This window comes from Myotis yumanensis, unplaced genomic scaffold, assembly GCF_028538775.1.
Source record: "Myotis yumanensis isolate MYYU_CA2020_CCGP unplaced genomic scaffold, mMyoYum1.0.hap1 SCAF_9, whole genome shotgun sequence".
Classification (NCBI taxonomy): domain Eukaryota; kingdom Metazoa; phylum Chordata; class Mammalia; order Chiroptera; family Vespertilionidae; genus Myotis; species Myotis yumanensis.
In genome coordinates, this window is record NW_027223760.1 from 33,422,826 (window position 1) to 33,711,183 (window position 288,358).

The 288,358-nt window shown below is 41.0% G+C and overlaps 7 protein-coding genes, 1 non-coding gene and 1 pseudogene across 8 annotated transcripts; 3 read left to right on the plus strand and 6 right to left on the minus strand.

Moving 5' to 3' along the window:
• Positions 1-3,830: 3,830 nt before the first annotated feature.
• Positions 3,831-4,838, minus strand: TAS2R38 (taste 2 receptor member 38). The gene has a single exon (XM_070425076.1). It carries the CDS (start codon positions 4,836-4,838, stop codon positions 3,831-3,833), a length of 1,008 nt encoding a protein of 335 aa, XP_070281177.1.
• Positions 4,839-17,308: 12,470 nt separating this feature from the next.
• MGAM (maltase-glucoamylase) lies at positions 17,309-101,620 on the plus strand. The gene is made up of 48 exons (XM_070424051.1): positions 17,309-17,379; positions 29,351-29,477; positions 31,299-31,384; positions 45,719-45,839; positions 46,722-46,831; positions 47,385-47,536; positions 48,088-48,259; positions 49,907-50,006; positions 52,081-52,193; positions 52,491-52,616; positions 54,305-54,436; positions 54,586-54,702; positions 55,588-55,701; positions 57,391-57,475; positions 59,064-59,181; positions 60,961-61,132; positions 62,367-62,483; positions 63,043-63,197; positions 64,252-64,336; positions 65,182-65,238; positions 65,682-65,806; positions 68,143-68,231; positions 68,891-68,940; positions 69,348-69,515; positions 72,446-72,598; positions 72,953-73,153; positions 77,894-78,048; positions 79,165-79,333; positions 79,582-79,678; positions 80,527-80,639; positions 81,573-81,698; positions 82,917-83,045; positions 83,282-83,389; positions 83,695-83,757; positions 85,508-85,642; positions 86,534-86,621; positions 87,417-87,555; positions 88,391-88,524; positions 88,634-88,668; positions 88,762-88,878; positions 92,741-92,889; positions 93,470-93,554; positions 94,429-94,485; positions 95,455-95,579; positions 96,552-96,640; positions 97,860-97,909; positions 98,494-98,664; positions 100,674-101,620. Exons 2-48 carry the CDS (start codon positions 29,351-29,353, stop codon positions 100,749-100,751), a joined length of 5,457 nt encoding a protein of 1,818 aa, XP_070280152.1. The 5' UTR covers positions 17,309-17,379; the 3' UTR covers positions 100,752-101,620.
• Positions 43,224-43,330, plus strand: LOC139017175 (U6 spliceosomal RNA). The gene has a single exon (XR_011472826.1). It is a non-coding gene; the product is annotated as a U6 spliceosomal RNA (small nuclear RNA).
• Positions 101,621-121,079: 19,459 nt separating the features above from the next.
• LOC139015973 (probable maltase-glucoamylase 2) lies at positions 121,080-198,563 on the plus strand. Its single transcript, XM_070423525.1, is given in 48 exon segments — positions 121,080-121,185; positions 122,941-123,020; positions 128,082-128,205; positions 128,700-128,809; positions 129,127-129,281; positions 130,131-130,302; positions 131,644-131,743; positions 132,465-132,577; positions 133,077-133,202; positions 135,610-135,741; positions 135,837-135,935; positions 138,361-138,474; positions 139,612-139,693; positions 143,717-143,834; positions 148,687-148,858; positions 149,387-149,503; positions 153,942-154,096; positions 154,243-154,327; positions 155,222-155,278; positions 155,749-155,873; positions 156,764-156,852; positions 157,645-157,694; positions 159,521-159,673; positions 161,166-161,321; positions 162,482-162,748; positions 164,337-164,491; positions 165,733-165,901; positions 166,453-166,549; positions 167,003-167,115; positions 168,027-168,152; positions 170,023-170,151; positions 171,677-171,787; positions 171,790-171,807; positions 172,707-172,847; positions 173,825-173,909; positions 175,028-175,166; positions 181,133-181,266; positions 181,540-181,574; positions 181,673-181,789; positions 182,362-182,510; positions 182,618-182,702; positions 183,096-183,152; positions 183,963-184,087; positions 187,062-187,150; positions 189,216-189,265; positions 190,834-191,007; positions 193,017-193,554; positions 194,035-198,563. Coding segments are annotated over 48 exon segments (8,829 nt in total). The 3' UTR covers positions 196,971-198,563.
• Positions 198,564-203,596: 5,033 nt separating this feature from the next.
• On the minus strand, positions 203,597-210,791 carry LOC139015974 (putative DBH-like monooxygenase protein 2). The gene is made up of 13 exons (XM_070423526.1): positions 210,504-210,791; positions 209,498-209,644; positions 208,818-208,979; positions 208,496-208,579; positions 207,552-207,719; positions 207,276-207,378; positions 206,933-207,099; positions 206,537-206,628; positions 206,159-206,255; positions 205,963-206,022; positions 204,959-205,089; positions 204,130-204,244; positions 203,597-203,839 (listed from the first exon to the last, which is right to left on the minus strand). Exons 1-13 carry the CDS (start codon positions 210,789-210,791, stop codon positions 203,597-203,599), a joined length of 1,857 nt encoding a protein of 618 aa, XP_070279627.1.
• An 8,281-nt stretch (positions 210,792-219,072) lies between these two features.
• Positions 219,073-225,277, minus strand: LOC139016900 (probable inactive serine protease 58). Its single transcript, XM_070425077.1, has 5 exons — positions 225,238-225,277; positions 222,994-223,132; positions 222,522-222,778; positions 219,309-219,448; positions 219,073-219,222 (listed from the first exon to the last, which is right to left on the minus strand). The coding sequence occupies exons 1-5, from the start codon at positions 225,275-225,277 to the stop codon at positions 219,073-219,075; spliced, it is 726 nt and encodes a 241-aa protein (XP_070281178.1).
• A 5,102-nt stretch (positions 225,278-230,379) lies between these two features.
• On the minus strand, positions 230,380-240,389 carry LOC139016269 (serine protease 58-like). Its single transcript, XM_070424052.1, has 5 exons — positions 240,350-240,389; positions 239,324-239,480; positions 233,490-233,740; positions 230,931-231,067; positions 230,380-230,529 (listed from the first exon to the last, which is right to left on the minus strand). Exons 1-5 carry the CDS (start codon positions 240,387-240,389, stop codon positions 230,380-230,382), a joined length of 735 nt encoding a protein of 244 aa, XP_070280153.1.
• On the minus strand, positions 237,601-238,822 carry LOC139016270 (peroxiredoxin-like 2A pseudogene; annotated as a pseudogene).
• A 4,286-nt stretch (positions 240,390-244,675) lies between the features above and the next one.
• LOC139016271 (cationic trypsin-3) lies at positions 244,676-249,033 on the minus strand. The gene is made up of 5 exons (XM_070424054.1): positions 248,954-249,033; positions 247,396-247,555; positions 246,386-246,639; positions 245,445-245,581; positions 244,676-244,921 (listed from the first exon to the last, which is right to left on the minus strand). Exons 1-5 carry the CDS (start codon positions 248,991-248,993, stop codon positions 244,772-244,774), a joined length of 741 nt encoding a protein of 246 aa, XP_070280155.1. The 5' UTR covers positions 248,994-249,033; the 3' UTR covers positions 244,676-244,771.
• Between the last annotated feature and the right edge of the window lie 39,325 nt (positions 249,034-288,358).

Consider the following 288,358-nt stretch of genomic DNA (forward strand, 5'->3'; position numbering starts at 1 on the left):
AAAACTCACACTATTTGGTTTCAATATTTAACATTAATCTACAGTAATCAAGAAAGTGAGATTTTGGTGAAAGGAGAGACAGATATACCAATGGAACACAATATAGAGACCAGAAAGAGATTCATAATATACAGTCAGATGATTTTTGACAAAGGTGTCAAATCAATTCAATGAGGAAGAGAAATCTTCAAAAAATGGTACTGGAATAACTGCATAGACATATGGAAAAATACAGTTCAATCCAACTTGACATTATATAGAAAAATTAATTACAAATGAATTATAAACGTAACATAAAAGTGAACACTATGAAAATTCTAGAGGAAATCTTAGTAGATTGTTTTTGCATTTTAGAGGCAGGCAAATATTTCATAGAGAGGACACAAAATGCACTAAGGAAAAATATGGTAAATTGGGTTTTATCAAAACTCAAAATTTCTGCTCATCAAAAGACACAATTAAGAAAATAAAAAGGCAAATCATAGTCTGGGTTAAACTATTCACAATATATAATCTGTCAGATAAAAGACATGTATCCAGAATAAGCACGCGCGCGCGCAAACACACACACACACACACACACACACACACGCTATGAATCAATAAACTTCTACAAATAAATACGTAAAAGACAACTCAATATAAAAAAAGTTCAAACATCAAATAGCTACTTTATAACAGAAGATATACAAATGGTCAAGAAGTACATGAAAGGTGCTCCATATCATTGGTTCTCAGGGAAATACAAATTAAAACCACAATGAGATAGCATTCACCTCCGCTAGAATTGGAAAGGCCAAAATTTCAAAATGCTGACAATACCAAATGTTGATAAGAATGTAAACAACTTCCTTGCACGTTAATGGGAGCATAACATGCTAGAATCACTTTGGAAAACTCTTTAGCAGTTATTTGTAAAGTTAAATGAACATCAACTTTATGACACAGGAATTCCACTCCTGGGTATTTATCTAAGAGAAATCGAAACTATGGCCACAAAAAGATGGATTCAAGAATTTATTAAAAAATTATTCATAATAGCCCCAAACTGTAAGCAATACAGATGTTCATCATTAATGAGTGGATAAACAAGTGTGACTCACATGCTATTAAGGATGAATCTCAAAAACATTTTCTTGGGTGAAAGTAGCAAAAACAAAAGTATTCACTGTATGATTCTATACAAGAACAGGCAAAGCTAATCTATGGGAAGAAATCAGTATAGTGGTTGCCCCTAGTGAGTGGGTGGTGATTGACTGGAAGAGGAATCCTGGAACTTTCTGTGCTGATGGAAATTTTGCATATCTTGCCCTCCAGCGGTTCTCAACCTGTGGGTCACGACCCCTTAAATACATCCTGCATATCAGATATTTACATTATGATTCATAACAGTAGCAAAATTACAGTTATGAAGTAGCAACGAAAATAATTTTATGGTTGGGGGACACCACAACATGAGGAACTGTATTAAAGGGTCGTGGCATTAGGAAGGTTGAGAACCACTGCAACCGGTTTGGCTCAGTAGATAGAGCGTTGGTCTGCGGACTGAAGGGTCCCAGGTTCTATTCCGGTCAAGGGCATGTACCTTGGTTGCGGGCACATCCCCGGTGGGGGGTGTGCAGGAGGCAGCTGATCGATGTTTCTTTCTCATCCATGTTTCTAACTCTCTATCCCTCTCCCTTCTTCTCTGTAAAAAATCAATAAAAATATTTAAAAAAATGTTTTGCATATCTTATTTGGGGTGTTGGTTAAATGAGTGTATGTATTATCAAACCTCACTAAGTCATACATTTAACATCTATGTATTTTGCTATATGTAAATTTTACCTAAAAATGGAAAAACTGCTGTAAACAAATGTTGAAGTTTAGTCTTTTTGCTTTTTGCAGTGTTATACAGGATAGCAATTCTGAAACCACTTTTTTTATGTATTCTGGTTGTAAGCAAATATATTGAGCACAAATGGAAGATACTTCTCATATTAGAGGAGGAAATTAAAATATGTAAAAAAAGAATAAAGCAAATCACATATAATTGGGTTGGAACTGGAGGTATCAGGATGGGGTTGAGAGGAAGAAGAGAGAAAAATGGAGCAAAATGTCAATAATGGGTAAATGTGGGTGAAAGGTCTAGAAGAATTCTTTCAACTTTTCTAAAAATTTGAAATTGTATCAAAATATAATGTTAAACATAAAACCACAGAAATCAGTAAAATATCATGGAGACCTGTCCAGAGAGCGCTTATGCAAAATGAGGGAAAACTCTATACAGATTTCCTCTAATTTTTTCCTTTATGATCATATTCCTCCAAATATTCTAGGGGAGGTGGAATTAAAAAGGCCACAGCATCCAGGTCATGACAAAGGGCATCTAGAACAGACGTTCTCAACATTGGCTGTACCCTGGAATCACCTGGGGAGCATTACAAATGATGCCCAGAGATTCCATTTCATTGACCTAGTATGTCACCTGTGCATGCATTGAGATTTTTAAAAAGCTTCCCAGGAGATTTTACTGTACAGCCAAGAGTGGGGACTACTGCCTTTAAGGGAAACTTTGGACAACTTTGGTGTCCACCAAGGAAAGTTGAAGTTGCTGGTGATGTAAAAGTATATTTGGGAAAACAGAGGAGAAATTGGATTTATCAAGATCAGGTGCCTGAGAGAAGGAAGCATTCCATAGCAGCGCCTACAGCTAGCAGAAGTACAAGCCTCGCCCTAGTTGGTTTGGCTCAGTGGATAGAGCATTGGCCTGTGGACTGAAGGGTCCCAGGTTCAATTCTGGTTAAGGTCATATGCCCAGGTTGTGGGCTCGATCCCCAGTGTGGAGTGTGCAGGAGGCAGCTGGTCAATGATTCTCTCTCATCATTGATGTTTCTATCTATCTCTCCCTCTCCCTTCCTCTCTGAAATCAATAAAAAATATTTAAAAAAAAAAAAGAAGTAGGAGACTTTGTGGATGTCCTGCTATGTCTTTGAAGTCTGTCAAGATCTATGTCTGCGACACCTTTTCTCTTCCGAGCCTTTTAGGATCTGATTTGAGGAAAGTCTTGGTGCTGGGTTCCTGTGCAGGCAGATAGAGAATGCTGAATTGCTAGAAGCATACCTTTTAGGTAGGCTATTTTGGCAGCTTCCCCAGTAGACTGACTAATGTTTGGAACCAAAGTACTTTCTTCAAGGGCCAATGGAGCAGAGTCAGAGGCACACACAAAGTGCTGGTGTCCTGGGTGCCTACTGAGTAGAAGTCTGCCCCGCAACAGGTTGAATGTACATTTCTGAGTCAATGTATTTTCAGACAAAATGACCCCATCCTTTGATTCCTGTAGAAGTTTTAATGAACTACCTCTTGAAGTGAAGTGGTGACATACTTGTTCTCATGTTTCCATAAAAACTGTGGAGTTTGAGGAGAATTCTGTAATTGCCATAGTGGCAAATATTTTCAAACACTATATTAGCACCTGCTTTAAGAAATAGGGTTAGCAGACATGTGAAAAGCTAACCATGCTATCTTGGGATTTAGATATTATTTCAGAAGACCTGATTTCTCATGGTTTGGCTCATATCATGCACTGATAAGCTATAGTATACAAAGCACTTACACTGAGTACCTCACCTTTCTATTTTATTCATTTTATCAAAACAAACCTAGGGAACCAATGTCATTCTACTTGCCTAGGCCATATGTAGAGCTTTATTATTTTATTCTTCTTTGCTTTGGGTGAGTTCATTGATGTAGAGAGGAGAGACTTCTCAGTTATGGTTTGCAGAACAAGTTGAAATAGGCTTCTGAACAACTGGAGGTGCATTCGTGAAGGACCCATTTCATGTCCACTCTCAACATAGACCTTGTGTCCTGGGATCTGCCTTGTGGTCTGCCGTTACCCTTCGGCTGCTCTGAACCCACAGTAGAATGCTGTCCACAGCTCTCCGCAGCTTGGCATTGCCTGAGATCAGGATGGCTGCGTGCCCTGAGGGACAGGCTGCCATTATCCCCACACAGACCATGGCCCCGATCTTGTTGTGCCACAGCACCAGTAAAGGCACTGAGAGGAGGGCAGCGCATAATGACACCACAAAGAGGCAGAGAAAGGAGATGAGGGATTTGAGTGCTTTGATGTGGGCCTCCAGGCTGGGGTCACAGGAGTCCATGGTCTTGGCCCTCATTGTCCTCATGTGGCGGCACAGGGAGACAATCAGCACCCCAGAAGACACCAGAAAACACAAGAAAGGTGGGATGGACCTCGCGCTGCAGAAGAGGAAGGAATGAAAGAACTGGAGGTTTGCAATTTGCAAATTGAATTCTGAATTGTTACTCATGAATAGCACAGTTGTGACTGTGAAGTGAGATCTACTAAAAAAGTCCCAAGAACAGATGATAGTGCATACACTGGTGAAAAGGACAGTACACAGGAGCATCCTAGAAATCTTCCTGGAGATCCAGCTGGCCAAGCAGAGCAGGAAGGCATGAGAGAAACGGGCGATCTTAGAGCAGTAGAGGAGGCTGAGGCAGGTGGCGAGCCAGAGGCCGGCTTGGTTTGTGATCATCCAGAGCATGATGATGGTTTGGTACCTGAAGCTCAGCAGGTCGTTCATCCCCTGGGAGTGAGTAAGCTGAATGGCATCCAGAAACAGCAGTCCATGCAGGAAAAGCCGGTTGAGGCTGAGGCTCAGCAGGACAAGACCACAGGTGCTCAGGGGCTGCCTCCTCACCACATCCCGAAAATACACCAAGAAAATGAAGACATTGACCAGAATCCCCACTGCAAACTCCAGGACCGAAAGGACCAGAAACACAGTCTTGACTTCATAGGACACAGTTATGATGGGAGTCAGAGTCAACATGATGTCTCTTCTTAGTTGGCTAACCTGTGACTCACATACCACCCAGTAGAGGAAAGTAAGTCTATATACTGAACCAGGCATTTAGCTCTTGCTCTAGATCCATGCCAAAGTGAATGCATAGAAAGTTCTGGCAGGAAACTGAGAGGGAAAATGCTGCTACAGGATATCTCTTGGATACACACAAAAGCTCATTATACGAGTAGAAGAATGATGATTGTATCTCTTCGGTGATGCAGAAGCTTTTAAGAAACCCTGGTGTTTCTGTGCAACAGCCTTCCCAGGGAGCCACAGCATAGCATCACGGATGCAAACAAGACATTCTCAGTTACCCAAGCCCAGTTTTGCATGCCCATCTGGACCTGCATGCGTGAGAAGAGAGTAAAATTTGCTTATGAGTTTCAAGGAAACTGGCAGCAGGCAAAATATATATATCTCAATGACCTATGGTTGGATATGGTGCCTCTTTCCATTTGCATGCCTTCTGTCACCTCTGAGGCATGACTTTAATCATAGACTTTGTTTTTAATGTGGACAAGTGCACAAATCCTCCCAGGCACCGGTGTATGCCTGGTATGACTGCCATTGTCAGAGATTTCATTCAGCCGTCATTATTATGCCAAGCACTGTGCTTGGCAAGAGGAGTATTACCATGAACAAGACCAGCACCTTGCCATGAAGGTAGAGAGTAGAGAGGAAATCTGGCTTGCATTATTGCTCACTCTGCTTCCCAGCCCACTCCCTGACCCCAAAGAAACAATAGTGATCTTATGAAAATATAACTAAGACCATGCCATTGCTGTGTTCAAACCTTTCAGAGCCTCCCATCTTTCTCATCATAAAAGCTAAATCCCTACAATGACCCATGGGTCCCACGTACATAATCAGAGCCTCTGTCTCTTCTCAGATGTCATCTGAGGTCCTTGCTTCATCCTTCACTTCAAATGGGCCTCTTTCATGCTCTGCGAACTCATCAAACACCGTCCCACCTCAGGACCATTCATTTTCACTGAATGTTTTTCCTCTACATACTCCAGTGTCTCATTTTCTTCTCCAAATGTCTTCTCAAAAGTCACCTTAGAAGAAAGACCTTCCCTGAACAGCCTATGAATGGTATTCCTCAGCCAGATCTTGAGTGCTTCCTGTCATACTTCACCTGCTGAATATTTCGGCATATATTTAATTATTTATTGCCTAAACCCATGCCCCTAAAACATGTAAACTTCATGAAAGCACAGAGAAGCTACTCAATAAATATTTTTTAAATGAATGAAATTTTCACTAATGAAGCATTGGTAGCCTACAACACTCTCAAAGATTACATCTAGGACATTTTAACATTCCTAAGGATTATATTCTAACATACTTGGCTGCAATTTCTGAAGTCTAGCTTTCTTCCCTAGGTAACATTTCCAAATATTTGGCGGGATCTGTCTCTCCAGCATCTCTAATTCTCCTCAATTTCTAAAGGAATATGGACTGATTTCATGTTCACTTCTGCGAGCTCTGGGGAAAAATCTGACTAGTTACTCAATAAGACTGAATAACTGATCATTTAGAGACTGAATGTTGTTTTATAATATTCCTCCCTGATCCGGTGCTTTTTTTTTTTTACTTTTTTTTCTTACAGGTATCTTAACTTTTTCAATTCTTTTATTTTTTGTCTTTCATGCTTCATTCACTCACTCATTTATTTTGTGGAATGAATGAAGATAAAGGGAAAAGCTAAATGGTCTGTTGTCTGTTTCCTCTAAGAGGTGGCACTTTCTTACTTCTGGGGAGGTGAGGGAGATGGGGTGATGTTGGCCAAAGGGTAAAAAGTTGTAATTATGTGGGATGAACAAGTTCTAGAGATCTAATGTGCAATATAATGGCTATAGTTAATACTGTATCAAATACTGGAAATTTGCTAAGAGAATAGATCTCAGGGGCTTTTACCATACCCCCTCCCCCCCATACCTCACTGAGGAAATGGATATGTTAATCAGCTTGACTGTAGTAATCATTTTACTATGTATATCAAAACATTATGTTGTACGTGCTAAATATATGCAATTTTATTAAGAAAAACCCAAAGTTTATAATCCTATATAATAAAAGCCTAATATGCTAAGGGTCTGGTCATCCGGTTGTCTGTTCAACCAATCAAAGCATAATATGCTAATGATATGCTAAGGCCATTCAACCGCTTGCTATGATGTGCACTGACCACCAGGGGGCAGACAGTTGAACGATTGACCAGTCATTATGATGTGCACTGACCAGCAGCGGACAGACGCTCTGGGGTCTGGCCAAACAGGACTGAGTGAGACGGGCTGGACATGCCCTGGAGCCCTCCTGCAGTCCCTCCCTGGCTGGCCAACCTCCCCTATTTCTCCCCAGCTCTGATCATGCACCTGTGGGGTCCCTTGCCCTGGCCTGTGCCCTCTCGCAATCCGGGACCCCTCGGGGGATGTCAGAGAGCCAGTTTTGGCCCGATCCCTCAGGTCAGGCTGAGGGACCCCACTGCTGCATGAATTCATGCACTGGGCCTCTAGTCTATAATAAAACAATATATGATATTGAAGAGTAAATCTAACAGAAAATATTTAAGAAATTCTTTTTTTAAAACTATATTTTATTGATTTTTTACAGAGAGGAAGGGAGAGGGATAGAGAGTTAGAAACATAGATGAGAGTGAAACATCGATCAGCTGCCTCCTGTACACTCCCTACTGGGGATGTGCCTGCAACCAACATACGTGCCCTTAGACTGGAATCGAACCTGGGACCTTTGAGTCCTCAGGCCAATACTCTATCCACTGAGCCAAACCGGTTAGGGCATATTTAATAAATCCTTGAAAAATTATAGTTTATTAATAGATATTGAAGAAGCATAAGTAAATACATTATGTTTATGAATGAAAAAATAATAAATGTTAATTATTATTCCGGTTCCTTTTACTGCATATTCCTTTAATCTGAGAGTTATCTGAGTTGCCTCATTTGTTTCTGTAGATACTTTATTTTTTATGTTTACTTAAAAATTAAATTTAAGTCCTAGCCAGTTTTGCTCAGTGGATAGTGCAGACTAAGGGGTCCCAGGTTCAATTCCAGTCAAGGGCACATGCCTGGGTTGCGGGCTCCATCCCCAGTGCGGGGCGTGCAGAAGGCAGCCAATCAGTGATTCTCTCTCATCATTGATGTTTCTATCTCTCCCTCTTCCTTCCTCTCTGAAATTAATAAAAATATATTTTAAAAAATTAAATTAAAAAAATTTTAAATTACAGTTTACATTTAATATGATTTTTATTGGTTTCAAGTGTACAGGATAGTGGTTAGACAGTCATACTTTACAAAGTGTTTCTCCTGATATTTCCAGTACCCTACTGGCACCACACACAGTTATCATATTATTGACTATATTCCTGTGCTGTACTTAACATCTCCATGACTATTTTGTAAGTACCAATCTGTACTTCTCAATACCAATCCCTTCACCCTTTTCACCCATTCCTCCAACCCCCCTTCCCTCTGGCAACCATCAGGCTGTTCTCTGTATTTACCAGTCTGTTTCTGTTTATTATGTTTGCTGTTAATTAAAGCTCTTTACTTTTATTTGTAAGTAATGTGACTGTGGTGTGGCTCAGCGGTTAAGTGTCAACCCGTGAACCAGGAGGTTATGGTTTGATTCTGGTCAGTGCACATGCCTGGGTTGTGGGCTCGATCCCCAGTAGGGGGCGTACAGGAGGCAGAGATTGGCTGTTTCTCTCTCTATCCCTCTCCCTTCCTCTCTCTCTAAAAAAAAAAACAATAAAAATATATTTAAAAAATATAAGTAATGTAACTTAAATCAGAAATTACTAAAATGTTTTATTAAGCTCCTGTTTTATTATGAGATATTTATATACAGATATTCATAAGCCCTTCATTGTACATGATCAGATAGCATTGAAATTGTATTTAACTCATCACATTTGTAGCCCCCTCATTTTGATCATTCATTTTTTTTTAGAATGCTAAATAATGAGACAGAGTTCTGTACTTTCAACTGAAGCATGTTTTCCCTTTCTCTTACCACGCCAGGTGGCAGTATTGTACCAAAGGAGTTTAGGAAAGTGTTTGCTTTCCTAAAGAACCCAGATGTAAAACACTGGCTCTGTTGCACAAACGAAGATATGTAAACACAAAGTTAAAATCACTTATGTAAAGATTATAACTTTTTATGTAAAGAATCAATAAAATCATTGATGTAAGTGATTTATTGTGAATAGCAAATCTCACCATAATCTTTCAACAGTCAATAGTTCTTTTAGAGAGAAGTAGCAAAAACCCTCATAGGTATCCCCCTCCATTTAATTTATGTACACACGGTGTTCGCAATTATATAAAAAACCTGTGTGGATGGTATTTACCATCTGGCTGTTTTTTGAAAACTGGTCCTCTCAGGAAGCTAAGAACAGCTCAATTAATGCAGTGTTAAGAGCAGTGGCAGGAATAAACACCTCATCAGATGTGATAAAAAGTTGCAGTCATTTGAATTTTGCAAATAAATGGATGTTAAAAATTACATAAAATAGATGTGTTTGGACTTTTGCTGCCATTTATTTTTTGAATTTTGGAAATGAATTCTTCGGACTGGTTTTAAAAAGTTGCTATTGGTTAGCTTGACACAAAAGCACTGTTACTAGTAATATCAAACCTCGTTCCTTTAGGATGCCTTGCTTAAGTGTTTCCAATGACTTGCTTAAATATATCCAATGAATATATTAGATGACATTTATCAAGAACATAATATATCAGATGTTGTGATGAGCACTGAAGACACACTGGTAAACAAAAGGGTATTAGAGGAACTAAAGAGTGCAAAGATGTGTTATATACCTCAAGGTGGGGGGCAGGGGGAAACTGTCCAGTGGTACCACCTCACACATGATAGAGTGGCTGTTATAAAAAAGACAAATGAAAACAAGTGTTGGTGAGGATGTGGAGAAAAGAGTCCCAAGAGTTCCCCAATCCAGCTTTGTCAATCACTCCTGTTACCTGAAAAGAGCAGCAGTGACCTGGAGTGTAGGGTATTATTTTATTAAAAGCTAAAGCAGCACCCAAATAAGTTGGGTTGGAACATTCAATGGATGTAGGCAGAGTCTACACATCCGACTTGCCATTCTGTTCATGGGAGATGTTGCTAATTGCCTACACAATATCATTCTCTCCTTTTCATTACTAACAGAACTGCATTGTTCAGTAAATCAGTATTCTAAGCTAATACTAAACGCATCTCTTATCTTTTTTTCAGATCAGCATGGCCAATGAGACTCAAGAAGTTATTGGGTGGATTTCTCAGAAAGCCCCTGTTGCCTTTTCTTCTTTCTGTGCCCAAACTCAGATGTTATGCTGGAGCTTCACCCATGAGGGAAAATCAAGAGAATTTCAAAGCTCTCGCCCTGACATCTTTTGGGTACTTGAAACCACACCAGCAACTCTGTGTTCCAGGCTGCTCATTATGGTTGAAAGGTAATCTTTTTTATGTCTTGAAGTCGCAGTGCTTGGGCCACTAATACTGGAAGCTGAATGCAGTTGCTAACTGATAACTTGCTGGTAAGAAGGGCCTGAATCCATTCGCCCTTCTAAGCATGACGCCAGGAAGTGGGATGGGGAGGTCAGCCTGCTCTCTGTCTAGGCTTGCTTATCACGAAGAGGCAGAAAACAGAAAGTGCAGGAATGAAAACAAAAGGAAGGTTGTCTCTGCTTCCTGTGTTTTAAAACATATTTTATCCACTCATAATAGTCAAAAGGAGGTAGGCTTAGTGGTACTCATATGGGGAGATGAGGTTAAAGATTATATCACACAGCTCTTCTTTCTGTCTCTACATCCTTAGATTTTGCTGTTGCTACTAATTGATCCTGCTAATTCATCAATGACTGATTGATCTCATGTGACTTACATTCAGAAATGGAATCGAGTCATCTAGTGGTCACAGAGCAAGCTGCTTCGTAAGATGCAGGCCAATTTAAGGATTGGCTGTCTTTGCATTAGGTGCCCATCCCCGGTATAGTCAGCTTTAGAACCAACATAGAATCTTGGGACTAGGGACATCCATCGGATTACTTTCCTCAGCAAGGACCTGTAGGTAGAGATTCCTTTACAGGGAGCTCTGGACCTCTTCTTAAACTTCATTTTGTCTATTAACATGAATTAAAGAAGAGGAGGTTTTAAGTAAAAGCTGATAGAGCTGGAAGACATTGAACAATAACCAACCAGTCCTGTTCTGTTTCTCTCTAACATAAAAAAGCAAGAGAACATTGTGCAGGATTGGCACTTTGAAGTTCTCTATCTAGCAGAGACAGGGGTAATAGTGTGGACATGATGATTCACAGAAAGCAGAATAGACAGAGAGTAGGTTGGGGAGAGAGGCTGAGCCCACAGAAGAGAGCTACCATGATAGAGTTTATGTGTGGCTGTAAGACGGCGGTTCTCAACCTGTAGGTTGCGACCCCTTTAGCGGTTGAACGACCCTTTCACAGGGGTCACTTAAGACCATTCTGCATATCAGATATTTACATTATGATTCATAACAGTAGCAACATTACAGTTATGAAGTAGCAACGAAAATAATTTTATGGTTGGGTCACAACATGAGGAACTGTATTTAAAGGGCCAGAAGGTTGAGAACCACTGCTGTAAGACATTGTCAGTGCCTTGAAGACATTTCCTATGATGTTTCTTTCATATTTTCCCCCTGAGGTGGGAGATCAGGAGAAACATACTTACCAGGGGCTCATGACATAGGGAAATTTCTGTAAAACTTAGGTTTTTATGTTGAAAAAAAACTCATGCAAATTTGCATGCTATTACATTATATTGCTACATTTCTCATAATTCCAAATATTAATTCAAATTACTTGCTCTTCTCCAATGAACTTTGGTTTAAATTGAACTCCCAAGAAGATGTATTATGTACCTCTCAGTGAGTCACCATATAGCCCTAGGTCAGTGATGGCGAACCTTTTGAGCTCGGCATGTCAGCATTTTGAAAAACCCTACCTTAACTCTGGTGCTGTGTCACATATAGAAATTTTTTGATATTTGCAACCATAGTAAAACAAAGATTTATATTTTTGATATTTATTTTACATATTTAAATGCCATTTAACAAAGAAAAATCAACCAAAAAATGAGTTCGCGTGTCACCTCTGACACATGTGTCATAGGTTCACCATCACTGCCCTAGGTTAATGTGTCCTGACCTAAAACATACAATTCTAAGGGGATGCCAAACAATTCAGAGTCTTTGTGGGGATTTGAAGGTCCTACAATTGCAAGTGACTGTAAAAGACAGCAAAACAAAGATCACAGAAGGATATGTGTTGCTTGTAGGTTCTGCTGGAGTGGTTAGAGATTTTTGGTGAAGATACTTACACTGGACAAAGGGAGACAATGAGAGCCTATCAGAGCAGGGCTAGCATGGTTACTAGGCAGAGAAACTCACAGAAATTGGGTGATAGAAAGGATGATGACGAAGACGATGATGGTGGTGGTGCTGGTGATGGTTAGTAGTAGAAGTGATGGTGATAGTAATAGCAGAGGTAGTATTTTGGTCAAGAAGCAGGAATTTCAAGAATTACATGAAATTCAGTTGTACACTGGCCTTCCAGAAATAGAAAAAATACTGGCAAATAAGCTCTCTGATTTTCCTTCTTTGGGTTTGAATGGTCTCTTGTTTCTGCTAATTTCTACATTTCTGTTCCATTCTCTGCTGGGAAAACAAGTATTTTTAGTAAAATTCTTTGATTTCTGCCTCTCAGTACTATGCCATGATCCCACAGACTTGGTGCCCAATGTGGCATGATTCAGACTCTTGGTCCCAAATCCTAATTTTTGGGAGGGAGAATCCAGGTTGGGTCAACTGTCCAGTACTCGTTCAGTCTCCTGTGCCCAGTGGGTTAGGGTTATGCTGGGCTCCCTTACGGGAGTGGGCAGGTGTTCTCGGTGTGGGGGAGGGGAGCCATGGAGGAAATGATGGGAATCTCTAGTACACGAGTTGGGCTTAAAGGGAAGTAGCCATCTGTGAGGTGAGGGTGGTAGAATGTGATAACTGACAGGATCAGAGGGTTTCCACTTGGGGAGACATAGTGGAGAGTGAACTTTGAATTTTTAAAATAAATGAACAAATATTAGGCTGATAAAGCAATTTCTGGATTTACTGACTTCAGGCTTCATGCACATTAGATTACTAGATTAAAATTAAATTAGTATAAGTTTGACTCTGCTGTTATTTGAATGACCTTTAGCAAGTCATTGTTCTTAGTTTCTGTTTCCTTGTTTACACATGGGGATTAAAAATACCTGCTCTGTCACATAGGGTTGCGATTAAAGAGCTGATGTAGATTAAAATGCTCTAAAAACTGCAAGGTGTTCTACAGATGTTGAGTTTTATTACCAACATGTGATACCAGGTAATATATTATTGCTAATAACTCTCTCCTTGGACTCACATGTGTGCCCATGTGTTTCTGTCTATGGAGGTTACAGGTAGGGAAGGATAGAAGGCAGTGTAAAACTGCTGAATCATACCAGGTAGATATTTCACAAGAGAAGGAAATGTTGCAATGATCAGTGTAAGTAACTTCTATGCCTACCTTCCTCTGGACATTTCTGGGCAGAAAAATTACTCCTGCCCCAAGCAACTCCATTTCTCCCTTTCCAGGTAGCCTCTGGTGTGAAGGGCTTATATTTGGAAGAAAAACCAACGTGGCTGCAATAAAAGGAAAGAGGTACAATTTAAAGTTTGTAGGCTTTATGGAAACTGTTAGAGGTGATTTGTGACAGGAAGCGATATTGATGATGTGTGTGGTGAGAGTGATGTAGTGTGTGTGGAGAGGAGAGAGAGAGAGAGCGCTGAAGTGCCACAAAGAACAAAGTGATGGGCGAGGCCTGGCTTTCCTCCCTTGGCCTGTGGAATCAGCTCAGTGTAGGAAGCTCTGATGCTCTCTGTTTGTCTATCAGTTGTCCATGGATGGAAGAGACCCCCTCCTCCAGCCCAAGCTAGTGCGGCTGTTTCTGGGAGTTGATGAACTGGAGAAACAATTCTTAACAGAAATTAAGCTAATGACATTGCTTGCTAGATTTTGTTTGACTTTATTTTGAGAAAAGACAAGTTGGGACAGAACTGGAAAACTGACTATGATGTGCATATGATCACATCTAATACACAGAGAAAGCAGCTGAGCTACAGAAAATCTAAATGACTGCCCAAGGCCTGTAGCAAGTAGAGACTTGGATAGCAAAGTTCAGGTGAGTTTCATTTCAAACTCGGGAACTACTAAATCACCATCTGAGAATTTAACAGCGAAACACTATGCAAAAAAAATGATTTATATTGATTTCAATGTCATAGTCAACTGTTTCAGATGAATAGACTTTTAGGTTCATCGAACCCACCCACAGCCAATTGCTAGTGAAGTCCAGACGGATGAGTATCTTATTTCCTAAACGGATTTTATTCAGTGCCAGGAGGATGAGAACACACACTGTCCCTTCTCGGCCCACTCACTGGTCACAATAGGCTTCTCAAGGGGTCCAGCTTTGGGAAGAGTTGGGAGAACTCAGCTGGCAGGGACTTGAGGAGCAGCTAGCATCCCTTTGAGCACTTTGGGGTATGCCCACCTATAAAATAGAACAATGTGTTCTGGGATATACTATCACCCCAGTAGTTCAGAAAAGGAGAAACATCAACACAAATTGATCTTCCTTGCCTCTGTGCTTTATTTATGCGGATCCCTTGGCCCACATTGTCTTTCCTGTCCCCCTTCCTTTTTCATTCCCATCTATCTAGGCTTTCTTTTCTGTCCCTCCCCATTGTGTGTGTTATTTTTCCAATAGCATTTGTCAGTGCTGTCTTTCTGTTGTATCACAGTCATGTGACTTCTTACATTCCCTTGGGGTGAGGATGTCGAGGTGATATGGGATTTTTGGACTGGAACACATGGTGTTCCCCTGGGAAGGATGGCTTCCCTGGATTCTTTGTCCATCAGAATCAAAGAATGAATCCATGGATGGAAGATGGTATAGCAAAGGTGGAAATTTATTGAAGAATAAGTACAGACTCCCACGTGGGGAAGGGGCAAGAATCTCACAGCACAGACTCCCATGTGGGGAGGGGAAAGAGTCCCACCAAGTTCCTTTCTCCCGGTTTATAAAGACTGCAGTTTTTGTGCCTCGATATCCCCTCTGATTGGCCACCATTCCCCTTTGATTTGGTCACTATAGCAACTTCTGAGCTCAAAGGTCAAATGTCACATGGGACATGTGAGGCCCTCCTTCTTTATTTTGTAAATATAGACCTTTGGCTACTCCCAGTTCCCTTGTCTTATGGAAATGTAATTGCTGCCTCTTCCAACTTTCTTGTTTTATGGAAATGTAACTTCTGCTGGCTCCCTGCTCCTTGTCTTATGGAAATGTAACCTTTTGCAATCCTGTGTTTTTTTCATGGACCCCCCTAATTTAAAAAATTCCCTAAACTTGCCTTTTTCACTCCTAAAAATTCCTATTTCAGAGGTATCACTCACATTTGTGTTTTTGTGTTCAAGTTCATGCTTGAGCAGACTGCCTGGGTTTGCATTCTGGTTTCACCTCTTATTAATTACAGTAGAGGCCCAGTGCACGAGATTCCTCCACTCCGGGCGGGGGGAGGGTGGTGGTGGTGGTGGTGGAGGGGGTCCCTCAGCCCAGTCAGCGCCCTCTTGTAGTCCGGGAGCCTTCAGGGAATGTCTGATTGACGGCTCCCTACGGGGAGTGGGCCTGAGCCAGCAGTCAACATCCTTAGCACTGCTGGGAGGTGGGAGAGGCTCCCACCACTGCTGCTGCACTCGCCAACCTTGAGCCCAGACTGATTGTTCTGCTGTTCAGTCAATTTGCATATTAGCCTTTTATTATATAGGATAACCTTGGGAAAATTTCTCTCAGTGTACCTCATAGTGTGGTTATGAGGAGGAAATGGAACCTTGTGTGTGAATCACTTAACATAATACGCAGGCCCTAGTAAGCATTTCAGAAATGTTATTATTATTGCTATTCGGATAGCACCTTGTGTATAGTACACATATAATAACTATATGTTGAATTGACTGATGTTTAGTAAGAGGCTATTGTTGTGTTCCCAGGGGGTGGAAGTGGAGAAGCAGCAGATGCATGACCCAGCTATGGGATCATGAGATCTGAGAAAGGAATGGGGACGAGAGGCTTTGTCATCACATTACTGATTCTCACATTTGCCGGGATCATCCTCCTGCCCAGGGAAGGCCGGGTCACCAGGACAGCAAAGCACTCACTTTAGGCACCGCATACCTTGTTCGCTGGTCCGGCCCGAATCATCTCTTTTAAAGCCAGGGGCTAAACTTTTAACCTGCTTCAGCCAGGCAGCATCACAGGTGTGGGTAGTACCGAGCACTGCACAACGAAGGTGCTAGAGAGGTTTTCTTTTTGAGACATTGATGAGTACCTACTGCCTGGGGAATCCTGACTTAGCAAAGAAGGAAATAGTGTCATAGTTGAGGTGCCTTGGGGTGGGAGTCCATTCACAGCTGTGGCAGATGCCTAACAATAACTATTATTATCACTGATACTTACTGAGTAGTTATTATGTAAAACCAAGTCTTTCACTTGCATTATTTTGTTTAATCTTTACGATGTAACTGGATAGGTAACCATTTTTATGGTCATGAACTTGAGGAAACTGCTGCTTCTTTGGCTCTGCTGCCCCAGCTGGTAAGCAGGACTGGCCTTTGAATTCAGCTCCGCCTCACTTGAGATTGTACCTTTTAGTCTCTACACTCATGCAAACCTCACGAAATTCTTGGGTCCTGGCTTCCTCATCTGTGAAATGAGGAGCTAGACTTGCTGAGCCTTTGAGGTAATACTGAATGTACGGCCCACGTGGGCTTTGCTGCGGAGTGGGCCTCTCCACCAGCCTCCACCAGGCTGCCAAAGGTCCTCCACGCAGAGCAAAGCCGAAAGACACCTCCACAGAGGCAAGGAAAAAAGACACTATTTTGAAACATTTTCAAAAGTATTCCCTTTAAACACAAATCAGCTGATTGCATGACTAAGTGTCACTGGGTTTCTGGGAGCTTAGGGGTCCCTGAGAGACGGGGAGGGGGGATGGGGAGGAGGAAAGGCTCATTAGGACACCGGTGTCATTTATATTTTGCCTTTTATCATCTGTCTGCACATTGAGTCAGTCTGTGCTCTTTCACGAGGCACATGGAGTGCCCTCCCAGCTGAATAGCATTCAGTGCCCAGAGGGCTTGAGGGGAGTCAGGTGGCCACAGCTCACTCCAAGCCCTCGGGGATGTTCTCCCAGGGCTGGACCACGATTACTAATTAACTAGTAAATCTGATCCCGGGAATGAAAGCTGTGCAGTCATTTGCATCTGAAACCCATTAACCAGCACAGTGACCAGTGACCAGGGCTGAGGTTGCTTTCCGTGGACTGTGTGCGCCTCTGCGGTTATTGCCAGGTCACCCTTCAGACGGAGCAGGAGCTGCGCTGGGCGGTGACGAGGTACGTTTGTAAACTGCTCACTGTGGCTGTAGATGTGTATGTGTGTGTGTGGACTCGCGTTGATCTGCTTTAGTCAAAAGGCCCTTGTTAATTTGTTAAACATAGATAAAAAATACACCACAACAAGTCTCAAAATTACACACACAGATACGTGAAACAGAATTCAACTCACTCATCTTTTTTCTTGGGGGTGTCCGTGTCTATGTGTGCGCACACTTGTATGAGTGTGTTCCTCTGGACCCAGGCTGAGTCTACAAGCTCTGTTTTAGCTAAACCTGTGTTGGATTTTTTTTATTTTTATTTATTTTTTTTTGTGTGTGTGTGTTGTGATGAATGGTTTAATATTCGGGGGGGCGGTAGCTGGTAGAAATTCTTTCTGATTGGGCAGATGGTGGGGGAAGTGAGGGAAAGCAGTTAAAATTTGGGAGTTAGATTAGAGCACTTGGGAATTTCCTTTTATAAGGATGTAGGATTGTGATTGAGGAGTGGCAATTAGTGAATTCATCATAGTCAGGAACTTGAGAAATCTATGTCCCTGTGCGTTGTGTGCCTTTATTGCTCAAATAAAGGATTTCTATAGGGAAGAGCCCAAGGGTATGCATGTGAAATATTGGGATGTGTGCACGCACTGGTGTGCAGTGTGCAGTGGGGAATGTGAGAGATTTCATGTAGGAGGGCATGAGGGTAAGAGGCAGTATCTGGACTGGCAGGTATGTGTGAAATGGAACAGCAGCACCGAGGGGACGGTGGGAAGGTAATGGGTTATTGCTGATCCCTCTCTGATATAAACTTAAAATTAGTTGACAGGGTCTAGCTAGACACATGTGGGCACTTCTAATTGGCCACTGAGTAGGGGAGGAAGAATTACTATTGGGGAAAAAGAGGGAGGCCCAGGTCAAAGCCATAGGTTTCACTAGAATAGGCTCCCATTAGGTTCCTGGTGTAGGATCTGAACTGAAGGGACCTCCTGATCTCCAAGCTGTCTGGTGTCCTGTGTCAGTGAGTGTATGTGTGGTGGGCTGGGAGGGCGAGAGATGGCAGGGCCTTTGGTTTGTGGTGCTGGGTCCAGCCAAGGTGCTATCAGGGACAGAATGAAATGGAAGGACATTGTGTCCCCTACCCCTACTTTTAAGATAGCTCCTCATTATTTCACTCACATTTACCCAAGATGCCAGTGATTTTTTTTTCTGGCATTCTCTCACAAAAGAGCTTCGATGAGCTGATAAAGTCACTAACTTTACAAACTGCTCCATCAGCATGGAACACTAATGGGCAGATGGACTTAGAAGAATACAATGTTCATTTAAAATGGGCGTAGCAGGCAATCGCTGAATGTGATGAGGAAGATAAGCCTTGGCACACCTGGTGCTGGGGTCATAGGAGGTCACAGCTGTCTTCTAGAGATGATGCCCTTTGTGGCGCAGAAGGAGAAACTGAGGCCCAAGGGGCTTAAGCAGTTTTTCCAAGGTCACACAGCTGTGTAGGTTCAGAGCTGGCTTTCAGATCTTTGCACTTTGGATGTGACCAGACTTGGAACAAGAAGGCCCTTAGCTACTCTTTCCCTCCTATTCTCTAAGTAGCTGGAGACAATGGACCAACCAAGTAAATTGTGCCCCGGATTTTGGAGGACTAGCCATGACTTGCTGGGGTCCTCTTTGCCAGTTATTTTCAGTTCCTGTAAAACTAACCCTCTCTTTTCTACTATATCTCTTATCTTGTGTTACTGAGGATTTTTAAAAGAAAGGCTTAGCTCACCATGTGTGAATCAGACACTGCTGTAATCCAGGAAAGACCAGAGTCGATTATCCAGTTTCTCCAAATGAATTTACCCGGCCCTTTCAATAAACTGGGCCCCCACCTGGGTTACCTATCTACTTTGCCTAAAAATAGTTATAACAGTACCAGGAAAACGAGGCTTGGCAATTATTCATATAACCGCTTTAGTACAAGAGGAAAATATTACTATCGGAGTCTGCACAATTTATGTACAAAAATAATTTGCACCTTTTCCATAAGATTTCCCCTGACAGCCTAATTAAAATTGCAACCCTCGCCAGGCTATGGTGGCTCAATGGATTGAGTGTCGTCCTATGGGCCCAGAGGTCCCAGGTTCGATTCCCAGTCAGAGCACAAGCCTGAGTTGTGGGCTCGATTCCCAATAGGGGGCATTCAGGGGGCAGCCAATCAATGAGTCTCTCTCATCATTGATGTTTGTATCTCTCTCGCCCTCTCCCTTCCTCTCTGAAATCAATAAAAACTATATTTTTTAAAAATTGCAACCCTCATCCACATATTCCTCACCTTCCCCACCCCCACTTTCTTTTTCTCTGTACCAATTATCACAGGCTAACTTGTTGTATATTTATTTGATTTACTGTTTCTTTTGGGTACCCAAAAGAACACAATAATTTTTATCTGTTTTTTTGTTTGTTGTTGTTGTATAACCAATTTCTGGAAGAATGCTTGTCACATTGTAGAAGCTTAATAAATAATTGATGCATGAATAAGTAAACTTCAGTGAGATCTCCCATTCCACCAAAGACATAGCATTGATAACCCAATGAGTACTGTGGTGTGTCAGCAGCTCATTCTCCTTGGCCTTGCAGATAATTTAAAACAGGCCTGTGGCCATACCTGAAGTATACTAGATGCTTACGATCCACTTCTAAATCCCCAGGTGTGATGGAGACAAATGTTGCAGGAGTTTTGTTTCCTTCTCTTTCCATAAGCCTTCTAACTAAATGGTTGTCTTTGGAAGGACTTAGGCATCTTTCTATTCTACCTCCTCTTAATTGAAGCCCTAATTATTTATGAATATATAGATTTTCTGCATTTGCATCGCATTGTGCAAGTTGGCAGTAGATTCAGATTGCTTGGTTTGAAGCCTGGTTCTGAGGTCTAGACCTAGTCGATCTAGCCTCTGTCAGGTTCACTTAACTTATTTATAAGCAGGGATAATAGCAGTCCTGGCTTGTAAGATGGTTATGAAGCCGAAGTGAAATAATGCACGTAAGTGCTTCGCATAGTACGCCACACATTCTAAGTACTTGGCTAATGATCCAGACATTATTTGATAAAACCACATCTCACAAAAATGTTAGCTTGTATACAGTGGGGACATTATAGCACTGAACAAGGAGTAATGGTTAAGAGTCTGGCTGTGGAGTCACAGGGCAGGTGTTCAAGTTGTGGCTTTGCTCCTTATCAGCTCTGTGGCATCAGACAAGTGATCTGACATTTCTGAAGCTTAATTCCCCTCCTTTGAAAGCAGGGCTAGTGGCCGTAACTAGCTGAGGGAGTTATGAGGATTGCATGCAACAAATTCTGAAATTTCTTCCCACAGTCACACAAACATCATTAGCTGTGATTATCATTGCCATGAAATTTGCACAATTTGTGTTTGTTATATGAAATAGATATTCACACATTGATGACAATTAAGGCTTGCTATTTAAATGACTTCCTATTCTATTTTGCCATTTTTTTGATCTTGATTTTTCCTAAATTGTATCCTTGTAATTTGGAAAGGAAGGTCAATCAGAAGATGCTGCTGAGGGCTTTCTTTTTTTGAAGGCTAAGGAAATGTTTCTCTTTTATAGCTAGAAATAATTATGATTGCACCATAGAGCAGGTAACCACATTTGAATATATGATACAAAAGGACTTTTAATAAGAGGCAAACAGATACTTTTAAATGCAATTGATATATTATTCAAAAGTCATATTGACCCATCCGTGTTAATTATCTATTGCTGAGTAACAAATTACCCCAAAATTTAACAGTTTGAAGCAATAAACATTTATTATCTCACAGTTTCTATGGCTTAAGAATACAGCTTAGGTAGGTGGTTCTGGGTCCAGGTCTCCTATGAGGTTGCAGCCAGGATGTTGCCTGGGCTGCAGTCATGTGAAGGCTTGACTGGGGCTGGCAGATCCGCTTCTGAGAGGCCTCACTCACGTGGCTGATGGCTAAAGGCCTCCGTTTCTTGCTAGCTGTTGGACCTTTCCATAGGCCCCTTGAGTGTTATTATGACATGGCAGCTGGCTTCTCTAAGAAATAACCCCAGAAAAGGAGCAAGGAAGTGATCCAAGAGAAAGAAGGAGGAGGAAACTGCAATGCCTTTAATAATCGAGTCTCAGGAGTCCCACTCCGTCCCCTCCACCATGTTCTGTTTGTTGGAAGTGATCTTCTAAGTTCAGCCACCCTCAGTGAGTGGGGAGGGGGCTTGGCTCCACCTCTTGAAGGGAGGAGTATCAAAGAATTTGTGGGCTTTTTTATTTTTAAACCACCACATCACGATTTTGGGTATTATTAAATTTTATTTTATTGCACATTTTACTCTTTTCTCTCTATGAATATTTATACTATTTTTAATTTTTTGCTATTACAAGTATTACATGTCCTGCTACAATGAAAACCTTTATCTGTACATACATTGCTTCCCACATGTCCATATATGTTAATGGGCTAAATTTCTATAAATGGAATTCCAAACTGTGGGTAGAAATAATTTGAGCAGTTTCTGCCAAATCTTCATTGAGCATATGGTGTTTACCATTTGGCTAGCAATGTGTGGGTGCCTTTTCTTCAGAGTGTCTAACACAGTGTGTTAACAAACACAAGGAAAAATTTAAATAATCACTTATCTCACAACTATTAGCAACCACCAAAGAGAAAAGACATGGTCACTTTGATAGGCATTCTGATACCTCCTCTTTTTGCGTGACCATCAGATCACTCTTTATCTCATTACCTAATTTAATTATACCAGACACGGGGGATTATTAATCTCTATGGAATTTTACATGCAACATTAATATTACAGGATATCTTATAAAAAGGTGAGGTACCGAGTACAGGGCAGGTAAGAAAGATTAGACAGAATTGGGTAATTGATATTAGGAAAAACAAGGCAATCCTTGTTGTTGAGAAGGGTCCAGCCCCATTTCCCTATGGTAAGAGGGCATTCCATTGACAAACAGCAATTTTTCATCCAGTGCATGAGAAACAAATCCTCTTGTCATTGACTCTTTGGGCAAAGGACTGAGCAAGGCTGAGAAGAATGTGGAGGTTGTGTGAGGACACATTGACTAGGTGGAGAATGAAGCTGTAAGGAAATATCAAACAATAAGGTTGGGGAGCTTTGAATTAAAACCTGAGGGAAGAAGGGAGAAGATGTATTTGTTTGTTTTTTAAAATATGTATTTATTGATTTCAGAGAGGAAGGGAGAGGGAGAGAGAGAAACATCAATGATGAGAATCATTGATCGGTTGCTCCTGCATGCCCCCTATTGGGGACTGAGCCCACAAACCAGGCATGTGCCCTTGACCAGAATTGAACCTGGGACCCTTCAGTCCACAGGCTGACGCTCTATCCACTGAGCCAAACTGGCTAGGACAGATGTGTCTTTTTTTTTTTTTTTTTTTTTTTTGAGTAAAGATGATGTAATTTACAAGCAGGCTGGGAGAGGATCCGTGGGTGGGTTGGTGGAGAAAGTGGACCTTGAATGGGCAAGACTGTTCAAAGCTCCTCCTATTTCTTCCTAGCTTTTTGTTCTGTGTCTCAGATAACACGTGAATCACCTGACACGTGCAGTCATAAAGCACTTAAGCAGATAAGAGCCCTCATATGGGAACAGGTTCATGAGGGCAGCAGCTAGGAATACGCATTTGCCCTTTAAAAGTGCTGAGTGAGGTCCAGTGCCACACTCACAGAATGTGGGATTGATGAGTTTCTTAGGAACATGCTGTTTCTTATCCAGCGCCCACTATCTTCTCTACGATACATAATAACATAATGGCACACAACACTTTATTATTTAAAGTGGTTTTATTTGATTTTCACAATAAAGTGACAATAGGCAATAGTAATGGTAGATATTATTAATTCTCCTTTCATGGATAAGAAAGCTGAAACTCTAGAGTATTAAGCACATTCTTTTGGCCATTGCAGCAAGAAATGGGAGGGCTCAGGTCTTCTCATGCTGTAGTTAGCATGTTCAATGTTTTGAGAAGGAGAACATGGGAATATGATGAAGGAAAATAGTAATGAAATGTTTGGCACAGGAATCTTTTGTGAGTTGGAGGAGTAAAAAAGCAAGCAATTTGTGTGATTCACTCATACCAGCTTTTAATATGAATTCTATAGATCTTCCAGTTCAACCTCTTTAATTTGCAAATGAGGAAGCTGAGGACCAGAAACCTTAAATAAATTTCTCAAGGTCATCTGGCAGAATGAGGAATAAAATTCAGGTCTGCTAGACCAGAGGAGTACAATAATCAAACCAAAGATTTGACAAAAAACACCCAATTGGAAAAGCAAAATGAAAAAAGAATCCGAAAGTGTGAAGATAGTGTAAGGAGCCTCAGGGACAGTTTTAAGCGGTCTAATATCAGAGTCATTGGAGTCCCAGAAGATGAGAGACAGCAAGATATTGAAAACCTATTTCAAGAAATAATGGCAGAAAACTTCCCCCACCTGGTGAAAGAAATGGACTTACAGGTCCAAGAAGCGCAGAGAACCCCAAACAAAAGGAATCCAAAGAGGACCACACCAAGACACATCATCATTAAAATGCCAAGAGCAAAAGACAAAGAGAAAATCTTAAAAGCAGCAAGAGAAAGAGGCTCAATTACCTACAAGGGAATACCCATACGACTGTCAGCTGATTTCTCAACAGAAACTTTGCAGGCCAGAAGGGAATGGCAAGAAATATTCAAAGTGCTGAATACCAAGAACCTACAACCAAGATTACTTTATCCAGCAAAGCTATCATTCAGAATTGAAGGTCAGATAAAGAGCTTCACAGATAAGGAAAAGCTAAAGGAGTTCATCACCGCCAAACCAGTATTATATGAAATGCTGAAAGGTATCCTTTAAGAAGAGGAAGAAGAAGAAAAAGGTAAAGATACAAATTATGAACAACAAACATGCATCTATCAACAAATGAATCTAAGAATCAAGTGAATAAATAACCTGATGTACAGAATGAACTGGTGATTATAATAGAATCAGGGACATAGAAAGGGAATAGACTGACTATTCTTGGGGGAAAAAGGGGTGTGGGAGATGCGGGAAGTGACTGGACAAAAATCATGCACCTATGGATGAACACAGTGGGTGGGGAGTGATGGTGGAGGGTGGGGTGGGAGCTGGAAGGAGGGGAGTTATGGGGGGAAAAAAGAGGAACAAATGTAATAATCTGAACAATAAAGATTTAATTTAAAAAAAAAAAAATTCAGGTCTGCTAGTTCTCAAGGAAGAGTACTCTTTCTAACTTACGTCACTTTTATTGGGTAGAAGGAAATAATAGTATTGGACTTTAAGCTCACTTAAGGCAGGCATCATCATTTTATTCTCTAAAATACTTTCATGGATACCATAATTAGGAAGTAGGTAGGTGTTTTGTAAATGTTTAATTGGTAAATAAAATATTATCAGTCAATAAGTATTGAGATACTGTTAATAGGTAATTAGGAAGAAAATTAAGAGAAATAAGCAGGTATAACTCATATGCCCTGGGAGCTCACAATTTGAGAGAGAAGAGGGGTGTTGTAAATTAAGGAAGTAGATGCATCAATGGGAAAAAAGCCTTAGAAAACTTATTCTCGGTCACAACTGAGTCAGGAGTAGAGAGGGTGCATTGAAATACTGGAGGTGTTGGGAGTGGTGCTTTGATGGGGTTGAAAACTTTCACAAAGGAACAATTATTCCCCCACTACTCTCTCCAAGTATGTTATTTTATATTTCCTTATTACTGCCTCCTACTTCATATTCATCTCTTATTTCATTGTCCTCAATTTATACTGGCCACTCCCCCCCATTGGCTAATATCATACAATATTATTAAATAAATTGATGAACTCATAATTCTCAAAGTGATTCTCAGATAGGAGTGGCGGGGAGAGGAGAACCAAGATGGCGGCATAGGTGAACACCTGTATTGCTGCCTCTCACAACCACATCAAAACTACAACTGAAAGACAGAACAGATATCATCCAGAACCATGGGAGGGCTGGCTGAGTGGAAGTTCTGCAACTGGAAGGAAAGAAAAAAGCTCATTGAGACCAGTAGGAGGTGCAGAGATGTAGAGGTGCACGTGAAACAGGCTGACAACTGGGTGCACTGTTGTTTTTTTTAATTGGGAGGAAGATACAAGCTCCCAATTGCTCTGAACTCCAGTTCCAGGCGAGACTCTGGGGACCCAGACTCATACGGGGAGAAACTGGACTGTCTGGCATCAGGACAGGAATGCGAGGGTGGCTTTCTCTCAGAGGTGCTCGCAGCAATCATTGTTACTGTATGGGGGTGCAGGACTCGGAGACACAAAAGGAGGAATCTGCAGATCTCGCTGTAGCTCCTGCTGGGTGGCCTCAGGCAGTGGCTGACTTTGCACTTCCTTGGAGATCCAAGAGCCAGTGTACCCAGTGGTCAGTGTGAGACCATACCAGATTACAACTCTTCACATCCGTAAGAGACACACTCAGGGGGCAGACTCAGTGAGCACCAAAGCCCCACTGAAGCAAGTCCTGCCACATAAGGGTGTCTCCAGCACAGCAGTTCTTCCATTGTAGAAACAGCTGGTCCTCACAGCCAATTGGCCTGGAGGTCAATTCCTCCCAGTGATACCAATAGCAATCATGGCTTAACTACAACAAGACTGTGCACACAGCCCACAAAGGGGTGCACCAAGAGTGTCCACTTCAGGTGATTGGGGAGGCTGAGCCACTGGGCCCTATAGGACACCTAGCACACAAGGCCACTCTATCTACATAGGAAAGAAGCCAAAATGCGGAGACAAAGAAACATGTCACAAATGAAAGAAATGGAGGAAAGCAAACTACTGGATATAGAGTTCAAAACCACAGTTATAAGGTTACTCAAGAATCTTCTAGAAACCTCTGAGAAATTTAGTGAGACCCTCAAGGATATGAAAAAGGACCAATTAGAAATTAACCATACACTGACTGAAATAAAGAATAATATATAGGGATTTAACAGTAGACTAGAGGATCCCAAGAATCAAGTCAAAGATTTGAAATACGAAGAAACAAAAATCACCCAACTGGAAAAGCAAAAAGAAAAAAGAATCCAAAAATATGAAGCTAGCGTAAGGAGTCTCTGGGACAACTTCAAGCGTACCAACATCCGAATTATGGGGGTGCCAGAAGAAGAGAGAGAGTAAGCTATTGAAAACCTATTTGAAGAAATAATGACAGAAAACTTCCCCTACCTGGTGAAAGAAATAGACTTACAAGTCCAGAAAGCACAGAGAACCCCAAACAAAAGGAATCCAAAGAGGACCACACCAAGACACATCATAATTAAAATGCCAAGGGCAAAAGACAAAGAGAGAATCTTAAAAGCAGCAAGAGAAAAACAGTTACCTACAAGGGAGTACCCATACGATTGTCAGCTGATTTCTCAACAGAAACTATGCAGGCCAGAAGGGAGTGGCAAGAAATATTCAAAGTGATGAATAGCAAGAACCTACAACCAAGATTACTCTACCCAGCAAAGCTATCATTTAGAATTGAAGGTCAGATAAAGAGCTTTACAGATAAGAACAAACTAAAGGAGTTCATCACCACCAAACCAGTATTATATGAAATGCTGAAGGGTGTTCTTTAAGAAGAGGAAGAAGAAGAAAAAGGTAAAGATAAAAATTATGAACAACAAAGTGACAACAAATACATATCTATTAACAAGTGAATCTAAAAATCAAGTGAATAAAAAGTCTGATGAACAGAATAAACTGGTGAATATAATAGAATCAGGGGCATAGAAAGGGAGTGGACTGACAATTCTTGGGGGGAAAGGGGTATGGGGATGCGGGAAGAGATTGGAGAAAAATCTTACACCTATGTACAAGGACAGTGAGGGGGAGTAAGGGCGTGGGGTGGGGTGGGACCCGGGTGGAGGGGAGCTATGGGGGGAAAAAAGAGGTACATCTGTAATAATCTGAACAATAAAGATTTATTTTAAAAAAAGCAAAAAAAAAAAAAAAGAATTAGACTGTAGATAACACCGTTTTGTATCATAAGTAATGAAGCCATTAAACGTTTGTAAGGCTTCAAGACCAACGACCCCATTCACATAGTTGTTCTTGTACTTCTCTCTTCTCTCCCCTCCTTTTCCTTCAAATGCTTCTTTATGTCTGATTCTACAGACAACTTAAGGGGGTACAAGAAGCTGGCAGGTCAATGAAACTCATTTTAGAAATTGTTCCATTACACCACCCAACTTGACAATAGATTTATTTACTTCTTCTATATAAGATCTTCTATGGCAATAAGAGAACTTTATCCCTTCATTCTGATTGATGTATTGATTATGACTTGCTATCCATTTCACTTCCCATTGAGTGGCACATTTCTGCACTACAATATGGCTTTATATGATTTCTTATTCTCACACAAAATATGAAAGACAGATGTGCCCTTACCTAACAGTCCGTGAGATCATAAGGAAGATCCATAAGGTGGGAGTCAGGGCCACTAATTGTCCCACTGACTTGTCCTGAATTTTGGGCAAGTGTCATTAAAGCACCTCAGTCCTGTTAGCTGCACAATTGAAAATTTAAGCTTGGCTATTCTTATATCTCAGTATCATTGCAAATATAGAATACAGTCATTGTAGGGTATTGCTGTCCTAGGTAAACAGGTTTTCCTGAGGTTCTCAGATCTTACATAAGCCAATGGCAGGAGATGCCAAGTTTTCCCTTTTAAAGATAGTAAACGTTATCTTTTAAAAAATGCTGTTGGAATTTGGCACAAGTGATCAAATGATATGTTTTAGTTATTGTTTGAGAGAGAATATGGAATGTTGACCTGCAAAGGACAAGCTCTTTAAAGAATGATAGTAGTAGGGTCAGAGAAAGGAGGGGCTAAAGGCAGTGATATCAGGGAAAACCATGGGAAGGACAGATGTGAGTGAGAGGCTTGCTATTACTTGCTACTGATGCAGGTCAGGGCCACAACTCAGTCTGGGATCAGAACTGTCCCTAAGAAAGGACAACGTCCTAAGATGGAGGTGCTGAAGGAAATTTCTGGAATGGACTGAGTGGGAGGCGTAATTCTCATAAAGAGTGATAGAATTCCAGCACTACTATTTCACAACTCCTAATGATATAATGGATCTAAGGAATGCTCACCAGTGGCTGTTAACATAAAGAAAAGATAATCTGATAGATTTTATGTCTCCTTCTGAAAGATGCTATGCCACCTATGCACCATTCTTGCTAAAAACTCAAACCTATATATGGTCAAAACTCTAGATCTAATAGTTTATAGAGAAACATGTTAGCATCCATGGGGATACAATTGATAAAATCCAAATTGTAGGAAAATCTACAAAACAAACACTATTGATTACAAAACACTTAAATATAAATGAATTGTAATATATAAATCTTACTTGCATCCTTATGAGAGTACAACAAACAAACTATAAAAAATTATTAGCCCAGCTAGTGTGGCTCAGTGGTTGACAGTTGACCTATGAACCATTGATGTTTCTATCTCTCTCTCTCCCTCCCCCTCTCTGAAATCAATAAAAAAAATTTTAAAAAAATCAGACAATGATCGAAATGTCAATATTGACTAGATAGTTCATGATTATGGGATTATTTAAAAAATAATTTAGGTATGATATCATTTTTCTCATCTTCTGTGAAATTTCTTATTTAAGTGATATGCTTCAAAGTTTTCAGATGAAAAGTTATAAAATCTGAGATTTGCTTAAAAATAATGCAAGGTTAGGGAGAGAAGTAAGTAGGAATGAAGATAAGATTGGCCGTGAGTTGATAATTTTTTTGTCCTATGTAATGGGTACACGGGATTCGTTGTTCATCTACTTAGGAATACATTTGGGTTTTTCCATTAAAGAAAACTTACTAGCTGTATATATTAAATAAATAGAGGAAATTTAAAATCCTTTTCAAATCTAAAATTGTTTTCTCCTTTTATAGATGGCAAGAACGAAGCTGAAAGATTTTACTACGTTGGAGCTTATGCTCAGTGCTCTCCTGCTTATTGTGTTTATCATCACTATTCCTCTCTTTGTGCTTTCTGCCAAAGAGTCTTTGAAATCCAAAGGTAACAAGGAACTCTGGTGTTCTTCCTCCACATGTTGCTCTTAACAAAGCAAAATCCTCATAAGTGACAGGGAAGAGTGCTTTGTGTTCTTTGCTGTGAGTGTGTGTGTGTGTGTGTGTGTGTGTGTGTGTGTGAATGTGTGTGAGTGTGAGTGTGAGTGTGTGAGTGTGTGTTGGGGAGCACCTAAGCAAACTGTGGCAATTCAATAGGGACTCATTGTAGGCCTAAATTCTGACACTTTCATTTCCCAATTAGCACAGTGCAGGATTCCACAACAGACATGAAATATATTTTCCAAATTTCATTGACTAAGTCTAGGTCTGTTAATACATAGTAATAATGAATAATACCCTTATAGGAAAGGCAGTTAAATAAGAAGTTAAAGTATTTCAGGCCTAAGTTTGGTTCCTTAAAAAATAACAACTACCAGAGTTATTTTATTAAAAGTTTATTGTAAAGTACATGATTTTCTAACCACTTTGCTGTACACCTGTAACTAATACAGAATAATGTTAAATGTAGACTATAATTGAAACATAAAAAAATTTAAAAGTCTATTGAACTGTGTTATTTTAAAGGAGAGGATGGATTGTGCTGTTTTTCATGATTTCTTACCCTTCAGTCCATGAAAAGTCAGTCAGTCTGTGGTTAGAGGAAACCTTGGCCCTTCATCTCATTCCCAGTCCTGGCAATTTCCGCTTTCAATGGAAGTTAGATGAAATAACTTCAAAGTTTGTTCACTCCTTAAAATTCTGTGATTGAAGATGGAACTCAAAACAGAAACTGGCACAAATATGAAATTCTTTTAATCCAGCACTTTTGAATTGGAATAATGAAAACTAATTGAAAACCTCATTGTTTTAACTTTATTAATTTATGTCATTATTTATTTACTGCAGTGTCTTAAAGAAATCTCGCTTCCTCATGCTAGAATGCATTAAATGTGCCTTTTTAAATTTTACTAATTTTAAAAATCTGAATCAAAGGCCTTGGGCAGATTCTAGCTGCCAGTTTCTAGATCAGTGGGCTCCCTTTAGGAGACTTTATGTTTACATAGGATGCCACCATCCTGGTCTTGGGGCTTGGCACCCAGAAGGGACTGCCTGTTGACTGAGCAAGCAGAACTGAGGTTGCTGTGGTTAGAGTGATAACATTCAAGACAACATGTTCTCTGTGCAAACCTATGGTGATCCAGCCGCTGGGGTGGAAGTGAAGGACCAGAGCGGAGTATGCAGACTTTTCTGTGTAGGGCCAGAGGCTTAATGTTCAAGACCAAGCATGTCAAACTCAAAGGCTAACATGGGCCAAATAAATGAGGCATGCGGCCCGTGGGCTGTGAGTTTGACATGCTTGCGCTACTGTGGGCCAGGTGGTCTCTATCACAAATACTTCATTCTGCCATTGTAGCACAAAAGCAGATATCGGCAATACATAAAAAAACTGGTGCGACTGTGTTCCAGCAATACTTTATTGAATAATCAGGCTGTGACCTGATTTGACCCACGGGCCATAGTTTACTGACCCCTGGACTAGAAGAGGAAGACTTAGTTTCTGATCAAACAGCAGAGTCAGACTCCTTATTCTTAACGCACTGTCTCATAGGGGAGGGTCTTGGTGGTAGAAGGTGATGCAGGGGTGCATGGAGGTGAATGCAGTCAGCAGGAACAAAGTGAGGCTCTATGAAGTGAATGCATTTCAAGGACATGGAGAGAAACCCGATCAGTAGTGGAGTTCATATAATGGGAGTACGGGGATACCAAATGTCTGTGATGCTAAGTCTGTCTAATGGTCATTTTATATTTGCTTTGGGGATAATCTCAGATTCTGGAACGGTTACCGCCCCTGAGTGCCCCGTGGTCAATGAACTGGAGCGGATAAACTGCATCCCGGACCAGTCACCCACAAAGGTTTGAGTTCTGGGTCTTGTTTTCATTGAGGAGTTTATGCTGCTGGAAAGCTTTTTTGTTTGTTTTCATGGATTTTGTTTATGTTTATCACTCCCAGAGAGTTTTCAATGCAGCCCTTGGTGGCTCAGGCCAATTAATCCTCTGTCCATGATTGTATGATAGAACAGCTTTGGGAGAGGAAGCATTGGAAGATACTTTTGGGTTTACAGGTTCAGCAAATAGAAGTGCAGGCTGCCCAGTTAAATTTGAATTTCAGATAAACTATGAATAGTATTTTAGTGTAAGTATGTCCCAGGTAAGACTTGGGACTTATACTGTAATGGTTTTGTTTCTTACCTGGCAACACTACTTGGTTACTGATTTTCTCTGACTCTGTTACTGCCTACTGCCTCTATTCTTGGCCTTTCTCTGTCAGTCTCCCTCCTTTCACAATTCCAAAAGGTTATCTAGGATCTACAATAAAGTCATACACGTGCATAAAACATTTAAAATAAGGACAAAGTGTCAAGAGCCATACTTTGAAAGAAGAAGATAATAAGTACCAGATTAAGATAGTGCAGGCATCTGGATGTTTGCTCTAGGGCAGGGTTTCTTGATCAGGAGCTGAAGTCCAGCTGAATATAGTGATTATAAAATATATTAAACCTACCATATCAGTCACCTTTCACTTAGAGAATGAATGAAAGCAAAATGCAGCCTCTGAGTGAAGTCCACTGAAATGGCAGAGCTGTGTTAGACACAAAGGACACTTGCTGCAGGTGATGTGTGGGCACATGGCACTCTCTCATTTGTCTCTGTAGCCATCCTGTTGTCAGTGGGCTGGGACAGTCTGTGCTGTGCTTGAGAGTTGATGTTTTGGCTTATCTAAAATAAAGATTCTAACAGCAAAAGACATTTTCTATCTTTTCCCTATAACACTTCTGGAGGCTAGATGTCCAAAATCAAGGTGTGGGTAGGGTTGGTTCCTTTTGAGGGCTCTGAGAAAGAATATGTTCCTTGGCTCTCTCTTAGCTGCTGGTGATGACTGTCAGTTCTTGACATTCCTTGGCTTATAGCTGCATTACTCCAATGTCTGCCTCCATTGTTACATGGCATTCTCTCTCTCTCTCTCTCTCTCTCTCTCTCTCTCTCTCTCTCTCTCTCTCTCTCTCTTTTTCTCTGAAAATACAACCAAATTTCCCATTTTTAAGGGCACTGGTCATATTGGATTAGGGGCCTACTCTTTTCCTGTATGATCTCATATTAACTGATTACATCTGCAACAATCCTATTTGCAATAAGGTCACATTCTCAGGTACTGACTATTAGGACTTCAACATTTCTTTTCTGGGGATACAATTCAGCCCATAACACGGACGAAGTCACAGAGATGGGAAGTATGGAAACTGTTACAACTTGAGCCTTTGGTATGGACTGAAATGTCATATGTGCTGAGTCAGAGAGAACTAAAGCAGCAAAGAGAGAACAAACAGATTAGGGATAAACCATAGGATTAGATGGGCTGGGCCTCTGAGGAAGCTGGAAGTTAAGGTTGATAAGGCAAACAGAGTCAGATAAATTGGAGTAGAGAAAATGACTATGAACTGCAGATTGGAGCAGAGTGATGGGACAAAATGAGTTAGGAAGCCCAGAGGCTGTGTTGAAGGCAAGAGAGATCTAATCTGATAGACAGTTAATAATCAGGAAATCCCCAGGACAGGATAAAGCAGTGCCTAGACCAGCTATTCAGGCACAGAAGGGCAGCAAGCCTGCTATGGTAGCTGTCATCCTGGTTAGACCAGTTTACTTTACCAAGACTACTGTGGTGTTCACTCCCCTTCCTTCACCTGGCATCTTAACCTGACCTTCTCTTGGATTAGTGTAGAGACTTGCCTGCTTGGAGTAGGAGAAATGAGACTGAATATAAAAGATGGATTTAGAATTTGGAAGACCTTCAGAGTCAGGTATCAGAGGTTGGTTTTTCATACACAGCAGCTTGGAGCAGCCATTAGAGGCTGAGTGGAATCACTTAATGAGAAACAAGGAGAGACTAAAAGGCTTAGAAACAAAGGAAAAAGAAGATACAAAGGAGAAAGAAAAACAAAAACAAAACCACTTCAGTATGGGGCCAAATGCCACAAAGTTTAATATTTGGGGTTATAGCTATGTTCACTTAAACTATCTATCTATCTATATATATAAAAGGCTAATATGCAAAGTGTCCCCTCGGGAGTTCGACCGGAAGAATGGGAGTTCAATCGCTCACTATGACATGCAATGATTACCAGGGGGCGGCACAGAATATGGCGGGTGGTCAGCAGTTGCGGCAGGGTACTGAGGGAGTGATGGAAGGAGGAGGCAGGGAGGTGGGGAGGGGGGAACCTGTTTGATCCTGATTGCCGGCCAGGCTTAAGGACCCTACGCATGCACGAATTTCATGAACCAGGCCTCTAGTATATATATATATATTTCTTGTCATAGATTCTAGTAGAGGAGATAAGCTAAGTAAGTAAATGACTGGGAAATGAAACAAAAATTCATACGACCTGAGAAAAAAATACTCTTGGGATCAGAAAACAGAAGAGATTATTATCAAGGGGAAGGTAAAAGCCTGGAATTAGATATGCATAGGATTTTGACAGAGATGGGAGGGATGTTAAGTGATTTCAAGATATAAGAGATGATGTAAATTGAGTGACAGAAGAGGAAATTGTGGGGCATATATATGACACAGTGAATGGTCCCATGTGACCAAGATATAGGGTGGATAGCAGAGAGAAGCTAATGTTTAAGACTGAAAGGTAGATTGGAGCTTGATGATAGAGGTCCTTTATTTTTATTTTTTGTTAATTCTCACCTGAGGATATTTTTTTCCATTGATTTTTTTTTTTAGAGAGAGTTGATGAGAGAGAGAGAGAGAGAGAGAGAGAGAGAGAAACAGAGAGAGAGAGAGAGAGAGAGAGAGATGATAGAGGTCCTTTGACGTGCTGCTTTGTCAGTAGGAATGGGAAGTTGTGGTCCAGGCATGTTGTACCTAAACAGGATGTTTGACACACTAGGTTCGCAGCAAGTTGATCCATCTCCATTTACTTGCTTCTGTCACTGTGTGTTAGGAAACAGGTTGCTCAGAAACCCGCCTAGAGGACCAATGCATCCTAAGTCTGTTCCCTCTCCTTCCCCGCCCCATCTTGTTCCTGGCTATTGGTAAACTTCAGATGTCTTTGCTGCTTCAGTAATGTTTCTTTGGTGTTTTATTATAAGAGTTTTTAATAAATGCTGTGAGGTATTGACCTCCTCACCAAATCTGCTCTCCCTTCTCACCTATGAGATTTCGGTTAGTAGTTCTATTGTGCTTCTAGTCTCTGGGGCAGAAACAGAAGAACTTTTGCCTGGCTCTCTCCTTTATCCCTTTGACCAGTGTTTCATGTATTTTAGTTAGTTTAGAACATTTTTCTTAACAATGTTGTCCAGAACAAGCACTTGACTTCCATTTTCACTGCGATCACACTAGGCCATTGTGACCATATGCTTGGATTGTTCCAGTAGCCTCCCAGCCTCTCTTCTGAATCCCATTTATCCCCATTTAATTCCATTATATGCCTGATTGAAACTGCTGTCTTGAATGTCTTACTTTTTTTATATTTCTACCTAATTTGAGCACCTGTTCTCTATTGGGTCACATTCAAACACTTCATTGTGTTGTCTAAGACAGGTGCTAGGAGACTGGGCCTGAGTGAGTCACCAGCATTAGCCATCACTCCATAGAAACATAATTTATGAACACCATACCTTGAAGCAAGATGGATGATCGAAAAAGAACTGAAGTATGGGTAGCTTAAACCTGAACAGGAGAAGAAATTCTCAGCTCAATTATAGCTGCTGATAGTGCCCAAGTCTTTACATGAGAGTCATTTTTAGGGCAACACCCTTTCTTTGTAGGATACCAGCCACTACTGTTCTCTCTCTCTCTCTCTCTCTCTCTCTCTCTCTCCTTTCCCTCCCCCCCCTTCCTCTTTCTCCTAAACTGAGGTACAACTGACAGAACATTAAATTAGGTTCAAGTGTACAAAGTGATGATTTAAATATTTGTATATATGGCAAAATGATCAACACACTAAGTCTAGTTAACATCTGCCACCATACATAGTTACAAAATTTGTTTTTTGCTGTGATGAGATCTACTTTTAAGATCTACTTTTAAGATCTACTTTCAAATATGCAATACATAATTTTATAACTATAGTCACCATGCTGTATATTACATCCCTATGACTTATTTTATTTTATTTTTTTATTTTTTATTTTTTTTTATTCTTTTAAAATATATTATAATAAGTATTACAAAGGGTATTACATATGTGTCCTTCCCCCACCCCCCACCCTTGACAATCCCCTGGCCTCCCTTACCCCCCAGTGTCTTATGTCCATTAGTTATGCTTATATGCATGCGTACAAGTCCTTCGGTTGATCTCTTACTCCCCTCCCTTCTGCCCCCCAACTCTCTCTGGCCTTCCCGCTGCAGTTTGGCAATCTGTTTGAGGCAGCTCTGCCTCTGAATCTATTATTGTTCAAAAGTTTGTAATGGTCTTTATTATCCATGAATGAGTGAGATCATGTGGTAATTTTCCTTCATTGACTGGCTTATTTCACTTAGCATAATGCTCTCCAGTTCCATCCATGCTGTTGCAAATGGTAAGAGTTCCTTCTTTTTTACAGCAGCATAGTATTCCATTGTGTAGATGTATCAGAGTTTTCTAATCCATTCATCTGCTGATGGGCACTTAGGCTGTTTCCAGATCTTAGCTATGGTGAATTGTGCTGCTATGAACATATGGGTGCACATATCCTTTCTGATTGGTGTTTCTGGTTTCTTGGGATATATTCCTAGAAGTGGGATCACAGGGTCAAATGGGAGTTCCATTTCCAGCTTTTTGAGGAAACGCCATACTGTCTTCCATAGTGGCTGCACCAGTCTGCATTCCCACCAGCAGTGCACAAGTGTTCCTTTTTCTCCACATCCTCTCCAGCACTTGTCATTTGTTGATTTGTTGATGATAGCCATTCTGACAGGTGTGAGATGGTACCTCATTGTTGTTTTGATTTGCATCTCTCGGATGATTAGTGACTTTGAGCATGTTTTCATATGTCTCTTGGCTTTCTGAATGTCCTCTTTTGAGAGGTGTCTATTTAGATCCTTTGCCCATTTTTTGATTGGATTGTTTATCTTCTTTTTGTTAAGTTGTATGAGTTCCCTATAAATTTTGGAGATTAAGCCCTTATCAGATATGACGTTGGCAAATATGTTTTCCCACACAGTGGGTTTTCTTGTTGTTCTGTTGATGGTTTCTTTTGCTGTGCAGAAGCTTTTTATTTTGATGTAGTCCCATTTGTTCATTTTCTCTTTAGTTTCAACTGCCCTAGGAGCTGTATCAGTGAAGAAATTGCTTTGGCATATGTCTGAGATTTTGTTGCCTTTGTATTCTTCTAGAATTTTTATGGTTTCCTGTCGTACATTTAAGTCCTTTATCCATTTTGAGTTTATTCTTGTGTATGGTGTAAGTTGGTGGTCTAGTTTCATTTTCTTGCATATATCTGTCCAATTTTCCCAACACCATTTATTGAAGAGGCTATCTTGGCTCCATTGTATGTTCTTGCCTCCTTTGTCAAATATTAATTGAGCATATTGGGTTGGGCTAATTTCTGGACTCTCTATTCTGTTCCACTGATCTATATGTCTGTTCTTGTGCCAGTACCAGGCAGTTTTGAGAACAGTGGTTTTGTAATACAGCTTGATATCTGGCATTGAGATCCCACCTACTTTGTTCTTTCTCAGGATTGCCGCAGCTATTCGGGGTCTTTTTTTATCCCAGATGAATTTTTGGAGAGTTCGCTCTAGATCTTTGAAGAAGGCCATTGGTATTTTAATGGGAAGTGCATTGAATTTATAGATTGCTTTGGGTAGTATGGACATTTTGATGATGTTGATTCTACCAATCCAAGAACATGGTATGTTCCTCCATCTATTTATGTCTTCCTCTATCTCTTTTTTCAACATCCTGTAGTTTTCTGAGTAGGGGTCTTTTACCTCTTTAGTTAAGTTGATTCCTAGGTATATTAATTTTTTTGGTGCGATGGTAAATGGGATTGTTTTTATAATCTCTCTTTCTGAAAGTTCACTATTGGTGTAAAGAAATGCCTCAGATTTCTTGGGGTTAATTTTGTATCCTGCTACATTGCCAAATTCATGTATTAAGTCTAGTAGTTTTTTGATGGAGTCTCTAGGGTTTTGTATGTATAATATCATATCGTCTGCAAATAAGGACAGTTTTACTTCCTCTTTTCCAATTTGGATGCCTTTTATTTCTTCTTCTTGTCTAATTGCAATGGCTAATACTTCCAGGACTATGTTGAACAGGAGTGGTGAGAGTGGGCATCCCTGTCTTGTTCCTGTTCTTAGGGGAAATGGTGTTAGTTTATGTCCATTTAGTATGATGTTGGCCGTGGGCCTGTCATATATGGCTTTTATTATGTTGAGGTATGATCCTTCTATTCCCACCTTGCTGAGAGTTTTTATCAGAAATGGGTGTTGGATTTTGTCGAATGCTTTTTCTGCATCAATTGATATGACCATGTGGTTTTTTTCTTTCAATTTGTTTATGTGATGTATTACGTTTATTGATTTACGGATGTTGTACCATCCTTGCATTCCTGGGATAAATCCTACTTGGTCATGGTGTATGATCCTTCTGATGTACTGTTGGATCCGATTTGCTAAGATTTTGTTGAGGATTTTGGCATCTATGTTCATGAGGGATATTGGCCTGTAATTCTCTTTCATTGTGTTGTCTTTACCTGGTTTTGGTATTAGGGTGATGCTGGCTTCACAGAATGAGTTTGGGAGTGTTCCTTCCTCTTGAATTTTTTGTAGTAGTCTGAGGAGGATAGGTTTTAGTTCTTCCTTGAAAGTTTGGTAAAACTCCCCTGAGAAGCCATCTGGTCCTGGGCTTTTGTTTGCTGGGAGCTTTTTGATGACTGCTTCAATTTCTTCCATAGTTATTGGCCTATTGAGATTTTTAGATTCTTCCTGATTGAGTTTTGGAATGTTGTATTTTTCTAGGAATTTGTCCATTTCCTCCAGGTTGTCTAGTTTGTTGGAGTAGAGTTGTCCGTAGTATTGTTTAACAATCATTTGTATTTCTGTGGGGTCTGTTGTTATTTCGCCTCTATCGTTTCTGATTTGGTTTATTTGGGACCTCTCTCTTTGCTTCTTGGTGATCCTGGCTAGAGGTTTGTCAATCTTGTTTATCCTTTCAAAGAACCAGCTCTTGGTTTCATTGATTTTCTGTATTGTTTTTTTTGGTCTCTATGTCATTTATTTCTGCTCTAATCTTTATTATCTCCTTCCTTCTGCTCACTCTGGGGTTTTCTTGTTGCTCTCTTTCTAATTCTTTGAGTTGAAGAGTTAGATGATTTACTACCATTTTTTCTTGTTTTTTGAGATAGGCCTGCAGAGCTATAAACTTCCCTCTCAGGACTGCTTTCATTGTGTCCCATAGGTTTTGGATTGTTGTGTTTTCATTGTCATTAGTGTCCAGGATGTTTTTAATTTCTTCTTTGATGTCATTGGTAACCCAATCAATATTTAATAACATGCTATTCAGCTTCCAAGTGTTTGAGTATTTTGGGTTGTTTTTATTGTAGTTTATTTCTAACATTATGCCATCGTGGTCTGAGAAGAAGCTTTTTATGATTTCAATCTTCTTGAATTTGTGGAGACTTTGCTTGTGACCCAATATGTGGTCTATTTTTGAATATGTCCCATGAGCACCTGAGAGGAATGTATATTCCGCAGCTTTGGGGTGAAGTGTTCTGAAGATGTCAATTAAGTCCATCTGATCTAGTGAGTCATTTAGGATTGCTGTTTCTTTGCTGATTGTTTGTCTAGCGGACTTATCCAGTGATGTCAGTGGTGTATTAAAGTCCCCTACTATGATTATATTGTTGTCAATCTCTCCTTTGATATCTTCCAGGAGTTTTTTTATGAATTTGGGTGCTCCTGCATTGGGTGCATATATGTTTACCAGGGTTATATCTTCTTGTTGTATTGATCCCTTTAGTATTATGAAGTGGCCTTCCTTATCTCTGGTTATGGCCTTCACTTTGAGATGTATTTTGTCCGATATAAGTATTGCTACCCCAGCTTTCTTTTCCTTTCCATTTGCGTGAAAGATATTTTTCCATCCCTTCACTTTCAGTCTGTGTGAGTCCCTTCTAATGAGGTGGGTCTCTTGTAGACAGCAGATGTATGGGTCATGTTTTTTTATCCATTCAGCCACTCGATGTCTTTTGGTTGGAGCATTTAGTCCATTTACGTTTAAAGTTATTATTGAAAGGTACTTGTTTGTAGCCATTTCTTTTTTGTGTGTGTGGCTGTTTGCTTTCTGAGCTTGTTATTTCTTCTTTTTACACCAGTCCCTTTAGCATTTCTTGCATGGCTGGCTTGGTGGTGATAAACTCCCTTAGCCTTTTTTTGTCTGTGAAGCTTCTTATTTCCCCTTCAATTTTGAATGATAGCCTTGCTGGATAGAGTATTCTTGGATTCAGTCCTTTGCTTTGCATCACTTTGTAGATTTCTGTCCATTCTTTTCTGGCCTGATGTGTTTCTGTTGAGAAATCATTTGATAATCTAATGGGAGATCCCTTGTATGTAACTTTCCGTCTTTCTCTTGCAGCCTGTAAGATTCGCTCTTTGTCCTGAACATTTGCCATGGTAATTATGATGTGTCTTGGTGTGGGTCTTTATGGGTTCACCTTTTGGGGACTCTCTGGGCTTGTGTGACTTTTTTCTTCCCCACCTCAGGGAAGTTTTCTGATATTATTTCTTCGAATAGGTTTTCTAATCCATGTTCATCTTTCTGTTGTTCTGGCACCCCTATTATTCGTATGTTGTTTCGTTTCATGTTGTCCCAAAGCTCCCTTAGGCTCTCCTCCTGTCTTTTAATTTTTTTCTCCATTTGCAGTACAGTTTGAGTGTGTTTTGCCTCCTTGTCTTCTAATTCACTAATTCGGTCCTCCGCTTCTCCCAGTCTTCTGTTGATACTTTCAATGGTGTTTTTTATTGCAGCTATATCGCTCTTCATTTCTTCTTGGGTCTTGCAAAAGTTATTGATCTTTTCATCTGTTTCTTCTTGCTTCTTGCATAAGTAGTTGATTTTTTCATCTGTTTCTTCTTGCTTCTTGCATAAGTAGTTGATTTTTTCATCTGTTTCTTCTTGCTTCTTGCACATCTGGTGCATGTACTCTAGGACCCTTATTCAGAATTCTTTTTCCGTCATGTTGCATATCTCTGTCTCACTTAGCTGCTTTTCTGGTGAGTCCTCCTTTTCTTTCCTTTGGGGGTTTCTTTGTCTACCCATGTTTGATCTCACTGACATATCTAGTTGTTGAGTCGTTCAGTGGCTGCTCCCTGGGTGACAGTGGTTGCTCCCTGGGTGGCAGTGGCTCCTCGGGCTGTGGTTGCTCCTTGGGTGGTTGTGGTAGCAGCGGCTCCTCTGTTGATAGCAGGGCCTCTGGTGGGTGCTGTTCACAGCTGTGGTGGCTCTTCTAGCTAGTGGAGGGAGGCTTCACACACAGCAACTGTTCCCCAGACAGAGCGTATGGTGATCAGGAGGGCGCTGTTGCTTGAATATTTTCGTGGAGGGAAGCAGGTCTTTTCTGAGTTCATGTAGTCGCGCTGCTTGAGAGCCGTTGCCTCCGGGTTAGTAGCTGATCTCTGGATGCGGATAACAGCTTCTCAAGATGGCGCGGTCTCGCCTCGCTGCTGAGCTGGCGCCCAGGGGGAGGTTTCAGCCTCAATCTCTAACCATCCCCATTTTCTAGGAGTTCTCTGTCTTTCCTGGCTGCAGACTGTCTCTCAGCTGAATCTCCTCTGCTTGTTCAGGCTGTCTGCAACCCGTTTCAGCTGCTCGCCCTTATCTGCTCCGGGACAAAGCACCAACACATCCGTCTAAGCCTCCGCCATTTTCTCGGGGCCAAGATAACATTCCGACTTTTTTTATTTTATAACTTGAAATTTGTACCTTTTGAACCAATTCATGATTCCTCCTCTTCTATATGACATCTAAATTTTATAAATATCTTGTGTATCCACACTCAGTCCTTCAATGATTTCATCCAGTGTCATGTTTATCAATGGTAACCCCTGTGTGCCTACATATCAGAGGAATGCCTCTACCCTAAATCACTTTCCTGAATTCCACATTTATCTACGCAACTGCCAATTCAGCATCTCCACTTGAATGTCTGATAAGTACCTCAAAACAAACATGTCAAAATTGAACTTTTGATCTCCCACACTTGTGCACATACTGAAACCTGCTCTTCCTGTAGCCTCACCCATCTTTATAGTGGCAACTGTTAACCTTTTGCCCTTGCATTCAGAAAAGAATTACAAAACTATGAAGAAAATAAAGGATCCTATGTAATAAAAGCGTAATATGCTAAGTGTCCAACTGTTCATTTGATAGTTCGTTCGACTGTTCCACCAGTCGCTATGATGCACAATGACCACCAGGGGGCAGACGCTCCAACCGGTAGGTTAGCCTGCTGCTGGGGTTGGCTGATTGGAACTGGGTGAGACTGGGTGAGACGGGCAGCACATACCCTGGAGCCCTCCTGCATTACCTTCCTGGCCCCGATTGGGACTGGGCGAAATGGCCCGAATCGGCCCAAATCGCCGGCCAGGCCAAGGGACCCCACCGGTGCATGGATTCGTGCACTGGGCCTCTAGTATAATATAAAATAGTAATTAACTCTATAACTTTTCTTGGATTTCTATCTAGATATTATGTCTGAAAATAATGATAATTTGGTTTCATATTTTCAGTCTTATAAAAAGTTTTCTTTCTTGTCCTATTGTATTGTTAGGACCTCTAATATAGTTTTAGTTACAGGAATTCATAAACACAGGTCACCTAGGTTTTTTTCTTCTTCTGATTTTAAAGGGAATGTTTCTAACATTTCACCATTTGGTAGATACTCACTAGTCAACTAAGGAAGTTACTGTTTGTTCCCAATTTGCTAAGAATTTCATCATGAACAACTGATGCATTTAAATGATTATATGGTTTACTTCCTTTAATTAGTTATTGTGAGGGACACACAAGTGGAATTTTTTAATATTAAAGGATCCTTGTATCTCTGGAAAGAATACTACTCTGTCAGTGTTGACTATGTTCTGATTGCTGAAAAAGCTGTGTCTTTTTTTCTAAGCTTTTGCATTTATGTTCATGGATTAGACTGGGCTCTAGTTTTCCTTTTTCTTTCATGCCTGACTTTGGCATACAATACTTGTTTGTTTCTTCTCTACTCCTTTAAGTGTAAGAAGCACTGGGGTTGGAGGAGCCTAGGACATGGGTAGAGCAGAGCTTGATTACATCTTAAACTGTCTTCAGGATCTGGCTTCCACCTGTGAGAGCAACTCAGTTCCTCTCTTTGTGTTTGTGCAGGAGCCTATATGTCCATTATGTGAAAAGTAAAATATCTTTACTTTTTGTCTACTTTATCAGCTACTAAGGGAGCTCTTTAAAAATGTCTTATCATGAGAGCGTTGGCCTGCGGACTGAAAGGTCCCGGGTTCGATTCCGGTCAAGGGCATGTACCTGGGTTGTGGGCACATCCCCAGTAGGAGATGTGCAGGAGGCAGCTAATCGATGTTTCTCTCTCATCAATATTTCTAACTCTCTATCTCTCTCCCTTCCTCTCTGTAAAAAATCAATAAAATATATTTTTAAAAAAATGTCTTATCATGTATACCATCTTTTTCAATTGTACCTTGTCAGTCTTTAAAACTTTTCTGTAAGTGCTCGCTTTGGCAGAACAGATACTAAAATTGGAACAATACAGAGAAGATTAGCATGGTCCTTGCACAAGGATGACATGCAAATTCGTGAAGCGTTCCATATTTTTTAAAAAAATTTTTTCCCGTAAATATTTTGAGTCCTTATTATTATTTACATATCAGATTTCCTGGTGAATTGAACCTTTTACCATTGTGTAGTGTCTCAATGTCTCTTTAATAATGAATTTTTACTTCAAGTCTATTTGTCTGATATTACCCTAGTTATACTAGCCTTTGTTTAGCATTCTTCTCACATATCTGTTTAACCAAACAATTTTACTCTTAGTGCTTTGGTGAGCTTAAATGTTGAGTGTGCCTCCTTACAGCAACTTAGCTAAATTTAAATGCAATCAGACATTTTTATCTTTAAAGTATTTATCTTTTAAATTAAGTATTTAAGACAGGATAATTGAAATATATTTTTTTCTAGGTCTTATTTTGTGTTTTCCATTTTTTTCTTTTTCTTTTTTTAATCTACTGCTCCCTACTTCCTACCCTCATATACATCTTTTCTTGTCTTACATTTAAATTTTTCTCTCAAATTTTAATTCTCACGTCCCACTTAAAGGGGCATATTTGTGGCTTGGGTCTCCTTCTTCTGTGTGCCTTCTGTCCAATTCAGGTTGTCATGTTTTAGAGCTTCTCTCTACAAGTATTTTCCTGGGTTTCACATACTGTTTACTCTTGTGTTTATATAAGATATGCTCTGCTTCTCTTCCCACTTCTCCTCGTAGCTGCTCAGCTCCACTATGGGACCTGGGTATTCAAGTTGGCCACTCTTTGGTCTTTGCCCTTTCCACTTTAATGAAGAAATCGTTGAGCTCTGGGGAGCATACAGGAACCATTGTGTTCAGCACCTCTTTCAACACCTTCTCTTTTCCTGTTATACTGAAGTTTCACCTGAGTGGGGTTTTAAAGAAAAAAGCAAAAACTGCTAGTTGAAGTTGAGTTCACAGTGACACCTGACCCCACAGCAATATAGACCACAGATGGGCATCGTTTTTCCATCCTTAATATGGCTATTGGCATAAAGATTAACATTTGATTACACTAAGTGTTTATATAGCTAAGCTATATCTTCCTGAAAATGTGTTCAGCAGATACTCACCCCAGGCCATAGAAAAATAGGAAATGGACAGAAGAGAATGAAGGTTTGGTCCTAGTCTTCTCAATAGCTAACTGAGTCTCCTCTGGCAGGTCACGTCACGTCTGTGAACCTCTCCCTTGGGGGCCTCAGGTTCTTCATCTGTAAAATAATGTAGCAGGATGTATTTGTATTCATTATCTATTGCTGTTAGACAAATGGTCCCAAAACTTAATGGCCTAACACAACCAACATTATTTTCTCACAGTTTCTGTGGTCAGAAATCTGGCCTTTGTCCAGCTGGGTGCTTTTGGCTCAAAGTCTTTTAGAAGACTGCCGTCATGGTGTTGGCTGTGATTGTGGGGTGATCCTTCTCAAGCTCATTTATGTGACTGTTGGCCACTTTTCTGTGCTCTAATGTACTCTGTTGTTTTTGCCACATTCTATATACAAGTCACTTGGTCTAGCCACAGTCAAGATGAGAGGTTTCGCCAGAACTGGTTTGGCTCAGTGGATAGAGCGTCGGCCTGCGGACTTAAGGGTCCCGGGTTCGATTCTGGTCAAGGGCATGTACCTTGGTTGTGGGCACATCCCCAGTGGGGGGGCGTGCAGGAGGCAGCTGATCGATGTTTCTCTCTCATCGATATTTCTGGCTCTCTATCCCTCTCCCTTCCTCTCTGTAAAAAATCAATAATAATAATAAAAAAAAGATGAGAGGTTTCTTTGTACTTTTCCCTATGTAACCTAGTTTCTTCTCCAAAATTAGTTGAGATGAGAAAGGGATTGTGTTCATTTTAGTCTCCACTTGATTCAGTCATTAACTGTGGTATAAGGCAGGAAACTTTCTTAAATAAGAATTGGAATCTATTCGGGTTTCAAGGAACAATTATTCTCTGCCTTGGGATGAGTGGAGAGACTAACTAACTAAATAAATGTCACATATATAACCTCACACATTTAAAAGTGAAAGCAAAATTGATCTTAAAGCTTTTGAATAAAGTTGATTGTCAAGGCTTTGTTTTTTAAAGACCAAACCTATGTATATGAAACTCCAATGGAAAGTTTGGGTTATTGTGATGTACCTATATTGTAGTTTAGAATATTTAAATTTATCAGTTTCATTGTGATGGCAGATGTGGACTGCGTTGTGGTCCCTATATTGTTATATAATAGCAGTAACTAGGAAGAACATTTGAAGGAAAGATTGGTTTTGAGTACAAGTTCTGCATGGCCTGGGACATAACACAGTTTCTCTAAATATCAGGTCCCTTATTTGTAAAATGAAGTGAATGGTATCACAAGTACAAATTGTCTTTGTAAATGACCGTTCTAGTAACAAATGGAGTTACTGTGACTAAATCTCTTATTGCAGGCCACCTGTGAACAGCGTGGCTGCTGCTGGAATCCCCAGGGACCCATCAGTGTGCCCTGGTGCTACTATTCTAAGAGTCATGGCTACCAGGTGGAGGGTGACCTTGTAAAGACAAATGCAGGTAAGCCAGACCAGGAGGCGGGAGCTCCAGACTCTCTGGAAACTGGCTCTGTTGGCTCCAGAGGAGAGCCTCGGCAAGATGCAGTTAGCTCTGCAGGGCCACACTCATGCATGTGACTGAAGGTGGGCGCTGCTCTTAAACAAGGACTAGAATTTATTTTGGCATCAAGGAAAAATCACTCTGTCTTGGGACTTCAGAGACATACTCTGTTTCCGACTCTCCCCTCATGTAACTTCTTCGTAAACATCATCACTTCTTTGGTCCCTGTTTCTAACATTTAAAGAGAGGGATTTGAACTCAGTAATCTGAGACTACTTTGATTTTAATGATGTGAAAGTAATTCCAATTTTTTCAACATATTTGGAAAGTTAGCCAATATCAGTGTGCATGGACTAAATATCCCCTCTTTTCCCTCCCACCCTAAAATATAGAGCACACTGATGACCAGCCAGGGAGACTACTTTGGGGAGATTCTTAGCATGAAGGAAGGAGCATGTTCCCTAGCCAGACACTCTTGGCCTGTCAGGCTTTTCTAAGGTCTCCACTCTCATCTGGCTTAGGTAACTAGGGAGATGGCATCAATGTACATGATCACTTGTAATGGAACAGGAGAATAACCAAGGAGGAATATTGTATACATACAGATTGTGGGCTGGTAGAATGAGAGTTAGGCCTTTTGGGGGAGGTTTCCAATCAAATTTTGCAGAAGTGAGGCATGGTTTTTGGATAAGGTAATGACGGTACCTAGCTTCAGATTGTATGAGCACATGATGGGGAAATAAAGGCTTTTCACCAGGCTTTTTGACATAAATGTTAATTTTTATGTCTATTTTTGTAAATGTGCACAGCCAGCTTTATAAACCTTTTTCTTCTCTATATTAGGATTCACAGCCCAGTTGAAAAGGATGCCTTCTCCATCCCTGTTTGGAAATGATGTCAACAATGTCCTTCTCACAGCGGAATATCAGACAGCCAATCGTTTCCACTTTAAGGTTGTGGTTTGTTTATTTTTAAAAATAATCTGTTTTGAGAGGTTCTTATTTCCTACCCATGACTGCAGTTACTACAAAATGGAAAATTTTGCTAATGGAGGTATTTTTCCTCTACTGTCATTATTCATACTTAGCACCTGTATGTCAAAGGCATCTATAACCTTCCTTCAGTGATATAACTACATACTAGTATATACATTAGAGTTTACTGGTGAACTTTGTTTTTCATTTGTTTGCCCTTAATACCATGTGAAATGTAGTAGGGAGGGAAAAACATTATCACTTCTTTGAAAATTCTAGAGATAGTCCATCTCTTCAGAGTTGGAGTGTATATTTCTACCTAAGGACTAGCTTAGGCCCAAGTATTCAACATCAGAATTTGATGATATAATGTGTACATGCACCTTGGACATAATACCATTTGGATCAGTGCCTGAGTTCCAGTACCATGAGCACAGATAGTGGGAAGCACTGGTGTGGTAGGGATGCTTCTATTTTGAGAATACAGACAAGTTTTTATTTTGGCTTTCTTTTCCTTCATCTCTCTGGATAGTTAACTGACCAAAAGAGTGACAGATATGAAGTGCCGCATGAACATGTCCAAGCCTTCAAAGGAAATGCTGCTTCTTCACCGACCTATGACGTTAAGGTCTCCAAACAGCCATTTAGCATCAAAGTGATCAGAAAAAGCAACAATTTAATCCTGTAAGTTTGGAAAACCTATCTGGGGAACAGAGAAGGAAGGGGAAGGGAGCTTTGCAAGCCTGAGGAAGGATTCATTTCAATATTTTCAAAGGTTGTAAGCATCCTGTTGGAGGCCAGACTCTCCACCTCCAAATGAATACACTTTTTCTTTGCCTACCTTCCTCTTTCCCCATCCCTCTTTTTTTTTTTTTGTCATTACTAAGCATTTATTGTAGACCAGTCACTAGGCTGTGTCCTTTTTCTCCCACCCTCCCTTTTTCCCTTCCATTTATCTAGTCATGTTCATCCACTAGTAACTGTTTGTGGAACATCTACTATAATTCAGATCATGTGGTAGAGTGTCTATGGGACAAATCTAAGAAATGTACCACATGGTACCTGCCCCCAGGAAGTCCTGATCTCTAGGTGTCCAAGGAAAAATGTCACAGGAAGACAAATGGGGCCTGTTAGGTAGGGGGTATTGAGTCATTGACATGGACCACTTTTCTAATCAGTTGTGTTCTCTCCACCCCACTTGCCCACCTGTCCCTGTGTTTTCTGTCTGTGTCTAGGTTTGACTCAAGCATTGGGCCTCTCCTGTTTGCTGATCAGTTCCTGCAGCTCTCCATCCGACTGCCCAGTGCCAACGTGTATGGACTGGGAGAACAAGTGCACCGGCAGTACCGCCATGATATGAATTGGAAGACCTGGCCTATATTCGCCAGAGATACAACTCCTAATGGGGTAAGGTTACAGGATGGACCCTCTTCACTGAACATTATAGTCTCATTCTTAAAGGTCACCCTCCAGCGTGCAGTGTAATAGTTAAGTATAAGATGCTAGGATGAGAGGCTGTCTGGGTCTGAATTCTGGCACCGTCAGTCACCAGTTACGTGGCTCTGGGCAAGTTAACTCTTTGTGTCCTCAGTTTTTCATATATAAAATGGGGGCAATATATTTACCATAGGGTTGTGATGGAAATTAATTGAATTGCTATATAGTCTCTAGAAGAGTGTCTGCTACATAGAAAGTTAATGACAACTACTTTTCTTTATATCTTCTTTTTGAACTAGTTCTAGAGAAAACATTTACTAATATTGACTCTGCACAATATTATGATCTCTATATTTTAGAGATAAATCACCAACTTTATAAATCACCTTTATAAATCACCAACTTTCCATGTTTGTCAGCAAAACAGGATAAAATATCAACTAAAATGTTATATTAATCATTCTTTGTGTGAAGAATGTTTGGGGCAGTGAAAGAGTCAAATTTTATTGTTATAGTTATTTTGTTGTTATTGTTGTTGATTTCTTTTATTATGTCTTTTGTTTTTTTGTTTTGACAAATCAGAGGTATTTTCTAGGCTCAGCAATACAGGTCTTGTTCAGCTACTTTCCTGACTAAGTGGAATTAGTGGCTGGATGAAAAGAGATTATAGAATAATTTATTGATTATTTTTATACATTATTACTATTTACCAAAAGAACTTTGAAAAAATAAGTATAATTTACTCCATTTAACAGACGAGGAAACGGGGACTCAGAAAAGCCAAATAAACCCCAATGTAAAAAAAAGTTTGTAAGTAATAGCAATAAAATTTAAGTGCTGGAAATGGCTGATGATGGTTCTTTAATAAGGAGCCCCGAATCCTTGCTACTTGAAGTGTCCAGCATGGGCATCACTGTGTGAGAAATGTGGGCTCTCAGTTCCCTCTTCCATCTTCTGACTTAGAATCCACATGTAACTAAGATTCTTATATGATTTGTATGCACACCAAATTCTGAAAAATGCTTACTAGAGCAGTGATTCTCAAACATGACTACACGTTGGAATCACCTGGGGAAATTTAACAGACCATCAGTGCTTGCTTCCATCCTCAGGGATTCTGTTTCAATTGGGCGGGGATACAGCTCAGGTTGAGAATTACTGTACTAGTTGAATGTATGGAAGACCAGCTCAATTTCTAAACTCTACTTTGTCAAGACTAGAAGACCAGGTATCTCAAGAAGAGCTCCATCTAGTTGCACATTAGAAAGGCGCCCGATTCTTATTAAGGCTTAATGGAGCTTTATCAGGTGGGGTTAAGACAGGTAAGGCAAACCTCTTTGAGAGGAGAGCTTTTCAGAACTCCAGATATCACATGCTCTTACATTCCTTTTAGATAAATGGTCATTGGTGGCTTATTCAATAAGCAAACACTTCTTTACTTGGTTAGCATCAACTAAATATCAACCTTATGTTTTCAAAGTTTAGTTATGCCTTCTTTAATCATGAGTTTCCTGTCAGTTACTCACATGATTAACACTGATTTCCTAACACATTTCTGGCCAAGTGGAGTTTAGACTACTAGATTGTAAATTTGTGGTTTTGAATTATCTTCTGCAGGATGGAAATAACTTGTATGGTGCACAGACATTCTTCCTATGCCTTGAGGATGCTAGTGGATCGTCCTTTGGAGTGTTTCTGATGAACAGCAATGCCATGGGTAAAGGACTAAAGGAATAGTCATGAAAAAAGAAAGCATCAGAGGGATCTTCAGTCCCTTTCTTACAGCGTGATGATGAAAGGAATGGAGCCCTTTAGAAATGGCTGAGCCATAGCTTAAGGCCTTGTATGTTGACATATTGCAGTGATGAGTAGGGGTTTCCCTCCTAGCTTATGACCTTTCTGAATGTGTTTGCCTCTGTTGGAATAGTTTCTATTATAGAGTTAAGACAGCAAATTATAACTTACTCAGAGACAGTTTCTACCAATTTGCTGTTTTCCTTCTTTAGACTTCATCCAGAAGAGGGATTGATATAAGCTCAGGTGGGAAATAGCCAGTTACGCTTGGCCTGATGATGAAGTAACTGGGCCTAACCAGGAAGCTACAACTGAGCAGTGAATGTCACATTCAGACACTCCAAGGGAAGAAGATAAAGGAGTGGCAAGGGTCATGTGGAGCAAGATCAGATTAAGACCAAAGAGTGTAACATTATAGGACTCTAGAAAGTAGTTTGAAGATTTTAGATTAGATCGATGATTTTCTTTTTCTGCCTGCAAAAGTAACAATGGATTCTATGGCAATGAACCTATCAGCACAGGAGTAGAGATGTATCAGACTCTCCCAGGGTTGATGGTGGGCATAGGATATTGATCCCAAACCTCTTTTCAACTGAGGATCAATGGACTAGATCCATGATACTCAGAGTGTGGCCCACAGATGGTTCACAAATTGTGTCAGTTCTATAGTAAGATGAGTATAAAAATCAAGAGTAAGCATTGTTGTAGCATCCAAGTGCATGCATAAACCATTTTTTAGTAATTCATTTTCATGTTATTTTATAAAAGTATCAGTTTAAAAAGAATTGGAAATTTAAAAACCAAGATCTGATCCTTCACTACAGATCATTTGAGAATCTCTCCAGGTAATCTAAGATTGTTATAAGATACCTAATAAAATTTTAGATGATTCTGAGATACCTAGTAATCTAAGAATAGACTGAGATAGTACAAGGATTATACAGTGTCAGGTAGTTGAAAGAAACCAGATAATAAGGGAAGGAACACAGGACCCTAGATACTCTGTGTGAGTTGTTCCCATTGCTGCAGAGTACATTTCAGTAGATTTTGAGGTCTTTTATCTCTAAATGCTAAAAAAGATAAAGGGAGACTCACTTCTGGGATTTGTGATTGGTGCTTAGAGGGACTGTGAATTTACAGTATCAGATCTGACTTTGTTTCTAGAATGGCTCTTGCTTAGTGTGAGATTCATTGAGGCTACTGCCTCAGTGGGTTATATTCCTGCAATAATGGTGGATGCAGAGTAGGAACAGCATGTTATATAGTTGTGAATGTCAAAGAAAAAGAGTTTCTCTATTCCCTTAAGTTTAATATTTGGGGGCCTGTGAATGAAGCTGACAAAGGACAGGTTAATAAGAGAAAGGACGGAGTTTATTTACACATGCAACATGCATATGCATAAGCGTGCTCAGTGGAGAGCAGCTCAAGGGAGTGTTACAATTTAGAGCTGAAATATCATCCTAATAGGTAAAGGTGAGGGGGAGAAAGGCACTTATGATAAAAAAAAAAATTACTTCTTAGAGGAGGTGGGAGGGATGAAAAGCACCTATGGGAAAGCAAATGACTTCTCAGGAAGATAAACGAGCCCTTAGGACAGCGGTTCTCAACCTGTGGGTTGCGACCCCTTTGGGGGTCAAATGATCCTTTCACAGGGGTCACCTAAGACTATCGGAAAACACATATATAATTACATATTGTTTTTGTGATTAATCACTATGCTTTAATTATGTTCAATTTGTAACAATGAAAATACATCCTGCATATCAGATATTTACATTTGACACTCCAGTCACCAATTATCTAAATCTGTCACAGAACCAGTGCTTAGACTCCCATGTGCTGCCAGGGTGGACTTTGATTGTCAGTTTGTCCCTTTGTATACAAAATCTTAGGATCACTTTATTAATATTCAGATGGCCACGATCCTCTGATCTAAAGCTTTGTAATTATCAAGAATAAATTCTAATTTTTATTTTCTTCATTTTTAATCTATCAAGAGGTTGCCCTCCAGCCCACACCAGCCATCACTTACCGCACCATTGGGGGCATTCTGGACTTCTATGTGTTCTTGGGAAATAATCCAGAAGAAGTGGTCCAGGAGTATCTAGAGGTAAAATTATATCATGATGACGACTGGGAAAGTCCTAAATAGCACAAAGAAAAGCAAGTTTACTATGCAAGTGTGACTCATGAAAATCTGCTATTATAAGTAGCTATTGTAAATCTATTATAAATTGACCCTACTCTCGATGATTATAAAGGGACTGGGAAAGTAGACTAACAGTCCAACATTAATGACAAAGTGTGTTGGAAAATGGAGTATGTTTTGTGCCCCTAAACCAATGCTTAGTAGAGGCTTTTATTAAAAATAGAACATTTCCTAATTTTTATTTCAAACATCTTTCAGCTCATTGGACGACCAGTCCTACCGGCATACTGGGCACTTGGATTTCAACTCAGTCGTTATGACTATGGAACCCTAGATAACATGAAAGAAGTTGTGGAGAGAAACCGGGCAGCACAGCTTCCTTACGTAAGTAAGGTTTTAAAAATTCCTCCAAAATAAAAGAGTTCCCTTGGGAAATAAGAATAATTGTTTATAATTTCTCCACCTGAGTTTTTTTTTTCTTATATATTTTATTGATTTTTTACAGAGAGGAAGGGAGAGAGATAGAGAGTTAGAAACATCGATGAGAGAGAGAAACATCGATCAGCTGCCTCCTGCACACTCCCCACTGGGTATGTGCCCAAAACCAAGGTACATGCCCTTGGCCGGAATCGAACCTGGGACCCTTGAGTCCACAGGCCGACGCTCTATCCATGAGCCAAACCAGTTAGGGCTCCACCTGAGTTTTTAAAAAATATATATAATGTAAAAATTTTATTGATTTTCAGAGAGGAAGGAAGAGGGAAAGAGAGAGAGAAACATCAATGATGAGAGAGAATTGTTGATCGGCTGCCTCCTGCACACCCCCTACTGGGGATCAAACCCCAAACTCAGCCATGTGTTCCTGGCTGACGCTCTATCCACTGAATAAGACCAGTTAGGGCTAGAGTGGTAGACATTTTTTGTTGGGCCAGACATTCCTTCAAGGACTGGTTCTTTAAAGTAGGAAATATTACTTAGAGACCATGATTATGGGGTTAGGAGGCAATCTGTTTTTGTCTCTATTTTTTTCTTATCACATTTTTTATTAGTAAAATTTTCTTATACTTACTATATTAACTACATTTCATATAATGCATTTTATTTACATAATGCATTTAGTTCTCAAGGCTTTTTTCCCCCCTAGTTTAAGTGAGCAAAAAGAGATAGTATATACATGTAATCAAATATTTTTATGTTCTGAATAAATTTGAACGTGTCTGTTGTATAATTCAAAGGGAAATTTTACAAGTGAAACAAAGGGAAAAGCTCAATAGTCTCTGGAATAATCCTTTTCTCCCCCTTCCCCAGCCTTTTGGAGGGCAACACCTAGATTCTAGAGCAGTGATGGCGAACCTTTTGAGCTCGGTGTGTCAGCATTTTGAAAAACCCTAACTTAACTCTGGTGCCGTGTCACATATAAAAATTTTTTGATATTTGCAACCATAGTAAAACAAAGATTTATATTTTTGATATTTATTTTATATATTTAAATGCCATTTAACAGAAAAATCAACCAAAAAAAATGAGTTCGCACATGTGTCATAGGTTCGCCATCACTGTCCTAGAGCAAGAGTCAATTTCTTCCTGGGTCCCACTATTTTCATACAGGTTCAATTCGGGAAGGATAATCACTTAAAAAAAAAGACTTGAAGTAGAGCAGCACACAACAAAACGCAGGGTGGTAAAATGAGGGAGAAGACAGTCCCTTCCCCCTTTATCTTGTGACTGGGGTAGAATTCAGGGCCTGGCTATGTTTTCCATAGCCTCAGTGATTTGTTGTCATGGTTGTGATTTGTTTCTTAGATTGTTTTTTAATCCCAATGGCCAAGCAACAAGGTAGGATGATGTGGTTAACCTGATTCCAGGCCTTAGGGAAACAATGTGCCATTTGTTTTGAAATTACCATTGGAAAAAGAACCACTTAGACACCAGGGACTGATTATGTACCCTGTTTAGAGCCCAGCACAGAGTCGGTGTGTCTCCTGAATAATGACAATGATAATTGAACTGACTCATTTAACAGGGAAACTCCCAGGAACTAAATGGAGGAGTACTTTGTGTTGTTCTTTCAGGATGTTCAGCATGCTGATATTGATTATATGGATGCAAGGAAGGACTTCACTTATAATCCAGTCGATTATAAAGGCTTTCCTGACTTTGCTAAGGATTTGCACAATAACGGACAAAAACTGGTCATCATTGTGGTACGTGCCATCCTCATTTACCCCCAAACCTGGCACTTGCTCTTTCTTGTCATTACACCAAGCTCCCCTTCCTTTGTCCCCAATTCCCAGCCCCCTTTAAGTGCCTCTAGTTTAAAGCTCGATCCTTAAGGTATTTTTCTCCTTCTTAGGATCCAGCTATCTCCATAAACTCTTCCTCAAGTAACCCCTATGGCCCGTATGACAGGGGTTTAGAAATGAAGATATGGATCAATGCTTCAGATGGAGTGACTCCACTCATTGGGGAGGTAACTACGTGGGGAAGGTGGGGGCTGGCAGAGGGGCTGTGTGTGTGTGTAATTGTTTTGGTTCATGTTTTCAGATGTCTTATATATGTTAGGACTAAACTTTCCCTGTTCCTTCATCCCCAAATACTTACCAGCCATCCTAGCTCTTATATTCCCTTCACAGTCAAGTCCCTTTCAACAATAGCCCCCATATAAATATGCACTTCCTCACCCCCATTCACTCATCAGCTGACTGCAGTCTTCCTTCCCCCATCACTTTCCTGCTACTGCTCGGCAAATGATACCAGTTATTCCAATAATTGGAAAATCCAATGGAATTTTTTCATCCCTTTTCTTACTTGATTTCTCTGTAGTATTTGACAAGTATGACTACTTTGTTTTATTGTCATTGTTTTCCATGAAAGTTTTACTTAAAATTTCTTTATTGATTAAGTTGGTTCATTTCTAATACCTTCGAAGTCCCGCATACATAGCGTCTGAGGGGAAGTGGATAGGAAAGGGCTAGAGAAAAGTAATTGATGGTTAGAATCCACTATTTGTAATGGACCAGTTGAAATATATATAGTCCTCCCCCGCATTTATCATTCCTAGAAGTGGGAGTAGAGAAAGTGAGAAGGAAGGGTGAACCAGAGTTGAAGATTAGCAAGGACTTAACCAATTTTTTAAAAGTGAGTTTTTATCACGTGACTGTGTTTGAGTCCTCCTGACACTTATTCTAGGTCTTTGGAGTGCTTCACATTCCCGAGAAGAACCTGTGCCCGAGCCCTTCTGTTGCCTTGATCATATTAGGAATTTATTTTTCAAAATACTCTCTTTTACTCAATATTCACGTCATTTACTCCGATCAATGTTTTCTTCTTTGTTTATTTTTTTCTTCTCCTGCAGGTCTGGCCTGGAAAAACTGTGTTTCCTGATTACACCAACCCCAAGTGTGCTGTTTGGTGGTCAAATGAATTTAAGCTTTTCCACAATCAAGTGGAGTTTGATGGAATCTGGATTGTGAGTTCTTAATGTTTTGATTATTTGCTGGCTAATATTTAGAGAGTGTATATCTATATAACTGAATCATGGAGCATAGAGGGGAGAGAAGGAGAGGAAAGCAAGTATGGCAGTAATTCCAACCATTCCCTATTTTGTGTGTGTTTCACACTATTGAGTTGGCTCTGACTTCTAGAGACCTTATGAGTGACTGAAGTCCACAGTGTCCTGTCCTCAAGAGCTCTGCTCAGCTCCTGCAGACTCATGCCAAAGGCTTCTTTTATGAGGCAGTCCATCTCATACTTGGTCTTCCTCTTTTCCTTTTGCCTTCTATTTTTTTCTAGCATTAATTTGTTTAGCAAAGAATCCTGCCTTCCTATGATGTGTTAGAAACAGGACAGCTTCTGTTTTGTCACTCTTGCCTCCAGTGATGTTTCAGGCTTAATTTGCTCTAGGACCCCCTTGTTCATCTTTCTGATGGTCTACAGTATCCACAGAGCTCTCCTTCAGCACCGTATTTCAATTGAATCAATTCTTTTCTTATCAGCCTTCTCCAATGTCCAACTTTATCATCCATACATAGTAATAGGGAATACAAAGGTGTGGATAATTTTACCTTTGGTCTTTAATGCCACATCCTTGCTCATGATGACCTTTCCTAATTCTTTCATGGCTGTCCTTTTGAGTCTCAGCTTTCTCTTGGTTTCTTGGGTGCAGTCTCCATTTGGATTGGTGACTGAACCAAGGCAAGCACAATATTTAATAATGTCAGTGTCTTCATTGTCTGTATTAAAGTTGTGTATTTCTTTGTGACCATGCTTTTTAACTTCTTGATGTTCAAATTCCCTATTTTTCTATTCTAATAATCTTATCAAAATGTGTAGCTTAGAATCAAAATCAGATCATTAGGATTAGAATAATCTGTGTGTTTTTTTCCCCAACCCAGCACTTCTTTTACAAATGAATGAACTGACGTAGAAATAGGTCATACTCTTTGTATTGTCACAAGTACATAAATTGTTCGATTATTAGTTCAGGACCTTTTCATTTGGAGATATTGGATAAATTTATCAGCGCCAGAATACCCAGGTGTATGACAAAACTGTGGCTGCAGTAAGGGCAAATGTCCTACATATTGTCAAATAAAAGCAAATGTAAAACTACAGATGTTCAGCAAAATTTGGAGAGCTCTAGAGTTGAAGATTTTTTCTGTTTATAAGAGAAATGTAGAAAATTCAAACAATATAGAGAGCTACAAAGATGAAAGCAAAACCCTCTAAAATGATATTGACCAAAGGCATATTTTGGTATCGATCTTTTAGACCCCTCACTTGCACATCCATCGGCACATGTTTGCTCTCTCACTCTCTTTGCTTATGTATTTTTTTTATATATGTATATTTGTTGCGTGTGTATTCATAGCTATATTTGGATATACAGAGAATATATAAGTTTACATATGGTGCTATATAAATTAAGATATTTTTTCATCTACTGTGTTTGGAAATTTTTTATTTTCTGTGTGATTATAGACAGCTATAATTTTAAAGGGATTTATAAGAACTATCTCCATGAAAACTTCAATGTATAGAGAAGATAGGAATATCTATTTTTCTCCATGTATATAAGAACCTCTTTAAAAAAGAAATATCTGGGATCATTTTTTTGATTCCTCAAAAAAAGACATAACTTTTAATCTCTGTCTTGTAGGATATGAATGAGCTCTCCAACTTTGTTGATGGTTCACTTTCAGGATGTTCCACAAGCAATCTAAATTATCCTCCATTCATTCCCAGTAAGTCTTAGTAGTTAGTCTAATTAAAGTGGCAATGCATATTTGGTATTTTAATTTCATAAGGATATATATGGACAACTTGGCAAGAGAGTTTGTACATATGAGTGCATATAGAAAGGAGAATGTGGGTAATATATAAGAAAAACTAAGAAAGAAAATAAAAACACTCCATGCTTTTCTAAAGGAGGCATCAATTCAAAAAGGGGCAATCTATTCATTCTACCTATAGTCTGACCTGTTTCTAAGGAAAGATCTAGAGAAGTTGGGGTGCAGAAGCTAGAGGCCTGTGGTTAGTCGATATTGCTCTAGAGCAGTGATGGTGAACCTTTTGAACTCGGTGTGTCAGCATTTTGAAAAACCCTAACTTAACTTGGTGCCGTGTCACATAGAAATTTTTTGATATTTGCAACCATAGTATAAAAAAGATTTATATTTTTGATATTTATTTTACATACTTAAATGCCATTTAACAAAGAAAATCAACCAAAAAAATGAGTTCGCGTGTCACCTCTGACACGCGTGTCATAGGTTCACCATCACTGTTCTAGAGTCTACTCCCAAAGGTCAGGACTTACCACAGGGAAACCAGATAATCAGGCTTGGTCTTCAGATAAGGCTCAAGTGTAGTGATATCAAGAGTGTGAAGAACACACCTGAACCATAGGAGAAAAGGAAGCCAGAATGGATGGCTTGGGAGGTCCAAGTCCAAGTCATTGAATATGATACAAATGAGCTCTGATTGAACTTTGAACACCCCTAACTTTGAACAGGGTGTGGCCTTGAAATCCCAGCATTTATTGTAGAGGCTCCCAGACAAAAAGTGTCTTGATTAAGAAAGGAATGAGTTTCTAGAATTATAGCATCTTATGAAGACTTCCAGTCTGGTGGGAAAGTAGGAAATTGGAGCAGATGGGTCAGAATCAAATGTTGAAGGACTTGGATAGGAGGCTAAACAGTTCACACTTTATTCTTTTTGTGAGGGAATCTGCTTATGTTTTCATAAAAGGAAGTATATAGTAATCAAATGGTTTTAGAAGTATTAACCTTGCATTAATATATAATATGGATTAGAAAATCAATAGGTCAGATATCAATAAGCCATTAAGAAGCTTTTGCAATAGTTAAAATCCAAAGGTCATTTGGATCTGAACCAGAGTAGCCCAATCAGTGCAAAAAGGAATAGATGAATGAAAGAGAGATTGGGCAATCATTCTTTATAGTATCTGGTCAATGGAGAGATGGGTTGAGAAATTAATTTATACTTTCATCCGGTATTTATATTTTTGAACCATTTAACTTAGCTGAGTTTGAATAATTCAGATTGAATCTCAAGTCTAACTGAATCATCTTGTTCCAAATGCCTGCCTCTAGTCACATGAGCACCCAAGAGGGAGGATGTGTATGAGCCAACACAGTTTCTTTATACATCAGAGTAACTACCCCTTTGATAGTGAGGAATCTGTGTGATCATTTGCAGGATGGCCACAGTAAATGCTTGCCCGGTGAGAACGATGTCAGCTTTTATGACAGTCGAAGAATAGGGAATGTGCAGTGTAGGCACTCACTCTCTGACCCCTTTTTCTCCCAGGAGTCCTGGATGGGTACCTGTTTTGCAAGTCTCTCTGCATGGATGCATTGCAGCACTGGGGCAAGCAGTATGATGTCCACAACCTGTATGGCTACTCTATGGCGATTGCCACAGCAGAGTAAGGATACTGTTGCTATGGACATCAAACATAGCACATTCTTGATCTTGCTAGATACCAGGTGCCAGTGGTTTACTTTTAAGAACTTTGCAAGATAAGTATGGTTATTATTACTGAATGAATGAAGAAACTACCTAGGGAAGAAGGAATCCCATAAATATTCATGGAAAGTATGAAATAGAAGAATGCATGAATAAATGAAAAGTTGGAAGGAAAAAAGAGAAGTAGCTTGACTAAGTTCAAACAGCTAATACATTGTAAAAGCAAAATTTAAGCACATTTATGCATGAATCCTAGGCCCACGTATTTTCCTCTCTGCCACACTGTCTTGACTGGAGGGTGGAGGTTTAGGTAATTAAGATTCCATGTGCTTTGGGGTCTTACATGCTGGCTCTGCCTTCTGTGCTGTGCCTGCCTTTGTGTGTGGACTCAAATTCTATAGTGAAGAAAAGGTATTGAGAATTTACTCTTTACTGCAACGATGACAGAAGGAGGCCAGACCAAAACCACATTCATTCATTAGCAAAGTCATGGTGTGATTTTAGCCTTCTTGAAAGTTGTTAAAAACATTGTAAAGCAAATGTTTTTAAGAATATAACAGATTTCTTATTTTAAAAATATAGATGATATCTATAATAATAAAAGTGTAATATGCCAATTAGATTGGACAGCCAAATGACCTTCCGGACAAAGCCAGGGCTGCAAGGGCTAGGGCAAGCTGCTGCGGCTGTGAAGGCCAAGCCCCTTGCACAAATTTCGTGTAGTGGGCCTCTAGTATCTTTATATTTACTTACAAAAATATTCACATAGATACATAATTTTAAAATGTCTTTTCTTATTACAAAACTAGAGGCCTGGTGCACAAAATTTGTGCACTGGGGGGTGGGGTGTCCCTCAGCCTGGCCTGTGCCCTCTTGCAGTTCGGGACCCCTCACTCCTTACTGTCTGCCTGCTCTCTGCTTCTTTCCACTCGGCTCACTGCTCCTTACTGCTTGGCTTGCTGCTCCTTAGTGCTGCTGTGGAGGTGGGAGAGGCTCCCGCCACCACCACTGCACTCACCAGCTGTCAGCCTAGCTTCTGGCTGAGTGGTGCTCCCCTTGTTGGAGCACACTGACCACCAGGGGGCAGCTCCTGCATTGAGCGTCTGCTCCCTGGTGGTCAGTGCGCATCATAGCGACCGGTCATTCTGGTCGTTCCGCCATAAAGGTCGCTTAGACTTTTATTATGTAGATTGTGACCAAAGTGTTTCTACTTAAAAAAGAATTTAAGTCCCAAGAGGAGGTTCCTATGTTCATTTTGTGTATGTCTAAAATCACACCCTGTGAAAGACCAATGTATAGGATGGGGTAAAAGTACATCTACAGTTGTTTGTATGGAAAAGAATACAATAAATAAATAATAATACAAGAATAAATCTATGTTTTGTATGTTCACAACTGTAAGCCTACTTTTGCCCCACCCTGTTTATACACAACTATGTAAAGTTAAATTTTGCCTTTGTTCCATAAAACTTTTATGCCTCTAGTTAGTAGCCTTTTCAAGTCTGCTTTGGAAAGTCTTGAAAATTATGGAGTTATTGATGTACATAAGAAAACACCTTAAAATAAAACAAAACATAAATATCCTTAATAATTCAGTCTGCCCCATCAGCAACTCTAACTCCACTGGCAGAGAACTAGAAGAGGCCCATGGGGTTTTGACTTCTGAGGCCCTTAGTATATGTTGCTGGGCTGACACATACTAAGGTTGCACATTGACTCCTATTCTATCTCTTTCTAGAGCTGTCAAGACTGTGTTCCCTAATAAGAGAAGCTTCATTATAACCCGTTCCACCTTTGCGGGATCTGGCAAGTTTGCAGCTCATTGGTTAGGAGACAATGCAGCCACCTGGGATGACCTTCGATGGTCCATTCCTGGCATGCTCGAGTTCAATCTTTTTGGTATCCCAATGGTGAGTCCACATCCCAAGTTCTCTTACGAACCTCAATTTCTAGAAAGCCTCATTTTAGAAAATTTTCAAATCATAAGACTCCCCTCCCTACACTCCATGGCCCAGGGATTTCATATCTTGAGAGTATGTGTTTCATCTACACAGTATGGCTCTGATCCCACCACAGTCTTCCTTGCATTGTCTTATAAAGATAGAAAGTTCAACCTTGAAGTGATATCATTGGAACATTTCTTTCTATTTGAGTATAATATACACACATAAAAGTGCACATACCCTGAAGTATACAGTTGATGAATTTCTAACTAAATATATCCATGTATCCAGCACCTGGGTGAGGAAACAACATTACCAGCACTTAAGAAGTGGCTTTGTCATCTTTTAGTTAAATTCAACATATATATTTATTGAGCTCCTACTATATTCAAGGTACTGAGTTAGGTATGCATGGTGAGGGCAAAGAAAAACATACATATAGTAACAGAAATGCCTCTCTTTCCCCAAAGAGTTTATAATTTAGTAAGAGGAGACATATATAAACAAACAATTATGACAGGCTGGGGTAAGCGTGCCAACAGGGACATATACGTCAACTGTTAAGGGAAATCCTGAGAAAGGACTTAACAAGATTACAAGGAACAAAGGGAGTCAAGAGAAACTTCATGGAAAAGATAGCACTTGAGTTTAACTTTGAAAAGTGGATATACTTTTTCTGACTCATGGGGGGAGGTCATTTTGATGGGTCTGTTGAGGCTTGGTATGTAAGCCTAGAATGGTAATTCTGGAAAGATGGGTTGGAGCCATGTTTTGTGGAGCTAATAGGATAAGCTGAAAGGAGACTCTGGAAATTTTTGAATTGATGAGTAACAATATCAGGTTTAGGCATTGGAAAATTAATTCCAATATCAGTGTGGTCAAAATAACAATATAAACAACATTACTAGTAACTGTTCATCAAAAAGCTATTGTGTGTCAAGTGTTTTACTTATTTCACTTAGTAAAACCCTCTATAACTAATTAGTGCCTACTTTACTAGTAACAAAGTGAGGAAACTGAGGCACAGGAGGGTTAAGTAAGTTACTCAAAGTCACTTGGCAGTAGAGTGGACACAGGATATAAACCAATTCAATCACACCATGTTAGCCTTCTCAGTAAGAGGTTAGCAAAGTTTAGTTGAAGTCCTGGTAGAAAGCAAAGGGGGATGTACTCCCTTTGAGCCGACTGTGTGTCCTTCCAGGTGGGTGCTGACATATGTGGCTTTGCACTGGATGCCCCTGAGGAGCTCTGCAGGCGGTGGATGCAGCTGGGAGCTTTTTACCCATTTGCCAGGAATCACAATGGCCAAGGCTTCAAGGTAAGTCTCCCAGGATATAGGATATAAATAAATTTGGCATCCCTTAGGACTGCATCTATGGGCAACTACGGAATGTGTTGAGCCATCCTCCTACCTGGTGCTCGATCAGGCTAATTTGCACCACTGTTTGCAATCAACCAGGACCTATGATGCACCATTAAAATGCGCTGTGCCACAGCCTCTGCTATTTCTATGCTTCAGTCAAGAAAATGGCGAGTCTGTGAAGGTTTTTATCAAACCTCTGTATACTTTATCAACATTGCTCATATTGTAATGAGAATCAAATGAGGAGATGCTTCAAAATTATTGAACCGGCAGTCTCTCTAGAGAGCACCCCTAAAGAGTGGGTGAAGGGAGCTGAGTTTCAAGATGAAGAATGGCCACTTACTTGGTGAAATGATCTCTCTTTGCCCAACTGTACTGATCAGAGGCCAAGCTTCCAGGTCTTTCAGGAAGTAAACTCTCGGTTTTGATGAATGGGGTCTGGAATTCTCCAGATACTTCTGTTGTGCATGGTCAGCTGACAACTGCAACATCTTCCTTCTTTCCTTCCTTCCAGGCCCAGGATCCTGCCTCCTTTGGAGCCAACTCTCTGCTATTGAATTCCTCCAGGCACTACCTTACCATCCGCTACACTCTGCTGCCCTATCTCTACACTCTCCTCTATCGCGCTCATAGCCGGGGGGACACCGTGGCCAGGCCCCTTCTGCATGAGTAAGTCCACCTAACCCAAAGGCCTTTTGTTAATGCAACTGATGACATTGACTATATCTTTTGGGAAGACATTGACTATATCTTTTGGGAAGGAAGCTAGACTAAATGTCATGGGACTGGGGTCTTTGTTCTGTCACCAACTAACTCTTTATCTTAGACAAATCATTTTAGTTATTTTATCCTTAGTTTCTTTAATCTTAATTTAAAGGATTTGGTGGCTTGAACTTGATGGTCTCTGTTGTAATGCACTATGTTCAGGCTCTAGAACTTGAGAGGCTTTCCTTATCAAAATACAGTTAATGTCCTTATGTGTCTGACATTTTAGACCCTCAAGCACATATCTGCTCTATTATATATTCATTAGAGGCCTGATGCATAAAATTTGTACAAGAGTAGGCCCTTCCTTCCGCTGGTTGCACCGGCTTCCCTCTGGCACCCGGGACCTGGGCTTCCCTCCCACACCCAGGACTCGAGCTTCCCTCTGGCCGCTGGCAGGCACCTGGGACTCAGGCTTCCCTCACAGCCCCGGCTTCATCCGGAAGGTCGTCCAGAAGGATGTCCGGTCTAATTAGCATATTATACTTTTATTATTATAGATTATTTGGGGTAAGTTTTTGCCATCTCCTGGAATTCTCTGTTAAAAGGCAGCTAACATAAGAGAGAAAAAGAGTAAAATTATAAATTATCTTCTATTTTTTGTGATCATATTCAGTTTCTTCTTGGTGATCAGCTGAACTTTTAAAATGTACAACTTACTTTACTTATTTCTTTATAAGGGAGATATGGCAATTAGAATTAGGCCTTGAACCTGCCTAAGCCTAGCATAGATACCGGAACAGGAACTTCTGTCTAACCTGGGGAGAGATTAGGAGGGCACATGAGCTAGAGGAAGCAGATCTCTCTGCAGGATTGGGGAGGTAGGGGTTGAACAGGCATCATAGAAAAATTGGGGGAGTTTGCCCTGGGAGGGAACCTGCGTGTTTTGGACAGGCTGAGGGGAGAACTTCCAGGAAGCTTTGGCCCACATCTCAGCTAACGTCTCTCCAATCTCCAGGTTCTATGCGGACAGCAACACTTGGGATGTGCACCAACAGTTTCTATGGGGGCCTGGCCTCCTCATCACTCCGGTTCTGAATGAGGTATGTGTTCCCATAGAGACACACTGGTGGTGTCAGCTTCTGTTCCTGCAGCCCTCTCCTTAGAACCACTTTTCTTCTCTTTATTCCAAACGCATTTCCAACATGTGTGGCTGAGTCAGGCTTGATGACAATGTGCTGGGGGTTGGGGAGGTTGGATATCTGATACTTTCACATTTTCTTTCCTCTAGAAGTCTTTTTTCTGACCAAGTTCTCAACCAGTGTAGAAGCATCTACTGGCAACTCTAAATTTAAGAATGGTCCTATTTGTTGTCAGACCCTCAGAGCAGATCAGTACTTGTTCTGTGAAGTAGAGGCAGAAGGGATTAATGACCCAGGATCACTCTAAAGTCAGGCTTTGGGGGGGCGGGCATGGTGGAGGGGGTTAATGGGGGAAGAGGGGTATATCTGTAATAATTCCAATAATAAAGATAAATTTAAAAAAATAAAGTTAGGCTGATCAAGGTGAGATTGTTGCCTGTGCCACTTAGTACCAATGTGATCTAGGTATAAGTCATCATGCTAGTTCCTTAGCTATAAAGGTGAGATAATAATAATAATCCCCATCACTGGGGACTGTTGTGAAGTGTGAATGAGATAACCAATGTAAAGCTGGAAATTTCACCACAACGTGTTTCAATATTGTCATTATTCTTAATGTGGTTCCACTTAGGATTTTTTGTTGTTATTCCCATTAGAAGAAAGGCATAATTTGATAACAAGGCCAAGAAATGTCATTTATGCACTCTCGATATATAATAAAGAAGTTCCATAGAGAATGCTAGGAAATGCATTTGATCCCTTTCAGAGGCTGGGCCATGAAGAAGTATATTTTGTTTTCATTTCAGGGTGCAGAAAAAGTGATGGCTTATGTGCCCGATGCTGTCTGGTATGATTATGAGACTGTAAGTAGCACTGACTTTTCTTAAATTCTTCAAGACCACAGCTGCAACTGTGTAGACAAGAGAGGAGTGTTTCTGTAGTGTCTTCTGTAATTTCAGCCAAGTCAATGAAATGAGCCTAAGTCACTTAATGTCAGTCATGATGAAATCCGATAAAGACTCAAGTAGAATGTCTCATGGGCAAATGCTGCAGGGGCCAATGGACAATTTGAGCTTGGTCATGAGTTCATCAAATAGCCTCAGCATGGCATACACGTGCCCCCAAAACCCAATTGATGACAAAACCTGTTGTTCTTGACTTTTCCCCTTCTCTTGTTTGATTGTCTTGTTTGATAGTAATTCAGCTCGTAGTAAAGGAGAGAGCCACAGATGATTCAGCACAGGGATGAAAGCTGGAGGTGAATGTCCCATCATGCTGATGTGATTGATTTGTCTTCATGCTTCAGGGGAGCCAACTAAGATGGAGGAAGCAGAAAGTGGAAATGCAACTTCCTGGAGACAAAATTGGACTTCACCTTCGAGGAGGCTACATCTTCCCCACCCAACAGCCAGCCACAACCACTGTTGCCAGGTACAGCATAACCGAGTTTCCTTTAAGGGGCAGGCTGACAAAACTGGTCATTTCTGTGCCCATCTGCTCCCATGCAAAAGATGCTGACACATCACATTGAGGATAGGGAGTGGGGAGGAAGACGCTCTAGTGTGTGTGATTGGTCATTAAACTCTTCCCCTAGGCCTCTTCTGAGGAAGCTGTGATTTAGAACTACATCCAGATAGATTTTGAAAGACCTTAAACCTTGATCTTTCTGAACCCCCTTGAGAGAGAATATTTTTTAAAAAATCCTCTAGCCAGTCATTCTGTAGGTTTTAATTGATATTTCCAAAATGAAGATCTCAACTGGTTTCTCCCCTGCTTAGAGCAAATTCTTTCATTAGTAGGGCATTCAAGGTTAGTCACAATCCAGTTCCAAGTTACTTAATAATTGTGCCTCTGGGTGCACATTAGCACATACCTGTAGACCACCATCCTGAAAATCTTGCTATTCCCCAAACATACCCTTCTATTTTCCTGTATTTGGGCTTAAGCACTTATTATCTTTTCCAACATTCTTTGCCTGGTATGTTCTTTTTTTTCAAATTAAATTTATTGGGTGACAATAAATTTATAGGTTTTAAGTGTACCACTCTTTGATACATCATCTGTATATTGTATTGTGTGTTCACGACCCCAAGTCAAATTTTCTATCACCATACATTCGACTCCCTCTACCCTTCATAACCTCTTGCACCCCCTTTCCTCTGGGAATCACTATAGTGTTGTCTGTGTCTATGAGTTTTTGTTTGTTTGTCTTGTGTGTTCACTTTTTGCTTTCAGTTTTATAGCCCACATTTGAGTGAAATCATATAATTCTTGACTTTTTCTATCTGACTTATTTCACTTAGCATGATAGTCTCAAGATCCCAACATTCTTTGTCTGGTGTGTTCTTAATAATCCTTCAAATTAAACTCAGATTTTATCTGCAAGAAATGCTTCCCAGCTCTTCCAGCAAAGGGAGTGCTGCCACTTCCAACTTTCTGGTCATATGTTATACTTTTTTGGTGTTTAGCTGATTTTTTTTCTTTCCTCCTTAATATTGTTAAATATGCCAATCATAGTTATTTTATACTTTTTACCTGAAAATCCAATTATTTAAAGTTATTAGTGGAATCAAAATCAATTGTTGTTTTTGCTAACTTTTTTTTGCTGGCATATTATCTTGTATGATTAGTTGTTTATGTTTTTCAAATGTGGTGATCTTAAAGTTCCAAATGTGGGTCTCATTCTTCTAGAGATAATTTGCTTTCTCTTTGATTGCAAGCCAGGACTGCTGTCCTGGATCACATTAGCTCCCTGCAGGGACCACGTGTTGTATTTTATCTAGGCCCAACTAGTATTTTAGTGGGTGGGTCCTTCAGAATGTCTGGTATCCTCCAGAATATCTAATCCACCACACTGCTAGAAGTGTCATTCTGGACTCCTATAAGTATTTTAACTTTTGTGTCACACTTTACTTTCTGCTTTGATTGTTTGGTGAATACATTTAATATTTCCTACAATATTTAAGGTCATCAATGGAGTGTCTATTCATCTTTGTATCCCTTACACTTCCTAGCAAATGAAAACTACTCAACATATGCATGTTAGATAAAGCAGGTGATTTTGTTGATAATGGGATCCAGCTTGCATAGGGCATAGTGAAAGGCTGAGCTGTGAGAACACAATAGACTGTGAGGTCAGTGAGGGATGCAACATGATCAGAAAATTGGGAGGTAGACTATGTCCATCTATTTCACCAACTTACTGAGTAGTGTTTTGTGTTTCTTATTCGTAATTATAAAGCAGATAATTGGAATGTTTTCTTTTACTCTCAAAACAAACTAATAATAAATAATAAAATTAGGAAAGGTGTCATTTTATAGATATACCTTATTGTGTTTTATTGCTTTCTGAGTCAAAATGGTTCTCTGGCAGGGAAAAAAATGTATCCCCCAGCCACAATTAATACTTATTCTGCATGTAACATCTCTTAAGTGATTAGGCTGAACCAGTTATTATCTAGGATTTCTCTGTTTTCTAATAGTTTGTATTAGAAATAATAGTTGCATCGGTAGTTTTTATTGTAGTTACTGTGTGATTCTTGTGCTTAAATTTTTTGCCTCCTACATAGGTGTTTATTGCTAATGTTTGGGGCAATGATTCTAGAGAAAGATGCACCTGTTGATTTTGTCTTTGTGCCCGAAGAAAAGCAGAGCAGTCTGATGCTAGGGTCCTTTTCCATCTGAATCTGATAGTCATCCTCAGTTTATCTGACAAAATTCTTTGAGTTTTAAGTCTTTGTCTCTTATATAAATATCTTCTCCTATAGTCGACGGAACCCTCTTGGTCTTATCATTGCCCTAAATGACAGCAAAGAAGCAAGAGGCGAACTTTTCTGGGATGATGGGGAAACGAAAGGTGAGCCAATGTCACTATTTATGAACCTGCATCTTTGAGCTACCCCTCTGGTCATTCACCTGGGTGAGATATCTCACCAGGCACAGTAGCATTCATCACTGGAAAGAAGAGTTTTGTTTTAGTAGCACTGTTTATGGGTAGTGGTAGATGGACCACTGATGGAGGAAAAACACATTTCTACCTCATAGAATTCTCCCATTGGCCAGCAATATTCATAGGCTCTCATTTTATTGTCAATGGGAACCTGAAAGAGATGTTTTTAACACCATTCCTGCCATTTAATGTGGACATCTTCCCCCAAAATACTACAGAACAAATGTCGATCGTATGAAAAACATAACCAGTGAAAAGGCAGTGAAAATCTAGCTACGTGTCTATATCTAGTTTCTTAGCACATTTTTCTGTCTCCAATATACTAACGACTCTTGAGGCTTGAGCTTAGGAAATAGACTCACTTGAGGAATATTCCTTGGAAGCACATGAATGGGAACCTTTCCAAGGTTAAAAGAGAAAGGAAAAGGGAAAACAGTGGCTTGGCCTCGGAGACTCTGTCTATAATCTTGTCCTTCTCAAGATGTAGCTTCAAAGACAGCCAGAGTAAAAACTGTTCTCCTGTGGTGGGCAGATCAGAGTCTGACTCGTCTTTCTCTCACTTTCAGATACTGTGGCCAATAATGTTTATCTCTTATGTGAGTTTTCTGTCACCCAAGTAAGTAGCATATTTTTGTGAATCTTCAGTGTGGGCTTTTGTTGGTCCACAAGACTCATGTGTGTTTGTGTATGTGTGTAATTATACTTGTAGCTTCATATGCATTTATGGTATAGGTGAGCACATTCTCCTAATAACTGAATCAATCATGTTAGTTAGAAGGAGGCAATGAAATGAATAAATCAAAGCAGTCAGTTTTTTTAATAGTAATTATTAAAAATCTCTCTCTCTTTCTCTCTTCCTCCTCAGGGAGTATCAAAATACATTTGTACTAATTAAGCACAGATGAGTAGAGACAGCTAAGAGGCATTCAAACCCATTTTGGGTATCTGATCTAGGCTGGAATATTTGAATGACTTGAGAAACTGTGTTTTATAGTTAGATCTTTGTGCTTAATTGTTTTGCAGAACCGCTTGGATGTGAAGATTTTGCAGTCAACCTACAAAGACCCTAATAATTTAGTATTTAAAGAGATTAAAATCCTTGGGACCCAAAAACCTAACAACATTGTAGTGAAACACAATGGTGTACCAACTCAGGTTTCTCCTAAAGTCACTTACGATCCTAACCGACAGGTAAAAATCCCTTTGGTTGAGACAGTTTATCAAGAATTCTTCACAGCTCATGGTGTTCCTTCTTACCGAGGTTGCATGGGTCCTGAAGGACCAAAGTATAGTGAGGCCTGCAGTGGAAAGTCAGAGGGTTAGGAGAGAAAAAAAATGAGGAGTGGGCTAGCACTAGAATGAATGAGGGAGTTGCTGGGAAACTGGGATAAAGGCAAATAGTCTTTTCATCCTTACTCCTCCACTGGCCCCAGTCTTCTGTTCTCTCTGGGACAGAAGAAGAAGTGTGGGGAACAGAAATAGAGGAAAAGTAGATCTGAGAGCTGCTAGCTGATGCTAGAAAGGTAAAGAAGGGAGGGGGTCTCCATTAATGAAAAATTTGAAGAGAGGTTTTTTTTTTTAACTGAATTGAGATATACTAGCATAAATTCTCACTACAACACATACATTTTTAGAAAAAATTTTAAGTCAAAGAATTTGACAAGTCTAGGTAATTAATGGCCACTTATTTGGTTAGAGGATAACAATAAAATAACTTTCCATCAGTTGTGATAAGATATGATGCTCCTGAGTAGTTGTAATCCGTTCCTCTGATATTTTAACACTAGAGGCCCAATGCACGAAATTCATGCAAGGGGCTTGGACCCCGCCAGCGTGGCTTCGTCTGGAAGTATGTCCAGTCTAATTAGCATATTACACTTTTATTACTATAGATTATGAGGGACCCTTTCCTCAAATACTTCTTACTATAGGTATGATCTGGGATTGGGAGCTACTGGATTAGCATGTTTCTGAGGAACCTTCCAAACTTAAGAAAATAAGTAAATTTAGTTTTCTATTATAATGATATATCAGTGACATTTGACATTTTGTCCTGATAATATCCATTGAGGATGCATACATCATAAAGTTAGAAGTAGTATTACATTTTTGTTGGTGAGTACAGCAAAGTACAAGTCATTTGACAGATTCACATATGAAAACAAATTCAATACATGTTTGTTATATAGATTAATTAATATAAGGCCAAAGGGGCTCTTTAACTGTTTCAATTTGATTTGTGAGGAGACACAATATATACATATGAAACTATTGGGAGGGGAACAGGCAACCCAAACCAACATATGCAAAGTGTTAATTTATTCTAAGTCAGTGTTCAAAGCTTAATGGAATATTGAACAAAGTCCTTGCAGAATATAGGGCTGGAGCTGGACTTTGAAAGACAATGCATCAGCTAGAGATTCATTTGGCTGCAAGTGTCAGGAGACTCATCCAAATGGTGGTTTAAACAAGTTGGATTTTTTCCCTTATGCAATAAGAACTTTAGAAAGAGGTCAGTTGCTGGCATTGATTCAGTGGCTCAAGGTTGTCAAGGTTGATATTTTTTTTCTTCTCTTATGATTGGAAGTGCCTCCTGCTTAATTCCAGTCACTATGGCCTTGCTTTAGTATGAATAAAAAGAGGAAGCAGAAAAGAAAGAAGCAGTCCCTTAAATCAAGAAATAAAAGCTTGGCTCAAAATTTACCTATTAATGGCCACAGCTTTAATTCTTAAGTGGGAACTTTAGTATTCTAAACTGAAATAGTAAGAGGATAACTTCTATGTAGGGCAGGCAAATAGCAGTTTATTCCACAGATGAGCATTTGTGAGGATAAAACATTCAAGGTTGAGATGTCAGAATGAGCCAATCTAAGGATGGCCTTGTATTAGTAAGAGGTTCGCCTTTCATTAGTCTGTGAATATTGTATAACTAGAACAAGTAGGATTCACTTTTGGAAGGAGATCAGTTTGGACAGATAACTTACGGTCAGATTTTGGAAGGTCTTAGTGCCAAAACGAGAAGGATCTGAGCTAATGTCAAAGGGTCACTTATTGACCCTCAACTCAATGTTTAAGAGAATTGTCATGGAAGGGGATGGGATTCGTAGTCCAGGGAAGTGCAAGATGAATTTAGACTGAGAAGAGACTAGAAGAAGGATGATAATCCTTAGAATGTAATTTTATAGCTCTAGACAAATGTGAACTTTCTCTAAGGAAAGTATATAGAAAAATATTAGATATTTGAATTAGAAAGTGGGATTTTTAAAAGTTTTCAAGTTTTGAGGCTTTGGCCTGCAGAAATGAGGAGGCCGGGGTGTTAGAAATAGAAGGAAATGGAGTGATTTTGCCAATTCACCAATTTTGCAATTGATGAAACAGACCCAAGGAATTGAAATACTTTGTCTAAGTTTCCACAGCAGATGGAGATGAGAACCCAGGCCATACTATTCTTATTCCTTTGTTCTTGCCATCAGTCTAGCCAGTGGTCGGCAAACTCATTAGTCAACAGAGCCAAATATCAACAGTACAACAATTGAAATTCCTTTTGAGAGCCAAATTTTTTACACTTAAACTACATAGGTAGGTACATTGTTATTAACTTAATTAGGGTACTCCTAAGGCTTAGGAAGAGCCACACTCAAGGGGCCAAAGAGCCACATGTGGCTCGAGAGCTGCAGTTTGCCAACCACGGGTCTAGACCAATGGAGGACACTGGTTTGGGGGAAAGAGGGCAAGAAGATAAACTAAATTTGGAATGACACCTGTGCTTGTGTGTGTTATGCTACAAGGGGAAGTGCAGAAGCGAGCCTTCCTGACAAAACAAGGAAGAGGAAGCAGGTGAGGGGAGGAAAGAAAGGAGTGATTACAGAAGATTTTATTTTATCAAATTCTTTTCAAAATGTTATATACAAGATTGACATAGAGTTGTGACATCTGCCCTGTTGCCATTGGGCAGTCTTGCCCCCACTCCCCATATAGTTCTCTCCATAGAGGCTCCAGTGGTATGTCACTTGGATTATTCAGTCTGGTATGATTTCTATTCCTCTCCCCAAAGAAGTTTCAGATTTTGCAAGGCCTATGTCCTGAGGGTAAATTTCCTTGTCACTTCCCCATTCCCACAGGTTGCCCTTATCACAGGACTTGATCTTGTCCTGGGAGAAGCATACACTGTGGAATGGAACCTGACGACAGAGGATGTAGAAAAAATAGACTGTTATCCTGATGAGGATGGTGCTTCTGAAGCAAAGTGCACTGCCCGTGGCTGTGCCTGGGAGGTAAAAATGCTGATGGTGTTATCATAATTAAATTTCTCTACACTTAACCTGCAATTTCATGAGCATAGCACCAGTACCTATGTGATTACTTAAAATCCACAGAAAGAAAGGACTTCCAAAGGAAACTGGGTTTTTATCTGGATATGAAGAGTAGGTAGGGACAGGAGTGAAAATTATTTTTAAAAAAATATTTTACATGGAGACCAGGAATTTAAACTTGTATCACAACCAAAGAGCACATAGGGAAATAAGTGATAGTCGGGCTGTATCTCCCTGTAAATGACCTTTTCCAGCCCCTTTGTATTTGATAATCCCAGGACCACATGCTGAGCTGACTTTGGCTTTACTTCTCAGGCAACCACTTCCCCAGGAGTCCCTTTTTGCTATTTCACCAAGGATCTATATTCTGTTGATGATATTCAGTATAACTCACATGGGGCCACAGCTGTCATCTCCTTAAAGTCTTCTCTTTACGCCAACGCGTTGCCCTCAACACCCGTGAACACCCTCCGTGTGGATGTGACCTACCACAAGAATGACATGCTGCAGTTTAAGGTACGTGTTCACAGACTGTGTATCAAGTACTGACTAGCACTTTTCAGTTCCATCCGTTTTTGCTAGTCAAGGTTACAGAACCCTAAAATCAGTTCACTCTTCTAGGTTAACCATGCTATCTTATACTAGATCATTATCCTAAGAGCAGTGAGAAACCAGTGATGGCACAGGGAGACCTGTTCTAATTTGCATTTTTAAAAGATTGCTGTGTCTACTGAAAGGACAAGAGTTGAAAGGAGAGACAAACTAGGTTACCAGTTAGGTAATCCAGATGAGGGCTGGAGCTTGGTCATAGCACAGGAAGGAGATGGGGAACAGTGGACATCTTTGAGAGATGAGAAGGTAGTGTTACAGGATCTGGTGATGATTGCAAGTAGGTAATGACAAGAGGGAAGAACCAAGAATGATTGCCGTGTTGCTAGCCTGCATCTCTATATGGAGTATGGCAATAATAACCATAGTGGAAACTGAAAAGGTTTGAGCTTGGGCAAAATCAGATGATGAGTTCAGTTTTGGATATTGAATTTGGGATACCTGTGAAATAGACATGAAAATGAAGTGATCTCTCTTTTCTATGATTTATTAATCTGAGGACTAGTGATGGACTATCTTATGTATATTTCTATATTGAATTGTGAGTGTCTGAAAGACAGGAAATGTCCTTTTATCTTTGTGTTTCTGAAATCTAACACCAAGCCCAGTAGGTAGTCAGCACTTAGATGTTCATCGAGAGAATAAATGAAAAACATCAGGCTTCACCTGACAGGTTGTTCACAATCTAATATCAACCTGGACTGTGAGTTCTTGTACATCTTATAATATAAGGACGAGGCTTTTATATTCCTGTCCTCACCATAGACCTGGTGGCATTTGATAGGTACCTAATGGGTTTGAAATAAATGAACTTGCTTAGGTTTCCAGCTTTAACTCTTTGCCAGTCTACTTCCTGATCACACAGTAGCTCTCTCCAAAATATTTGCCTCTTTCTGACCTTGCTTTAATACTCAGTGCCTTTGCACTTATTTCTCTACCAGAAATGACTTGATCTCCTTTATGTGCTGGGTTAATGGCTATAAAGCTTTTAAGACTCAGTCTGTATTTTCTCTGTGAAATCCACTCAGTCTCCCTGAAAGTATTAGATATTTCCTTCCCTTCAGTGTCACAACACTTCTGCAAAGCTCTACATTAGCATATTATCACCCAAGTGTTGTGGGTACATCTCTTTTACCTCCCATTAGCATGTGAATTTCTTTTTTTTTCTCAAATTTATCTTTATTGTTGAAAGTATTATAGATATCCCCCTTTTTTACCCCATTGACGCCCTTCATTCCTTCCTGCCTGCCCCCACCCCAGGCCTTCACCACACTATTGTCTGCATCCGTGGGTTATGCATATATGTATATAAGTTCTTTAATTAATCTCTTCCTCCTCCTTTCTCTCTGAGATTCTTCACTCTGTTCCATGTCTCTGGATCTATTTTGTTCGTCAGTTTATTTTGTTCATTAGATCCCATATCATATAAGTGAGATCATGTGATAATGGTCTTTCTCTTACTGGCTTAGCATGTGAATTTCTTAAAAACAATAATGTGTCTTATGCAGTTTAGTTATTCCTAGTATCTAGTACAGTATAAGCAGGAATATATTAGATACTCAGTGAATCAATTTTTAGTGAGGATATCTGTTTTATTTAACCAAGTAGTGTGTGTGTGTATATATATATATATATATATATATATATATATATATATATATATATTACTAGAGGCCCGGTGCACAAAAATTTGTGCACTCGGTGGGGGGGGGGGGAGGGGGGTCCCCCAGCCCGGCCTGTGCCCTCTCGCAGTCTGGGACCCCTTGGGAGATAACGACCTGCTGGCTTAGGCCTGCTCCTGGGTGGCAGAGGGCACGCCCAATCCCTAGGTGCAGCCCCTGGTCGGGCTCAGAGCAGGGCTGATTGTGGAGTTGGGGCGCCGCCCCCTGTCATGCACAGAGCAAGGCGGATTGGGAGGTTGCGATGCCACCCTCAGTCACGCTCAGGGTGGGGCCGATTGGGGGGTTGGGGCACCGCCCCGTGTCACACTCAAGGCAGGGTTGATGGGGAGGTTGTGGCGCCACCCCCTGTCATGCACAGAGCAGGGCCAATCAGGGGGTTGGGGAGCTCCCCCCTGTCACGCACAGAGTAGGGCCCATCAGGGGGTTGGGGCACCGCCACTGTCACACTCAGGGCAGGGCCGATGGGGAGGTTATGGCTCTACCCCGTTACACACAGAGCAGGGCCCGTGGGGGGGGGGGGGCACCCTTTATCACCCACAGAGCAGGGCCAATCAGGGGGTTGGGGCGCAGCCACTGTCACACTCAGGGCAAGGCCGATGGGGAGGTTATGGCTCTACCCTGTCACAGAGCAGGGCCTCGGGGGGGGGGGGGGTGTTGGGGCACCGCACCCTGTCACACACAGAGCAGGGCCAATCAGGGGGTTGGGGCACCTTCCCCTGTCACACACAGAGCCGCAGGGTGATCAGGGGATTGGGGAGCTCCCCCTATCAGGCACAGAGCAGGGCTGATCCGGGGGTTGGGGCACCTTCCCCTGTCAGGAACAGAGCAGGGCGGATAGGGAGGTTGTGGCCCCGCCCCCTGTCACACACAGAGCCTCAGGGCTATCAGGGGGTTTGGGTGCTGCCCCCTGTCACGTTGATCCGGTGCCAGGAGGCCTCGCGGCTCCGCTGATCCCGGTGCTGGGAGGCATATTACCCTTTTACTATATAGGATAGAGACCTGGGGGCCGGCTGGTTTGCCCTGAAGGGTGTCCTGGATCAGGGTGGGGGTCCCCACTGGGGTGCCTGGCCAGCCTGGATGAGGGGATGATGGCTGTTTGCAGCTGGTCACACACCCTTCAGGGTGGGGGTCCCAACTGGGGTGCCTGGCCAGCCTGGGTGAGAGGCTGAGGGCTACTTTCAGGCTGGCAGTTGTTGACTGAAGCTCCCAACCACTCCTTTTTTTTCTCTCTTTTTTATTTTATTCTGGGCCAGCTTTAGCTCTGGCTCTAGCTCTGAGGCTTGTATCTGGTTTGTTTGCCGTTCTATAATCGAAACAATGTATAACTCCAGCTCTGAGATCCTGGCCTTTTGTTTAGCTTCTATATTTGTTAGAATGTTTCAAACTGCCAGCTCAGAGGCCGGCAAGTCAGGCGGGAACGTTGGAGTCTGCAGTCACTGGAGCAAGCAAGCCTCATGTTTGCTTCCAGCTGCCTGGCTGCCGGCCGCCATCTTGGCTGACAGTTAATTTGCATAAGGATATGCTGATTAGCCAATGGGAAGGGTAGCGGTCATACGCTAATTACCATGTTTCTCTTTTATTAGTGTAGATTGATTTTTTACAGAGAAGAAGGGAGAAGGAAAGTGATAGAGAGTTAGAAACATTGATGAGAGAGGAACATCGATTCAGCTGCCTCTTGCACACTCCCTACTGGGGATGTGCCCGCAACCAAGGTGCATGCCCTTGACTGGAATCGAACCCGGGACCCTTTAGTCCACAGGCCGATGCTCTATCCACTGAGCCAAACTGGTCAGGGTGAGTTTATATTTTTTAGGGGCTGTTCAATTCAGAAAAGTTTTCAGGTATTCACATAGACTCATACCCCTACACATAAACTAATAAAAAATATAATCATAAACCACATTGATTCTAGACTGATTTTCCAGGATAGCACCAATGTCAAAGTGAATGTGTTATTGTAATAGAAGCCTTAAGTAAGTTATTGTAATAGAAGCCTTAAGTAAGATATGACAGACTGCTGGGGTCCAGCCCAGCAGGTCCAGGGGTCCCCAAAGGTGTGGACAGAGTTGGCGAAGAAGGAATGACATGGAGACAGCGTTCAGTTGATCAGCAGCCTAGCCAGGATCTCTAGGCAGGATCTCCAGCCAAGTTCTGTTCAAGATCTCCAGCAAAGTTCTGGTTAGGAACTCCAGAGAAGTTCTCGTCAGGATCTCCAGCGAAGTTCTGGCTCTAGGTTCTCTTGCCAAGTTCTGTAGTCAGGTTCTGTTCAGGTTCTCTTGCCATGTAGAATCTCTAGCCAAGTTCTCCAGGTTCGGTGGCCAGGTTCTCTAGGTTCTGTCTTTAGGTTCTCTCCCTAGGTCCTGTCTCTAGGATCTGTGTCTAGGTTCTGTCTAGGATCTGTCTCTGTTGTCTTGTTACATCTGTATTTATACCAGTTGATTTTAATCCTGTCAATTTCTATTCCAAAGGTTAGGGTGTTTCTTTTTCCAGGGAGTAAAGATTATGTAGCTTAATCGTGATTCTTCTTAGTTAAAGTGATTAACTACCCGCCTGGCATTTAAGGGGTTTTATTCCCTCCCTAACTTCAGGGAAAAATTCCTACCTGGGGAAACAACCTTTCTCGGAGAGGTGACCTTGGTTAAAACACATAACACCAAGAAGGGGAGCAAACATATTAAGAACAGTATGCCATATACGCCAGGTCCCTTGAAACATGCTGTGCAGATGTTTCTTCCCTGCAGCGACTGTGTCAAGCAGCAAGGATGGACTGGCTCCCGGCAACAGACAAAAAAAAAAGTTAAATCTAACATTGTTCTTTCATATGTTAATAAAATCCAGAGTATTATGAGCTTAAAGACAAAGAAATATCGCATTCATACTCTTTGTCAAGGTCATCAAGGTTTTGCTAAGGTTATGGGCTTTAAGGGCGCCATAGTTACCTAAAATCAATTTTCTCTGTCACTAGATTTATGATCCCAACAACAATCGGTATGAAGTCCCAGTCCCTCTCAACATACCCACAGTTCCATCCAGCACCCCTGAGAGTCAACTCTATAATGTCTTCATTAAGAAGAATCCATTTGGGATTGAAATTCAACGCAGGAGTACAGGCACCGTGATGTAAGTGGCTCCTAGTCTGATTTGAAATTGATGGATACCTGCACATTCATTGCTCTGTCCATTGTCCTTGGAGATATCCTGCTCAAAGCACCACACTACCCATTTCCAGTTTCATGAATAAGTTATTTCCTTTGGTCTGTTCTTATGAGAAAGCCCTCTGGGAATAATTATAGAGGCAGTTACATGCACTTAGGCATTCATTCAACAAATGTTTATGGAGTGCCTTTATCTTTTGTCATTATAGAAGATAAGGTCTCTCTTTTTATGATAAAAAATAAGTAAATCACAAAGTTAATTCAAGTTAAAATATAAATAAGGTGGTTTAGATAGTGACAACTGCTATGTAGGAAAAGAACAGGATGATTGAGTGTTGTAGAAGGTTACTGCTTTGGGTACTGTGATCAGAGTGGATCTCACCAAGGAGATGATATTGGAAAAAGGACCTGGGTGAGGAAAAGGAGCCACCTATGTGGAAATCTGAGGGGTGGGGAAGAACAATTTAGACAGATGGGCTGGAGAGTACACAGAACATGAAAAAGGAGTAAACTTGGCATATTAGGCGGGGGCGGGCGGGGGGGGGGGGGGGAGGATGTCCAATATAGAGTTGGAGCACTTTAGTAGGTAGGGAGGTAAGTGATGGGAGATGAAGCTGGAGTTTAGGTGGGTTTCATATTAGACTTCATAAAATTTTGTAATGGAAATCACTGAAGAATTGTAAATGGGGGAGTGACATGATGTGAGATACTTTGAAAAAATTCACTCTAAATGCTTTGTAGCAAATGTGGTCTGTAGGGAGCAGGAGTGGAAGCTGGGGTTGGTATGGAACCATAGCAACTGAGTTGGAGAATGCTATTAGATGGACATTCTGAAAGAAGATTTGAAGGAAGGTAGTAATTGAGGAAAATAAAGAATGAAGCTTGCTCCTGGGCTTTTAGCGAAGGCATCTATGATTGTTTTAATCAAGTAGATTTGTTTTGTTTTGTTTTGTTTTGGGAGATTAACAGAATTCTGGGTGGGAGACGAGGGAATCAAGAGTTGGTTTTCCTTGAAAAATTAGCTGCTTGAAGCCAATAGAACAGCCTGTTTCTTTCCCAAATATACTCTTTTGTGTTGCAGTTGGGACTCTCAGCTTCTTGGCTTCACCTTCAATGACATGTTCATCCGCATCTCCACTCGCCTTTCCTCCAAGTATCTTTATGGCTTTGGAGAAAATGAGCACACAACCTATCCGAGAGACTTGAATTGGCACACATGGGGGATGTTTTCCCGAGACGAACCCCCGGGGGTAAGGGCAGAGTTTTGGGATCTGGGTCTCTGCATCTCTCCACCCACATATGTACACTTTGTGTTTCATCTTCCCAGACTCAACTTGGGTGGTCACATCTGTTTTTAGGTAAATGGACCAATTCCAGGCTCCGTTGTTTCTTATACATTTTATTTATTTCAGAGAAGACTAGACACACCTTACCAATCAATTTTTGTTGAGTTTCTTTTTTAGCCGCCTCTTCCCACTTTTTCATATGATTCTTCCAGTACAAGAAGAATTCCTATGGTGTCCAACCCTACTACATGGGACTGGAGGAGGATGGAAGTGCCCATGGAGTGCTTCTGCTAAACAGCAATGCCATGGGTAAGATGATGCCAGCATCTCACCTTATTTTTGTGAACCAATCATTCTTGAGGAAGTTTAGAATGTGTTTGACCTAGCTGCCCACCAAAGTCAAAATCATTATCATGTGGCCAGTTTTGTTTCCTCTTAGCCTTTCTATTTAGCCTTTCTGTTTATTTTCAGCTCAGTAATATGTGTTAACAAGAATTAACTAAACTCTTATTTGGCAAAAGTCATGTAAGAAGGGATAGCAACACTAAGCAAGTCCCAATTATCCTAGAGGTCAGCTAGTGGAAGCCATCTGTATAATTGAATTAGTGAAGACGCTATGGGCAGAGCACCCTCTCTGGGGGTATGAAGATGTGAAGAAAATTTATATTGTATATTGGAAAGAGGTGGGAAAAGCAGGAGGTGGAGGGGAAAGCGTGCATGTAAGAAGTGGTGAAATCTGAATAAGGTCTATACCTGAGTTAATAATATTATGTCTATGTCAGTTTCCTGGTTTTGACAATGTACAATGGTTATGTAAGATATTATTATTGGGGGAAACTAGGGGAAGCCTATATGGGAATACTTGGTACTATTTTTGCAACTTATAAGTCATAAACTATTCTAAAATAAAATTATAATAATTAAAAAGAGCAGAATGACAAAACGTATAATAAGATATCAAAGAACACCAAAGAGAAAAAAATCCAGAGATAGGACCCTGTAGACTTTCGCTTAACTTCTTCAGTTCTGTGTAGGTACAATACAAAGTACTTTCTCACAATACTGAGGCATTGGAAAAGGGAGAAGTTATGCATTTCAAGGGATAGTTCGTCACATGGAATATTTTCAGATTGACTTGCATTTCCCTACATTTTCAGATGTGACGTTCCAACCCCTGCCTGCCTTGACATACCGTACCACAGGAGGAATTCTGGACTTTTATGTGGTTTTGGGGCCAACTCCAGAGCTTGTCACTCAGCAGTACACCGAGGTAGGAGGGAATTCAATTGGTTACAAAGAATTTAAACAGTATATTTTGTGTTCCAAAACCTATATTCATTAGTATAGTTCTCAGATAATAACTGGGTTTATTGGTCTTACCGGGAGACAGATAGATTATAAAATAAATAAAAATATATACATCCCAGTAATCATTAAATTCATAGCCACTCAAAGCATTTCAGAGCAGTAGAATTAATAGTACTAGGGGTGGTTGGGGAGGTGGCAATAGTGGTAGTGAGGGTGATGATGTTGGTGATGTGATGATGACGATGGTGATGTGATGGGGATGGTAGTGTACAGGTGGTGGTGATGGTGGTTGTGAGTGATGGTGTTTATGATGGTGGTGATGTGATGGTGATGGTAGTTTAGTGATGGTGAAGGTGGTCATAGTGGTAATGACAGCTGTTTTGGCAGCAGCAACAAACATATATAAAACTAACTGTATGTCACTGATATGTGTCAGAACAGTTTACATTGACATATTAACTCATTCAGTCCTCAGCTCACAAAAAAAAAACACACACTGAAGCAAATACTATTATTATCCGCAATTTAAAAGTGAAGAAACTGATGCACAAGAGGTTATTTAACATTTGCCCAAGGTCACATAGTTAGCGGGGATTGGAACCGGTATGATGCCCTAGGCATTTTCCCTATGGATTATGTGTTCTTAACCAGTAAGCTAGACTGCCCCTAGGAATCAGAGTAAGATGAGATTTTCCAAAATTCCTGGGCAGGGAGGTCCAGTCTAGGAGGAGGTTTTCTCCAAGGTAGCCCAGTGGCTGTGCCTCTTCTCAGTTTCTCTCTGGATTTGAATTTGTTGATCGTCTAACTTGGGGCACTGGAAAAATATTCTTATTACTTTGTGTACAACTTCAATTCAGAGTCTTCTTAAAAACTAATATTTTCTGTCTGTTTTTAGTTGATCGGTCGGCCAGTGATGGTTCCTTACTGGTCCTTGGGGTTTCAGCTGTGTCGCTATGGATACCAGAACGACTCTGAGATTGCCAGCTTGTATGATGAGATGGTGGCTGCCCAGATCCCCTATGTACGTTCTGTCTCTTGGTGTACTTGCTCTGGGTCCTCACAGCCAGCCCCAGTTGTCTCTGTATCTGGATTCATCTGCCTTATTTTTGCAGGATTCTGTAAAGTTACAAGATGCTTTCTCATACATCACACTGAGCCTCACCCCAACCCAGTAATACAGGTGGGGGTCATGGTCCTCACCTTAGAGTCACAGTGATTTGCTACAGGAGGAGGACATAGGCCTAGCTTTTTGCTAGATCATGCTTTCATTTCTGTTATATGAATTCAAAATATTTAGTCAAAAACATCCTTGGTTCCATAAGAATAAAAGAATCCCCCCAATAGTAGTATTGTTTAATTTTAAAAACTCAACCCAAATTCAGTCAGATCATTGTGTGTGTAGATAGAATCACTATTCCAACACTATGCTGGGCTGGAGCACAGTGTTCCCTCAGCTTTGACTTAATCCTCGGTTGAATGTAGGGACCTTGGAACTGATTTCCAGAGGAAATACATGTGGAATAAAACTCTTTCATTTCAGGACAAGAGGGGTCCAATAATTAGATAATTGGTTCCATGAGCCAATTACATACAGTGGTCATCAAAAGTAGGTTTACAGTTGTGAGTCTATGAAACATACAAATAATTATAAACCTACTTTTGCCAACCCCTGTATTTAATTGTATCCTATTTATTTTTATTGTTTATAGTTGTTTCTAGTCATAGGAAGTGCAGCATGCACTATTTCATTCTTAATGAGAAAGCTGTGTTTAACAACCCCCAGGATTGGATATCCAAAGCAATTACAGGTTTTGTTTTTGGTAGATTCACCATCCATGTTGTATTCCTACTGGGTAATTGACATTATGTTATTTTCTCTGAATCAAATAATACCAGGAACCACAAATAATACCAGGGCAGCTCTTGGGGAAGGTAGCAACAATCACTCCTTATATTGGTCATATACAAGGCACTCCCTCATCCATTGTTTTCATTTATTCTCAAAAACAGCCCTGCTGGATAGGCATTATTATCCTATATTTTGCTAATTTCATTTTCTTTTACAAAGAAAAATTAGAAGGTTAAGTAGATTTCCCAGACCCTAGTACCTGACAAATGACAAAACTGGGATTTGAAAGAATCTAAAAAACGCCGTCTGAAATTCCCTACCAGTTGGGTAAGGGGTGGTCTGTTCTCGTCTGGAACCTGCAGCCACTGAGTTCCCTTGTGTGTCCCCCAGGATGTGCAGTACTCGGACATCGACTACATGGAGCGGCAGCTGGACTTCACCCTCAGCCCCAAGTTTGTTGGGTTTCCAGCTCTGATTAATCGCATGAAGGCCGACGGGATGCGAGTCATCCTCATTCTGGTTCGTCCCTCTGTGAATGGGAGGAGTCTTTTGGGAGTGTGAATAAGCTTTGGTGGAGAAAACTTTACACATACTGTGTTTCCTTCCATGTTATGTGCAGAGAAGTTGAGGGTCAAAGAGGAGCTCTACAGTTCAGGTGGAAAGTAGTGCCTTCCCTATGGAGGAGTTTTTCTCTTTTCTGTCCCCAGTCATTCTCTGGCTTTGTTTTTCTCTCCTGACCTGTGTGTTGATTGTAGGACCCGGCCATTTCTGGAAATGAGACACAGGAATATCCTGCATTCGATCGTGGCGTGAAGGATAATGTCTTCATCAAAGCTCCAAACGGAGACATTGTCTGGGGAAAGGTATGATTTTCACAGTGACCCAGGTGAAGGATGGGTCACTGTTAATATGTTTGTGCCTGTTGTTTAACCTTTTCCATTTGGCTTTGAGGTCGGAAGTTCTCATTTTGTCAATCAATATCTGTCAACACAGTTAAGGAATTTTTCAGGAATGTATATGCACTGTGAGATGAACTTCTCTCTAAATCAAGCCTACGTGAAAAATCCAAGTATTATCACCTGTAGAACCATGGTTTATCATTTCTTAGGAAATGCTATATAAGAGAAGTTATCTCCTGCATTGCTTTTGAACATTTTTCTCTCCACAGGTCTGGCCTGATTTGCCCAATATCGTTATAAACAGCTCTCTAGACTGGGACAGTCAAGTGGAGGTAAAGGGTCCTTTGTGGATATTGGGTGAAGTCAGGGTTGCCAGGAAGGTCTATCTTTTAATCAGTTTATTTTTTTAGAAATGACTCAGACATGCCTGGTATTAATCTTTATTCTAATCCTCTATCACCCTGCCTGCCTACCATGTTTTCCAACCTGCCTGAGCTGGAGCTCTCTGTTCTTAGTGATAGATTCTCTACTGGTTCCATGTTTCTACCGCTATTTTCTCACAAAAAGACATAGCTGGCCTGCCTCCCTCTCCGAGCCTCTCAATGAAGTGGCTCACTACCCTCTCACATTTCTGTGATCCCAAATACTGATCTGTTTCTGTTTTTTTCTTTGTGTTCCTTTTTTTTTTTTTTTGCCCTTTCATCTAGACATAAGGGTTCCTACTTGCCTCTTGTCCATTGTGTATAAAAGCTGGAAGTTCCCATGACCAAATCTTTCTGTTGCTCCCCCTACCCTTACTACTAGCATTATTGAGCTTGTTAACTCTTAAAATGCACTGGTGAACATAGAGGAACCTATTTACTGAGACATACAAAGGACTATAAAGTTCTATAACAAGCAACCTGGCCTATATAAAAATGTATGAATATTTTCTGCTACTAAGTGGTGTGAATTCACAATTGGGCACTGAGCATTTATTTTATGTTCTAAGCTAATCACTATGGGGGAATACAAAGATCAATCAGAAGAAAATAAAACAAGGTCATTGCTTTCAAAGATCTTTCAGTATAGTTAAGGAGTTAAACCTTGGGTCTACTTTCCAGGTTAAAATGAAAACATAACTTTTATTATTTGAGGAAATTAAGGGGAAGGTGCATCTTTCTCCTAAATCCTCCCAATTTACTTGACTCACAAGAACTGTTTTCAAGTGATTCTGAAACTAGAGAAAACACAGGTGAATGCTAGTTAGATGGTCTAATGCAGTGGTCGGCAAAGTGCGGCTCGAGAGCCACATGGGTCTCTTTGCCCCCTTGAGTGTGGCTCTTCCACAAAATACCGACTTCTGCGCATGGGCCACGAAGTTTCAATCGAACTGTACGTGCGCACCCGCACGTGGTATTTTGTGGAAGAGCCACACTCAAGGGGCCAAAGAGCCGCATGTGGCTCACGAGCCTCGGTTTGCCGACCACTGGTCTAATGTAATAAAATGCAATTTTGCCTCTCACCCCCTTTCCTTAGTGGGAATGAGACACAAGAGGATCAACTGGATGTTTCTTTCCAACCTGTTGACAAGGCACCTGATGTCTGTCCCTTTCGGGCTGCAGGCTCTCCCTGGCTCATGCTTTGTCTTTGAGAAACACTTAGGAAATTACAGGACAAAAGTTGAGGGTTGGGCATCTAATAAATGAGATAGTGAGTCCAGGGGTTGATTGCTACTGTTCATGTTGATACGGAGAGGAAATCAGTCTATGGATGCTTTCCAAATGCTAAGGAGGGGCCTAATTGTGCTAAAATTTCCCCTGTACTATTGTACTTGAAACTTGTGCCAGGGGCTTGGCCCTCGCAGCCGCAGAGGCTTGCCTTGGTCGTCTGGAAGGACTTCCAGAAGGTCATTTGGCTGCCTGGTCTAATTAGCATGTTACGCTTTTATTATATTTGAAAGAAGCAAAGAACATTACTTAGGCTCTGTTTGGATTATCTGTCATTATGTAGTACAAGGCTGTGCGTGAGTTAAACTCTTAGTAAATGCCTGTTTGCTGTCTAATATGTTTGGGACAAGTAAATTATATTTAATTTTTATAGCTATACCGAGCTTACGCAGCCTTCCCAGATTTTTTCCGTAATTCAACTGCCACCTGGTGGAAGAGGGAGTTGAAAGAACTACACACCAATCCACGGGCTCCAGAGAAGAGTTTGAAGTTCGATGGCATGTGGATTGTGAGTGTTTGCGTCTGTGTACATTTGGATAGGGGTGTGTCTATCTTTGTGTGTCTAAGTGTATGTATCACTGACCTTTAATCAAGAAGGATAATGATCACCCCAGAGAGCTTTGGATGTATCAGACTATAGTTCCTCCAATTAGGACTGGAACATCCTGATAGTCCTCAGACCTTGTACCTTGCTGCAAGTTCCTGCTGTAAAATTCCAAGGTCATTACTAGGAATTTCTTAGAACTGCAACTTGCTTCACACCCTGAGGGTGAATTTTTTTTTTTTTTTAATCCTGTAGCCTAGTGGTTCTCAACCTTGGCTGCACATTAGAATCACCTGGGAATCTTTTTCAAATCCTGATTTCTGGGCCTCATCCTCTGGAAATTCTGTTTCTTTGTTATGGGGTGGGGCCACAACATTAGTAACAAAGAAACATAATTTCTGGAGAATGAGGCCTAGAAATCAGGATTTTAAAAAGATTTCCCAGTGATTCTAATGTGCAGCCAACGTTGAGAACCACTGGCAATTGATCGTTCTAGTCAATTCTCAGCTGGATTTAATGATTACTGGATGGTGAATGATTTATTCACTACTTCTTTCCCTCTGAGTGGACAGCAGGTAACTATTTTTAAAAGTATGTTTTTATTGATTTCAGAGAGGAAGGGAGAGGGAGAGAGAGATGAAACATCAATAATGAGAGAGAATCATCCATCAGCTGCCCCCACCCCCCTGCCCACTGTACTGGGGATTGAGCTTGCAACCTGGGCATGTGCCTTGATCGGGACTTGAACTGCAACCTCCTGGTTCATGGGTTGACGTTCAACCACTGAGCTACACTGGCAGGGCCAGCATGTAACTGTTTTGTAAAGTAAGATATATCTGTGTTTGACTTTTCTAGGATATGAATGAACCATCAAGCTTTGTGAATGGGGCAGTTCCTCCAGGTTGCAAGAATGCCTCTCTGAACCGCCCTCCCTATATGCCATGTAAGGACCCTGGGCCTCCTCTACTGGCAGAGCCATGGCCACAAGGAGTGACCCCTGCAAGACTCAGCAGCCAGGGGCTTATCCTGACTGCTCAGGGCATATCTCAGTAGTGCTTTGGTTTTGGGGAGCCAGCAACAGACACACTTCAATCACTTTACCCAGTTGGGTGTGTGCAAGTTACTGACCCCACTGAGTGAACTTTTGAGTTTGTTCAGAAAACACTTAACAGTAGTTATGTCTCCAAAGGATCCTACAGCTACAGCTTCTTCAGGCTCAAGTTAATTCCTCCACGAGAATTTGTTATGCTACCGGTGGGTGGAAAATAGTGGCTTCCCCTTATCATGGAGTTGATGGACTTTGGTATTACACCTGTGTTCATATCTTGGCCCCAGAAATTATTCTCTCTGTGAGTTGTATGACCTTCAACAGATTCCTGGATGTTTCCCAGCATCAGTTTTTTAAACTGTAAAAGGAGGATAATGATATCCTTTTCATAGAATTAAGATAAGAACGACATGAAAGAATTACCATGTTAAAAGCCTAGGCTGGAGGCTGCCCCATAGCGTTTGACAACTCTGTTCTTCCCCATGCCCTTGGCTTCCTCTTGGAGACCACTCCAGAAGACTTGATGTTGAATGGCCTGTGGGCACCATTGCGGCTCCCAGAGCTGAGCACGTTCCTGTGCCTCTGGGATGGAGAGGGCCCCATGCAGATGGAGAGTTCAGTCCCTTGAAGAGAAGTCAGTGATAAACAGGATCAGAGGTGGCTTTCCCATCACTAGCTCTTTCTCCTCAGATTTGGAGTCCAGGGACAGGGGTCTCAGCAGCAAGACCCTGTGCATGGAGAGCGAGCAGATCCTGCCCGACGGCTCCCGGGTGCGGCACTACGATGTGCACAGCCTGTACGGGTGGTCCCAGACCAGACCCACATATGAGTGAGTCGTCATCTTCCTTCTCTAACTGGCCCAACCTGCAGGGGCAGCCAGTGACTGATGAACTCCCCAGCTTTTCCTCTCATTTCCTCTTCCAATGGGGTTAAAACGATTTTAATTACTACTATGTAGCCATTCTTACTTTTTGGACAAATATTCATGAGCATGGAACCAGGCCCTGTGATCATAGTTAACCAGACAATTTTAAATAAGGGCTGGTCCTGCCAGTGAGAGACCACAGTCCTAGTGGAGATGACATAGGCCATGATCACACAGTGCAGCTGATGCTGTAACAACATGAGATATAAGAAGCAAAGAGAGTGTAGAGGATCAGATAGTTCCTTTATTTCAAAAGTCACTTACCTCTTTTGGGATTTTTTTGGGGGGTCATTCATGTTGGGATAAACAACTAGTGTTCTATTGAATTAGCCTTATCGAATTTTGTGAGCTCAGTCCCTGAATAATAAGAATTATTCTAAGGAAAGCTTTATAAAGGAATTCACCTTCTTCTTCCCAAAATATAGAAAACTAAGTACCGAGTAAATAAATAGTAAGATTTGGTGATTACTTATTGTTTTTAGGTGATCCAGTGAGTTTATTGCATAGTGAAGTCCTTTGTAAAACAGTGTAAATACTCTAAAGGTATATGTGTTATTCTCCCCATCCACCTGGGATTGGTCAATGGGAACTTCACTGTAGCTCAGATTTCCCTATTTCCTCCAGTAACAGGAAACATGTTGTCACCATGGCCTGGGGTCAGAAGTTCTAGGAGGAGGAGGTTTGTGGTCTTTCTTCCCCTGTTCTGACCTCAATCATCTCCTTGTTCCCCTCTAACCAGAGCTGTGCAAGAGGTGACAGGAGAAAGAGGGATCGTCATTACCCGCTCCACGTTCCCCTCTTCTGGCCGCTGGGCAGGACACTGGCTGGGAGACAACACGGCTGCATGGGACCAGCTGAGGAAGTCTATCATTGGTGTGTGGTGGGGAGGGGAGGTGGGATCCTTGCTAAAGGATTCTCTGAGGAGTGGGTAGGAAGCAGGTCGGGAATGGTGTGTCTGACACAGCTGTGGTTCTCCTTGCAGGCATGATGGAGTTCAGCCTCTTTGGCATATCCTATGTAAGTGCCCTTTGGATCACCCCTAATCCCCAAGAAGGTGATGACGTCGTTCAGAAATCATCAACAGGAGCATTTTATTCTATCTTGTCTCAGACAGGAGCAGATATCTGTGGGTTCTTTCGAGATGCTGAATATGAGATGTGTGCTCGCTGGATGCAACTGGGGGCCTTTTACCCCTTTTCAAGGAACCACAACACCATCGGAACAAGGGTAGGATGAGGGTATCACTAGGAACACAGGTCCAATTTTGAGTTGTTCATATTCCCCATTGATATCTATAAACCCGTTAAACCCTCTTGTTTCTTTTCTTTTTTAATACATGTATATATTGTGAAATGATTAGTACACTTGGGTTAGTTACCACCTTCATCACTTCAGATAATTTCCATTTCTTTTTTGTAATGATGACATTTAACATCTACTCTCTTAGCAACTTTCAAATATATAAGACAGTATTTTTAACTGTATTCATCATGCTGTACATTAAATCCCCAGAAAATGCAGCAGGGGGGCAAAAGTTGGTTTACAGTTGTGAGTATGCAAAACACAAAGTTTATTCTTCTATTATGATTTAATAATTATTGTATTATTTTCCATATGAACAACTATAAATCTACTTTTGCCCCACCCTGTATTTATTTTATAACTGGAAATTTTTACCCTTTGACTGACATCTCTCTATTTTCCCCAACACCCAGCCTCTGATTACCACCATTCTACTCTGTTTCTGTGAGTTCTACTTATTAAGATTCCCTTTTAGATTTCTATATTTTAGATAAGTGTTATCACATAGTAGCTGTCTTTCTGTGTCTGACTTATTTCACTTAGCATTATGCCATAAAGATCCATTCATGTTGCTGCAAATGGCAGGATATCCTTTTTTCTTATGGCTGGATAATATTCCATTGTGTACATATCACATCTTCTTTATCCACTCATCCATCAATGGTCATCTAGGTTATTTTCGTGTCTTGGCTATCTTGAATGGCACAGTAATGAACATGGGAGTGCAGATATTTCTTCAAGAGACAAATTGCATATAGTTGGATTATATGGTAGTCTTTTTTTTTAATTTTCTGAGGAACTGCCATGCTATTTTCCATAGTAGCTGTACCAGTTTAAATTCCCACCAACAGTGCACAGATGGTTTCCTTTTCTCCACATCCTCACCAACACTGGGTTTCTTTTGTCTTTTTGATAATAACCATTCTAACATGTGTGAGGTGATATGTCATTATGATTTTGATTTGTGTTTTCCTGATGATTAGTGATGTTGGGCATCTTTTCATGCACCTGTTGGCCATTTGAATGTCTTCTTTGGAAACTAGAAATCAATAACAGAAAAAAACTGGAAAATTGACAAATATGTGCAAATTAAACAACCAATGGGTGAAAAGAGAAATCATATGATAAATAAAAAATATTTAGAAACAAATGAAAATGGAAAAACACATACTAAAACTTATGAGATGTAACAAAAGCAGTTCTAAGAGAGAATCATTCAGAAAAAAGAAAGATCTCAAGTAAACAACCTAACTTTGTACCTCAAATGAGTAGAAAAAGAACAAAGTTAGCAGAAGAAAGGAAATAACAAAGATCAGGACAGAAATAAGTGAAATAGACACCAAAAAAGTAATAGAAAAGAACAGCAAAACTAAGAGCTGTTTCTTTGAAAAGAAATAAAATTGACAAACCATTAGCTGGAATTCCTATGAAAAACATAAAGAAGTCTCAAATAACTAAAATTATAAATGAAAAAGGGACATTACAACAGATATACCAAGGATTATAAGAGACTATATGCCAGCAAGTTGGGCAACCTAGAAGAAATGTATAAATTCCCGGAAACGTACAGCCTGGGGCAAAAACTATTAAAATACAACCTACCAAGACTGAATCATGAAGAAATAGAGAACCTGAACAGACCAATAATGAGTAAGTAGATTGAATCAGTAATAAAAAATCTCCCAACAAAGAAAAGCCAGATGTTTTCCCTGGAGAATTCTATCAAACATTTAAAGAATTAATACCAATCTTTCTCAAACTCTTTCCCAAAACTGAAGAGGATTTCATACTCCCAAACACATTGTAGAGGATCAGAATTACCTTGTTACTAAAGTCAGATAAGGGCACTACAAGAAAACTACAGACCAATATCCCTGATGAATATAGATCCAGAAATTAGCACACTAAATTTCACAGCACATTGAAAGATGCACACAACATGCTCAAGTAGGGTTTAACCTTCAGGCGTAGAGGTGGTTCCACATATACAAATCAATAAATGTGATATACCACATTAATAGGATGAAGATAAAAATCATATGATTATTTCAATAGGTACAGAAAAAAACACCATTTGACAAAATACAATATCCTTTCATGATAAAAACTCTCAAAAAATTGGTTATAAGAGGAATGTACTTCAACATAATGAAGTAAGACAAGCCCACAGTTTATATCATACTCAGTAGTGAAAGTTTAAAAGCTTTTTCTATAAGATCATGAACAAGACAAGGGTTCCAACTCTCACTATTTCTATTCAACATCATACTGCAAGTCCTAGCCAGAACAATCAGATGAGAAAAAGAAATAAAAGGCATTCAAATCAGAAAAGAAGTAAATTGTCTCTGTTTACAACTTATATGATCTTATATGGAGAGCATACGAAAGATGTTACCAAAAAATTATTAAATTATCAACAAATTCAGTAAAGTTGCAGAATACACAATCAACATTCAGAAATGACTTTTGCATTTCTATACACTAATAATAAAACACATGAAAAGAAGTAAAGAAAACAATCCCATTCACAAGAGCATCAAGAAGCAATAAGCAATACTTAGGAATACATTTAACCAATGAGGTGAAAGATCTATATACTGAAAACTATAAGTTATTGATTAAAGAAGTTGAAGAAGACAAAAACAAATGGAAAGATCTCATGTTCATGGATCAGAATAATTAATATTTTTAAAATGTCTGTACTACCCCAAACCATCTATAGATTTAGTGCAATTCCTACCAAAATTCCAATGGAATTTTTCTCAGCTATCGAAAAAAAAAAACTTAAAATACTTTTCAAACAAAAAAAGACCCCTAATAGCCAAAGCAATCTGAGAAAGAAGAACACATTTGGAGGCATCATGCTTGCTGATATCAAATTATATTATAAAACTATAGTAATCAAAATAGTATGGTATTGGCTTAAAAATAGAAACACAGATCAATACAACAGAATCTAGAGCCCAGAAATAAAACCTTGCTTAAGCTATCAACTAATATTTTACGAGGGAGCCAAGAATACTCATTAATAAAGGATAGTGTCATCAATAAATGGTATTGAGAAATTGGTTCCCTATCTTGCACCATTCACAAAATTAACTCAGAATGGTTTAATGACTTAGTCATAAAACTTGAAACCATATAACTCCTAAAAGAAAACATGGGGAAAATGTTTCTTGACATTGGCCTTGGAAATGATTTTTTTGATGGGACTCCAAAAGAACAATCAACAAAAATAAATAAATGGGTCAACATAAAACTTAAAAGCTGCTGCACAGCCAAAGAAACAATTTTAAAAAATGAAAAGGCAACCTACAGAATTGGAGAAAATATTTGAAAATCACATATCTGATAAGGGGTTAATATCCAAAATATGTAAGGCACTCACACAACCCAACCAAAAAAACACCCAAGTAATCTGATTTTAAAAATGGGCAGGGGAACTGAATAGACATTTTTCCTAAGAAGACATACAAATGGCCAATAGGTACATGAAAAGAACCTTATGGTTCAATGAACCATCTTCTCCAGTGTTCTTTAGATTATTCTTTGTGTTTAGGCAGCGTTGTAGCAAATATATCTCCAAAAAGAATGTCTTATGGGAAAATTTTATCAGCTGTCCTAGGAGAGCTTCAGTGACCTCTTTCAGTCTAATTTTCTGTGTGTCTTATCTATAATCATCTTTGATTTAGTTAATTGTGATTTTCATCTGTAATAAACGTTCAGTGACCTCAAGTATGCCAGCTCCCCTACAGTGAGCTCTAAAATTCCTCCTTTTGTCCTTTAGAGGCAAGACCCTGTATCCTGGGATGATGCGTTTGTGAAAATCTCCAAAAGTGTCCTGCAGACCAGATATACCCTCTTGCCATATCTTTACACCCTGATGCACCTGGCCCACACAGAGGGCAGTACTGTCGTGCGGCCTCTTCTCCATGAGTGAGTGTTTAGCTGGAATCCCAATGACTAAGGGATAATTTTATTCTCTGTGGTGTCAGTTGAAGAAAACAGTTCTTCCAAATTAAATTAAAGACATGATTGCCTTTTCCCATAAGCTTTCCAGGCACCTGAATATGTTATCTAGCATGGTGTCACTGATACCCTAGATCTTTAATAAGAGATTATTGAATATAATTTATTTTTTCAAAATGATACAACACAGAATAATTTCTTTCTAGATTAAGCATATGTAGACCTACCTATCTTTTACAGAAGCTCAGATCATAGGCATTCCAGGGCGAGGTTTGAGTGTTGAAGGCCATTCTTGCATTTAGGATGTGCCATGGTTAAGAAACATGGAGATATCTATAGGTGAGAACATGTCTAAGTCTAATCATGTCTGGAGTTTGAAGAACATAATATGCATAAAGTGAATATATATCTGATTAAGGTAGAAAAAGTAATTTAAGGTAGAGAAGCTGGATTTCTGACTTGGGTCTGACCTTGAGGAGTTTCTTCAAGGCCTTGGCCTGGAGCCCTATTGGCACCCTGATTATGGTACCTTGGTTTGTCTTTCCAGGTTTGTGTCAGACCGGGTGACCTGGAACATAGATGAGCAGTTCCTGCTGGGCCCAGCCTTCCTGGTCAGCCCCGTCCTGGTGCCTGTAAGTATGGAGGCCTCTGATGAGCAGAGGTCCCAGTTACGAAGCCTGGTGAATGGGGGGAGGAGAAGAGGCCTGATCTGGTGGGGGTCCTGAGCAGTGGCTTCTTATTCTACCTCTGTCTCTTCCTCTCTCTCTGAGTTGAAGTCCATCACTTAGGGGTTCTGGTCCTCAGCTCCCTCATCTTTAAAATCATCATAACAGATTCTGATTCATAGGACAAATAGAGAAGGAAGAAACCTTATGATTTATTTGAAGATATACTAATTTCTTCATTAACTGAAGTCAGGAGTGTGATCAGGTGGGGGCAATACTGTAAAGATTCATTACAGTCCTCTGTCATCATTAAAACAAAACTTTTCATAAGGATCATTTGAAACAACATGTATAATCTTACTGTTGAGGGCTAGGCCTTCCCTTCCTCCTATAGGAGGTCTTCAAGTAGCAAAAGCCATTTCCTTACCTTTACTGTTGATGATTAGGCTTCTAATCAAAGCATCAGTTAATTGCATCTTCTTCAAAACTTAGTGCACTAATCAAAATCTCTGAAGTATTGGCATGTAAATCTACAAAGTTTTCCTCTGCCCCAGACCCAACTTTGTTTCTTTCAAGAGGGTGTATGTGGGTTAAGTCTGTAAGCAGATAATAATTCTTCTCCAAAATCCTGGATCCCGAAGGACTTTACAGAAGCCACAAGCATAGGGCAGGCAAATCTCCCATTTGAAGTAGGGAGAGAAGGAAGGCTTCCCCACAGTCCTATCCTCTAGAGAGATGAAGTGTGTGGGTCAAAGGCCATCACTGTTATTTTGACCAAGTTGGTTAGTCTGCCTTAGATAACTGAGCCCACTGCCCATGACTTATTTGTGTTTGATTTTAGAATGCAAGAAATGTCACTGCATACTTCCCTAGAGCCCGCTGGTATGATTACTACACGGTAAGTTTTTCTGATTGTTTATACAGCCCGGGAAAATGGGAGCGTGCACAGGCTTTAGAATCTGACAGACCTCTGCTCACATTATGGCTCTGTAACTCCCCTGATGTTAATCTTGCACAGGTCACCTTTAACCTTGTAGCCTCCGTTTTCTCACCGCCAAGTCGGGGAGAACCACTTCCTTCACAGAATTGTGAAATAACACATGAAGTATCTCACTTATTCCCTGGCCTTTGTGGGTGTTCTTAATGTGTTAGTTTTTATCTTTCCTTTTATCACCACTATTCACAATGGTGGTAACACTAGTAAACACAGGAAATTATTCTGTAAACTATAGTTTTTGTTTGATTTTCTCCCCGTGGAAAAGTTCATAAGTGCAGAGGCCTTTTCCTCTCTTTTTATTCCATGTCTCCTTCTCCAGCATAGATGCTCAAAGAGGAGTTGTTAAACCTAATTCCCCAAGGAAAGCGAGTGTAAAATGCACACAGAAGGAAGGGCCCTACCCTTGTGCACTGGAGCAATGCAGTTGCATTTGGAAATTCAGGGTGAACACATTCTCTGTTGTAGAATGTTTCTAGGCTCGTCTGAGCCCAGAAACTCATCTGGAAAAATAGGATCTTCTGGAGCCACTTCAGGGCACATTTTTATTGTTAGATGTATGGGGTGACATCAGGTAAAAAATTATATGTTTCAAGTGTGCAATTCTATAATTGTATATTGCACTGTGTGCCCACCACCCAAAGTCAAATCTTCCGTCACCATTTATTTGACCCCCTTTACCTCTCACTCCCCCCTCACCTCCTTCCCTTTCATAATCATCATACTGCTGGGTGAATGTGGGAAAATGTATAACAGGTATGTGTGGAAGGATCATGAATAGGCAGCAAGTTTGGAAGAGTGGATGTCTGGTAAATGCACTGTTCAGAGGTCTGTTGTCTCCTTCATCATCTCCGACCTTCTTCTGGCCCTCAGGGTGTGGACATTAAAGCAAGGGGAGCGTGGAAGACTTTGCCAGCCCCTCTTGACCACATTAATCTTCATGTCCGTGGGGGCTATATCCTGCCCTGGCAAGAGCCTGCACAGAACACCCACTTAAGGTGAGCGATGGGACCAGTTAGCTCAGATCTTGGTGGAGTCCACTGTAAGCAGTACTCTTGGGTCCAAAAGCAATTGTACTAAACATTTTTGTTAGCTGGTTTGTTTTTTCAGACTCTCTGCTCTTTGAACAATTAACAACAACTATTTTAAATCTAAGTGGGTTAAATGCTAGGTCTAATTAGTGATAATTGAAATGGAAGAAACTATTGCTGGAAAATTGTGTAAGCCATAATGCAGCTGATGCCTGAGGGTGAGATTCCTCATCATACATGTATTTAAAAATTCTAGACCTAAGCCTATATGATAAATAATAGCTAACAGCAAATGAAAACTTGCTGTGTACTTAGAACTGAAATAGTATGAAAATTTCTATTTTTTCTTTAAAAAAGTTAAAAATAAACACTTATAGTGTAAGTACTGTTATTATCCTCATTTTATAGAAAAGCAAAGAGGCTTCATTGAGACCTGGGGAGCAGGCATTGATTACTTCAGAGTCACATAGTTAGTAAGTAGTTGAAGATGGACTAAAATCTATGTCTGTCTGATGTCAAGCTAAAATTCTTAGAGCCCTATGAATTTAAGTCCAAAAATTTAGTTAAAAATGCAATGAACTAAAGACAAAACTCACTATATACATATTTAGGAAGTTAGGTCATAAAAGAAGAAAGATCACAACATCAGATCCTTCCTCACAATGGGGAAGGGAAGGAATCTAATGAGTTTGCTTGTAGTGTCTGGTGGAGCTTATAGAACCTTAAAGGAAAACTCCCCTTGCTTCATTCATTAATTCATTCATTCTGGTATGAAGTCATAGAGCAAATGGAGACAAAACTAGAAGTAGGTCACGAGTATCTTGAAATCTGACTCTCAGTCTTTATAGCATGAAGGACTTCCTTTATGTTTTTTGAATACTCTTGGTTTGAGACTGCGGCTTGGTTTTTAGCTAATGCCTTTCTCCCACTTCACTATAGCCGCCGGAAATTCCTAGGCTTCAAAGTTGCCTTGGACGATAAGGGAACTGCTGAAGGTTTGCTCTTCTGGGATGATGGGCAAAGCATTGGTGAGTAAGGGTTGCCTCAGATTCATGTCTGTACCTTTGACTGGACTCCTGAATATATTATAGGCTTGCTTTTCATTTTTCATGTTAAAGCAATTTTTCACTTTTTAAAATATATATAGCTGTTTGAAGTAGTACATAGTGTGCTTGATCCTTATGCTGCATGTAAATGAAGCTTAGCTGGGAATCTCTCACCATTATCCACTGTCCGAGCCAAAGTGAAAATTCCTTTGAACCAGTTGAAGTATACTTCTGTATGGTGTATGTCCAAAAGCACATTCCCTAATTGCATGGTTTATTGTCCCAGTAAGAGTGACAATACCTCTATCAACTGTGCTATTTATTTGAGGGAATTTTTCATTAGGAGTTACAGGAATTGGTGAACTTTTAGGAGGATGGTTTAATTATCATTAGCTATTTCTAGGCCAGTGCTGTTTAATCCAACTTTTTGCAGTGACGGGTATGTTCTATAACTCTGTTGCCCACAGTGATAGCCATTAGGCATAGGTGACTACTAAGAATTTGAAATGTGACAAGTCTATCTGAGGAACTGAACTTTTAATTTTATTTAATTTTAATTAATTGTAATTTAAAGAGCTAAATTTTGTCAGAGGCTACCTTGGACAGCACAATTCTAGAGGCTAGCCAAGGCCCTCTGACCGAGTGAGCAGTAAGCAAATTGGAAAGAGATGGGTACATGGGACAAGTGAGAAAGCCACAGGGTAGGAAGTAGGATGGGAATACCTGTAACAAGGCTGTGATAAGGCCACCTTCACTGGAGGCTTTTCTTTGGGTTTCTTTGTTCTTTGGAGTTTATGGTTAAGAAATTGCTTGATATCTCTTAAGACAAACTGACCAAGACACCATTCTTGGTGATTGTGATATATGTCTACATCATGTATGTTCACATATGCGAGCTTCTAGCAGGAAGAATTGGGAAGTTCTGAGGTGACCAGGAAGATGTTGGGAGTGGTAGATAACAAGGGAGACAAGTGGATTAAAGGGAAACCGCATCATGTGAAGTGCATCTGCCAGACAGCCGTGTCTACACACACCCATTTCAAACATCCTGTGCAAATTGAGGGTGGGGGCAAGAGTCTGACTAATCTCTATACATACGTCTTAAATCACAAAATGGAAATCAGTAAAGAAAAAAAAAGACAAGTAGGCAATGAGAATTCTAAGCATAACTCCAGATCATGTTTACCTTGTTTGTTTGCAGACACCTATGAAAAGGGACTCTATTACATGGCCCGCTTTTCTGTCATTCAGGTGAGTGTGACTGATACTATGAAGGGGCACTAGAGTGCTACTGGCTTCGTAGGATGCTGGAGATCATAAGGGCATAAAGTACCACCTAGAATTCCTTCACTGCCTACCTTGCTAATTTGCATCCTTTCCTTTCTCTAGACTTCAGATAGATTTAGTATGCTACCAGAAGTTTTCTGTGACTAGACCCATTCATGTTTTGTCAGTAACTTTTTCCAGTTTAGTGAGGCAGAGATGGACAAGCTATTTCGATGTTATCTAGTCCTTGTTCTTATATTGTCTTGGAATGTTCTGCACATTTTCTGACTTCTCTACATATAGAAAGTAAGGTTCCTGATAGCTGAGACCCTTTATCTCCTTGGACTTCAGGGCAATTCTGCAGACCCTGCAGGTGCTTTTTAGTCAAAGAAAATTTAGATGATAGTTGAAACAGGTGATAAAGTCCTGAAATCATGGTCTCCACTACAAGGACACAAGGTGGTAACTCTGAAGTTGTCTTACCTCATGACCTGCGTTTGTGCCTAAAAAGAGGTGGTGAAAATTTTGAACAAATTTTGCTTTATTTTTTTTTATCTCTAATTTGACAGAATACGATGAAGAGTCATGTAATTTTCAACAAATACATCACGGATACAAACCCTTTGAATCTGGGCTACATTGAAATCTGGGGAGTGGGCAGTACCTCCATTTCCAGTGTCAGCATCTCTGTGAATGGCATGGATATAACACCCAGCTTCACCTACAACCCTACATTAGAGGTGTGTGACCAGTGAAAGGTCTGAATGGTATTTCCCAACCCTGAGATGCATTGTGAACTGCCTGCCTTTTTCTTGCTAATGACACCCTCTCCTGCAAAGCTTTTCACCAATCCCCCTGTTTAAGTGTGTCAACATGGACAGCATAGTGATGCAGGGGAAATCAGCCTTTATCATTTGGGATTGAGGGTCTGCGTCCTTACTTTCTTTTTTTATTTTATTTTTGCTTAATCCCTTCACCTTTTTCAAGGAATTTATTTATTTATTTGTTTGTTTATTTATTTATTATTTTTTAAATCTTTATTGTTGAAAATATTACATATGTTCCCTTTTTCCCCCACTGACCTCTTCTAGTCTGCCCCTTCCCCTGCCTGCCCCACCCACCAGGCCTTCACCACTCTATTGTCTGTGTCCATGGGTTATGCATATATGCATACAAGTTATTTGGTTGATCTCTTCCCACCCACCCACCTTCCCTCTGAGTAGTCCTTACTTTCCATGCATGTCTCCTTGTCTGCAAAGCTATGTAAAACCCTGTATTTTATTCCTCATTTCTGCCTCAGAGTTCTACTTGATAGCTTGAACTACCATATTTTATCAGTTGTAAGATACCATTAGTTACATTACCCCATTATTTCATGTGCCATAAAGACAAAAATAAGGGACAAGAATATGATACTGAAAATCCTATTTTGAACTTATAGTTTTGTAAAACTCTTTTAGACATAGGTTTTTATCATTTAAATATGTTAAGTGATAATAATGGGGAAGTGTTGGGTAGTGATACATGGACATTGATTATTCTGCCATCAAAGTGACTTAGAAGAGGTAGATTCTGAATCTGAAGAAATATTAGAAATGCCTTAACCAATGTATATCACATAATTTTCCTTTTGTTATTTAAATATTTAAATCTCTTAGTATTTTATTTATTATTTAAAAAATAATTACATGACACTAATGGGTTAAGACATTTCCCAGATACTATCCCAGGTGCTGGTGATATAGAATTTCATAAAACTCTTCCACTATTGTCTATGAGATTTTCTCCCAAGCCACTAACATGTTTATACAAGTGTTTATCTGAGCACATTCTTGATCTTACTGTCAGCCAGGATTCATATTCCTTCCTAAAATGATCCTTAAGTGGTTTGCAGTTTATCCATTCATAATACCAGTAATAGCAAAGACGTTCATGTTTGCACAGATAATAATAATTGTCATGAGTGCTGGTTGGCTCACAGTGATTCTAAGACTGTTGATTGCAAGACACATTATGATTTCATGAATGTTAAATATGGGAAAACACTGTGCCTTGGGATTAATGAAGTGGTTCTAACATCTCTCTTCATGGCAAATAGAATCTTTCCTTGTGTGCTTACTCTTTGCTTTCTCCTGAACTATTTTTCTTCCATAATCCTCTCTGATTACAAGACCTGCAACAAAAGTTTTCCTTCAGTTTTGTATTTTTTTTGTTTCCTCATATTTGTGGTTTTTTATCAACCAATTTCCCCAAACTTTACCAAGAGCTCATAAAGGACTTTACCCGTTTTTGTTGCTGACCAACTCATGGACTGCACATACGGTGAAACTTTATGGAAAGTATTTGCCTAGAAAACAGTTGGAATATTGGACTCTCACTGACAGTCATCCAGGCACTGTGAGGGACTAGCAAAAGGAGGAAATAAAAGGGGTGCTCTGAAGGAAATCAATACTCCAAATGAATAGATATGAGGACATTTTCTCCAATTTGTCTGTGGGATTGTGTCTCTACAATGGCTGCATATTGCATTATTTTGAGGCCTGGTGTCTTGTCCCTATCACTGAGTGATCTTTGTCTTATAAGGAATTATGAAAGACCCTCGTCATCTGAAAATTTGAGATCAGTCTGCAAACTGGGCAATGAATTGTGAAAGTATCAGTGTGTTGTATAGACCATTGGCTCATCTCTGATTTGTTTGCAGGAAGTTTCAATCATCTAATGCCCAATACTTTTCCTTGGTTCCCAACAGGTGTTAAAAATTGATGTGACCAGCAGAAGCATCAGCCTACATAATTTCACTTCATTGACATGGAAAAGTACTCTGTGAATTTTAAGAGCAAGATCCTGTGAATCACTTTGAAACTACTTATACTTCATGCTTATAAAATTCTTGTGTGTTGCTAATTGGTTCATGCCCACTATGGGTAAAATCTTTTATTAATTTTGTTATATGTTTTGTCTGTGCCTTAACCCTGTGGGATAGGCAGTAGGGAGGTGTTGAAAATCAATGGATTATCTTAATGTCTCTATATGATTAGTATGGTATCTATTATTCATCATTCAACATTTACTGAAGATGAACTGGGTCCATGGTGAAGTGTGTGTGTGTGTGCATGTGTATATGTGTGTAACCAGGAAATAGGTCCCACTCTCCTTCCAAGTAGACAAGAAAAAGCTTGCGAGGACAGTTTCAGGCCCTGGAGCTAACACTCTAAGAAAGTATCCAGAAAGCCAGAACTCATAAAGGACATCTGTTGGTTGGTTACAGGGAAAAGGGAGCATTATGTTGACAGCAGGATAGAAGGGGAAGAAAAGGAAAAAAAAGGAAAGGTAAACAGGAAAGATGAGTGGAAACAGATTGTGATAAAAGTGATCATGACAAATGAGAAGACAATATTAAAATATCAGGAAGATTAGTCTCAATGGGAGGAGAAAGGAAGAACCAACTCACTTGAAAGCAAGAAGAAGGGTTAGGGGAAACACTTAACATATGGGAGTATGGGTGAAGATGGAATTTAAGCAGGCAAAACTGAAGGAAGGAGTTTGAATGTAAAAAATAACTTATTTTTGCAGTGGTGTGCTTTAAAATATGTAAATCTTTCTTCTCTATTCTGTGCCTAATGTATATAACCACAATTTACACATGTGCATGCAACTTCCATGCCAGAGCCAAATAAAACAAGCAAATTTACAAGAGATTTTGAATTTTGTGATATTTTGATCATGGTGATGTCAGTTCAGATTAAGGCTATGTCTTATTCAGCTCACCTTTGTAAACTGGTCTTGTTCTCTTTGGCAGCAGTCCCTACAGTCCAATCCACCAACAGAATGATTAGCTTTAGGAGTATCCACCCTTTTCCTTACACCTGTGGCATATCTTTTTATAAGATTTAGGCTGTGGAAGAGGGTACTTGGATTATTGTTGTTTTAATCATCATAGCAGCTGCTATATGTGGTAAAATATCAATTCTGACAAAACAGAAGTTGCAACACTATTGGTTAAAACTTTAGATGGTTCAAATTTGGGATGAAAAAATTATATATTAATGTTCAAAAGGGATATTTACTTTTAGTGTGACTTGAAAATGAGTGTGTTATAAATGAATGTGTTTATATCCCTATGATTTTTTAACACCAAGAAGCCACATTCTGCTTGTATATTCTTATGTCAGTGCCTGCATAAGTCTATGTATATATATATAAAAGCCTAAGTGACCATTATGACCGAATGACTGGAATGGCTGAAATAAATGGTCAACCACTTGCTATAATGTGCATTGACCACCAGGGCGTAGACACTCAATGCAGGAGCTTCCCCCTGGTGGTCAGTGTGCTCCCACAGCCAACCTTTCCCCGGCTGGCCAGCCCCCAAATAGGCCTTGATCACCGGCCAGGCCGAGAGACACCACCCATGCATGAATTCGTGCACTGGGCCTCTGGTAGAATATAATATTGTTAAATTGGCTAAATGTTCTAATTAGCAAAAGTAGGGACTCATGGATGAGGGTTTGAGTTAACTATGCAACTAGCGTGAAATGTGGAAAAGTAACCATGTGAATCCCTTGATCAGAAAGGTGAGAAACTTATTAGCTCTCCTCTAATCAACCTAAGAAGGCTACCAGGAGTAAGGCATTATTTACTTGATCTTTGAGAAATATTTTAGGTTATCATGAAGGGCATATTTGTGGAAGTTGGCTCTGGCTCCCACAGAAAGCTCAAGGAGAGGATTTCAGACTGGACAATCCCAATTGCTAAGTCCCTAGGTGAGCCATGGGAGGGTTGGCAACATTAGTAGAGTCATGGGACCCCTGGTAGTCTAGTGAAACCTATAATACCCCTATTAGGAAGGATGTTCTTAAATGCATAAAGTAAAATGCATACTATTTTAAAGGAGTGCTATTATATTAAAATACACACATGCAAGTATTTAAACATTTAGTATAGTAATACACGAGGTGTTTATTTTGTTTGTTTTGCTCATCATAAATTTTATTTCCATCAACTTCTCCATGTCTCCTTGCCACATGCCCCAGACTGGTCTGCATAATTTCAGTTTTTGCTCCTAAATTTAAGCAATAGTCTCCTCTGTTTCTACAATTCCAGGGCTGGTGTAGCTTCCCATTGTCACTAACAACTTTGTGGCCTTAGTGTCCTCTGGTTGACTTCTTATCTTCTCATCATCTACTTGTTAAGTCTATACCCTTAAAAAAAAAAAAACAAAAAACAAAACACTTGTTAAGTCTGTGCCCTTAAAAAAATACTCATAGAGCAGCAGTTCTCAACCTGTGGGTCGCGGCCCCTTTGGCAGTCGAACGACCCTTTCACAGGGGTCGCCTAAGACCATCCTGCATATCAGATATTTACATTACGATTCATAACAGTAGCAACATTACAGTTATGAAGTAGCAACGAAAATAATTTTATGGTTGGGTCACAACATGAGGAACTGTATTTAAAGGGCTAGAAGGTTGAGAACCACTGTATAGAGGATTGTATTTTTTTGCTTATACCTGACTTACACAGTAAAATTAAGAGCTTAATTCATATTGGAATAGAATTCAATAAGTAATTGGAGGTTTTTTCCCTATCATGCATATCTATACTAATAAAAGGGTAATATGCTAATTAGACTGGGAGACCTTCCAGGATACTGGCTAGGGGGTGCACTTGGGGGCCATCAGGCTGGCAGGGGAGGGCAGTTGGGGGCGAGCAGGCCAGCAGGCAGAGTGGTTAGGGGTGATCGGGTAGGCAGGCAGGTGAGCGGTTAGGAGCCAGCGGTCCCGGATTGTGAGAGGGATGTTTGACTGCTATACTTCTGTTAGATATTAGATGTGGGTTTGGTACATATGGCCTTTATTATGTTGAGGTACATTCCTGCTATACCTGTTTTGTTTAAAGTTTTTCTTTAGGTCATAAATGGATGTTGACTTTTGTCAAATGCTTTTTCTGCATGTATTGAGAAGACCGTATGATTTTTATTCTTCATTTTGTTTTGTGCTGTATCACATTGATTGATTTACAAATATTAAACCATCATTACATTAATGGAATAAAGCCAAATTGATCATTGTGTATAATCCTTTTAATGTATTGTTAAATTCAGTCTGCTAATAGTTTCTGAGGATTTTTGCATTTATGTTCATTTAGAATATTGGCCTGCAATTGGGGGGAGGGTGAGGGGGGCAGGCATTCTTGTCTGGTTTTGGTATCAGGGTAATGCTGGCTTTGTGAAATGAGTTTGGAAGCATTCTGTATTCTTTTAATTTTTGGAAGAGTTTGAGAAGCATTGGTATTAATTTTTCTTTAAATGTTTGATAGAGATTTTTGAGAAGATGGCTGCTGAAGGAAAGGCAGACTGCAAGACAGTGTGAGAGTGAGAGAACGAAAGGAGAGTGTATGGACGTACCGAGAGTGTAAATTTGTGGGTGAGCGATAGCTATACTCCAGGGGACTGTTGGAGACTGCCGGATCGAGCTCCCCTAACCGGACAGCCTCCATTGCTGCTGAAATCTCTCCCAGAGCAGCCGGCTCAGCCTCGGAGACCGGCCCATCTTAAGTGGCTGGTATCGGAAGTGTATACATCCAGAAACCCTGCAACCATGGCATCCAGGGTCCAGCTACGAACCTAGGAACACCGGATCTCAAGCAGTGCAAATACTTGGACTCAGACGAGCCCTGCTCCTCCTCATGGAAAGGTCAGATTTCACCTAGATAAAGGTGTGGTTGTAATTCAGGTTGGAGAGAGGAACGCATGCGGGGGAAGTCTGAACCCCACAAAGTCCGTAGTCGTTGGGGCCAGCATGATCCGTGAGTGTGGAAGGGGTCCCGCAGGGCTGCTGGCAGAAGGGAACTCTAAAAATCAGCCCATAGCTGGACTGGGTGCAAAAAGGCAGCCTCGGATTTTGCCAGTGTGCTGGGTGCTTAGTGCCAGGGGAGAGAGGACATACAGAAGAGACTTTGGGAGAATTGCGCAAAGTGGCTCTTTTTTTTTTTTTTTCCCCCTCCCTAAACCTTTGCTTTTGATTATTAAACCCAATCCATAGGGTCGCCCAGTTGGGGTCACTCACAGAGACTGCAGGGGAAAGTTGTTTTTGTGGAATCTGGGAATCAGAGCAGGGAGTAATGACCAAGGAACCAGTTCTGGGGCAGCCAGTATCAAATGCGATAGGGAAAACAAAAACTAAATACTGGCTAGAGAGGACTTGTAGCCTTGGAGGTCAATCCAGAAACACTGCCACCCAGGGGCTGAACCACGAACTGACTCTTCTGTAAACACAAATAAAGGCAGACTGGGAAACAAAGAAATACTGCCTGCTTTAAAATCAGGAATGTGGTTTACAATATGGAGGAACAGTGTATGGAAGGGAACTTCAACACTCTCCTGAATACCTGACAGGACTAAGGTGTGCCAAACAGAAGAGTAGAGGAAATGAAGGACCTTCACTACTGCACATTTTTATTTTTTTCACCTTTTACTTAAGAAACTAAATTTTTTTTCTTTTTTTGTCACCTGATTTTAGCTTTTCAATTACTACATTTTTATTTTTAACCAGTATTATTACTACTACCATTTTACCTTTTTTAAAAGTGTCATTTTATTTCTCTTTATTTTATTTTGGGATTAGTGTTCTACATTCTATTTTCACCTTTCCTTTAGCATCATTTTACTCTATCTCAACTTTACCTTTATGCCAAAACTCTCTTCCTCACTTTTCCCCTTTTGTTGTCCTGTTTCTCTTACCCTATTCCTGCTTTAGATTTTCCCTATTCCTTCTTTTTCCCCCCTGTTAAAATTTCACTCTACTTATATATCTAATTTCCAATCCCCTGCTGTAAGTACATATACACCTCTCTCTTCTCTTTCTTCACTATCCATTTTTCTAAAAATCTCTGTCGTTTTGTTGTTGTTTGCTTGATTGTTGATTATATTGGAGTTTTTTTATACTTGTTTGTGAGATTGTTTCGCTTTTTTCTTTTTTTGTTGTTGTTTTTTTCCGGTTATTTTTTGCTTCTGTTTTCCCTCGCCTTGCTTGATATTAGTTGTTTGTAGTTTGCAATCATCTCTAGGTATCTGTTGCTGGAATTTGTTGGGATTAGTGGTTGTTCTATTGGTGTTTTCTCCCCATATAAATAGTTTCTTCCCCTCTTCTATTTCATTCTCTTTCTTTTCTCTCTTACTTTTTCCCCCCTTTTCCCAATTTCATTTTTGCACTCTTTTTCTTTCTTTTCTATTTTTTCTTTTTCTCTTCTTCTTTCTTCCTTATCCCCTAATTCTCTTTCCTCTGGTGGTCACCTTATTTGAGGTTATTAGTATCATGAATACATTTGTGTTCATTGCCTTGCGGGTTGTGCTTTGTTGTGTGTATTTTGTGCCTTTAAATCAATGCAGCAGAAAGAGAACTACATAACCAAACAACTGGAGAAGAGAGATCATGGGGAAACAAAGAAACAGCCCACATATGAAAGAAAAACAGGCATTACCAGAAAAGGAAGTAAACAAAATGGAGGCAATGGAGGCAAGCAACCTGTCAGAGAAAGAATTCAGAGAAATGGTCATAAGGTGGATGAAAAGAATGGAAGACAAATTCAACAATATGTGTAAGAACCAAGAAGAAATGAAGAAGAACCAAGAAGAAATGAAAAATGACATCACTGCTATAAAGATCTCAATAGAAAGCATCAACAGTAGACTAGAAGAAGCAGAGGACTGCATCAGTGAGCTAGAAGACAAGCTAGGAAAAAATACCCAAGCAGAGCAGCTTCTAGAAAAAATATTAAGAAGCAGGAGGAGAGCCTAAGAGAACTTTGGGACAACACGAAACAAAACAACATCCGCATAATAGAGGTGCCAGAAGGACAGGAAACTGAACAAGGATTAGAAAACCTATTTGAAGAAATAATGACAGAAAACTTCCCTGATATAGGGAAGAAAAAACTCACACAAATCCAAGAAGCTCACAGAGTCCCAAACAAAATGAACCCCAAAAGACCAACCCAAGGCACATTATAATTAAATTGGCAAACACCAACGACAAAGCAAAAATCTTAAAAGTGGCCAGAGAGAGACAGAAAGTTACCTACAAAGGATCCCCCATCAGACTAGCGACTGATTTCTCAACAGAAACACATCAGGCAAGAAGGGAATGGAATGAAATATACAAAGTGATGCAAAGGAAGGGTCTGAATCCAAGAATACTGTACCCAGCAAGGCTATCAATCAAAATTGAGGGTGAAATCAGGAGCTTCACAGACAAAAAAGGACTACGAAGCTTTCACGTCACCTAAGCCCCGCCCCCAGCCAGGCCCCATGTGCCCTCTAATCCCTGCGCTGCCTAAGCCCTGCCCCCAGCCGGGACCACCCTGTGCCACCTAAGCCCTGCCCCCAGCCAGGACCCCAGTGTACCTCCTAAGCCCCGGCCCCAGCCAGGACTCCTGTGTGCTGCCTAAGCCCTGCCCCCAGCTGGACCTCGTGGTGCCTTATCCCGATGCTGCCTAAGCCCTGACCCCAGCTGGGACCCCATGGCGATTAGAGAGCAGGAAAGTGCCGCCCACAGGCAGCATCCAGCAGGGCCTGACCCCGGGTGCCCTGGCGATCCGGCGATCAGTGAGCAGAAAAGGGCAGCTTTCAGGCAACCCCCAGCAAGGCCTGCCCCTTAGTCACAGTGGTGATCCCAGAGCAGGAAAGCGCGACCTGCAGGCAGCACCTCACCCTGGCCACAGCTCAAGGGAGAATACAACACGCAGTGGAGGCCAAGAGCCTGAGAGATCAACAGAGAGGGGCGCCTGTTCCAAGCCTCCATGGTGTGGCTGGGGGCAGGCCCCCAGCAGACACACACACACACACACACACACAGCAACTGCTCTGAGCCTACGTGGCGTGGCTGGGGGTTGGCCCCAGCAGACACATACACACACACACACACACACACACACACACACGGGACGCCTGCTTCGAGCCTCTGCTGCCAGACTGTGGCCATCAGTAGGACATCCACTGAGGGCTCCCGGACTGAGGGGCAGGCTGGGCTGAGGGAACCCCACCCCCCAGTGCACGAATTTTGTGCACCGGGCCTCTATCAATAATAACTTTAAATTTCAATGGATCAAATGCCCCAATCAAAAGACATACGGTAATTGAGTGGATAAGAAAACATGACCCATATATCTGCTGTCTACAGGAAACCCACCTCAGAAAAAAAGACGCACACAGACTGATGGTGAAGGGATGGAAAAAGGTTTTTCAGGTGAATGGAAATGAAAAAAAAAGCTGGGGTAGCAATACTTATATCTGACAAATTAGATCACAAAGTGAAGGACATAAAAAGAGATAAGGAAGGCCACTTCATAATACTAAAGGGAGCAATCCAACAGGAAGAAATAACTCTGGTAAACATATACTCACCCAATATAGGAGCACCGAAATACATTAAAAAACTTCTGGAGGAGATTAAGGGAGAGATTGACAGAAATACAATCATAGTAGGGGACTTTAATACCCCACTATCACCATTGGACAAATCCTCTAAACAAAAAATCAGCAAAGAAACATCAATACTAAATGACTCACTAGATCAGATGGAATTAATTGACATCTTCAGAACATTTCACCCCAAAGCCACAGAATATACATTCTTCTCAAGTGCACATGGGTCATTTTCAAAGATAGACCATATATTGGGTCACAGGCAAAGTCTCTTCAAATTCAAGAAGATAGAAATCATATCAAGCATCTTCTCAGATCACAATGGCATAAAACTAGAAATCAACTACAATAAAAACAATCCAAAAAAAATCAAACACATGGAGAGTAAATAGCATGCTATTAAACAATGACTGGGTCACCAGAGAGATCAAAGAAGCAATTAAAAACATCATGGCGACAAATGACAATGAAAAGACAACAATCCAAAACCTATGGGACACAGCGAAAGCAGTCTTGAGAAGGAAGTTCATAGCTCTACAAGCCTACTGCAAGAAACAAGAAGCAATGATAATAAATTACCTAACCCTACAACTCAAAGAGTTAGAAAGAGAGCAATAAGAAAGGCCCAGTGTAAGCAGAAGGAAGGAAATAATAAAGATCAGAGTGGAGATAAACGACATAGAGACCAAAAAAACAATACAAAAGATCAACAAAACCAAGAGCTGTTTCTTTGAAAGGATAAACAAGATTGATGAACCTCTAGCCAGACTCACCAGAAAGCAAAGAGAGAGGACCCAAATAAACAAAATCAGAAATGAAAGAGGAGAAATAATAACAGACCCCACAGAAATACAAAGGGTTGTTAAAAAATACTATGAATAACTCTACTCCAACAAACTAGACAACCTGGAGGAAATGGACATATTCCTAGAAAAATACAGCCTTCCAGAGTCAATCAGGAAGAATCTAAAAATCTCAATAGGCCAATAACTATGGAAGAAATTGAAGCAGTAATCAAAAAGCTTTCAGCAAACAAAAGCCCGGGGCCAGATGGCTTCACAGGGGAGTTTTACCAAACATTCAAGGAAGGACTAAAATCTATCCTCCTCAGACTATTCCAAAAAATTCAAGAGGAAGGAACACTTCCAAGCTCATTCTATGAACCCAGCATCACCCTAATACCAAAACCAGATAAAGACAACACAATGAAAGGCAATTACAGGCCAATATCCCTCATGAACATAGATGCCAAAATCCTCAACAAAATCCTAGCAAATCGGACCCAGCAGTACATCAGAAAGATCATACACCATGACCAAGTAGGATTTATCCCAGGGATGCAAGGATGGTGCAATATCCACAAATCAGTAAACGTAATACATCACATAAACAAATTGAGAAATAAAAACTACATAATCATATCAATTGATGCAGAAAAAGCATTTGACAAAATCTAATAACCATTTTTGATAAAAACTCTCAGCAAGGTAGAATAGAAGGATCATACCTCAACATAATAAAAGCCATATATGACAAACCCACAGCCAACATCATACTCAATGGGCAAAAACTAAAACCATTTCCCCTAAGAACAGGCACAAGACAGGGATGCCCACTCTCATCACTCCTGTTCTACATAGTACTGGAAGTATTAGCCATTGTGATTAGACAAGAAGATGAAATAAAATTGGAAATGAAGAAGTAAAATTATCCTTATTCACGGATGACATGATATTGTACATGAAAACCCTAAAGATTTCATAAAAAAACTATTAGACTTAATAAATGAATTTGGCAATGTAGCAGGATACAAAATTAACGCCAAGAAATCTATGGCATTTCTATACACCAATAATGAACTTACAGAAAGAGAGACTAAAAAAGCAATCTCATTTACCATCACACCAAAAAATTAAGATACCTAAGAATAAACTTAACTAAAGAGGTAAAAGACCTCTACTCAGAAAACTACAGGATGTTGAAAAAAGAGATAGAGGAAGACATAAACAGATGGAAGAAAATACCATGTTCATGTATTGGTAGAATCAACATCATTAAAATGTCCATACTACCCAAAGCAATCTATAAATTCAATGCATTCCCCATTAAAATACCAACGACATATTTCACAGACCTAGAACAAACTCTCCAAAAATTCATCTGGAATAAAAAAAGACCCATAATAGTTGCAGCGATCCTGAGAAAGAAGAACAAAGTAGGTGGGATATCAATACCAGATATCAAGCTGTATTACAAAGCCACTGTTCTCAAAACTGCCTGGTACTGGCACAAGAACAGACATATAGATCAATGGAATAGAATAGAGAACCCAGAAGTTGACCCGAACCAATATGCTCAATTAATATTTGACAAAGGAGGCAAGAACATGCAATGGAATCAAGACAGTCTCTTCAATAAATGGTGCTGGGAAAATTGGACAAATAGATACAAAAAATGAAACTAGACCACCAACTTACACCAGACACAAAAATAAACTCAAAATGGATAAAGGACTTAAATGTAAGACAAGAAACCATAAAAATACTAGAGGAATCCAAAGGCAACAAAATCTCAGACATATGCCGAAGGAATTTCTTCACCGATACATCTCCTAGGACATTAGAAACTAAAGAGAAAATAAACAAATGGGACTACATCAAAATAAAAAGCTTCTGCACAGCAAAAGAAACCATCAAGAAAACAACAAGAAAGCCCACTGCATGGGAGAACATATTTGCTAATGTTTTCACCGATAAGGGTTTAATCTCCATCATTTATAGGGAACTCATACAACTTAACAGAAGGAAGATAAACAATCCAATCAAAAAATGGGCAAAGGACCTAAATAGACACCTTTCAAAAGAGGACATTCAGAAAGCCAAGAGACATATGAAAACATGCTCAAAGTCATTAATCATCTGAGAGATGCAAATCAAAACAACAATGAGGTATCATCTAAAACTTGTCAGAATGGCTATCATCAACAAATCAACAAACGACAAGTGCTGAAGAAGATGTGGAGAAAAAGGAACACTCGTGCACTACTGGTGGGAATGCATACTGGTGCAGCCACTATGGAAGACAGTATGGAGTTTCCTCAAAACGTGAAAAATGGAACTCTTATTTGACCCAGTGATCACACTTCTGGGAATATATCCCAAGAAACCAGAAACACCAATCTGAAAGGATATATGCATCCCTATGTTCATAGCAGCACAATTTATCACTGCAAAGATCTGGAAACAGCCAAAGTGCCCATCAGCAGATGAATGGATTAGAAAACTCTGGTACATCTACACAATGGAATACTTAATGCTGTAAAAAAGAAGGAATTCTTACCATTTGCAACAGCATGGATGGAGCTGGAGAGCATTATGCTAAGTGAAATAAGGCAGTCAATGAAAGAAAAATACCACATGATCTCACTCATTTATGGATAATAAAGACCATTATAAACAGATGAACAAAAATAGATACAGAGGCAGAGCAGCATCTAACAGACTGTCAAACTACAACGGGAAGGCTGGGGAGGGTTGGAGGGTGGGAGGGGGGTAAGTGATCAACCGAAGGCCTTGTATGCATGTATATAAGCATAACCAATGGACACAAGACATTGGTGGGTAGGGGAAGCTGGGGGAATGTCAAGGGGGGGGAGGAGACATATGTAATACTCTTTGTAATATTTTAAGCAATAAAACAAAATAAAAAAATGTTTGATAGATTTCATCAGTGAAGCATTGATTCTGGACTTTTGTTTGGGCGGGGGGGGGGGGGGGGGGGGCGGGTGTTTCTGATTACTGATTCAATCTCCTTACTAGTAACTGGTCTGTTCAGATTTTTAATTTTATTTAGTCTTGTTAGGTTATATGTTTTAAGGAATATATCTATTTTGTCCAATTTGTTAGTGTATAATTAATTGTTCGTAGTAATCTCTTATAATCCTTTGTACTACTGTGGTGTCAGTTGTAACATCTCTTCTTTCATTTCTGATTTTATTTATTTGAGTCCTACCTCTTTTTTCCTTGGTGAGTCTAAAGGTTTGTTGATTTTGTTTCTCTTTTAAAAAAAACAGAGTTGAGTTTCATTTATCTTTTCTATTGTCTTTTTAGTCTCTCTTTTATTTACTTCTGCTTGAATCTTTGTTGCTTCCTTCCTTCTACACACTTTGGTTTTTGTTCTTTTTCTAGTTTCTTGAGGTGTAAAGTTAGGCAGTTTCTTTTCTTGTCTCTTACCTCCAAAATGTCTCTGTTACATTTTCATTGGTCAACACAAGCATGTGACCCAATATCTTCTAGTTGCCACTTAGCAAGAAGGGATGGCAAAGTTAGCTATTTTCTGTACTTTAAAAAACAGGTTATAGCTGGGATTGTCCGTGAGCATTGTAATGTGAACATTGTCACAAATGAGCATGAAATGTGAGGAGTTAAGAGTAAAGTATCATACAAAGAGTAGAAAGATTTTGTGGACTAATAAATCTCCTTGATATCATCCACTTTGAAATGAGATCCAAGTGCATTTTCCCTCTAACAAAGGCTCTCTTGCACTGCCGCAAAGATAAGGTGAGGAGTTCATAAAGGCAGGAACCAAGTTTGTGTGTGTGAGTGTGTCTGTGAGTATGTACTTGCCACACACTGAACATTTGAAGTAAATATGGACTACTATGGGTACTATATTACTTAAATGCCATCAGAAGGTGCCATTAGAGGATGGCATGCCCACATATATAAAATATGCACTATCTTATATATACTATAATGCCCTCATATATTACTGGTGGGAATGTAAATTGTTGCCACTACTTTGGAAAACAGTTCTCCAGTTCTTCAAAAAGTCAAAGATAGAGCTACCATAAGACCCAAAAATTCCACTTCTAGGTATATCCTCAAGAGAACTGAAAATATATATTTACACAAAAATGTTGTACATGCATGTTTATGGCAAGATTGCTCATAATAGCCAAAAAGAATGAACAACCTAAATGTACATTAACTAATGAGTGGATAAACACAATGTGATATGTTAATATAATGTCATCCTATATAATAAAGAAGTAATATGCAAATTATCCCTCACACCCTAACAAGATGGCTGCCTATGACCAGGCCTGCAAGGGGGTTAGTGAGGGATGACCAAATGACTGAACAAGCAGGCTGCATGGGGCAACCAGGAGGCCGGCAGGGAGGGGCAGTTGGGGGCAACCAGACTGGCGGGGGGAGCAGTTGGGGACAATTAGGCTGGCAGGGGGTCAGCGAGGGGTGACTAGTCCAGCAGGGGGTCAGTTGGGGGCGACCAGGTCGGCAGGAGGGGCAGTTAGGGGTGACCAGGTCATCAGGGGGAGGCAGTTAGTAGCGACCAGGCTAGCATGGAGGGGACAGTTGGGGATGACCTGGCTGTCAGGAGGGGCAGTTAGGGGCAATCAGGTAGGCAGGGAGGTGAGCAATTAGGAGCCAGCAGTCCAGGATTGTGAGAGGGATGTCCAACTGCCAGTTCAGGCTAGGATTGGGCCTGAACCGGCAGTCGGACATCCCCAAGGGGTCCTAGATTGGAGAGGGTACAGGCTGGGCTGAGGGGACCCCCCCTCCTGTGAACAAATTTCATGCACCAGGCCTCTAGTCCACCCATAAAAAGAAATAAAGTATTGATACCTGCAGATGCCTGATACCTGCAACAACCTGGATGAAATTTGAAAACATTATTCCAGATGAAAGAAGACAGACACAAATGGCCACACATTATATGATTCCAATTATATGAAATGTTCAGAATAGACAAATCCATAAAGACAGAAAGTAGATTAGTGGTTGCAGGGGTGGGAGAGAGGGAATGGGAAGTGACCACTAATAAATATATGTTTACTTTTGGCGATGATAAAAATGCTCTGGAATTAGATGGTGATGATGGTTGGACAACTTTTTTAATATACTAAAATTCTGAATTTTACACTGAATTGTACATTTTAAAAGGTTGAATGTCATGGTATGTGAATTATTTCAAGTTTTTTAAAAAACACTTTTTTCTCAGCTAACCTAAGAAGAAAAGAAACTTTAAAACACGTTAGTGACTCATTAAAACTCCAGGGGGAGTAGTGTCAGGTTTGTAGACTATGGCTGGAGACAATAGCCCAATTGCCCTGAGGCAGTTGCCACTGCCATTGCCCTTAGCACATGTGTGGCAGCTTGCACCCTCCCCCCAGCACTGAGTGTAGGGTGCAATAGGTCTTCTGTCCATGCTGCCTCTGAAATGCTATCTCATCACCATCCTGGATTCCACATGGTACCTTTTTCATTTCTCCACTTTCTCTGGGTCACAGGAACATCTCATCAATTGAGCACAGGCCACTCACCTCCACCTTGGCTGAAAGGGAGCCCATGAAAGAGAATTTCTAGCCTCTTCCCTGGGGAGGCAGAACTCCCAAAGTGGGAAGTATTAGAGGCTTTTTCAAAGGTGCTGATCAGTCAAAGAGCATGACAAATTTCCAGTAGAGCTGTCTTCCCACTTAAAGTGATATAATTTCTATTTTAATCGTGCTTCACTTATTTAGAATAATCTGTGGGAAGGCTTGTTTAAATTAATGAAGAGCTGAGTTATACCAAGAGAACTTTGGGAAACAAAAATGGAGAAAGTAACAATGTGATAAACCAAGAGCTATTCATTCTTTCATTTACTTATTCAACAAGTATCTATTTATTTAAAAATATGCATGGATATTGGGCCAAGTGCTCCATGTAGAAGATACAAGAGTGAAGAAGGCTGGTAAGACCTTAGTTCTTGGGCTCTTTAGGCTACGTGGTCAGGCAAGCAAGAATAATATTGTGTGACAAGCAAAGTTACTGGATACGAACAGAAACACAGAAGAGGCTGAACTAATAGATGAAAACTCCACCTTCCCCTTTCATTAACAAATGAAGGTTCCTCCATATCACAGGGAAACAAGGGCCTTTTATGGTCTGTAGGAAAATCCAGTCCTCTCCTCCAATTGCCACCAGCTTTACAGGGCAATAAATTAATCCTGGCAGAAGATGGCTATGCCAGCGCAGTCACCTTTGTTCAGTGCTCCTTAAGAACCACCGAGGGATAGACACAGCAAATAAGATACGGCTATGAGGTGAGTACTTTTTCCCATGCAGAAGGCGCTTTGAACAAGACTTGTCCCTTTCTTCTTGTAAATGTCCCCGTTTCCTTCTCTGCTAAGGGATGTGGACAGCCCATGCTTTTCTTCTGGGCCTGATGTTTTCTCCCCTTCACACACACTGTGAGGAGAGCTAGCTGACAGTGGCATGGGTTGAGTTAGGTGAATGCATCTTTCCAGGCAGAGAAGGAAGTGGCTACACAATTATTAAGGTTTTTAGTAATAACCTGGTTTTAAATTGATTCTAAAACTTTGTGTTATACTGAAAAGTGGCTTTGGGCAAGGAGGGTTTCTACGTAGGGAAGAATTTCTACCTTTAGGAATCTCTACTCCTACCTTCTACCTGGATGACAACAGTTCCTTTGGTAGGAAAATGCCTGGGACTGTCCCCAGTGCCCTGAGCTTCAGGTGCTGAACCTGCTCCCCCAGGAGGATTAAAGAGCTGTGGAAGAGGTGTCTGCTGTGGTTTGTTGAGGCTGCAAAGAAAAGTCTCCCCATAGAGAGAAACACAGAAGTCTAAGGGATGGACAATTTGTTGGCTATGTTGATGAGTCATGGGTTACAAGGATAAGAAACTAAATTGGGTATTGAGAGCAAGTGTGGTTGGTCTCTGAGACTTCTTTCACTGTCTGAAATTCTACCTTTAGCGATTTAGCTTCTAGATCTTTAAGCTCTGCAGTCTAGGAGACAGTATTCAAATTTAATAAGCAGGAATCTAATGAAAAAAATAAACTAACAAAATAGGTACAGAGACATAGATGCATGGAGCAGTCTGACAGATCTCAGAGGGCAGGGAGGGAGGATGGGGGTGGAGGGGTGGTGGGTGGGAAGAGATTAACCAAAGAATTTATATGCATATATGCATAGCCCAGGGACACAGACAATAGTGTGGTGAAGGCCTGAGGTGGGGTGGGACAGGGAAGTGAGGGGAAATAGGGGATTTCTGTAATAATGTCAACAATACAACAAAACAAGATGAACTTTTTTTTAAAAAAAGCAGGGCTGCTCAGTTTTTGCCTCAGTTCTACTACTAACTGTGGTTAGACAAAATTCTTTAGCATTTATTTATAAGATGGGAATCTTGATGCCTGCCTTACCCTAATAATAAAAAGCCAAAGTGAGAAGCAACAAGCATTTCTTTGAGATCACAGAATTGTAATTGGGGAACACTGGTTTAGGCGGAAGCCCAAATTGTGTTCCAATTGCAGGATAAAGCCAGGGGGGTTTTATGGGAAAAGGAGGGGATATTATTATATGAAAAGAGGAAAAGGTTTTCTATTGTTGTTAACAACTAAGTTCCTTTTTAGCTATCCATGCTGGTTACTAATTCTAAAGTATGTCAGTCCTTGTGGTTAGGGTGTCTGCTTTCCTGTCAGCGTACAGTTGTTTGCAAAGCAATGCGGCTGTGACCAGCCCAAAGGTCATTTTGTCAGTTCAAACATTTCAAAGGTGTAAGGGCAAGAGGTAAGGCAGTTCATCGGCATGGCTTTTCTGGCTTCATTTTAAAATGGTGCCCCTGTGTCAACTTTCACACCTGCCTGATCAACTTTGATATAGGAATTTTATGGGAATATAATAATATGAAATATAAATATTATGGGGATTAGAGTAAAGCTTTGAATAATTTTGACTAGATGAGAGACACCTAATTGATAGATTTAGGTTAATAGGAAGGAATAGTTAATATAGTCCAACTGCTATCCCAAACCCCAAAGCTAACCTCACCCACCCACCCACCCCCACATCTTGGCAAATAATTTATATATCCTTGCTTCTCACCCCCATTTTGCAATTAAGGTACTTATTGGGTTATTACGCATTAATTTAGAGGCTGCCTTAATTAAAAAGTAAAGCTATACATATATGAAAATACTTGTAGAAATGGTCATGTCATTGGTCTGGGTTTAAGATGAGCAGGGGTGCAGAGAAATGGGAATTTAAAGGAGAGGTGAAATTAGAAAGAGAGAGAGAGAGAGAGAGAAACTTTTTTGTCCACATGGACTTATAGACTGTCACTACAGAAATGTCAGTTTGCATAGCTGGAACATATGCAAGAGAAGAGGCTGGACAGCTAGGCTTGGGAGGTTATCTGATGACCTTTGATTACAAACCACAGACTTTATATGCTATCTGGATAACCTTCGAAGACTTGAACACAGGAGAACCAAATGACCCAATTTGTGCTGCAGAAAGATCAATTCAGCTGCGGTGTGTTGAATGGATACCAGGAGCAGAACGAGTGGAAACAGGGAGCGGTGGGGAAGCAGGGGTCACAGTTCAGGTCAGGGTGTGGTTGTTATGCTAGATGATTTAGACAGTGCCCATTGTATTCCGCAGCTAAGTCGCTGGTGACCTTGGCTAGAGCAGTTTCAGTGGAATGCAAGAAGCAGATGGCCTGGCTAAAGTATTTCCAGAACAGGAGAGGAAGGAACAGAGTTGACAGGTATTGGGAAATTAGTCTAACTTAGCTGGTAACTGGTTGTGAGAACTAACAGGCAGAGAGGAGGCAAAAATGTTACCCAGATTTTTAAAGAAATTGTAATTTTTCTCTTCCTCAAGATGTGAATTATTTGAGAAGCAGCCAATTTGGCAGAACTAGTAGAAGTTGGGAACAGGATGTTGGGAGAGATGATTTCATGTTTAAATCTGTTGAATTCGGTTAAGTCTGTGGGACATCCAAGTGCGATATCCAATAAGCAATCGCCTATATGAATCTAAATTTCTGCGCTAGAAATCCAGGTTGGATTGACTTTTATTGTTATGTGAAGTCATATGAGTGGTGAAGATTGCTCAAGAGAGTGGGGATTGGATTTATGAAAGTAACACAGGAAATATCAACATTTAATGAAATATGGCATTACAAAGAAAACTGAAAAGGAACCAGAAAAGTATGGAATGATAATCCAAAGGTGGGGAATTTGAAAGAGGAGGGTGTGGTTGTTATGCTAGATGATTTAGACAGTGCCCATTGTATTCCACAGCTAAGTCGCTGGTGACCTTGGCTAGAGCAGTTTCAGTGGAATGCAAGAAGCAGAAGCCAAGCCAGTAACATGAGGAAGCTAATGCAAACAGTGTGGAATTATCTTTTTGGAAAGATAGCTATGAAAGGAGAAAGGAAGTTAGGGAACCTAGAGAAGAACACTGAGTCATCAAGAGAGTTTAGGGTGATTTGGGATGATATATTTATGAGGGGAAAGAGTGACTTCAGAGGGAGAGTTTGGTAATTCAAGAAAGAGGAAGGGTAATTGGTGGACCAAGATTTTTTAATGCTAATAATTTTATTTTTTAAAATTTATTTTTTATTTAAGTATAATTGGCATACAATCTTATGTTGGTTATATTAGTTTCAGATGTACAATATAGTGATTCAACATTTTGATACCTTAAATGTGATCACCTCACTAATTCCAGTAATCATTTGTCACCAGGTAAACTTATCACAATATTATTGAACATGATTTTTTGAGAAATTCAAAGGCTATGAGTACTAGAGAATAGATAACAAGGATTATGCTTAGACAAGAAGAAGGAAAACTCTTCCACTGAGAGGGAAAGTATGAGAATTTACCTAGATGTAAAAAACGTCTGTCGAAAAACACTGGTTGAGAACCAGGGAGAGGCAATCATTTCTGCAAAATAGTTTTTTTGTGTGTGATGTTGGAGATGATACTGGCTGAAGGTGTGAGTGTTGGTGACAGACGTTGGGGCTTGAAAAAAACAATCATGTTCGAAATTTCTGCTGTGAAAAATGAAAGGCAAGATTGTCAACCAGCATGCCAGAATATTTGGGAGATTATGAACCCAGTGGCATTTACACTGGGCTAAGTGCATGGCCCTGAGACAGATGTTTGGATGGATAGTTTCATTGGATAGATTTAGGCAGCAGACAAGGTAGCAAGGAAGATGACAGCAATAGATATTGAGGCCTACATCACTTGGGGAGAATAACCAGGAAGGGCTAAGAGACTAAAAAGAAATGAAAGAGAATAGAAGCCTCAATATGGTCAAAGGATAAGGTAACAATGCAATGAGAGAAAAAGGATATGAGCTTCTGACCAGTAAATAGGAAGCAGAGGTTAAGAGTTCAGAGTAGAACTAGAGGGTGATAAATTCCAGGATATAGCCAATGTTTGGGGTGATGGGAATAGAGTGGTGATGTGAGCCACTGAAGTTAAAGATGGCATGGAATTGTGAGGCATATATATACATATGTATATATATGTATATATGTATATATATGTATATATGTATATATATATATATATATACTGAGTGGCCAGATTATTATGACCAACTGATGTTTGTAGGCAAATTAGCTATAATTTCGTGCTGAAGTTGCTAGAGGGCCAGATCATTATAAATGTCTGAATAGCACAACATACCTAAGTATCATTGCTGATCAAGTTCATCCTATCATGTTGATGACATATCCCAATGGAGATGGCTTCTTCCAACAAGACAATGCGCCATGCCACAGTGCTCGTATTGTGCAGGAGTGGTTTCAAGAACGTGAGGGATACTTCACTTTGCTTAGGTGGCCCCCACAATCACCAGATCTCAATCCAATTGAGCATTTGTGGGACGAAGTTAAAAGAGCCATCAGGCACCTGGTTTCACAACCATCAAATCTCACAGAACTGGTCAGTGCTATTCATCAGGCATGGTGTCAGATTCCTCTCATCACCTTTCAACATCTCGTGGAGTCAATGCCAAGAAGAACCGCCGCAGTATTGAAGGCAAAAGGTGGCCCAAAGAAGTACTGATGGGGTGGTCATAATAATCTGGCCACTCAGTATATATATAATGTTTCATTTGATATAATTAGCGTACCAGAATGAGAGTACCTCCTGAATCTGAGCTCATTTTGTAGATAAAGAAACACACATCCAAATAGCTAAAATATCCATCTGTTAGTACAAAATCCAGGCCAAGAATTGAAGTCCTTTGATTTCCCTCCAAACACCAAATATTTAAAAACTTGAGCCTATGCACGGTCTTCAGGGCTTCTGTGAACCACCAAATTTATATGGGTTTATATGTTGTGAAGCAAGCATTATGTTGGTGATCAAGATTAGTAGTTTTTGTTGCCAGATTGTAAAAAGGATTAGTGACCTCTAAACAGTTAAACACCTCAACATCATGGCATGGGAATTATTAAAAGAAGACATGGATTCAGGTTTTGCTACTGTTTCTGTCCCTGACTGTACCCTCCTCTCTACTGCTCAGGGTGGTTGTGGAGATCAAAGTGGCATCTGAAAGGGCTTTCTGAGCCATCTCGACCCCTCATCTGTCTTTCTCCTGTACTTCATTCCTCTTCTTCCTCTCTCCCTCTCATTCTTCATGTCTGATGTATTTTTTCCTTGGGCAATACTCAATCCCACTGCAGGCAAAAAGGGCAAGAGCCGTAGTAGTGTTGGATGCATAGATTAGACTTAGATGGAGACACTGTGATGAAAAAATATTCTCTAAATTATGTAAAGAGAAATGCCAATAATCTAGTCATCTCATAAGGGAGTTCCCATTCTAATCATAATGCCTAGCTATTCTTTTGGATTGATGGGACTTTATGGTTTGCTTTAATCCTGTTATCTGTGTCCATCTAGATGGCGAGGAAGCTCCGTGTGTTGGAAATCTTTCTGTTCATCTGCTTCCTAATTGTATTGGCCGCAGATATCTTCTTGCTGTTTCTGGTGCTTGAGGATACTTCAGGTAAGGGGGATACTCATGGCTGCTGAGTTGGAAGGAAGTCCCTTCAGAATGCCAAAAAAATCATCTTACTCCTTCACTCCTTGGCATGCCACACACTGCATTATTTATAACTCACATCCATAGCTAATTTAGGTCAATCTCCAAAAGCTGTGTTCTTTTTCTGCAACTAAATCTTAAATGCTCATGATATTCAAGGCCTCAAAAGTATCATTTGAAACAAATTTAACAAGATGCACAATTAGGCCCATCAAATACTTGTTTTTCAACCTAGAGTCATGAGGTAATAGGGCCTTCAAGGAGAAAGAACAGTTGAGGTAACTGTGCCCAATCCCATTACATTATGGCAAAGGGCATTAGGTTACAGAGAAGGGGAGGGCTGATACACTTGGCTTACATATATCAATTACAATTAGCCTCCAGTCCATATTCTGACTGGAATAGCTATGATTTCTTCGTAGATATCTTTGAAACTGTTTTCTCTCTCACACAGAAGCATCAAACAGAATGCTTTCTCCTTTAATCACACATTATACTCTAAATAAGAAAAAAAGTGTCATACAAAAATCTATTCTCAATTAGGTTTATTCTGCTTGATAATGCTTACTTTATAAATGTAGATTAAACACGTGGTAAAAAGAAATTATACTGAGAGAAGAACTTTACTGACTCAATCTCTTCACTACTCTCCACAGTAAATTGACACTTTCTAGAAACAACTATGACTTTGAAAGATGATTTGAAAACCATTGATAAAAACTGTTTTTGACCTATTACTGCTTTTTCCCTATCAATATTTTTGGATCACAATCCTGAGATTACTGTGCAGTGTATATGAATAAGTAGTTTCTTTTATTTAACATAAAATTAGATCTTTGCATCTGCATTCATTCTAAACCACACTCTAATTCATGCAGAATGCTTCAAATTTTAAATGTTTTACATAGTGGGCTTGCCCTGATGTGTTTTTCCAAGAAGTTTCCATGAGTTGAAAAGGAGTTTTCATTTCTTTTTTTTTTTTTTTTTGTGGTAAGAACACTTAAAGTGAAATTTACCCTCTTAACAGTTTTTTCAGTGTATAATACAGCATTGTTATCTATAGGCACAATTTTGTGCATCAGATCTGTAGAATTTATTCAGAAAGCCCTTTCACTCTGTTAATTGTGTTTTTGTTGTTGCTGCTGTTTTTGTATGCAGAATCTTTTAGTTTGTTTTAGTGTCTCTGTCAGGAATTGGATGGTAGTGATTCGTTGCACAATTGTGTAAAATACCAAAAACAACATTGAGTTGTACACTTTAAAAGGGTGAATTTTATGGTATGTGAATTGCATCTCAATAAAAACCAATGAAACAGAAAGCAAAATGATCCCGGTGAACTTGTGTTAAAGAACCAATATTTTCTCTCTGAGTAGCTTCTATGAGAATATCAAAATACTTGTCAGTACTATACCTTTTCCAAATGAGGATGGGGCAGGAACATAAATTACATGTATGGAAGATAAATAAATACAAATATAGAGTAAATATAAAATATATATTCTTTTGGTAGTTTTAAATAAAAATATCTGTATAAGTCCATTTTTTTAATATATTTTAAAAGCAACTGTATTTAACACTTGGGAAATGTATACAAATGTAGATTGCAGCTACTAGTGTTCATTGACTGGAGAATAGGCTGAAAGTCTGACACTGCTTCATTCCTGGAACCGTGATTATGCACATACAGAATTTTAACTTTGTTCTTTAATTTTTATGCAGATCCTCCATTTAGTCCACAATGCCCTGAGATCCCTGAATCACATAGGATAGACTGTGCGCCTGGCGAGATGGTGTCAAAGGTCAGAGGAATGGGCGACCTGCCATTGATTTGCTGGGTTTTATTGAAAAGAAATGAGTGTGTGAAGTGGGGAGAGAGTGGTGGTGGAGTAGGTTATGGAACTCTGACTTGTTTGGTGTTACTATTTCTTTCTTGTCTTATTGAAATAACACTAAAGAAGTGAGGGAAGTAGAATAGGGTAACAGTAAGAGGAGTAGGAAATGATAGGAGTGTTGGCCCACGGGGTTGAAATCCAGAGTGGAGGGAGAGTTCCTAGTGGAGGGTTATTCCCAGGGCAACCACAGAAAGGTTGTTTTAGGGCTAGACCATGTATCCCTTGAGAATAGAACCCATCAAGCAGATATGAATGACTGAGTCACTTGGTGAATTCAGGTGACTTGTTACAACAAGAGTCTTCTGGAATCGTATTATTGGCAAGAGAGCCCGATGAACCTGTGCTAAAGAACCAACATTTTCTCTCTGAGTGGCTTCTACAAGAATTTGAACTATTTGAACCCTGCTAGTTTTGATGAAAAACTGTACAATAAAGTACACTTACATTTTATTGCTTTACTTCATATTTTATATTCTTTATCCCATAATATCCTATCGGGATGTTAATAAGTACTACATTAAATTTTAGGTTAAAATTAGGCAATATTGACATTTCAATAATTTGAATCATCCCATTTTAAAAACATAAAAGTCTTTCCATTTTAACTCTTGTTTTTCTTAATATGTATTGTATTACATAAGCATTATGAAGTTTTTTTCCTAGATTTTTCATATGCATAGTTTCTATTGTAAATACAATCCATTGTATTTTCTAAGTGGCGCTAATCTGTGTTATTGTAATGACATTGAAAATGGAAAAAAGAGTGCCCGGCTGTGTGTCTCAGTAGTTGAGCATAGACCTATGAACCAGGAGATCACGGTTCGATTCCTGGTCAGGGCACATGCCTGGGGTTGCAGGCTTGATCTCCAGTAGGGGGCACACAAGAGGCAGCCAATCAATAATTCTCTCTCATCATTGGTGTTTCTATCTCTCCCTCTCCCTTTGCCTCTGAAATAAAGAAAAGTATATATTTAAAAGAGAATAGAAAAAGAAGAAAATATACAGAGTAGGGTACAAAAGTAGATTTATAGTTGTTCTTATGAAAAATAACAATAATTAGTAAATAATAATACAAATGAGCTCTGTTTCCTGTATTCACAGCTGTAAATCTACCTTTCCTCCACCCTGTATATCTCTTAAACATCTGACCTTTGGTTTCTGTGGTACTGGTAATGGCTTAAAACTGAAATAAGGATGTTAGGGCAGACTGCATGCACAAAAATTTGTGTTTACCTAAATGTAGCAGATTTCTTGTTTTATTGATTTTTATAGAAGTCTGTGGACTTTGGAACAATTTATGGCAATAAAACTAACCTTTTGGACTTTATAGACCTCAGTTTCAGAGGCAGCAGAAGTGCTTACTGTCTGCCTCAGACTTAGGAAAATCAGTTATCCAGTGGTTACCAGCACCCAAAACTCTTTTCCACTGACCCCCTCCAGCCTTCTGATATCTGAAGAGGATGGGGCAGGAACATAATTTACATGTATGGAGAATAAAAGAATACATTAAAGAAGATTTTATAGTTATAATGTAATTGCTTTGCTTATAATAAGCATGGTGAACATTGATGTAAGATATATTCTTGTGATTTTTCAGAGCAATTATATCAGATGTCAGCATCTAAAATACTTGTCAGTACTATACCTTTTCCAAATGAGTAGTATTATGACATATTCTTTTGTTTTTTTTAAATCATGAAATCTATAAATATATTCTTTTAATAAGAAATATTCAGATATTATAGTGATGTACAGAATAAAAGGGAAAGTCCTGCTCATTCATTAAGCTTCCTCTCTACCTCCAAATGCTCTCCCCAGAATCAATCAATAGTTTGGTGTGTATTTTTCTCTTGGTCTTTCTGTGCTTTTGCATATATTTTTCACATATATTTATGTATTTTTTTGTTTTGTTTTAACACAGATTTAATTATACTGTGTATATTATTATACAATTTGCTTTTTAAATTTAGGTCATTTAAATTTATCACATTATTATATTTTAAAAATGCTTTGCTTCTGTTGAGATGGTCATATGATCTTTTTATTTTCTTTTGTCAATGTTGCTTAATTAATTTTGAACCATTCCAGCTTTCTCTTGATAATCCTTACTTGGCTAGTATGCATTAAATTTTCAATGCACTAATAAATTAAAATCTAACATCTAATTAAAATTTTATACATCATTATTTTTAAGTAAAATTAGTTCACTATATATTTTTGGTTAATTGTTTATTTGGACTTCCCTTGCCTAGTTTGTTGTCAGAATTATTCTAGTTTAATAAAATGAGTCAGGAAAGTTTCCACCTTTTCCTATGTTCTAAAAATATATTGATATATAATATGAGAATATTCTATTCCCCAGATTATCTGGGCAACATATCATTTTTTTTTAAGGAAAAATCTTTGATTATTTACAGTTTCCCATGGCTACTGGTCCTTCTAAGGTTTTCTATTTATTCCCACCTAATTTTCATTATTTAATATTATACTATTTAAAGATTGAAATTACAGTTTCACATTTATTGGCAAATATATATACAAATAGCTGTCCCATATTCTTCTATTTGTGTTAAAAAGTCATATGTATCTGTTGTTTTTTTTAATTGTTTTATTGCTTAAAGTATTACAAAGAGTATTACATATGCCTCCTTTTTTCCTGCCCTTGACAATCTCCTGGCATCCCCTACCCCCAGTGTCTATGTCCATTAGTTATGCTTATATGCATGCTATTCCCATTTTTGTTTCTAATCATCTTTGTTTCCCTCTCTTTTTGTCAAAGGAGAATTTGATAAGAAATAATCTTATTTCTTTGATCTTTTCAAAGAGTCACCTTTAGATTTATTGATCTGCTAAACTAAAAGCAAAACATATCCTGACACTATAGTGGAATTATAGCAGGAACTGATACATATGCCGCTGGAATATAGTAGAACATCTCAAAATACATATTCATATTCTCATATATGTGCAATTAAACTTAGTTTATAATAAAAGTAGCATTTCAAACCAGTAGGGAAATAAGGTCTATTTAATTAATGGTGGCATCTGTCTCATTTACTATGCTTGCTGACAGCACTGTGTCATGTGACCTTATATAAATACTTGAACAGAGCAGGCACTCATTTCATATGTATTTATGTATTTATTTATTTTTAATATATTTTATTGGTTTCAAAGAAGGAAAGAGAGATAGATACATCAATGATGAGAGAGATTTGAATCATCTATCTGCTGCCTCCTGCACGCCCCCTACTGGGGATCTATCCTGCAACCAGGGCATGTGCCCAAACCAGGAATTAAACCATGATCTCCTGGTTCATAGCTTGATGCTCAACCACTGAGCCACACCAGCCTGGCTCATTTCATTTTTAATCTCTACACTGACTTGGCTTAGAGCACTTCTTTTTCTCCACTTGTGTTTTAGACTATGAATATATTTTCCCCTAGAGTTGATAACATCTATTTTCTATATTTCAAGAATTTCATAACATCTGGTCTGTCATATTGTGTGTTTTGGTGTTTTATACTGAATTTGTATTTTTTTTCTTAATGGCATTTCTATCCCTTTATGTAAGTTTAATTGGGTGAAGAGATGAGTGCTTGTGTTTAGTTCAACACTTTGAATCAGTTTGCCATCTATTAATTTATTATAACAAAACAATTCTTTTTTAAATATATTTTTTATTGATTAAGATATTACATATGTGTCCTTATCTTCACGTTATCTCCCCCCCGTTGTCTGTGTCCATTGCTTAGGCCTATATGCTTGCATGTAAGTCCTTTGGTTGATCTCTCCCCCTTACCCCCACCCTCCCCTACCTTCCCTCCAAGGCCTGACAGTCCAATCAATGCCTCTCCATCTCTGGATCAGTCCTTGTTCATCAGTTTATGTTGTTCATTATATTCCACAAATGAGTGAGATCATGTGGTATTTATCCTTCTCTGACGGGCTTATTTCTTATGTAAGTTCATCTGAAAAGACATCTCACCAAAAAAGGGGAATTTAAAAAATGTATAATCTGCTGAAGCCGGTTTGGCTGGGTGGATAGAGCGTCGGCCTGCGGGCTGTGGGGTCCCGGGTTCGATTCCGGTCGGGGGCGTGTGCCTGGGTTGCGGGCACATCCCCGGTGGGAGATGTGCAGGAGGCGGCTGATCGATGTTTCTCTCTCATCGATGTTTCTAGCTCTCTGTCTCTCTCCCTTCCTCTCTGTGGAAGGTCAATAAAATATATTAAAAAAAAAATAATAATAAAAAAAATAAAAACTGTATAATCAAACCTCTCTGAGAAGCCACATGTGATTATTTTTAATGTCACCCTCTGTCCTAGTTCTATCTTAAGTTTCTCTATTTTCCTTTGCTTTACTTTTCTTATCTTTTAGAAAACACGTCTTCATGACATATCATCAGCCATGTCCATGACTCTTCCTCCCGAGAAAGCTCAATCCACTTGGTCCTCATCCGGCTCACCTCTGTGCGGACATGGTGTGCCTCCAGACTCATTTCTCTTACTCGGTGTTCTCAGCACAACGAACTTGTGGCGTCTCTGGGTCTGTCATGCATGGCTGTTTTGTTGGCTTGGAATACTGCTCTATTTTTGACCTGTCTACCCCCTCCTGGTGCATTAGGACTGAGCTTACCTTTTACTTGCCTGGAAGCCCTCCCTACCCCACTGGTAGCCTTTTAGGCTGGGTAAGAGGCCTGGTGTGATCCCTTAGCCCCTGTGAAGAACTGTGTATTCCCAGACAAAAACTGTGTCTTATCTATCTCTATTCTTAGTTCCTTGTCTGGTAGGAAATAAGTACATATTGGATGGCTGGATAAGTGTATAAATAAAATAATAAATAAATGACTGAAAGTAATTCTGAGCGATCTTAAATCCTTCTTGGGAAAAATGGTTATAAATAAACAGACATATAATACTTTCCTTCCTTCATTTCATACAATGCTAACTCTGTGCCGTTGTTACAGGAAAACTGCATTGAGAAATATAAGTGCTGCTGGAAGCCTGTGTCAGACACTAATGTCCCCAGGTGCTTCTTCCCCACGAACTGGGGCTATGAAGTCAATGGAAGCCTTAAATATGAAAACACAGGTGAGCACTGTGTTCCCCAACAACTCTTTTTTATAGTTGTATAATCCAATACTATTGTTATTTATATCCAAAGCACTTCTTTTTATTTTTTTTATTGAATTTATTGGGGTGACATTGGTTAATAAAATAATATAGGTTTCAGGTGTACAATTATATAATACATCATCTGTGTATTGTATGTTCACCATCCCAAGGCAAGTCTCCTTCTGTCACCATTTACCCCTCCTCTTTACCCTTTTCTATCTCCTCCCACCCCCTTTCCCTCTTATAATCACCATACTGTTGTCTATGCCAATGAGGTGTGTTTTTTGTTGTTGTTTGTTTGTTTTTTGTCTTTGCTTAATCCCTTCACCTTTTCTACCGAGCCCCCAACCCCCTTCCCCTCTGGCAGCTACAACTCTTTGGCCAGATTAGTTAACTGCAAAATAAAGGCTAAACCTCTCTCTCTTCTCTCTCTCTCTCTCTCTCTCCTCTTTCTGTCCCCCCAACTGCAGGGTTAACTGCTGGCTTGAAAAAGGTGCTAACCCCATCTCGGTTTGGAGATGATGTCTCTAATGCCCACTTCACAGCTGAGTATCAGACACCCAGGCGTCTTCGTTTTAAGGTCAGTTTGGTAGTTATCATTGAATATAACTCAGAAGAACGCAGGGCTCAGCTTATTCTCCTTTATGCACTGCATAGAAGTGTGGAAGCAGGTGTACCTCTGTTTCTCTCTGCAGGGACCTCCAGATCTGATGGGCAGGCTCATTTTTATTTGATGGGGGACAAATGATTGGGGGGTTTCTTCTCACAAATCAGGAAACACAGGGTTAAGAATGGGAAGCTATTCTCATTGGGGGCTATGTGGGAGTGAGAATATTTTGTAGCTCTAAAGGGAAGTTTTGTGTTCTGGAGCTGTCCCTTCTATTTTTCTCCTGACAGATCACTGAAACCAATAACACACGCTATGAGGTCTCCCATGAGCATGTTAAGCTGATTAATATGACTGCTGGTTCCACCAACCGGAGCTATTACATCGAGGTCATAGAGAAACCCTTTGGCATCAAAATAATGAGGATGAGCAACAAAAAAGTCTTGTGAGCTTTTCAACACTCTTTGCATATCTTTAAATATACAGTTCCAATGTCATTCATTCTGACTTCCTGTGGGCAGGTGATCAGCTTAGTATATTTGGGAAAAAGTTTGAATCTCAGAAAAAGTCAAAGCTTTCAGTTAAAATCATTAATGCTGTGAATATGTAATGATGACAGACCAGAAAACAAAAACTAAAATGTGATGTGCTGGTTTGCTGAGTCATATATATACTCTTGGATATGATGAAATAGGGAATTTTATTATTTTGGATTACCACTCACACTGGAACTCACCTTCATTGTTTAGCATTCCAAATTATGATTTCCTGGGAAACTTACCACCCAGCACCTAATGAGAGCCTAAACTTAAGTCATAAATTGTGCTAGTGGACATACAAGAATTAACATCAGGAAACAAGCTGGATTCAAATCCCAGTACTAGTAGGTCACCAGGCTATGTGATATGAGGCCCAGTACCTCACCTCCTCAGTCTGTTTCCTTGTCCATAGAAAGGGAATCAAACCATCTGCTGTTGCTACATGTACTGAGGCCATGTTTATAAAGCACCCAGTGTAGCGCATACATGAAGTAGATGCACAGAAAATGTAAGGTCAGGTCTGCTCATCCCGCAATCATCCCACTGGAGTTTTTGGTATCAAATCTCCAATGCTGTGCTCCTCTGGAATTAAAGAATCAGAGACACCCTAGAAAGGCCTTCTCCAAAAGCATGAAAGTGGATGGTAAGACCTGAAACAACTGTTCTCGAAGTGTACAGGGCAGGGAGCAGACCGTTTCCTGGCAGAGAGAGCTGCTTGCTGGTTTGGTGACTTTCGCTCTTCCTCCCTGGCCCAGGTTGGACACGAGCATCGGGCCCCTCCTGTTCGCCAATCAGTACCTGCAGCTGTCCTTCCTGCTGCCCAGTGCCAACGTGTATGGGCTGGGAGAACACGTGCACCAGCAGTACCGCCACGACATGGGCTGGAAGACCTGGCCCATCTTCACCCGGGATGCCACCCCCACCAAGGTGAGGGGCCCTTTCTCCTGATTTCTCACAGTGAGGGATACCTTCTCTGCTTTTCAGAAAGTAACCTACAGAGGGAGGAAAACTGTAAAGTAACCTACAGAGTTCGCCTATTTACTATTTTGCCCAATTTATGTTGGAGAGTATGTACTTGTTCTTGAAGTTCGTAAACTCACAATACTAACATATCAATTTTTCAAAACAGTTCACTTTATAAATATATATAATTTAATGACAATATTATAGCCAGTTTGCCTCCCTCCTTCCTTCTTTCCTTCCTTCCTTCCTTTCCTCCACCTCTCCTTCTTTCTTCTTAGCATTTTAAATTTAGTTTGTATTCTAGCCAAGGGCTGATGCCATAACTCTTCCTGGCTATAACTTTAAATCTGGCCTAATTTTGCATAGGTCTGCTAGTCTTCTCTACTTTACACTTCATGCCGATTCTCTTCTCCTCTCCTGGAATTTACTGTAATCAGTACACTTGCCCTATATACCAAGGACTAATTTTGCAATATCACACAAGGAGTTTCTATAAAGCTTTCCATATGTTACAGTCTCATATATTCTATTCTTATATCCCTTACAATTATTCACATTGTCTCTTTTTATATTAGTGCTCTCATCAGAGCCCTGTGACAGGTTTAATATGTTTTCATTTTTAAAAATTTTAAACTTTATTACTACCTAAGTATTATATGTTAATTGTGGAGAGATCAGAAAATGCAGTTACGCATAAAGAAGACATTCAAAATTTCTCACGCTATTGTCATCTTCTGCTATCATTTTATTATGTCATTACAAATAATTTCTAATTTTTAATAAATAACTTGATTGAGGTATAATTATAGACCATAAAATTCACTTGGTTTAAGTGTACAATGCAATGGTTTTAGTACATTCACTGAGTTGTGCTGTCATTAACATAATCCAGTTTTAGAACATTTTCATCACTCCAAAAACTTTTACATTTAATTTCTATTTACATCCTGTCTCAGACCATCACTAATCTTTCTGTCTCCAGAGACTTTACTTCTGTGTACATTTTATAAGGGAATCATGGCCTATTGTCTTTTGTGTCTGTTTCTTTTACTTCGCATAACATTTATGAGACTTACTCATGTTGTAGTATGTGTTAGCATTTCACTTCTTATTGCATAGAGTATCCCATTGTGTGGAAATATCATAAACACACGTTGATGTTACCATTTTACTACCTTTTGGATACAATACTAACTACAACATATGTTAACCAAGTACATGTTGTGCATGGCTTTTGATGATATTTTGGGGTGAATAAAAACATTTTACATATGTACTATTATTTCTTTTCATGTTTGTTGGCAGGGCATGATTAACTTGTATGGAGCTCACACATTCTTCTTGTGCCTTGAAGACACCAGTGGCTCCTCTTTTGGGGTCTTTCTGATGAACAGTAATGCTATGGGTAGGAAACATCATTTTACCTTGGCAGGAATATGTATGGGGATGCCGCTTTTATAAAAATGACTCGTATGGTGAGATCACAGTTTAACAGGAGGCATATTGGACCTACTATGCTTCATCAGAAACTGGAAACAGAAAGCAGTTTAACCTGTCTACAAATCCAGTTCATGCTGAAAGCTATTTTTATTGAAAACTGCCTCAGAGGTCTCTTTTTGTGTAATGTTTCCCATAATATTTTATAGATGATAGGATTCACTGATAGACCCACTCCAAAGACACCTGTAGGTTTCAACATGTAAACATACTGTCCATCTGTAGCTGTTTCTCACAGCCCACCCTTTCCCCACTCCAGAATCTTCCTCCTCCAGCTTCTGGATGAGGGTTTATTTTTATTTTTAATTGTAGGTAAAATGATCTAATAAGGTTGTAAACATTTTTTTTCTCTAAAATTAGTAGCAAATCCCAGAAATTTGTATTTTTATATGGCCAGATTAAAATAGAATTTATTTTTCATTCTCTTAAAAAAAACCCAATTAATTCCTCATGGTTGTTGTACTCATTTAATATTTGATAAGCTTCAGCAATCATGTAAAGGAACAGGTGTGATTTTCATCTCTTTCAAAATGAGACAGACTGTTTTTGGTAGCTCACATATTTAAATTCTGCAGAAGAATATATTTTCAACCGTGAAATTGTAATGGCTCTTATTTTAATACTTGCAGAGGTCACCCTTCAGCCGGCTCCTGCAATCACTTACCGCACCATCGGGGGCATTTTTGACTTTTATGTGTTCCTGGGAGACACTCCAGAAGAAGTGGTTCAGGAATACCTGGAGGTATGGCTTTGTAGTTAGATAGTCTTTATTGCTGCTATCTCACACACTCATTGTAAATTAGCCTGGGAAAAATAAAACTTATGGGCAAACTATGGATCATATATGTTGGGATTGTGACTCTTCCATTCATCGTATGTTTATTCTGATGCACATTTATTGAGTGCCTTCCGTGTGCTAAGAGGCACCGTGCAAGGCTTGAGAAATGTAAAAATAAGTCATTTAGTGAGGTTTTAAACAGATGCTGTGCTGTTTTCAAGGAACTCATGGTCCAACCATACATGATCAGTCATCCCGAAGACCTGAGGCTACAAATCAGTAAAGTTCATTCATGCAGTAAATAGAAATTTAGTGAAAATAAATTATGTACAAGGAATTGGCTCTGATATTTTAGATCTGAGAACTTAACAGATAATGAAATGGAAACAAAGTTGTCTGTATTGGACATGTTGCTACAAAGAGTGTTTATTCTAAATGCTTGGACACTTCTTTATTTTTCTAGCTCGTTGGACGGCCATTCCTGCCTTCCTACTGGAATCTTGGTTTCCAGCTTAGTCGCAGAAATTATAATAACATCGAGGGATTGAAAGAGGTTGTAGACCGAACTCGTAAAGCTAGGATCCCATATGTAAGTTGGAACTTATCTTATCATGAACAAGATGCCATTTTCTATCTTTTATTTTTTGTACCTAATATACTAGGAAAATACAGATAGATAAATTGGTAGATGGATGGATAGATGATAGATAGATAGACCTACTGTCATAAATTTGCAAACTAAATTACTTACGTCATCATGGGAAGAGCACAGCTATGAAGTCAGAAGGATCTGATTTTGAATTTTAGCTTTTCCTCTTTCTAGCTCTATGCAATGTTGGGCTAGTTAATTACCACCTCTGTGTTTTAGTTACCTTTATAAAATGAAAACCTAAGACTTACTCTGGTGGGCTGGTTGTGAAGAATGCCTAAAACTTGCATGTAACACAAAGGATGGACTCCATCAAAGTTAGTTGCTATTTCATAAGAGAAAGCAACACCTGGGTGACATGGTTAACAAGTGCTAATTATTATAATGGTGAATCACAGCAAGTTTCACATAGTGACCTTGGATATTCTTTCTAGATCTAACATCCTCATTTTGAAAGCTCTGTGGTTGTAAAGTATTTATGATGACCAATGTCCACTAGTAAATAAAAAGATCATTATTAAGTATATAATATTTGAAAAGTTTCTCCCTGGAGATGTATAACATGTAGTTAATGAGGTTATCAAAACAATTTATTTTGGGCTCAATCTTTGGAACTGTGATACAAACATATATTTGATTAATACCTGAAGGAAGATATTATGGGTGGAAATGACTTTGGCCTGATCTCAGAAGCTTTCATTCTCCTCTCAGAGGAGCAATGAGGGCAGGCAATGAGATGAATTTTTCTTGTGAGAAAACCTGGTCATTGTGTGGTTTTGTTGTTAAGGGGACATTATTATTATGTATTTAGTTTTACTTATCCGATATCTGCTATCAACACCCAATTCCAGGAGGAACCAGGCCAAATCTTGCCACATCATGATTTTACAAAACGCTTTCACATTCATGGTTGACCCTCACTTATTGGTATTTTGCAAACGAGGAAATGCAGACATTGCAATGTTAATCACTTTCCTGAGGTCACTCCAACTAGCTCAATGACAAGCCCAGGATTCAAAAGTGGTTCTTTTTTTTAAGTTAAGGTTTTGTTTTTTGTTTTAAATATATTTTATTGATTTTTTTACAGAGAAGAAGGGAGAGGGATAGAGAGTTAGAAACATCGCTCAGCTATCTCCTGCATGCCCCCTGGCTACATGTGGTATTGGTTTCAATTTCCCCCAGGCCTCTGAAGGGAAAAGCCTTTTGAGGTCTTGCTGGTTCGGAAACAAATGAGCTTTTCTTTCATGGATCAGATCTTCCCCATCAGGTAACGGTGGAGGACACCTGGGTCCTAAAATGACTGCCCAGTGTTAGAACAGATGGTGCTGCATTGGCTATACGCCACAAGCCACATTTTCCTTCAGTCCTTAGCCTCTGACACACGACCGACCAGCCGCAGGATGAACAATTATTTAGAAGACTTTCAGATGTCTTTGAAGTATGTGGCAATTGGAACAAAAGAGCATTTGCAGTCAAAGGGTCTATCACCAAAGCCCCAATTAACCCCCCACCTACTCCTGCATTTGACTTTGGGAAATGTCACTTAGCCCCTATACATTTCTATCTCCCACTAAAAATTATAACATTGGCTCCTCACAGGTTGGTATGCAAACACAAAAATAATGTGTGTATGAGAGTTTGGGTAATTAAAGCTCTGTCCCTTTGTCATTTATCTTTGTAAATTAGTACCCTAGATGTTTTATAAGACAAGCAGGCTATTTTCTCCTCTTGTGATATGTTTTAACTTGATGTCTAGGGTCCAAGTTAGTACATGGTAATAACATTACTCATGGGCTCATTCAAACAAACATTTAAAAAACACCTGTTTTATTTCAAGCATCTAAGCTCTTAAATTACAGGGATGAACAAGACACAGTCCTTACCTTCAAGTTCCTCCTAATACCTTATGACAGGCATCTATCAAGGCAAAGAGATAAAACTACAACCTAAGAGTGTCCGACTCTTTCAAAAAGGGCTTATTTACTCCTAAGAAGTAGCCAAGTCCTGGAAGTTCCAGGATCATTAAGAAATATGGCTTGCCCTAGCTGGTATTGCTCAGTGGATAGAGCATTGGCCTTCGGACTGAAGGGTCCAGGCTTGATTCCAGTCAAGGGCACATGCCTAGGTTGTGGGCTTCATCCCCATAGGGGGTATGCAGGAGGCAGCCAATCAATGATTCTCTCTCATTATTGATGTTTCTATCTCTCGCTCCCTCTCCTTCCTCTCTGAAATCAATAAAAATATATTTAAAAAAAAAGAAAAATGGCTTCAGTTTAAATGTTGAAGAACCAGAGTTATCAGCATGGTGATATTGCCTCGGTTCTAATTGGCGAGCACTATCTTCCAGGATGTTCAGTACTCGGACATAGACTACATGGATGGAAAGAAGGACTTCACTATTGATGAAAAGGCTTTCCCTGGTCTCTCAGATTTTGCCAAGAACTTACACGAACATGGACAGAAATATGTAATTATTATGGTATGTTCAAACACTTATTCCATGGCCTACTATTCCATTTAAAAATGCAAGAGACCTTTATAAAAATAATATTTATTATCATATTTATTTACTAGAATCCTGGCATCTTACATGATTCTGAATACCAGCCCTATAAGAATGGAAGAAAAAAGAAAGTATGGATCTTGGGGAATAAAGGCTTTGTCACTGGACAGGTAAGTTCTCAAAAAAAAAAATCAGAGTATATTACAGTCATTTGGGGGAAGTTTGTGCTTTTGGTATGACAATGAGTAGACGGCAATTTACAGTATTATTACTGTTTTCTTGGCTTTAGAGGTTTCTGTTGTTATTTTTAAAACAGTAGATATAATAGTAGAATGATTAAAATTCTTAAGGATTTGTTTTTTAGTTGAAATATATTTGGCATATAACATTGTATAAATTTAAGGTGTAGAGCATATTGATTTGATAATTTGATTATTACACTATGATTACCATTGTAGTGATGGCACCTCTATCACATTACATATTTTGATTTCTTTTTTGTGGCAGAATAATTAAGATCTAGTCTTTAGAAAGCTAATCCTGACCCTCTAATAATACAGATAGTTGAAAAACAATATATTATTAGAAGAAAGTTAATTTATTCTTAAAGTTCTTCTGCCTTACAATTTATATCCCCAGACAATAAATTCAACTATGGTAATGAGCAAGATGCTCATAGGCTAATGTGAAACCTACCTCAGCTAATATACTTTTAATTTTCATGAGACTTATAGATAGAGCCCAGCCTTTATCCTAAGGTAGCAATTTCAGGCATTTGAGTAAGCTGCTTAGGAACCTATTTTCAAGGCAGCTGAGCTTTCAAGAGTATTTTAAATTAAATTTTGTAGTCAAATTTCTCTTCCAATTATTTGTGGGGTCAGCCCTAGATGATTGGATGATGGAAGATTTATTAAAACTGGTACTTCATCTAAAAGTTCATGTGGCCTCATTTCTTGTTGCTCCCAGGCAATTAACTTTGCAAAACTTACCATTTTAGGGTTATCAATGAACCCTTACCTAACTTCTCACTTAATTCCCATCATTGACTTTGTCTATGATACTTTTTTCTATTTACTTTCTTTTTCATTAATTCTAACTTTTCATGAAACAGTAGTTTCCTTCCTTCTCCAAACCAATTCTTTGCTTTTGCTGTTTTGTTTGATGTGAATTTCTAATATATCAGATAGAGCGATATTCATATATAAGTACAAAATCAGGGGCCATGGTCACATAAAAAATTGTTTTGTTTACCAGAAAAGTAGATTATCCAGTCTTATGAGTCATTTCAATAGTATTCATATTTGAGATGTATGTAATTAGGAATTTGCATATAACCACAAAAATTTAATTAGAAAGTTACCTCCATTGACCAATAAATAACAGAAATCATTTGATCTAAGATGTTGGCAGAGGTAATAGTGCTGGAGGTAGTGTGGGTTAATTATAAAGGAATTTGGTTAGAATGAATGTTCCTGGGCTTGCTCTAGGGACAATGTCACTGTAGGTGATACCTTTGTCACACCATCTTTTCCCTGAGTTTCAAAGTTACTTCTGATTATTATATGGTGACCCATCACCTAAAACAAAGAACCAAGACATAGATAGATATTCATTATACTGTCTGGGCATAAACTTGTCCCTAAATGACAATCTATAAATTTGTTGGGAAATAAGCAAGAATGTATGTACAAAACTTCGAGTCTTGTCAATTTAGAATTTTCAGTAAGTTGGCTATGACTATATCTTCGTGCTCTTTGTGGACAATGTTAAAAATGAATCTTTGATAGGAATAGATAAGAAGAGAAGATAGAATACAATATATTTGACCTGAGTAAAAAGCACAAAATGCATTAAACCCTTTAAACAAGATTGTTTCTATGCCAAAACCAACATATCCTATATAATAAAAGGCCAGAGATCGTAACGGCGTCATAACCATAACGACTGTTAGACCAGAACCACCACGGCCCCTCGCTGGGCTGGCCCTGCCCCCCAGCAAGCAGTTATGGGCGATCAGGCAGTCAGGCAGAGTGGTTAGGGGCAATGAGGCAGGTAGACAAGTGAGGGGTTAGGAGCCAGTGGTCCTGGATTGCAAGAGGGATGTCCCCCGAGAGGTCCTGGATTGAAGAGGGTGCAGGCCAGACTAAGGGACCCCCCTCCCAACCCCCGTGCACGAATTTTGTGCACCAGGCCTCTAGTTATCTATAAATAGCATTATTCAAATCAGGTTTTAGGTGATCTTCAATTAACAACACATTAAACAAAGTCATTCTCTTCTAAAATATCATCTAGTTAAACTTTCCATATTTTAAACATGTCAATTGGCCTGACATGAAATTTTACTTTTTTTTTTTTTTAATCAGAGAAAAGCGACATTTGCTGGCTTCTCATCTCTATAATAAGTTGTTTTTCCTTTTATTTTTTTCTTCCTTTGGTTCCTTGCATCTATTTTAACATTTAGTTTTAGGAGGACAGTCACACATTTTGATTCTAAAATGTAAGCTACATGGGCCTTCTGGTAGAAGAGATAGTAGCCAGCAATAAATGTATGTGTGAATCATCAGATAAACCACCACAATTTTCTTTGTTTTTTAGGGATATCCCGGAAAGATAGTCTTTCCTGCTTATGATAATCCAGCTTGTACTCAATGGTGGACAGAAGAGCTTCAAGAATTTCATAAAACTTTGGAGTTTGATGGAGTGTGGCTTGTAAGTCATTATTCCAGTATAAAACTTACTTTGGAGACAGATATTTCTAATTTTAAGATGAATTTTAACTCTAATCTCTAATAAAATAGTTTACTTGACATAGTGATATTTAAAATCCTTTTACTTAATGTTGAGCTTATAATATACAATAAATTAGACGCCTCAATCCTCTGGATTTTAATTCTCAATCTGCTACCAACTGGTTATTTATTTTTTAAGAAAATATTTTGCTTTCTCATGGACTCAGCTTTTTCCTAAATTAATTGTCTTTTAACTTTAAAAATACTATTTTATTAGAAACTACAGGTGCCATTATTTGTAGCAATGATTTATTAAAATTTAAAGTAAATAATTAAAGAATAATTTAATGGTCCTTTTATTTTTTTAGAGGCTAGCAGGTGGGAAAATTTATTTGAAATTTGAAAAATTACATTTTTGTTAGCAGGATTACACATCACCTATTTTCAAGCTCTTTTAAAGAAATGGAGCCGAAACCGGTTTGGCTCAGTGGATAGAGTGTCGGCCTGTGGACTGAAGGGTCCCGGGTTCGATTCTGGTCAAGGGCATGTACCTGGGTTGCAGGCACATCCCCAGTAGGGAGGTGTGCAGGAGGCAGCTAATCGATGTTTCTCTCTCATCGATGTTTCTAACTCTCTATCTCTCTCCCTTCCTCTCTGTGAAAAATCAATAAAAAAAAAAATTAAAAAAAGAAAAAAGAAATGGATTTTATCTCAATTCTATCTTCTTAAGCCCTGCACTGAGTAGAATAACAGAATGGGCAAATTATGAAATAGAATATTACTCTATCTTAGATTCTTTAAAACAATACTGAGGCAATATCAACAACAATAAAATCTCATAAGGTATGAATTAGCCTTTGAAATAGTATTTCTTAATGAACTAATTGAAATCAAGGTATAAAAGGTTAAATGTACCTGATGTAATTTAGAGTTGGAAGGTACTGTAGATACAATCTAATCCAAAAGATGAAACAGAAGTCAGGAAATTTAAGATTACCTAAGATTCCAAAATCAATAAGAGACGCCAGCTATCCAGCTTCTAGTTCAGTAAACATTCTTTAACAACTAACTATAAATCAATAACATTTTCCACTTTGTGTATTTCGTGTCTCTGAAGGAAATGGAGGAAGTATCTATTCTCCAAGGTTCTGATCATGGGTGTGAAGATAACAACTGGAACTATCCTCCTTTCACTCCCCGTAAGTTTTCACCTGTTTGTAATGATGTAGGCAGGAGATATTTAAAACAACCTCAGCGAAACTCAGTGTAGCCAGGAGCAAGTTCACTTTCCAATGGTTCTTTTGTTTTGTTTTGACTGTTTTAATTATCTTAGTAGAGGCCCGGTGCACAAAATCCATGCACTGTGGATGGGGGGTGGGGGTCCCTCAGCCCAGCCTGCACCTTCTTACAGTCCAGGACCCCTCACTCCTTACCACCCTCCTGCTCGTTACTCTTTACCACTTAGCTCTCTGCTCCTTACTCTTTACCACTTAGCTCTCTGCTCCTTAGTGCTGCCGCAGATGCGGGCCTCCACCTCTGCGCTCACCAGCCTTGAGCCTGGCTTCTGGCTAAGAGGCGCTCCCCCTGTGGGAATGCACTGACCACCAGGGGGCAGCTCCTGCATTGAGCATCTGCCCATCATGGTCAGTGAGTGTCATAGTGACTGGTTGTTCCCCCGTTCAGTTGATTTGCATATTAGCCTTTTATTATATAGGATTATTTTTATTATTTTATTAAAAATTTTTAATGTTGACTTAATTGCAGGTGTCCCATTTTCCATGTGCTTTGCCCATCTTCACCCACTCCACTTCTCTCTCCCTGGAGACTTTACTGTAGTGTTTAGTCTTGCATTCTCTTTTGCTGACATAATCCAAGGGCAAGCATGTGGTGAAGGTCATATCTCCCCTGGCTGTGCCTCCTCTCTCAAATTCTACATTTCCCATCCTGTTCACTTCCTCTAAACCTTTTATACATGTTACATATGGTTCAATTTTAAATTTTATGAGAATATCAGAATACTGGAAGTACAAACTGCCTTCCATGAGAGTAAATCTGTAATATGTGTGTGTTTGTTTAGCTTATTACCAATAGCATCAATGGTTCTTGTTAGTCCTTCCAATTTATGAGTCCCATTTCCAGTCACAGTCAATTTTCCAGTCCCTAATTTTAGAAGAATATGTGTGTGTGTGTGTGTGTGTGTGTGTGTGAAACAGTATAGTGTTGGTGGAAACAAATGAATCCTAACATCTCAGTGGAGTACACAGTAAAAGTTTTTGCTCATATAATATTCTAGTGTGGAATGTGTGGCTCTCATCCCAGCCGTGACTCAGGAATCCAGTTACTTCCATCACCTGGTTCTCCTATCTCAGAGCCCTTTGTTTCCAGCTTCCTAGGTGAAGGAGAAATAGAAGGGTAGAGGAGATGTATGGATAAACCTGGAAGTGTGTGTGTGTGTGTGTGTGGGGGGGGGGTGTTCAATTTGTTCACAGAATCCAATCACATGACTCTGCTAAACTTTCAAGAGAAAATGTGAAATATAATCTTATATTCCTGGGGAGAAGACAGGCTTGGTGAGCATCTGGCCAGTCTCTGCCAGTTTCTTCTGGTTTCTTCACTTCACTGGTGCCTTTGAGCCATAGGTTAGCTGTTTCTTTACTCCTTTAAGAACTTTTTAGGAGGAATCTTGACATCAAACCAGCCAATTTCTTGCAAAATCTGTTTCTTTCCCCCTCTTATTCTTCTCTGTTCATTCTGTGTTCCCCCAATTTTTTTCACTGTGTATCAGTTTATCATGTTTCCCTTTTAATCTCTTAATCTTCTACTTAGCCAAAAATGTTTTGTTTTGTTTTGTTTTGTTTTGTTTCCTATAGAACATTGAAATCTCATTACCTTCTGTCTGCTTCTGACAAGGATCCTACTCCCTACCTCTCAGCATTTTGTCTACTACATATGACAAACTGCTCTGCCTCTGGTCTACTTTTAATCTTTTCAGGATTAGAAAATACATCTGTAATACTCTCAATAATAAAGATTAAAAAAAAAGAAAGTACACATTGTCATGAAAAAGATTTAGATATATTACCTTTGCTCATGGGAAAATCTTAGTATCCTTTCTTATCTATATATATAAAAGGCTAAGTATCTGCCCTTCCCTCTGACCGGTAGCTATGACATGCACTGACCACCAGGGGGCAGGCGCTCAATGCAGGAGCTGTCATGATGCACACTGGCTATTTAAAAATAAACGGCACCATGGACCTGGTGCTGACAAACCAACACTCAGCTTCCCCCAAGTGGGACACAGGCCCTGCTGCCACCCCAGAGTGACATCTCAGCAAATTGCAGCCAATGCTGCCAAGACCCCATGGTGCAAAATGTGGCCCAGAGCCCAACCCAGCCTAGAAATGGTCACTGTGGGCACTGGGTAATGATGTCACTTAGCAACACCCAGCTTCCTCTCCCTAGTGACTAGCCTCCTTGGAGTTTCTTTAGCCCAGGAACCCAACTTGCTTTATAGCCAGGTGCAAACATTTTATAGTTTAACCAAATGTTTGTGAAGCATTTTCATGTGCCTCATGTCATTTGATCCTCACAGAAGTCCTAGAGTAGGTAGGTAGGAGACTTGGTAGAATCCTTTTCATTAGCTGGAAAACAGAGATTTAGAAAGTTTAGAAACTTGACCCAACTGAAAAGAAGTAAGAAATGGTGGAACTTGAAAATGACTTCAGGTTTTCCCACTGTGCAGAATATAGTCAAACACTGCTATAGTTAAAAATTGTACCCTTTGTTCTCCCTGCTGATCTTCAATAATAATCTGATAATAATCTGCTTCATGTTGATATTTACAGCTGTGTTGCTGACAATTACCTGAAGAGAAGTTGGGGTGCTTCACTGGGCTGGAAAAAGTTTAGCTAAATCAGAAAGCAGGTTTAATTAAGCAAAGTGTATTTTATATATAAAAAAGGCTAAGTTGACTCGTGCATGCGCCATACATATAAAGCTCTCGCTGGCATCAATGGCACGTGTGTGTTTTGATCTGTCACTATTGATCATGAATTTAGTTGACACTTCTATTATAGAGAAAGGACGAATAGTGATATTAAAATATTTTTTTCTAATTGATTTCCTTTCAATGTTCATGAATCCGTGCACCGGGACACTAGTAATTAATCTAGTTGTGAATCTCAGGCCACAAACTGAGTCATGCCAGAAATATAATTGTCTTTATATTTTATAATTAAACGTAATTTTTTTTCTTTTTTTTATATATATTTTATTGATTTTTTACAGAGAGGAAGGGAGAGAGATAGAGAGTTAGAAACATCGATGAGAGAGAAACATCGATCAGCCGCCTCCTGCATATCTCCTACTGGGGATGTGCCTGCAACCCAGGTACATGCCCTTGACCGGAATCGAACCTGGGACATTTCAGTCCGCAGGTCGACGCTCTATCCACTGAGCCAAACCGGTTTCGGCATTTAAAAGTAATTTCAATCTCTGATTCTGCTGGGCTGATGAGAAAAACTCAACCTCAGTCTTTCCTGGTTCTACCACTTTCTGGAATTGTGCCTCATATCTAATGAACAGGCAAGGCTTCATGAAGGAGGGCAGGAGGTATAGCCCCTTGGTACTGGTCTACAAGTAGAAGAGGAAGAATGAGATTGCAGGCCACAAGACAGAAGTGTTGACCATTTTAGGCATAAGAAAGGGAAACAATGACTATGCTGATTTCTAAAGGCAAGATCTAAGTTCTCATTCATGAAAGCCCCCAAATATCTCATTTTTTAAAAAGTGTAACTGAGGTGTGAAGGCTTGTAATTTCAGAGTGTATATATTCCCTTTTCACTGCCCTCTTATCTGTTCTTCATACATTCAATTCTTCTTGATTAAATATCTGTAATTATATGTGTGTATTTTATTTATATTTTATCTCAGATTAACTTCCCATTGCTCTGAGTTTTTTCTCCGTTGCCACCACTCAGCACCATTCTTTGTGAGCTCAAGAGAATGCAAATTGATTTTAATGATTTACCTCAGTGAGGGGCTTAGAGTATATCCCAGTTAGGAAGAGGCATTGGGATAGGATTTGAAATCTGAAAAGAGTTTTGCCAGGTAGAGATTGGTGGAGAAGGTACAGGAACCTGGAAGCAATTGGTTTAGGTGGTTATTTTGTTAGAGCTTGTTGATAGGGAAGAGGCTCACCAATGGGTGTTTCCCCACAGGACTTCTGGACCGCTTGCTTTTTGAAGGAACCCTCTGCATGGACGCCGAGGTTTACCAGGAGCTTCACTATAATGTCCACAGCTTGTATGGCTACTCCATGGCAAGAGCCACAGACTCGTAAGCACTAGGTTTTCCTTCTACTTCGAGATACGGGGAGCTGGGAGATAGAGGGTTTCTCTTGTCATCTATAGGTATATTTTTCAAATATATTTTGTGGTTATGTGGATCTAGAAACTCAGATCTTACAGGCTACTTAAGAGGTCTTCCTATATAAGTCCGTGGCTTCTGTGCTGGATTATTGCTTATTGGCTTGTGACTAAGGACTTGATATTAGTAGGCAATAATGTGCAAGGTATTTAGAACCTCCAATTGGAAGTCAGCCCTTGCTTGGGTTCCAATACTGAATGTGCTATGGTCACCACACAAGAATTGCCTGATTTAGCAAATAATAATACAGGATACCCAGTCAAGTTTGCAATGAACCTATGTACTGTATACTAAAAATTATTAATTGTTTATATGAAATTCAAGTGTATTGAGTATCCTGTATTTACATGGCAATGTTATAGCAACCCTTCCTAACTTTCCTCCCTACTGCCTGCCCCAGTCACCCTCTCAACTCTCCCCTCTGCCCCAAGACATACACAGTACCACTACCACCATGATTACTACCATTACACCACCACTACTACCACCACCATCTCTATCACCACCACCACTACCACCACCACTAACATTACCACTACCACCACCATCACCACCATCACCACCACCACCACTCAATATGAAAGTCTAACAAAGAGACAGATGCTTCCTGCAAAAGATTCAGTCCTTTACATACTTTGTCGCATTAATATTTTGCTGCTGACTTTGTAAATTGAGGCAAAGCTCTCTGCAAAATCTCCCCCCTCCCCCCCCACCAAAGTGATAAATTACAATCATTATACCTAAGAGAGCAAGAAGTTAGGGACTAAGTTTAAGAAGATTTTAATTTAAATTTATAAAACAGACAGGGAAACTAGTCTTTGAAGATTTGTTGGGGACCTTCAAGTGGCTTAGGAAAGAGTGTCTTAGTTTTTCTCTACTTATGTCCTTTTGCTTTGATATTTCTGGAACACCATTAGTGGGAAATAGGAGCAGGGAGACTTTGATGTTTTCTCAGTCCTTTTACTTGGCTTTTCTAGGGTACATAACATCACTGACAACTCCTTTGAAGCTTGGTTCCTTTAGTTCTGAAACACCACTCTATCTGGGCATACCTGCTCTTTTTCCAGCTGTCCCTTCTTAACCTCTGTTCCTTCTTGACCTCTGGATCTTTTTCATCTTTTCTCTCACGATTGATAAATCTTAGGGGTCAATCCCTAGACTTCATTTTTCATTCTCTGCTAATACAAAAATAATTTATTTCTTCTCAGTTTTTATTGTAATTCATTCTGATAATTTAAAAATCTATAATTCTATAAATCTATAGCTTAGATCTCTCCCTGATTTTCAGGCCCAGATATCCAAAATTACCTTCTGAGCTTATCTACTTGGATGTCTTATAGTACCTCCAATGCCATTCACCTTATCGTTACCTGTTTCTGCCCGGCCCCCACAGTCTAATCATTTTTGAAACTGCTCAATTCCCTATCTTGGTTGGTAGCAACACCATCACTATCTCCCAGACTCTGAAGTGAGAAACTTGGTATTATCCTTGAGTTATTTCTTTTCATCACATCCACATCTACAATCAGGCTTCAGACCTTTTGACCCTAAAACATGTGTATAATCATCTCCTTTTTTCCTCTACTGACACTTTTTAACAAAGGCCATCATCATTGCTCAAGTAAAACTTACATGAGTCCCATAACTACTAGTCTCCCCTCCCTGACTGTAGCTTTACCTCCTACCCATCTATCCCTACTCTTGCTATTCAAAGTGTGGTCCAAGGACTAGCAATATTAGCATCATCTGGAAACATATTAGAAATGTAGCACCTTGGCCCTCACCCTAGACCTTGGAAATGAGAATATGAGTTTTAACAAGATTCCCAGGGGTATTGAATGTATGTTAAAGTTTCAAAAGATCTACTCTCTACTACTGTTGAAGTTACCTTCTGAATCACACGTCTGCTCATTTCTTTCCCCAGTGAAAATCTGCTCACTTCTTTCCCCAGTAAAAAATTACAATAAAATCCAGTCACCCCAGCCAAACCTGTGAAGTACTTCATAACTTAATGATTTCTTAGTATTTTCCTTTCATCCCTGCTACTCTTATATCTTACACTCTGGTAAAACATAACTGCTCTTGCTCCCTAGTCCAAATGCTATTTCATTCTTCCATGTCTTTGCATGTGTTGCTCTCCCTGCACAGGATGCCCTTCCCTGCCCAGTCAATTTTTCAAGTATGCACTTATCTTTAAAACCTCCCCTCAGATATTAAACCTTCCTGACAGTCCTAGGAAAAGATTACCCCCACACCCACCCCATATTTTGTGTTACCTTTGTTCATATTGTACTATGCCTAATATCCAAGCACTTATATTATAGTTTTTAGGTATTTACTTTTTTTCTTGCTGGACTATCAATTTCTTGAGAGAATAGTCACCCCATATTTTCTTAGCCTGTGGAATCATGTGTATACTAAAGGCATGGTTGTTGAATAAATGCCTGGCCTGAGAAAGAGAAGAAAAATGGAACCTGATGAATTAGAGGCACAGACCGGGCCTATTTTGTTTTCCAACACCATTTTATCCTCATGACTTAATATTATTCTGGATTGTTCAATGAGAGAGAGTCCTTATCCACTAAATGCAAAAGTTTTTATTTCAGTAAATGAAAAGCTTCAAAAAGAGGGACACACATTTCTGATTTCATTATCTTCCCTTTTCTGTCTTGTTTCTCTCACTCAACCTTTCTGGGAAGTAAACTAGATGAATAAGACAGTTCCCTCATCTTTAAAAAGAAAATCTTGGGTTGGTGTTCTTGTTCTGATCTATTTTGACTCATGGATGCTTCTAAGATTGAAGGTGGGAGGAGAGTGGATAAATGGACAGCGTGAGAAAGAAAGCATAAGGGAAGGTAGGAGGAAGGAAAGAGAGTTTCAAATTGCTTCAATGTTCAAATCTCCATGTGATAAAAGTACTATAAAATCACATTGGGATTGGTTAATATGTTCTGAAGCTATGTCAATAATGGTTAATAGTTAAAAGGTCAAAGTTCCCAGAGAACAATGGAGATAAGCGAAACAGCCTTCAGGTATCAGACAGAGTTGGTTAAAAATCAGATAAGATTTTCATTCAGTTGGATCTGGGCATCAGGAGAATTTAAATCACAGATCTGATGAACATTTAGCTCAACTTTTGCTGGAAGTATAGTTTGGGGACAGCAGTTACTGGTCTACAAAGAGAATTAAGTTCACTTTCCTCTGGCTTGAAAGTATGAAGAAATCAGATCCTCTCAGATATCAAGACCTGACTATAAGTAGGCCCAAACCGAGAGATGCAAAATAGAGATTTAGAGATCTCTGGGTAAATATTTCCTTTTAAGTTGGAAAAACAACAACACACATGTTATCTAATCAGTGGTGCTGTAATGGGATGACTCTAAATAAACCCTAAATTCACTTAACTTCATTTCCTGTTTCAATTTCACTTTACGTAACTTGAATGTGTTTCTTTAATGACTGAAGATTGCAGGATGCAGTAAACCCTCTAGCCAGTGGTAATAAACACAAAGTATTGCCAGTCCTTATACAAGGAGAAAGGAGGACAGGAGTTGAAGAGTGAGTCCTTTCCATTCTACCCCCATTTTTTGGTCATTTAATTGTCAGAATTTAATTTTCTTAAACCAGTCTTCTATTTCAGAATTTTCTTCCTTTTTCCATTATAAGTTGTTCTGCATGTGTACACTCCCCATAACATTCTTAGAAGTGCAAAGAAGAAAAGCATTGGTGGCTGTGATAGTGCCTATGAGGAAATGCCCAGTGCCTGATGGTACACTGGTCTCAGACCATGTGTTGGAAGGAAAAATAGTAGAGCTTGCCTGCAAAGAACTAGAAGCAACTGAGGCTCAGGTATCACCATCCAATAGTTGTATTATTGTTCAATTTTAAAACACTAAAGGTAAGTGTGAACTGTTTAGGAGAGAAGAGAGCAGGGAGAGGCCTAAGCAAAATAGTGTTCTGAATAAAAGCTAGAAAAACAGCCTACATCTTACTTCATGTTATCCCATCCCACATGCCCACATCTGGTCTGAATTTCTTGTCTTTAATTCCTTTGTTTTACTTTTTATATAGTTTTTACTTGATATGTAATATTTTATAAGTAATACAATGAAAATATTTATATTTTACTTACTTTTAACTTCATTAAGAGTGCCATATGCCGTCTTTTGAGACTTATTCACTTCAAGTAATACTAGTTTGCACAGATTAAGATGCCCTAACATTGGGAATTGCTAATAATAAGTTCTGAAGCTTCAGAGGAATCGGGTTCCTGGAGCCCAGACTGTGTGCAAAATCTCCTCTTAGGCAAAGAGCAGGTAAAGGGTTCTGACCTGAGCTGGTATGTACTAAACAAGATTATGAATGGTAGCAAGGCATGGAACCCAGGTACATTAGAAAAACTTTCTCTAGAGGGAGAAGATAGGGCCAATAGCCCCTCATTCCAATGTATCATCGACCAAAGGGGCCAGAGCACAAGCAGATCGAAGATGGAGGAAACATAATCAGGAGGCCAGGTGCCTAGAGAAATTCCTTGAGGGTACTGACTGTAGAGGTTTTTATTGTCTTACATGAGATCTGCAACCTTACCTAGAAGTGAGAAAGAAGCTCTTAAAAATGCTAATCCAGTTTGTTTTCCTTCATGACACCCTGATGTTTTTTTCTCAGTTTGCTTTTTTTCTCAGTTTGCTTGGACCTTTGGTATAGGTTAAGTCCTTGACATTCACAGTTCATTTCACATTCATTTGACTGTATTCCTTTTCAGGGCCTTGAATGCTGTCTTCCACAATAAGAGGAACTTCATCTTGTCTCGTTCTACTTTTGCTGGGTCTGGCAAGTTTGCAGGTCATTGGTTAGGGGACAATACAGCTGCATGGGATGATCTTCGATGGTCCATCCCTAGTATCCTTGAGTTCAACCTTTTTGGCATCCCCATGGTGAGTTTCACTCTCAACCAAGGAGCTTTGACATTCTTTCCATTACCAGTCTTTGAGGTGTCTGAAAAGCAGTGAGCATACAACTCACTTTGATATGTATTGGAAAAATCAATTTTTATGTGTTGTGTGAGGTGCCTTCTGATGATAGGATGGTAACACTCTATCATTGGCATCCATGGATTCTCTGAAGTTAGAAAGGAGACTCCATGAGTAAAATGTATCAGTATCACAGAAAAATTCCATCAAAAGAGCATCAATGATAGCAAAGCATGAAATTGGGAACTGAATATTGAGGGTGAGCCCTTAATAAAACATACAACAGTCAGTCTTCCTCTCATCAGTTAATCCATGATTGCACACTTTCTTTATTCTCCCATTTGGTTGGGGGCTTGCCCTGAAACCTTAGGACCTCTTTAAGCATGGAGTGATGGGAATAAGAGATTCTCATTTCCTTTATCACATAGGTATACAGTCAATGCTTTCTCCTCTCTCACTGACCATTGTGCTGTATGTATGCCTATTCTCCAGGTCGGTGCCAATATCTGTGGTTATAAAAGTAATACCACAGAGGAGCTCTGCAGAAGATGGATGCAGCTTGGAGCATTTTATCCACTATCCAGGAATCACAATGGGCCTGGGTTCAGGGTAAGGTCCCCAAGAGAAGTGATGGAAACTTCTTGGGTTATCTAATTTACCTGTTTCCAAAGAGGGAGTTGAAGAAAATACTCCAGGTTGGCCCTAAGTGCAGGAGCAGAATAGATACATTTTCAGTGATAGGTTAAAAAGTAAGGTATGGGGTGATGGTGTGTGGAATATATATATATATATAATGGTTTTATTGTTAAAAACTCACCAACAAATGTAAGAGGGGTTGCTAAAGTTTCTATGGTGCTGCTATCAGTTCTGGTACCACTTTATATAAGATAGGACAATTGAAGTCCATTGATATTTTACTTCAGTTAATACAAGGAAAACCACTCCTAGATATGGGGTATCAAGGAGAAAGGATTAAGGGAAGGCAGGCCAGTGATCTGAACATTTTTTCACTTTTTTTACAACATTCTATCTTTCTATAAATGGTTTGGGAGACCACTCCCTACTACTTCTCATGACATATCCTGCATTTCTCCTCTTCTAACCCAAATCATATTTTGATGGCAAGTCTATAGAAAGGGTTCAAAGTCTGTAGTAAGGAGATGTTTATCATGACGGTGATGGCAAGAACAAGTAGGGTGGGATTCCCTTTCTTTTAATGAATAAATATGCAGCTGAAATGATTTAAATTAAGTGATTTAGCTATTAATAGGCACACAAGAGTAACATACTGATAATCATTTTAGTTCTAGTTCTTGCCTTTGTCCAATGACATCTCTAACCTGGAAAAGATGTGTAGTCAGATATTCAAAGTATTTTAACCCTGAGCTGTCCTAGCAAAGAGAGATGAACTATTTCTGAATTCCAAGCAGATGGCCAGAAGCAGAGAGGGGGGGTGCTCTTCCTGAAGAGATGGCCTGGAGAAATTATGTCCATAGGAGCACTCAGACCACTCTGGCTGCCAGCTTACAGTGCTTGTTTTCTCTCCTCCCAACTAGTGCCAGCCATAGAATGATAATGGGAACCACACATGGAAGTTTAAATGGGAATTGAAAAAGTACAAAGAAACAGGAACAATTTTTTAATCTACTTTATATAGCTCTTTATATAAATCTATCTTTACTATTATTTCAACCCATATTTTATACAAAATATTAATATGAGCTATTTTATATTCTTTTCTTTCCATAAAGTCTTCAAAACTCAGTGTGCATTTTGCACTTGTAATACATCTCAATTTGGATGCTGGAGTGAAATGTAGTCCTACCAAAACAATAAAGTTATGTTTACTAGAGAAATACTTTAACATTGATTCAGTTCTAGGTTTATATTTAAGTTAACTATTATCAAATATAATTAAAAGTGTAGTTCCCCAATCTTACTAACTACATGATTGTGTCGCAAATCAGCGAGCTGGACAAGACACCTAATGAGCCCATTAGTTAGGAGTCATCTTTATTGCACGCAGGTTCAGAGCAGATTACCTCTGTCAAATTCTGAACAAACACAGGAGGGAGTATTTCCTTCTTATATCCTTCTAGTTCTTTGTGTAAGAAAGCTTGTAACCTTGAATAGATATTATATCTAATCAAACAGCTGTAATATCTATACAGACAACTTGTAACTTTGAGTACATATTATATCTAATCAAACACCTATAATCTTGGGTGAACAAACACTTGGCAGAATATGTGAATTAATATAGTGTATCAGCTCCTTTAGATGGCTAGCTTGCAAGGTCAGACAATTAAGTTTATCTTTTCTATTCAAGCAAAAAAGCAAAGTTATTTTACAGTCTAAAAATAACAGAGTTGACCCACGGAATAAGAGACTGTCTAAGAATAACAGAGTAGTAAAAACAGCAGTTTTTCCTAAGGAGGGATGGATTATTACCATGCTTCAATAAAAGTGCTTAATATCCCCATGTGACTGTTGGCCACCATGATGGACAAGGCACCTCTAGATTGTCTCAGTTGGAGACCAGATGCTGGAAGCTGTGGAGTGTTATTTTCTTGGGTGTTTAGCCTCATCGAGGTATAGAGTAGTTCTATTTGGAAGGGGGAAATGAGCAATTTGGGAAACAAAAGAAAGGAATAAATTTAGATAATTTTTTCTAGAATTCAGTCCCAGTAATACTATAAGGATGACAAGTTTAAATTTGATATGCACATCTTTCAAAGAACAAGGAAAATGAACAAAATGCATGTCCATCATTGATGGAAAATGTATGTTTCTGGGTCCTAAGAGAATTAGATTTCCCTCATAAAGGGTTCTTTCTTTGCTCTTAGATAAAATCTGCTAAAATCTGTCTTCCTGATTTCTTTGTACTTTGTGTATTGAAGAACAAATAGAGGTCACTGTCTTTGGGACAGAGAAAATAAAACAAATTTTGATGGTGAAAACATTATAAATAAAACTACACATAAATTTTAACATTGCAAATTCATAAAAGTGCATAAGAAAAAAGATGGATTATAGGTCATGGTGGTTTAAGGCACTGGGTTTCAATTTTTTAAAATATATTTTTATTAATTTCAGAGAGGAAGCGAGAGGGAGAGATAGAAACATCAATGATGAGAGAGAATCATTGATCAGCCGCCTCCTGCACACCCCCTATTGGGGATCGAGCCCGCAACCCAGGTATTAGCCCTGACCAGGAATCGAACCAGTGACTTCTTGGTTCCTGGGTTGACACTCAAGCAATGAACCCCATGGGCTGGGCTCAAATGCCTTTTTAGTGGTAGTATGACTTTATTATTATTATTTGCCAAATGAAGTATCATGAGAAACCTCAATATATAAAATAAATTGGAGCAGCTCTGGGGGAGCAGGGCCCACTATAGGCCCTTTATCTTCTTGGTAATCTCTGTAGGTTTCTTTATCATCCTGAGGCGGTCATGAATCAATGTCAGAAGACATGTGTCAAATTTAAACTCTGCCACTTCCTTGCAATTTTATACTGCATTTTTGACATGGTTTTCTCATCTATAAGATGAAGGAGCAGGTAGGTCCCAGATCCTTTCAGTTCTGGAAATGCTTCCACATCTTCAAGTTGGAGAACATAGCTATTTCCTTGTGAGAAAACTTATCAAAGAGGACTTTTAAACTATGATGGAAATATTTATTTATTTATTTATTTATTTATTTTTTAAACTTTATTTTTTTTATTTTTTTTATTTTTTTTTCGCTTAAAGTATTACAAAGGGTATTACATAGGTGTCCTTTTTTCCCCCCCACCCTTGACAAACCCCTACCCTCCCTTACCCCCCAGTGTCTTATGTCCATTAGTTATGCTTATATGCATGCATACAAGTCCTTCGGTTGATCTCTTACTCCCCTCCCTCCTGCCCCCCAACTCTCTCTGGCCTTCCCACTGCAGTTTGACAATCAGTTTGAGGCAGCTCTGCCTCTGTATCTATTATTGTTCAAAAGTTTGTAATGGTCTTTATTATCCATGAATGAGTGAGATCATGTGGTATTTTTCCTTCATTGACTGGCTTGTTTCACTTAGCATAATGCTCTCCAGTTCCATCCATGCTGTTGCAAATGGTAGGAGTTCCTTCTTTTTAACAGCAGCATAGTATTCCATCGTGTAGATGTACCACAGTTTTCTAATCCATTCATCTACTGATGGGCACTTAGGCTGTTTCCAGATCTTAGCTATGGTGAATTGTGCTGCAATGAACATCTGGTTACATATATCCTTTCTGATAGGTGTTTCTGGTTTCTTGGGATATATTCCTAGTAGTGGGATCACAGGGTCAAATGGGAGTTCCATTTCCAATTTTTTGAGGAACCTCCATACTGCCTTCCATAGTGGCTGCACCAGTCTGCATTCCCACCAGCAGTGCACAAGTGTTCCTTTTTCTCCACATCCTCTCCAGCACTTGTCGTTTGTTGATTTGTTGATGATGGCCATTCTGACAGGTGTGAGATGGTACCTCATTGTTGTTTTGATTTGCATCTCTCGGATGATTAGTGACTTTGAGCATGTTTTCATATGCCTTTTGGCTTTCTGAATGTCCTCTTTTGAAAGGTGTCTATTTAGATCCTTTGCCCATTTTTTGATTGGATTGTTTATCTTCTTTTTGTTAAGTTGTATGAGTTCCCTATAAATTTTGGAGATTAAGCCCTTATCAGATATGACGTTGGCAAATATGTTTTCCCACGAGGTGGGTTTTCTTGTTGTTTTGTTGATGGTTACTTTTGCTGTGCAGAAGCTTTTTATTTTGATGTAGTCCCATTTGTTCATTTTCTCTTTAGTTTCAACTGCCCTAGGAGCTGTATCAGTGAAGAAATTGTTTTGGCATAAGTCTGAGATTTTGTTGCCTTTGTATTCTTCTAGAATTTTTATGGTTTCCTGTCGTACATTTAAGTCCTTTATCCATTTTGAGTTTATTCTTGTGTATGGTGTAAGTTGGTGGTCTAGTTTCATTTTCTTGCATATATATGATGGAAATATTTAGTAATCACTTATGTTTCCTCCTAGGACCAGGACCCTGCTGCCTTTGGTGAAGACTCTCAACTCTTGAGTTCCTCCAGGCATTATCTGAACATCCGCTACACCCTGCTGCCTTATCTGTACACCCTCTTCTACCGAGCTCATACCCTGGGGGAAACTGTAGCGAGGCCCCTGGTCCACGAGTGAGTTTCCTTACCCACAAAGACATCCTTTCAGATTATAATTTCGCTTCCCTTGTCAGTAGTAACAAGGTTTGCTAGGACCTTGTTTTCATATAATGAGCTGCTCTCTTATGTTGGAGGCTTCACCTACTTTCTCTGTTTTCCAGGTTCTACCAGGACAATGCTACATGGGATGTGCATGAGCAGTTCTTATGGGGACCTGGACTCCTCATCACGCCTGTGTTATATGAAGTGTGTTTATAATCTAAGCAGTGGGATGGGATATCAACATTAGTCCTCATGGCTCTATAGCTGAATAAGCTGGAGGCTGAATATCTTTGGCTGCATTTAAATATAAATATGAATAAAATGAGAGATTGTGAACATTTGGAAATTAGAAAAATAGTAATTCTTGGTCCCACTGCCTCACCAAGCAAAACAATTTCCGTTTTGTAAGCTTACATCAAAGCCTGTGTCCTTAAGCATATGGACATTGACGGGACTTCAAATGCCTGGGGCTGGCCATCTGTAGTGTTTCCCTTTGACCGGAGAGGATGTGCTCTTGGGGTTAGGAAGAGAGAAGAGGTGGGGAGAGGAGTAGGGAGGGAGAGAGGAATGCTGGTCAAGGGGCAGTTGTTACTGTAGAGTCCACGTATGCAGTGTGATTTGGGGCAGCAGTGATTGGGGAAGTACAGGGAAAGAAAGGGGGTATCAGGGTTATGTTGACCAGTTTGTAAACATGGAAGGTCGCCAATGTACTCATGTAAAAGGCCCTTGGAGCTGGTGTTTTAACCACACCATCTCATGGCATGTCCTGCTATAGTGATGCTGCTGGAAGGTTCTCCAGGGTGCCTGACTGTTTATATTTCCCACCTGCCAGATTACACAAGTAACTCAATGAATGAACTTTCTCTGCTTCTCTTAGAAAGTTCAGGAACCTCAAGCAAAACAAACTTAAATTCTGGTACAGATCTGTTTTGGATGAACTGCCCGACCTCTCTGAGTATCTGTATTTTCATTGGTAGAATGGCAGAATCCCAACTATTTCTCAGGATTGTTCAGAGGAGCACATGCAGCCACACGTGGAGGTGTTGTGCGAACTGTAAAAGGATATGCTAATGTCGCTCATTGTTGTTGTTTCCCTAGGGTGTGGACCGGGTGAAAGCATACATACCAGATGCCATCTGGTACCACTATGAGACAGTAAGTGAGGTAGCCCTCTTGGCCCAGAGAACCGCCTCTAGCAGAGGAAGTTCTAAGGCAGCAGCATTGTTGGGAGCTTGGGTAGGATGATAGTATGAGGCTTTACATTTAGCTGATTGTGGGTACTTTTCCATGTGGAAGGCCTTTCCCAATATTCCATGAAATAATTTGAATAACTGGGGTAGGTTGATGGGAATGTTCATTATGTCAACCTGGCTACTATGGGGCTGTCAGGATTTAGGCTAAGCCTGCTTGTGGAATCATAGCATGGTGTAATACAATGAAATAAGGTGGGTTGGAGTCTCAGCTTTGCTATCTACTTACTACCTTTATGCCTTGGACAAGTCACCTTCCCTTTTGGGAGGTCTCAGTTTTTCTCTTATTTAAAATGAGACAGTAAAAGTAGACGATCTCCACGATTCCTTCTAGCCTAAATAGCCTATTATCTGATTTGTTTTTTTTTGTTGTAGGGAACAGCCATCCAATGGAGGAAACAATGGGTGGAGATGCTACTGCCCCCTGATAGGATAGGACTTCACCTTCGAGGGGGCTGCATATTTCCCATCCAGCAGCCAAACACAACCACAGAGGCCAGGTAAGCTGTAAGCTCCTCACTTTTCTAAGGTGTAACTGCTCTCGTGCTCCAAGGGGCAGAGCATTATGGGAAAGGTTGATAGAGGGACTAAAAGTGGATATACCCAAGGAAGACATCTTTAGTCAGTGATCTTCCTCCCTTCCTTTCAAGGTTGGCCCCAAATTGGCATCTTAGTCTTCATTTAGGGGGTAAATGTAGCCTCTGTTCCTTTACATTTCCACAGTCTTTTACTTCTGGATTGAATCAGATTTTAAGAATAGTCAATGATCTCATTGACTCCTGATTGAATAAGATAATGAAGTAAAGAACTAGTTGTTATTGTTTTCTTTATGGTCAAAAATTGTCCTCAAGGAGGTTCACTTAGGCATGAGAGAATGCAAGTCAAATAGGAGATCAAAGACAAAATAACTTCAAGGTCAAGAGCCAGAAATTTTGGGTTCAAGTCCCAATTCTATGACATACCAGATGTATTGTTATGGCAACTTAGTCTCTATATTTCTGCTTATCATTTGTAAACCAGGGATGATGATAGTTTGACTTTTTAGAGTTATTGTAAGGTTTGAATGAAATAATATAAAAATTTAATGTACATAAAACACTTAGGAGAATTCCTGGCACATGATAAGCAGCGATTAGTGCTAATTGTTAATGTTATCACAAACCCAGTTTTCACCAGGAGCTGTCTCCTTTGACTATTCTTCTCATGCTCATTCACTACTAACCTCTGTTGTCTACCCACACCCAGCTTCCGTGTTGCCATTCAAGGTCATGATCTACTCACTTTCTAGGATAAACTCTGAAATTATCTGTCTGTGAAGCATGAAGGGGGCTTATTTAACACAGTTCTGTCTCTTCTTCATTCTCTGAAACTGAGACTTGCTCTTTTGCAGTCGGAAGAACTCCCTGGGACTCATCATTGCCTTGGACTACAAGAGAGAAGCAAAGGGAGAGCTGTACTGGGATGATGGTGTGTCTGCAGGTAGATTTCCTTATGGCACCACCACTGCAGTGCTCAGTGAGATTAGTCATTGCAAGCTGCCCAATACAGTGCTCACTCTGTTATCACTGATGCTTATTTCTATAGCTTAAAAATCAACTTATTCTGAGATTTGGTTGGCCAAGCACAATGCAATTAAAATAGACTTCAGATGAGCAAGTTGTATGTTACTGACTCTACCAAAGCAACAGACATTATTGGATTTAGTTTAATTATTCTTTCCTCTGGGTATCATTATTAATACCAAATTATACTTTTTCCTCATAGATTTGCAAAATACTTCTTTGGTTACTATTAAAGGGAGTATTTTATCTGTGTAGTGCGTTTTTTCCACTGTAGGATTTCCATATAAGTACATCACACAAGCTTATGGTCTGTGATGATATAAAAATCCTGCCCTGCACAGAATTAGCATTTGTTAATATTTATTGGCTATTTATGATTGCATTGCATGCAGGGGACATAAAGATGAATAAGACATTGACATTGCACTTGAGAAACTCCTGGTGCAGCAGGATAGATACATTGTGTATATGGGTACCTATAACGCAAGTCAAAATGTTGTAAATGCCAGCAAAACAGTATTTCATAGAGGCCATGGGAGTTTGGAGGATGAAGCAGTTACTGTAGGTTGAAGTGCCCAGGAAACCTTTGTGGAGATTTGACAAAAATGGGTAAAACGTGGCTAAGCAGAATCAGATGGCAAAGGTATTCCCACTGAGAGAAGCGCCTCTACTTTCTATGTGATGAGGACCCTCTATCCTTCTCTTTCAGATGCTGTAATGAAAAAGAATTACATTCTGTATGAGTTTTCTGTCACCTCAGTAAGTACTGTTTCTGAGGAACATACAATATATGTTCTTCGCTGTGACTGCTTTGATTTGCTATAGAAGCATAGTCATATGGAATAGGGACAGTGCTTGACTCCAATGGTCCCAGAAAGAATATATAAGGTATAAGAATTCAGCATTAGTTCAGTGAAGAACTAGTTTTTTGTGTTGTGTGTGTGTGTGTTTCTGGAAAAAATGTATTGCCTCTGAGTTTTATATGATGACTCCTGGCTTCCAAGATATGCTTTATTGAGGAGGGGGGGTACAAGTATGTGTGGTATGTGGGCTGTGGATGGGAGGTGGTGAGTGGTGCACTGCAATTTTGAGATTCTTCCATAATGACTTTGCTTCCCAACCTCTAAACTTGGCCTTGGACACAGGTATGACGTGGTGCTTTTGAGAGGCTGGGAGACACAGAACAGCACCCCACATTGTCTCTACTTCCCAAAGGGACTGAGAGGAAGAAAGGAGTAAGGCTAGCAGCAGATGGGAGAAATCTAATCCGGTTTTCTTAGATGGCTGATTGTGCATGGGCAGATATTTCTTTTATGGGACTCTCTCTCCCTTATTTCCTTCCTTTTACATTTCTACTGTTGTTGTTTTTTATTATACTTTTCATTTTGAGATAATTATAGAACCCCATATAGTTGTAAGAAATAATAGAGATCTGTTTTACTCTTTATGCAGTTTCCCATAATGGAAGCATCTTATAAAATGATAGTACAATTTTACAACAAAGATATTGACATTGATGCTCTCAAAATACAGAACATTTCCATCACCACAGGATCCCACCTATGGTCCTTTAATAGCCACACCTACTTGCCTCCCTCCCCCCTCCACCTGTGTTAGCCTCTGGCAACCACTATTCTGTCCACCATTTGAATAATTTTGTCCATTCAAGAATGTTATGTAAATGGAATCATACAGCATGTAGCATTGGAGATTAGCTTTTCCCCCCACTCCTAAACTTTATATTTTTATGCTTTCATATATATATAATTTTTATATTAGATGTGACATTTAGGTTGAGGTTAAACTTTTTGCCTATGAACATCCAGTTGGCCCAGCACCATCTGTTGAAAGGCTATTCTTTCTCCACTGTGTTGCTTTTGCACCTTTGCAGAAATCAGTGGGGCATATTTGCGGGATGCCTAGTCTTTCCAAACATCAAAGTGTTCCTTTTTTCTCCTTAGTCTTCAGTTCCACTTTCTTTGTCGTAGCTCAACTTTGTCACTTTTGAACTGTGGTTCCCTGAATAAGATATCTAATTTCTCTGGGCTTCACTCTCTTCCTCTGAAAAAGTTGAGATAATTAGAGCTTCAATCTCATAGTTTGCTGTGAGACTTGAATGAGATGATACATGTAAAATGCTTAGTACAGTGCCCGACACATAGTAAGCATTTATGCAATTAAGCTCTTATCAGTATTATAATTAGAATACAAAAAAAATTATGTGGGCACTATTTTGTGTGTACCCTTTGTGTGTTAAAGGTTCTCTTGTGGGCTTCTGTCTTTTTGTTTTCTTTGTTGGTATCCATCACATCTGCTTGAAAATTCCATGATGTCAGGAACATATTTTCTGAATAATGGAATCAATAAATAACCAGAGAACCAAAGCAAGCATAAAATATTACACTAAGACTTAGGACTGTTAAGTGTCTGGGTTAACATATTTCCTGGGGAAGATCATCAGACACTATCTAGAACCTCAGAGATAAAGGATATAATTTAGATCATAGAAAGAAAGATGTTGAGTGGCATTGGGCACAATTAGAATGTGATATACTTGGCCTCTAAACTGACTTTTTTTTTTCCAGAATCATCTACAAGCAAAGATTACAAATAATTATATGGACCCCGACAACCTCACATTTACAGATATCATAATCTTGGGAATGGACAAAGAACCTACTAATTTTGTCCTTAATGATATTGCCATTTTAAATGTTAGCTACAATGCATCAACGAAGGTGGGCAATTGTTCCATCCTGCCATCCTGCAGGGCCCTTTCTGGAAGCTGACAGCCCTGAGATTCTGAAAGCCAGCTCTCTCTCGCTCTATTGAGTTTGGAGGGGCACAGAGACACTGGCATGCTGGGAAATCGACCACACCCTAGGAAGGATACAGACAGAGAAACATGTGCTTGCTAAACATGAACCCCTGAACTTTGAAAAAGACAGTCCTTTCAGTGGGACCTGGAAGAAGGCAGTTCTCTGGGAAAATTTAAAACTAGACATTCTGATCCCACATGGGATGCAGTTCCATACATTATTATTCAAACTACATTATTTGATACATTGGCCTTGTTCTAGAAGGTATTTACACATTTACCCTCTCATTGAGTTAAAGACCCCCTTTGAGACACAGCTGATATTTTCCTTAGTGTTTTAAGCAATTTTTATATCATTATAGAAAATGAGAGTTGAATAAAACAGCGGGGGTAATCAGTTTTATCCTTATTTTTAAAAATATATTTTTTTTGATTTCAGAGAGGAAAGGAGAAAGAAAGATAAAAACATTGAATTGGCTGCCTCCTGCATGCCCCACATTGGGGATCGGTCACCAGGAATTGAATCATGACCTCCTGGTTCATAGGTTCAACTATTGAGCCAAGCCAGCTGGGTAGTTTTGTCCTTATTGAATGAGTCCCTTACATGATAATCTCAGACAAAAGATCCCAATTATTAGTTGAGTATTTCAAGTGCTGGGGAATTCCCTATTTTGTAAGGAGGCCTCCTTCCATTTAGACAACACATATGCCCAAGGATAGGAGCTTAGATTCTAGAGTTAGGCTGAATGGGATTCCAATCCTAGCTCTACCAGCCCTTAGCTGTGAGATCTTGGGCAAAGCATTTAACCTCTATGAACATCAGTTTTCTGTTTTGTGAAATGGAGAGAGCCATATTTTTTGCAGCATAAGATTGCTTTATAGCATTAATAGAGGGAATGCATATAAAGTAGTTATCACAGTGCCTGGTCCACATACATGCTCAATAAAACTTAGCTATTGTTATAATTGTCACCATTATTAAAATGTACAGGCATCACTCCCAGAAGGCAGTTGCCCAACAATGACAGCCCTCCCAGTGATTAGTACTCCTTAACATGATGGAAGCCTTTCCCATTCAGTATTCTATAGTGACTTGAGGTGAGAAGCGTCGGGAATAAGCCAAGTGCATTTTCCTGGCAAGGAGGTCAAAAGTCCCAGAGGAGGAACAATAATATTCCAACTATCCCCTGACAAAGTGGTATTGGATAAAGGCTATCTTAAGGTAAAGTGACATTAGATGAAGGATGTCACATGGCAAGGTTGTATTGGACGAAGGCCATCCCAAGGCAAAGTGGGATTGGATAAAAGGCTAGCTCCCCCATGCTTGACTTCCCAACCATCAGGGAAGGACATTATCCAGGTGTCTCTATTTCTCCTCATTTGTCACCAGGGCCTCCTTTCTCATTCCTCAGGTGGTGAAAATCACTGATCTCGAGGGACTGGTACTGGGACAAGAATTCTCCATGAGGTGGACTCTTTTGGTCAGAGACCAAGAAAAGTTCAGCTGCTACCCTGAGGATCCCACTGCCTCTGAGGAGAAGTGCAAGCAGCGGGGGTGCCTTTGGGAGGTAAGGATGAGGAGCAGATTACCGCAGTGAGCAGGAAGTTGTGAAAACTGGCCCAGGAGTGATTAGGCACCAAGAAACGTTTTCCAAACACTGTTGGGTTGAATGGGAATCATTTTTCAGAAAAAAAAAAACAATACTGTGCCAACAGATGCAGCATTTTGTCAACGCTGAGTGGCAGGCAATCAGTGTTTTCCTCAGATATCCTGAATGAGAAGAAACTCATTGCTGCCTTTGCTCCCTCTTTTCTCTAACCTCCTTATTTTAAACCCCACTTTTATTTTTAACATAGTAACAATACATTGTGCATTGAGTATTTTAAGTGATTTTTTTTCATCAATTAGAGTTCAGGCTGGAAGGTAAGGTATGAATCTTCCCCTTCATTTGAAAAACAGAGAATGAAAGCCAGAGAAAGAGAAAATAAGTGATTTCCTTAATGTCACAATGGGGGCAACTATCCCATGGCAAAGTGGTATAGTTTGGGGGCATTGGGAGCAGAACCCTGCCTTAGGATTCCAGTCTCCAGATCAAGCTACCTGCTGACCCTTCACTACTCACCTGTTACAAACATACAGGTGTCCCCCGACCCCCCCCCAAAAATATACACACGTTGAATAATTATTCATTCCAATGGGTTAAATCTGAAAAAAAGAAACATTGGAATGAGTAATTATTCAAAGTGTGTATATATTTTTTGGGACACTCTATATCATTTCAGTGTTTTGAGAGCTGAAGTTCAAAATCAAGGTGTTAGCAGGGTTGGTTCCTTTTGAGGGCTGCGAGGAATAACTTCTTATGTTTTCCTGGCAATCATTGGTGTTCCTTGGCTTATAAAAATGTCACCCCAATTTCTGCCTTCCTCTTTACATGGTGTTCTTTCCCTGGGAACATATCTATCTCTGTGTCCAAATTTCCCTATTTAATAAGGACACCAGTTAATATTGGATTAGGCCCACCCTAATGATCTCATTTAACTAGGTCATCTGCAAAGATCCTATATCCAAATAAGATACCAGGTGTTAGGACTTAACACCTTTGGGGGGAACATAATTGAACCTATAATAATGGGCACAGTGTCAGAGACTTAGTCTGTGTTAACCAACTTTTTTAGAAATCAGAGTGTGGTGTTGGAGGCTGACTGAGAATCCCTCTTTTCATTGCAGAACACAGTTGTTCCTGGAGTGCCCACCTGTTTCTATGACACCATCCCTAAGTATGCTCCCAGTAATATTCAGTATTCGCCCACTGGCATCACCACAGACCTTACCCACCTGACAGCCCCTGAGTCAGCTCGAGCAGCAGCACCATCACCACGGAGCACGCGACATATACCTGCAGCAGCAGCCACCACCTCTCACCCTCTTTCTGCAGAGATCAGCTCCCTTAGGATCAGCGTGATCTACCACACGGAAAGCATGCTGCAGTTCAAGGTAATGCCCGTGTTGCAGATTCTGGTCGTCAGCACAGAGTTCTTGTGGGATGGAAATTACTGAAACATCTTTTAGTCCAAATCCCTCATTTTAGAGTTGAGGATGCTGAAGTCCAGAAAGGTAAAGGCCAGAAAGTCAGGAGATAGTAGAGACAGGTGTGGCCTTAGATCCACCAGGGTTGTCCATGTCCTATAGTGAAGGGTTCGGTAAGTCAGAAAGATCCTCAAAGGATTACTGAGACACATTAGCCCTGAGAACAATGTCTGCTTTTCGGTAAACTCATATGGGTGGCATCGACTCATTTCCAACATTACAATTATTTCTCTAGCAGTTGATACTTCAACTTAATATACATCAGAATCACTTGTAGCTCTTGTTAAAAGACATTGCTGGGGCTCCTGCCCAGGGTTTCCAAGAATTTGCATTTTTAATGAGTTCCCAAGTGATGCTCCTGCTGCAAATTAAGAGGCCACACTTTGAGAACCACCACTCGGCTAAAATAGAAATATGATGTGACCCACATATATTTTCTGATAACCATATTTTAAAAATGTATTGAAAAAATTAGGTGAAATGGATTTTAATAGCATTTTATTTTACCAAGTTGCTCAAATGTTATCAGTTCATCATGTAATCCAAATACAATTACATATTGAGATACTTTAGATTATGGTCAGATTAAATCTTTAAATTCTGGTGTGTATTTCACATTTATAGTGAGTTTCAGCTCAGACTAGGACATTTCAAGGCTTAATGGCCACACATGGTTAGTGGGTACCACCTTGGACAGTTCACTCTAGACATTGCTTTTCACATTTCAATGTTGGGCGAAACACCCCAGGGACCTTGTGAAAATGAAGATTCTGATTCAGAAAGTCTGGGGTAGGGCCCAAAATTCTGCATTCCTAACAGGCTCCCAGGTAATATTGCTGCTTTTGGTTTGAGAAACAGAATATTGAGAATCGAGCCTTTCGACAAAACTTGTCCTAAGCATAATATGTGGGCTCATATTATTGTGATAAAAAGGATGATAACTCATAATAGTAATACTATCCGGCCTTGCATAATACTTTGCCCTTCTCTCATTTTGCCCCCACAGCAACCCTGTTAGGTTGGTAGAAACAAGTGGTAGGTACAAAGGAACAATCTTAGGAATGAAAAAGCTGAGCAGCAACTGGAAGCTCAACTAGTAAGAAGATCTCATAGTTCATATGAAAACTCAGTTCTCTAATTTCTAACATATGTACACACGCTAACACATAGTCTTATACAGTTATGTGCACATACTGTTCACATACTGCATTCATAAACACACATGCACGCGTTCTGTCTATGAGATTCTACACCCTTAAATTACAAATTCCTTAGAGGTAGTGCCCTCCGTGGCTCTGATGGGTATTGTTGAGGGTGTTTTTTTGTGTTGTTTTTTTTCCAGTTCAGGATGTGTTGGGCACAGTGGATGGGTAGGCCTCACATCTATTTGCTTTGGGATATTTGATGCTTCCTGATGGGAACTGAATTTTGAGCTGGTATGAGAGGTTTTAGGTTTGAGATTCCATCAGAAAGTCTCCTTCTTTCTCACTGTCAGATCTATGATCCCACTAATAAAAGGTATGAGGTCCCTGTGCCTCTGAACACCCCTTCCTCTCCTGTTGGCTCGCCTGAAAACCGTCTGTATGATGTCAGGATTCAAAACCATCCTTTCGGGATCCAGATTCAACGAAAAAGCTCCAGCACTGTGATGTAAGCACCATTTATTTGGTTCTAACTAGAGTGGTTCTAGATCTAATTGCAGTGGTTCTAATGAATGCAAGTGAAATATTAACCTTCGACACTCTACGTGTATGTTTGTGTTTGTTTTTTAAACAAAGAGGATATCTATCCCCGCCCCACACACACTTCAATGGGGATTTCATTTCTTATTAGTCATTAGCTCAACAAGAACAATTAAGCAATCAAAGACTTAAAAATACTAAGTATTGCTTGATTTCAGAAAAAGAAAAATACATATTTTACTCATTGTTCTGGTTAAATAGAACAGAAAACTCTATATGCCTCATTAAGAAATAATAACAGAAGAGCCAGGAGAGAGGGGTAAGGGGTAGTAAGGAGAGAGAAATGGTGTCTTGCAGTCTTTGCTGCTATTGACACTATAGACTTAAAGCCTTTTCACAATGTTGAGCATGAAAGGAATTGCCACCTCTCATCCCTGACCTGCTGCTGAATGGCATGATCCCCAGGTCTGGATTTGCCTGGGGCTGAAGCCCCCCATCCTATTAGAAACTGTCACCTGTATATGCACATGTGGACAGCCTTCGTCTCTCTTTGACTATGTGTCAGACTTTCTGGCTGTTGGCTTCTTTGGTAAGAAGTTCTTTGGCCAATCCAGGAAAGTCATTCTGAGTTTCACACTTTTCTGTTGGAAAACTTCCTCAGACCTTATTCATTGATTCAGGCTGATGTACCAGGCAATGAGATCTAGAAATAAAGAGATGAGTGACACTCTTAAGGGCCAATTAATCAGAAAAGGAGTTGCCAGTCTTGCAATCCACAGAATAAAAATGCAAACACAGAACTGTAGTAGTGAGTCATGGACATTCTTATGACCTGGGTCATCTCACAGTAATTGAACCTGGATCCAGGTGTGCAATCATTCAGGAGGCTTCTGAATCAACTAGACCAGTGGTTCTCAACTTGTGGGTCGCGACCCCTTTGGGGGTCAAACGACCCTTTCACAGGGGTTGCCTAAGACCATCGGAAAACACATATATAATTACATATTGTTTTTGTGATTAATCACTATGCTTTAATAATGTTCAGCTTATGTAACAATGAAATTGGGGGTCACCACAACATGAGGAACTGTATGAAAGGGTCGCAGCATTAGGAAGGTTGAGAACCACTGAACTAGACATCTGGACTGTATTCTCTGTCTGCTCCGGCCTGTGATCAGCTCTGCTCACAGGTATGCCTCTGTGTTGCAGTTGGGATTCTCAGCTCCCGGGCTTCACCTTCAACGACATGTTCCTTTCCATTTCTACTCGCCTCCCCTCTGAGAACATCTATGGCTTTGGGGAAACTGAGCACACAACTTTCAGAAGAAACATTAGCTGGCACACATGGGGAACATTTGCTCGAGATGAGCCACCAGGGGTAAGCACAGAAGAATAAGATTATCCATCAGTTGCTCTCTGTGTAAATTTATTTTAATCCACATATGTACCCTATTCATCAACTTCAGCTTATATTGATAAATTCTGCTCTCAAATGAAATAGGCCACATGTTATGTAATGTCCTTCTGTCCCTAAATGTCTTTTAATCTTTTAGAAAATAAATATAGGGTCAGGCCAAAGTAGGTTTATAGGTGGGTTATATGTGAAATAATACAATAATTAACAAATAATAATACAAGTGTACACTCTGTGTTTACATGCTCACAACTGTAAATCTACTTTTGCCCCACTCATGTGTGTGTGTGTGTGTGTGTGTGAGAGAGAGATAATAAACAAGGAGGGCATGGAGGGGGATGGCACTTAGCTTTTTACTTGGGGTGGAAGGAAGGGTCAAGGAATTTTTCATAAAGGACATGACACTGTGCTAAATCTTCAGTGTTGAGTAGGAGTTGGCTGTTTGGGTTATGAGGAGGACAGAATTTCTTGGATTTTCTCTTTTTGTTACTTATCTACTCCCATGACTCTCCCAGTTCAAGAAGAATTCCTATGGTGTCCACCCCTACTACATGGGACTGGAGGAGGATGGCAATGCCCATGGAGTGCTTCTGCTAAACAGTAATGCCATGGGTAAGATAAAGACAGTTTTCCTGCAGCCACTTTATCAGAATCTGGAATATCAATAGAAATAAGAAAGTTCAACGGCCAGGGAAATGGAACATATAACCCGACCTTTTATTTATTCATTTATCTATGATTTATTAAAATCTCTAGGCCAGGTATTGGGAGTAAAATTTTGACTAAACATGGTCTCTACTTTGGTATGACCTTGTTTGACTTTGCCACTTTAATTCCCTTTCACAGAACATTATAAAAGGTTGAGATTGAGATTGTGTTTGGGGTACCTGAAAATCCATCTCTGATTTCACAGTATGAAAGAAGACTTTCCAGAGGAGGTGGGCTCTAAAGGAAGAGAGTGAAAATAGAAAATATTAGGGCAGAGTTCTTGTCTTGGTAATTTATAGTTCTCAAGATGCTCCTCATGTTTGTATGTGTGTGTGTGTGTGTTTGTTTTTTTAACAGATGTGACATTCCAGCCTACTCCTGCCCTGACATACCGCACCACAGGAGGGATTTTGGACTTTTATGTATTTTTGGGGCCAACTCCCGAGCTTGTAACTCAGCAATACACTGAGGTCAGAATTCATTGTATTCATTAATTAACCATCCAAGGCTTATTGGATATTGCACATTCTTAGCACTGAGAAAAGCCAATTTTATTTTATTATTTTTTTAAAGTATATTTTATTGATTTTTTACAGAGAGGAATGGAGAGGGATAGAGAGTTAGAAACATGGGTGAGAGAGAAACATCGATCAGCTGCCTCCTGCACACCCCCTTGTGGGATGTGCCCGCAACCAAGGTACATGCCCTTGACCAGAATCGAACCTGGGACCCTTCAGTCGGCAGGCCAACGCTCTATCCATTGAGCCAAACCAATTAGGGGGCCAATTTTATTTTTTACTAGAGGCCTAGTGCATGAAATTTGTGCAGTGGTAGGGTCCGTAGCAGCTGCTGGCTGCCAGCTGGGTACTCCCTCTCTTCTCTCCCCACCTCAATTCCTGGCTGCCTGCCACTGCCACCACTGATGCTGGCTGGGGCCTCAATCTTTTCCCCTTGCTAGCCTCACCCCCTTGTTGAACTCCCAGACAACTCCCGGTCGAGGGGACAATTTGCATACTATGCTTTTATTATATAGGATGGTTCTTGAGTATTCCTACTACATTATCACAGTTTTTTATGAGAGTAGGGTTTTAGTGTTAAAGGATATTAATATCCCATATGTCTCTTAATTATTTGCTATAAAATCTTTCTAAGAATCTCTAATCAGTAATAACCACTGAATTTTCAGGTTTCTTAGAGTGGAAGCTCTAGGATATAGAGAGACTTTCTATCATTCTGCATCTCCATGATTGTTCCACATTTATGAGACCTCTTAGATCAGACAGGCAGTAAGTAGAAGTGCTGAAGTTGCTTCAAGCATAAGCCAACTATCTTTTTTTTACTCTAAGAATCTACTTGGATCCATTTTTCTTTTTTATTCTAGTTGATTGGTCGGCCAGCAATGATTTCATACTGGGCCTTGGGATTCCAGCTGAGTCGCTATGGATACCAGAATGATACTGAAATCTCCAATTTGTATGATGAAATGGTGGAAGCCCAGATTCCCTATGTATGAAGCCTTCATCCTGCCTGTGGTTTAATTAGTTATGGGAACTTATGGCTAATTATAAATTGAAAACATCTTCATAGACATTACTGATGACTACTTCAGTACAAAGAAAATGTAGCTATGGAGCTAATCTTATATGGAAACATTGCTTTTCAAATTTAAGTCACAGTACCCTTTTTAAATCAAGAGTTCAAAATTGAGGGCATACATTCATCAGAAATTAGCAAAGGATACTGTTACTTACTACCTCTTGCCAGAAATATCCTACAGTAACCATGGTTAGTCATAAGCCATGACTTTGGAGACTTCTAAGAGAGAATCATATCAAGATTATGACAATTTTAGGAGACTATACTGTGATTATTTTTGGAGAGGGTGAGTATAAAGTGACAATATGAAAAAAAGGAGATAAATTCAAGCCTTCACTTTGACTTAAATACAAATACTCAAATATGCATTTCCCACAATGAAACGTAGCCCCTAGAAGTGTAGTCAATTACTGTCAACAAACAGTATCGAACCTGGGACCCTTACACATATCTAGAATTCCACACATAGCATGCTCATTTTCTCTTATAATAGTCAAATTCTCATCACATATTTTCTTTCTCTACTTTTAACTCACCTCCTGAGATTTGGAGGACAATTAATGATTAGAAGATGAGAATAAATTATTACAATGTCCTCATCAAAGATAATTTGAAACATTCACCCAGACTTATTTTTTCTTTTCAGATACTATTATGCTAGATATTCCTAAATATAAATTAGAAAAGATAGGAAAATGAAAAGATGAAAAAATTCCATAGATTTATCTTGCCAATGCAACCAATGTTAATAATATATTGGTTCATTCTTTTCTAAGTTTTGACTTATGCACAAGTCTCTCCCTCAAACAAGTTTTACCTAGAGCAGTGGTTCTCAACCTTCCTCATGCTGTGACCCTTTAATACAGTTCCTCATGTTGTGGTGACCCCCAACCATAAAATTATTTTTGTTGCTACTTCATAACTGTAATTTTGCTACTGTTATGAATCGTAATGTAAATATCTGATATGCAGGATGTATTTTCATTGTTACAAATTGAACATAATTAAAGCATAGTGATTAATTACAAAAACAATATGTAATTATATATGTGTTTTCCAAAGGGTTGCGACCCACAGGTTGAGAACCACTGACCTAGAGTCTTAAGACAATATAGGTGATTACCACCTTTAAGCTAAAGAGAAACATCTCTTGTTTCAACTGAATATTAACCACATAGCCATCATTCAACAATCTGGAATTGGGTACATTTCATGTGCAGAAACCTAGGTTGGTTGGCATTGTATTGAGAAAAGATAAGGAAAGATTTTCATCTCAAAGACCATCCAGACAATTGGAGATGGTGGAAATAGTATATACATTTTAGAATGCTATAAAATAATGTAGTTCTTAAATGTGAATAAATTTAATCAGGTTTATTGGAGGAAAAAAGAGAAAACAGGTATACAATCTTGTTTCTCAGGGAGTCTGCTTTTTACCCTTGAACATTTAACTAGCACTTTTTTTTGATAGGCTTACCATGTTTGAGATTTGAAGGGTGGAAAAGACATGAACTGAGGGAAGGAAAGGGGAGAGGATTCCACTGTGTGTGTGGCGGGGGGAGAGGCAGAAGCAGAAGGAATGGGAACAGGTGATCTGTACGCAAGAATCAGCAAATTTAATCAGCAGAATTGACAAGTGGGTCTAGTGGAGTAATGAGGTAAATTTGGAGGGACCTGGACTGGGGTCTACAAGCAGCAGACCTGGAGCCTGGCAGAGCAGTGTGTGTGCCCTGAGGTTATTGTTGCAGGACCCCCCAACACCTTGCTTGCCCTTCCTCTAGGATGTTCAGCATGTAGACATTGATTACATGGACCGGAAGCTGGACTTTACCCTCAGCACCAGCTTTCAAAACCTTAGTCTGCTGATGGAGCGAATGAAGAAAAATGGCACAAGATTTGTCCTCGTTCTGGTAGGTGCTTATAAATCTTAAATATCATTTTTTTGTGTTCATGTTTTAAAAATAGCACCATTGAAGGAAATGAGATGAAGAGTATAGGACAATTCCCTGTACATTTTTGCCACTTCCTGTGGATCTATAATTACTTTTTTAAGTTTGAAAAAGCAAATAAAGGAGGAAAAAACAATAAAAAGGTTTTTTTTAAAAGATGATTCTTTACAATCTTTATTTTTAATGACTGAGTATAATTTATTGTTACTGTTCTCTTGATAGAATCAGAAGAACTGTGGGCTAAAGCACTGAATATAGCAACAATAAAAAAAAGTCCCTCTATTTCAGGCTGTGTCTTAGAATAGCTGTATTTTAGTCTTGTCTTTACTGTGGGGTTTTCAAAAACCTGTTTTGTCATCACCCAGCAATGGTGAGACTCAGGGGACTTATTTCTTCTTAATTAAAATCACAAACAACCTAGTGAAGGTCCTGAGGACCAATTTATTATTTCACATTGGAAGTTATATCTTGATTAAATACAGAAGTAGTTACCTACAAATGGTCCTCTCTTATAGCTTCCAAAAATTAGAGCATTATTTGCTGACTTTTGTTTGTCGGGTCATTCATTCATTCATTCATTCAAGTATTTGTTAAGCCTTGGGTCTTTGAAAATTACCATTATAAAAGGTGTGTGTGTGTGTGTGTATGTGTGTGTGTGTGTGTGCTTGCAATCTAAATTCATTAAGAAGATAATGTCCTTACAGGGATTATATAATACTAGAGGCCCAATGCATGAAATTCATTCATTCATAGGCCTGGCCTGCGATCAGGGCCAATCTGCAGGGTGACCAGTGGGATGATGGGGGTGGCCTCCCCTGGCACTCACCTTGGCTGGCCTGGGGCCTGCAGGCTGGGGCAGCTCCTGTGTTGAGCTTCTGCCCCCCGGTGGTCAGTGCACATCATAGTGACTGGTTGTTCCACTGTTCAGTTGATTTGCATATTAGGCTTTTATTATATAGGATTGGAGGAATACAACCAATTAATAAACATTAAAAATATAATTTTAGGCAGTAATGATTCATATGACAGTTGTGAAATAGAATACTATTATAGAAAGTAATTGGGGCAGGTAAAGGATGAGGTTAATGGGAAGGCCACTTTAGATGGACAGTCTGGCCACAGAATAGAAGAAAGAAGTTTCACATTTTTAGGGAATATTGCTATGACACTATTAAAATACAGTAAATTACCTTTCTCTATGCGAGGGTAATGTCTTGTTAACCTAGTTTCTCTCCAGGAATTTTTTTTCTAACATTAGCATGCTTTTTTCCCCCCACTTGGGAATTTTATAGAGAAACATCAATATATTCTTTTACTCTCAACTATCCAATAGACATAGGTAAATTAACCTGGGTTGTATTTTTGTTTGTTTGTCTATTTTGAAGTTCACCATTTCTTTCTGTACCATGAATTGTTCACATTTTGGAGATCATTTTTCTTAGAAATATTTTTCTCATGTTTTCTGTTTTAAACCCTTTTGTTTCAGAATCCAGGCATTTCTCCCAATGAGACCAAGTATCTCCCATTCACCAGAGGGCAGGAAAAGAATGTATTCATCAAATGGCCTAACAGCAGTGACATTGTCTGGGGAGAGGTAAGGATTGGGAGGAGATGCCTGTAATTAATCAGCATCACAATGTTTTGATTGAAAGAGGCTCTTCATAAATCTTAGCAAAATGTATTGGGTAATTTATAAATTATGAATGAGTAGAAATCTGTGTGATACTGATTACTTAATGAACATTCATGAGACCAAGGTTAAAGGTCTAATCCTCTATCAGTGAGTTTTGTTTTATTGCCTGGAAATATTCTGGCGTTCCACCCCTTATGTATGCCAGCTGGTCATTTAACACCCATAAATAATACCTTTGAGAATGGCTCTGAAATCTGTGTCTCCCAGTCACCCATACCCAAGATGTGTACTCATCTTTGGCCTATGATGCTTAATCAGCCATCATATTTAAATGAATCAATAGATCTTATGTATTATCCTCCTCCTTTTGTCTCCTTTAATTCTTTATTTGGGCCCCAGTTGTTTGGTTTATGGCAACAAGATTCGAGGTGATACTTGTCTTTCTCTGACTGGCTTATTTTGCTTAAAATAATAATCTTCAGGTTCATCCATGCTGTTGCAAATGATAAGAGATCCTTCTTTTTTTTACAGCCACATAGTATTCAAATTTCAATGAATTGTCCACATGTAAACCAGTTAAAATGAGTAATGTCTTTCATCTCGGCACTTGATGTCACATCAGCTTGTAGCTCACTCTGTAGCTCACTTTTCCCTGGATGACTGGTCTCCTTCATTTGACCAATGTAGAAAAAAGCATCTGCAGCTCTAAAGCCTCCTCTGATCCCTTTGTGTCCACAGTAAATTCTGTGAAGCAGCAGCAGAAGTGGGTTAGGTCTCACAGTGGTGGGGGGGATGAGAGGAGGGTGGCAGTACTTTGCACAAGCACCTCCCCTTCCTAGTCCCCACACTCCCCTTCCTGAACAGGCAGAGACCCAGGTGAGAGTCTGTGTTACTCTTCCAGATGTACAAAGCCCACATCGCATATCCTGACTTCCTGCGTAACAGCACAGCTGCTTGGTGGAAGGAGGAAATAAAAAAGCTCTACACAAACCCAAACAGCTTGAAGTTCGATGGACTGTGGATCGTAAGTGCATCCTTAGCGTGTTTTCTTTGGAAATGCTAGAAGTACAAGCATGAGGAGGCAATTCAGAAACTAGCAAAGCAGGCAGCTAGGGCTGGAGGAGTGAAAGAGAGGGTTGCTGGTACAGAATGGAGGTGCTGGGACCACCAAGAGGAGCAGAGGGAGTTGTAGGTCTGCCCAGGGACATATTGGGTAGAGGACATTGGAGACTAATGGGGAGACATGCCACCACTAGAGATGATGCCAGATGAAAAGGCACAAATATCCTGTCTTCTCTTAGCTCCCATCCTCTAATCTCTTTTTTTTTTTTTAATGTATTTTATTGATTTTTTTACAGAGAGGAAGGGAGAGAGATAGAGAGTTAGAAACATCGATGAGAGAGAAACATCGATCAGCTGCCTCCTGCACACCTCCCACTGGGGATGTGCCCGCAACCCAGGTACACGCCCTTGACCGGAATCGAACCTGGGACCCCTCAGTCCGCAGGCCGACACTCTATCCACTGAGCCAAACCGGTTTCGGCCATCCTGTAATCTCTTGCCACTGCCTCCCATTGGCCAAACCTCCCCAGAAGCCAACAGTAAGGGAGCCTGAGAGACCACCCGTGATACAGCAGACCTAGGGGCAAGAAGGCCTGAATCTGAGGTGAAATAGATGCTCACCACAGTGCTGGTAGAGAGTCCTCCGAGGGAATGGTTTCAAAGGCCTGTTCAGATATTTGTTATGCATGTCAGTTGGGCATAAGACCAGAGCTTCCTGAGATGTCTCTGGGACACGTGTCCAAAGCTCTTCTATTGTGTGTCTCGAGGGATGGGAGGTATAGCAGCATCCTAGTTTCTTCCCCACGGAATCAATGAAGCAACCAGCTGTGTGAGAGTTTAAATAAGATCCTTTTGTCTCTAGGAGGGCAGTGTTCTCCTGAGCCAAGGCCACTCTGTCTCCTCTGACATCATGGAATCTGTTTTGCTAATTCATTTCAGGATAAGAATGAGCCATCAAACTTTGTGGATGGATCTGTCAGTGGCTGCCGTGATGAAATTCTTAATAAGCCACCGTATATGCCATGTATGTAAAATGATTGCTTCCTTAAATTACTGCCCTGCTCAAAACCCCTTACATTTTCCTCTTGTTGTCAAAGTGAAGCCTCATTTTGGAGAGAGAAAACACTCTTAAACATGAGATAAAAATCCCAAATAGAATAACCTTGAATAAGTACAAATACATAAATTATGGATCAAGCATAGAAATAATGAGTTGATGTGGTATGAAAGAATCCAAGCAATGAATGGTGCATCTGATTACATCGATAACTATGAACTGATTGCTAAAACTTTAAGTAACCCCCTACACACACACACACACACACACACACACACACCCTTTTGATTAGAGAATGAAAATCTAGTCCCTGCACTCTCTCTGCCTGTGTTCACAGACACTTGATGAAGGGCATGCCCAGGTTGTCCTATGGTACAAACAGCAATAGAGACTACAGGACCTGGAGATCAAAGGCATCTCAGAGAGTTGAACTCTCTCACCTTACAGAAACATGAGAAGGAAGTGACTCACCTTCCTACAAGCACTATACCAGTAATTTTTGGGATGAAATCTGGAATCCAAGTTTTTTAATGTCTACATCATTGCTATGTTTCCTATTGTTTGGTAATTCCCTTTCTTCTTCCCTTCCTCTTTCCCTCCCTCCCTCCCTCCCTCCCTCCTTCCATCCTTCCTACCTTCCTTTTCCTTCCTTATTTTCTCCTCTTCCCTTAATGTAAGATTAGTGTGTCAGGCAAGTATTGACAAATCAGAATGATTTAGCAAGATTAATATAAAGTTGGTTGAAACAAGATTCATTCCCTTGAGAACATTACCATCTAGTGGAAGATACAGTCATAAAACAGAAGAGTGTATGATGCTGATAAAGGAGCATGGATCATACTCCATAAATGTTAGAGTTGGAGCATAAAGAAGGATGCCTTTACCAGTTCCATTCCCTGCCCTTATTCTTCATTAGTTACCAGGTCACAGAACATGGTTGTTTTTATCAGACAAAAGAAATTCTTGAAATTGGAGCTGCTACTGGTGATAAAGGTGTTTGAAATAGAGCCATGCCAAGATGATGGGCATTTCTAGTGAATGTGCAGATCAAGTTGTTCAGAATATAACTCAGCATTTCCTCTTAGATTTGGACTCCAGGGACAGGGGTCTCAGCAGCAAGACCCTGTGCATGGAGAGCGAGCAGATCCTGCCCGACGGCTCCCGGGTGCGGCACTACGATGTGCACAGCCTGTACGGGTGGTCCCAGACCAGACCCACATACGAGTGAGTATGCTTAGTCACTGGCAGAAGGGTCATTTTCCACACTGTTACTTTTGTCTTGTCATATATAAATAAATAAATTATATATATATATATATATATATATATATATATATATATGTTAAATGGATGAATGTCAAAATAGCAGGAGTGGTTTCCTAAGCAGCCACACCACTTCTGAGTTGTATTAACCAAGTAGGTTGCTAAATTCACCTGTTTAAAATGTGCAGGTACACATATGATTTCACTTTTATGTGGAATCTAATGAACAAAATAAACTAACAAACAAAATAGAAACAGACTCATAGATATAGAGAACAGACTTACAGCTGTCAGAGGGGTGTGGGGTTGGGGGGCTGAGTGAAAACTATGAAAAGATTAAGCAAAAACAAAAAAATGAAACTCATAGACACAGATAACAGTGTGGTGATGACCAGAGGGAAGGAGGGGTGAGGAGCGGTAGAAGAGGGTAAAGAGGGGATAAATGGTGGTAGAAGAGGACTTGACTTGGGGTAGTGAACACACAATACAATGTACAGATGATGTATTATAAAATTGTACACCTGAAACCTATATAATTTTATTAACCAAGGTCACCCCAATTAATTCAATAAAAATAAAGTGAGCAGGTGCTGATAATTGCTATAATGGCAATCTTACTACAATATATAAATGTATCAAATTAATATTGTGCAGCTTAAATTTATACGCTGTTATATGTCAAATACACTTAATTTAAAAAATAATGTAAGCAGTTAGGCTGTATTTAGTATATTCATAGAATTGTACAGCAATAACTACGATAAAATTCTAGAACATTTTTTAACATCCTAAAAGGAAACTCTATACCAACCCTATAGCAGTCATTTTCTACCATTGTCCCTACCTCCTGACCCTGCGCAACCACAGATCTACCTTCTATATACATAGATTGCTGAATCTGGACACTTCATATACATGTAAATGGAATCATACAGTATGTTGCCTTTTGTATTCTTTTTTCAAGGTTTTCTTAAATTATTCTGGGTGCTTTGCAATTAATATGAATTTTAGGATTAGCTTGTTAATTTCTGCAAAACAGTAACAGGGATGTTGGTTGGGATTGCACTGAATCTGTAGAGCTATTTAGGGAGTATTTCCATTTTAATAATAGTAAGTCTTCTGATCCATCAGCATGGGATGTTTGCCTATTTCGTTAGATCTCATTTCATTTTCTTTCAGTAATGTTTTATAGTTTTCAGTGTATATATTTCTGACCATTATTTTAATCTAATTTTATTTGTTTTATTTTTATTCAAAAATATTTCATGTTGACATTATTGCAGGAGTCCTCCCTTCCACCACCACTCCCTTTTCCAACACCCATCCTCCCCCACCTACTTCTTCCTTAGCCTTTACCAAATTATTGTCTGTGTTCATGGGTATGCATATATCTCCTTTAGCTAATTCCTTCCCTTCTTTGTCTAGCCATTATTTTAAAAAAATTATTTTTCTACCCCTTTCTCTTTCTTTTCTCTTTCTCAGGGTCCAATTATATGTATGTTGGTACATTTGATGGTCTCTAAAACTCTGCTTACATTTCTTCATTTTTACTTCTTTTTGCTATTCAAACTGGATCACTATCTTCAGTTTTGCTGATTCTTTTGTCATCTAGCTCACATCGGATGTTGAGCTCAGTCTCTTCAGTAAATTTTAGTTATTTTATTTTTCAACTCCAGAATTTCTATTTGGTTCCTTTCTAAACAAGTTCTGTCGCTTTATTGACATCCTCTATTTAGCAGGAAATCATTGTCATACTTTCTGTTAATTATTTAGATATGCTTCCTTTAAGCTCTTTGGACATGTAATAACTAACTTATAGTCTTTGTCTACCAAGCCCCTCAATAACATTTTCTGTTGGTTGTTTTTTCTTTTCTTGTGTATCTGACATACTTTCATGTGCTTTTTAAAATTTTTTAAAATTTCTTTATTGGTTAAGGTATTACAAATGTGTCCTCATCCCCCCATTAACCCCCAACTCCTCCCTCCCACTCCTGCTCTCATCCCCCTATTGTCCGTGTCCATTGGTTTGGCTTATATGTATGCATACAAGTCCTTTGGTTGATCTCTCCCCTTACCCCCACCCTCCCCTCCTTTCCCTCTGGGGATTGACAGTCTTATCACTGTTTCTCTGTCTCTGGATCTGTCCCTGTTCATCAGTCTATGTTGTTCTCTATATTCCACAAATGAATGAGATCATGTGGTATTTATCTTTCTCTGACTGGCTTATTTCACTTAGCATAATGCTCTCCAGTTCCATCCATGCTGTTGCAAATGGCAAGAATTCCTTCCTTTTTACCACAGCATAGAATTCCATTGTGTAGATGTACCACAGTTTTTTAATCCACTCATCTGCTGATGAGCACTTAGGCTGTTTCCAAATGTTAGCTTTGGTGAATTGTGCTGCTATGAACATAGGGGTGCATATATCCTTTCTGATTGGTGTTTCTGGTTTCTTGGGATATATTCCTAGAAGTGGGATCACTGGGTCAAATGGGAGTTCCATTTTTAGTTTTTTTGAGGAAACTCCATACTGTTCTCTCTTCATGTGCTTTTGTTTTGTTTTGCATGACTTAATGTTACATAATGCACTGTAACAACTCTGGCATAAAACCTACCTTGTTTTTGTTGTTGCTCTTTTTGTTTTTTCACTTGTTGCTTATTTGTTTAGCAGCGTTTCTGTCTAACTCTGTATATTCTCAGTTCCCCTGCAGTTTGTGGCCACTGAATTCTTCAATACCCTCTTTTTAAAAAGTTCTCTTTCAATTCTTAAGCCTGGCTTCCTTGGATACCGTTGGCTATTATTCAGTATAATTCAGTGATCAGATAATGATCAGTAGGAAAGTTTCCTTTGTCAAAGCAAAACTTTCACTGGACAGTTAAACAGACCAGGAAAACTTTATTCAAGGCTATTATAATGAGAGAGAGAGAGAGAGAGAGAGAGAGAGAGAGACCAGAACTCAATTTGAACTCAACTTAATTGAAACAAATGTTGGAGAGGTATTTTTGTTTGCTGGTATGTTTTTTAAAGAATTTTTATCGATTTTTAGAGAGAGGGGAAGAGAGAGGGAGAAAGAGAAACTTCAATGTGAGTAGAGCATTGATCTGCTGCCTTCTGCACGCCCCCTACTGGGATTGTGTCCTGACCAGCAATCTTTCAGTGCATGGGAAGATGCTTAACTAACTAAGCCACACCCACCAGGGCTTTTTTAAAGATTTTTTTATTGAAGGTCTTAGAGTTCTTGACAACTGGAGTGGGGCATTCATAGGTTTCCTGTGTTTGCTAATTGGCCTTACTCGAAGGAAAAGTTAATTGAACCTGCTGTCATGACAGGAGGTTTTAAGTTGGAGCAAGGAGACCCTGCTGAAGTTATGCTCCTTGCCGCCATTATAGACTCTGGACAGGGCACTGTCTTCCTTGCTGATTACATTTCAAAGGGAGAGCTCCCAGGTCCCTGGGAAAGACTTATTTGGGTTGTAAAACCAGAAAAAGTCTGAGTCTTTTTAAAAGATTTATATCTCAAAGGGTTACAGAAAGAAGTTACAGTTAAAATTTTCTAAACTAAATGCTGTAAAGCAGTGGTTCTCAACCTGTGGGTTGCGACCCCTTTGGCAGTCGAACAACCCTTTCACAGGGGTCGCCTAAGACCATCCTGCATACCAGATATTTACATTACGATTCATAAGAGTAGCAACATTACAGTTATGAAGTAGCAACGAAAATAATTTTATGGTTGGGTCACAACATGAGGAACTGTATTTAAAGGGCCAGAAGGTTGAGAACCACTGCTCTAAAGGGAGGTCAAGGTCTGGTTCTAGAGTCAAGAAGAAGCCTGCCTAAGGTTTAGTCAAGCTGAGCAAAACGTTAAAGCCATCTTAGTCACCTTAAATGCCTCTATGTCTTTCACCCTTTGCCAAGGGCATAAGTGGGCACAGCTTCAGACTTCAGGCAGTTTGTAAGATGGCGTTACCTTTCACTGCCTGTTTGAATGCAGCCAGAAGTTAAGTCACTGGAACCTTCTCCTTTCCTGGTTCTTTCTTGGGCATGCACTATGCAGTCTTTACGATCCCCAGGAATATGGAGGAACTTGACAAAGTTCTCTGTGGTGGTGGTGGACACGCTGGCTTCTCCATCCAGCCCTGCTGCTGGCGATGTAGTCTGATTCCCCAGGAACTCGTCCTTTTTCTGGCTAACATGTGGCTCAATAAACCTTTCTTTTTCAGAAAAGCTTTTGGCTGTGAACTTTTGTTGTTGTTGTTTGTTTGTTTTTAGACAGTTTCTAATTCTCAAGGATTTACTTTTAAATTTCCAGCCAAGCTTTTGTTTGCCCCAACTGAAACCGCAGCCTGAGCACCTGTGATGTTGCCAGAAAATTGTTACTGTTTTAGTAATTCCCTGTGTGTGGGTGTTTTCTCTCTCTGCTGAGTTGAGCTCCAAGTCTAACCAAATAGCCACCACACCCTGGGAATGGAGATTTTCCAGGGGACTGGAAGTTAGAAATAAACATTTTATTGTGCCGTGGGGATGGAGCTTTTAACAAAGCTTCAAAAAAGGTCAGACCTCTCATTTTGCTGCAAGACTGCTGGCTTTTGGTGCCAGTGAGCTAGGGAAGGGTTGGGCTACAAATAGACCAAGTTAAAATCCCATATAACTCACTGTCTTGCCAAGATTTAGTAGTTTCTCCTGGAGAGACGATTTTTCACTTCTTTCTGTGTCTGGTTAATTTCTAGAGTTCTGAAATGGTCAATAGCAAAGTTGTTTGCATCATCCACATCCTTCCATCCTTACTGTACATCCCTGCCTTATGTCAGGCCTTTATTATCTCTCACTCAGACATGTGCACGCACGCACACAATCTCCGTCCATTTTGGGATTCACTGTGGTGTGAAATATTGGAAGTCACCTAAATGGGTTCGTTTCCACTACAATAGCTGGCTTCTTTTCCTGACATCATTTATTGAATCAGTCATCTGTGTCTATTGATTTGCAGTGCTGCATTTAGCAATATTTGTATTGCCTCATATACTAACATCTGTTAATTGACTTTCTCTTTTGTTCCACTGATTTTTCTCTCACACGTTTGTATTTTCTGACTAAGGCTGCAGGTGAAGATCCACCTTCAATCAAGAAATACTTAAACATCTTTTCTATATATTTGCTTTTGTGTGCAAAATTGATTCTGCTTTTTGAGGAGTTGCATGGGAGAGTGAATATTACCAAAAAAAGCTATAGTCATATATACTTTTATTTGGATCCCAAATCTGTCTTCTTGCTGTTTAAGTGACTTTTGACTAATTATCTAACTTCTCTGAGCCTCAGTTTCCAAACAGTACAAAATGGTAAAAGGAACCTTTCTTGTGAGGTAGTGTGACAGTACACATGAAAGTAACCAATATAATACCAGGAATAGAGTAATTGTTCCATAATTACATCGGTCCTACCCCCTCTCCCTACTCCCATATGGACAGCTACTTAACTAGATTTTTAAAAGATTTTTTAAAATTGATTTTTAGAGGGAGAGGAAGGGAACAAAACATTGATCGACTGCCTCCTGCATGCCTCCTACTGGGGATTGAGGCTGAAACCCAGGCATGTGCCCTGACCAGTACTGGAATTGAAAAGGCGACCTCACAGTGCATGGATAATGCCCAACCAACAGAACCACATTGGCCAGTGCTAGATTTTCTTTTAAGAAAGGAAATTTACATTTTAGGTGATGCCAAATCTCCAATTGTCTGGTTCTGAAGTTCACTGGGACTCTTAGCGTCACTATTAAGTAGCAGATGCTTTCAGGGAAGAAGTTCTCTGGCTAAAATTGAGCCCCATTGCCGCCTCATGCTCCAGGCTGAAGCTAGGCTCCTTAATGAAGTTCCATGGGTGTCAATCCTCAAATTCACCTTCTTCCCCTTCCTTGTTCCCCTCCAACCAGAGCTGTGCAGGAGGTGACGGATCAGCGAGGGGTCGTCATTACCCGCTCCACGTTCCCCTCTTCTGGCCGCTGGGCAGGACACTGGCTGGGAGACAACACAGCTGCATGGGACCAGCTGAGGAAGTCTATCATTGGTGTGTGGCTTATCCCAGGGGCTTCTGCTGGTGGGGAAGAGCCTGGGATGTTTGCTCCTCATCTGCATGGGTTGTGTCTAATCATCATGCTTGTAGACAGTGTGATCAACAGGTGCTGAGTTCTCTATTGGTGTGTGTTTTAATCTATACCCATCTTTTTATTTATTCATCATGACTGGCCCAAGGCTTTCAAATGGGGGACAGAAGAGACAGGGCAAACCTACCCTCCCAAAGGACTGCTTAGTCCAACACAGCTATCTCTTCTCATTGCAGGCATGATGGAGTTCAGTCTCTTCGGAATACCTTATGTAAGTCATATGGGGGCCATTACTAATGACCCAGTCAGATTCAGTGTGTCTGCACCTACAACAGTCCCACCTCTTGCCCTGATTTTGCATCTTCTCAGACAGGAGCAAATATCTGTGGATTCTTGGGAAATGCTGAATATGAGATGTGTCTTCGCTGGATGCAACTGGGGGCGTTCTATCCATTTTCCAGGAACCACAACACCATCGGGACAAGGGTGAGGCAGCAGTTTATGCCCCAGGTGTTTTGTGTCCTCAAATCACAACTTTCTTCTTAATGCTCAAAAGTATCATAATTATTTGTTGAGAAAACTCATAAAAATCAACAGAATCTCCATTTCTTAAGAAAACCCACAGAGTTAATAAAAAAAACTATGATTACCAATGATTTTCAAGAATATACTTTTCCTCATCTTTTGGTGGAACAGTTGATAGTGCCCTATGGGGCTGAAATAAAAGAAATTTCCTTTGCCTTTAAAAATAGCGAGTATGTATTTTGCTCAAATCCATCCAAGATAGGTTAGTGCCTCATAGAGACCCATCTCTCTACACATGTGCAGGGTCAAGACTAGACCTGAGCCAGGGACTAAGGAGCCCATGATAGAGAGGAAGAAGCAGGACACTCTGGTTTATTAAGGTGATGGGAGTGGGGGAAAGGATAGGCTAGAAATGAAAGGAGAAATGGTGTGTAGCCTAACCATGGGACATGTGCCTTCAGGTACTTTTCTGATACCATTAGGACAGAGTAAAAAAGAGGTGATCTGTGTGATATGCTCCTTTATCCCCTTAGAGACAAGATCCTGTGGCCTGGAATTCAACCTTTCAGACGTACTCAAGAAAAGTCCTCCAGACCAGATACACCCTGCTGCCTTACCTCTATACTCTGATGCACAAAGCTCACGTTGAGGGCAGCACTGTTGTCCGCCCTCTCCTCCATGAGTGAGTAGAGCCTGTTTCCCCAAGCAGCAGGTCTGGGCATGTTGTATGAATAACCCTCTGCAACAGTCATAACAATCTGAGTAGACATTTTATGCCTGTTTTTTAAGGTTTAGAGAAGATAGGACAACGTGGGATATAGACCGTCAGTTCATGCTGGGCCCTGCCGTCTTAATCAGCCCCGTGCTGACAAGTGTGAGTTCCCATCATAGATCATAGACCATTCAATCACATATAGGAAACAGGAAGGGCATTTGAAAGATCATCTTGTTCAGCTCACTACTTCTAGAATATTTCAGGGAAATCCTTTTCTTTTTTTGAGGTCTTTATTAATGAAAACTTAACATCTTCAATTAGCTTCTTGTTTTAATGTCTTGTCACCTTGCATCCTTATAAAGTTGACCTTTTTTTAAAAAAATATTTTTCTGTGTGTTTGAAATGAATTTCCTGGGATCTTTCTTAATAAAATTACCCAAACTCTTAAAATCATTAGTGAAATTCCCATTTTTATGTTAATTCTACAGAATTTTAAAAATTAAAGTGACATTATTGAGATATTTGGAATGACCTGTTGGTTTTCTGTTTCAGAACACTTTTGAGGTCCGTGCTTATTTCCCCAGAGCTCGTTGGTATGATTATAGCATGGTAAGAACTAACTTTTTTTTTTTGAAGAACCAGGTTGGTCTATGCAGGCTAGGAAGTTGTCTCCTGAATTCCAGGCACCTAATTTTATAAAGCAATAATTTTCAACTTTTCAGTCCTGCAAGATTTCTTTAAATAAAAGTGTCCATAAAATGCCCTGGCAGGTGTGGTACACGGTATTGTCCCATGTGTTGAAAAGGTGCTGTTCAATTCTTGGTCAGGGCACATGCCTGAGTAGAGGGCTCCATCCCCAGTTGGGGGAGTGTGGGAGGCAGCCAATCAATGTTCCTCTCTCACATTTATGTTTTTCTTTCTCTCTCTCAAAAAAAATCAATAAAAAATATCCATAAAAGCATAACTAGGTAAAATCTGATACCCATATCACATTGAGTTCTCCCCTACACCCTACCTTTTCTGGAGAATAAAGAGAAAAGACTAGATTTCCAGAGTTTTCAGCAAAGCTGAAAATCAGAGATTTTCTTTTTCTATTTGCAGTATTTTTAAAAATATATATTTTATTGATTTTTTACAGAAGAAGGGAGAGGTATAGAGAGTTAGAAACATCGACCAGCTGCCTCCTGCACACTCCCTACTGGGGATATGCCCGCAACCATGCCCTTGACTAGAATCGAACCTGGGACCTTTCAGTCCGCAGGCCAACACTCTATCCACTGAGCCAAACCAGTTAGGGCTCAATTTGCAGTATTTTGATAACTTTCCAAAAACACTTCCTTGGGAAGGAAGGACTTCTTGTATAGCATGCATTCATTTCATCCATCTATTATAGATGCTTGCCTGCATTCTCCATTCTAGGAATCTGGCAATACATCGACAGGTGAGTGGAGAATCCTGGAGGCTCCCCTTGACCACATCAACCTTCATATCAGAGGAGGCTACATCTTGCCTTGGCAGGAGGCTGCAATGAACACTCACTCCAGGTAAGAGAGAGAGGCAGTGTCTGATGGCCTCACTTTGACACAGTGAGGCAGCCTCATGGGGGCTGGCCACCTCAATTGGGGCTCTGTGGATAAAATCCAAATCACAGGCAGTTTCACTGCTTTGGTTCTGTGACTGCCTTCTGAGTGGGACCTGGGGTAGGATGAGTTTATGAAGTTAGGCTTGGGGAGATCATTTATCTGTAGCGCTACATCAGAGGTCCAGGACAAAAATTTGCTGGGGCAGCAGCATATACTTCTTTCTATACTATTAAAAAATTGAGAAATATTGATGAGCTCTTTGATTTGTGATGGCTATACAGGGATTTAGTGCTCACTCCCATTCAGCTTGGGTTGACCCAGAAGAGATTTTATATATATATGAAATAATAAAAGCGTAATATGCTAATTAGACAGGACAGCCGAACGACCTTCCGGACGTCATTTTGGATGTCCTTCTGGACGAAGCTGCAGCAGCAGGGGCTGAGGCAGAGGCAGTTAGGGGTGATCAGGCAGGCAGGCAAGCAGTTAGGGGCAATCAGGCAGGAAGGCAGAGTGGTTAGGGGCAATCAGGCAGGCAGGTGAGTGGTTAAGTCAGGCAGGCGGAGGTGGTTAGGGGCAGTCAGGCAGACAGGCTAGCAGTTGGGGCCAATAAGGCAGGCAGGCAGAGTGTTTAGGGGCGATCAGGCAGGTAGGCAGGTGTGCAGTTAGGAGCCAGCAGTCCCGGATTGTGAGAAGGATGTCCAAGTGCCAGTTTAGGCCAAGTGCCGATTGGGCCTAAACTGGCAGTCAGACATTCCCTGAGGGGTCCCAGATTGAGAGAGAGTGCAGGCTGGGCTAATGGACGCACCCTCCATGCATGAATTTTATGCATTGGCCCCCCCCCACCTTTCTCTCTCTCTCTCTCTCTCTCTCTCTCTCTCTCTCTCTCTCCCCTATCTAATAATAGACAAACATGGTAATTAACCGTACCACCGACACGCTTCCCATTGGCTAATCAGGGTGATATGCAAATTATCTGCCAACCAAGATGGCGGCCAGCAGCCAAGCAGCTGAAGCGAACAGGAGGCTTGCTTGCTCCAGTGATGGAGGAAGCCAAGGTTCCCCGCCTGCCGCCGCCCAGCTCTGAGCTGCACTCTAAGCAACTATGTTGCAATTATAGAAGCTAAAAAAAGCCCAGATACCTGCTTTCAGCAGCCGAGGTCTCAGAGCTGGAGCTGAGCCTCAGAGCTAAAGCTGGCTCTCAGCTCCAGTGACAGCCATAGAAGGTAAATAAATCCCAGAATAAAAAAAAAAAGTAAAAAGGAGAGGTTGGGAGCTTCAGTCACCTGCCAGCCTGAAAACGGCTCTCAGCCCTTCACCCAGACTGGCCAGGCACCCCAATGGGGACCCCCACCCTAAAGGGGGTGTGACCAGCTGCAAACAGCCATCATCCCCTCATCCAGGCTGGCCAGACACCCAAGCGGGACCCCCACCCTGATCCGGGACACCCTTCAGGGCAAACCAGCCGGCCCCCACCCATGCACCAGGCCTCTATCCTATATAGTAACAGGGTAATATGCAAACTGACCCTAACAGCAGAGAGACTGGGAATGACTGGCCACTATGACACACACTGACCACCAGGGGGCAGACGCTCAATGCAGGAGCTGCCCTCTGGTGGTCAGTGCGCTCTCACATGGGAGGAGCTCTGCTCAGCCACAAGCCAGGCTGATGGCTGCTAGTACAGCGGTGGTGGTGGGAGCTTCTCCTGCCTCCTCAGCAGCGCTAAGGATGTCTGACTGCAGTTTAGGCTTGCTCCCCGCTGGCAAATGGACATCCCCTGAGGGCTGCCGGGCTGCCAGAGGGATGTCTGATTGCCATCTTAGGCCCAATCCCCCAGGGAGCGGGCCTAAGCCAGCAGGTGGTCATCCCCTGAGGGGTCCCAGACTGTGAGAGGGCACAGGTCGGGCTGAGGGGCCCCCCTTCCCCCCCCTAGTGCACAAATTTTTGTGCACCGGGCCTCTAGTGTGTATATATATATATATATATATATATATTATACATACATATCATATCATATTAAGAAGAACCTGTTATATCAAGAGAGTCAACTCAAAAGGAGAGAAGTTAACTTTAAATCTTGTGCAAAGCATGGTTTTATATGAAAGAGGGCTTTGAGCTGAGTTTGGATAATAAATAGGATTTGAGTGTTTGAAAATGAGGGAAAGAGATATTCTAAGAGAATTAAAGAACTGAAGTTGAAACATTATTTGGATTTGGGGAATAGTAAACCATTCAGTAAACTGGAGCAAGATAAAAGAGAGGGATAAAATAAATAAAGTTCAAACAGGTTAGGATGAGGTCATGGAGAATTATGAATGCTAGGATAAGTATGCTGCATTTTATTCTGCAGCAATATGGAAGCTACTGAAGGATGTGTTTTGTTTTTATTTTATTTGGGGCAGGGTGTCTTCTTTCTATAAAGAAGTAGTTTTGCCTTAGCCAGTTTGGTTCAGTGGATAGAGCATCAGACTGCAGATTGAAAAGTCCCAGGTTTGATTCCAGTCAAGGGCACATGTCTGGGTTGCGGGCTCGATCACCAGTAGGGGGAGTGCAGGAGGCAGTCAATCAATGATTCTCTCTCATCATTGATGTTTCTATCTCTCTCTCCCTCTCCCTTCCTCTCTGAAATCAATAAAAATGTATTTTAAAAAAGTAGTTTCTTATCATATTACTTATAATATGTATATGAGTAAAGGATGTGTATTTAATTTTTGAAAGTTGAAGTTTTGCCAAATATTTTATTAAATTTAAAATGTTTTCCCATTAGCTTTTAATTATTTTGTATTTTATCTCATATTATGTACTTATGGAGCTTTCTGTGCATTTTAAAGCTATTATCTTATTTTCCTGAATTAATCATATTTTTCAATAGAATCTGTCATTTATTTGTACAACTTACAATCTAGAGAAAAATAACTTTTTTTTTTCATAGTCGACAACTATTTATGGGATTGATTGTTGCTTTGGATGACAATGGGAAAGCTGAAGGTCAGATGTTCTGGGATGATGGACAAAGCATTGGTGAGTTTAGACTTTCCAAGGTCCCCATACATCATTCAGAAAAATCACATTCTAGAGGCTCAGGATATAATTGGAATTAACTGGAAATCTATCTATTTTTGCTACTTTTAATAAAGTAAGAGCATTGCTTGAGCTTTTTGTGTTATAATAAAAATATTGCTAAATCTAAGGTCACAAAGATTTACCCTTTTTTGTTTTCTAAGAGTTTCATATTTTAAGCTCTTATATTTAGGTCCTTGAACCATTTTGTGTTAATTTTTGTATATGGTGTGAGGCAGGGGCTCCAACTTTGTTCTTTGCATGTGGATATTGAGTTGTTTCAGTTTTTGTGTGAAAAGATTTTTCTTTCACCATTGAATTCTTTTGGTACCCTTGTTGAAAATCAATTGACTTTAAATGTGAAGGTATATTTACATAATTGAGGACACAGGAAAAAAAAACTTCACATTTAAAAGATATATAATCTTTTTAATTCATTCATTTTTATAATCTTTTTAATTCATTCTTATAGTTACAAACTAGTTCCTGCAAGTTTTAAGCTTTTCAACTTCTATAGAGAAGCTCTTTGCTTCACCAAACAGACTTCTAAATTCAAATTTAAAGTAGCAAGATACAGTGTAAGTATACATTTGATTGAAATTTTCTGTTAACAGGTTTGTAACTATTTGTTAAACTTTTTCTTACTTACATAAGATTTAATAGCTAGTTCAAGGATCATTTTAAAACCCCCATATTAACAGAATCCCATCCTTTAAAAATTCTTTAAAACTGCTAAAAGAGACTATAATATTTACTTAGGGTACATATTCTAGCCAAATTTAAATGATACCAAATTTAAAAATAGGGTATCATAATTGTTTGTTTCCACAAGAGTTGGGGTAATTTAGAAAACAAAGAAGAGGCTTTGTCGGTTCAGGGAGAGAATATGTTGTAATAACAGTAAGAGATGGAATGTTGACAAGGGCCAAGATAAGAACATGATGTGAAACTGACTTTTACAAAATAGGAGGTATAGAAGCCACATGTTGAGGATGAGTAAAGTGGACATCAACTGGGAAATATTTCAAGGAGATGTGTGGGCAAGAGATCATATGGAGAGATATTTAGATTTGATATACCATGTCACTATCACTGGTGACTTTGAAAGGTCCAATTCAATGAAAAAAGGAAATAGGAGCTGAAGTGTAGGAGATGTAGGATTGGATTATGAGTTGAGTACACAGACATAACAAGCAGAGGCTACCTTTTTTGAGACATGGGCACTAGAAAGGAGATATGATAACTTGATGTAGAGAGAATCAAGTTAAGGATTTGTCAGAATGAAGTACTCTGGAGCATAATTGGAGCTTGGACGAGCAAGGAGAATATGGAGAAGAACTGGTGGAGTAATTATTGGGAGGCAAGAGGGCTTGAGATATAGAATGCTATGGAAGGATGAGCTAAGAGTAGAGACAGAATAATAAAGATGAAGATTACAATAACTGATGATGATATTGAAAAACGAATTTTGAATACTTATTATGCACAAGCAACATGTTCTGTTCTTTATTGCCATGAGTTAGTCCTATTTTTTTGTCTTCATTTTATGGATGATAAAATGTTAAGTGACTTGCCTGAGATTGCACAACTACGAAGTGCAAGAGTGGGGATTTGAACCCATGCCAATCTGACTTGAGAGTCTGAATTCCTAACTGCTCTCCTCTGCTTATCATCATATCCATGTGAGTTCTCATGGCTATGTGCTTGCTATGTTGGCACAGAAAACAACTGATCAGTAGCCTTCACATTTTTTCACCTATGATAGAAGACCTTAGTTCAACCCAGGTTCTCTGGTCTTTGCAACCTCCTGACCCTTACCTCAAAACACTCTCTTTCATATGCACATCCCCACACTAACTCAGAGTGAAATATTTCCCTCAGCTCCTGTTTTTAGTGCTCCTCAGAGAAGTCAAGGTTATCCTGATCAGTAATTGTGATCCCATTGAGGCATTTTCTGACTCCATGTAAGATTATCTGCAGCAGTTGAAGTAACGAATAGTTGCTTAATCTATTTTCTTGGTTGCAGATACCTATGAAAATGGAAACTATTTTTTGGCAAACTTTACAGCAAGTCAGGTAAGACTTTTAAAATTGAATTGTATAAATCCTCTTCTAGTTAGCTACAGATTAAGCATTATTTATTAACTGTATGGATATAATGTCCCATATCTTAATAGGAAGACCTTCCTTCCTTTATAAATCAGGTCTGTTGACATTAAAATAAGGAAGAAACAGTCCTTATTTTGATAATTATCCAATATACTATCACTCTATAAAAAGAAACTTGTCATTTGTATTATACTGTGGGGAGGAGAGGGGTGAGTCCTTATATGTATAACATGTTTCCTGGGATTGAGACAGCATTTTCTGGCTAATAAAATTTTGAAGGATAAATGCTACATCTGCTACTCATTGCACAACAAACAACCCCAAAACTTAAGCAGTATGTAACAATAAATATTTATTTAGCTCATGAGTTTATAATGTTTAGTTGATCTGGGCTGGAGTTGGCTGATCTTGGCTGGCTTACCTAGATCTGCAATCAGTTGTGGTACTATTAGGCTGCTTTTATGATCCTGGCTGTATTCACTCACATACCTTGGGGTCATATGGCTCTTGAGTGATCTAAAATGGCCTTATGAGCAAGTCTGGGCATGACCTTTTCATGATTGTAAAAAAGGGGAAAAATGGAAATGCCTGAGAACTTCTTAAAATCTCCATTTGCTTCAAGTTGACTAATATCCCATTAGTAAGTCACATGGCCAAGCCCAGACACAAAGGTAGGATAGAATGCCCCACCAGAGCAGGAGTGTATTACAAAATTATATGGAAAATGGTATGGATAAGGAGGGGTAAATAATTTGAGACAGTGATTCAATCAATCTACCATGCATGTTTTATTATTCCATGGATAACCTACAAAATTCTAATTAGAGTAGGAAGATCATTTTATGTCAAACCTGGAACCTTCTTTCATTTGTTCCCCATTGATTTGAACTAAGGAATAGTATAACACAAACCTATTGTGTCTTTTATACATAATTAGAGGCCTGATGCATGAAATTCATGAAAGAGTAGGCCTTCCTTCCCCTTGCTGCTGGCACCGGCTTCCCTCTGGCACCTGGGACCCGGGATTCCCTCCGGGACCCAAGACCTGGGCTTCCCTCACAGCCCCAGCTTCATCCAGAAGGTCGTTGGGAAGGATGTCTGATCTAATTAGCATATTATGCTTTTATTATTATAGATAGTGCTTCAAGTATGTGACAATGTCTGACATATATCCTTTCTGTTCTCTCTTCTTGGAATCATAACTTCCAGGGAAACGTCCTCTATTTTGTGTTTAAACTAGTTTTCAGATCTGATTATTCTGTTGGACTACAATTAGTATAGATTTGTCTTAAAACATGTTACCTAGGATGGAGAGAATATCTTAGACCTGCACTATACAATATGATAGCTACAATAATATTGGATATCATCAAATTTACTGTAGCTGGTACTCAGAAAGTAGTCTTCATGAAATGTTTAATTAAAAATAAACAGCAAACCAGTACAATAGTAATTTGAGGCTTAACATTTTAATATGGAATATAGGCAATAAACAGATATATTACATATTTTTTATTTTTATACATTTCTTATAGAACATATTGCAAATCCAGACCATGCACAATAACTATTTGCATGGTTCAAATCAACTGAAAGTTGGATATATTAAAATCTGGGGGATCCATTCTACTTATGTGACACAAGTCAATGTCACCTATAACAACAGCCAATTCACGACAACGAATTTCATGAGTGACCCCTACAATCAGGTATGTCTCAAAGGAATGTTGTTATGTCATAAATTAATTTTATTCTGCAAAGTTACCACCACTATTACTATCAGTTATATTTACTTATATTTGAAAGGTTATAGACATATACAATAGATATGTTCCAGAAAAGTTGCAACTATTAAATTATATTGTAAAATATAAAATATTAGTGGTCCTCCCTAGTGTAATCAAGGGAGCAATGATCAATGGTGTGATGAAATCCTTTCCATTTGTTTCCCGAAGAAACTATGCTATGTGTTAAGTTTGGTTTCCCAGGCTAGTATAACAAAATCTATGTCTGTGGCAGAGGCTCAAACAAAGGAAAGAGTTATCTAATAAAATTATTATTGGAGATTTTTCTCCCTTCTTCCTGAAATTACTCACATCCTTGGTCAAATCAATAGATCTCATAGGTTGGTGAAAATTGGCAGAAAATTGGTGGTAATCATAAAAATGAATATATGCTACCTGTGATGTGAGATCAATTATTTGATTAATGGCCACAGCCAACTAATTGAAGACAGATTCCAAGTAGAGTTATCAAGAGTAACAGCAGAAGGAAAAGTATCTCAATTTTGAACACTAGATCTATCATAAATATGGATTCAGTAACTCATAGGGAGTGGTTTAGAAAGGTAAAAATGGATTATTCTTGTTTTCTAAAAGATAAAAAGAGTGTCCTGCTGGTACTTGAATTTTGGACAATGACCCTCTGAACATTCAAACAGATCCTCTCTCTCCAATCTCATTAATTTTTTTAAGTCACTAAGAATTGATTTTTTAAATAATTTTGTTTATTTTCAATTACAGTTTATATACATTATTATATTAGTTTCAGGTGTACACTTTAGTGATTAGACATTACATAACTTAGTAAGTGATCATTCCAATAATCTTACACCCATCTGACACCATACACAGTTATTGACTATATTCCCTATGCTATATTTTATATCATTTAGTTCTCTACTTCAGAACATATTTCCTGAACTATTGATCTCAAAACCACCCTTTGCAAGTAAATACTTCCAGTTAAGACTGATACAGAAGATTTTTGAACTCTTTCTTTTGGGGAAAGTTTGTAGCATATCAGATGTGCATTTGTTATGTGCTGGTCTCAACCTATCAATGACCACGGTTGTGGCTGGACCAGCTCATGTGGTTCTTATTATGAGTAAAAGATGTTTTTCAGCAATAATCATCAGGAAACTTTGAAAAGATACAAGCTTATAACTTATATAAGTCCTGGAAATTTCACAGCACACCTGGGGCCATACAAGGAGGTCCTGGGCGGTTGGGGACGGGGGGGGGGGGGGGGGGGGGTTCGAGAATGGGCAAGAGCCTAGGGTTCAGCTTTTTTGGGGGTGGAGGTAGGGACCTAGGGCTTCCAGGGTTCACTCTTTATTGGTGAATTTGACACATGGTGAATTTCAAGCTTGAGAAGAGAAACCAACAAGGGGACCAAGTGATCAATTATTGAAATCAACCAAGATCTGGAAAACAAAGGAGCTTCCCTAGGCTGGAAATAGATGCCACTTTGAAATGGACAAATCTGTCAGTTGAAGTTTAACAGAGGCACTTGCCTTACAAAAAAGAAACAAAAAGAAGAAAAAAAAAGAAATCCAAATCTCAGGGTTTACACTACACTATTATGTGCCAGGCAGTATACTATGTGTTGGGGATGGTAAAAACATGAAACCAGCCTGCCTTCAGGAAGGTTAAAATCTAGTGGCAAAACAAAGATATTTTTCTGAGCATTGGTTTTAATCAAATATGCAAATTCTTGAGCAGTGTAGTTCTGACTAAATGAAGTAGAAAGACACATTTCTGGCACAGGGATTATGCCCAGAGCACATCTCTCTATAGTCATCTGTCTGGAATCAATGTGACCTGAAAAGGAACCTTCTGTTACTCTCTGGGGAAAAAATGAACAGATCATTTGTTGTTGTTAAATGTGATGTTTAAGACGTTCTAAAATACCAATGTTATCTCTTCTTTTCTGGCAGACACTAACTATTCAACTGATTGACAAGACTTTCAGTCTGGAAAATTTAACTGAGGTCACTTGGAGTCACCATGTTCCCGATGTTACTACTACACCTATGACGAGTACCTTTTCATCAACATCTACAGATCCGACATCTACTATTATTGCTACCATTTCTGAGTCTATTGTCACTAGTTTTGCTTCAAGTACTCGTTCTGCCAGCAATAGTACTGCCTCTCCTATTATAACCACTTCTTTCCCAACAAGTACTATTGAAGATACACCTGGTACTATTGTTCCTAATATTCCTTTCCCTACAAATACTACCACTGCTATCACTGGTACTGCCTTTCCTATCACAACCACTAATACAACCACTCCTTTCCCTACAAATACTACCACTGATATCACTGGTACTGCCTTTCCTATCACAATCACTCATACAACTACTCCTTTCCCTACAAATACTACCACTGCTAGCACTGATACTGCCTTTCCTATCACAACAACTAATATAACTACTCCTTTCCCTACAACTACTACCACTGTTAGCACTGGTACTGCCTTTCCTATCACAACAACTAATATAACTACTCCTTTCCCTACAACTACTACCACTGTTAGCACTGGTACTGCCTTTCCTATCCCAACCACTAATACAACCACTCCTTTCCCTACAAATACTACCACTGCTAGCACTGGTACTGCCTTTCCTATCACAACAACTAATACAACTACTCTTTTTCCTACAAATACTACCACTGCTAGCACTGGTACTGCCTTTCCTATCACAACCACTAATATAACTACTCCTTTCCCTACAAATATTACCGCTGTTAGCACTGGTACTGCCTTTCCTATCACAGCCACTAATACAACCACTCCTTTCCCTACAAATACTACCACTGCTAGCACTGATACTGCCTTTCCTATCACAACCACTAATATAACTACTTTCCCTACAACTACTCCTTTCCCTACAAATACTACCACTGCTAGCACTGGTACTGCCTTTCCTATCACAACCACTAATATAGCTACTCCTTTGCCTACAACTACTCCTTTCCCTACAAATACTACCACTGCTAGCACTGGTACTGCCTTTCCTATCACAACCACTAATACAACCACTCCTTTCCCTACAAATACTACCACTGCTAGCACTGATACTGCCTTTCCTATCACAACCACTAATACAACCACTCCTTTCCCTACAAATACTACCACTGCTAGCACTGATACTGCCTTTCCTGTCACAACCACTAATACAACTACTCCTTTCCCTACAACTACTCCTTTCCCTACAAATACTACCACTGCTAGCACTGGTACTGCCTTTCCTATCACAACCACTAATACAACTACTCCTTTCCCTACAAATACTACCACTGCTAGCACTGGTACTGCCTTTCCTATCACAACCACTAATACAACTACTCCTTTCCCTACAAATACTACCACTGCTAGCACTGGTACTGCCTTTCCTATCACAACCACTAATACAACCACTCCTTTCCCTACAAATACTACCACTGCTAGCACTGATACTGCCTTTCCTGTCACAACCACTAATACAACTACTCCTTTCCCTACAAATACTACCACTGCTATCACTGATACTGCCTTTCCTATCACAACCACTAATACAACCACTCCTTTCCCTACAAATACTACCACTGCTAGCACTGATACTGCCTTTCCTGTCACAACCACTAATACAACTACTCCTTTCCCTACAAATACTACCACTGCTATCACTGGTACTGCCTTTCCTATCACAACCACTAATACAACCACTCCTTTCCCTACAAATACTACCACTGCTAGCACTGGTACTGCCTTTCCTGTCACAACCACTAATATAACTACTTTCCCTACAACTACTCCTTTCCCTACAAATACTACCACTGCTAGCACTGGTACTGCCTTTCCTATCACAACCACTAATACAACTACTCCTTCACCTACAACTACTCCTTTCCCTACAAATACTACCACTGCTAGCACTGGTACTGCCTTTCCTATCACAACCACTAATATAACTACTCCTTTCCCTACAACTACTCCTTTCCCTACAAATACTACCACTGCTAGCACTGGTACTGCCTTTCCTATCACAACCACTAATACAACTACTCCTTTCCCTACAAATACTACCACTGCTAGCACTGGTACTGCCTTTCCTATCACAACCACTAATATAACTACTCCTTTCCCTACAACTTCTCCTTTCCCTACAAATACTACTACTGCTATCACTGGTACTGTCTTTCCTATCACAACCACTAATACAACCACTCCTTTCCCTACAAATACTACCACTGCTAGCACTGGTACTGCCTTTCCTATCACAACCACTAATACAACTACTCCTTTCCCTACAACTACTCCTTTCCCTACAAATACTACCACTGCTAGCACTGGTACTGCCTTTCCTATCACAACCACTAATATAACTACTCCTTTCCCTACAACTTCTCCTTTCCCTACAAATACTACTACTGCTATCACTGGTACTGTCTTTCCTATCACAACCACTAATACAACTACTCCTTTCCCTACAAATATTACCACTGCTAGCACTGGTACTGCCTTTCCTATCACAACCACTAATACAACTACTCCTTTCCCTACAAATATTACCACTGCTAGCACTGGTACTGCCTTTCCTATCACAACCACTAATACAACTACTCCTTTCCCTACAAATACTACCACTGCTAGCACTGGTACTGCCTTTCCTATCACAACCACTAATACAACTACTCCTTTCCCTACAAATACTACCACTGCTAGCACTGGTACTGCCTTTCCTATCACAACCACTAATATAACTACTCCTTTCCCTACAACTTCTCCTTTCCCTACAAATACTACTACTGCTATCACTGGTACTGTCTTTCCTATCACAACCACTAATACAACCACTCCTTTCCCTACAAATACTACCACTGCTAGCACTGGTACTGCCTTTCCTATCACAACCACTAATACAACTACTCCTTTCCCTACAACTACTCCTTTCCCTACAAATACTACCACTGCTAGCACTGGTACTGCCTTTCCTATCACAACCACTAATATAACTACTCCTTTCCCTACAACTTCTCCTTTCCCTACAAATACTACTACTGCTATCACTGGTACTGTCTTTCCTATCACAACCACTAATACAACTACTCCTTTCCCTACAAATATTACCACTGCTAGCACTGGTACTGCCTTTCCTATCACAACCACTAATACAACTACTCCTTTCCCTACAAATATTACCACTGCTAGCACTGGTACTGCCTTTCCTATCACAACCACTAATACAACTACTCCTTTCCCTACAAATACTACCACTGCTAGCACTGGTACTGCCTTTCCTATCACAACAACTAATACAACTACTCCTTTCCCTACAAATACTCCCACTAGAAACAGCTCAGCTACTATTGATACAATAATTACTAGTACTCAAGACATTGCCACTTCCTCACATATGAACATTACAGATATTAAATCTACTACTAAAGTTACTGGAAATGCCATCACAGCGTATACTACCACCATCACTACATCTGTTTTCAGCACAAAAACTGCAAATTCAAACACTACTTCTGACACCATCCTTACAAACACTTACATTCCAAGTATCACAGCTATTCCCACCACCAATACTATGAAGACTACAGAGCATTCAGAAAATATTGCTGATGCAGATAACTCCAGGAGTGTTTTTATTTCAAATACTACAGTAGCCTCAGATTCATTAACGCCTTTTCTAGATACAACAACTCACCATCATGTAACAACAAATTCTACAACCAGTTTTTTACCTCTTATTGTAACTAATGCTACCACGGCTATTACGAATGTTACCATTTATGCTTCAAATACTATTATTCCTGATAGAAGACCAATGGATGCCTCTACTACTGCATTGTCTTATATTGAAAACACCACAAATACTACTGTAGTTCCCTGATTACTACTCAAAGCAGGATAACTACTACAGGCATCTCTTTAAAACTATTACAGATATAGAAAATCAATTAACAGGTACATGATTTTATGCTACATAAATTTTCACAAATATCTGCACTAGCTTTTACAGATATGGCTACTCCAAGCACTGTAGACATTGAAGGTATATCTCAAGATGTATCCAGTACTTACTTTGTAACTACTTCTTTTGGAACCAGAATATATGCAACTATTTTTAAAATTATAACTCACATAGCCCCATCAATTACACTACAGGTATTTTATGTATTTTACTACAGACTTCACAGATGATTTTGATATCCTTTAAAATACCACATTAAGCTCTATAAATACTGTTGCTTTAGATATAGTCATTGGAATCACCCGACTTGTTCTTGGTTTACAGGACATAATACTATAACTGAGAGCACTGGTGATACCAGACACTCAAATAACTGCTATAGCAGTAGTTATTAATGCTACAGTACATTATTTAATTAGTAATGCTAAAAATCACACTTTATTTTCCTATGGACTTTTCCAAATACCATGGCTACCAATATCGTAATTTGCTATTACACAAACTGGAAGTATTAGTGCTTTTAAATGAACCTTATTTGTAGCTATAAATAGAAAAAAATGCTACCATTGTAGACTTTCTAAACACTCTGACTCCAGGAACTGAAATAACTAAATTAGGAATATTATAGGCTACTGTTACTATACTAGAAAATAAGAATATGATCATTGATGTTAAAAGCATAACTTCTGAAACTTTGCAACCATTACTTCTCTAAGGATTACTGATACTCTTACTACAGATTTGAGAAGTACTTGTATTTATAGACATTAAAAGTACTCCCAGGGAAAAATTAATCTTACTTATGAGATAATCTTACACCCTTGCTGTTACCACTAATAGCTAGACTCACATGGATCTAACTCTTTTATAGATCAGAAATCACTCAGGTGGATTTAAATCTGTAAAGATATGGCATAGAGGGGACAGTTTCTGTCCTGGCATCAGAGTTCATAATCTTATTTGCTTTTTATTTTATTCTCCAGCTTTTATTATTTTACCGTCTAGACTCTCCTTCAAGGGGTTAGGACTACCAGCATGTTTTCTGTCTTTCATGTCCAAATTCACTATTTATCTTTGATCTATTACTGTGCTTTCTTCTATCACCCAAACTCCCTTGAATAGACTGATGGCTGAGGGCTATTAAAAGATTAACTCTAGTACAGTATTTTCAAAATGTGGTTTGGGGACCCATGGAAGCCCCCAAATCTCTTCCTGAGGTGCATGTGGTCACATCTATTTCATAATATTATATTTGTTAGGTGCCTTTTTCACTTTCATTAGTATACAATGGCATTTTATAGAGATTCTATGCTGTGTGCTGTCACCATAGATGAATACAGAGACAGATACAAGAATCTAGTTCTCTTCTGTTCAACCAGGCACTAAACATATCTACAAAATATAAAATCATGTCATTCTTTTCACTCACTTTTTTGCTTTGGAAAATATAGTTGTTTTTCATAAAACATTATTTATGTTAACATAGAGTTGATATTTTGTTATTTTGAATGAATGAAGAAAATAAATATTTTACAAAATATTGTACAAATGAGTCCCTTTTAATTTATAGTGTAGTAAATATGAATAGATATAACCCACCTAAACAAAGCATGGGGTCTTCATTAAACTTGAATGTAAAGGGGTCTTAAGATCAGAGTTTGAGAATCACTTCCCTAGGGCAACAATATCCTAGTTTCACTCTCAGTTTCTGGTTACATATACTACGAACTTTTCCAGCATGTAGGAACCCCAGCACATGTGGCTTAAGGTTCTTACGACACACAGATGTCTACCAACTACTGTGAACACATTTGCACAGCGTTCTGACCTACTTCCATGGCTGTGTTATTGTCTGGATGGCTTGGTGTGTTCCACATGAGGGGCACAGATCAGCAGTTAGTTTCACTTCCCTTTTGGAATCTACCCACAAATGACAGTCCTCTTGAAAAAATTGATAGACCCTACACCAGAGAATGCACAGCCCAATGCTTATAGAATGGATGGTTTGTGCAATATTTTTTTTTTTTTTTTACTACCATCTCCCAAGCTTTAAAACCAGATGTTTGACAAGGATTTTGGATCTTAATGGGTTTGTGGCATGGAATGTGGAAAGGATTCATTGCTAATGTTTTGTCTAGCAATAAACAACTAAATGCTATAAGAAGCCAGCATTTGAGCTCTCAAACACACATGTATACAACACAATGCAGAAATACCCAGGACTCCTCCTGCAGGCTAATGGATGGCAGCCTACTGAAACAAAACGGGTATTAACAAGAAAACGTAAAACTCAAGCTAGCAAATTTCCTTTTATTTACCACCCAAGTAAAAGAAATGGAAGATGAAACCATCACCAAAACCAACCTTTTTTTCCCAAACAAGTATAACGATAGTGCTGGGTTAGCAGTTCACTCTTTTATCCTACAAAACCCAAGAACCTCCTTCCTGTCCTGCAGATCTCCAGCCTCGGCAGCCTGAGATCTGTTTCTATATGAGGCTACTTGATAATGTAAATAAGCACCTTTTAAACCTATCAGCTCAAGCTAGTAAAACCTGTACTTCTATATTGCGCCGCCATTAAAAGCAGCATTAGTGCAAAAAAACAAAACAAAACAAAACAAAACCCCCAAAAACACCATAGTTCTGTAGTTACTGAAATTCAATCCTTTGTGTATATAACTCGACAATGATTAAAGCATGGGGTTTTGAAAAGTACGAACTCCTGAAAAAAGAAAAGAACAACAAAACAGAACAAAGAAAAGCTGGACTTAACTTCAGATGTTTGAAGACACTTGAGAGTTGAAACATGAAGTCTATGCACAAGGTGTGGTCCCGGAACCAGGCAGAAAATGTGGAGAGGGAAGAAATAGAATCAAGTATTGGCTGCTCTGACTCCTGAGCTATGCTGGCTCCTGGGTTGCCATCAGACCCTAACACAGGCAGGCGACTCCATGGGACCAGTTCTGAGAGTATCACCTGCTACCAGGTTGGCGCAGGGACTATTACTTCAGATGGATAGTCCTTTCCTTCCCTTTTCTTGTCTCAGTTTGCTCAGCTGTAGGATGGAGTAAACATTGGAGCTGCAATGTTCATGGAAATGCATTTTCAGTCTGTAAAGGCCCCTGCAAGGTTTATTATGACTATTACGTAATCCCCCAAAGTGTTCTTATGTCTATTTAAACTTTTTCCTTCTTCTTCCCCGAGGCTTTCCTGATAGCAAAGCAGATTCTCCTTAGTGCTGGTCCTTTATAACAAGGCTGCTGTGAGCCCCTGGTTTCCAAACAAGTTTTGTAAAAGAAAACTGCTCTTTGGAGAAGACTGTAGTGTCTCAAACTGTGATTTTGGGGAAAAGGTTGTTTTTGTTTTGAGCTGGAAAAAAATGTTTCCCTGCTAAATGAAATAGTGCCCATCTTTCCTCATTATACGAAAGAATTAAGTTAATGGAAATTTATATTTTTCTCTTTTTTAAAATTTATCTTTATTGTTGAAAGTATTATAGATGTCCCCTTTCCCCCCCATTCGCCCCCTCCACCCTTCCCCCATACCCTATGGTATTTTTCCTAAGCTTTTTATACTTGCTGCTATTCATATGTTGCCTTCTAGAGAGCTCCATTGAGGACAAAATGTCTAAACAAATAACAGAGAATAAAATTTTTGAAATAGCCAATAGAGTTCATGTGGACTGTGTGTGTGTATGTGTGTGTGTGTGTGCGCACGCACGCATTCATGCACATTATGTTATATGGCAAACATATTTTCTGCCAGAAAAATTTCCTGTGGTTTGTGTGATGAAATTAAACTTATCAGTGTTTCATAATTTTCTTCAAAAAGCACTACTATTTGATGGTGATTCACTGAATGAATGTGAGCATTATTGCTTAGTGAGTCCTTGGTTTAGTCTTGCCCCTGAGTGAGACATTGAGTTTCACAGTATTCTCCCAAAGGTGACTTGTGTCCACCTGCTCTGGGGTATGGCTAGTTGTTTCTCAGTTTATCTGCCTGTGGTTATGCTTTTGTTCACTTACATTTTGTCTAAATAAGTTATAAATATTGAAATACACACACGTGTTACAATCACAACATGGTGAAGAGGTTGTGAGGCGAGGTGGGTTAGTACTATGTTGGGAGGAGCCAACAGCAGGTGTTTTGTGGCTGGAGGTTTTTTAATGACACTTGATAATGGGAAATCCTCAGAGAAGTTGATCTTAACCAAGGCAGGGTTGCTTATTTGAGCACAAGATGCCTAAAGATCTTTGAGAAACTATCCAGGCTAGAAGTTGTATCATATGATAATTACCAAGAGTAAATCAAGGTATACTAATTTCAAATTAGACTGTAGGTTATAGTTTCTGGCAAGTTATAATTTATGATCATAACAAGTCCTACAACCTTCATGAAGATTTATATTTCTAATTCCAGCTTTATTTAGAGAAATAGCCAAAGATAAATTGGTAATATAGATGACAGACAGTGTTATGGATGCAACACAAGTTTACTTCCAAATATATGCCCAGAAAAAAAGTGCAACTGAATTAAAACAGACTTTAGAGCCTATGTAGCTTTAAATTTCCAAATTATAAAAGAATTTTCCTTTAAGCCATATCTTTCTAATCTTCATCAGCACCCACATGCTTCTCCATAAGCTTACCCATTGAATTTTTGGGCAGAATTAATTTTAAAACATTTTTTGATATGGAGATAACTTTTGACTTCTCAGATGTCTACTCATAAGCTTAAACTTCTCATCTTAAACCATCTTTCTGCTAGCCTTTCACTTTTTCAATGGTGGCTACTATTTTCCTACTAATTATCTTGATTAAAGTTCCCTATTTCTCAAACATTCCTCTCATGACCTCTAGTTGAAAAATTTAAAACAGATTTGTTGACTTCTATTAAATGTAGATAATTAAATAAAATAGTTATTTAAATAATTTTCTATAGAAAGCTAGTGATTTTCATTTATTACACTTGACAGTGAAATTAATCCAAGGGTATATACTATAGCATGCAAACTGGAAGTTCTCTGCTCAGAGTAGTCAAAAACTCTTATTTGGAAAAACTTTTCTAAAAGGAAAATCTCCATTTTCCTTGACTGATGACAACAGAGATGCCTCAAAGTGAACATAGACAATCCTCTGGTTTCTGGAGAGCGTAGTTTTTCCCATAATCATGAACTTCGGAAAACTTGATTTAAAGTCAGCAAGTCCCTCTGCTTATACATCATGAGGCCTCGAAGTGACCCTAAACATTGCAAATATCCAACTGAGATGGAAGGAGCTAAATGGGAACACTGAAGGTTTTGCAAAATCTCAGAAGGGAGCATCCAGAATTCTCCAGAAAAAAAAAATAACAGTGAGGGTCATGGGCTTGGTATCTTCCATGCACCTCACCACTCCCAGAGGAAGGGTGTTGCTCTGCCGGGAAGCAGGGCTGTGATGTTAGACCAAGGCTCAGCCCCTGAAGCAGTGGTCTCCAAGTAATGAAGAGCCAGAGTAGGGATTCCTTCCAGAAGACATTAATAATGAGCAAGGCAATTCATAGAGAAACACAGTGACATTAAAGCTCAAAGGATAGGGTGGCACAGAGCTTCTCAAGCTTAGAAGACAGAAAGCCCTATTGAGCTCTCAGAGCAGCAGCCACCACAGGCCTGTCAACTGTGGTTGCAAACTGCAGGCTCTGTCCATGTGAACCTCCTTGACATGTTCTGGGCTCCAGAGCCAAGGACTACCTCTCTCCACCTTATCCTTCTGTCCTCAGAGCCCAATTCAACTGGCCTGGCCAGTTAGGGCTCTTCACACCTGGTGATTTGAGTGTTAAGAATGTGACATTTGATGGGATAAAGATCATCCAATAGTAGAGGCATGGTGAGGAGAGCAAGACTGCATTATATGTGGCATTTGGGGCAGCCAGGTCCTCTGATGCCCTCTGGATGCCTTCTACTGAGCAATTTAAGAGACCACCCAGCTGTCTCTACTGGACTAAAGGCTCAAAAGAAAAAGATGGCAACAGGAAGCAAGTTTAGTTCTATGTAATCTGATGTCTTAAGCTTTGTCCCTTATAAACACAACTCTCTCTTTACCACATATCACACATGTGGTCTGCTGCATCTGCCTTATGGGGGAGGGTTGCACAAAATGTCAGAAGAAGAGAGAAGCAGGAGGCCCCTCTAGGGCCAGCATGGGAGGAGAAGGGTTCTAGGGTTCTCCATTTGCTTTCAAGCTCCCACCTCCCCACATGGCACCCCCTTGAGTGAGCTGGAGCATCAGACTTCTCAGAGAGTGGTCCACTACCTCACATCCAAACTTGGATCCAGATTTTGTCAGAAAACCTGAGGTCCCACTGGTGCTACTAAAACTTTCAAGGATGAATTGCATAGCTGGTCATGGACGAACCTTATGGAGTATTACAGTGGCCAGGCTTGCAGTGTCCTCCCTTGGGGCCACAGATGGGGGATATTTTGGGAGCCAAAAGAGTGGAGTTTCTGTGTTTGATGATCAGGGGACTGAGCAGAGTGGGGACTAGGTATTTGACATGAGGAGACAGTGTCAGATTCCAGCCTGCAGGGTAGCAAGGAGCCAAAAGAAGGCCCCCTGCCCAAACAAGAGGGCAGCCATAGGGAAGTGCCTCAGGGTAGCATTGCCAGAGGCCAAGAGGGCCATTGGTGCAGCCCTGAAGCCTGCAGGGGTCTCATCCTGGGGCTCCACTTTGCCTCCCGATGACTCTAAACAGGGCCCCCGAGGCGTAGGGATGATTTCTGGAATCCAGCCTGTTGTGTTTTCCACTACTTCCTGCAGGAGAAAAGGGAAAAAATGGACAAAAGTAGAAGCCTCCCCACCTTGTTTCCTTTTCTTGGACCTTACTTAGTTATACCTGTCCTTGCAGCCTCACAGACTAACTGGGAGACTCCAATCCCACCCCCAAACCCAGAGCTGCATAAGCCCAACTTTCTTTGTCATTGGCCTCTTCTTCCTTGACCTAGTGTTCCTATCATTGTCATTCACCGCCCTCATTCTTCTCTAATTCTGGCTTCTCCCAATATCACCCCATATCCCTCCATCCTTAACCCTAAGATGCTCACGTCAATGGTCTTTATTAACACGGTTTGCTGGGCCTCCTTGCAGGCTTTCTCAGCCTTCTTAATGTTCTCCAGGGTCCACTCAACATTGTTCATGGCCATCATGCCCTCCATGGAACTGCATGGACAAGGGCAGGTAGGGGGACAGATAATAGTTTAGGGTCAACTTAAAGCCTTGACAAAGGTGTATGAAATATCCTCACTTTTGTGAATGCCAGTTTCATGTCAGCATAAACTGAAAGGGGTGTCTTATAAATCAACTAGAGGCCCACTGCATGAATTTGTGCATAGGTGGGGTTCAGCCAGCCGCTCTGATCAGAGCAATCGGGCCAGACTGGCTGGGGGAAGGGGATACAGGAGGTTGGCCGGCCAGCCCTGCCCTCTGTTCAAACTCCTGGTCAAAGGAACAATTTGCATATTAGCCTTTTATTATATAGGATGAAATAGAAATAAGTTTGGCAGAAGTAGAATTATCATTAGGACTCAGAGAAAAGAATTTTTAAGAGTAAAAAAGAGAAACATCTAATTCTTTAAAGAAGTGGTTCTTAATCGGAGAGCTATGAAGTCTAAGGATGTTGGAGTAACTTCAGGGAACCTGTAAATGCCCTAAAATTATATGTGAAATGGGGTGTGTCTGCACAGATGTGCATTCTTGGAAAGGAGTCTCAGAGAGAACCCTTACCTCCAACTAATGAAGGGCCTCTACCTGAAAGTAAACACAGTCTGACTGAATCAGGTAGTGCACGAGAAAAAGGCAGACTGAGAATTTGTACATAAGTGATCTCACTTCTAGAGGTCACATTTGAGGATTTTAGGGTCCAGGATGACTCACTCTGATGCCTCCTCCCCCAGCTCATGGGCCACATAGATGATGTCAGGGTACCCCATGCAGCTGGAGATGTTGTTTCGGGGATAGTAGAAGAGGAAGACGAGGCACATCTCATTAATGGTGCTGGGACCCCCCTGGAAAAGAAGAGGGAGACAGATGGAGAGACAAAGATACAAAGGCATGCAGAGAGAACAAGGCAGGCAGAAATTGTTTAGGTATCCATTCTACCAATGAAGCTGTTTTCCTTTCTCCTTAACCTCCAGCTAACTCACTGATCCTTACCACTCCTCACCACACCTCTTCCTTCCACCTTCTCTATTTCCAGTTGGTGGACAGTTATTCATGTCATTTCCAAAGAAATTTCTCACATATCTTCCCATTCCTCTATATTTCCATGGCCACTTTCTTGGTTTGAGGAGATAAGACAAAATATTAATTTTTTTAAAGCCACTTCCTCAGGAGCTTCTCCAGAATTTCCCATCGGTACACATCTAATTCAGGACCCACTCAAATATGTCACATGTTCTCATCACTCCAGGGAGACCTTATGGTTTTCCCTATGAATTTCCCTAGTACATTATCTCCATTCTACTCTAATGATGCATATCACTTTCTACCTTGTGTTAGAATCATTTTAAGAGCAGCGTTTTCTTCCTCAGTAGCAAGCAACTCCTTTTGAATCTGACAAGCATGGAACCATTCCTTACACACAATATAGATGGGGTTCCTTGTGACCATAATAACAATAGCTGACTCTAATTGAGCACCTGCTACAAGTCAGACAGTGACCTAGATGCTTTACATGTATTAATCAACTCTCATAACACTTATGCAATGGATAATATTGTTGATTCTTTTATACATTAGAAAACTGAGACACAAAGAACTTGAATAACTTGTCTACAGTTAGAAAGCTACTAATGATTGTGTTGGCATTCAAAGCCAGGCAATGAGGCTTCAAGTCCATGCGTTTGTCATGGTGACTATGCGGGGAGAGAGCTACTTACAAAAGTCAAGGAGTCTCGGTCCAGTGTCTGGTAGTGACACTCTATTAGCAATTCGTCTCCCTATTTAGAGTGAAACACAGAGGCCAAAAGTAAGACATAGAGAGACTGGACTGATCTTAGAACTACCCTGGCTAACACTAATGAGCCCTGAGCCTGCCTGTCCCTGACGCCAGCCATGCCTCCCCCAGGGTCCCACCGGCTTGATCTCCACTCGATGAGGTAAATCTCGAGTCTCCTGCAGATTGAAGTCATAGGTGTCATCTTTACAGATTGTTCGGAGTTGTGTTCCATTTCTGGAGGGAGAGAAAGAGAGGAGACAGGAATAAGGTGAGGAAGATGAAGTGGGGAGGGTGTCTATCAATATAGAAGCTGTGTGGGGTGTCACTCTGTGGGTCTAGTTTGCTCATAAAACAAGAAAGCTCCTCCTTCTACAGTCTTCCTCAAGGCGTCTCTGCTCTGTGGATAATTCTGGTTCCTCCTTACTCCTAAACTTATACTGAAGAATAAATAACTTTCTAAGATTTATTCCCACATGCACAAGGGAAAGCTTCAAATCCATGCCTTCTTCCCTTACCTGTACTGCACAGCCTGCAGAGCCCGCCCAGCCAGATGGGTATGGAGCAGGTAGCCATATACCTGTATGTCAGGCACCGGGGCCCCATTCATCTGTGACAGGGAGGAGAGGCAGCTGGTTAGTTAAGAACTCTCATCTTGCCCTGCCCCTTGATTTTCCACCCCTACTATTTGACATCTTCTCTCATAACTGACATTAACCCCTTTAGTTTTCACTTGGCCCAAATCCCTGCCCCACTCCCCCTGTCCCCAAAGCCCTGACTCCTTCCATCCCTTGCATAATCCCAGTTAGCGATTTTCCTGAGCACCAGGCTATAGTCATTGTCCAAGTGTCGGGTGCAGGCTGTATGTGCTGTGGATCAGACAAGATCTGTGATGGGGAACCTCCCAGCCTCACCTCTTCAAACTTCTCTGTCTTACACAGTCCGTAGGACATGAAGGACTCAGCACCCGGGGGGATGAAGTGGATGGGGAACGTGAGGAAGCCCAGCTGCAGGACTCCCATGTCGTATTTGCGCAGGTGTGCCGTGTAGTACATTCGAATCCCCGAGGTGTCGTGCACACCTGGTGCAGAAAGGCAAACCACAGAAGGCAGGAGAGGAGTTCACAGCGTGGGGAGAAAGAGGCCCAGGAAAGCTGTTAGCAAAAGGAGTCAGCACACATCCCAAGACACCTTCCCAATTCCTGGAGGCATCAGACAGCCTGCCCAGCTTTTCTTCCATAAATGCTCAGATGCTCACCAGGCAGATTGTGAAAATTGCTGTAATGAATTTCCAGTCGGATCCACTGGGGGTCCAAGGGGGTCCCAATAGAGACGCCCACATCATCTGGAAACTGGTAACTCTGTTGAATGAAGGGAATTGGCAGCAAGAAAGACTGGAGCTGGGTGCAGGCTGGGAGCTAGGTGCAGGGACCCATCCCAGACCTCCCTGTCTCCCAACCTTCATCAGCCCAGCAATTGCAGTTCCCAACAGCATGCACCCCTTAGCCACCTATCTCCTCATCACAGGACTCACTGTGCCCCCGACAGCCCAGCCCACGATGACCTGGGAGCAGAGGGAGAAGGCGGGGTCAGCCCCATAGCAGTCGCTGATGCCCGTGGGCAGAGCACTGGCATTGCCACAGGCGTACACAAGGATGTGATGCACCATCGTCTCATTGTGGTAAACCAGCTTGGGCTCAAACTGGTAGGAGGGGAGAAGGGCAAAGCATAGATATGATCCTCTATGCTATGTCAAGTCCTATTCCCCACGTTCCCCTTCCCCAAATAAAACTGCACCCATTTTCTGCTTCTCTTTGATTTTCTTTCTCTTACATTCATTTTTTCTTCCCTAACCTGTCATTTTCCCCCTCAACTCTGACTCCTCTCTCTCTTCCACCCTTTTAAAACATCTCCCTGAGAGCATAGCATGCTAAAACCCATGACTTCAGACTTACTAACCTCATTAGTCTGTGATATCTGAGCATGAAACCACTTCTTGTTGGATTCTCTCACTAAAGAAAATATGGTTCCCACACTTTTGCCACTTACTATAAGATCATACTTTTATTTATTTAATCAAAATTGGAACCACCCAAATGTGGAATCAGGTGGCCAAGTTTGCGTTCCCTCTAGCCCTTGGCCATGTTCCTCCCAGCCAACACCTCCTCCTGGGCTAAGAGCACAATTCTGGGGCTGGGGTGGGGCTTACATTTTGTTCTTTGCAAACTTATGAATTCGTGAATTTCATCAAAATCTCAGATGCATTGTGGGGCTGGAGTGAAACAGTGCTGGGAGCTATAGTTCTGGGCTCAGGAAATCAGGAAACTACCATGTCCACCAAACCTAGCCTGGCCCCATGTTAGCCCCACTGCTTCCCTTCTGCTTCCTCCCAGCAATCATCTGACTGACACCATCCCCTCCCAATCCACTGAGCTGCTCGACCGCCTTGACAGTGTCCCATCGTCTGGTTCCCCATACCTTGTAGATGTGATGCTTCTTACTGACGATGGGGAGAGGGAGGAAGGTGCAGGCATATGTGGTGTCATCCTCTGGGATAAGGAACTGAAGAGAGACACACAGAGGCTAGGCTTGGGTGGGGGTGAGCCTCCCAGAGAATCAAGGAAAGGGACAGACCAGGGAAGAGTGTCCACTTTAAGGTCAGTATGGTCATCCTCCAGGGACTGAGAAAAGTCAGAGAAACTTCAATTCTAGGAACATACTGAGTATTGGGTACAAGAGGAGGGTGTGGATTGACTGGGAAGGGGGCTGTAGGAGGCTGGGTGTGATGGAGGGATCTTACATCAATGATCTCCAAGTCATGGATGATTGTGTCCTCAGGTACATCAAGATCATCTGGGTGGACTATTTGTAGCAGGAAGATGGACTTGACAAAAGTACGCTCCGGGTCCAGCTTCAGCATGTCATCCAGGCCGTAGGCGGCCAGCACTCTCACCGTGTCACTCTAGGGGAACCATGGGCATTGAGATGCTACGCCCATGAGCAGCATTTTGCACACACCCAAGGACCAACATAAACCACTTGCTCATGTCTACACAGTGGGATGGAAAGAGCTTCAGGTTCAGGGGTGAGAGCTAGTCAGGTCCTAGTTCTGCCTCTGAGGCCAACTTGTTGGAAACGTTGAGCAAGGCACATCCCCTCTCTTATTCCCTCTCTATGCCTGTGTCCACACCTGGTAAATGACACTCTAAAGTTCAGTGAAATTGGACAGGGTACTTCACAAGAGGAAGGCTGGGGAGGGTGGAGGTGGCGGGGGTGGGGGGTGGGGGCTGAATCAGTGGGAAGTCATTCCATAGAAGGCTGGTAGAGTTTAAGAGTAGGAATAATTGAAATGGAGATAGAAGTCTTAGGAACTGTGCCTGGCTACTTGAGATGCATGAACATTCCAGCATAGGAATGACTATACCTCCCAGAAGAAAAAGCAGTCTGTGCTCAAATACTTTTCTCCCCTCCTTAATTTACCGTAATGTCTTTGTCATGAGGGTCACAAGAGCGGAAGGGCCTGGAGAAAAGCATGGTGGTATAGACACCATCTTCTGTTAAACCCAGCAGCTTAGCATCCTGACTCCCGTCCTCCTCCAGGGTGTCTTCATCCACCAGATGCTGATCCTGGGGTCCAGTGAAGGTCAAGGGTAAGAACCAGGAGTCCCAAGAACAGCCAGTATCCCTTTAGCTCCCCTAAGATACTAGTTTAACAGAACCGAGGGCTTCTTTATTATGTACTTTGCTCCTAGGACAGACATGGCATCAAGGGTGGAACCTTGGGGCAGAGGGTTGGACGTCTGGTGGGAGTTTCACCACCTTGCTTGACTTCAGTTTCAAATCTTACATCCATTGATCCTACTATTCCTGTATCTCTAACCCTTGAAATCTCACTTACTCTCTGAACTCTCTATGTTATTCATCCTGTCCTGTGGCTCTTAACATGGACACTTCCCTATATCAGTGCAGGAGATGGGTGAGCCGCTTCTTTGTCTGTTAAATGGGATAATCATCATCCACCTCATAGTGATTCTGTGAGGTTTAACATGCAAAGGATTTGGAGCAATGCCTGGTTTCTCAAAAGTACATAACAATTTTAAGCTAAACATGCTTCTGTGGCTGTTGTAATTAGACTATTTCGTGCTGTGGTGTACCTGACGGAGCTGGAAGGAAATTGAGGAGGAAGACTGTCTCAAACAGCTGTGACTCTCCCCCATGACCTGCATTAAGTGGGCTGTTAGCAGGCATATGGGACAGGACTCTCTCAGTCCAGTGGTCCATTCCTTAGCACCTAGGGACATGGAGTCCGGAAGGCTTAGACTGAATCTCTCCAATGGCCATTTCTGCAGGGAGAGGTCAGCAGCCAGCTGGTGGTCTGGGCACGTGCCTGCATGTTTGGAAATTGTGGATCCTTCCTGGACTCAAAGCCATCACGAACCCCAGCAAGAGACCCGCATCCTTGGAAGAAAGTCACCCTCCAACTTACCGAGAAATAGACATTGCCATCAGGCAAGACTCCTCCAACAACTAGATCGGCTCCCACGAAGGTGTAGCCATTTGTGACCCCCAAGCCCACCCAGCCAGCTGTTCGGACCTGGAGCTCAAAAGTGATCATCTCAGCCTCAAGGTCAAAGTCCCAGCGCAGGAAAATGACATTGGAAGGATCTAGGAACCTGGAATAACGCAATCGAGAGGTGGGACCAAGGTGGTTGCCTCGGGAGGGGGCTGCCAGAACCATAAGTAGAAGGAGCCTGAAGAGAAGGTCACAGGCCATGGCTCTTGGGATCTGGAGCATCTCTGCTGCAAGTGACCACTCAATAAGTATGGACTTATATGTGCTTCCCCTGCTCTAGGCACCATGCCATAGGGGAGGGACAGACTGGGGTTCTTCTGATCTGATCATCCCCTGGGCTCAGAGTGGTGCCACTTACATAACCCTGGCGGGATAAGGTGTCCAGAGAGGGTGAAGAGCAGATTGCTCTTGCCCTGGACTGGGGACTTATTGTGAAATTCTCAGGAGTAAATCTTTTAGCCTCTTCCACCCAACCCCATGCCAGTGTCCTGCCAATGGGGACCTTACAGAATCAGGGGAGGGTTAGTTCCTCTCCTCTTTTCTTTTCTCCTCTCCTCTCCTCTCCTCCCTCCCCTTTTCTCTCCCCATCCCTGGATCCTTGGATGTCCTTACTGAGCACTCTGTCCTCTGGCATATGTCCCCCACCCCAGTTTTCATGGGCATTTTCTATATATAGAAATGGGCATGAGCAGAGGTGTGGTGGGAGTGCCTTTGAACCTGCCTCCCAGTCCAGCAGGAAGGAGAGAAGTTGTTGGGAGGGAGTTAGGGGAAGGCTATGATTTCCATCTCCTGTGGGAGTTTTTTGCTGCTAATCCCTGGAAGGACATGTGGAGGTGAAGGAGCCATAATCAGCTTTCAGGTGGGCGAGTCTGGACAGCTTTGAGTTTTTGCACATTCCTGGGGAGGGGCAAGGAGGAGGAGGAGGAGGTGAGGGGAAGCAGAGGGAGAGAAAGGGGATAAACGAGAACTTGCCTCTGAGAGGCTTTGTGCTTTATCTTTCCTCCCAGGAAACCTACAGGGACTTCCACTGGAGGCTTGGTCCAGCATCCCACTGGTATTGTGCAAATAATAATCGGCCAGAAAAAAATGTTAGAATATTAGAACATAAGAGTAAAAAGTGATATTAGATCCACTAAATTTCCCAAAATTCCAATCCACTTAATTTTTAGATGAGGAAACAGAAACACCAAGGGTAACATGAATAATGTATGTGCCTGGTCACTGTCCAGGCAGAGCTACCAGGACACAGGGCCCTGTCTCCAGGCCAGTGCTCTCTTGAGCCATCCCTTCAGCCACAGACACCCACAGGGCACCACCCTGCACTGTACATTTCCACCATGGCTCGTCCTGGATGGAGTTGGTGTCACCACTGACTGCTTTTTTGGGAGGGGACCAAATTCTCACCCTAACTCCAAAGTTCTTTCTTCCCAGGGTTGGACACAGATGATCTGGAGCAGGAAACCATCTCATTGACCTCTTCACCTCCAGTTTCCTTCCCCCATTAGGCTCCTCCCCACAGGAATGCAGCTCAAATGAAGGTGGAGCATAAACAGGAGCTGAAACACCTGTTTATGCCTTCATTCAGAGTATGCATATTCTTCCTCTCCTCCCTCCTAGGAGGGCAACTATAACGCCCAAATGGGAGCATGGGAGAAGGTAGGCAGCTAGGCAGCTAGGCAGCCATCTGGAAGAAAGAGGCTTACCTTGGCCTAGGTTGGGAGCCAGGCCAAAATCAGAGGAGGAGCTTGGGGAGGCAATGACCTTGAGGAGCAGGAATTCAGGGAGGAGATAACAGGAGTATCTGAGACACCACTGATCCCAATCACATTTGGGGATTAAGGCAATGGGAGGGGACGGCAGGGAGACAGGACAGCCAGCTCAGTAAACTGAGATGTGCCCAGGATCCCTTATCCTGCAATCTGTCTAGCCGGGCCTCAGCGCTGGTCTCAGGAGGAGGCAGAGTCACGGGAAAGAGCTGGAGCCAGCCATTGCAAGGCAGGAAATCTATGTCTGGGCACCTTCTGGCTTTCCATGGTGCCTTTCTTTCCCTTTCCTCCTTTGTTCCCCAGTTACACTTTCCTCCCAGCCTCCTTTCCCTTTATCATCTAATCCCCAGAAAGACTTTCTCCATAGAGAACTCAGAATTAAATGTACGTGTCTTGCTGTGGTAAGGACACCTCTCTTGTGCATTTTACTGGTATTCAGGATATGTGATTTGGGTACTGCTTCCTGGAGCTTCATCTCTCCCCATCTCTGGGGTAATGAGGTGGGAACCGGTAATGGAACAAAAAGCAAAAGTGAATCAGCACATGACTATTTAGAAAGTAGTGCAATTGACATTTTGTGCATAATTAGATTTGAAATAGGGTGATGCAAAAAAAAAAGAGAAATTAATGAAGTCACTTTATACACAAAATTGTACTAGTATAATGAAAATCTATTTTTCTTAAGTCAAGAGAAACACAATTTCAAAGTTAGTGAGACAAGTGAATTATAAATTGTATTATGCTGCCACCAAATGGATCCTTTGTCAAAATCATGGGAACCCTATTGTATGTATTACAACTTCTGAATAGTAAAAAAAAAAAAAAAAAAAAAAAAAAATTAGTGACTCTGGGAGGTGCAAACCCCCAGGTGCCAGCCGCTGCTGGGCCCTGACGTGGGGGACTTTCCAGGGACATGGGTCTGCAGACTTGCCCTGCTCTAGTTCCTTCCATCATTTATCGAGTGTCTGTGATGGGCAGACACCCACTTAGAACATTAACTAGAATATTGTGCAGTTTCAAGTCTTGAAATAGTGAGGTTCGACTGCTAAACCCCTCTGCTTCCCCATACTGTTATCTGTAAAATGCTGAGGTTGGAGAGATGGTAGATATGGAGCCTTATTTTAAATCTATTTTGCCAGATCATTGGTTTCTAAACTTTCTAAAAAATGAGGCCTCTTAATGCTAAAAAGTTAGGAGAACTTGTGATTTTAATCTCTGTTGATTAAGTGATAGATGATTAGAGAAAGATAAAAGCTACTATTAATTCTATCATATTTTGATTGAATTTGAAATTTGCCATTGCATAAAAGTGCACTGTACAAAGTGCTTACTCTGTGCCAAGCTTTACTCTGAATTTTCCATATACTAATCCATTTATCCCTATGAAATAACTTTCATTATTATTTCCATTTTACAGATGGAGAAACCGAGGCCCCAAATCACACTGTTAGGTAATGGCAGCACTATGAATCATTGGGAAAACATAATTAAAGACAAAAATCTCCTCCCAATTCAGAAAATCTTGTCACAGAGGCAGAAGAAAGAGAAAACACTTTTATTATTGAATAAGCATTAAATCAGAAGGTGACATATCCTAGGCATTTCTTTCAGAGATCGCCAAGACAAAGAAATCTTAGCCTTTTATATAGGCCAGCACAAACCATTACATACATGTTCCCAAGACAAGCAATGACTGGCCCTTAAATGAGAGGACTTGATAGGACCCTTTGCTAATCTGTAGTTCATCCTCGAGTCCCTCAGTAACCAGGATGTCCCTCCGTGTTTGCTAATTGCTTTTATCCAAAGGAAAAATAAACCTGGCATATCTTTACGACAGTTATTTGCAGCTTTGAGTTAGACATCTGCTCTAAATTGAGTTTAGGCTCATTCTCCTTGATGGTTATATTTCAAAGAGATGCTTGCAGGTCCTTGAGAAAGGCATCTCTGGGTCTTGACCCTGGCAAGAATTGCTTAGCTTTTAAAAAGATTTACATACATTTCAAAGAGACAGAGAAAGAACTTACAAGTGTTCTAAAGTAAATGCTCTCAGAAAATGGAGGAGAGGGAAGTCTCTTTCGTTACTTTTAACTGGGAGAATTAAGCTCTGATGTTGAGTTTGTATTCCCCCTTACAGCGGGAAACACAGGTAACTGGAGATGAGGTTCTGCTGTCTAAGGCCCAGTGTGGCCTTGCAGCAGCCTCTGCCCATGTACGGGGGAGGAGGGAAGTCCTTGTTTAATCTCCAAGGTCCTTTGGTTGCACTGAGGTATTTTAATTCCTTGCAAAGATTTGAAGCAAAGTTCAGAAGCACCGTTCTAGGACACTCTGGGACACAGGAGGGGGTTCAGGGCCAGTGAGTGAAGACCCCCAGTGACCGTGGGAACATGTGCATGCATGTGTGGGAGCGGGGGTTGGTGCCAGACGTAGGAACTGCTCTCCAGTTTGTGGTTTGAGCTTCAGTGAGAAGATAAGAAAGACATTGTGTTTCCTGGAAAAGCCACTCCCTTTTGAGTTTCAGGCCCAGAGAGTGTCAGCCACTCTTTGCCCCCTTACAGGCCAGGGTCCTGTGCGCCTGCCTGGCTGGCCCTGTCCCACCGCCCCCTGACCCACTGCCCTGTCAGAGAGGACCCCAGGGGCCAGGGAATGGCATCACTTTCCCTTCTGTGGGGCTGGGTGCTCATGGCTGCCCTGAGCACAGGTCAGATACCAGGAGGAGAGAGCCACTCAGTGGGTTGATGGAGGGAAAGAGAGCTGGGTCACTGGGGCACCAGGAGGCACAGACAGTTTTGCAGCTGGATCCCAGCCTGGCCCAGACACCCCCAGGCATAGCCTCTTGCCCTGAGAAAGTATCCTTTCTGTCCCCAGGTGTCTCCTATCAATACCGCTCATGGGACCTCCTCTTCAGGATCTGCCTGTCCTAGTTATTTCTGGGGTGACCTTCACCCCAGGAGCTCCAGCCTGTCCTGTCTGTGTATTTCAGGTGCCAATGCGAGCTTGGTGGAGCAAAGGCCCAGGTGGGCCCTGGTACGTCGGGGACAGGCTGAAACCCTGAGCTGCTTCCTGAGGGATACCAAGTACTTCTGGATGAGCTGGTACCAACAGGATCTCCAGGGGCAACTCCAGGTGCTGGCCAGTCTGCGGTTTTCTGGCCAGCTGGAGGTCGTATCCCTTCCTGGAGCAGATTACCAGGTCACACGGGTCGATGACAAGGAGCTGAGGCTTCAGGTGGCCAATGTGACCCAGGGCAGAACCCTGTACTGCACCTGCAGCAGAGACACAGTGAGAAACCCTCCTTAGACAGATGAATAAAAACCACCCTCAGTTCCCACCCAGGGACCCAAGCTCCTCTTCCTCTGCCCGACAGCACCTCAAGCCTGCTTGTCCCCACCCCAGATCCTCCCTTCTGGCCTCTTTACAGCTGATGAAGCTGCCTGTGTAGCACAGCGATGGACCACCTGCAGACCGTGGCTTTGCCGCCTGTGAGCTGCGGGGAAGACTGCATCTCCCTGAAAGGCAGTTTCTGTGTCTGTAAAGTACAGAGAGCAACTCTACTCAGCTCAGAGGGCCTCTGAGAGGACTAAGCATAAGTCACACACAGGTAGACAGGAAGCTCTAATTAGCATTAGCTCCAGCCCACAGAAAAAGCACATTGCATTTTATTACCAGTCTCAAGGCTCACAAGGGTGCTCGATAAAGACCTGGAGGATTTTGGGAGCTCAGAAAAGGGGAGGATGAATGTATCCATCTGTGGACCTGCCACTCACACCCCTGGAATAAGTAAACACCCACTTTCCAATTAGTTCCCCATTCTCAGTGCACACCACCACCTCAGCTCCTCACACCCCAATCTCAGCTTGATCGTTTTAAAAGTGAGATACTAGAGAGGACCGCAATCTGGAATCCACTGTGGAGGGCTTACCCAATACTCACCTTTTAAAAGCCATGGCTGAAATCCAGGTATGCACGTGGAGTCAGAGCAGGGCAGGGCTAGGAGGCCAGACCCCAGCAAACAACCCGGAACCACCGCTGGGAGGTGCATTATGGGAGAGGCCAGGTCCTTAGGCCTCTGCAAAGACAGGAGGCAGGCTGGGCTGTAGTAGCTGAGCCACTCTGCTTCTAGTTCGGAGCTGCTGCATCCCGAGTGAGCAGGTAACTGGGTGCAGGTGGGAGTGAGTGAAGAGAAGGTATGTCAAAGGTACCTCAGTCTCTAAAGGAGGAGTGGGTGGTTGTGGTGCCCAGGGGCTGCCAGTCACCCTTTCCTCAGCACTTGTATATAGAGAGGAGTTTTTTCCTCCAGGGGGCGCCGTTGGCACGCACTTCTCCGAGCTCTGCACAGACAGGGGCCTATGATCCCTCACAGGTGTTGGTCCTCTCTCAGCCTCCTCTCAGGTGTATGGTGAAAACCTGCTGGGCTCTAGAGGAAGGCAGTAACAGGAGGAGGTCTAGAGCCCAGCGCAGAGCCCGGCCCAGAGTCATAGAGACATTGTGATACCTGTGTCCTCTCAGTCCTCCAGGAAGGGTACCCCTGTTTGAGAACAGGGTCACTGGGAGGTCCTTGGCCACCAAGACGCTATTAAATACAGAGCAGATGGCAGGACCTGGGCAACCAGCTTTTAAAGATAAGTTGAGGCCCTTTGCTGGTAGCTCTTGAAACAACTGCATCCGAGCGTCTCTGGCTGGAGTGATGGAAGCCCCCATTGATCTGATGGCTTCCCTTTTACCTCAGTCCCTGAAACCTACCCGGAGATTCCCCAGATGCAGTTCCCCTCACTTGTACCATAAACTGAGGTTAATACCATTGGCTAGGGCCCTTGGTTCCATGGTACTTAAACTAGCCCTCCTAGACTGATGGATGCTAGGTGTTCAAACAATATTTTTTGTTGTTTCACTAACATACCTTTTAGTTCATTGTTTATCATTTGTTTTTGCTTTGTGATCCAATCAGGGAATGTTTTGTTTTTAAATTTTTTATATATTTTTTCAATTGGAATTGACATTTAATATTATATTTAACAAACAGTACTTGCTTTGTGATTGAGTGGATTATGTTATTCCCTCAGTGAACTGAAAAGACTTCACCTCGTTTACACATGGTTCTGTTTAATATATTGCTACCAACTGCATGTGTACTTTTGTTATATTAAAACCTCTCAGAGGGATGCCCTGAAGAAAATAAGAGAACAGAAATCTTCTCAGGAGACAGAAATTTAATCAACATATCTAGTTGTTCTCTTTCTTGAGGTCAAATGTATATGCATTTCTTGGAGTGGCAGGTGCTCGGAAGGAGCATGGTGGAGGAAATGCTTGGGAAAGGATTATGTGTATGGATTTCCAGGGTCAGCTTGAGCAGGAGGATAATTGTATCCAATGGGAATTCTCACCAGAATGCTCTCACTTGCAAAGACTTTCATAATCAGATGGACAAGCTGGTCTGCTCTGAAATTCTGTCTCATTCTTCCAAGTGTGTTTCTTAATTGCTTTATAAACAAAGGGAACAATGGGACCACAAGGGACATATGCAGGGACTTCTTGCCAGGCTCACCTGGTTGCCACCACTGCTGAAGACCCCATTGGCCAGTGTCAGCGACCAACCTCAGCCCTGATCTATTACTGTACTCCAGGTGTCCCACCAGCCAGGTGGTAGTAGGTGGGCCCCTTGCATTATGCTTTTTGTTCACACAGAAAATGACATATTCTAGATTTGGATTTTCTTTCCCTTGTCATCATCATTCCCAGCCCCACCATCCTTGAGTAGTATATGTATTCCACACAAAAAGGGAATATATTTTTCAACTGAGGAAGTCACCTTACAATGATAGTGATCATACAGCAAGCTGATGCCCATGGAATTCAGTGCCCTTAACATATGCTTCATCATCTAGAATAATCTGAACTTATAAGACATCAGTATGACCTATTGAAATCTTAGCACCATTTCAAGCTGGGAGAAATCTCTATTTGCCTGCAAAAACCATCTATTTCTACCAAAGCTAAAATTTCAGTTAATAGCTTATACAAAGGTGAAGCTCTCACAATTGAACTTAATAATCCACATACAAAATGTGCTTTTCAACAAGCTAGGCTTCACTGCTACAGAGGTTTTAGACACTTAGAGAGGACAAGATTTACTGATGTAACTTCTTATGTCATAACCACGGTCAGCCTTTCTGTTAACCTCTCATGGCTCAAGTCCATATGCAGAATCTTGCAGAATGAAGAATCAGAATCTATGCCTGGTGTTGAGAGTTGGATGGACAAGGAGAAACAAAGTGCAATACCTCCCAGAGCCCCCCCTCCTTAAACCCTTTCCTCTGACCTGTACTTCTATTTAGCTCACTTCTTGTCAGACTTCCTTTTCCCAACTGGCATATGTAAGTTGCACATGATTAATTCAGTGCAAGTAGTAGGCATTTTGTCACCCCAAATGGCTACAGAGTGGCTTTCTTTCTACAATAAGTCAATTGTTAGAGAGAACACCATCCCCATTCCATAAACTTTAACTGTCTAAGGGGAACTGAGTTTGCCATCTTCATTGAAAGGGGAAGTAGAAGGGTTGTTGCATATAATCACAGTACAGGTATGTACAAGTCACCTCTGTTGGATAGCAATGAGACAGGTATGCAGGATGGAACCCAAGGAGTCTATTTAGATTTGCTTGTGAGGCTGGATATGGCTACAGGCTGTGTCAGATGGTCCAGAATTCCTGCCGAGGGAGCTCAGTTGTTTCGGATTGTATTTTCAATCCAGGGTACGTAGTTAAAGATTCTGGTATAGATGCCAACATCAGCTCTCAAAACACATCCATCAGTAAAAGTGAGGATTCCTTGAAGTATCCCATTGCAGACTGCCGGGGCAGCTGTGACTTCCTGCCAGGAAAAAGGAAACTGGGTTATCTTTCTGGCAAAAGGCACGGGAACAAAATGGGAACAGGAAGGTATTGAGAGGAGCTTACCTTGCAGGGCCGCCTTCTTCCTGGCACAATGCCCAAGCACAGCATACTTTTTGTGATGTCATAGCTTTTATAGGCATTGCGGCAATTAGTCTTGGAGATCACAGAGATGTTCACATTCTGCAATGAGTCGGGGTCCTTGGCTATAGGACAGAGAGAAGTAAAACGTCCTTAGATACCAAACCTTCTCTTCTTTCCCTCCTCTTCAACATATTTCCTCTTCTCCCAGCAGAAAGAAAGAGAGGCCAAATACTGAGAGAAATCAGAACTGTGGCAGCTAGGCCAACAGGAAAGTAGCAGATTAACAATTTCTCATGATACAACTGTCTATCTCCTTACAAAATAGAATAAACTCTTGGAAGTTGATCTCTGCAATGAAATGAAACAAATTACTTCAAAAATTTTCTGGAAAATTAAAGATTTAAAGAGTGTCCCGTGAAATTAAGTTTTATTTATTTATTTAGCTTTCATATTTTTTATTTGTCCCATATTTTACATTTGTCACTGACTCCTTTTTAATTTATTAAAATATATTTGACTTGCAATGTTGTGTACATTTAAGGTGTACATGTTGATTTGATGCGTTTATGTAGTGTAATATGATTGCCATTGTAGCAATAGTTAGACTCAGTATCACGTCACGTAATTATAATTTCTTTTTTTGTGTGGTGGGAATAATTAAGATCTAGTCTCTTAGCAAGTTGGGTTATAATGCAGTATTGTTGTTTATAGTCATTTCCAGGACTTGTTTATCTACTAATTGCAAGTTTGTACCCTTAAACTATATGTCTATTTTGAGCTTAAAGGAATTTAGAGAGCTCTATGCTTAGTTTTTCATTTGTCAGATAAAAAAATCCAGTATATGCTCACAAAATTAAGTCAAAAAGTGATTTTCTTAAACCCATAACATGAGAACTTAAAAGTGTGTCTTTAAAGAACTTAAAAGTGGGTCTCTTGATTTCTAATTCAAGTTATTTCTTTTATATCAATGGTTCACAAATACTATGGACTGTGCAGAATCATGACAAAGTTTTTATGGGGTTATTTTCAGTGCAACAAAACGAGATAAACAAGAACAAAGTAATATTAATATTTATGTTAGGTATTCTTGCCAAGGAGTTTTCATTGGGAAAAGTAGTTTATTTTGACATTTTGTTTTTCTAATGGGATTGTGTTTATTTGAATTCCTTTATTTTGAAATGGTATATTCATTCTTGAAAAGAAAATGTTTGAGGTTCTTTGTTTTATTTTCCAGTCCAGCAATAATGGTGTGGCTCAGCATTTCTTCTGGGAATGCATTTTTTAAAAATTTAAATAATATTTTTAATTGCAGTTGACAATAAATATTTTGTATTAGTTTCAAGGTATACAGCATATTGCATAAATGGGGAAGAATTTTTAAAAAATGCTTACTTCACTACTTCACGAGCCAGATAAAAATAAACCGCACTGTTTTTTGTAAGTCACTGCTCTTTGGCAACCAAAATGAATTAGATATACTGTTTACCACATGGACATTTGCCTATTTCCAAAACTCAAATTGACTCTAAAGAATTTGTATTTATCTAGAGGACATGATAATAAGTGAAATAAGCTAGACACAGAAATCCAAATACTGTATGATCTCCCCTAAGTGTGGAATCTAAACCAGCTGAACTCATGGAAACAGACTAGAATGGCAGTTGCTGAGGCTCTAGGTGGGGCATATGGAGGTATGTTGACCAAAGGGTATAAACTTTCAGTTATAAGATGAAGAAGTTCTGGGGATTTAATGCACATCATGATGACTGTAGTATATAATATTATATTTTTGTGTATTTGAAATTGTCTGAGAGCATAGATATTAAATGCTCTCAACATACACACACACACACACACACACACACACGTGCGTGCGCGCGCGCGCACACACACACACAGAGTAAATAAATATATGAGGTGATGCAAAGTAGCTTGATTGGGGCATCACTTCACAATGTACATATATATCAAAACATGGTATTATATACCTTCAGTATATGAGGTTTTTATCTGTCAATTATACCTCAATAAAGCCGGGGAAATAAGAATTTCTACTTTTTAATATATTCAAGAAAATGTAGCCCAAAGTGTGAAGGTATTGACTGAAGGGCAGTTAAAAAAGGCTGCAGTGATGGCAGAATTACTAGGATAAGTGTATAGTCACCTCTTGCTTCTAGAAAAAAAAAACTAGCAGTGGGCAGATGAAAGTAATCGGACAGGCTTGTTGAAAATGACTCTCCTTCCATACTATGGTGTCTAGTGTCTGATGTATATTAAATATACTCAAATAAGTTACTCATGAATAAAATTCAATCAATAGTTTTTCCTAAGGGACAACATCATAGTTCTGTTTTCCTTATACTTAATCACTTTCCCCCCTTTCCCAGTATTCACTACCTTGGTTCATAGCTAAGAACAGTTGATAGAATTTGCATGAAAATTTTGGAATGGGATAGGCAGTAGACAGGCACAAAACTTAGACAAGAGAAAGCTGTATTAACGTACTCAAAGTTGTGTGTGTTTTCTTTTAATGGAATCTGAAAAATGTGACATAGAAGAAAGTTGAGTTAGAACATGTAGTTCAGTGGTTTCAAATTACATATAGAGACTTTTACTGATAAAATCATGAGAGTCACTTTTTGATTTGCTGATTACATGAGAGAATGTTCAGAATATCACCAGTTCAAAATGTTTCAGAAATATTTTTCTTAAACTTTTCATTATTTATGTCTATCACAATCTTGCATAAAGAAGGTCTGTCTGATTAAGCAAAATATCATGTATGCACCTTATGTTTAATACATAAGTATTATTTCATGATATTTAAAGATAATTTTCTTGATTGCCTGGAATAGTTGAAAACATCTAATACAGGTTGTGCCACATTTTAGAGTTAAGAAAATTGAGGGTCCATGGTAAAGTGGCCCATTATCACACAGCAAAACAGGACCAGAATACAAATGTCTTCTTTCCACCAACACCACTTCTATTTTATATGAAAGCAAAGATGATAGAAAGATACAGTGGAGGAAAAGGCTTGAAGAACTTCTTAAGTGAGGCATAGGGAGAGGGTAAAGGAGATAAAACAGAGGCATAAAGAGTTTAAAAGAAAGAACTGGGAAAATCATAGAAGCCAAGAGTAGAGAAGAGATAGAAGCATGTCTGATCCTGAGAGATGATCTTAGGGTCACTCACAGATGTCACATGTGTTGTAAGCCCAGGTGGAGACCATGCACATGGTGTTTTCGTTGGGAGGTTCTTTGGGCAGGCTGACCAGTTTCACGTAGTCATTGACTTCAATGTATCTTTCCAACTTGATCAACATTAGGTTATTCTCAATAGAAGTGATTGAGAAGTATGGATGATTAATCATCTTCGAATAGCCAACCACTTGTACATCTTGTTCAGTGAGGCTTGATGGGTTTGTAACCCCCAATACCACCTTAAGATTCCTGGAACAATATGGGTGTTCTTGAGAGGACTTAACAGATATGGCTTATCCATCCTTCTGGCCCTTTATTAGCTCCTCCCCACAGACTTATTTCTCTATTACTGAACATCCGCAGAAGGCCTCCCTAAATCCCATTTAATTAATCAGACCCAGGCAGGGTCCTGTTCCCAACCTGAGCACCCCAAGAATAGAGGGTCATTGGGGCTTATTACTCACAGTAAGTTGCAGCTTGAAGCTGTAATCACCCATAGGGGGTGGATCAGAACTCCAGTGCAGGGCAAGTAATCAGATTTCAAATAGACCAAATAGGGGGGAGTGATGTCATGTATGTAATCTGGGTCATAGGCCAAAGCACCTGGAAAGAGAAGCATAGACAGGAAATTCTAAGATTGTTTTTCAGAGACCACTTGAAAAAACAAAGGAAAATTCCTTAATAGACCCAAATTTCCCTATCCTTCTCTTCAGTATCTTCAACTGTAAGCTTACTTTGTAATCTGGTTTACTTTGTTGTAGAATATTAAGAAAACTAGAGGCCTGGTGCACGAAATTTGTGCAGGGGGAGAGGGATGTCCCTTAGCTCGGCCTGCACCCTCTTGCAATCTGGGACCCTTTGGGTAGGGTCCCTAGGCCTGGCTGGTGATCAGGGCCTATCAGGGCTTTCTTTCCCCCAGCTGCTGGCCCCACCACTGCCACTGTTTGCCATTTGTGTGGTGCTGCCCCCTCCCCATCCCCTGCTACCAGTTGCCTCCCACTGCAGGCAACATGCATGGGGTGCAATTGCTTGGTTGGCTTTGGCCTCCCTCTGTGGGACGATCGCTGGCTGGCCCCACACACCTGCCACAATGTCGTTGGCCAGTGGCCTGGGCTTCCCTCTGTGGGGCAATCATGGGGTGATGGCAGCCCCCCCTCCCCAACCAATCACATAGCACCCGCCTTGGCTGGCCTGGCACCAGTGTGTGTCATAGCGTGATCTTCTGGAAGGTCATCTGGACAGTCGTTCTGCTGTTCGGTCATTCAGTCGATTTGCATATTATGCTTTTATTATTATAGATGATAGAAACATATTTGTTTCAAAAGATAAAAGGTGTTTTCCCTTTCAGTCATCAGTACGAATTGTTCCAATGAAAAACACAGGCTTTCTCAAATACCTTCCACAATTTAGTGGACATATGTTAAATTAACGCTTAAAGAACTTCACTATTTTTATCAGTTTTAGAATGCTTTGACCAATCTCATCCCGTCCTCCCAACAGCAATGTAAGGAAAAACGATATGAGCCATTTAAAGAACAGACCAAATACTAACAGAGTCTAAGGAGGGGAAATCACCCATTCATTCAAAAAGAAAACCAGGCTGTTCGAGGTGCTTGGGCTATATAGTGAAAAATACAGAGAAATATCTCTGCTCTTATACATTCTAATGAGTGGAGACATTCAGTAATAACAAACATAATACACAATAAATGAGACAGTGTGTTAGATGGTGATTAGTGCTTTGGAACAAAAGTAGAACAAGAAAAGAGAGGAAGGAAGTAGCAGGTTGTGTGTGTGTGTGTGTGTGTGTGTTGGAGGCACTGTGCAGTATTACATCAGTAGTCAGGGTAAATCTTATGGACATGAGGGATGAACAGTAAAATGAAGCTGGGGGAGGGAGATAATCAGATTATCTGGGAACAGGATTCAGGCAGAGGAAATAGCTGGAGAAGAGTCCTAATGCCTTTTTAAGGAGCAACAACAGAGGCCAATGTGGCTGGCATGGTGAATGAGGGGAACAAGAGCAGGAAACCAGAGAGGACAAAGAAGTGATGCAGAGCTTTAAAGGATGTGGACTTGTCTCTGAGTGAAATGGGATGTGTGTTGTGTGATGAATGAGTGATGATAGTTTCCTTATGGAGATGTGTGAGTGTAGGAGTATAAAGCAGAGAGGCTGTTAGGAGAATCATTTGATAATCTAAGCAAGAGATGGTGGCTTGGCCCATGGTGAGCAGTGGAGGTGATAAGATATTATTGGATTCAGATTTGTTTAGAAGATGTAGTCAACAAAATTTTCCAAACAGATTGAATGTGGCACCTCTTTAACCTACAATGTGTGAGAGAAAGAGGATTTATGATTACCTCCAGGGTTTTTGCCTGAATATTGGAACCATGCCCAGACAAGACCTCATACCAAAATCAATCCTGTTCTAGACAGGTTCAGGGTCAGCTCTCACTGTTCCTTAGGAGCAGTTCTGGTATTGGGGTTCCAATGTCCATGCCTCCCCCAAAAGCATATAACAGTCAACCTGAGGTGAGGCAGACAGGCAATGTCACAGGAGGAAAAGTGGTGGGGATGGTGGCACAGTGTGGGAGAGGGAATCAAGCCTACACTTGTAGTCTGAAATGTTGTTCCTATCTTTATCCACCTTTCATGCTCCCCCCAGGACTTAATCTTTGGCAAGTAAAAAAAAGGTGCCAACACTCACAAGGCAGATTCAAGATCACCCAGAAGAGGATAAACTTCATAATGATGTAAAAAATCTTTTCAGAGGATGAAGTTCAACTCAGAGTCTCTGGAAAAGATGAAGAGGAGAGAGAATAAAGGACTAAATAAGATAAGGCAAGAGAGGGTTGGGAAAAATTATCATCTTAATTCTTTCAATGGCAGGATTCAGTTCCAGAAGAAGTGCTTATCAGTCAGAGTAGGTGGTGGTATCAAGTGTCAGAGGAGAAGAACAGAGAACAGGTGTAGAGAATAGATCAGCGTTTTGTTCTCCATCATATTAAAAAGTACCTAATCTGAGAGATGTTGAAGCTTACAGTGTATCCATAGCATCCTCCTCTCTGGTCCCTCCTTTGTCAAACTCTGAAATCATATCCCTCTCTGAACTACATGCAGGATACTGGCCCCACCCATCTATGTGATGCTAGCCCCTGTTTGTGTGCCGTTGACATTCATCTCCAGTGGCTATAACCCCTCTGCCTGACATTAAATACCTCCTCAGGTATATCAGCCCTTTCCTTCCTGTCACTACTCACCCATTTATTTATTCAACCAGCCAGCCCATAATTTATATTATGCATCTGACTCGTGCTAGGCTCCGTGCTTACTGTTGAATTTGCCCGAATGTGAAGACACTTTCTGCCTTCAAAGAGCTTTTAGGCTAGTGGAATGATAGGGGCATTAAAAGGCAATTACAAAACAATGTTTTCAGAGCCAAAAATCTATACCACTGTCTAGGTGGGAAAATTTGCAAAAACACCTATCTGTTAAATCATTCATGTCAAATGTATAAGGAAATCTTAAAACTCAACAATAAGGAAACAAACAGCCCGATTAAAAAGGGGGTCAAATATCTGAACAAACACCTTCCCAAATATCTGCTCAGGCTGCCATAACAAAATACCACAGGCTGTGTGACTTAAGCAGCAGACCTTTATTTTCTCACAGCTCTGGAGACTAGAAGTCCGTGATTCAGTTGTGCAAGTTCAATGTCTGGTGAGAGCTCGCTTTTTGGCTTGTGTGCAGGAGTCTTTTCACTGTGGCCTTTGCTCTGCATGAATGCACAGAGGGAGAGATTCTGAGCCATGTCTCTGGTTGTTTAGTTTTATAAGGACACCGATCCTATCAGATTAGTGCCCGCTCCCTTATGACCTCATTTCACTTTAATTAGTTCCTGTAGCCCCTATCTCCTAATACAGTTGTACTGGGGTTTTGGGACTTCAACAGTACATTTTGGGACGACACAATTCAGTCCATAACAACAAAGAAGACACACAGATAGCACATAGCGTATGAAAATATTCTCAACATGTCATTAGGGAATTACAAATTAAAACAATAATGAGATACTACTACATACCTCACAGAATGGCAAAATACTAAAAACACCAAATGTTGGTGAGAATGTAGAGCAAAAGGAACTTTCATTCATTGCTGGGGGAATGCAAATGGTACAGCCACTTTAGGAGTTAGTTTGGCAGTTTCAAACCTTGGAAGCCACCAAGAATTCCTTAAATATGTGAATGAACAAAGTGTGGTACATTCATACAGTTAATACAATAGAATATTTATTTGGTGATTTTTAAAAAATGAGCTGTCAAGTGATGAAAGACATAAATGCATACTACTAAGTGATAGAATCCAGCCTAAAAATATAGCTTGTGTGATTCCAATTTATGACATTTTGGAAAAGGCAAACTATAGAGACAGTAAAAATATCAGTGGTTGACTGAGTTTGAGGAGAAAGGGAGAGGGATGAACAGGTGGAGCACAGGGCATTTTTAGGGCAGTAAAATTATTCTGTATGGTGCTCTAATTGTGGCTACATGACACTGTGCTTTTGTCAAAACCCATAGCAATCTATAATAATAAAAGTGTAATATGTTAAATTGACCGGACGTCCTTCTGGACAAAGCCAGGGCTGCATGGGAAGCCCGGGTCCCACGTGCCTGCTGGCAGTGGAGGGAAGGAAGGCCTACTCTTGCATGGATTCCATACATTGGGCCTCTAGTGTATAAAATAAAGCACAAGCCATAATGTATAAACTGTGGACTTCAGTTAATAATAATAAATCAATATTGGTTCTTCAGTTGTTTTGAATCAAAGCAAGATGTTAATAACAATAGGGTTTTTCAATGGTGGAATTCAGGTGGTGGGTATATAGGTAAAAACTGTAAAATTCTTTCAGCTTTGCTATATATTTAAATTTTTCATAGTAAAATTTGGGAGAAATGTTTTTAAATGGAAGTAAATGCCTTGGAGCACAGTGCTAAGGACACCTCTTTAACCTACAATGTGTGTAAGAAAGCAATACTGAGAGTTACACTTGGGGCTTAGAGACAAAGAAGGAACTTGTCTGGCATAAAAAGAAGAGAAAAATAATTCAAAAAGAAGAAAGGCTTCTGTAAAAGCATGAACATGTGAAATAACATGGAGTGTTCGTGGAACTATGAGTGTTATAGGGGGAGTATGAAGAGCTGGATGAAGAGACAAGCAGGGATTCAATCCTGAAAAGCCTTATTAAATAAGCCTTGCATATTTAAGATGTAGAAGATAAGGAGCCAATACATTCATTATTTAACAAAATTCTATTGAATATTGTGGAATACAGACCCAAAGGCCCATGTTTATGCCCTGCATAATCCTCAATTGCCTCCCCTTGAGTGTGGGTGGTACCTGTTACTTGCTTCTAACAAATAGAATATGACAAAAATTAGGTGATGTCATCCCCATGATTATGCTTATATATATGCCTCCACCTTGCTAGTATGCATAAGAGAGATTCTTCCCACTGGCTTGAAACAAGCAGCCATGCTGAGAAAGCCCACTTGGCAAAGAAATGTGGGTGGGTGGCCTCTTTGTACTAAGGACAATCTTAAGGACTTGAGGGCAGCATTCAGTTGATAGTCAGTAAAAAGCGAAGGTTCTGTGTCAGAGGACCATAATGAATGGATTTTGCCAACCACCTGAATAAGCTTAGAAACAAATTCTTCCCTGGAAACTTCCTAGACCTAAAGAAAAGACCCAGGTAAGGTTTACCTGGACTTCTGACTTACAGAAACTGTGAGATAATGTTTTGAGCTGTTCAATTTGTGGTAAGGCTTTTATGCAGCAATAGAAAACTCATACATATGGATATTGTGTGCTGTTATTAGATATTGATGATTTAATGTTGAGAGAGATGAGAATTGTATTCTCATAGATCATAAAGACTAATAGGGAAAACAGGTGTAATAAGACTTGCCACTGTGATTGTCACAATGAGGAAAGTAAAGAAAGAGAGAGAAACACATAGAAGTTTTCCCATCTAAGGTTAAGAAGAAGACCTCCTTGAGGAAGTGATGCTTGAGGCTTGAAGGATGAGTGGAATTTAACCAAAGGAAGACATAGTGGAAGAAATCTCTGGGAAGATGAGCCAGGGCTCAAAAGAGAGAAAATCACATAGAAGAGTATGAATAGAGATAGAGAAGAATTTTACAAAACATAACTTTCAGTAATTGTCAAGAACTTCCCATGAAGAAGACAGAGGAGGCAATGAGGGAGTAGATCAAGGGAGAATGTCCTTGGGCTCTGTAATTTAGATGGGTGAGGCTTTATCTTGCATAAATGGCAACCGAAGAAGTCAATAGATTGAGGGAGTTGAAAAATGAGGCAAAGGAGAGATAATCAATAAAGCAAGTCCATGAGGAAGTCAGATATCAAAGGTGGAGAAGGAAGCTAAAAATAGTGGGCCTCACTTCCAGGAAGGATGGGGGGGAAAATGAATAAGAAAAAAACAACTGTTTGCAGGTTGGATGGTGGGAAGTGGCATGAGGTATCTTTTGATGGTTTTTCCAGCCCTCTACTCCCAGAGGTCATCTGCTGAAGGTGACAATTGAGGCTAGAGGAGAGAGGAGGATGACCATTATGGAGAATTACACAGACAGTGGACTGGGAAAATACAGGATTGCCAATAAGCATTGAAGACATAATTTCAGAGTTATAAAAAGTGATCAGAGCAGGAAGTGTTGGGCGGTGAATCAGAAGCAGGAAGCATGGAGCAACTAGAAATGAGGCTGCTAGAGGAGGATTATAAGATAAAGAAACAAATAAGATAAAGAAACAAAGTTGAATGAAATTGACTAGTGTCCAAATTTGAGATAATTTTTGTGTATGTAAGAGGATAAAGCTGTGGGTCTTAGTCAGAACGCAGATTTATTTGGGGGAGCACTTTGGTAGGGGATAAAAAGTATCCAGGCTCAGAGTATATCAATGTCCAAGAACTAACCTACCACTGCAATCCCTACTGTCATACAGATTCACTGTCTCCCTCATAAGATGGCTCTCTAAACCTCTTCATTATTTATAGAGTATCTTTCTCCATTGGCATGATTCTCTCTACCCCCATCTCACTGACCCTCTCTGTTTCTCTTTGCCCTTGTCACATTCCTCCCCCCCCACCCCCCGCCCCACATGTAACTCCATGGCCTCTCAGAAAGAACTCTGAATCCCAACTTGTGTGTTACTTGGAATCCTCTCAATTCTGTATTTTTAGGTATCTTGGTCAATGGGTCTTGGATGCTGTTCATCTCCCCACTATATGCCACTACGAGAGGACTAAGCACCAATCATAACTCTTCATAATAGCACAAAACTCTATCTACCAAAGTATGCAGCTGTTACCCATAAATATAGGTCTCCCTAGCTTTCACTACCAAGATGTCATTTGAGATCCAGAGCTTTGTCTCCAGCTGTCTGTTAGAAATGATGGTCTACATGTCCTACAAAGGATGCCAAAATAACATGCCTCATTTCTCCTAATTCATGTCCATGCTCCTGATCCTTTATACATGAAAGCATTGGTTCTGTTTATATTATCTTTGAGAAGCACCACCTACCCAGTTGCCCAAGTCAGAAATTTGGGTGTTATCCTAGACACTTCCTTCTTTTTTCTACTCACAGTCAATACATCTACAGATGTATTGTATAGAGGTCAGGAATCACAGCATGAGTTCTTAATGTCATTTTTTAATTGGATGCTTTTTATTTGGATTTTGTTCCAGAATAAGAAAGCTCAAAGGAGTTGGGGATCCAGTGTAGAAGTCATGAAGATGTTGCACTGAGGGGATGGAGGAACAGAGGAGCCTCAGTAGCTGTTTATGATTTTTAGGATCCATCTTGCATAGGGATGAATTTCAGTGAAAAATCCTTCACTTCCCATAGTGACACTCCCTTTTGCCCAGGACAAGATTCCATGCAATTTCCCATTGCAGATGGCTGGAGCAGCTGAAACTTCCTGCCAGTGAGAGGGAATAGGAGGTCAATGTTGCTTAGTCCTCATAGAACAAGAATAAATCCCAAAAAGTTGCACATTATAGTAGCAGGGACATTTAAGGGAATGGACTCATTTTTCTTTAGAAGTAACAACCCTCTCTTAATATCCACATAGGTCTCACCTCTCTTGGGTCAAGTTTGGCCCAACCTGAGAGCAAGCAGGTGAAGAAAGGACAAATGGTTCTTCCCAGAATCTCTTCTACTCTAAAAGATGGGAAGGGGGACTCATGACAAACCCAGAAACGATGTATGTGTGAGGAGGAGACTGCAGGCCTTTTGGATGAGTACCGTTTACTTTCCCACAATCACCTGTCCTAATCACAGACCCCTTGCTATCTTCCTGCCTGGAGAAAGGAAAGATACCTTAATTTCAGATATGGTTTCCAGAGGTTGTCCCACACACATGATGTTGACTGTCATTCTGTCACCTAGCATAAAGTTACACTTATGGAAGGGAAGAGAATGTTGATTTGTCCAAATTAGGATGTCAGGGTCACTCACTGAGGGAAAGAGAAGAGAAATCAAGTCCAGTGTTACTGTCCTTATCACATATACTCTTGTGATCATCACCAATTTTGTAAATGCATTGATCCCTGAGAATATTCATTGCCATTAGTAAACATTCCATCCTTCTCAGCATTCCTTGTTCAGTGTCTCTGTGTTAGAGCAGTGGATTCAGAGCATTAAATCCTCCTTACATCAGACATCAGATCTGTGGTTCTCTCTCTACTATGCAAACATTAGAAACCCTTGAAAACTCATGAGAAAATTATGTGATCATGAGAAGAGATGGACACAAAAACTGTCTCCAAGAAAACTTGCTTTTTGGCACCTACTTCATCTTCTTTAAATTTATTCATAAAGGGAGAAAACTATTTTTAATACGTTTAAAACTATTTTTAAATGTTTATTTATAAATGGATTATTTATGTGTATGTGTGTATATGTGTAAAATATACACACATATTTCCCCTAAGTAGTTATATTATTCTCCTACTATATCTCTACTACAGCCAAACTGTTACTATCCTGCCAAACTCAGGATGCAAGGATTCTAACCAAGATATTATATAATTTTAATCTTTGGTGATAAATAGCAAGAAGAAAACAAAAATTGACCAAACATTGTTTAAGCTAAGCCTAGTGTTATTTAAAGAGCAGGATTTTTCTCATGGAGTGTATCTGATCTAATGTCCTAAAGTATTAGACCAGAAAGTGTTGGGTCAGAAGAGAGAGAAGTTATGTTCAGTTTTAAATTTTAATGGGAATTGAACTGCAATATGTAGAACAAACGAAATGAAAGTAATCTTGTTACATGAAACAGTGAATAGCTATTGGGAGCCTTGCACTAGAGAGCTTATAGAATTAGTTTCTCATCGTGTTCCTGACCTGCAGAGCCTATGTGATAAAAACTTCATATAGTTTTATTTTGTTTTCAAATGGTATATAATAAATTGCTTTTGTAAAATGTGATGTAATTACTTTGGATAAGACTTATAAAGTCAAAGATAAAAATCATAAGTTTTTATTTGTTCAGAAAATTTATTTAGATTCCCAGGAATGTTGCTTCTAAATTGAAGATGTCAAATATCATGAATATAAAAGTTCCTACTTTTATTTGTTTTTACAAAACAGAATGATTTTTAAAATTCTCACTTTTTGTTTTTACAGAACAGATGGATTGTTCTGTAGTCACCAGTGGGGTTTAAACCTGATTAATATCCATGACAATTTGCTTCAGTGGACACAGCTTTGGCAAGCTAATCAATCAGTGTCACTTTTAAAGGCAGCCAATTAGAGCCCCCTCCAAAAGACATGCCTCAGAGTGCCAACCAATCAACAACCTCACTCAAGTAACCATGCCGCTACAGATGATGTCAACTCTCTAGCTAGCCTCTGAAAGTCTTCCAATCCTTGTCCAGAAAGTTTCCAACCACCACCCCACCAAAAGCCCAGTACTCTGATCTGCTCAGAAAGACTGTGCCTGCTCAGCATTGCTCTTCCTAACTATAATAAGCCATAAATTTAGCTTTATCATTTCATTTTAGATATTTAATATTGATTCCATTATCCCTTGACAATACTTAAAGAGAACAGAATGGTTATTAGCAGCCATATGAAGTAAAAACCACCAAGGACCAACAAATGTATAAGAAAGCAACTTTCTTCATAAAATGCCCTTGATAAGCTGTGATCCTGTAGATCTCAGAGGGGAGAGGGATGTGTGCCTGCAACGTGGGTTGTGGCAATTTTTCCAATGCGTGCCAGGCCAGAGTGACACTCAGAGACACCCAGAGCATGTCATAATAATGAACTCCTATGCACCCTCCTAGTCTCCACCCCTACGTGGGAACTATTAGATGGAGCAGTAGGTCTAAGAGTAGTACTCTCTTCATTGAAACAGCTCCGGTGACAGAAGAGAGGGTTCTCTCAACCACTACTTACCTCTTCAGGTCCACTTGAGTGAATCACCATCAAGATAGGTTGGTTGTCCATGGTTGGGTGTGGGAAGCAGCCTCGGTTGCCTTCCTATAGCACATGTTTTGTTATGGTTTTCCCACTGCTGTCTCATTAATTGCTTGGTGGACTTTCAGTAGCTGTCCATGAGACAGCAAGCCACCCTCCTACAACGTGCCTTGATATTGTCTTTAGTGTAATATAATATATTAACCCACCTTTGTTTAAATTCAGTTCCTGGGATCTTGGTTCTACAGATGGAGTAATAACTGCCTGCTTCATTTGTTGATGTCTTATGCCCTCTATCAGTCTCTTTGATTTTTATCTTTTGGCCTCTAATCTTGGTATTATTAGATCCCGAAAGCAATCTCTCTAAGATCAAGACCATTACCTCATAGGCCCTGTTTCCTTTAAGTATATCTCTCTATGTTTTCCCCAGCTCAAAGAACACAGTCAAACACTTACAGTTTTTATAGTCATTCCAACTCCAGGTTGGGATAAAGCAGGAATCATTAGTTGATAAAGATTCCAAAGCTATGGCTATGGTTCCCACATAGGTGTTGAGCACAGCAGCCTTGGACAGTTTTATCATCATCAGGTCATTTTCCAAAGTTTGTGCATTGTATTCGGGGTAGGGCATGGTCAATGTGTTATTCCGTATCTGCTCTTTCTTATGTTTGATGCTGGGTTGATGAACTCCCAATCGAATTTTAACTCTTTGGAAAAAAGAGGGCAGAGAGGTGGGAAAGAATAGGGTCACAGAATGTCAGAACTGCAAGGAATGTCAGAGGTGACTTTCTACAATCATCTTAATTTTACCTCTTAGACCTGAGAACTGAAGTGACCTGCCTTGGTCTGTAAAATAGTGATAACAATAGTCTACAGGGGAGAGAGAAAATGGCGGAGGCTTATACAGACGTGTTGGTGCTTTGTCCCGGACCAGATAGGGGCGAGCAGCTGAAACGGGTAACAATCGGCCCGATCAAGCTGGGGAGGTTCAGCTGAGAGAGAGTCTGCAGCCAGGAAAGACAGAAAACTCCTAAAAAATGCGGATGGTTAGAGATTGAGGCTGAAACCTCCCTCTGGGCGCCAGCGCAGCGGCGAGACCGCGCCATCTCAGGCAGCGTTCACCGGCATCCAGAGATCGGCTACTGACCCGGAGGCAACGATTCGCAAACAGCGCGACTGCAAGAGCCAAGAGGAGACCTGCACCCCTCCACGGAAAGGTTAGACTTACCTCAAAAGTGCGGTTCGCAGTTCAGGTTGGAGCGAGGAACTCGCGCACAGGCGCAGGGGGAAATCTGCGTCCGCCAAAATCCGCGCTCTCCAAAATCCGTGCCTATAGAGGCCAGCGTGTCTCGCAAAGGGGGAGGGCTCCCGCAGGGCTGCTGCCAGAAGGTAACACTATAAATGAGCCCATAGTTGGACTGGATGCATGAGGGCTGCCTCAGAGTTTCCCTGATAACCGGCTACTTGTTGATGCCAGGGGCTTGAGCGCGCGCAGACACTCCGCGCGGTTCTGGAGGGTGGAACCCTGCGAGTTCGAACAGCTTCCCAGGCTCTAGTTTGCACACTTCCTCTTACTTCTGTGAGTTTGATTGTTGAGCCCAGTGCATGTGAGTGCCCAGTTGGGGTCACTAGCAGAGCTTGTAGGGGAAGATTGTTTTTGGGGAGCCTGGGAAACAGAGCTGGGAGTGGCGCCGAGGGAACCACCTCTGGGCGGAGCTGGTTCAGGTACAATAGAGAACTGGTCGGAGAGAAATTATAACCTCGGAGGTCAACCCAGACACACTGCCACCCAGAGGCAGAGCCACGAACTGACTCCTCTGTAAATACAGATAAGGCAATAAGGACTGTGGCTTGCAACAAGGAGGAGCAGTGTATCAGAGAGAAAGTCAACATTCTCCTGAATTCCGGGCGTGCCAATAAGAAGAGTAGAAGATCTGAAGCACCTGCATTAATGCTAATTTTTATTTTTATTTTTTTAAATTACTTTTTCTCCTTTTAACTAAGAAAACATTTTTCTTTTTTTTTTTTTTTTTTTCTTTTTTTTTTTTTCATTTTTCTTTTTCTCCATCACCTGATTTTGCCCTTTCAGCTACTACATTTTTATTTTTAACTAGTATTATTACCGCTACCATTTTACCAGTTTTTAAAGTGTCATCTTATCTTGTCTTTATTTTATTTTGGGACTAATGTTCTCCATTCTATTTTCATCGTTCCTTTAGCAACATTTTTCTCTACCTCAATTTGCCTCTGTGCTAAACAATCTTCCCCACTTTTTCCCTTTTGCTGTCCTGTTTCTCTTACCCTACTCCAGCTTTAGATCTTCCCTATTCTTTTTACCCTCTGTCAAAATTTAACCCTGCTTAAATATCCTACGTCCAATCCCCTGTTCTAAACCCTTACACACCTTTCCCTTATCTTCCTTCACTATCCATTTTTTTTTCCTCTCTCTCTTCTTCTTCTTTTCTCTCTCTATTGTTTTATCGTTGTTTGCCTGATTGACGAGTATATTGTTTTTCTTTTTTTTTCTTTTTTCTTCTTCTTTTTTTGATTGTTTGTAAGGTTAGACTGCTTATTCTTTTTGTTTTCCTGCCCCTCCCTCTCCCCGCCCCCCCCCCCCCCCGGTTATTTCTGCGCTTCTCTGTCCCCTTGCGTCGCTTGATATTATTGGTTGTTTGTAGTTTGTATTCATCTCCAGGAATCTGTTGCTGCAATTTGTTGGTATTAGTGGCGGTCCTATAGGAGTTTCCTCCTCACATAAATAGTCTCTCCCCCTTTTACACTTCACTCTCTTTTCTCTCTTCTTTTTTTTTTTTTTTTTTCTTTTTTTTTTTTTTTCTTTTTTTTCCTCCTCTTTTTCCCCTCCCTTTTCCAATCTCATTTTTGCACTCCTTTTTTTCTTTCTTGCTTTTTTCTCTTCTATCTTTTTCTCTTCTTTCCCCCTTACCTCCCAACTCTCTTAGCTCGGGTGGCCACCTTTATTTGGGGTTAGTAATATCGTAAATACAATAGTGTTCAGTGCCTGGTACGTTGTGCCTTGTTGTGTTGTATTTTGTGCCTCTAAATCAACGCAACAGATTCAAGCAACAGCGGCCGCCTGATCACCACACGCTCTGCCTGGGGAACAGTTGCTGCGTCTGAAGCCACCCTCCACCAACCAGAAGAGCCACCACAACTGTGAACAGCACCCATCAGAGGCTCTGCTATCAACAGAGGAGCCGCTGCTACCACAACCGCCCAAGGAGCAACCACAGACCGAGGAGCCACTGCCACCCAGGGAGCAGCCACTGCCACCCAGGGTCCAGCCACTGAACGATTCAACAACAAGTAATGTGAGATCAAACATGGGTAGACAAAGAAACCCCCAAAGGAAAGAAAAGGAGGACTCGCCAGAAAAGCAGCTAAGTGAGACAGAGATATGCAACATGACGGAAAAAGAATTCAGAATAAGGTTCCTAGAGTACATGCACCGGATGTTCAAGAAGCAAGAAGAAACAGATGAAAAACTCAACTACGTATGCAAGAAGCTAGAAGAAACAGATGAAAAAATCAACAACTTAAGTAAGTCCCAAGAAGAAATGAAGAGCGACATAGCTGCAATAAAAAAACAATAGTCTACAGGATTGTCGTTTTAGAGTCAATGTATATAATAAATGCTTGGTATCTGGCACCTAGACCATGCCTGTATAATCTAGTTGTTGTGATGATGATGATGATGATGATTTGAATCATCTGAATGATCAGGTAACAGAGTTGGCACCACAGTCCGTATGTCTCAAGCAACTCTTGAGCAAGCATATTGTATCCTTTGTTTCTAGATATTCTTAGGCTCCTCCCAAGCTCCTCTCACGGATATATATTTACCATGTGCCACCTACATTGATCATAGAGTCACAAGACTCTTAGTAGGCTATTAGGACTCCCATTTATCATTTTCCATTATACTCTCTGGACTAATTCAAACCCACTCTCTTGCAATGCCAGAAATCCAGTCATGCACCAGATATAAGCCATTCCCTACTAAGGACACTTCATGCATTAGATGTGGCTGAGAAAAAAATATCAGCATTTTCAACTCCAGTTCTTAAAGGAGATGAACTGTCTTTATTTCCTTTGTATTTCTTATAAAGTTCATATCAAGGGTTCAATCTGTTTTCTAGTGGATTTTCTTAAATAACTAGGTCACTGAGAATTCTGAGTTTGAAATGACCCTTGTGTACCCATGAAACTCTGAATAGGTCCCAAGCACACAACACATTCTGACCCAATTACAACAGAGACTCCGAGAATTATAAGGAATAGCATTATATTGTGCAGTGCACTCTTGCCCTTCTCCTGTATCACATGGCCTGCCGAACACTTTACCCTCATTTTTTGAACATCCCCTATCCTTATTACACTCAGCTAACAACTGGTCTCTTAAATACCTTTACTACATCAGACACTCTACTCCCCAGCCTTTATTTACTTGGCTGCCTCCTCTTCATCCCTGTGGGTTTCATCTCTTCAAAGATGCCTCACATGACCACCTAACTAAAGCATTCTTGCTTATTACAGCTTGCCACTCTTTTTTTTTTTTTTTCATTTTATGATCTACCTTTATCAAGCCATCCAGAGCACATCAGTTCCTTTATGTTATTACTTTAATGTTATTTAACAAGTCATTATAGAAAACACACAAGCCAAAAGCCTTCTATTCTTAATCTTCTAGCCAATCACTAAATTTCCCTAGATTTTTAAAGACATGAAAGTAAACTCATTTCAAATAACAGCACCTCAAACACCATATACGTTTGTAATGCGGTGCTCCAGCCAATTTTAAGCCTCGTGTTTTCCAGGTTTTAGCTGAAATACCCCTCACTAACGTCTTAGGTTTTTATCAGTGTTATTGGGGGCTATTTTGTCTTACTAAACAGAGCACAATGTTAAACCAATGAATGATCTAGTCTAAGAAGATGGCCTAAGTGACACCAGTGGAAACCAGGCATCCTGGGGACACAGGTGAGCCCCTAGTTATCCCTGAGCTGAAGTCTGTGGTTTGATCTTCTTAGCAGCTTCCAGAACAGACACTAGGTTTACTTTATCTCCAAATTCTTTTTCTCGGTGCTCGAGAAGAATGCCCTGCTTTCCTGATCCCACCACAAAAACGCCCCCGAGGATGAAGCCTTCGCCTTCCAGGTTTCCAGAGAAGCCTCCGCTCCGGGCCCGGAAGAAGTTGCTCCAGACGCCCAGCCGGAGGAACCCCATGAACATCATCTTCCGCCTCTGGGGGCCGTAGAACTTCTTCTTTTCATCCAGGAAGATTTCTCCTTTGAAGTAAGGCTGGAAGTCCATCACTTCGGTCCTGACCTGCTCCTTCACGACGGCGTAGAGAGGCACGCCCAGCTCATCCAACTTGGGCTTCAGGGAGGACAGGTCTGCAGCCTCCTCTCGACAGAGGAAGCAGCCTGGCCTCCGCACAGCCATGATGACAGCGCCCTTCTCCTCCCAGAGCTCCTTTGCTTTGAAAGTCCTTGGTTCCTTCTCCAGAGTTTTCAGGTCTATTTCCTCCAGATACTTCAGGGTTGCTTGTTGGGGCTTGGACAGAAATATGTCTGTGTTGGCCAGGAGCAGTGCCAGGGCAGCAGCCCCCAAGGCCCCCGCGCCGATCGACCACATCCCTACAGAGAGGAAGCTTGGATCCAGGAGGAAAGACATTCTGCGTGGAGGCGGAGCCACCTCCGCGGAGGTCACATGCCTGGCAGAGCCCCGCGTGGAACTCGTCCTGCTGGCACTGCCCTCCCGCCCGCTTTCTCCGGTGCCCGACGCGGGGGGCGGGAGGACCAAACTCTCGCCCGCCCCAGGGGCTCCGGGGTGGGCCCAGCGCCTGCGCAGGTCCGCGCCGCTCCTCCTTGCCACTCTTTTTATGTTTTCTTTTTGGCCATTTATTTATTTTGGCTTACTTCCTCTACCAGAATGTAAGATCTATGAGGGAAAATTTATTTCCATCTTATTCCCTTCCAGTTTTCTCAGTGCATTAAGAAGTCCCAGGCAAATGGCAAATGTTAAATAAATACATTGACTGAAAGCATATTATTTGTTCTCCATGGGAAAGAGTCTTTTGACACCTTCCTATCAACTTCCCCTTAAACTGATAAATGTGTATGATTTTCCCCACTGGGAAGAAGATCTTTCCTCTTCCTGTGTTCCTTTAAATTCCCCAGGATGTCATTAAAACTGGCTGGAATGCCTCATCAGACCTACTTTTGTTTAAATATATCCCTCCTGGTTTCCAAGAGCAAAAGGATACTTACGGTAAGGGGCAGTGAGCAGCGGTCAGGACCCAATCCGGGTGAATGAGAGACCCCACACAGGGCTCTGGACTGGACTTCAGATAGACCATGTAGGGAATAGTAAAATCTTCTGATAAGTTTGACTTTTCAGTTTCAGAATATCTGGCCAGAATAATTCCTAAATAATTGATGGAGAAAGAGAGACAAAGAGGTTGAGAAATGAGGATTGGCTAGGGCAGTGGTTGGCAAACTGCAGCTCGCGAGCCACATGTGGCTCTTTGGCCCCTTGAGAGTGGCTCTTCTACAAAATACCACATGCGGGCACACACATACAGTGTGATTGAAACTTCGTGGCCCATGTACAGAAATCGGTATTTTGTGGAAGAGCCACACTCAAGGGGCCAAAAAGCCACATGTGGCTCGCGAGCCGCAGTTTGCCTACCACTGGACTAGGGTAATGTTTCCCAGCCTAAGATTTTTCAAAGGTAAAATCAAGGTCTTTAAATTATATTAAATATATATATATCTTAAATCAGGGGGAATCAACCATGTCACTCAAGTTATGTTTATTAAAGAAACTGACATGTATTTGCCAGGCATAGAAGTAAAAAATGAAATATTCCCTGACTTTGCAGCTGAAAGGAATGGAAAAGCTTGGGGTAGGGCCATGAGGCTTCCAGAGCCTCTGACCAGTCCACCTTCCTTTCCTGTGCTCACTCTTCTCAAGTCCATCTGCCCACATAAAGGGAAGACACGCTTTTCCTATGGTTGTCCAGGAAACGTGGCAATCTAGGAAATCACACACTCAAGACTAGAGCACTTATTAGTGACATGTCCTAACATGCTTCCAGGCCTCAGAGGGCTTGGGGAGAGCATTGATGGGATGAGCTGTGCATGAGAGTTGGTTCCTTTTCTTTCGTCAACAGTTCATTGAAAGAAATGCCCTCAGCTTCCTATCTCTTCAGTGTGGTTAGCTACTTCTCTTTCTGACACTTCGCTACACCACCCCATCTCCCTCAAGGTTGCAACAAGGGTCCAGACTCTTACCAGCTACACTCAGGAGAATGAAGATGAGACAGCACTTCATGGTGGGTCACGATCTCACCAGGAGTAGACAAGTTGGATCAAATTGGAAATGATCCCAACCTTCAGTCTAAGCGTCCCTGTCAAGAACAACTGGGGGAGGGATGGACATTAATTTGGGGTTGGAGGGAGAAGCAAGGATCTTAGAGTAGTCTTCAAACTAGTCTTTATCTGCTGAGGGTGACAGAGAGGAAGGAGCAGACCCAGTCAAGACCCTGGTACCTCTTCTCTGACCCTAAAAATCTCAGGAGTCCTGAGGTGTCTACTGACATTTCCCCACCCCTCTCTATGACATAGCCCTTCTTTGTTGGCCCCTCCTCTCTTTGTGACCTCCAACCTCTCTTCCTGTCCTCACTTGTCACCTCCTCTTTTCAAGAGTCCCTCATAGAGCCATTCTCATAGACTCATCAAACACTGGGGTAGGAAACACGTTTAAGAAATCATCCCCCCTCCCTCATTTTAGAGATGAGGGAGCTGGGTCTTCATGGAAGTTAGTGGCAAAGCCAGAACTTGGAACTGAGTCTACAGATTTCCTCTGACAGATTGAACTTTATCTGAGCCCTGTGCTCCCAAAATACAGCAGTGGGTAACAATAACCCTGGGAATCTTGTATTTTGGGAAATGCTACCCTTCCCCACGTGAGTTAGAAGAGACTTCCTCGTGGCACCCATAAGACTTTGGATGACTACCTGGTTACCTGTGACAAGGTCAAGCACAGACCTTTCCCCTTTTGCCTGAACTAGACACTGACCCTCCAACTCTCCATTCTGAGCTTAAAAAGTGTTTTCCTTTTGAAATTATCTAAACTGAAACAGCTGACCGAGAAGTCCCCCAACAGCAAAACAGCCTCACTGTAAATCTCCCCAACTTAACTTGTCTATCCCTCCTGATAAAAATGTAAGACAAAATAATCCTGCTGAGACACTGATTTTTAAGTCTGGGATGTCTTCTTATTGCAATAGTGTGAATAAAATCAATCTCCTTACTTGTTCAGGTGTTTTTGACACTACTATTTCCAATGCACCACATTCATTTTTATAAGTTAGCCTTATATAAAAACTTTCCAACTGCCCCCAGAAATATGTAATAAATAGTGGGTTCTATTGTCTATAGTTTTATTTACTTATAGTGTTCTTCTTTGGCCTTGCTATCAGTTTTTAAACATAATCCTATATAATAAAAGGCTAATATGCAAATTGTCCCCTTGACTGGGAGTTCAACCGGGAGTTTGACCAGGGGTCAGAGCCGGCTGGCCAACTGCCTATGGCCCCTCCCCTTGGCTGGCCTGGCCCGATTGGCCCTGATTGGTTGGGCTGGCTGGACCCCACCCATGCACGAATTTGTGCACCAGGCTGCTAGTAAGAGATATAAAATGACAATATGTGCTGAAAAGGAACTTTGAGATAGCATGAAGAAAAAATGATTTGTTTGTCTTTTCATATTTTCTTTCATCTGATCTTTCATCTCTTATATATCTCACTTATTTTGTCAGGTTTCTGAATCTTCCCTCTACCTGAGGTGGTTAGGTGAGTAGGTGAATATCGATGGTGGTGATGAGGTGGGGTAGAAAAACCTTTCAGAGGGAACAGGGAAATCTTTCAACTTATTTGTTCCTGGAGAGAAGCCTGATATGCTTAGTTAAGTAGATCTAAGGTACATATTTAATAAAGAAAAGTTATATATGAAATGAATTTAGGTTATATGCAAACATAAAAGCAACTAAATGAGAACTAAGGAAATAAGACAGGACACATTAATTGTGCCCAACTAGTTAAGAGCCTTGAATGCTAAGCTCAGGAATTTGGACTTTTATCCTCCTGGCATCAGTAGGTGATATTAAAGGCTCCAGACTGCTCTCTGCAAGTATACCATCCCGAGTTACAAAGGGATAGAAAATTCATAATTGGAGCATGTATCTTTCTATGCTCTTCTCCACCAAGTTACCTGTTATGGACTGAATGTTTGTGTCCCTCCCAAAATTCATATATTCAGGCCCTAACCCCAAAAGGGATGGTAGTAAGAGTTGGGTCCTGTGGGAGGTAAATAGGTTTAGATGAGGTCATGAGTGTGGAATCCCCATGATGGGATTAGTGTCCCTATAAGAAGACATTACAATGAGCTCTCTCAGCCATGTGAGGATAAGTGAGATGGTAGCTGTCTATAAGGAAGTAGGCTCTTACCATTTCCTGCTGGCACTTGATCTTGGACTTCCCAGCCTCCAGAACTGTGAGAAATTGTTCAAGCCATGAAGTCTATAGATCTTTGGTTATAGCAGCCCAACCCAATTAAGACATATCTCTCCTTCAACTGTTCACTGGGACCACAAACATTTTCCTCTTTCAAACCTCCTTCATCTCCAATATTTCCATGCTCAGACCCACTTGTGTCTTTTTCCTTTAACCATATTGGATATGCACAGAAACCATGTGTTGGGAATTGTACTCCAGTCCATCCTCTGGATGATCATGGAAGAACTGGGGGAGGGTGTTGAAGAGCTAACCCAGGGTGGCCATGCTGCCTTTCTAGACAATGCTCAAGAGAACAAATAGCTCCTCTATTGCCAAGACTTTTATTACCTCAAAGTAATAGATCTATATTTTATAAATTTATCTGCACTTGCACTTTTTTTTTTGCTTATGATTTAAAATAGTACATAATTTGGGCTGGGGTTTTGGAGGGCCTGGTGGTGGGATAGGGCCACAGATTATCTGCAGGCATAATGCCTACCATAGCAATAAAATTCCAGTTGGAAAGTAAGAAAGATATTGAACAACCGGCACATGGGTAGGTGAAACCTTGAATAATGCAGGACATCTGTAATTTTTAAAACTCCCTCCTTCTAGAGATTTTCATTTTTCTAGCCTCACAGTATTTCAGAGAGATTAGAGACAAAAGAGAGAGCATAGTGTCAAGCAATAGTGGTGCTTTGGGAATAAGGACAGCCAGGGCATCTCTCAGCTTTCCTACGAGCTAGTTGAATAACTTTGGGAAGTTGATTTTAACTTTCTGCAAGTTAGTGTCACTACCTGTTTAAAAATGTGATGGTAACAGTTACCCCTATCCTTATCCATCTTTATATCCTCAACTAGAGGCCCGGTGCACAAAAATTTGTGCACTGGGGGGGGGGGGGGGGGTCCCTCAGCCCGGCCTGTGCCCTCTCGCAGTCTGGGACCCCTCGGGGGATGACTAACTGCTGGCTTAGGCCTGCTCCCTGGGGGATTGGGCCTAAGATGGCAATCAGACATCCCTCTGGCAGCTCGGCAGCCCTCAGGGGATGTCCACTTGCCAGCGGGGAGCAGACCTAAGCTGCAGTCAGACATCCTTAGCGCTGCCGAGGAGGCAGGAGAGGCTCCCACCACCACCGCTGTACTAGCAGCCATCAGCCTGGCTTGTGGCTGAGCAGAGCTCCCCCATGTGGGAGTGCACTGACCACCAGAGGGCAGCTCCTGCATTGAGTGTCTGCCCCCTGGTGGTCAGTGTGTGTCATAGTGACCAGTCATTCCCAGTCTCTCTGCTGTTAGGGTCAGTTTGCATATTACCCTTTTACTATATAGGATAGAGTCCTGGTGCACAGGTGGGGGCTGGCTTTTTTGCCCTGAAGGGTGTCCCGGATCAGGGTGGGGGTCCCCACTGGGGTGCCTGGCCAGCCTGGATGAGGGGCTGAGGGCTGTTTTCAGGCTGGCCAGTGACTGAAGCTCCCAGCCTCTCCTCTTTTTCTTTTTTTAATTTTTTCTGGGATTTATTTGCCTTCTATAATTGAAACTTCGTTGCTGTCAGTGTAGCTGAGAGCCAGCTCGTTGCTGTCAGTGTAGCTGAGAGCCAGCTCGAGCTCTGAGGCCACAGCCTGCTGAAAGCAGGTACCTGGGGTTTGTTTAGCTTCTATAATTGAAACTTTGTTGATTTCAGAGCTTAGAGCCGGGCCACGGCAGGTGGGGAACCTTGGCTTCCTCCATCACTGGAGCAAGCAAGGCTCCTGTTCGCTTCAGCTGTGTGGCTGCCGGCCGCCATTTTGGTTGGCGGTTAATTTGCATATCACCCTGATTAGCCAATGGGAAGTGTAGCAAAGGTATGGTCAATTACCCTTTTTGTCTTTTATTAGATAGGATGTCCTACACAATCTGGCACATAGTAGGTGATCAGTGAATTTATTCTGATTAGGTGAATAAATACCCAAATAATCTTTTAAATTCTACCCTCATATGAGAGTTCAAGTCAATATCCACCTTCTTACTCAGCAGTCTGTTTCCAGAGAAAGTTTATAATACCAAGTAAGGAGAGTTCTTAGACATATTTAGTGCAGGACAAAATATTTTTATTTAGGTACTGTTTTAGGCATAGGAAGATGAAGTTGTCTAACAGGGATGGGTCAGGAAGAGATAAATGTGCTTAGTTGGAAGCCATGGTGTCCTGAATCCATCTCACGTAGTTGCAGACCTTGGTGTAGACACCAGGTTTGCCCTTCATAGCACAGCCATAGCCCCAAGAGACAATGCCCTGGAGCTGTCCATTGCAGACCACAGGTCCACCAGAGTCACCCTAAACAAGAGGGAAAAGCCATTTAGAATTCTCAACCACATCCAGATGGGATAAAGGCTCAAAGATGTTCCTCCATTATCCCGAGGCTATCTTTCCAGGCTGCTGCTGATCCTCCATGAAGCCCCTTCAACCCTCAGTCTCCACACTACATCCCCATTCTTCCTCCCCCCTCCTTCTAGGTCCTCCTCTTTCCTTAGTTACAGGCATATGGGGCCAAGAAGAAGTGGTAATACAGAGTGTAAGGCTTCCCAGCTAGCCCTGCTCTTTCAGAGTGTTCTTCTACAATAGACCTCATCAGAAGGGTACCTTAGCTGTGCTATTTGCACACCATCTTCTATGTATCTTTTTACCCTTAATTCTAACCACTCATATGGCAAAAAGAAAAGTGATCACTTATCCCAAATCTACCCCTCACTCCTCATGATCAGTTCCAGAAAAAGCCTTTTAATCTTCTGTATTTCAGAAGATTTGGTGGAGATGCATGAGATGGAGCTTGAAAGAAAAAGGGTGCAAAGAACCTAACCTGGCAAGAGTCCTTTCCACCCTCCAGGAAGCCCAGACACATCATGTTGTTGGTGATCTGGCCTGGGTAGGCTTTGCGGCAAACACTGTCAGAGAGGACGGGAGCATCCAGGCACTGCAGGAGCTCAGGGTAGTTAGCTGTTGGGTGCAGGAGTAAAAATGGAAGAAGGTTATTTGTGGAATCTAATGAGTGAATGAATTGACCAACGAAATAAGACCCGAAGCATGGAGGCATGGAGCTGACTGACATACCTCAATGTGGGGTTGGAGGGATGAGAAGAAATAAACCAAAGAACTTATATGCTTATCAATATGGTAGTGAAGACATGGGGAGGTAGGGGCTGGGAGGATGGGAATAAAGGCGGGGGGGGGAGAGGAGATATCTCTAATACTATCAATAATAAAAAGTATATATATATATATGGAAGAAGGTTACAGGATTTCTAAAATATTTCTTTTCCATGATTTCTTCCTGCCCTTCCCAATACCCCAACTCTTTCATTCAGATTATTAGTAACTTCTACTTTGGAAGAACAACTTTTATTTGAAAGGCCTTCCAAAGAGTTTTAATCAACAAGTTGTTCTCTGAGACTAGCATCAGTGACCAGAGATTTCAAGTTTAGAGACTTTTTTAAGTCGGTTTATGCTTCAGGCAGTCCCAAATTCCTTAGTATCAGTTCTGTTCACCTCTCAGTTCCTAGTTCTCTGCAAATCACTAGTCACTTATGTTGAATACCTGGCATCTTCATCATAGTTCATTAGTGCTCTATTTTTCAACAAAGGAATCTTCCTCATTTCCATTAACATAATCTAAGACTCCATATATCCACAGACTACTCTGTGAACCTTGTCTTGAGTGACAGTTTGGACTAACTGGCCCTCCATATGCCTTTTGCCTCTAGGATTCTCAGACTTAGTGCCTATGTTTCAGGTGACACTTACTGCCGACGCTCTGGGTGTTGCCCCAGCCAGAGATGAGACACTGGGTACCAACATCTGCACAAGTTCCTGGCAGAGAGATAGTGGAGACTCGAGAGCTGATGGTGGCAGGTGACTTCAGCTTAATCAGCATGATGTCATTATCGATGGTGCGGGCATTGTATTTGGGGTGGCGGATGATCTTGGCTGCATTAATGAACTGCTCATTGCCCTCAACGACTTCAATGTTGTGCTCTCCCAGACGCACCTGGATTCGACTGGATTAAAAGATTAAAAATTCTCTATTTAACTTGAACTTTCCCCTTTAAAAGTATACCCCAGTCATGAGCATAAGCACAGACATCACCCTCTTCAAGCATTCACACACACACACACAGTAATTGTACACTTAAGGCAGTCCCACCAGATAGGGTACAGTTAGAGGAGTCCTTAGGTAGGTATCACTACAGGCACAGACTGACAGCCCACCTTTGTGTTGGAGTAGTAAGATATGTGAATGGGAACCAAATGACACCAATAAAACAATGAGGGTAAAAAGAGAATTAGTGGCAATTAATCAGCACCTGCTTTTCTCCTCTGTTTGGGGTTACCAATTATTGTAGAGAGATGCAGCAGCAATCAGAGACATGACAAGATATTAAGGAGCAGAATGAGTTGTGTTTATTTTCAGTGCACTGGACATTTCATCTATTTTATTACCTCCATATGGCATTCTTTTCTGGTTGAGCTATAATGATTAGGACTATTTCATGATTAATGCTCTGAAGCTAGTTCTAAGTATATATTTTATCACTCACTATTTCCCCTTCCATGTCTTTATTTGGAAAGACATCAAGGAACTCTTAGGACACCATGTGAAAGTCCATCAGTGAATCATTCAATGCCTGGGAGAATAATGAGGCTCTTAGAACCTGAGTGCTCACCCTTCAATCATAACTCCGTAATTTACCCTGCTTGTGCTTTGGCAGGGCTGGGGAATGAGTTGATCAGGGATGTGAGTATTCGTTACTTACGACTTGTAGCAGTGAGCAGCGGACACCACCCACTGGTCATTGATGAGAGCGCCACCACAGAAGTGGTAGCCAGCGTTCAGGGACACCTGGTAGGGGATGGAATTCTTTCGGCAGGTGTAGCCCCCGACAATCTTGTCATCGTCATCATCGGGGAAAGCAACTGACAGAGAAAAGTTGGAAACTATCTGTGAAACAGATCCATCTTGGAATGTTGACTCACCACCAAGTTTTAGTAGATTAACCAGAAAAGCTCAGATAATGTTTTCCTGTCCCATATAATCAGAAAATGGTGATATTTAATGTAAAATTTTAAAAACCTAGCTTTTCTATATCTTTAACACATACCCTACTTATACCATGATAAGTATCTAATATTTAATTTATGCTTTAAATTTGATAAATGTACAGTTTTTATATATGTGATGCCACCCCCCCACACACACACAGATAAAAGACTTTACATAATAAATGTCCTGAACACCAACCACTACCTAAGAATATGAAGAATACTTTTTACATAAAACTGTGCTGAGAAGCCATGCAAATAGGTGTTCAGTAAAGCTTTGTGATACCCAAGGTTATGTTTGTTTGAGGTGGTTGGTATAGGATAGATAACCCAAGGTGGTAACCCAAAGGAAGCTTTTAGAAGCCACCTGAGAATGTTCTGGCCTGGAAGAAAATGGGAATTTTGTACTACCCACACCCTGAAGTTTCTCTTCTTGGCCTTCATCTATTCATCTATAATCTTCACAAAATAATTTCATAGAACGTTATAAGGTTTCTGTCTCCAACCTTTCCCCTTATCCCAATTATCTTTCCAACATTTTTCAATTTATTCAGATATACTAAGATTTCTTATGGCATCAAAATTTTTCATTACATTATATGTGTTCTATTGTTCAAGTATTTTAAAGTAATTTTGGGAAAGACATTTTCAGGCATACAAACAGCTATATTAAATTTAAACTTGCCCAATTTTGGAAAACATAGTAGTAAGTTTTCATAGTGTAAAAGTACTCATTTCTCTATCTCTTTTGATGATTTACACTGGTGAGATTTTGTTAGCAAAGATGTTGTAAAACCCAACCCATAGCTTTTATTCATGAGAAATAAAATATCTTTGCCTGCTATGATCCCTGCTAAGATGCCCTTCAGTCTAGAGGAGACTCAGGCTCTGACCCTCACAGCCTCTGCAAGCAGCAAAAGATTAGTTGTTTTTCCTAGGTATTAACTCCAAATCCTTAGAAAGGTCAAAGAAACATTTCTTTTCTGTTGACTGTCCTTTCCTTTTCCCTCTTCTTCATAGATTTTACCTTGAATTTGAGGGCAGGTGCTGCCTCTTTATACTTGATCTACACTGATCACTCCTGTCTAGCGATCTTTCCCAAATAAGTGAGATTTATTTCTCTATAGACACAGGTACTATGCACTGTTGCCTCAACATTTTAAGCTTCTTGAGTACTGAGATATATTCAACATTCATTGTCTTCCAAAGTACAAACTGCAAACTTAAATATGTGCAAGACACCTACTTATTCATTTAGTAAGAGAGACTCACCAGCAGCTCCCAGGAGAGCAAGGAAGATGAAGGCCTTCATGGTTGCTCACTGGATCTGGTGGGCAGTGGATGAAGGGTTTACATCCACTGCTATTTATACCTCCAGGTTTGTCATTGACACCTATGACCACAGGTGCCAGAAAAAGTGACTTCACTGGAAACACACAAATCCAAATTTAGAATTCATTTTTGTGCCAAATTGAACATAATTCAGCATTAAATTTAAACATCAACCACTTTTCCAGAAGGTCATGGGAATGAAAGTAATGACCCCACCTGGTGGGAACTGTTCCCATAATAGAAAAGTAAGTTGGAGTAAGGTCACAGAACAGAGCTACAGGTGTCCTGATTCCCAAACAAAAATCTTAGGTACTTGGTTGTTCCAACTGTAAACTTTTATCCTGAAGACTACCTTGAACTCCATACCCTTGATGTTTAATTAATACTGGCTCTTTCACAATTATATAATTTTTCTGTGGTAACTCTGGTCTTGTGTATACATGTTAACTTTCATTTTGAATAGAAACAACTTGTTCCCCTGAGAAGAGGGAAATTATTCTGATTTAAAACAGGAGAGTGAAAATAACTTACATTTATCCAGAACTTACTATATATCAGGACTTTTCTAAGTACTTTGCCTATATTAATTTAGTAATTCTCATAAGAAGCCCATAAGATACCTATTACTATCCCCCCTTTACAGATGGGTAAATGGAGACGCATAGAAGTATGTGACACTTGACAAAAATCACGCAACAAATACATGCTAGGGTCAGGATTCCAACCTAGGAACTTCAGGGTCTATGCAATACTTCCCTAATAAGTTCACCAACATCATACAATCAAGACAATACAGAATTCTTGGCCAATGATAAGACAATTGAAATTTGGGTTGTGCTTACTATGCGCCAAACACTGTGAAGAGAATCTACATACATCAACTCACCCAATCCTCACCAACAACTTTATGACTTATTGCTATAAATTTTACCATTCTGTAGATGAGGGTGAGGCTTAGAGAAGTTTTGTGTTTTGCTGAAAGTTTTATAGCTATTAAGTGGTCAGCACAGGGTTCAAACTCAAGCAGCCTCAATTTAGGATTCATGTCCTCCACTGTGATACCATAAACATGAGCAAAGAGAACAATCTGAGCTCTGTCAAATTAAGGGATGACTCTGGGGAGCATATCAAATTCTGAAAAATCCAAGAAATGGGGTCCAGAACAGGATTCATCATCATAATGGGGCACAGAAGAAGTATACAGAATATGTGACTCTCAGTGAGAACTAACCTCCAGCTTCTACACCCACACGTAGCCAGTTTCTACATGCACACAATACACCTGAGTGGCCTACCAGTGTGCTATTTCTGCTTTAACAAACCATCCCTCTGGAAGTAGTTTCTGTTTCTTTTACATTTGAAATTTTGCTGATACAAAGATGATTTACTAGAAGAGCTTTGGGCCAGATAACTCTTTTCTGTGGGGAATGCCCTGCATACTGTAGCATATTTATCAGCATCTCTGGCCTCTGGTTACAAGTGGCACTAACCTCTCCTCCCAGTTATGACAACTGCTAAATTTCCCTCTAGGGATCAAAATCATCTCCAGCTGAGAATGACTGATCACAGGAGAAAGGATGGGCAAGATAGCTCCTCAGGCCATATGGGAAAGTGCCTTTAGTTTCAGGACAATATAGGTATTGGGTAACTACTGACTGAATGGTTCAAAGCAAGTTGCTTTTCATTGGCCCCTAAAAATCAGGAAATACTAAGGAGTAAGAGAAGGGTCAGGCCCAGAAAGAAGAGTCTTCTCATCCTGTTCAATTACCTCCCACTGCCGACACCACAGTGAAGTATGGGGAGTCGTATGGTTCTACATCACCCTGAAACTTCTCCTGAACCTCGCCAGACTTCTTGGACCATATGAGAAACACTACATCTTAGAGCAGAGCTTTCACAATAGTTGGAGTGTGTGCTGCTATGTCCTAGAAAGTTCTCTCCTGCGTGTTCTGGGCTTTATTACTTGGACCCCTTCCTCCAGGAAGAGTGGAGATTGCCAGATACGGGGAGTTAGCTAGGATTGATTTCAAATTCCCAAGTAAATACCTGGAGACAAAGGAATGTGGGCCTGCCTGGCTGCAGTGGGATGATTCAGTCATCTAAAGCAGTAGTGGGGATGGGGAGAAATGCCAAGTGATGGGTTCCATACTTCAGTTCTTCCCATACAACTCTCACACACGGAGCAAGGAAGCCACTTAGCACAGTGCCTGGAATGTAAGTGACATTTTGATATTTAAATGGACTTTTTCCCTGTGTCTCTTCTTGAGCAAAGACATTGATATTTTGTGTGCTGGTGAATTTTTCTCTGGTCATTTGTGCACTACCTAAAATCATGTTGAAAACTACTAGGGATGTGCACACCAAACATTAGGTAGGTGGTTGAACAAAATTAGAGTGGGGAAAAAATCAAAGATCACTGATGGTGGTAGCTGCGGTGGAAGGGGGATGGAGCAGTGTAGATCTGAATATTAAGTGAAAGTGATTAATATTCTAAGTGAAAGTGACTAGGACAAAGCTCCCTGCTGACGGGGCCAGGCAAATCCTGAATCAGCATGAGGAGTCTCTGGGTATATATATGCAGTTTGTCATTGATGTAAACTGGGTGAACAAATCTAAGGCGATATCCTTGCATGATTGTAAAGGAGCTTAGATGTACAAGGTGCCTTTTCCTTCTGAAATACTGTAAATCATTCTTTGAAGTTTGACCCTGCAGAATTCCAAAATATTCTTGCTTGTACTTGATGTGTGCCAAACTTTTGTTCTGGATAATGTCAATGAATTTTCATGCACAATCAGTGCCAAACATGCCAAATTGCATGTGAGTCTGCTTCCTCCACCCGCTCCCATAAACAGAGCCACTAGCTGTGGGGTTGGGGGGGATGCCCATATTCCACATATGCAGAGTATGTTGGTACCTATACTTCTTTTTCTAACTTCAAGCACAGGGTGGCCCAGGGGCACGTGTCTGTATTTAATTAATCTGTATGTGTCACCTCTCTTTCCCACGCACATTGCTTAGTGGCCTTGGAGGACTATGTAAACTTGTGCCTGAACTGCAGTCTGATTGAGCTCCAGCAAATCTGTTGACTTTCGCATTGGCAGGAGCAGGAGTCACTAGCCTCAAATGGCAATTTTATGCTCTTTTCCTTTAGGGAGTCTGTTTTTCTCTTTCCATAGCTTCTCCAGCCACTTTCCTGGTTAATGCAGCTTTATTCACAGAGGCCATACTGTCTCTTTATGACTGCAATGTGCAGGGAAATTTTTAAAATAAGAATTCCACTCCTTGAAAAACAATGTACTAAGAAACTTACTAAAAACCTGAGGTAAACAGGGCAGCAAAATCACAATGAAAACCAAGGTACAAAGCATATGCTTGTGTAATAACGTTGATGCTAACCTGAGCGTCTAAGCTGAATTTGTAATCTTTGTCATATGTAGAAAATCAGTGACTAGAATGTTCTTTCTGGGTAAAGTGAACCCTGGAACCAGACCTGGGTTTCCCTGAAAACCCTGCTCGAGGATGGCATTCGTTTGGGGGTCATTTCTACTCTAGCTACAGGTGATCCTCTCCATAAAATTGTTTGCAGGGGTCAGCAAACTTTTCCTGTAGAAAGCCAGAGAATGAATCATTTTGGCTCTGGCTTTGCGGGCAGCATGGTCCCTGTTATAGCTACTCTGCTATTGTGGCATGAAAGCAGCTGAGGACACTATGCAAATGAGTGAGTGCAGCCTGGTTCCGTGAAATTTCATTCACTGAAGCAGGCTGTAGGCCAGACTTGCCTCTGAGCCACCGTTTGTCAACACTGCTCTCAAAGATAGAGGAGAAACCATTTACATGCCCCATATCCGAACTTGAAATTGAATGGTGGGTCCATTTCAATAATCAGACCTGGCTTAAAGTAAAATTAGTAATCTTACCAGTAAAATAAGTATCTCACAGTTGCCTTTACTTCAAATCATGTTTTAGGGTAAAAGGAAGAAGAGAGGGGGACTGGGGGTTTAGGGCTGGAATACTGGAGTCACAAAGGACAGTACAGGGAAAAGGAGAGAGTGACAGGCAGAAAATTGTAACCAAGTATGTGAAGTCATAAAATTGATGTGCCAACAACATTTAGGAATAATTTTATGCATTGGTATGGACGGAATGCTGAGAAATCTATAGAGCTCATGTTTTGCTACAGCAATATGCCTCATCATGGTTGAGACTTCACTCTGAGATGGGCGGGCTGGGGCCTAATTACAGCCATCTGACTGCATGTCCTTCTCTCTCAGACCTGTACTGCCTTACTGTCTCTGTGGGAGAATTGTGTCCTGGCACAGGGCTTCTCTTTGGCCACAAGGAGGAGCTATGACTCTACTGAGATACAGGGAGCCCTGAGGGAGGGTTGAGGAAACTCCCTGGAAGGAGAGGGTTAAGGGCAAGTCTGGTTTTGTTTACAACACAGGAGAATGGGGTTGGCAGAGGCTGGGAGTCAGTGCTGAAATGTGGGGGGTTAAATACAGAGTGCTCTGCTCTGTGTTGATCTGCAGGTGTTTCTGTCCCAGCCTGCACCTCCAGAGCAGTTGCTTGGGAGCCTGCAAGGGGTTAGAAGGAAGAGGGGTTTGAGGTGGGGGCAGTGAAGCCCACAGGCAGACGCAGGTGGAGGACATTCCTGAGACAAGAAGAAGACTGGGACTGGGGTTGGGGCTCAGCATTCTGTTCATACCAATGCATAACATTATACCTAAATGCTGGCTGCCTCATCTCAGCTCGCTCCAGCCTGCTGGGATGGGAGCTCCTGGACTCAGGCACTGAGAGGCCAGAGGTTGGTTGGGATCTTGCAGAGATCACAATAACTTAGGGGTATCTATTTACTAGGCCAGGGGAGCCCCAGAGTCCCAAGTCCCTCACTCCAGAGTATAGGAAGAGTTTTATTCTTGTCCCTCTGCTGGGTGGTCTTCTGAGTTCTGGAGCAGGAAATGACAGGAAACTCTTCTGGGTCTGATGAAACGGTTCTATCAAAATACCATCAACAGATTTCCTTCTGAACCCTATCTCCAATCCAATGACCCATGGCAGCTAGAATTATCCAGACTCAAGAACACTTGATACCACAACACCTAGAGATAGAAAAGACAGACATCCACATCCCAGATCTGAAAGGAGCTTCTCATTTTTTTCACTCAAGGCTCCTGGTGTTTTTGTTTTGTTTTGTTTTTAACTTTTGGAATTTTCCTTATTTCTTAAAAATCTTGGCAGTCTACAAAATTATATTTTATGTCAACTCTCGCTGTATGTAGAAGAAGGACGTTTCAGAATATCTATCTATTCTACCGAACTGCCCGAAAGTGAAAGTCTAGCTCACAAGCAGTTAGCAGAAAAATGATTAGTACTTGTGTGAAAGTTAATTTTGTAATTCATCTTAGAATGGAACACAGGAATCTGCTAAAGACAACCAACTCATTTGCCTACACTTAGAAATTATTTAACTTTCTGTATTATGAACAACTTTCAACATCTGTTAAAAATTATAAACATTAGAAACTTCAGGAAAACACACTTCACACTTTTAAAGTCAATATTAAATATTCTATGTGACCAACTTTAACTTAAAGATTGAGAAGTCAGGGTCTCCCTGGACCTCCCTCACTCCACAAAACACCTGCAGCTTCTTCCAAATAATAAAAATAAGGTGACACTGAATCACATTTGAAAGTTAATAAATAATGCCCGCACACCACAGTATTGCATTTAGTTATTGTTAATTGTTACTCATATTACTTTCAAATGACTTGAAGATGAAATATTTATAATCCATACAATAATAGAAGCAGTATGCATAAATATTTTGAGTGGCTAAATAAAATTTCAATGGCTAAACAGGCCAATAGCATGAACTGATGATTTATGAAGGTGAATGACCTATAGGAGCAGGCTGTCCCATCTGGTTTTGATCTGGATTTGCATTTGGAAAACCGATGACCATTGGTCCACCTGCAAGCATATGACCTCAAGAGTCAATGTGTGCCCAGCTGGTGCAGGTCAGTGGTAGAGCATTGAGCCAGGAACCAAGAGGTCACTGATTTGATTCTCAGTCAGGGCACATGCCTGAGTTGCAGGCTCAATCCCCTAAAAGGGGTGTGCAGGAGGCAGCTGATCGATGATGTTCCTCATTGATGGTTCTATCTATCTCTCTTCCTTCCTCTCTCTCTAAAAAAAATTCAATAAAATATATATATTTAGAAAAGAGTCAATACATATGTTGAATTTGTATTTTTATCAGAAAGAAAAAGAACTATTTCAAGGTCAGAGCCACTAGTAACTAAGAGCCAGTTGAGCAGAATGGAAGGGGAGTCATACCCTTGTCCCCTAGCAGACCCTAGAAACCAGTTCTGAGCACCAGTGAAGAGTGAGACTGAGTCAGATGTAACTTTAATCTTCATGGGACTCTGTGTCCAGGTAACTAAATTTGACAGAATTAGACACAAGAGATTTTCCTTCCCTGCCCTTATCCCAGACCACACAGCCTGGTCTTCCCACTGAGTTCTCAGGGACTGGTGATGGAGAAAGCTCTCTCCTTCTTAAAATCACAAAAAGCAGAGGCAATGATAGAGGTCTTCTTTCTAAAATAAAAAAAAAATTCAAATTTTAAACATCCCAACACACACACCTTTTCTCATGAATACCCAAACTGTTGGGAATTGTTCAAATATAAGCAGGATTTTAAATACTGGACAACCCCAAATATGACCAATGTCCAAAATATGCATCCTGCTATCATCCAGCCCACTCCACTTTGTTCCAGTTCTTCTTGAACCTCATCCCCACAGGTCATAGGACTTCCCACCTCTTTGTGGATGGTTATCTTCATGCTAAATTTATTGCATATTTCTTCCCTCTTTTACTTTTGTGCTGTGATCAAACCCTGGCATTTCCCAAGCACCCAGCGACAGCCCTCTGTTCCTTCTGTGGAGCATTCCCCTGCAAAAAAGTGGCAGAGAATCCATTTCTTTATTTCATCCTATCCTTTGGACAATTCTTTATAAGCAACAAAAATTTCTTGTTTTCTACCTCTCCTGTTGAAAATATAAGACAACCAGCACAACTAACCCTATGCCATGTGGCACATGTTTCTTTACAGGGGTGGGTTTCATCTGCATCTTGTTGGATGATGTGCACCTGATTTTTCAAGAGCATTTGCAAAAAACACTGAAGTAAATAATTCATCTGAAATCTACTCATTAACCATAGTCATGTCTTCATATGTGCAGAATTAGTATTATATGTAGCCTCTTATCCATGTTTTTTACTATTTTCTTCCTTCCTCCCTCCCTCCCCCCCTCTCCCTCCCTCTTCCTCCCCTCTCTCCCTTTCTTTGAAAAACTTCACATATAAACTATGTAGTACAATGAGGTAGGTACTTGGGACACTGGATGCCCAGTTTTCTAGCCCAGGAAACATCTAGGGATATCTCCAGTTAGGGTCATACAACTGTAAAACTGGACAGAGACTGGAAAATTATGTGTGTCAGCCAATGTTTTATCGATGAGGAAGTGAGACTCCATGCAAAGGACAGTATTTAACTGTGTTAATACTGATTATACTCCTAACCTCCATATGGCACCTATTATATATTTCTAGTCTAGGGGAATCTCTGAGTTTTTATCAGAATATAAGCATCACGAGAGTGAGCGTATTGTCTTACACATGCTTTTCACTAAGAAGCCATTCAAGGACCACCAACAAATCAAGCATGCTAGACGTTACAGCAAGGATGGTGGTGGTTTCTGAGGTGTTCACTGCTGTATCTCTAGTGCTTGCTTTGTGTTCACTCAAAAAAAAAATGAATCACGGTGGGGGTTGAGGGGTGGGGGCTGTTTTTGAAGGGGTTTCACAAGGAATTCACAGCTAGTGTTTCCAAACAGTGAGAGAGAGAGAGAGAGAGAGAGAGAGAGAGAGAGAGAGAGAGAGAGACCTCTGTGGCAGTTCTGGTTCCCTGGCCTTACCCAGGTCCTTGCTGACTTAGGTTTATTAAGGGCTGAAGCCTGGCCCAGTGGGCTGAGATATGAGAACTGTGCCTTGCTGACCACTAGGTGGTGCTGTGGCCCCACCAAAACCCTTGAGGTTGGTCAAGGGCAGATAGAAGGAATAAAGAAGAAGCTGGCTCTCAAGAAAGGTAATTTGGCAATATCTGGAGATACTTTTGATTGTCGTGACTGGAGAGTGGGCAGTGCTACTGCATGTAGTAGATGGTGACCAGGGTTGCTGCTAAATATCCTGTCTTCACTGGACCCCCCCACAAGAAAGGGTTATCCTGTGCAATATGTCAGTAGTGCTGAGGCTGAGGAACCGTAGGCTAGACACTGAGTTGTAAACTGTTACCCAAAGAGAAGGTGACCTGTAGACAATTCAAGGACAGTTAAATCCTTCCGCCTAGTTACCCCAACTCCATGCTGTTATTCACCTCTATCACTTCTTTACATATCACATCTGACTTCTAACTCCTTAGCATCCTTATTCCCCACATAGCTCTTGCCCCTGGACAGATAAGAATATCACAAGGAGTGGGGCTGCAGTTTATCCCCCTCAATCAACACAAGGACTCATTAACTGTATTTGGTCCTAACTAGCATCAATCCAGGCAATGGGAAATGGCCTGAAGCTGGTTCTCAGGGGCACCTCATAGTCAGTGTCCCACAACGGAAACAATGTCTGAGAGTAAGTCAGATTTTCAAAGGAGCCAGGATGTGGGTGGTATCATCCTGCATTATTGTGAAGGAGACCAGGCAGACTCTGAGAGGGGGCCTGAGAGGGAGAGGAAGAGAGGAAGTGGCCAGATGCTGGGACTGGGACAGCAGAGGGAGGCAGCTGTTGGCACAAGGATGATGGCAGAGAAATATCCTTGAGACAACATGCCCACCCACTCAAACTGTCCCTAGAAATCCCAATTCTTTGAAAGAAGAAGTTAAAACTTTTTTGAAAGGAGCAAGTGTAGGAGGTGAAAAAGGAAGAGAACTCACGTGAGGAGAGCTTGAGAATTGGGAAATCTTTCTAGGCTGTGACGTTACAGCAACGCACCAGTCAGGGCTTGGAGCACTGTAGCCTGGTCTTCTTACCACTGGAGAGCAGAATCCTGGGCTAGGGCCTTGCCTGTTTGCCCCAAATCCACCATGGGCTCCAGGCTCCTGTGCTGTGTGGCCCTCTGCTTCCTGGGAGCAGGTGAGTGAGGGGCCCAAGTGGCTCGATCCACTCTGAGTCTCTCTGCCCTTTCACCTCTCCAGCAACAGGCTGCCTCCTAGGACTTGTCTGAATTCTGCCTCTTTTCTTCTCAGGTTCCCTGGACACAGCAGTTCTTCAGACTCCAAAATACCTCATCACGTGGGTGGGAAATAAGAAATCCCTAAGTTGTGAACAAAAGCTGAACCATAATGCTATGTACTGGTATAAGCAGGACTCCAAGCAATTGATGAAGATTATGTTTTCCTACAATATTAAGGAACTCGTTCTAAATGAGACAGTTCCAAGTCGTTTCTTACCTAAATCTCCGGACAAAGCTCATTTGAAACTTCATATCAACTCCTTGGAGCCAGGTGACTCTGCTGTGTATCTCTGTGCTAGCAGCCAAGACACAGCCCTGCAAAGTCACTGCCTCCCTGTGCACAAACCTGCTGGCCCAGCCAGGAAGCTGTGGGAACAATGTGTACACCCAACACACCCTGCTGTGAGACCCCTGACTGAAATTTCAACTGTAGTATAGCTCACAGTATCCAAAAGTGTTGTTCTGTAGTTTGTATGCTCAAAAGACTTCACAATTCTTACTCATCAGCTATAGCAGGGTTTCTAATAAATTTACTGAAGTACTCAGGACTATACAAACAAGTAATGGCCCTGTCCCAGGCACTGAAGATCTTAACTAATGGAAGAAGCTATTCCTTTCCTTTCTCTGCTGTACATCTTATACATCATATGCATATTATACATAACAATATTATTAAAAACATACTTCTGGCTAAAAATGTTTGATGAGTGAAAATTAAAAGGAGAGGTGAAGTTTCTAAGACCAAAAGGAAATTCAGATTATCAGTGAGTTCCCTGGTTAATATAAAAATATTTGGAGAAGCATGAAATCCATGGCAATAGGTAAATTAGACAGAAAGGGTGAGGGAGGAGAGCCAATAGAGGTACACTTGTGCATTGCAGACTCTCTCTCTCTTTCAGAAGGATGACCAATATGATTGTTCCTAATTCTGATTGAGTGTCATCTCAGAAGTGTCCTCCAGTTAAGACAGTAGCCAGATGATGGAGAATATTATGAGACATGGAAAGAAAAAATGGGCACAAATCTCTAGGTAGTAGCTAAGCTAGTCTTTGATCCTATCTTAAGTAAGATAACATGATAACATTTTTATTTTGGTACAATAACAATGGTAGCAGCATGGGTCAATAGGGGAATAGATTTTGGGTGGAATGAACTACTAAAAAAATTACTAAAATATTCTACATGAAAAATATAAAAAGATTTCTGTGGGACATTGTGGGTGATATAGAATAGAGACTCTGGATTACGTTATGTTCTTATAAAGATTAGGATTTATCCTGGCAGGTTTAAATGCAGGATTTGCTAGGATTTATTTAAGTTTGTCCCTTTTTTTAGGGAGCCCTAGCATCTGTCCTTATTACTAGTGCATGGCCTTTCCGGGGCCTCAGTGGGAATCACAGCGTATTCGCCAATGTGACTGTCTTCTGAAATCTCAGCTCTCCAGCCTTTTACCACCTGTTTTCTCCTGAGCCTTCTAGAGTCCAACCTGTTCATGCACATTAGAAACTGGCCAAGGAAAAGGGATTTCCTTACATGTATTCATGGGGCTCCTTTTCAGTACTCTATACCCTGAATCTGAGATGTCTTGGAATCAGTTATGTCTTTCCTATTTACCTCCAAGCAACATATGCCATTACTATTTTAAATAGATGATGTTTGCTTGAATATACTTATATGTTTACCATTCAATTTTTCACTATTCCTTCATGCAATCAGACCACCCTTAGATTATGTTCCTTCTTCAGGCATAGTCCGTAATTCAAATAACTTAAACTCACCTTTCACCTACCACTTGCTTTGGGAAATATTTATTTTAGCTCATGTTTCAGGGCACCAGAGCTTTTCACTTTCACTCATTGTTTGAGGTTTCAATTTAAATTGTGTTGTTTGTCATACTTGGAATTTTTCTTATTTATTGGGAGCCAAACAATGCAAAGAAATTCTATTTATTCAGATTTTTGCTGTTTCATGTAGACGGGCCAGTTGGAGTGTCTTCTTGTTACAGTGGATATCCATCATCATAATTGTAATAGTAATAATGTTAGCATTTTAATGAGGGTTAATTTTAGGTTCTTATTTGAGAATGGAATATCCCCAACTATAGTGGATTGGAAGCCCGTCATATACACAACATTCTCAGGGGGAGAATGTCCAACCCCCTTTGCTTAAATTCTAAGCCATTTTCCTTTGCATTTTTTTGGTCCTCATTAAAAATCTCATAAAATTTGTCACATTATAAAAATGCTAATATTTTCCTTCTGACCCAGCACATCCCTGGGCTAAAGAAAATTTAATTATCAACTCTTGACTTAAAGCATGTATAACTACCATGCTTCTCCCCAACATAGGTAGATATAAATTCCTGTTACTCCAGTTTGGTAATAAATATCTAACATAACAATAAATGGTAAAAAATCATTTAGCAGCTATAGATCATTTTATTTTTATGTTTATTCGTACATTTAAAATTTCTAAAATAAAAATTCAATGTTGGCAAATGGTACATTTGAAAATTAGCTGATATTTCAATAACTAAGCCTATAAGAGGCACAAACAGATAGTTTACATAGTGAAGTAGAAATGGCTCACAGTAGGTCATCCTAGCTAGTCCCAAATTGGAAAGCCATCTGTAGAAATGATGGACCTGGTTTGATTTCTAACATTTTAGCAATGGACAGGTCTTTGGGGGTCATATCATTGCAGTCCCTCTCATGTAAGAACTGAATAGAATGTCACACACATAAAGTAATTTAATCACTTGAATACAGAATACATTTCTCAAACATCATATGATATATTTTATTCCCTGGTCATTATCTTGAGTGTGTTTGATGACCTCACTACAAAAGAGTTCTGTGGGTAAACATGACATTTTATGCTTGCTCAAAGCAGTTGCTCAGTGAGCATTTGTTGAACCAGTCAAGCTGGCTATAAGTTCCACAAAGGCTGGGATAGTATCTGCAGGGCTGTGTTTTGTTTATTACTAAGAACCCAGACATAGCCAATTTCTGTTTAGTAAGCATTGGCTGTCCTAGGTATGTGGATGAGCGGTACTGTTGCCAACTATTTTTGAGATTTTGGATGCTTCTTTCCTCTTCAGACTCCTAGGTTTTCATATTCAGAATGAGGAATTGGTCTGGATTGCTGACACTGGGCTGGAGAGAGGCCTGAGATCTGGGAAATGTGCCGCTTTGGCCACAAGGAGGAGCTGTGGCTCTATTGAAACCTCTGAGCTGGGGGAAGGGATAGGACTGGGAGTCAGTGGAGGGGTGGGATGAGGAGGAAAGGTAGGGCTTTGGGACTCCATCTTTATGACATTTAGGGGCATCAGTGGTAGACATCCCAACAATATTAAACTAAAATCTTTTTCAAATTGATTTCCCTTTGTCTTGCGCCAATGCCTGTGTTCTCTTTTAGCAACCTTTTTGCTCTAAGCCCAGCCAAACCTGTACCCTCAATACAGAGGCAGATGCTGGTTGTCCCTTGTATGGTTCCTTCAGCACCCTTCCCAGTGTGTGGCTCTGGTCCTGCATCACAATCATGTACTTTAAGTGATGGACACTATTCCTTCCAATCTACCACCCTCCATGCCGTTGGGCAAAGGCCTCCAATGAGCCTAGAACTGGGGGGAAATATAATTTTGAGCGATGTCCTGCCTGACTGAGCTGGAAGGATGGAGAAAGTGTTCTGTGGCCTAGAGGAGTCCTGGGAGGGAGGAGGATAGAGAGAGAAACTGTATGATGAGGAAGGCAGCTAATAGTAAAAGAGCAGCTGCCAGAGGAATAACCCATCCGGATCCATTGAAATCCATCCTCTATCAGAATCTATATAAGGCAGGAAAGGGGGAGGAAGGAATGTCCCCTGCAGCAGGGGAAACTGTCAGCGATAATGACATCATAGGCAGAACCACCAACCAAGGCCTAGGAGACCAGAGCCCAGCCCCCTGCCAGAATATCCCAGTTAGAAGATGCCACTCATCCTGATTCCACCATGGACTACAAGCTGCTCTGCTGTGTGGCCCTCTGTCTCCTGGGAACAGGTGAGTCTTGGGCTCAAATGGCTGTCCTTGAATTCCAAGCCATTCCCCTGTGGCTGCAGCAATACCCTTCTTTCTAGGCTTTGTCTGAATTTTGTCCCTTTCCCCCCAACAGTCCTCATGGACACCGGAATTACTCAGATGCCAAGACACCTGGTCATGGGGATGAGAAGTAAGAAGTCTTTGAAATGCAAACAACATCTGGGACATAATTCTATGTACTGGTATAAACAGAGTGCTCAGAAGCCACCAGAGCTCATGTTTATCTACAACTATCAGGAACTCGTTGCAAATAACACTGTCCCCAGACGCTTCTCACCCGAATGCCTAGACAGCTCCCAGTTATACCTTCACGTGGATGCCCTGGAGCCAGAAGACTCCGCCATGTACCTCTGTGCCAGCAGCAAAGACACAGCCTTGCAGAGGCACCTTCTGCCTGTGCAGAAACTGCCTGGGTCCAGTCAGGAAACTGTGGAGCAACCAAGGCTCGGTTCGACATTTCCTGTGAGAGCCCAGACAGAAATCTCAGAGCACAATGCTGCCTGTCAATTCACTGGCTATGACAATGTTAAATCCCATGCAGACCCAATAGCCTGTGGCCTGGCCTTGTCTTGAACATGACTATGCCTGGACAGAAATGTGCAAGTTCTTCATTATCTTCCTATCAGCTTGTGTCCTGGGAAATCTTTCATAAATCACCTCACACCCTTGTCACAGTAGGCCTACCAAGCCTGCTTCTAATAGGTACCTTTCCCTGACTTCTCTTTCTAACCAAGTTAGACCCAAACCACAGCCCTGATCCCAGCTCTAAATGTGCTCAGACCTTTTCTAAAACACCGCCTTCCCTCACCTTGTGGCTTTGTCAGTTCCCACCACTGAGGATAATAGTTTCCTCATCCTGTTTGGTTGTTTTTCTCTTTAGTCTCTTGATCAGAACTGTGAGTCACAGAGTCCATGCCTCTAGATCGTGGCTCTGAATTGGCTGTTGGAGAAGACAGTGGGTCCTGTTTGTGTGATCACGTCTTCAGACCCAGCCTAGCTGTCCTAAAGGCCACATTCGCGAAGGACCCTTCTGTAGCCACAGTATTTCACTTAGGGCCTGCGGTCCTTCATGCTCCAGGACACATGGGGCTGAGCCAGGGGCATCACATGTCTGCACAGGCACTAAGGCTCAGGGTGCCAGCCCTTACCTAAGAACACCAAAGCTTTGAGCTGGGGAACACCCCCATTCCCTGACCTGACATCTGTACCAGGCTGCTCTGTTTTGTGGCCTTGGGAACCGCTGAGTCCAAGAAAGAGAAGGAGACTTTTGATGTGGGGTTTTCAATCCAGATCCTCAGTATTTCCTACATCTGGACAACTAACAGAAGCCATGATTGTGCAAGTCAAACAGATGCCAAGAAGCTGGTCTTTGAATGTTCTTAGAAAGTGAACCACTTTCTGATGTATTGGTGTCAACAGAACCCAGGACAAGGTCTCAGACTGATCCATTGTCCAGTGCTGAATTTATAAGCAAAGCAGAGGTGCTTAAGAGCACCTCTCTCAAAAAAAAAACCCACCAAAGTTACCATTAAAAATTCCCTCTAATGGAGTCTAAGCAAGCTAGACTTGACCCTTTACCGTGGATTGGGTGTTTGTCCTCTACTTTCAGTAACAGGGGTGCACAGCTATAGTCACTCCCTGTCCATGCACTCTCTCCATCACTGACTCCAGCTCCTGGGAGTCTTTCTGTGCATCCTGGTTCTGTAGTTGAATCCTTATCAGATTCTGTTTTCCCAAGTCCCTTTGTTTATTACTTTTATTCATTCAGACTGGCCACTACCGCCTAACAGACTAAGAATAGAGGGTTAGAATATTTTATTTCCTACTTGGGCATTGGAGAAAAACTTAGAGAAAATTAATCATATACACATGTGTTTTTACATCTAGGGAATTGGGCATTATATTATTATCAACTAGTAGCCCTGAGCACCAATCCAGGCAACAGTAGCTCGCCAGTGGCTTGCTGCTGCTCTCTAGTAGGTCTCTGCCAGCTGCCCTGCCCTCCTGTAGCTCCCCCACACCTTCATAGCTTGCTGTCCTGCCCCTCCTGTAGCTCTTTGCTGCCTGCTTGTAGCTCGCTGCCCCACCCTCCTGTTGATCCCTGATCCGGTTTTTATGCAGTCAGTCGTTATGCTTCAAGGCATAACGACCATTTGCATATTACATCTTTATTATATAGGATGAACAGAGGCAAGAGAGGATCTCTGAAAAGAGAGAATAGAAAAGAAATTGTCCAGCAGTGTGGGAACAGCAAGTAAGATCATTTTTTAAACGGACGGTGGGGGTGAGGTTTGGAGGGGGAATAAGCTGATTAGTGGGCACCTTGCAAAGAGGCCTGTCTAAATTATCTGCCTTAAAGTAGCTGTTGGGGTCATCAAAGATACAACAACTTCTGCTGCCTGGCTAGCATGGCTCAGTGGTTGAGCATTGAACTATGAACCAGGAGGTCACTGTTTGATTCCCGATCAGGGCACATGACCAGGTTGCAGGCTCTATACTCAGTGGGGGGCGAGCCAGAGGCAGCCAATCAATGATTCTCTCTCATCATTGATGTTTCTATCCCTCTCTCCCTCTCCTTTTACTCTCTGAAATCAATAAAAATAGTTTTTAAAAAACAAAATCTGCTAATTATTAATCATCAAAAAATCCTTGGGATGCCCTAGCTGTTGGACTCAGTGGATAGAGCATTTAGGGGTCTCAGTTATAATTCCGGTCAACGGCATGTAACTCAGTTGCAAGCTTTTTCCCTGGTCCTGGAAGGGGCACGTGCGGGAGGCAACCAATTGATGTGTCTCTCTCACATTGATGTTTCTCTCTGTCTCTCCCCCACTCTTCCACTGTCTTTAAAAAACCAATGGAAAAATATCCTCAGGTGAGAATTAACAACAAGAACAACAAAATCCTTGGGAGTCTATCTGCAGTCCATCTCCATGACCATATTTTTCCCTCTTACAATAAAAATTCCAAAATCAGCTAGAACTGGATTTTTGTACCTTTAAATTAAAAAAGAAAAACACAGTGAAACAAACAAATGGTAAAATCGTTCCTAATTTAAACACATCCTTGGACTCTTGCCCTCTTTTATCTTGTCTAACTCTAAATCTTGGTTACTGCCAAAACACACCACATGGGGGCAATATGGAACTGCCGAACTCCAAAAGTTTCTGGGGCAGAGCTAGGGATCTGAGCTAGCTGCCTGGGGCCAAGAGGGTTAAGCAAAACCTTGTTTGGTGTTTTTATCTGCTGTAAGAATTAATACCATAAACACTAATTTGCAGGTGCTGTCCCAGCCAGGAGTCATTTATTTCAACTGTGCAGTGATTAGGGGGGCTCTCTGAGCTTGCAAGGGAAAGTGAAGGGTGCAGAGCTGGTAGGGGGCAGCCTGCATGCCCTGGGAGCAGGGACACGTAGAGGAACAATTGCCTCATGGAAAAGCAAAGGAGCTGTGGGGACCAGCATGCTACCGAAACCCAGCCCACCTCCACCAGCCCCTCCAGCCACACATGTCATGCAAGAGGCTTAGCAGGACAAAGCAGGGTGCCTAGATCAGCTGAACCAGGGACCTGGCAAAGGAGGCCAGGCTCATGGGTACCAGCATAGACAGTGACATCAGAGCAGTGACATCACTGCCTAACTTCCAATCAGAAGGTGCTCAGAACATTAGTTCGTAGAGGACCAGAACTCTGAGCAAGGAGACTCCTGCCCAGTTCTGCCCCACCCTGCCATGGGCTCCAGGCTCTTCTGCTGTGTGGCCTTTTGTCTCCTGGGAGCAGGTATGTCCTTGGCACAGGTGGGGCATCTGTTCTAAGCCTGAAAGCACCTGCATCCAAGGCAGCATCAGGGTCCCTCCCCTGTTCTTTTACCAGCTTCTGTCTCCTTCCCTCACAGGCCCAGTGGATTTGGAAGTCACCCAGACTCCAAGGCACCTGACAAAAGCCAGAGGACAGACAGTGACACTGGGGTGCTCACCTATCTCTGGGCACTTGGCTGTGTCTTGGTATCAACAGGCCCAGGGCCAGGGCCTCCAGTTCCTCATTGGGTACTACAACGGGGAGGAGAGAGCAAAAGGAAACATCTCTAATCGATTCTCAGGAAAACAATCTGATGACTACAGCTCTAAGCTGACCATGAGCTCGCTGGAGCTGAAGGACTCTGCCCTGTATCTCAGCCAGGCTAGGAAAACAGTGGAATCAGGGAGTGGGAGGGGAAGGGATTCTAGGGGTAAGGGAATTTCAGCCCTTAAAAGAGAAGGATGTGAATGCCTGAGACTGTGGATAGTCAGCCACTGGGAGGCGCTGTGGACCACAGTACTGCAAGCTACCTTGGAGGGGTTGAAGGAGTGGCCCAGGAGAAGGCAGTTTAAGGGAATTTTGGGGCTACATGCCTGCATTGGGGAAGCAGTTTGAGTTCTTCAAACAGGCAAATGCCTGTGGGCCTTGGGGCCTATGGAATTCACAGACTCCTCACTGCCCAGGAAGTGCAGAGGTGCTTGAGCCTTTGTATGAACCAAGGAGGCAGCCTCCCTGAGGCAGTCTTCCCCTCCCAGGGGAAGGGGAGATGTAGGAGATGGGGTGACAAGGGCTGGGAAATTAGGGTGAGGCGGGGGCAGGTAAAGGAGAATAAGGTAAGTTGTAGGCATGTGGGCACAGCTCTACCTGCAGCCACCCTTTGCAGAGGGGCTGTGCAGGACAGGGAATGGTGAATAGAGAAGCTGACCCTGGGACCCAGGGGTACAGAGGGCCAAGAGGCGGCCCACATGGAGAGTCACACAGAGCAGGGAAGACATCAGAGCAGTGATGTCATAGGCAAATGCTCCTATCAGGGACTGAGAGGTAGAGAACTTTAGACTGCTCACCCCAGGAGCTCCTCCCTGAGCTAGGAGATGTCTTGGGATGCTGCCATGGTCTCTAGACTTCTCTGCTGTGTGGTCCTTTGTCTCCTGGGAGCAGGTGAGCTCTGGGTACTGTGTGTGAGCCTCTGATATGGGTTTGCCATCCCTGAAATACAAGCCTGCTGGTGATGGTGGTAGCAGGAGACTTCCCTGTGCCCTGCCCTTGAGCTCCCTCTGTCTCCTTTCTAACAGGCCCAGTGGATTCGGGAGTCACTCAGACCCCCAAACACCTGGTCAAAGCAAGAAAACAGCAAGTGACACTGAGTTGTTCCTATATCTCTGGGCACCGCTCCGTGTACTGGTACCAACAAGCCCAGGACCAGGGCCCCCAGTTCCTCATTGAGTATTTCAACGGGAAGCAAAGTACAAAAGGAAACATCCCTGACCGATTCTCAGTGCAACAGTTCAGTGACTATCGCTCTGAGCTGAACATGAGCTCGCTGGAACTCTCGGACTCGGCCCTGTATCTCTGCGCCAGCAGCGAAGACACAGCCCTGCATGCTAGGCAGCCTGCTGTACAAAAAGGTTCCTCCCCAGCTCAGGAAGTGACTCGAGTGTGGCAGCTGCCAGCTACACAGGCGCAGGCCGGAGCTGAGCAGACTGCCTCTCCCAAACATCCTGCTGCTGCTTACAGATGTGATGTGTATTTATGCTCACAGAAATCGTGCCACAGAAGTACTTCTTTACCCGTTTCTCTATCTGATGGTAAGTAACATTCCCAGGTCTCATATTGCATAACCGGCAGAGCCAGAAATCAAACTCAAGTCTGTTCCCCAACTCCCGTGGTTGTCCCCCAACCCCTAGCACTGTCCCCCATCTGGCTTCCCTTTTCCAGGTCCAGATTACAGGCCTGGGAAGATCTCACATCATCTGTGCTTGTTGTAACCTCTCCCCTGGCAGCTGCAGGAACATTTGACTTCAAGGCAACACATATCCATTGACCCTTCATTGTCATAACAAAGAAAGGCACTATTTTCTACACTGTAGCCACACCCCCACCCCACCAAGGCTGTTTGACATCTTTCATGGGGGCTGTGTGAGCAGAAAGCTTTCCAGATGTGTTTTCCCAGCTGCAGCACAAAGGGAATGAGATATTTGCCATGAGAACAGTCTTCCTGCATGGGACACAGTGGCCACAATGGGAAGGATGAAGAATAACTGTTACTCTTTCCTTTGTTCTTTTAGTTCTATAATTTCTGCTCCTATATTTTGTACATGGAATTGTATCACATAAAACAGAAAATAAAAATTTCTGTTGTTTTTTTTTTTGCCTTTGAGAGTTTTAAGGTTTAAGTTGTAAAGTCTACTGATTTAAATGTGAATCTCATCCAAAAACACCCTCACAGAAACACCCAGAACAATGTTTGACCAAATATCTGTGCACCTCATGATCCAGTCCCACTGACACATTAAATTAACCATCAGACCATCTCCCAGGGTTGTATAAAGACACAATAAGGTTAAAATAGGACATAATTGGAATCTGGATCTTTGGTCCCTTTTTACTCTCTGACAGTTTTTCCTACCATATCTTATGTGCAAAGTAAATACAGACACACTTTGTCTAGAAACCCTATAGTTCAGGATTTTAGAAGTCACATAAGTGGAAATATTTATGCCTGATGATCCATTAGATGACATTCACTAGAGCATGTAACATACATCTGTCCTTAGGCATTTAAAATAACTATTACTGATGTAAATTATATATAATAAATATTACAGACTTTAAGTGAAGAGAGCAATGACTTTTGAGTAATATACAGGGTGTCCTAAAAATGTACACATCACTTTGAATAATTATTAATTCCATTGGGTTAAATCTGAAAGAAAGAAACATGAATTGGGCTATCAAGGCTTGTTGCTGTGCTTCCAACATGAGGCTCCTCCTCCAGTTCTGATTTTAGATTCTGTGTCCTCCTCTCCTAGGCCTGGATGTGGTTGTGCTAAAGGGAAATCAGCACCCTGGGAGGTGACCACAGATTTGAAACTAAAATTCATGTACTTGAGACCTGCTACACAACTGGCAGAGTCCGTGGTCCAAATAGTAATACTTTGAAAATAATGAGGGCAGGGCATTGAAGCAAGTGTGGGGTCCTTCTATGCATGGGACTGTGTGTAGATTAGCTACAGGGTTTTTAAGAGCCACTATTTATTATTTAATTAATGTCAGTGATACTTTGCAAGGAGATAGTCCCTGTGGAATGGATATCTCAAACTATAAAATAACATTTTTTTCACTGCTCACCCTGGGTTGGCCACCTCTCCCCACAGCCCTCACACATCTGTAATCCATGGTGCCAGTAGTCATCAGCAGAGCTGAGCAGCCACAAAGAAAGGTTGGTCACAGGTATGAGTTGGATCTGATTGCCATTGTCTCACCCCAAACACGGGAAGCAAATGCTCTGGGGGATATGATTTCCCTGTGAGATAGGTGGGCTGGGGCCTAATTACAGCCCTGTTCTGCTCTGTGTTGATCAGCAGGTGTTTCTGTCCCAGACTGCACCTCCAGACCAGTTGCTTGTGAGCCTGCAAGGGGTTAGAAGGAAGAGGGGTTTGAGGTGGGGACAGTGAAGCCCGCAGGCAGATGCAGGTAGAGGACCTTCCTGAGACAAGAATAAGGCTGGGACTGGGGTTGGGGCTCAGCATTCTGTTCATACCAATGCATAGCATTATACCTAAATGCTGTCTGCCTCCTCTCAGCTCGGTCCAGCCTGCTGGGATGGGAGCTCCTGGACTCAGGCACTGAGAGGCCAGAGGTTGGTTGGGATCTTGCAGAGATCACAATAACTTAGGGGTATCTATTTACTAGGCCAGGGGAGCCCCAGAGCCCCAAGTTCCTCACTCAAGAGTATAGGAAGAGTTTTATTCTTGTCCCTCTGCTGGGTGGTCTTCTGAGTTCTGGAGCAGGAAATGACTTCTGGGTCTGATGAAACGGTTCTATCAAAATACCAACAGCAGATTTCCTTCTGGACTCTATCTCCAATCCAATGACCCATGGCAGCTAGAATTATCCAGACTCAAGAACACTTGATACCCCAACACCTAGAGATAGAAAAGACAGACATCCACATCCCAGAGCTGAGAGGAGGTTCTCATTTTTTTTCTCTCAAGGCTCCTGGTGTTTTTTTATTTGTTCGTTTGTTTTTTAACTTTTGGAATTTTCCTTATTTCTTAAAAACCTTGGCAGTCCACAAAATTATATTTTATGTCAACTCTCACTGTATGTAGAAGAATGAAGTTTCAGAATATCTATCTATTTTACCCAACTGCCCGAAAGTGAAAGTCTAGCTCACAAGTAGTGTAACAGAAAAATGATTAGTCCTTTTTTGAAAGTTAGTTTTGTAATTCATCTTAAAATATATATTTTATTGATTTTCTTTTACAAAGAGGAAGGGAGAGGGATAGAGAGTTAGAAACATCAATAAGAGAGAAACATCGATCAGCTGCCTCCTACACACCCGCTATTGGGGATATGCCTGCAACCAAGGTACATGTCCTTGACTGGAATCAAACCTAGGGCCCTTCAGTCCGGAGGCCGACACTCTATCCACTGAGCCAAACCCGTCAGGGCTTGTAATTCATCTTAGAATGGAACACAGGAATCTGCTAAAGACAACCAACTCACTTGCCTACACTTAGACAGAAATCATGCCACAGAAGTACTTCTTTACCCGTTTCACTATCTGGTGGTAAGTAACATTCCCAGGTCTCATATTTCATAACCGGCAGAGCAAGAAATCAAACTCAGTTCTGTTCCTCAACTCCCGTGGTTGTCCCCCAGCCCCCAGCACTGTCCCATATCTGGCTTCCCTTTTCCAGGTCCAGATTATAGGCCTGGGAAGATCTCACATCATCTGTGCTTGTTGTAACCTCTTCCCTGGCAGCTTCAGGAACATTTGACTTCAAGGCAACACATATCCATTGACCCTTCATTGTCACAACAAAGAAAGGCACTATTTTCTATACTCTAGCCACCCCCCGACTCCCCCAAGGCTGTTTGACATCTTTCATGGGGGCTGTGTGAGCAGAAAGCTTTCCAGATGTGTTTTCCCAGCTGCAGCACAAAGGGAATGAGATATTTGCCATGAGAACAGTCTTCCTACATGGGACACAGTGGCCACAATGGGTAGGTTGAAGAATAACTCTTACACCTTCCTTTGTTCTTTTAGTTCAATAATTTCTGCTCCTATATGTTGTACAAGGAATTGTATCACATAAAACAGAAAATAAAAATATCTGGTTTTCTTTGCCTTTGAGAGTTTTAAGGTCTAACTTGTAAAGTCTACTGATTTAAATATGAATCTCATCCAAAAACACCCTCACAGAAACACCCAGAACAATGTTTGACCAAATATCTGTGCACCTCATGGTCCAGTCCTGCTGACACATTAAATTAACCATCAGACCATCTCCCAGGGTTGTATAAAGACACACTAAGGTTAAAATAGGACATAATTGGAATCTGGATCTTGAGTCCCTTTTTAATCTCTGACAGTTTTTCCTACCATATCTTATGTGCAAAGTAAATACAGACACACTTTGTCTAGAAACCCTATAGTTTAGGATTTTAGAAGTCACATAAGTGGAAATATTTATGCCTGATGATCCATTAGATGTCGTTCACTAGAGCATGTAACATACATCTGTCCTTAGGCATTTAAAATAACTATTACTCATGTGAATGATATACAATAAATATTACAGACTTTAAGTGAAGAGAGCAATGACTTTTGAGTAATATACAGGGTGTCCTAAAATGTACACATCACTTTGAATAATTATTAATTCCATTGGTTTAAATCTGAAAAGAAAGAAACATGAATTGGGCTATCAGCTGTTAAAGTGTGTATACATTTTGGGGGACACCAAATATCTATAATAATAAAAGCATAATATGCTAATTAGACCAGACATCTTTCTAGAGGAAGCTGGGGCTGTGAGGGAAGCCCAGGTCCCAAGAGTCAGAGGGAAGCTGGTGCCAGCAGCCGGGGATGGAAGGCCTACTCTTGCACAAATTTCATGAACCAGGCCTCTACTATAGATATAAATGCTTTTAACACTTCCTCATAAAGCTAGAGAACATTTTTATCACTCAGAGAGTTCTCTTATGCCCCTTACAATGCCTCAATTCATCACTGACAATCAATGATATGATTTCTATCTCTAGAGATTCATTTTGCTTAGGCATCTTTTTAATATACATTTGTCATCTCTACCTATTAAACCAAACCCTCATTAGTGCATAGCTAAGTACTTAAGAGCATGAGGTACTCCTGGAGAGCATTATGGACAAAGACACCTGATACAAGTCAGCAACAATTCTACCTGGGGCTAGATGGTTTGATAGAATGACCCTCAAAAGGTCTTTCCAGCTGGTAAAGCTCTTTTTATATAATGTATTTCCTGATTTTCACTCATTTCTTGTCTTATGCACCCATTCATTCCAATTACTTTGTAATGATATTTTGACAAAACATCATCATATCTAAGGAAATGCTTTTGAGTTCCCATCAGATGCACAGGTAGCCTGTGTCATGGTCACACATTGTGAGCTGGGGCTGAGGTCCACGGTGAAAGTGACTTCATGGAGAGATCATTTTACATTGGGAAGACGGTTCCCTTCACCTTGACCTCAGTGTCTAACCCACAAAACAGGAACCTTGAGCTGGAAAATACCCCTTTGTGTTCTGGGCTTGTGTGGGCGCCACTATTCTGTGTTGTGTATCCTTCTGTGTCCAGGACCAGAGATTTCCTGGGGATGAACATGGAGCCCATTTGTGGGCAGGCCAGGCCCCAATTCAAGGCTTGTGACTGTGCTTCCAACATCAGGCTCCTCCTCCAGTTCTGACTTTAGATTCTGTGTCCTCTTCTCCTAGGCCTGGATGTGGTTGTGCTAAAGGGAAATCAGCACCCTGGGAGGTGACCACGGATTTGAAACTAAAATTCATGTACTTGAGACCTGCTACACAACTGGCAGAGTCTGTGGTCTAAATAGTAATACTTTGAAGATAATGACGGCAGGGCATTGAAGCAAGTGTGGGGTCCTTCTATGCATGGGACTGTGTGTAGATTAGCTACAGGGTTTTTCAGAGCCATTATAGTTTTTATTTAATTACTAGAGGCGCAGTGCACAAAAATTTCTGCTCTCAGGGTGGGGGGGTGGTCTCTCAGCCCCGCCTGTGCCCTCTCTCAGTCTGGGACCCCTCAGGAGATAATGACCTGCTGGCTTAGACCTGCTCCCAGGTGACAGAGGGCAGGCCAAATCCCTAGGTGCAGCCCCTGGTTGGGCTCAGAGCAGGGCCGATTGGGGAGTTGGGGCGCTGCCCCCTGTCATGCACAGAGCAGGGTGGATCGGGAGGTTGTGATTCCACCCCTAGTCACTCTCAGGGTACAGCTGATTGTGGGGTTGGGGCACCGCTCCCTGTCACACTCAAGGCAGGGTTGATAGGGAAGTTGCGGCGCCACCCCCTGTCACGCACAGAGCAGGGCCGATCAGGGGGTTGGGGCTCTGCCCCCTGTCATGCACAGAGCAGGACCCATCAGGGGGGTTGGGGCTCCATACCCTGTCACACACAGAGCAGGGTCGATCAGGGGGTTGAGAAGCTCCCCCCGTCACTCACAGAGTAGGGCCAATAGGGGAGTTGGGGCACCGCCCTCTATCACCCACAGAGCAGGGCCAATCAGGGGGTTAGGGCACTGCACCCTGTTACACACAGAGCCGCAGGGCGATCAAGGGTTTGGGGAGCTCTCCCCTATCAGGCACAGAGCAGGGCTGATCAGGGGGTTGGGGCGCCTTCCCCTGTCATGAACAGAGCAGGACGGATAGGGAGGTTGTGGCCCCGCCCCCTGTCACACACAGAGCCGCAGGGCGATCAGGGGGTTTGGACACTGCCCCCTGTCATGCTGATCCCGGTACCAGGAGGCCTTGCGGCTCCGCTGATCCCAGTGCTGGGAGGCATATTACCCTTTTACTATATAGAATAGAGGCCTGGTGCATGGGTGGGGGCTGGCTGGTTTGCCCTGAAGGGTGTCCTGGATCAGGTTGGGGTCCCCACTGGGGTGCCTGGCCAGTCTGGCTGAGGGGCTGAGGGCCGTTTTCAGGCTGGCGGGTGACTGAAGCTCCCAACCGCTCCTTTTTTTTCTTTTCTTTTTTTTATTCTGGGCCAGCTTTAGCTCTGAGGCCTTGGCTGCTGAAAGCAGGTTTCTGGCCTTTGTTTACCTTCTGTATTTGATACAATGTTGCGGCTCGGCTGGCTGAAGCCCGGCTGACTAAAGCAGGTTTCTGGGGTTTTGTTTAGCTTCTATATTTGCAACATAGTTGCTTAGAGTTGCAGCTGAGAGGCCAGCAAGTCAGGCGGGGAACGTTGGAGTTCGCCCTCACTGGAGCAAGCAAGCCTCCTTGTTTGCTTCAGTGCATGGCTGCTAGCCGCCATCTTGGCTGGCAGTTAATTTGCATATCACCCTGATTAGCCAATGGGAAGGGTAGCAGATGTACAGCTAATTACCATGTTTCTCTTTTATTAGATAGGATTGTCAGTGATACTTTGCAAGGAGATAGTTCCTGTGGAATGGATATCTCAAAATATAAAATAACATTTTTTCACTCACTCACCCTGGAGTTGGCCACCTCTCCCCATGGCCCTCACACATCTGTAATCCATGGTGCCAGTAGTCATCAGCAGAGCTGAGCAGCCACAAAGAAAGGTTGGTCACAGGTATGAGCTGGATCTGCTTTCCGCTGTCTCACCCCAAACACGGGATGCAAATGCTCTGGGGGATATGATTTCACTCTGAGATGGGCGGGCTGGGGCCTAATTACAGCCATCTGACTGCATGTCCTTCTCTCAGACCTGTGCTGCATTACTGTCTCTGTGGGAGAATTGGGTCCTGGCACAGGGCTTCTCTTTGGCCACAAGGAGGAGCTATGACTCTACTGAGATACAGGGAGCTCTGAGGGAGGGTTGAGGAAACTCCCTGGAAGGAGAGGGTGAAGGGCAAGTCTGGTTTTGTTTACAACACAGGAGAATGGGGTGGGCAGAGGCTGGGAGTCAGTGCTGGAATGTGAGGGGTTAAATACAGAGTGTTCTGCTCTGTGTTGATCTGCAGGTGTTTCTGTCCCAGCCTGCACCTCCAGAGCAGTTGCTTGGGAGCCTGCAAGGGGTTAGAAGGAAGAGGGGTTTGAGGTGAGGGCAGTGAAGCCCGCAGGCAGATGCAGGTGGAGGACATTCCTGAGACAAGAAGAAGGCTGGGACTGGGGTTGGGGCTCAGCATTCTGTTCATACCAATGCATAACATTATACCTAAATGCTGTCTGCCTCCTCTCAGCTCGGTCCAGCCTGCTGGGATGGGAGCTCCTGGACTCAGGCACTGAGAGGCCAGAGGTTGGTTGGGATCTTGCAGAGATCACAATAACTTAGGGGTATCTATTTACTAGGCCAGGGGAGCCCCAGAGCCCCAAGTTCCTCACTCCAGAGTATAGGAAGAGTTTTATTCTTGTCCCTCTGCTGGGTGGTCTTCTGAGTTCTGGAGCAGGAAATGACAGGAAGCTCTTCTGGGTCTGATGAAACGGTTCTATCAAAATACCAACAGCAGATTTCCTTCTGGACTCTATCTCCAATCCAATGACCCGTGGCAGCTAGAATTATCCAGACTCAAGAACACTTGATACCACAACACCTAGAGATAGAAAAGACAGACATCCACATCCCAGAGCTGAGAGGAGCTTCTCATTTTTTTCACTCAAGGCTCCTGGTGTTTTTATGTTTATTTGTTTGTTTTTAAACTTTTGGAATTTTCATTATTTCTTAAAAATCATGGCAGTCCACAAAATTATATTTTATGTCAACTCTCGCTGTATGTAGAAGAAGGAAGTTTCAGAATATCTATCTATTGTACCCAACTGCCCGAAAGTGAAAGTCTAGCTCACAAGTAGTTTAACAGAAAAATGATTAGTCCTTGTGTGAAAGTTAGTTTTGTAATTCATCTTAGAATGGAACACAGGAGTCTCCTAAAGACAACCAACTCATTTGCCTACACTTAGATAGAAATTATTTAACTTTCTGTATTATGAACAAGTTTCAACATCTGTTAAAAATGATAAACATTAGAAATCTCAGGAAAACACACTTCACACTTCTAAAGTCAATATTGAATATTTTATGTGACCAACTTTAGCTTAAAGATTGGGAATTCAGGGTCCCCCTGGACCTCCCTCACTCCACAAAACATCTGCAGCTTCTTCCAAATAATAAAAATAAGGTGACACACAATCACATTTGAAAGTTAATAAATAATGCCCGCACACCATAGTATTGCATTTAATTATTGTTAATTGTTACTCATATTACTTTCAGATGACTTGAAGATGAAATATTTGTCATCCATATAATAATAAAAATAGTAGGCATAAATATTTTGAGTGGCTAAATGAAATTTCAATAGATAAACAGGCCAATAGCATGAACTGATGATTTATGAAGGTGAATGACCTATAGGAGCAGGCTGTCCCATCTGGTTTTGATCTGAATTTTCATTTGGAAAACTGATGGCCATTGGTCCACCTACAGGCATATGACCTCAAGAGTCAATGTGTGCCCAGCTGGTGCAGCTCAGTGGTAGAGCATCGAGCCAGGAACAAAGAGGTCACTGGTTTGATTCTCAGTCGGGACACATGCCTGAGTTGCAGGCTGGATCCCCTAAGAGGCGTGTGCAGGAGGCAGCTGATTTGATGATGTTTCTCATTGATGTTTCCATCTCTCTATTCCTTTCCTCTCCTCTCTCTCTAAAAAAATTCAATAAAATATGTATTTTTTTAAAAAGGGTCAATGCATATGTTGACTTTGTATTTTTATCAGAAAGAAAGGGGACTTTTTCAAGGTCAGAGCTACCAGTAACTAAGAGCCAGTTGGGCAGAATGGAAGGGGAGTCATGGCCCTTGTCCCCTAGCAGACCCTAGAAACCAGTTCTGAGCAGCAGTGAAGAGTGAGACTGAGTCAGATGTAACTTTAATCTTCATGGAACTCTGTGCCAGGTAACTAAATTTGACAGAATTAGACACAAGAGATTTTCATTCGCTGCCCTTATCCCAGACCACACAGCCTGGTCTTCCTGCTGAGTTCTTGGGGACTGATGGATGGAGAAAACTCTATCCTTGTTAAAGTCACCAAAAGCAGAGGCAATGATGGAGGTCTTGTTTCTAGAATGGAAAGATGGTTCAGCTTTTAAACATCCCAACACATACACACACCCCTTTTCTCATGAATAACCAAACTGTTGGGAATTGTTCAAATATAAGCAGGATTTTAAATACAGAACAACCCCAAATATGACCAATGTCCAAAATATGCATCCTGCTATCATCCAGCCCACTCCACTTTGTTCCAGTTCTTCTTGAGCCTCAACCCCATGGGTGGCAGGACTCCCCACCTCTTTGTGGATGAAGTTATCCTCATGCTAAATTTATTGCATATTTCTTCCCTCTTTTACTTTTGTGCTGTGATCAAACCCTGGCATTTCCCAAGCACCCCTCTGTTCCTTCTGAAGAGGCTTCCCCTGCAAAAAAAAGTTGCAGAGAATCCATTTCTTTATTTCATTCTATCCTTTGGACAATTCTTAATAAGCAACAAAATTTTTTTGTTTTCTACCTCTCCTGTTGAAAATATAAGACAACCAGCACAACTAACCCTATGCCATGTGGCACATGTTTCTTTACAGGGGTTTCATCTGCATCTTGTTGGATGATGTGCACCTGATTTTTCAAGAGTATTTGCAAAAAAACACTGAAGTAAATAATTCATCTGAAATCTACTCATTAACCATAGTCACGTCTTCGTATGTGCAGAATTATTATTATATGTAGCCTCTTATCCATGTTTTTCACTATTTTCTTCCTTCCTCCCTCCCTCCCCCCCTCTCTCCCTCCCTCTACTTCCCTTCTTTCCTTTCCTTTGAAAAGCTTCACATATAAACTATCTGGTACAATGGGGTAGGTACTGGGGACACTGGATGCCCATTTTTCTCGTCCAGGAAACATCTAGGGATATCTCCAGTTAGGGTCATACAACTTTAAAACTGGACAGAGACTGGGAAATTATGTGTGTCAGCCCATTGTTTTATTGATGAGAAAATGAGACTCCATGCAAAGGACAGTATTTAACTGTGTTAATACTGATTATACTCCTAACCTCCATATGTCACCTATTATATATTTCTAGTCTAGGGGAATCTCTGAGTTTTGATCAGAATATAAGCATCATGAGAGTGAGCATATTGTCTTACACATGCTTTGCACTAAGAAGCCATTCAATGACCACCAACAAATCAAGCATGCTAGACGTTCCAGCAAGGATGGTAGTGGTTTCTGAGGTGTTCACTGCTGTATCTCTAGTGCTTGCTTTGTGTTCACTCAAAAAAAAAAAACACGAACCATGGTGGGGACTGGGGGGTGGGGGCAATTTTTGAAGGGGTTTCACAAGGAAGTGACAGCTAGTGTTTCCAAACAGTGAGAGAGAGAGAGAGAGAGAGAGAGAGAAAGAGAGACAGAGAGACCTCTGTCGCACTTCTGGTTCCCTGGCCTTACCCAGGTCCTTGCTGACTTGGGTTTATTATGGGCTGAAGCCTGGCCCAGAGGGCTGAGGTATGGGAACTGTGCCTTGTTGACCACTAGGAGGTGCTGTGGCCCCACCAAAACCCCTGAGGTTGGTCAAGGACAGATAGAAAGAATAAAGGAGAAGCTGGCTCTCAAGAAAGGTAATTTGGCAATATCTGGAGATATTTTTGATTATCATGACTGGAGAGTGGGCAGTGCTACTGCATGTAGTAGATGGAGACCAGGGGTGCTGCTAAACATCCTGTCTTCACAGGACAACCGCCACAACAAAGGATTATCCTGTGCAATATGTCAGTAGTGCTGAGGCTGAGGAACCCTAGGCTAGACACTGAGTTGTAAACTGTTACCCAAAAAGAAGGTGACCTGTAGACAATTCAAGGACAGTCAAATCATTCCACTTAAATCTCCCCAACTCCATGCTGTTATTCACCTCTATCACTTCTTTACCTATCACATCTGACTTCTAACTTCCTAGCAGCTCCTTATTCCCCACATAGCTCTTGCCCCTGGACAGATAAGAAAATCACAGGAAGTGGGACTGGAGTTTATCCCCCTCAGTCAACTCAAGGACTCATTAACTGTATTTGCTACTAACTAGCATCAATCCAGACAATGGGAAATGGCCTGAAGCTGGTTCTCAGGGGGCACCTCATAGTCAGTGTCCCACAACGGAAATGATGTCTGAGAGTAAGTCCGGTATTCAAAGGAGCCAGGATGTGGGTGGTATCATCCTGCATTATTGTGAAGGAGACCAGGCAGACTCTGAGAGGGGGCCTGAGAGGGAGAGGAAGAGAGGAAGTGGCCAGATGCTGGGACTGGGACAGCAGAGGGAGGCAGCTGTTGGCACAAGGATGAAGGCAGAGAAATATTCTTGAGACAACATGCCCACCCACTCAAACTGTCCCTAGAAATCCAGAATTCCTTTGAAAGAAGAAGTTAAAACTTTTTTGAAAGGAGCAAGTGTAGGAGGTGAAAAAGGACGAGAACCCATGTGAGGAGAGCTCAAGTATTGGGAAATTATTCTAGGCTGTGACGTCACAGCAACGCACCAGTCAGGGCTTGGAGCACTGTAGCCTGGTCTTCTTACCACTGGAGAGCAGAATCCTGGGCTAGGGCCTTGCCTGTTTGCCCCAAATCCACCATGGGCTCCAGGCTCCTGTGCTGTGTGGCCCTCTGCTTCCTGGGAGCAGGTGAGTGAGGGGCCCAAGTGGCTCGATCCACTCTGAGTCTCTCTGCCCTTTCACCTCCCCAGCAACAGGCTGCCTCCTAGGACTTGTCTGAATTCTGCCTCTTTTCTTCTCAGGTTCCCTGGACACAGCAGTTCTCCAGACTCCAAAATACCTCATCACGCGGGTGGGAAATAAAAAGTCCCTAAGTTGTGAACAAAAGCTAAACCATAATGCTATGTACTGGTATAAGCAGGACTCCAAGCAATTGCTGAAGATTATGTTTTCCTACAATAATAAGGAGCTCATTCTAAATGAGACAGTTCCAAGTCGTTTCTTACCTGAACCTCTGGACAAAGCTCATTTGAAACTTCATATCAGCTCGTTGGAGCCAGGTGACTCTGCTGTGTATCTCTGTGCTAGCAGCCAAGACACAGCCCTGCAAAGTCACTGCCTCCCTGTGCACAAACCTGCTGGCCCAGCCAGGAAGCTGTAGGGACAACGTGTTCACCCAACATACCCTGCTGTGAGACCCCTGACTGGAGTTTCATCTGTAGTATAGCTCACAGTACCCAATAGGGTAGTTCTGCAGTTTGTGTGCTCAAAAGTCTTCCCAATTCTTACTCATCAGCTAGAGCAGGGGGTTCTAATAAATTTACTGAAGTACTCCGGACACTGCAAACAAGTAATGGCCCTGTCCCAGGCACTGAAGTCCTTAACTGATGGAAGAAGCTATTTCTTTCCTTTCTCTGCTGTACATCTTATACATCATATGCATATTACACATAACAATATTATTAAAAACATACTTCTGGCTAAAAATGTTTGATGAGTGAAAACTAAAAGGAGAGGTTAAGTTTCTAAGACCAAAAGGAAATTTAGATTATCAGTGTGTTCCTGGTTAATATAAAAATAGTAGTGTCCCGGTTCATGAAATTTGTGCATGGGGGGTTGGGGGGCCGGGGGAGGGTGATGTCCCTTAGCCCGGCCTGCACCCTCTCCAATCTGGGACCACTCGGGGGATGTCTGACTGCCGGTTTAGGCCATGTTCCCACAGGGTAGTCGGACATCCCTCTCGCAATCTGGGAGTGCTGGCTCCTAACTGCTCACCTGCCTGCCTGCCTGATCGCCCCCTAACCACTCTGACTGCCAGCCTATTTGCCCCCAACTACCCGCCCCCACTGGCCTTCTCATCCCCAACTACACCCATTGCTGGCCTCATCGCCCCCAACTGCCCCCCTTGCCGGCTTGATCCTCCCCAAATGCTGCCCTCTGCCAGCCTGCTTGCCCCAACTGCCCCAGCCCCCCTGTTGGCCTGCTTGCCCCCAACTGTCCCCCAATGCCAGCTTGCTTGCTCCTAACTGCCCCCTGCCAGCCTGCTCACCCCCAACTGGTGCCCTCTGCTGGCCTGCTTGCCCCCAACTGCCCTCCCCTCCTGGCCTGATCACCCCTAACTACCTCTGCCTTGGCCCTGCCACCATGGCTTCGTCTGGAAGGTCTCCTGGAAGATCTCCTGGTCTAATTAGCATATTACACTTTTATTAGTATAGATTTGGAGAAGCATGAAATCCATGGCAATAGATAAACTAGAAAGAAAGGGTGAGGGAGAAGAGCCAATAGAGGTACACTTGTGCATTGGAGACTCTCTCCCTTTCAGAAGGATGACCAGTATAATTGTTCCTAATTCTGATTGAGTGTCATCTCAGAAGTGTCCTCCAGAGAAGACAGTAGCCAGATGATGGAGAATATTATGAGACATGGGAAGAAAACAGAGGCACAAATCTCTAGGCAGTAAGCTAAGCTAGTCTTTGATTCTATCTTAAGTGAGATAACATGATAACATTTTTAAAAAATTGTTTTATTGCTTAAAGTATTACAAAGAGTATTACTATGTCTCCTTTTTTCCCCCACCCTTGACACTCACCCTCCATAGCAGTGGAAGCAGTAAGGGTGAAAAGGGAAATAGATTTTGGGTGGAATGAACTACCAAAGAGACTACTAAAATACTCTACATGAAAGATTATAAAGGGATTTCTGGGGGACATTGTGGGTGATATAGAATAGAGACTCTGGATTACATTATGTTCTTATAAAGAGTGTTAGGATTTATCCTGGCAGCTTTAAATGCAGGATTTGCTAGGATTTATTTTAGTTTGTCTCTTTTTTTAGGCCGCCCTGGCATCTGTCCTTATTACTAGTGCATGGCCTTTCTGGGGCCTCAGTGGGAATCACAGCGTATTCGCCAATGTGACTGTCTTCTGAAATCTCAGCTCTCCAGCCTTTCACCACCTGTTTTCTCCTGAGCCTTCTAGAGTCCATCCAGTGCATGCACATTAGAAACTGGCCAAGGAAAAGGGATTTCCTTATATGTATTCTTGGGGGTCCTTTTCAGTACTCTATACCCCGAATCTGAGATATATTGGAATCAGCTATGTCTTTCCTATTTACCTCCAAGCAACATATGTCATTACTATTTTAAATAGACAATGTTTGCTTGAATATACTTATATGTTTACCATTCAATTTTTCACTATTCCTTCATGCAATCAGACCACCCTTAGATTATGTTCCTTCTTCAGGCATACTCCGTAATTCAAATAACTTAAACTCACCTTTCACCTACCACTTGGTTTGGGAAATATTTATTTTAGCTAATGTTTCAGGGCAACAGAGCTTTTCACTTTCCCTCATTGTTTGAGGTTTCAATTCAAATTCTGTTGTTTGTCATCCTTGGAATTTTTCTTATTTATTGGGAGCCAAACAATACAATGAAATTCCACTTATTCAGACTTTTGCTGTTTCATGTAGACGGGCCAGTTGGAGGGTCTACTTGTTACAGTTGATATCCATCATCATAATTGTAATAGTAATAATGTTAGCATTTTAATGAGGGTTAATTTTAGGTTCTTATATGAGAACCTAAAATACTCTACATGAAAGATTATAAAGGGATTTCTGGGGGACATTGTGGGTGATATAGAATAGAGACTCTGGATTACGTTATGTTCTTATAAAGAGTGTTAGGATTTATCGCCAACTGTAGTGGATTGGAGGCCCGTCATATACGCAACATTCTCAGGGGGAGAATATTCAACCCCCTTGCTTAAATTCTAACCCATTTCCCTTTGCATTTTTTATGGTCCACATTAAAAACCTCATGAAATTTGTCACATTATAAAAATGCTAATATTTTCCTTCTGACCCAGCACATCCCTGGGCTAAAGAAAATTTAATTATCAACTCTTGACTTAAAGCATGTATAACTAACCTGCTTCCCCCCAACATAGATAGATATAAATTCCTGTTACTCCAGTTTGGTAATAAATACCTAACATAATAATAAATGGTAAAAAAATCATTTAGCAGCTATAGATCATTTCATTTTTATGTTTATTCATACATTTAAATTTTCTGAAATAAAAATTCAATGTTGGCAAAATAGTACATTTAAAAAATAGCTGATATTCCAATAAGTAAGCATATAAGAAGCACAAACAGGTAGTTTACATAGTGAAGTAGAAATGGCTCACAGTAGGTCATCCTAGCTAGTCCCAAATGTAGAAATGATGGGCCTGGTTTGATTTCTAACATTTTAGCAATGGACTGGTCTTTGGGGGTCATATCATTGCAGTCCCTCTCATGTAAGAGTTGAATAGAATGTCACACACATAAAGTAATTTAATCACTTGAATACAGAATACATTTCTCAAACATCATATGATATGTTTTATTCCCTGGTCATTATCTTGAGTGTGTTTGATGACCTCACTACAATAGAGTTCTGTGGGTGAACATGACGTTTTATGCTTGCTCATAGCAGTTGCTCAGTGAGCATTTGTTGAACCAGTCAAGCTGGCTATAAGTTCCACAAAGGCTGGGATACTATCTGCAGGGCTGTGTTTTGTTTATTACTAAGAACCCAGACATAGCCAATTTCTGTTGAGCAAACATTGGCTATCCTAGGTATGTGGATGAGCGGTACTGTTGCCAACTATTTTTGAGATTTTGGATGCTTCTTTTCTCTTCAGACTTCCCTAGATTTTCATATCCAGAATGAGGAATTGGTCTGGATTGCAGACACTGGGCTGGAGAGAGGCCTGAGATCTGGGAAATGTGCCGCTTTGGCCACAAGGAGGAGCTGTGGCTCTATTGAAACCCCTGAGCTGGGGGAAGGGATAGGACTGGGAGTCAGTGGAGGGGTGGGATGAGGAGGAAAGGTAGGGCTTTGGGACTCCATCTTTTATGTCATTGAGGGGCATCAGTGGTAGACATCCCAACAATATTAAACTAAAATCTTTTTCAAATTGATTTCCCTTTGCCTTGCGCCAATGCCTGTGTTCTCTTTTAGCAACCTGTTTGCTCTAAGCCCAGCCAAGCCATGTACCCTCAATACAGAGGCAGACCCTGGTTGTCCCTTGTATGGTTCCTTCAGCACCCTTCCCCGTGTCTGGCTCTGGTCCTGCATCACAATCATGTACTTTAAGTGATGGGCACTATTCCATCCAATCTACCTCCCTCCATGCAGTTGGGCAAAGGCCTTTAACGAGCCTAGACACTGAGGGGAAATGGAATTTTGAGCGATGTCCTGCCTGACTGAGCAGGGAAGGATGGAGGAAATTGTCCATGGCTGAGAGGATTCCTGGGAGGAGGAGGATAGAGAGAGAAACTGTATTATGAAGAAGGCAGCTAATAGCAAAAGAGCAGCTGCCAGAGGAATAACCCATCCGGATCCATTGAAATCCATCCTCTATCAGAATCTATATAAGGCATGAAAGGGGGAGGAAGGACTGTCCCCTGCAGCAGGGGAAACTGTCAGCGACAATGACATCATAGGCAGAACCACCAACCAAGGCCTAGGAGACCAGAGCCCAGCCCCCCTGCCAGAATATCCCAGTTAGAAGATGCCACTCATCCTGATTCCACCATGGACTACATGCTGCTCTGCTATGTGGCTCTCTGTCTCCTGGGAACAGGTGAGTCTTGGGCTCAAATGGCTGCCCTTGAATTCCAAACCATTCCCCTGTGGCTGCAGCAATACCCTTCTTTCTAGGCTTTGTCTGAATTTTGTCCCTTTCCCCCCAACAGTCCTCATGGACACCGGAATTACTCAGATGCCAAGACACCTGGTCATGGGGATGAGAAGTAAGAAGTCTTTGAAATGCAAACAATATCTGGGACATAATTCTATGTACTGGTATAAACAGAGTTCTCAGAAGCCACCAGAGCTCATGTTTATCTACAACTATAAGGAACTCATTGAAAATAACACTGTCCCGAATAGTTTCTCACCCGAATGCCCAGACAGCTCTCAGTTATACCTTCACGTGGATGCCCTGGAGCCAGAAGACTCCGCCGTGTACCTCTGTGCCAGCAGCAAAGACACAGCCTTGCAGAGGCACCTTATGCCTGTGCAGAAACCACCTGGGTCCAATCAGGAAACTGTGGAGCAACCAAGGCTCGGTTGAACATTTCCTGTGAGAGCCCAGACAGAAATCTCAGAGCACAATGCTGCCTGTCAATTCACTGGCTATGACAGTGTTAAATCCCATGCAGACCAAACAGCCTGTGGCCTGGCCTTGTCTTGAACATGACTATGCCTGGACAGAATGTGCAAGTTCTTCATTATCTTCCTATCAGCTTGTGTCCTGGGAAATCTTTCATGAAGCACCTCACACCCTAGTCACAGCAGGCCTACCATGCCTGCTTCTAATAGATACCTTTCCCTGACTTATCTTTCCAACCAAGTTAGACCCGGACCATAGCCTTGATCCCAGCTCTAAATGCGCTCAGACCTTTTCTAAAACACCTTCTTCCCTCACCTTGTGGCTTTGTCAGTTCCCACCACTGAGGATAATAGTTTCCTCGTCCAGTTTGGTTGTTTTTCCCTTTAGTCTCTTGATCGGAACTCTGAGTCACAGAGTCCATGCCTCTAGATCGTGGCTCTGAATTGGCCGTTGGAGAAGACAGTGGGTCCTGCTTGTGTGGTCAGGTCTTCACACCCAGCTTAGCTGACCTAAAGGCCACATTCTCCAAGGACCCTTGTGTAGCCACAGTATTTCACTTAGGGCCTGTGGGCCTTCATGCTCCAGGACACATGGGGCTGAGCCAGGGGCATCACATGTCTGCACAGGCACTAAGGCTCAGGGTGCCAGCCCTTACCTAAGAACACCAAAGCATTGAGCTGGGGAACACCCCCATTCCCTGACCTGCTATGTGTACCAGGCTGCTCTGTTTTGTGGCCTTGGGAACCGCTGAGTCCAAGAAAGAGAAGGAGACTTTTGATGTGGGCTTTTCAATCCAGATCCTCAGTTTTTCCTTCATCTGGACAACTAACAGAAGCCATGAATGTGCAAGTCAAACAGATGCCAAGATCCCTATTCTAGAGATAAAAAAAGAAGCTGGTCTTTGAATGTTCTTAGAAAGTGAACCACTTTCTGTTATATTGGTGTCAACAGAACCCAGGACGAGGCCTCAGACTGATCCATTGTCCAGTGCTGAATTTATAGGCAAGGCAGAGGTGCTTAAGAGCACCTCTCTCAAAGAAAAAACTACCAAAGTTACCATTAAACATTCCCTCTAATGGAGTCTAAGCAAGCTAGACTTGACCCTTTACCGTGGATTGGGTGTTTGTCCTCTACTTTCAGTAACAGGGGTGCACAGCTATAGTCACTCCCTGTCCATGCATTCTCTCCATCACTGACTCCAACTCCTGAGAGTCTTTCTGTGTATCCTGGTTCTGTAGTTGAATCCTTATCAGATCCTGTTTTCCCAAGTCCCTTTGTTTATTACTTTTATTCATTCAGACTGGCCACTACCTCCTAGCAGACTAAGTATAGAGGGTTAGAATATTTTATTTCCTACTTGGGCATTGGAGAAAAACTTAGAGAAAATTAATCATATTCACATGTGTTCTTACATCTGGGGAATTGGGCATTATATTATTATCAACTAGTAGCCCTGAGCACCAGTCCAGGAGCCAGTAGCTCTCCAGTAGCTTGCTGCTGCCCTCTAGTAGGTCTCTGCCAGCTGCCCTGCACTCCTGTTGCTCCCCCAACCCCTTCATAGCTTGCTGTCCTGCCCCTCCTGTAGAACTCTGCTGCCTGCTTGTAGCTCGCTGCCCCACCCTCCTGCTGATCCGTGATCCAGTTGTTATGCTTCACGGCATAACGACCATTTGCATATTACATTTTTATTATATAGGATGCACAGAGGCAAGAGAGGATCTCTGAAAAGAGAGAATAGAAAAGAAATTGTCCAGCAGTGTGGGAACAGCAAGTAAGATTATTTTTTAAACGGACGGTGGGGGTGAGGTTTGGAGGGGGAATAAGCTGATTAGTGGGCACCTTGCAAAGAGGCCTGTCTAAATTATCTGCCTTAAAGTAGCTGTTGGGGTCATCAAAGATACAACAACTTCTGCTGCCTGGCTAGCATGGCTCAGTGGTTGGGCGTTGAACTATGAACCAGGAGGTCAGGGTTTGAATCCTGATCAGGGCACATGACCAGGTTGCAGGCTCTATACCCAGTGGGGGGCAAGCCGGAGGCAGCCAATCAATGATTCTCTCTCATCATTGATGTTTCTATCCCTCTCTCCCTCTCCTTTTACTCTCTGAAATCAATAAAAATAATTTTTAAAAAACAAAATCTGCTAATTATTAATCATCAAAAAATCCTTGGGATGCCCTAGCCGGTTCGACTCACTGGATAGAGCATTTGGACTGAGGGGTCCCAGGTATGATTCCGGTCAAGGGCATGTACCTCAGTTGCAAGCTTGATCCCTGGTCTTGGAAGGGGCACATGGGGGAGGCAACCAATTGATGTGTCTCTCTCACATTGATGTTTCTCTCTGTCTCTCCCCCACTCTTCCGCTCCCTTTAAAAAACCAATGGAAAAATATCCTCAGGTGAGTAATAACAACAATAACAACAAAATCCTTGGGAGTCTATCTGCAGTCCATCTCCATGACCACCTTGTTTCCTTTTACAATAAAAAATCCAAAATCAGCTAGAACTGGATTTTTGTACCTTTAAATTTAAAAAGAAAAACACAGTGCAACAAGCAAATGATAAAATCTTTCCTAATTTAAACACATCCTTGGACACTTGCACTCTTTTATTGTGTCTAACTCTAAATCTTGGTTAACAACAAAACACACCACATGGGGGCACTGTGGAACTGCCGAGCCCAAAAGTTTCTGGGGCAGAGCTAGGGATCTGAGCTAGCTGCCTGGGGCCAAGAGGGTTAAGCAACAACCTTGTTTGGTGATGTATCTGCTATAAGACTTAATACCATAAACACTAATT

Bases quoted from the DNA above. Each gene is read 5' to 3' on its own strand.
- LOC139016900 (XM_070425077.1), bottom strand. From the start codon at position 225,277: ATGAAGTTTATCCTCTTCTGGGTGATCTTGAATCTGCCTT. The intron at 223,133-225,237 runs GTGAGTGTTGGC...TTCTCTTTCCAG, and splicing joins GGTGATCTTGAATCTGCCTT to GTGCTTTGGCCTATGACCCA. The intron at 219,449-222,521 runs GTGAGTGACCCT...TCTGTCCTATAG, and splicing joins TTACAACACATGTGACATCT to CCAAGGACCCCGACTCATTG.
- TAS2R38 (XM_070425076.1), bottom strand. From the start codon at position 4,838: ATGTTGACTCTGACTCCCATCATAACTGTGTCCTATGAAGTCAAGACT.
- MGAM (XM_070424051.1), top strand. From the start codon at position 29,351: ATGGCAAGAACGAAGCTGAAAGATTTTACTACGTTGGAGCTTATGCTC. The intron at 55,702-57,390 runs GTGAGTTCTTAA...TCTGTCTTGTAG, and splicing joins AGTTTGATGGAATCTGGATT to GATATGAATGAGCTCTCCAA. The intron at 93,555-94,428 runs GTAAGTATGGAG...GTTTGATTTTAG, and splicing joins TCAGCCCCGTCCTGGTGCCT to AATGCAAGAAATGTCACTGC.
- LOC139016269 (XM_070424052.1), bottom strand. From the start codon at position 240,389: ATGAAGTGCTGTCTCATCTTCATTCTCCTGAGTGTAGCTG. The intron at 233,741-239,323 runs GTAAGTATCCTT...TTTTTTCCAAAG, and splicing joins GCTGCTCACTGCCCCTTACC to AGTTAAAATTCGATTGGGAG. The intron at 231,068-233,489 runs GTAAGTGTTTGA...TCTTTCCCTCAG, and splicing joins TTGGAATGACTATAAAAACT to TGAGTGACCCTGACATCCTA.
- LOC139015974 (XM_070423526.1), bottom strand. From the start codon at position 210,791: ATGGCCTGTGACCTTCTCTTCAGGCTCCTTCTACTTATGGTTCTGGCA. The intron at 207,379-207,551 runs GTGAGTCCTGTG...TTCATTCAACAG, and splicing joins GCTGGGCTGTCGGGGGCACA to AGTTACCAGTTTCCAGATGA. The intron at 204,245-204,958 runs GTGAGTCATCCT...TTGTCCATGCAG, and splicing joins CTGGGGGAGGAGGCATCAGA to TTCCATGGAGGGCATGATGG.
- LOC139016271 (XM_070424054.1), bottom strand. From the start codon at position 248,993: ATGAAGGCCTTCATCTTCCTTGCTCTCCTGGGAGCTGCTG. The intron at 247,556-248,953 runs GTGAGTCTCTCT...TTTCTCTGTCAG, and splicing joins TGCTCTCCTGGGAGCTGCTG to TTGCTTTCCCCGATGATGAC. The intron at 244,922-245,444 runs GTTAGGTTCTTT...CCTCTTGTTTAG, and splicing joins GTGGAAAGGACTCTTGCCAG to GGTGACTCTGGTGGACCTGT.